At 44.7% G+C, this 202408-nt stretch overlaps 5 protein-coding genes across 8 annotated transcripts; 3 read left to right on the top strand and 2 right to left on the bottom strand.

Annotated features, from left to right (window-relative positions):
* Positions 1–35582: 35582 nt before the first annotated feature.
* On the top strand, positions 35583–83591 carry LOC108029439 (glucose transporter type 1). The gene is given in 19 exon segments (XM_050886532.1): positions 35583–35865; positions 48809–49099; positions 55802–55960; positions 57274–57393; positions 57710–57872; positions 68408–68573; positions 69237–69404; positions 70157–70413; positions 70691–70815; positions 70872–71150; positions 71212–71489; positions 71625–71747; positions 73291–73494; positions 73735–73874; positions 75513–75616; positions 76786–77044; positions 77319–77369; positions 77371–77396; positions 78246–83591. Coding segments are annotated over 18 exon segments (5136 nt in total). The 5' UTR covers positions 35583–35865; positions 48809–49089; the 3' UTR covers positions 80750–83591.
* Positions 83592–83866: 275 nt separating this feature from the next.
* LOC108028288 (divergent protein kinase domain 1C) lies at positions 83867–85567 on the top strand. Its single transcript, XM_017100002.3, has 5 exons — positions 83867–84098; positions 84152–84304; positions 84372–84509; positions 84579–84787; positions 84853–85567. Exons 1-5 carry the CDS (start codon positions 83949–83951, stop codon positions 85424–85426), a joined length of 1224 nt encoding a protein of 407 aa, XP_016955491.1. The 5' UTR covers positions 83867–83948; the 3' UTR covers positions 85427–85567.
* A 374-nt stretch (positions 85568–85941) lies between these two features.
* LOC108029027 (kalirin) lies at positions 85942–126661 on the bottom strand. Of its 4 annotated transcripts, XM_017101078.3 has the most exons (16): positions 125574–126661; positions 119764–120307; positions 116948–119050; positions 114995–116887; positions 114731–114934; positions 99547–99841; positions 99424–99481; positions 93959–94052; positions 93633–93887; positions 89430–89495; positions 89269–89364; positions 89097–89212; positions 88921–89037; positions 88665–88854; positions 88181–88561; positions 85942–88116 (listed from the first exon to the last, which is right to left on the bottom strand). In XM_017101078.3, exons 1-16 carry the CDS (start codon positions 125750–125752, stop codon positions 87916–87918), a joined length of 6792 nt encoding a protein of 2263 aa, XP_016956567.1. In that variant the 5' UTR covers positions 125753–126661; the 3' UTR covers positions 85942–87915. The 4 variants fall into 4 exon arrangements, with proteins under 4 accessions (XP_016956567.1, XP_016956576.1, XP_016956584.1 ...); XM_017101087.3 differs by lacking the exons at positions 114731–114934; positions 114995–116887; positions 116948–119050; positions 119764–120307; positions 125574–126661 and adding an exon at positions 108715–110339; XM_017101095.3 differs by lacking the exons at positions 99424–99481; positions 99547–99841; positions 114731–114934; ... (2 more) ...; positions 119764–120307; positions 125574–126661 and adding an exon at positions 97374–97887.
* Positions 126662–126842: 181 nt separating this feature from the next.
* On the top strand, positions 126843–128025 carry LOC108030759 (oxysterol-binding protein-related protein 11). The gene is made up of 3 exons (XM_017103815.3): positions 126843–127221; positions 127319–127715; positions 127773–128025. Exons 1-3 carry the CDS (start codon positions 127134–127136, stop codon positions 127960–127962), a joined length of 675 nt encoding a protein of 224 aa, XP_016959304.1. The 5' UTR covers positions 126843–127133; the 3' UTR covers positions 127963–128025.
* Positions 128026–128133: 108 nt separating this feature from the next.
* LOC108030770 (protein bric-a-brac 1) lies at positions 128134–197601 on the bottom strand. Its single transcript, XM_017103840.3, is given in 5 exon segments — positions 128134–130895; positions 132258–132685; positions 132766–132823; positions 195316–196023; positions 196025–197601. Coding segments are annotated over 5 exon segments (3003 nt in total). The 5' UTR covers positions 196880–197601; the 3' UTR covers positions 128134–129941.
* Positions 197602–202408: the final 4807 nt, after the last annotated feature.

The following is a 202408-nucleotide window of genomic DNA, read 5'->3' as shown; positions in this document are numbered from 1 at the left end:
TTTTCCTCCCCAGAAAGCTGGCGAGATTTGCTTTTGCCATAAACAAGCCCTCTTTAGTGAGTCCCAGCGACCCGGCGCTTAATAAATATATCTCAATCGCTTAAACGCGGCAAATGGCGCCTGTCCCGCCCCCACCGCCAACCTGCCACGCCCCCGCCCTTTTCCTTTTATATAGACACGTATATATGTACATAAATCTATGCATGGCATGCCTGCTCATTGCTGGCAAGCGATCCGATGCCCTGAATGTTTACATAACGCCGTGGCACAAAAGCTGTAAGCCAAAACCAAAAGTCGAATGCCTGAATGGTCGCCATCTGTCTGGGTGTGTGTCTGTATCTGTGTGTCTGACTGTCGGTGTGAGCCTGCGAGTGTGTCTGTGCGCGGCATATTTAGTTACCTATGTGCGAGCATGATTTGATATCGCATGAGTTTTCTATAAAAATAAATATAAACATAAATCGCAATTGGCCTGCACACAGGAGTCGAGCGACTGGCGGGCTCAGCAATTCCTTGGACCCTTTCCCACTGTTATACCCGGTAATTTGGAAGAAACAGGAGGTTCTATATTCTAGGCTCTCTATAAAGCTTGGATCAAGAGCCTCTCCTGACTATTTCATACCCCAGGAAGAGGGAAACAAATTAATAGTACACAAATTGTAGTACTTACTACTAACTAAAATTTTGGAGTAAGAAAGTACTGGGTATGCAGTAGTTGGGTCGTCGCTCTCCCCTACTTCCCCCATATTTGCCTGGAATTTATAAATAACATTTATTTGGCTCATTTGGCTGTTTATGGGCAAAAACATCTCGAAGCTCCTGGCCGGGTCGCTTATCGTAATTACAATCTCATGTAAGCGAATCGCGCGATGCTGTTGCACAACGCTGAGGCCATAAAGTCGGGCTACTTTTTGGCCAGATATAGATATGGTTATGCCCCGAACTACACTATATGGTGGTTCAGTATATGGTATTGGTGGGGGGAGGACCGCACAATGCAGCAGGCAACTAAATTAGACGGCATTTGAATGCGGCCCGTCCCCTACTTGGCCCGAAAGCTCCTTCTGTATTCTTTTTTTGTTCGGGGTTAGTGGTTGGTCAAACGCTTGGGGAATAATAAATAAGTGTGTCTATGGGTGTGCGGCTGTGTGCCAGAAAATAGAAAAAACGGACGCAAAATATGCATGTTGTCCCGGCGTTTTCATAGCTCATTTGGGCAGCCTCCTTTCGCAGGGGTCAGTCAAGCGTGTTGCTGGGTTGCAGATTGTGTCTCGGGGCCGGGTCCTTAGTCCTCGGTCCTTAGTTGTCGATGAAGTGTGACGTTTATTAAACTCAATTTAAAAGAATGGCGGCTCATTTATTTTATTACTGCTCCTGTCAAGTGCGGCCAAGGGCTAAAGTTACCAGCAAGTGCGAGTCCTCGCAAAGGCAAATGCCCCTTGATAGTGGCCCGTTTTCCGGATCCGAAATTAGTAAGTGTGTCGGCTTCTCCCCATATCCCATATCCATATCCCTACCATGCCCATACCCGTCTCCGTGTGTGTTTGTTCGAGGCAGAACAGCCATTTGTTATTGATATTGACAGCTGCAAATAAATGAGCAATTTACCGGGGGCCATTTTCTCTGCCTGCCTGTGCTAAATTTGGCATTCTTCAAGCCGAGTTTTTATGCCCACTGCAGGGGAGTCGGGGTATTTCATGTTTGTAGAGAACTTACCCATAGTCAGTAAATATTTTTGCATCAAAATTGATAGCCATTGATTTATACTATAAACATCAACAAATTGAATGAATATCATGTATGTCTCTTGCAGGCCGAATGAAAATTAGTTCAGTGCTAATTGTCAATCATATAAGGCAAAGAAATTAGGGTAAAATAACCAAATTTAACGAAATATTGAGCTGACAGATAATTTGCCTACAAATATGAAATGTTTAGAAACACCCCAGACTGTTATAAATTTAAATTACTCGTCCGAAGTGCAGATAAATCATGTTCCTCTGCCGTCGTAAACTTATAAGGCAATGCAATTATGGCACTGACCCCGGGCTGTTTGTGAGCATAAAGTACTGAATAATGGCCATTTGATGGCCTTAAAGTAATTAAGCCGAGTTGACCCCGTTCGACGTGTCCTAACTGCTGTCCGAGTCCTGCTGGTCTTGTTATCCCTGCGAATTACCAATTCCTCAGTGGGCAGTCAACACTTTTTTGCGGTCGCCGCCGATGTTTTTGTCTGCCATCATCTCGAATTGTCAAAGGTTTCTATGTAGCAGTATCCACAGTTCTCCCCTTTTTTCGGGTTTGGGTTTTTCAGGCTCAAGCTCGTTGCGCTGCAAAGCATGCAACACTTTTTGCACTTCGCAGTCGCGCATTTTGATAGATGAGTCCTGGCGGCCATTATGCAACACACTCACCCCAGCACACACACACACCTACACATGCTGCCTCGTTTATCTGAGTGTCCGCGTGTTGGTGCGGTTCTCTTGGCATAACTCACATTGCTCACTGCTTACTTATTTGGCCAAAAATGTAAAAAATTCTAGTAAAAAACGGAGCAATAACAACAGGCGGGCAGCCAGCAAAACAAGCAACAATCCCGAGTCCTGAGTCCTGGCAGCAACAGCAACAGCAACAACAAGGATCGTGTCACCGACAGCAAGCAGCGTGTGTAACAATTTCTCAAACAGAGCCACACATAAGTCTGTCTACCAGCTGCTATAATGTGTTTCCTGTTTGTGCTCGGCGCTCACACACCACCGGATATGAGGCGTCCATCGGAAATGTGTTTCAATGGGTGTTTTCTGGCCCCGAGGACTCGCCCCCGCTCCTTCTGCGCGCAGTTTTTTCCATATTTCGTCCTTTTTTTCGGCAAGGTTGCACTCGCCGGCCACGGAGGAGCACTTGACTTCCAGGGCGTACCCTTATCTTTGCGGCGACCAAGAAATATATGACCAGGCACCTCGGCGGCCATTAGAAAAAACGGGTGCACAGGGAGAAAATAGCTCCTCGTCGGCTTTGCTCTAATATCTTAGAAACTTATATTTCTTTACTCTCAAACTACTAAAAGTGAATGACAAACAGGTAATGCATAATGTCATAGAACTGTTCCCTGTTGTTCTTCTTTTTATAAAATTCCCAGGATTGAGAATCGAAGTGGGGACGATTTTTCTCCGTGTACGGCTGAGAAATGTGGGTGTGCAAGGAAGGTGGAGGTGCCACAGAAAGCGGCGTCAACTACCCAGTGCTTATGCTGCCTTGCTTTTTGTCCCCTTTTAATTTTTGCAGCTAGCATATTGCCGGCATCCTGCTTCCTCGCAGCACCCCTGCATCCTTGCGTCCTGCATCCTGCATCCCTGCATCCTGCCGTTGTCATTGGCAGACCCCCTATGGCTGCACCCCCCGTCCCCACTCATGGCTCCAGTTCGCTGCAAAATTGAAAAATACGCGCGATAAAATGCTTGACATGCCACGTAATGCGTTGCAAATATATTGCCAAAGTTTTTTGCCATTCGCCGCTGTTGTTTGTTGTTGTGACAGCACAGCGGGCAACTGGAAACTGAAAGCTGAAAACTGAATCGAGGGGCAGAAGTTTTTAACTCGGCCCCGTTATTATTCATTATTGAACTGCCAGTTTGGCCTGACACACGCCAAACGCCATGAGAAGGCGACCAAGAGGGCAAAGTGGGCTAAATGGCGAAATGGCCAACTGGCGGAGCCCAAACCAAGTGAACTGAGAAATGCGATTGCCACTGTCCTCCGCCGCATTGATTTTTTAGCTGGTTTAATTTTGAGAGCGCAAGGCTAAAACTAATTTCGAATTATTTGGCATTGAGCGCTGACCGGTCATCGACGGGGACTGGGATCTGCGGGGGCGCCGCCCATTAAGTGGTCGCAAAACTTTGCCCGCTGACATCCCATTTTTGGCCTTAATGGCAGCCAACTAACAAAGCGGTTAATAATGCAGTGGACGGGAAGTGAAACGGCACAGATGTGGTTCCCTAAGTGGGCTCCGCCCAGCGGGGCTCGGGTCAGAGGGTTTCCGCCATCGAATAATGAAGTGCAACTATTTATTCGTGGCATCGTACATATAAAGTAATCTTTAAAATAAATATGTGCCGACCCTACCTTCCATCATGGATTTTAAATTTCAGATAACTCAGCGGTTCCTCCAGGGTTAATGCCCCCTTTCCGGGCAAGTGTTCTCGGTTGATTTAGAGATCATATCGAACCGCTTGCTGTGCCCCATATGCTGCGTCTCCGGCTGCAGTCCCGGGAAAGAAAGAGGCCATAAATATGCGGCTGGCGGCGGAGAAAGCATCGCCTTTCTCCCTCCCATTCCTCCCGTTCGAAGGCTTGGGCTTGGGCTTTCGCCTTTCGCATTTCACATTTCGCATTTCGCCCGCCTTTATCGCCTTTTGGCGCTGTGCTGCCTTTGACGTCACCTTAATTAATGGGTTAATGCGACGTCGACAGCGCCGGCGTTTGGTAATTAAGCGACTTTCTGTGCCAAATGAATTATGTGTCCCTGCTCTTGGTCCCGATCCCGGTTCCCGGTTCCCAGTTCCCAGTTCGCTGCTCCCTGCTCCAGTTGCCCCAGCCAGAGCCCTGCGAAACTAAACAGTAAAACAGTAATTTGGCATTGATTTAATATTTTATTTTAATTAAAATTTCGCACACTGCCAGCGAGACAGAACGTGACTCCGGCGGCATTATCATGCTACGGTGTCATAAATTAATTGTACTGTGCACTGCAATTTGCCACGCTATTCGTGGCCCTCCTTTGCCGGCCATAAGTTTGGCATGGCCAGCGCTGCGTATACGTAATATTCTAACGCCTCGATGACATGCCGCGATAGAAAGCGGACAATGGGGAGGAGCCTTCGCGGAACAGGACAATACGGCTGCGTTTCGCCTCTTCATTTACGTAATGCAAGCAATTTGCGGAAATTGCTGGCAATTTCGCAGATTAAACTGGACCCAAAGTGCAATTGGGCGCAAATTTGCAACCTCTGTTTGGGCTGGGCAAACTTTTGTGGCTCCTCGAAAAAGGAGTAGATTAAGATAATGAAGCTGCAGCTCAGGGGGCAGCAGGATGGGGCTGGGGAGGGTGCCGAGGATGGGTTCAAGAGGCCGGATGAGTTGGCTGCAGTGGCAGCCACTCCATCACTTGCAAATTAAAATTAAGACGAAGATGAGTTATGGGCCCGCTCCCAAGGCGGCGATGGGAAACTCGAGCTTAATGCCGGCTCCATAAATCAGTATCCGTCGCCTCGGCTCCGATGATCAATGACTGGCGATTGGGCGAGATTGAAGGCACGTATCGAGGGTGAAATCGGTAGGGTGCACCCTTCCTCTCCAGAGGAGGGGCAACAAAGGGTCGGGCCAACAGCTTCATCACGGAGTGTGTGTCTTCCGGTGGAAAAGTGGGGAAGCGGGGCCAAGGTGTCTGGCATTTATGGCATGGCAAATATGGCAAACATTCTGCAGAGTGATGAAACAAAAGTCGACTCCGAGACTTATGAATTACTTGCGCTGGGATCTCTAACACGGATTTAGATTTCAGCAGGTAAAATGGATTCTTTGCTTTTACCGATCAATATTATACTTTAAATATCTTTAAGATACGTATCATAGGTCATGCTAAATCAGATCATGCCTCATAGATTATATTGTATCCTATCAATCACATGATTTTACAACATGGAAGTACCAACTTATAATAATTGTTAAGGTATTGCCCAAACTGAGTTATTAATAAAATGGCTTGCACAACTTTAAAGTGCGTTTAATCTGGTAAACCACTTAGTAGCGTGCTCCATGAATCAGCTTCACTCTTCCCCAGCAGATCCATTTTATTTTAAAAGTCCCCGGAAGGGATAACTGGGGATCCGACGTGAAGGCTTTAAGTGCGAACATTGATTGGTAAGACACTAATCCGTTTTTGGCAAGTGCCCGCGTCCCCAAGTTGGCAAGGTCCGCTGGCAAAAAGCGCAATAAAAGCGGGCAGGCTTTGCCATACTTAAATGGGGCCGCCCATTTGAGCCAGCATTGCACACTATTAGTTGCAGCTGCCAGAAGTGATGAATGTGTGAAATGTAAACTTTGTTACCGAGGAATAACAGCTCTCAGTTCTGCTGGGTGGGTGTAGAAGCCAAAAAAAGATGTGGGGTGGGGGCGAAATGCGAATCGAAACCAAAGCGACAGACGCCTGTCGAAAATTGCAATTCTCCTTTCGCCAGTTTTTCCTTCCTTTTCCTTTTTTGGTTTTCCAGCCATTTCTTCTTTTTGTTCTGCGGCCGCAGCAACGAAAATCCAATTAAAGCCCCTGTCGCTGGGTGGGCGGGGCAGGGGCGTAGGGATATGGGAAACTGGGATCAGGACTCACCCTGATTGAATGTCAGTCGCCCCCTGCGATGTGTGTGTGTAATAAAGCGGAGATTGTTTAGCTTAGCCGAGCGGAAAGATGGAAAAGTCTTCGACTGAAATATTCTTTGTCAGAATTTCATATTCCATATCCCTTTCACTCGCGGCCCTCGCAGGGAAATAAAAGGTATTCGGTAGTGCATTTTGCGAAGGTAATTGGGTGTACTTCGAGATCGACCAGGGAAAATGTCCTAGGTCATTGTTTCATGTCCATACAACACAAGTAAAGGGCTGAGTTTTTCCCAGTTAATGGTTTTCCACATAAATAAAATAATCAAAATATTAGAAAAAGTAACCGAATAATTTAAAACCGACTACTATGGGATCTGAATATCTTTATAATAAGATTTTTTGCTTAAAAAAGGTCGGGGATGGCAATAAATAAATATTTACCATCTAAGGATTACAAAATATCCCCAAAAACTCGCCAAGTTGGTTTATTTAGCCGAGTTGAGCCCTGCGCAGGTTGAGTTAGTTGCTTTAATATGTTCGCGGCTCATTAACTTTTTCATTAAAAATTAATTAAAGTCGCCAGTTAATTAGGTCTAAGCGTATTTATCATTTCCCGCTCGAGTTCCACATTCCGCGGCCTGACAGCCGGGCTCCGAAAGCGAACCGAAAACTTTTGCCTTGCCAATTTGCCGCCCCCTTTGGCCAACTTAGCACCCCCTGTCAGCCACCCCTGTTGGCCACCCCTTTCGGCCCCCTTTTAGCCCGTTTGTAAAGTGTCATTAGTCTGGCATAAATTAGTTTCGCAAAGCAAGCGGAGGCGCCGGGGTGGGCGCCGCATTTTTGTGGCCTCACTTTGAGCCCCGGGCATGTGATTATTGATGAACGATCCATATCCGGATCCGGATCTGGAGGAGATGGATCCGAGGGGCCCTAGACGGCACAAAGAGCGCCTTTGAAGTCCGGGCAAACAATGGTGGCCCCGTCAAGTTGCCAAGACGCTTATGCGGCCACAAAAGCTGGGCTAATATTGTAATAACAAACAATGGGACAAGTGCCTTAATCGCAGCAGCTGATTATGTTGCCAGGGTAAGTGGTGGTCGGGGGCTGAGACCCCTACCAGCTTATTAGCCGGACTGCATTGTTGGCCAGGTGAGCTAACTTGGCCATTGTCAGGAGTCCAGGACCCAGGCTTCTGCCTCCCAAATCCGGAATCCCTACTCCTGCGTCATGGTGACACGATTTTCCCTCATGGCCAGAAGTTTTGCAGCGCTTAATGGGGCGCTGAAGCCGAAGCTTAAACGCTCATTAGACGGCCCGGCATTAAATTAATTGGAAGCTGAAGCCGAAGCTGCAAAACTATGCACAAAATAGCAGCCCAGCTGAAAAGCTGAAAAAGGGGAGCCGAGCCGGGCCGCCTGAAAGCTGAAAGGCGAAAACTTTACAAAAGGCCAAAAGTTTGATGGCAACTTTTGTAGAGCCAAAGCACTCGACTCGCATTCATTGCTAATTTGGCTTTAATTGCATAAATGTTGCGCTTTTTGTACTGGCTTCACGAAAAAGGCCGTAAAGAGCGCCAGTGAGTGGGCCATAAATTCGGTTTGCATGAAATAAGTGAAAAACATAGGAAAATAGAAAGTAAGCACACAGAGAATAATTAGGAGTATGTGTGACGATGTGGGGGTAGGTATATATCTCGTAGCTCGGTGCATTGATGGTAATTGGTTTATAATCATTATAAAATCGAGATACATAGGAAATAATAAAACAGTAAATAAAATAAAATGTGGTTAGTTTAAATCCGCATTAATGTTCCGTATTAGAAATGCTTAATAGTTTGCCTAATTGCTGGCCAGCATAGAAGTATGCAACAATTCATGTCGCATGGAAAAGTCTGATGAAATGCAGTGTTCCCTTGATCACTGCATACTTCTAGGCGCCTTCATAGGTGATTTCAATCCACAAGTAATTTCTATTTCCAGACAGCACACCAAACTCATGTCAATCAATCACTCAACTTGATAGCGATCGCCTTTTCTCCATGTGTATGCCGAGCATTTCAAGCCATTTTTTGCGTATCTCTGGCAGGCAGAGAAATTTTTGTGAAATTGTTTGGTGAGTGCTCTTGAAATTGAAATTGTTGTAGAGTGGGCAGCAAAGGGAGGCGGTGGTCAGCAAGATAGCTGCCAACTAACAAGTTCGTTTTCGGCCCCATCGAAGGGCCCGCCAAGCACCTGAATGGCCGAATGAGTGACGGGCAAACTGACAAACTGGCAAACTGTCCGATTGACGGACTGGGCTGAAGCGTTGCACAAATATTTGAAAAAGCACAAAAATTTGCTACTTAAATACGAGGCAAGTGCAAAAAGTTTCGGGGCTCCCGGAGATCTGAAAACTAAATTTAATGAATGCCGGGCGCATACAAACGGAATTTCCCCGCCTCTGCTCCGCATGTTTTATGAATTGCAAACTTCACAAAGCCAAAAGCCCTTTCAGACAAATATTATATTCATATGTGCAAGACTTTTTCATTATTTTTCGCTCTGTCTGATGCTTTTTTTGGTAAAACAATAAAAACTTTTGCTGCATTAGGCTGCATTTTAAGTGAGCTCCGCTGCGAGTGTGTGTGGCTGAAGGGGATACAGGGATACGGGGATGCTGGGACGCAGGACCTGGCTGAAAACTTATTGACAAAACTGTCATTAGCCTGTCCAACTGGCAAACTTTCAACGAAAGGGATTTAAAGTTAAGCGACCAAACGCAAAAGTGTATTCAAATATGCAGGGGAAACAACAATAAAAAGGACTCGAAACAGGTGTACATGAAACGACATCATTGTCTCCGTCCCGCCCTCTTGCGACCCCTCCCCCATTTTTGGTAACTGCGTTTTTGGCTCACGAAAAATGTTTTCCCTGGCAAAAGGGGGCGAGCGTGGGGCTGGAAAATTTATAATGCGATAAAACTTTAATAAAGGCAGCCAGCTCAGCCCAGCATCCCCTCCCTCCTCACCCTATCTGCTTCTTCTTCTCACGGGGTGTGTACGAGTGTGTGTGGGGGCGGGGGCGTGGCATAAAGTAGTTATGAATACAACAACAGTTAGACAGCTGGCAAAGGAGCCAGGCACGAACGCACTCAAAATTGTATGTAATTGTGCAGAGTGTAGTTTGTTGGGGCGGAGGGGGTGGGGGAAGGAAGGGGGAGGGGAGTGGCAAGGGAGTGCAAGATATGCACAGGAAAAAGTGTTATAAATAATATATTTAATTCCATTTTTAGGGTTTCAAATTTCAATGGTTTCATAACAGCGTATATAATATTTTACACGTTTATAAGAAGACTTTTAAATCCTTGAAACCCACTTAAATTACATCGATTATATATTTATCTTTTTTTTGTTTCCTAAATAACTCTTTAATATTGGGTCCATCTTCGTTTATTTCAATATATTTCACATGTCCACATTCAAACTTCTTGGGAATCGTGAGCGTAAAAATATTAAGTTGCATACTTTTAGACACCTCTCTAAATGATTTATTTTATATTTCGGTTTTAATACTCATAATGATTTTCTTGCGGTGCCAGCAGCATTTGCGTATGTATCTGAGAGTGTGTGGGGAGAAGACGCGGTTAACTAGAAGTAGCAAAAGTAGTTATAGAAATGACAGACAGCTGCAGACTGATGGGGATCGGGGATACAGCAGGGGGTGGTTCTGGGCGGTGGGCGGTGGGAGTTTTCCAGATTCCTTGCGGTGGCCCAGGCCCATGAGGTGTGTGCTAACGAGCAGACGACGACGATGCCACTTGACTGACAACCTGGGAGCAACTCTGACAGCGCTCGGGGAAAAGGCGGGGAGAGACGGAGAAATGGGGAATCGGAGAAAGGGCCAGATACATCTCAATGCGGACGGGGAGAAAGCGGAGGGAACGGGGGCAGCGCCACGCACGAGAATTGTTTTGAAATGCAAGGTGAGGATTAGAGAAATGTCGCACAGAAAATTGCATAGAAACGAAAGTTTTGCAACTAATGTCTCACCGAGATATGAGTACGGCAAAAAGTCCGAGGGCTGCAATTTATGGAGATGCATCTGCTAAGTGAGTGAGGCAAAGTCTTCGTTCCCTGTTGTTTAGTTTTCAATTCCAGAGCAGGAGAGCAGGACATGTATTCATATAAATTCGAGACGACTAGAAGTCCTTGTCTTGCCAGGGAATTTTGTAAGAGGAACCTTAAGTGACCTAACTAAGTTACATATATATTTCTGCCCTAGCCCCTCGCTACTAAATTTAATAAAGGCAATATCGTCTAACATAAAAATTGGGAACTTAATCGAATAACCTTTTAACTCTGAGTAACGTAATATAACTTATATAAAAGGCTTGGTTATTTTCCAGTTTTCAGTTACATACCTATGACTTGCTGCAGTCTTAATAAGTATTAAACAAATAAATATTTTAAGTGCTGCCCTCTCTCTTTAATAGGACAATTTCCATCTGATTCTATCGTGAGCGTACCATAACTACGTCAACTGCATCCGAGGCCTTTTATCCTTTATCCCGGTGGCCGGGTGACACTTCCAATTTAAATGGCCATTTAAGTGTTAAATAAAACGCCAGCGCCGCCGCTTTTAATTTCGTGTTAAATTGTATAGGCAATTACCCAATGCAAATGCAATAAACACGGCAAATTTATTTTCATTTTCATTTTTATCCCGAGGCCCGAAGGCGCCGCGATTATCTCGCAGGTCCTGCCAAAGCTTTTTGCGAAATGAAAGTGGCAAGGAGCAGAAAGGACCAAAAGGACCAAGGGTGGCTGACTGGCTGGCTGACTGGGTGCGGAGTGCGGAGTGCATTCCGCAGGACAGCTCTCCCCAAGTGTTTGCCATCAAATTAATTGGCACTGAAATTAGCACGAGGCATCCGCATCCGCATCCGGTCGCAGTTGATTTAGCTGCGTGTCCTTCTGGCTTCAGCACTGAGTGCCCCGGTGTCCTGGCGTCCTGCCCCGCGGCCCTACTCTATTTTGCCATTCGCACTAAGTACACGGATTTTGCATTAATGCAGCACTCACATGAATCATTCATTGATTTAATTACAATGATTGCAACAGGACTGCAGGTGCCGGGATCCGGGATCCGGAATCCAGGTCCTGGTGCTGTTGGCTGTTAGCTGGTTCCAATTGCCAGGTGAAAGGTGCCAGGTGCCAGGTGCCAGGTGCCAAGTGCTCGGCGGTACTTTCAAGTGGCGCCCGAGGAGGGAGAGCTTAATTAAAAGTGCTAATGCAAAATAAATAAGCGCAGCTGCCGACAGGAGAAATCAATTTGTGCTAATAAGCAAAGCATCGATGGCTGGCGAAAGGTGAATGGAGTTGGAAATTCGAGGGAAATGCCGAGGAGGTGGGGAGGCCCGGAAAACTTCAGCAGGATAGGCAAATTACTGCTGGCAAAATCGAGCTAAGCTCTCCCTTTATCACAACTGGAACTTCTGTCTTTGACAGCTCGTACTCGGTCGCCTCAAAGGACATTAGGCAAACATCTTCCTAAGCTCACTCAGAACTTTTCCTGTATGAATTAAATGTTTGGAACTGATTCTAGTGATTTACAGGTCTCATCCTCAGAAACTAATTTTTGAAAAATTAGAAAGTTCGATTATACAAAAAGAGTAGTATATTTATAACATTTAATAATGGTAATAAAATATATGTTAAAATACATATATTGTATCAGAATCCCATTGCAATGCAAGATACCTGATTTGGAAGACAGCGTTTTTCTGAGTGCACATTTTCTAGCTGCCCAGTGGAATTTTTCCCACTGTCCCTTGGCACCTTTGATGGTCAAATCCGAATCCTTTACCGTTCCACACACAATAATATTTTTTTGCAATTTGGTCCTTTGTGTCGCCTGCGTCGCCTCCTCTGCCCAACTCGCCCTTTGCTAATGCCATTAGCCGCATGTTGCAAAGGGGTTAAGCTATCGTTTTCATGTCCCTGCCCCTTGGAGCCCCCTGGAACCCTTCCGTCGCCGCCCCTGGCCGTCGTTTCAGTGCGCTTTCATGCCACTTTGATTTCGCTTTGTGCTCTTGCCACGGACGTTTAATGGTTGAAAGGTAAATTGCACAGTATTTTCCTGCCCGGCTTTCCTTCTGCAGTTCTGTGAAATCGGGGAAAACAGGAAAACACTTCCGGTGCCGTGTCTTGGCCTCGTTTCAGCTGCCTTCTGCCGCTTTTTGCTGCTCCCGTTGTCGGCCAGCACGGAAATCGTTTGATTTTGCCCCGTTTCGTGTCGGCTAAGGCGATCAAAGTATTTTGCACGGCCTGCGAGCCAAATTGGATGAGGAGTTGACCCGATCTTTTATACTTTCTAAGTGAAAGAGGGCCATTTTCCAACCATATGTTCGCCCATAATGCGCTTAACGCTGGCCTGCTACTGTGCCACCACGGATCCGATCCGTATATATGGCATATAAATTGCATTGACAGTTGCCGTTCGAACTGGCAGCGGGGAAATTATGGACGTATAATTCAAATTAATAGCAGCTTATGGCACTCGAGCGGTTTTAACGGCCAAAAAGTCAGTCGAGCAGCAAAAGCGAGTGCTGCCAAGTGCCAATTGCATGGCCACGGCCACGCCCACTGCCCCTCTCGTCGCTTCATGCCACGCCCCTTTGGACCCAGTCGAAGACCGCACGCTGAGCAAACACAGGGAAAATCGCTGAAAAAATGCAGAAAAGCCATTCGAATCCCTATTCATGAAATGTTTGATTTAAAAGCTGCACTTTCGCTTAAATCTGTTTGGGCTCAATTGATTGATTTAAGTCTTAAACAACAGGCATTGAAACATTATGTTTAAATAATCGAGAGGCCTTTATTTGCCACAAATATAAATGGAAAATAAACAGGGCTCTCGTGCGTTTTTTACCTGCTGCATTTTTAATGCAACGTTAGAGATTTTATGCGTTGTTTTGCTTTCTTTTATGGTATAAATAAATGTGAAGCCAATTTTTTATGATAAGCCTGCAAAAAGTCAACGTTTGTTAGCTTAATGACATTTTAATATTTTAAAGTAGAGTACATGCATTGATTTCGTTGACTAGAGTAAAGCTGATTGTTTGTAACAAAAAAGGTCATTTAAGACATTAATAATTTAATATGCAAAAATTATATTATTAATATCCCTTGTGATGTAAATATTTATTAACTAACTATTGAAATGGTCGGTGTTCGCTCCACTATCCCTGACTCAAAAAGATAATTGTTTTAAAAGTTCCCTTTTTTCGAGCGTTATTTTCTGTATGCCTTATAAGGTCATAATGATATCTAAGCCAGCTTTCTATTGTTATTTAATATCTCTAAACGATTCGAACTCGCACGCTCTAGTGGGTGGATTTTCCTGGTCGGCATACGTGGCGTATGCGTAATCCGCGCTTAGCCCGTCAGGCGGCGTGGAAAAGTCAGTCGTAAAACGGCCATCGGCTTAAACTGTTGCGGCCATAAAGGTTAACGGGCAAACCGAGCTGAAAAAAGGCTGGCAAAGCTGAAAAAGCCTGCGAATGAACTGCTTAAAATTTAACGAAACAATGAGCTAAACTGTCGGGCAGAGCGAGAAGGAAGCCAGATGAATGCATTCCAATGCCGCACGCAAGTGACGGCCATGAAAGCGTAAAAATGTAAAATTAACACGCAGCTTCTGGTTTTAGTTTTGTGGCAACAACAGGGGGGTGGCGCAGGGGGCGGCCGTGTGGGAGAGGGGAGTGGCAGCTGTGGCAGCTGGACAACCGCAGCCATAAAAACCACACAAAAGCAAGAATGAAGTTGTTGCCGCTGCTGCTGGCCACAAAAAGCGCTTGAAAAATATGTTAACCACAGTTAAAACAGCGCCAGGTCAACCGTGCTCACACACACAGAGGCGCACACCCGGACACTCGCACACACAGCCGAACAAAGGAGGGTGTTAGGGGGGCAAGCTCGAGTGAGGCACGCTTGGCATGTTGACAAATGTTGCAGAGACTGCTGCAGCTTCGCCACAAATGAGCATCAACCTGGAGCTGACCTCCTTGCCAGGCCCGCCCCACGCCGTCCCTGTCCTTTTTCGCACACAGGCGGCCCCCTTCGCCACCCCTGGCAGACAGTTTTAGTTGCGCTTAAAAGCGCGCTACACTTTCTAATGCTCGAAGCGTGATAAGCTGGCCCCAGCTGACGTTCGTTTTAATGCGAGCGTCATCCGCTGGCAACCTTCGGGGTTTTCCTCCCCCTTTTCCCCTTTTCCGCTTTTCCACTTCTCCACCCCCCTCCGGATAGTGGTGAAAACTTTTGCAACAATGACATTATCAGAGCCAGAAACAATGGAGACGCGAAGGAAGCAGCAGCAAGAAAGTTGAAGCATGAAAATTTCAGCAGAAGCTTATGGTCAACTGATTGATATCTACAGTGCAGCGAAACAAGTCAAATGGAGGTCAATTATGCGGCCCTTTATTTCACTTATTTCGAGGTTGTCTGCTTGAGGAATAAGCTGAGTCCCTAAGATGGATTGGATAAGGGGCCTAAAAGTATGCCGTCATTCGTGAAGTGATTTGAAAACTCGAAAGATGTTGTTCTTTATGGTAGCTTTAGAATTCCCCAAGCCCCCATTATGACGCCAATAAAACTTTTGTACAACAGGCTCCAATTTCTTCTGACAGCCAAACGATATTTGGTAGTTTTTCCTTTTGCCAGTTTATTCAAGCGCTGGCTCACCGCACGTAGTTTTTCACACATGTGCCAGGGAGGAGAAAACTCTTGGCTCGCCCCCGAAATCGCATCGCATTTCATTAGTTGCACTCATTTGGCATTCAACGAGCGCCCGCATTCAGCTGCAATTTCGCATTCGCAGGCGATTTTTATTGACGTTTTTAATCAGCAGATGCAGTTGCTCCCGGTCTTAAATCACTCTGGGTGCAGGGGAATCCGAATCCGAATGCGAATCCCTGTTCTTTCGTGTTCTCGCCGCGTTTCCGCAGCTCTGACATCAGCGTTCAAGTTCACTTAACTTTTATTGCACTGCCATCTCACACCTATTTCATTAACAAAGTTTCACACTGATGATGCATGCACCCACTGCACGGCACTCCTCGGCGATGCCTTTGATGTCCTGGCCAGGATCTGCTGGGGTATGTCTCTGCCGGCTGCTCGGCTCTGCGTGAATTCAATTTGATTGACGTTACGAGCTCCTGCTACTGATTCCAATTGCAATCAATTTACTTTTGTGCGCCCGCTCCGCATCCGAGTTGCAAACTTCATTAGAAATTTTCCTTTTTGCAGCTGCAGCTGTAGCATTTTTATCCCCGCTTTTCCGAGCTCACAGCCCAGAAGTATCTTCGCTCTGGCATTTTCCCGGCTTCTCCTCGCTGCAGTTAAGTAGCCCCAAGAAAGTGCTGGGAAGTGGGGAAGGCGGGTGGGTGGCTAAGTGGCGGCAGAGAAAACTTGTCGTCATATGTGAAAAGTTTGTCTGCGGCCTGGGTTTATTTTGATATGGCCAATGAATTGGGGAAAAAGTTGGAACCCGTCCTGGCTGAGGTCCCTGAGTTATGGTAAGCCCCGAAAAAGAGAAAAATTAGCTGGCCGTAATGCGATTTCGATTGCAGCAAGGTTAACCCAAAGCTGCAAGTTCGCAGCACTTAATGGAGCGGCAGATGACGAAGACGGATTGCCTTTTTTGCGCTGAACCCGTCTGAAGAAATTCCAAATAATTGGTAGGAATTAGTAGAAATATTTCTGCGCATAAGTAACTATGCTGACAAACCCCTTTTATAATAACGTTTTATATCGTGCAGTATGAATATTCAGTAAGGAGAAGAAAATGTAGATTAAATGCAAAGAATCCGAATTACAGACCCATAAACTGGTGCATTAAATCTTGTATTTAACTGGCGTATTTACTTTTAATTCTTCGCGCACTTTCATTAACGAGTGCGACCTGTTTATTATTCATCTCGGGGATAACTTTCGTAATTTGCAAAACTTTTAATTGAACTGTTGCCACCCACGCCCGCTTTTTATTTTCCTTTCTGGCTTTTTTATTTTTTGCAGCTGTTTTTCCATACTTGCCGCACATACAAAATGTGTTGCAATCTGCTGGCGCACGATTTTTCACGCTCGTTAGTCCAAAAGTATTGTGTTGCAAGTGTCCTGCAGCTCCCAGGACCTTGTTGTGACCGTGTGCGATATGCATAAATATACACTCGCGCCAGCATAAATATGTACACACGCCGGGCATATTCTTTTTAATTAAACAACATGTGTTGGGTTTTAATTTGTAAGGCAAATAAAAAGTGGACACGGTGTAAAACATTTGCCGGTTGAACGGCGGCGCTCTTTTGTTGTTCGCTGCTTCGGCCAGGTGTCGCATCAAATTGAGCAAGGCTCGCAACATGCAGCAATAAACGCGCGGCTTTTCCAGCTTTTCAGCCCCTTTTTTCCTGTCCCCTTTTTCCCGGCTCCACCCCGCTGAAAAGTGGCTCTAATCTGTTTAAACTGCAGCGGCAGTCGAGGGCCGACGATTGACATGCCCCTGAACCATCAATCACTTCGGGAGTCGCCTTCCCTGCCCCATTTCGGGTGTCCTTGCCGCGGACTCTCTCGCCCGCTCTACAAAATCACTGAGAGAAGAAGGTAGTTTTAAACAAAATCTATAAACATTTTAGTTTGAAAAATGTCAAAGGAAATCCCTCTGTTTTGAGAACAATTATAAACGAGCCTAAAAGTATGCAATTAAAAGTAGGAACCAAGATACTTCTGAACTGTAAAAATGAAGTTGCATACTTTTCGACATCTTTGTAAAAGATTTCCAAATTCATTTGAATGGTATGGTATTTTAATAATTATTAGAATCGTGTGTTATTTGCATTAAGAGTTATAAGAATTGTGATTACGATTCCTGGAATTTCTCGACGTGCTTAGCTCTCTGAAGTCCTTGGATCCGTCCCCCATAGCCGAGTGATGAACGAGCAGAAAGCTCTGACAATAAACATAAGCTGTCTCGAGTTCCCTTTTACCTTTGGCCCTGCTCAGGCGCGAAATGAAAGACCCACTCTCGGGAGCCTTCGAGAGTATTTCAAAAGGGTATTCAGTATTTGGACAGGGCCAGAAGTCTCTTATCGAAATGGTTTCTGGACCACCGCAAACAATGCAAATTATGAAAGCAAAACGAACGTTTATTCCGACCTTCCCTCGCTTTTGGTTCGTGTGTTTCAAGTGTTGACAGGCCAGACCTTTTGCTTTTTTGTTTTGCTTTATTTTCGGGCAGGCCAACAGCAATCAGGCCATTCTGCTGTCAATAAAATTGTGGCCGCAACGGAGACGGGAAGACTGTCAACATTTTGCAGTTATTTTATCTTTAGCCACCCACAAACAACGGCCCCTCAGGTGACAGGAAGCGAGGGAGAAGGCGAGGAGACGACAAACATTTGGGGCTGCCCTTTTATTTCGGCTGGCCATTTGACTTTTTGCAACATTGCGCATACGCACTGTTGCATTTTAATTAAGGCCCAAATAGATTTCAGCGCCCAAACGAATCGCAAAGCGTACAAGCATTTGCACACGGACGAAAACCAATTAAACCAAAGCAGCGACTATGGCCAAATAAAATGCAATTACTGACCGGCCAACTGGGCCACTAAATTAATAGCCCTGCCACGACTAACGCGGCGTATGCGTAATGCGAGATGCGAACTGCTCGCTGTGGTCTGTCCTATTGCATGGCGAAACAGATGAGGAAAACTGTGTCAGATTCGACTGGTGTCACCGCAGGTGCACAGCCGAAAAATCACGTTACTTGCAGATTAAAAAAGGAGATTTGACTTTAGAAGAGTCCATTTCGTCACCTATCTTCAGTCAAAGATGTTTTCGAACTGGGCGAATCTGAAACTTTTGACATCTATTTAATAGAAACTTTTTAAACCATTTAATATTTCATGAAAGAAGGAAAGACAGACCTGGGATTTTTGTCAGTGTGCTGTTGTTGCTGCCGCTGTGCTAACCGCAACAAAGGACACACAATTTGCAGCGTTAATGTCCTGGCCTGGTTCTTTGGGGCGAATGAATGCGGGGACTAAATGTGCCCGCTCCGAGAGCTGGGGAGTGAGGACTGAGGACCGAGAACGGAGGACCTTGCAAGTAATTGCAATTGACGACGCCACCGCTGACGGGGAGTTCATGGCATCAACCAGCAGCCAACAACCAGCAGCAACGTGCAACCTGCAGCCTGCCAGGAGCAACCTGCAACCCGCTGCTGCTGCCTGCTGCCTGCTGCCTGCTAGCCATTCATAAATGCATTTAACGTGTCGTGGCTCAGGTTGAGGCTGAATCGCCGGGCTCAGGATCTGGGCTCAGGTGGCAACTAACAAGGAAACAATTACGCGCTGAAAAGGGATGGAAAATGGCATTAGGGGGCGCACAGTCCCCTTACCCTACCCCTTCCAAGCCCATTCCAGATCGGGGCCTTTCCATCTCCCTGTGCCCGCAAACACGCACTGCCATCTGCCTAATGAGCAAATGAAGTCGATTAAAGGTGTGTCGCCTGCAAAATGGAAATGCTCCCGACTCCATTCGCTCTCCTCGCCGCTGATTATCACGCATTGCGGGGCTCAAATGGAAATGGAAATGGGATGTCCTGAAAGAGTTGGAGCTGGGGCTGGGCTATACTTCCCTAACTTAAGTTGGTTCCTCCCTTGGGATAGTAAGTCCCTATAAACAGATACGGTAGACTACAGTTTTTGTAATTATATTTCACTGCATACTTTTTGACACCTTCCTTTTAAATGCTTACTTTTAGACGCAGTCTTAAAAGATCTATACCATCCTTTAAATGGGCAAATTAATTTTAATAAAATTTAAAAGGTTCGTAACTTTCCTAAACACCGTACCAATCATGTTAAATTCGGAAGCGAGTCCTGCGAATCCTTAAGTTCCCAAGGTAAACCTCCACTACTGCAAAGCAATAATAAATATTAAAGCAGGGGGCTCGCCGTCCAGGGTATTCGCAAGTTTACTGCATTTCCATGCGGAGCAGCCGCAAAAGAGAACACATATGCGTGATGGAGGACGGAGAGTGTGTCCTTGGCCAGGACGCATAGCAACTGCATGGCGAGCGAAAGTATCTATTGTGTTTTCCCCAGCCGCAGACACGAGGATGCATAATGAGCAATAACTGGGCTGCCGCTCCGATGTCCTCGGATCACGTCGGTCCTCCAGGACTCTGGTTTGTTTTCCTGCGGAGCGATTTATGATTAACTCGGGGACCGGCCTCCGCCATTCTGCCCCTAATCGCATCGAACTTGGCCAGCAAACTTGCCCCATAATTATGCAAAAGTTTAGTTTTTAATTGGCTTTCCCTGTTTCTGCCGTAATCCTCATTTGTCGGCCATTAAAGTTAAAGCCTCAAGTTCCGGGCTCAAGCTGATAAAGGCCGCAACTCATTTAACTGTCATGCACTAAATAACGCCGCACGAAATCAGAATGCCACACATACCACCTATGTATAGTGTGTATATACGGCCTGAGGCCTTACATTATGTACAGGCCCCGGGCACACACGGCACACAAACATCTCAAGCGATGGAATTTGGAGTTTTGGGGCAGCCATAATGAGATGACATGACATATAATGAGGTGTACTGGCAGCGGCGACTAATTGCACAGATGCCGGCGATTCGAATTCAATTATTCAGGGAATTCCATTAATTCCAAATTAGTTGAACGTGATACCGCCCTGAAAAGTGGGCCATAAACACCCGAAAACCCACACACATGCTGGCCAAAACACCCAGAGAGCCACATCCACAGCCGCAGCGCACAATGAGCAACAAAAATCCCCTCAGGACAACGTTTAAAGTTTGCTTTATGAAAGTTTTTATTGTTTAATAGCTCGATGGACGGCCAGGGGAGTCAGATGGGGCGATGTAATGCTCAAATCGAAGATGTCCTGCCAGGTGGATGACAAGGCGGCTTACCGCCGAACGACCGCAGCAGGCTCGGGAAAGCAGGGGGCGGTCTGGGGATCCTGGGCATCCTGGTGTCCTCGTATCCTGGCCCGCCTTCCAGATTGCAAATTGCAATGTGTGCAATGTGTGCAGGTTCACACAGAAAGCTTTTGTGTGTGCAGCCCCCGATTTTCCTCCTCTCCTCCGAATTTCCCACCCGATATAAAGTCAGGGCGCACGACAGCGGCCATGTTGGTCGTATTTAAGGTCCGACCATGTGCTGCGAGTGCACACAATTTGGGTTAAAATAATAGCTAAGGATTTTATTTATTCGAGTGCTTCTCAGAGGGGGTAGCAGCATTTAAAAGCTTTCACAGCGCCTTTAATTTTGCAGTCCTTTGAATAAAATTCTACATAAGCGACTTTGTCGGGTTTTAAAACGTGTGGCATCTTAAAAATAAACTTTATTATAACACATAAATAAATTAATATACATACATTTTTTTTTAATATAATTTAGTTTTAATATTATTTAGTTTTAACTATAATTTAATTTTGAATGTAAAAATAGGTATCTTCTGTTTCAGATATAATTTTTTTAAGTAATCCCCCTTATGGCTAGTAATTTAAGTTCTGCCCTTTTTAGTGCTGCCGCTGTGACCGCAGGTGTAGGTGAGAATGGGGGTGGCCTTTGGGAGGCTTGGGGGTGTTGAGTGGCTGGTCAATTCCTGAAACTGGACGGTGGAGTGGGAGGCAGGGGCGGGCCGACACTCCCCTCGGGCCGGGGGCGTGTGCATTTTTTATGCACCCACATATCCACAGCTGTTGGGCAGGCTCGGTTGTTTTTTATGCTTTTTTCGTTGCAACAACACCGCACCTCAACCGTCGGCCATCAGGTGTCGGAGCATGCAGAATTCTGTGGCTTTTGATTGGCTTTTTCGGGCGTTGGGAAAAGTTATAAATGGAGTTTAGAGCGAGCAGTTGTCTGCGGCGGTCAGCTCATAAATACGTCAAGTGCGGTTGCTCCCTGCATTATGGATCAAATCCTCGAAGTAATTTTAGCATGCGAGGCGGGAAAAAACCGGGCAAGGTGGAGTCCCTGCACTATTTGCTCACGAACTGCGGCAGTGCAATGGAAAAACACACGGCAAATGTAAATAAAATCGCTGGGAATACAATGTGGGAATGTGTGCCAAGCCGCAGATAGCATGGGAAAATGGGGAAAAAGGGAGTTCCCGAGAACCAAGGGGTTTCCCCACTTTCCCACAGCAGTAAAAAGCAGCTCCGCCAACGGCAAATAAAAGCGTGCAAATAAAACTAAAGCAAGCACAGGCAACTCGCGTTATTTACTAAATTTTGCATATAAAACAAAGCGAAACCGAAATGGGAGCGAGAAGACGGTGGCGAAACCATAAACAAAATCAAGTACAAATTGTTAAAGTTTGGCTCTTGGACTAGCAGATGCCTTGTACGGAAGTGAGGCTACTGCTTACTTACTTGTTTTATAAAAATTATTTAAGGTAGCATGGAAAAATCTTAATTTTTAAAGCTTTTTTAGAGCTAAAATAATTCGAATTTTTAGGATGAATTCTTTGTTAAAAATACGTTTTTGATAGGCGTTTCCTTAACTTAACTTTTTTTGAAAATTACCCTAGAACTATATGACTGTCTTTTTTATATAGCTGTAAACTTAAGCTAACGATCCACATCTCTTTCTGGCTAATGATAAAAAATACTTATTTTAGTCAATTTTTAATAAGGGATCACATCTCGGTTTTTTACAAAAAGTGGTCAAAAATTAGGGTTTCCAGGTTTGAATGCCAATCGATGGGGAATTTTATTACGAAATCAACGAGCTATTGCACTCCGTATTCAGACAATATTTAGAATTTTCTCAGACAAATTACCAACATTTTTTGGCTGAAAAACACTATTCCGCATTTTTTCCAAAAACCCACGTAATTAGGGCCGATCTTTCGTTGTAACTTGGCTAAAAATAGTGCCACAGTCAAAAGAAAACCTGTTTTGATCATCTAACAAGCTAGGCTAACAAACCCCGTCATTTTTGGTTAGAGTTAAAAAAATTAGTTTGCAGTCAAATTTTTGCATTTTTTGCAAGGGGTAGTATCGTTTATTTTGAAAAAAAATTTCAAAATTTTTATTTTTTTAGCTTAAATGTCAAACGAAAGGGAATTTAATTACGAACTCAACGAGGTATAACATTCCACATTTGGACGATTTGTTGCAATGTTATGGAGAAAATTCTTAATTTTCATTATCAAAAATGGTTCCACTTATCAAAGCTTCCAGTTTAAATGCGAGGTGCGATATTTTTTTAAATTTATCCGAGCCCCATTAATCTTAAATAAAATGCTATACAATTCTTTAAATCTAGAGTTATAACTGTGAGGAAATCGGAAGACCGACTGATTTGAAGAGGAGAGGAACAAGGACTTCAGAGCCTCCTTAGCTGCATTTTGTAGCATACTTTGTGGCTGATACCCGGGCAAGATCTCTTGTTACCAAACAGCCAAAAAAGGCACAGTGCTCGGCAAATAAAATAGTATCTGGTGGAAAAACAAGGGGAACAATAAAAATTTACAACCAGCCAAAACAGGCAAAATAAGCAGTTACCAACCAACGAAAGGGGAGGAATGCCCCGAAAGACAAAGGAAAACACAAGGGGAACTCAATAAATTGTCATGCAGTAAAATGTAGTCATGGGCGGAGGAAAGCGGAAAGGCGGAAGGAAGGGAACCACGCGCGACTTTGTTTCAGGCGATGAGAAATGGCCAGGGGATTCTCCCTGTAAACCCTATAAATTGGGAAGGGTTCAGCGGCGGAGCACGTAAAATGCCAAGAAAGTAGCAGAGTGCAAGTGGCATGCAGATACATGCTTATATATCCTGCACATCCTGACTCCCCGCCTCCCCTGCCTCCGCTGCCTCAACTTGCAACTTGTCTGACCGAAAATCACATGTTCTGCTGTAGCGGGAAGGATGTGATTTAAGTTGCAGTGCGGCGGCGAACAAGTACGAGTACAAAAGCAACAACTGGGGCGGTCCTGCCTAAAGAGCCATATACCTTATAGCATGTGACATTTCGGCATTTGCCGTGGCGGCCCGCTGAATTTTTCATGTCCTTCGCGCGGCATAAACTCACCTCAACCACGCTTTCTGCCTTGTGGGACTGTAAATTAAGGGGACGTTCTCTTTATTGGCTCTTGCTTTGGGTATTCCCTAGCTGGGAGTGGTATGGGATTAAAGTAAAATGATTCTTTAGCTATGAGTCAAGGAAATAAGTGAACAGAAATCCTTAAGCGATTCAAACTCCTCTAAGTTTCAAGGATAAGCTCACAAGTTAGGTGTAAAACCCACGAGCTCTTTGAAATCACTTTAGAAGCTGCCTTAAAGTATGCAGCATCTTTTGTAACAAAGTCCAGAAAATATGAATAAATAATAATTGTATTATTAATTTTATTAATTTTAAACATAACCAAGGTTTATCCACAATATAACCCTTAGCTATTGAAAGTATTTTAAGTTTTAAATTAATTTTACAAATTTATTTCCAAAGTGATCTAAGAGGTACCTATAGGGCATCCAAAAGTCCCCAAACATGGCTCTAATTTGTGTGGCAATCGTCGTTGTTATTGCGGCTTCATTTGGCTTTCAGGTAAATGGTCTCTTAGCATGGCTCTGTGCCCTGCGAGTGCATTAATCCTTTTTTATAGGCGGCGGGCAGGAAATTGGCGCAAATTAAGTATACGTGGTGCGGGCCCGGTCAGAGAGGCCATTTCTTGGCGCGGCGTTTACTTTGGCCAAATTGCATTAAAGTTGCATAAGTGCACACGCTTTTAATATTTAATTTGGCAAAAAGCTTTCCCAACACATTCGCAGGATCTGTCGCAGGATCTGGCTCCTTTCCGACCTTCTGTCCGCCTGTCCGCCTGGGTTTTTTGTCCTCCTATTTGGTGTCCTGTACTTAGAGCTGCCTGGCGATAACGCCGCTGACATCCACGCTTAATAATATCCCTTCTCGCGCTGGAAAAACAAAAGCTCAGCCTCGTCTCTGTGATTTTTCCTCGCTGTGATGGCTGCGGGGGGAAAGCGGAAAAAAGAAAAGCGCAGCTACCAAATGGAGATAAAAATTTGCGATGGCAAAGCCAAAGGAAGCGACAAAAAATAGAAAGCTAGGAAAAACAACAGCAGCGCAGGCGGCAAAGTGCAGCAAAAGTATTTACAAAGCGTTATCACGCTGCGACCCTCTGTCACCTCCCCCGCTCGCCACCCACGCCCCTTTGAACTTTGAACCCGCCCCCATTTCGCCGCCCACTCAACACGTTCGCTTGTTTATTTTCGCCGCTGGCGTTCGCTTCTCTAATTTCTGATGCGCTGCAGTTTTATATAGTTAAATAAAAGGCGCTTAAGCAGGCGATAGAGTGTAATCATGGCCCGAGAATGGATTTCAGATGTGGCCGGCGGGGAAATCGAGCAAAAGATATAGTGGAATTCGAGCTGCGAGGGAAAGGCCAATTTAAATGCGCATTCATCTCGCTCAGGAACGGTGCTAGGTCGAGGGTTCTCTTGAAAAGCGGAGAGTTCACTGACTACTAGTGGTATATTATGTTAAAACTGAATGTTTACAACTAGGTAAGAATACTTTTATATCAAATGGTATTTTGCGTAATATTGTATCCACAGATGCTAAATAACTTGAAGCCTTCTGCTATAAGAGGCCATAAAATATTACTTATCTATTATTTAGGACGATTTCCCCCGTGCAGCAATTCAATCGCCTGTCCTGTCCATCAGTTTCGGAGAATCAAGTGGATCCCCGGGAATCCTTCGCTGCGGGAACGTTCCCGCTTTATCGCCCCACTTTGTGCTCCTCTAAATTCAGCAGCTCATCTGCTATTCCATTTGGCCGGGCTTTACGAGCTGCTGCTCAAATTTAAAGCTCATCAAGGGAGACGGATGCGAGGCGGGATGGCTGTCTTGTCGAAATAGTTCCGCATTTTATAACTCACTTAAAGGCGCCGCCAGGCAGCAGGCCAATTAAAATGGGCAGCGGCAGCTGATTAACCTTGGCAGCTGCCACGCCCACTGGCCTGCCACTGCCACGCCCCCGCGCTCGCCCACTCCCGTTGCCACCCCCTCCCACACATACATAAGCCATATTTAAAGTGATGCCCAAGTGACCGTCACCAGGTCACGTCGTCGTCGTCGTTGCTGTTGTTGCAATGGTAATTGTGCGAGTGCAGCAATGACGTCAGCGCACATACACTCGGAGAAAAAAGGGGGTGTGTTGGCGGGCGGCCACGCCCCTCTGCCCACTGGTGGGCGGGCCAACTGAGTTGCCACGGTAATTGTGTGCGCTGCTCCACGCTTCGGTTGGCAATATTGTTATGACCAAAAAACCAGGTCACAAAGGATCCCGTCCCCCTCCCGATTCCCCACCGACGCCACTGTCTTGGCCTCAGCTTTCAGCGTGAACGCGCGCATATTTTATTTGATTTATTTATAAAAAAGAGGGGAAACGAATAGTAAAATGTAGAAAGAGACGTCATAATTTAGTAAAATGCTTAGCAAAGTAGGACCAAAATTCTGGAGGCGAAAATCCCTGCTGGCAGTTGGGTATTTCTCAGCTTCAACTCTTGTGCTATTTTGCATTTAATATTTATGCCACTTTTGCCTCCCTTTTTGCAGGCATGCATCGGGCCCGCCAGTGCAGCTGCTCAACTTGTCGACTTTCGGCCCAAACCGCTGACCAGGCCAGGACCTCCCAGGATCCCCGGATCCAGGACGAAGCAGAACAGAACGGGACACGGCCAGTCCTCAGCCATGGCTGCTGAATAATTAATGCAGTTTCGGTAAGTGTATTTGAGAAATACGCTCCCTTTTTGCAGTTTTCAGTTTGCCTTAGCTCGGTCAAGTCAAAATGCAGGGCGTCCCATTTAATGCGCACTGAGCACTTCGGGCCATCAGAAATGCCTACAAGATGAGCTACGATTAAGATAGGAACGATGTATAATCCAAGAAGATGAAGATGGTATACTTCGCGATCAAGATTTAGCTTCATTGTGAAAGTGTCTAAAAGTATGCAGCCCTAGTGTGAAGTTTTCAGTTTTCGCTGCATAATTGTAGGCGCTTTTTAAATGTTTTACCCCAGATAGTTATATCTGTTATAGTAATCCGAAGTGTAGGAAATTTTTGGCAGTGCAGACAAGGAAATTCCTCTTCTGCCAAACTAAGCTTGACAAACGAAGTGTTCACTGCCCACGGCCTTCGAGGGGGCGTGGCCCATTGTCGCTCAGGACCAGGCTCATGCATAAACCAATATGCGACATAGCTTCGCTTCCTCACTTCACTGCTGCTCAGTTCAGTTCAGTTCAGTTCGCTTTTTCTTTGGCTGCGTTCACGCGCCGGAAACGGAAATTGTCCGCCGACAATGGCAACAAAATGGCAGCGGCCAAAAAGAATGGCCCCCGCCAGCCAACGGCATGTGAATGGGCTAAGGGACGGAGGAAAGATAGTGGGCAGTAGGTCGGGAAAAGTGTCCACTATTTTCACACATTTGTAGAGCTCATGGGGCGGGGAAGTAAATGAGGGTGTCTTTTTTTTTGGGTCACTCTCGAACCTCACTCAGTGTTTTTTAGAGGTCGGTAATGACTGTGAAGTGGTTTAGGGGAGTCTCTTTCGGTCTACCTTGAATGGAAATATCGAAAGGACGGAAAAGTTTTTGGCAGGTTTTAAAGGCTTTACAATTTTTCGGTTTCTTTTAATTCATTCAAAGTATAAGTTAATAATATTAATAAATATTCATTTATGGCTACACCTTTGTGACTTACCTCGACATAGCTTACTTTTAAAAACTGACAATGAGGTTTCCTTTGCCAAAGTACAAACTTAATTTATGTTGGCTTTCTCCTCTGATGAAAATCATTTCCCCCTTATGAAGCTCGCCTAGATTATCTCGTGTTATCCTCTCCTTTGAGGAATACCTTAGCAATTTGGCGTGTTGCAGTCCTTCCGTTCCTCCGCCAAGGATCCCAGAGTACTGCAGAGCTCGTCATCCACAGCTTTTCCCGCCCAGATCTGCGTTATTTATGCCCTGATGCTGTTGCTGGGTTTATCTTAATGCTGTCCTGATACAACATTTTCATCGCTGTCGTCGCCCATCGCAGTTGTTGTTGTATTTGCACGCTTATTGCCACTGCTGCCACTGTGAGCGAGTGCACTGGGAGAAATAGTTGCTACAAAATTATAAATGTTCTAGAGATACTTAAAATCACTTTCAAATACTTTTAGGACCAGGATAAGTGGGGGCAACTATCTTTTTAAATATTTTTATTTAGAACGTAAAACTACTAGTGTGATCCTGATGTACTGCGTTTTTCTCTCCGTGCTTGTGCAATGCTTATCCTTATCCACAGCATCGCCTTGTCCTTTTCGTCCTGCTTCGCCTTCGCCTTTGCCTCGCTGTCCGTCGTTTGTTTTGTCATTCAATTCAATGAGGCTAATGTCCGCTAAGGCCCCTGCCCCTGCCCCTGCCCCTACCCCTGCCTTGCCCCGCCCCACAGGAGCCCCCTCTACGCCCCTGCTCTCGGTTTGGTGGCTCTTCTGCGTCCATTGCTTCATGCTGTTGTTGAAGTGCCATTAAGTTTAGTTGTCACTTAGCCTCTTTGCTTTTATATGCCGCCCCTCGTCCTTTATCCTCTGCGTCTCCGCCTCTGTTCCTTTCTCCTTCTGCGTGTCCTTTCTCCTGTCCCTGTCTCCTGTCCGTTTGTCGCTTGCCGTCTGCCGACCGTTGTTGTTATCCTTTTGGCTTGAACGTCTTAAGCGCCTAATGCCAGGGCCATAAAAAGTCCAACTAATGCTTTAAAGTGTGCCACACACACAGAGATAGGAAGGAAGTGCTGGGGACATAGAGGTAACTGCACAGAGAGAAATTCATTTGAAAAGTGGTCTTCGATTTTCTATCTTCTTCGATATTATTATCAAACCGTAACTATTTCTGTGAACCATCCACTATTTGATCTATTTTTTATATTGCTGTGGTTATTTGTATAGCTTGATTTATTTTTTCGGTGCAGAAGCTCTGGGACAGCCGAAAATGGCAACTCTTGCTTCGGCCCGCCTTGGTTTGGTTCGGTTCGCAGGACCTCTCTTATCTGGCGGCTTTATCGATCGTTTTGCGTGTTGTCTTTTGGTTGTTTGATTTTCGGCTTTAAGCGACGAGTCCATCCGTCCGTTGGCCACTTGTGTCTTTATTTTATTTGTATTTTTATTTTGATTTTTATTCGCTTCGTTTTCGGTTGTCGGCCTGGAAATTGCGTGTTAATTTTCACACAAACAGAGAGGCAGCCGCGTTTTCCACGTATTCTGTTTGTGCTTTGCGGTTTTTCACTCGAAACGTTTGTGTTCGCACGGCTTTCGGTTAAATATTTGCATTTTTATTGTCCCTTTGCTTCATTAGCCGATTGTCTCGGCTGTCTCACATTTTGTATCCCTTGGATCGCATCCGTGGCGCATTGTGGCCAAAAGTTCATCTAAATTAAGTGCAAGCCATTTTCAATTAACTTTCGACGAATTCAACTTGCGAAAACTTGCAGCCAAAAATGCAAAAACTTTTGCAGCAACTTTTCCGGCACTTTTCGTTTTTGTTGCCCCGTTGCCGATGAATTTTCATTACGCTGCATATTTGTTCTGCTTGCCAGTTTTTCTCCCTTTTTTTTGCTGTTTCTGTTTCTTTTTTTGGCTTGCATGTAAACAAGCCGCGCCAATTTGTTGCCCTCTAACAAAAGCAGGGAGAAAAATTCTCGACTTCAAAACTTGTCAAATTCTGCAGAACCGAAACAACAAAACCGATTCTGAGTGGCAGGACATGGGGGGCGGAATAATTTGGGAACTCGAGTTCGAGGGCAAGTGGCATACATTCTGCCCTTTAACGGTAGGAAGAAGTGCATTAAAAATGCAGATACAATGGCCCGAAAAATGCCTGACGGGCCAAACAAGGGGGCAGTGGGAAAATCGGGCGAGGAAATGGCTTTGAGGGCGGTTCTCTGTGTGCTTGTGCAAATTTCAAGTTGTCAATTTATGATTATGGCACCTCATGAAGCGGGGCAAAATGTAAATTGTACGCCGGCGTGGCAGCGAAATGAAAACTCAAGCGAGTAACCAGCCAAATCGCATGTGGAAGAGCTGGAAAACCCACGGCACAAAAGTGTTGGCAGTCGCTGGCCCTTTTAAAGCTGGCTTGTTACATTTAACGCTTTTTAACGACGAATTGACTGCACTCACTCAATACACTCGCTGCGGAGTCGTTGTTATGTAAATGAGAATCGCGATTTTCCGCCTGCCACCCCCTTTCCACCTGCCCATTTCACTCTATCGACAGGCAGCGCAGGTGCAATCAAATATTACGTATACGCCGCGTTGTGCACAATAGTTAGCAATAAAGTTGGCTGGGCAGGGGAGCGGCGGTGGAGAGGCACTGACTTGGCTAGCAAACTGTCAATTTGGTCGTTGCCTTTATTGCTCCTTACCTTATAACAACGTTAGGGGGGCGAGAATATTGAATTACTCGAAATGTGTGGAAAATGAGCGGAAAGAAATGGCATCGCAAGGGTCAGCGGGACTTCAATGAATGTGGCGGAAAGTTGAGCTTTAAAATGCCATCCTAGTGTTGTATCTCATAAGGATAATCGCCCGTGAGTAAGGAAAAATGTGCCAATCAAGGAGGTCCTTAAGCTCAGCTGCTTTTTGATCTATTACATTTTAAATTGTATAATTTTATTTTTGTTACAATGATCTAAGCTGTTATATATGGCGCTACAGAATTCTATTTTGCTTTAGAAACACTTATTAGGTAGCCTAAAATTATGCAGTGAAAAATGAGCGCAGCCTGGTTGATCGAATATATCTTTGCATACTTTTAAACACCTTTTGAAGTAGTTTAAACATTTTTATTTCAAGTCCTGCTTTCTGTAAATAGTGGTTGTGTTTTGGCAGCGCAGGACGAGCTGTACAGTGAGCACTCGCTGGCGTGGAAAGCTCTCTCCATCTGCCGAGCAGTGCTCATGTGGGGGGCATAAAATTTGATTGTGATTGAAAGGTGTAGCCTACTTTTGGGCGCATATAAAATGCATGTAATCAGGCGAAATGGCATGGGGCCAAATGAGATCGTCAGCAGGGGCGGGAAAATGGAAAAAGGGGGCACATTTGCATTTGCAAACAACGCCCCTTGGACAATAATTGAAATTTGATTTGATTAGTTTCGATACTGCGATTGTTGTCGTTGCTCCGGCCGCCGTGTCCGCCGTGTCCGCCGTTTCGTTAAATGGAAACGACAAATTAATTTAATTGTATTTTTGCTGCCGCGCTCAACTTCGACGCCTTTGCAAATCCCTTTATAATTAAGTCGAAAAAGCGGCGGCGGCCGAGAGAAAGTCATTTAACAATATGAAAAGCTGCTTCGCTCCCACCATAATTGAACTATTTGGTTTTCATAATTGAAATTCTCCCCAGACAATTCAATAATAATTATACAGAGAGGCTCTGTCTGTCTCCTGCGGCACGTGAAAAATTTAATTAAGTAACTTATTGCTATTATTTGCATTCCTTTCTGCGGCAAAGATAATTCGCAGCATTTTTTCCTTTGCGAAACTCGTTCCTTTGTCCTCGCCGTAATAATTAAATACATATTAAATATTTGGCCAGCGAAAGCGGCAAAAACTATAATTTAATATATTCCCTTTGCGTTTTCCTCAGCCAAAGTTGTTCGATATTATTGCCGAGATATTTGCGCATATTTGAGCGCTTTAATGGGGCCATGCCGATAAGGAGGGGAAAACCGGGGACAGCTCGAATGGTAAATGATGAAAAATGCTCTGCATTTTCCGCACCTTTTTGTGTGGCCAGGCGGAATAAAAAGGAGCAAAGGAAAGATCCAAGAAGTAAAGAAGCCAACGCACAAATATTGGCTCGCTATTTTTTTGAATGAATTATGACTGCGCCGAGGGTCGTTGAGTGGGTGGAAAAGGGGTCCGAGGGCAGCTCAGTGGCGCAGAGTGCCCGCAAAAAGAAATTTTCCAGAGGGTCGATGATTGGACGAGTGGCCAACCGAAAGGTGTTCCAAGGTAGTTGAGCAAATAGTTTTATTGAAACCGATATTAGCATATGCCGGGAGTCGGGAAGAACAAACAGGGGGAATCGAGGGAGTGTTGAGGGAAAAGCTGGCAGATTGTGGACGAGCTAATCAGGGGGGACGTTCTTCGATTGCGAAGTATTACTTTAGTGCGGGGTTCTAGAGATTTAATTTACGACGTGGCAAGAGAGTTTGGCAACTTACATTAGGCTTATATAAAAGAGCAGAGACTTGAAATGCCGTAAAGCAGTGTCTAGAAGTATGCAATAGTTTATAACGAATTTGAAGGTCTGAAAGATTTAGGCATACTTTTAGACAACTTTAAGTTATAATTTTAAGTTATTTTAGATTTATTCGACAATTGAAGAGAAACCAAAAAAAAAAAAAAAAAAAAAAAAAAAGTTATTTTAAAATAAAATATGTTTAAAAATCAACACAATTTATTGATCCGTTTCCATAAGTGATGCTTAAATTTTTCCCACATGTTACTATGGTATCTTTGAGAACCTTTGGAGCTCAGATATTTTTCCCGTCAAAGGATGTCCTGGAACTTCCCTCGCTGATCCTCCGCCTCTGATTCCTTTGCTCTGCTCTTATTTTAGCACGCTTTTTGTTATTTTTCTTTTGGCACGCGTTGGCCTCTTTGTTGTTTGTTCGCCTTTCTCCTCCGCTCTCGCCGCTCTTCCGCTTTCCCCGCTTTCTTCAGCGGCTCCTGCTCCTTATGGCCAACCATTGTTGTTGCTTTCTTTACTGACAACATAATAATAAGTTTTCTCGCTCTCCCCCTATATGGTTTATGTTGTTTTTCCCCCGTTGTTGTATTGCGGGCCACACTTTCAAAGGCCAACCTGCAGCTGCTGCTCCTTTCTCTCCTTTCTCCTTTCTCCAGATGTTGTTGTATTCGCTGTAGTTGTTATTGCTCTTGTGGTATTGAGCGCAAAAGTATACGGAAAGCAGGGGGCGGGCGCGAAGGGGCCACAAAAATATAATGCACGCACATACAGGACACAAAAAAGTGGGTAGGAAATAATTTAGGGAGTCTTATTATCGAAATAAAGAACAGCGACTTGTTAGGACTATGCAAACGTGCAGCTTAAATTAACATTTTAAAGTACTTAGTACCGCAATAAAATGCAAAAAATGTACCGCAATATATTAGTCAGATCACTTAAAAATTTAAAAAAAAATAAGAAAAGTTTTATAAAAGTAAGTAAGCAATTATTTTTAGTTCTAACTAATTTATTAATTTGTAATCTTCATTTGTTGTAGGTTATATTGAAAGTCAAAGAGGTTCAATTTTACGTACTTTAGTTATAATATAATAATTCTAGGAATATTTTGTGATGATCGTATGTGACATAGTTTCCAAGTTCTGCTTTCATAATAAAATTAGATTACACCCCCTTTTTTCTCGCTGTGTAAGCAGGGCAACTGGCCATAACTGCATGCTTTCGACTGTGTTTGTGTGCGTGTGCGAATGTCCTTTACACCGACGTGTGTGTGTGTGTGCACCGCCACCATTCCGCCGACTTGGATTTTCCTTCGTTCAGCGCTTTATGGCGATGGCCGCCCAGTGTTTTTCGCAGCCGTGTCCTTTACACACACTTTAAATTATTTATTTTTACACTCTGGCTGTTACACATTTTCCGCTGTCCGTGTGTGCGTGTGCGAGTCCGGGTTGTTGTTGCAGCCTACGAAAGTTGCTTGCTGAGTTTGTATTTGTATTTGCCTGCGCACATGGCTATCCTCTATCCCCGCCCCCCTTCGCGCCCACCCCCTCCTACCCCCTCTCGACTGCAGAAACTTGTAAATTATTTGCCTTTTGCCTTTATTCCTTACACATACGCGCACAAATTGTCTTGAGTTTATGTGTTAAACTTTACATCCCATCCTTGGCGGAAAGGGGGTGGGAAAATGGGCGGGCAGTGCGAGGGCGGGAGGTGGGTGGTGCGTCATTGTGGAGCTCCGTGCTTCCGTCGGTTACACTTGAAAACTTGGCATTAATCTCTGATTTCTGTTTCAAATGTTTAACAGATAAAATGTTAGAAATGTTACCATCATGTAATCTCATTTTGATACCATCCTGAATGAAGTATTTTAAACATATTTTTCAATAGGCTCCCACTTCAACCCCCTACAAAGCAGTCTTATCTGAAATATTTGTAATACTTTTTATGTTGGAAGTCGGGAACCCAACTCCGATTGCTTGCAGTGCAGCTGGCTTGGCATGTAAATGATGTGTTCCCTTCGGCCACGTCCAAGCTCGCAAGACGGCGGCGCAGAAGACGACGACATGGTCGCCTTTTATTGCTCCTACGCCTCCGCCGCCCTCTGTTCTGTTCAGCTGTCGTGGCCGTTGAACAAATGAACAACATAAATAATTGCGAGGCTCACACACACACACCCGATCTGGGAAAACTCGCACGCACACCGACGAAGAGCGGGAAATTCGCAAGATTCCCCAGAAGCGCTTGCAGCCTTCGAATTGAGATTAATGAGCAGCAAAAGTGATTCAAAGTCAGCATCCTCGCCAGCAACAATTTGTGCCCAGAACGTTAAACTATGGCGCTTTATCTCAACACATTAAGCGGATTTATTGGGGATATAACTGAGAACTAGTTCGGAGAGATAGTGGCTACTATGTGCTTGTGGCCTTGTGGAGTGTTGCCCAGAAATAAACAGCCATCTATTAAGCTTTAAAAATGTTTCTCCGACTTCAAAAACAACATATTGTTATAAAGCTACTGTAAAAACTATTTAGCTAACCAAAATGACTATGGTATTAATGATATTTTTAGGATGCGCGATTGTCACCAATAATAACGCAACAATAAATTATAAAGTAAATGGAAATCGGAATAGGCGGTGTATAAATTACCCTGATGGGGTTATTGGTTGTGGGTTCTGGCTGGCATTATCGGATCACCGGCTTGAGTGCAATATCCACATAATTGCAAGTGCTCCAGAGGCACGCGCAACTCCCAGCCCCTCCCCTTTTCGAATTAACCGGCACTCGAGAGGTGGCACCCCGCACACTAATTGCCGCAACACCCTCGTCGGGCATTAAGGCCTTACCTGATAACAGACCGCAATCGAAACCGAAATCGAATGGGAATCGGAATCCGAATCGGAATCGGAATACGAACCCTGTCAGAATCAAAAGCCCGAGCGGCGTGTAATTGCAGATACAAATGCGATTACACTAAGTAGCTTGTCTCGATAATAAATGTGGCAGCCGAGGGGGGTGGGTAGGGGATGGTGGGTGGTGCGATGCGCTACCTTGGCTATGTGGAAATCGAATCGGAACCGGGCGTGAGCCTTGCTTTCACTTTCCGCTCGCCTTGCCGCGAAATCCAAGTTCGCCTGTTCTCGCGTCGTATACGTAATTAACAACTCGAATGCTAAGAAAATTTGCTTATGGAAAACTCGTTCCTGTCCGCTGCTTTCATCTATTTTTACGTGCCTCTGACAATCACCACATGATAATGAAATGCTGTTTTAAAAATGGATTGCCCCATAACAACAGCAGTAATGGTTTATGAGCTAGCCAACTGACATAAACTTTACTGGCGGGATACACTTTAAAAGGGTGATGCAATTTTATAATTGTCAGTAGATTGTTATTCCATCAGTATCTGATGAAGTTAAAATATTGTACTGCAAATAGTTTAGTAGTATAGTATGGTAGGTAGATCATCTTTATTTCCTAGAACGGGCTCTTCCACGGATTCTATTTAAGTGTTTTCCAGTGCTCGCCTCGATCTAAAATGTAATAGGCACTGTTTTATTAAGTTTTGATTAAGTATCTAAGGTAAAGGTTCATGGAATGGTGGATAGATCATCTTTATTTCCCAGAGCGGGCTCTTCCAATCTATGAAAGCGTATTCCAGTGCTCGCCTGGAACTCTAGCTGTCCATTTCCCGTACCCCTCGCATGGTTCCTACCTCCCGCTCGTCCAGGGCCTATCACTAACAACTCTGGTCTGGCAGGTTTTACGGTTTACTAGCTCTCTGGCTCACGCTCTTCCAATCTCCCAGTCTCGCAATCTTGCACTCTTCTCGCCAGCTCTCTTCCACTTCCACTCCCACTCTCTGCGCTTTCGGTTCTCCACTTTTCTTCGGCTCGGCGCTCAGTTCAGCCTGGAACCTTGCCGCCGTCAGTCACTTCCACTTTCCAGGCGCGCTGTTTCGGTTTCTAGCCTTCCAACAGGTGTAAACATTTTTAATTAGTGCTGTTCGTTCCAATCCCCGTTATCAGTCGCGTAGTGCCAATCGTCCATGTGTATCTCAAGTACTCGGGGTCGATTCGCTTTCGGCTAATCACCTGCATCAATAAAAATTGGGGGTTATTGCTCCGAAGACATAAATTCCTTCCAGACGGCAGTGAAACAAATGCGAGGTGAGCTGGAAACTCAAGAAGAATGCGTCTTTAATCTTAACGCAGCCGTCCCACTCCCACGCTCAGCACGAGTCTCTGTCACTCCGACAAGTGGCAATAACACGACGCCGAGAAAGTGCGAGTGGGGGGGGGCGAGAGAAAGGCGGCGGAGTTGAAAGAACCCGACAAGATAAAGCAATAAACGAAAATTGCAACAAGTTTGCGCGCTTAAAACAATTGCATTTCCATTTAATTTTAAAACGAAAATCACGCTGCTGCAGCCCCAGCAGCAGCAACAACGCAACTCAATTAAAAACCCTCGGCAGTCGGCAAAAAAGATGAATTGAATTGTGCAAACACAGGGACAGCAGAGACAACGAGCATAAACTTCACCGCCCTACTCGTTTTTCCCACCGCTCTTCTGCCTGTTTATTTATCGGGTGTGATTACAGTGAATACCGGGTAACACACACCATCGATTAAGGAAAAACGAGCTGTTACAGTCCCTGAAAATCTGCATCAAAGCTACCTTTTTCGAAAAGATGAAAGTAGATAAATGAAATAAAAGGTCTACGATAATGCATTTATAGTTGTGAGAGTTGATTCTTCTTACAACCATGCATCCAGAATCTCACTTAAGATTCTTTTCACGTACCTAAAAAAGTTAATCTCTCAGTACGGCCACTTCAATCCAACTGATAGCTTTAATTTACAATTGCCCAGTTACAAGCATACATTTTATGAATGACAAAGTTTGCGTAGTGCTTGCCAAAGGCAAATACAATTACTGATGGCCGTTGATTGTGGGTTTTTCTCTAAGGTGTTATCACATCATACTTCAACAAAGTGCTCTTAAGTCATTATATTGGTTCACTCCCACAATATGGCCTCTTAAGATTCAAATCAAATAAGCTTTTATCATGTTTTCGGTTCCTTAAAGTATTCATATTCCTAATTACTTCTAACCCAATTGCAGTGTGAGCAGTGCTGAAAATAGAGTAATCATGATAGTAGAGCCCGGAGATAGAGAGTTCTTTCTTGCTGGATCAACGCCTAGAAAGTAAAGCACCTACCAGTAAAATCTCGATTGCTATTTATAAACAGGGAGCATATGATTAAATCTTTCAGATAATAAACTGTAGAATGATGTGACGAAAACGCATCGCAGCTCAGTAATCAGTAAAACCCACGTACTTTCCTGGTTTGTTAGGGTTTATCTTACCCAATGGCGATAGTATTTCGCAGTTTCGTTTTTTCCTCGCCTTACTTGCTGCTTTCGCGCTGTTTATGAGTTTTATGGCCCTTCCACGCGACTGAACAAATGCCAGCCAATTTATGAGCGAATCTATCAAAAACAATTCGCCGCACATTTCTCACTCACCTCTATTATGCGATATTTTCGTGGGTTTTATGGGATCTCGAAAAAGTGCACTACTGCTTTTTCGCCTCAATTTTAATGTGTAACCAATCGAAACTCGATGACGCCCGACTACGGGGTGTCTGCAAATTAATAAACAGAAATGCGATGCGAATCTGTCACAGAGTTTCGAGTGGGCAGTTAGAATTTCATGACCTGCAACCAATTCCCATTTAATGTGCGGATTGATTGGCTCTGGGAACTCAGGGAGTTTGACAGTGTTTTTAATTTAGGAAACCCCATTCTGATATTCTGAGTGCCTCGATACGCACCTAATAGGAGGGGAGCCATACCATACACAGGGAAAAAAATGAAGTAATATTGATCTTAATTTAAGTTTCACGAATAGCTCGCAAATACACATTATGAATATGATGTGATAAGATTTAAGTACTTGCAAATACATGGAACTTTTCCCTACTTTAGTTATCATTTTCTCCCTGTTTAGAGCGCTTTCCCCGCTTTTGGCACACCTGCCAAGGTGAAGAGGAGCGAAGCTGCAGCAGTTTCCCCAAAACATCGAATCATCAAAATTGCATTGAAACTATTTCAACTTTGCCGGGCACAGCGGAGGCGGGTGGGTCAGGAAAAGGACGGGGCCTTGGTGTTAGTTGCTGTTTTCTGGCAACTGCAGAGATGCCGCTTAAAAATTCATGAGTGCGAAAAGCCACAGCAGGAAAAGTCGCATACAGAAGCAGTTGAGAGGGCGAGCAAAGTTTGACAGGCAAACAAAAATCATAACGGAACCAAGGAGGATTGTGTCGGCGGATTCCCAGGACCTTTTCCGCCCCCTTTCCCGCCTCGACCATAGGAATGAATGTTTATTGAAAGACAATGTCACTACAGAGGCGAAAAGAAAAGCCGGAAAACGGGGAGCGGCCTGAGACGAAGGCCAGGACAGCGGAGCTCGCGACCAGAAAACCTCAAAAAGGCATGAAATGTCAGAGATTTGCGCTCGGGGCGGTTCGGGTAGTTGGGTCATCGGGCCCCTCCAGGAATTGCAGGCTGCTCATATGCAAAGTCGACTACAGTGGGGATTTTCAGGGAAAAATTGGGTCTAGATATATATCATAAAATTTGTTTGAAAAACAAGCGCCTCAAAGTATGTATTTTGAATGTAGAATACAGTTTCTGTTGCATACTTCTACACAGCTTTGAAAGATAATGCAAAACATATGGGATTTTAACTTGTTTTAATTAGTTTGATTTTGATTTACGCAATGATTTTGGTAGATATTTATTTGTAACTTCTTGTTTCTTGAGAAGTTTTGGCTTCAACCTGCAGGTTTCACTGTCGCAAATGCGAGAAATGGGACTGAGGGCTTCAGGCTGCTGTCATTGTCGTTGGGCAACAAAACAAACTGCAGCAGCGCAAGAAACACCGCAGAATACGAATACGGAAACGGGGAAATGGGAGTGGAAAATGGAAAACTGGGCTGGGGCAGACTTTTGCTTTTCATTCATACGAAATTACCTGCGGCCAAGAGCTTAATGCCAGTTGGACTGCAAAATCCACTTAGGAAGTTGATACAATCAGTTCCTCTCCGGCCAGAGATGCAACCGCTTCGAGTCGAGCCGGCCTCCACCTCCCCACATCCTGCTTCGCTGCTCCCCTGCTCCTCCATTTCCCAGTGCATCCTGTGGCCTGCATGAAGGACGAGGATCTGTCTGTGGATGTGGATGTAGATGGATTCATTAAAACGAATTGCTGCGAGTTTTAAGGCCTGCCTTGCAGCGAATGGCAGCCGACGATGCACGCAAAAAAATTACATATCTTCTTTTTTTTAATTACCTAAATTTATTCTCTTTTTTTTGTATTTCAAGAACCAGTTATTGAATCAAATACACGAGGTCAAGATAATATAGATAATAAGAAAATTACAGAACCAAGCAAAAGAAGCATTATCATGTTAGGATGTTGAAGGGTTCTAAAATAAATATATAAAATATAGGCCCTTTATTGCTGTCTGCACTTAGCCTGAAATTATTTCTCGCCGTGCTCATTTTCATCCCAGTCTGAGTGTGTGGCAGCCGTCTGTGAGAGTTGTTTTTGGGGTTTTGTTTCGGGACTCATTGACGTGCAACATATATGGTGAGGGGGCGTGGCCGGTCTGCGGCTACTGGGATTGGTTTTGTTTGCGCCGCAAAGTATGCAACGGCTGCTGGTTGCAAATGCCCCTGGGAGGGCGTCGAGCCGGGGCTTAGAAGGGGGTTTTCGGGGGCTAGAAGGCACCGCGGGTTGGGGAATGAATTTTGGCTTGGCTGCCTTATTTCGGTTAAAAGTTAGCCCCATCCACAACTGGCCACAAGTGGAAAACGCATTAAAACTGCAAATTAACTGGAGAATAGGGCTGATGATGATCTAGAAACCCTGACGCCTAATTAGGGAAAGAGGTTCCGCCCTTCGAGCTGCATTCGCAGAGCCCAGCTCCGAGGTCTGTTAATTATTTATGCTTTACATTTAAATGCAGTAGGCCATCAACTCTTTGACAAGTTGTGTCGTGGGAAAAAAAAAAAAAAAACAAAACAAAGTGCGTGCTTACGCGTTATTATTTTGTTATCTATTCTTCGTGTGCTAATAATAGCACAGATCATAAAAATTCGGACGCTGTCTAGCGCAGTGTCGGCAGTGGGACAACAACAACAACATAAGTGTAGTGCGACAAGACTGCATTTGTGCCCGCTAGGGCATCGCTGTTCCCCTCACACTGCGCGCAGCCGTACAAGAGGGGCAATAAAAGCAGTGATTGACTTACATTCGACTTTGCATAAAATCGAGAGAAATGGCAAATACCAGAGAAACAATGCTTCTGGGCGAAGCTCTGAGAAAAGCCGTCATGGACGAGGTGATTCCAGGAGAGTTAACCCTGGCAAAAAATCTGGCCACTAGCGGCAAGCTTAACTCATATGGTATAGCAGTATCAAGCAGTAATGCAGCCTGTATCACCAGTACTCTGACAACAACTCACAGTCCAATATATACCTACACTACATCATCACCCAGCATATGCAGTGGCATGCGCTCAACGCCTATGCCTCCTAAAGCATTAAGCACTTCTATAGACTTCCCCCCTCTACCGGACCTCAATGAATCTGATTCACCCAGATGGCAAAAAATCCAGAGCCAGAAGAGGAAGGGGTCATCGAACTCACCAATAAGTCAACGAAAACGTGCCGATATTAGAAATTTAGAACCCAGTGACCCTGTGTCAGCAAACAGGTTCGAAACACTATCAGTTGATGACGATGAGATGGACTGCAATAGTGTGGACGAACCATCGACTAGCGCTGCAGCAGCGGCTTACCGTTCTCACACCGCTTCTAAGGCTAAAGACAGCAATGCACATAACAAGAACGCAAACGTACAAAGTAAAACTGATTCATCTACGGTAAAATCTGCTTCTACTGGTAGTCCAAAACCACCACCAATCGTTCTTATGGACGTGACAAACGTGAACGAACTTCTTATCGCTATCGAGGAAGTTACAAATCTTGAAAATGTTGAAATCAAATCCTCTGTGGGCTCCACTCACAGAATCTACACCAAAGACGCAAACACCTACAGGGCTGTAGTACGACAACTAAATTCCCTGAAAATTGAATTCCATTGCTATCAATTGAAAGACGAGAAACCATTCAGAGTTGTTGTGCGAGGATTACACCATTCACAGCTCCATCATAAAATCAAAGAGGAATTACTCAGACAGGGGCATAAAGTTCTATCAATATATAACCCAAAAAGCAACAAGAGCGGTGAACAGATGAACCTCTTCTTCATTAATGTAGAAAAGAATCTAAATAACAAAGATATACTCCAACTACGATCTCTATGTCGCCAACGCGTCCGTTTTGAAGTAGCCAGAAAAGCACAAGACATAGTGCAATGTAGGAGATGCCAATCGTTTGGTCATACTGCAAGATATTGCTACAGACCTTTTATCTGTGTCTCTTGCGGTGACTACCATAAATCATCAGATTGTCCCAGAAGCAAAGAAGCACCAGCAACTTGCACTCACTGTGGTGAAAATCACCCAGCTAACTTCCGTGGCTGCAAATCCTATCAAAAATTGCTCAAAATGAACGAAAATGTACAGAAAACCCCAAAAGTGAGCATAAACAATAACTCTACACCCAAACATTATGAAAATGGAGTTTCTTATGCTCAAATAGCCAGAAATGCAAATCCAATCACGGAAAAACAAAACAAACGACCAGGAAACCTAACAAATAGGCTACAGGACGCCATTCAACAGCAACATCACTACGGTGCAAAAAATCATGCGCACTTTTTCCCAGATGTGTCACAACAGCAAAATGCACAAGAATCTAAACTAGAAATGGCAGTTGCATCGCTCTCAAAAGCTATCGAGGGTCTATACGCCATGCAAGCCCAGATGCTGAAGATGCTGGTTGCAATTAACGCGCAACTTACACAATGTCCCAAATAAAAATTCTCACCTGGAACACGCGAGGTGCTGCCGGCAAAATGACGGAAATCGGCCACCTTGCGGAGAGAGAGAATATTGACATTCTCCTTCTCACTGAAACGAAGACATCCAACCTTCAACTATTTGGATATGAAGTCTACACTTCAAATCTACCTGACGGCAGCCACAGGGGTGGAGCTGCAATCCTGGTTAACAAAAAGATCAATCACTTTCCCATCGAGCCAATCGTCCATGCTAAAGTCCAAATCGTGGGTGCCAGAATCCAAACATGTATAGGACAAATATTCATCGGATCAATCTATTGCCCTCCGAACTTCAGCTGGACTCAATCAGAATTTGATGACATATTCGCTAACTTCAACTTCCCAAGATCATTTATCAGCGGAGACTGGAACGCCAAACATCCATGGTGGGGTTCTGCGATCACCTGTCACCGAGGTAACTTACTTGCCGCAAGCGCCATCTCAATTAACGCCAACATCCTGGCGACTGGAGCACCAACATACTATCCAAGCGCAGTAAATCGAAGACCATCCTGTTTAGACTTTGCAATTTATCGCAACATTCCACACGACAAGCTAAGCATCAGAGACAGCTGGGACCTTGAATCGGACCACCTATCTCTCATCACTACATTAAAAACAGAAGCCATACAATGCACTCAACGTAGACAACTTCTTAGCAAACACACAAATGTAGCTGTTTTCAAGGAAGAACTATGTAGATCGATACGCCTTAACATTGAGCTCAACTCTGCTGCTGAGATTGACGACGCTGTAGACCTCTTCACTACCAACGTGACAAATGCGGCGAGGAGTGCAAACGTGTACACTGCAAACAATCATGGCAGAGCCCTCATACGCCACTCGAATAGAATTGACCCAAACATTGCAGAGATTCTAGTCCGTAAGAGAGCACTGAGAAGACGTTATATTCGAACGCACAGTCCTGAGGATAAAGCTCAATGGCATAGATGCGCCAGAGAGCTTCACGTTGCCATGGCTGAATTGAAAAATGCGCAATTCGAACATATGCTGACCAATATGGACTATTCTAATGATTCCATTTTTAATATGTGGTCCTTTACCAAAAAAGTAAAAAGAATGCCACAGAAAGTTACGCCTCTGAAGAACAGCAATGGTAACTGGTGTCGCTCCTTAGAAGAGCAAGTACAAACATTTGCGGAACACCTTGGCGACAGATTCACTGCGTTTAATTTCGCATCCGAGGAGGATATCAACAGAATAAACGAAATACTACAGCGCCCTTTCCAGATGTCACCTCCAATAAGACATATCCGTCTGGAAGAAGTCTCAAACATGATACGTACCCTCAAAAGTCGAAAGGCGCCAGGTCATGACCTAGTAAGCAACGCAGTACTTAAAATCCTTCCCAAGAGAGCACTATTATTTATCACATTGATATTCAATGCGATACTTAGAGTGCAATACTTTCCCAAAAAATGGAAGAGTGCTAGAATCAGTATGATTCTAAAGCCAGGGAAACCGGAACAGGATCCATGCTCCTACCGGCCTATCAGCCTCCTGCCCTCTTTATCGAAGGTAATGGAAAGGCTGATAGCTTCCCGACTTATAATACACCTAGAAGACAATGATACTATCCCAATGCACCAATTCGGATTCAGAGCCGGCCACAGTACGATTGAGCAATTGCACCGTGTAGTCAATCACATCCTGAAGGCCTACGACAATAAAGAATACTGCAACGGCATCTTTCTTGACATACAACAGGCATTTGATAGAGTTTGGATCCCGGGACTACTAGCCAAAGTCAAAACAGCGCTGCCAGCCAACCTGTTTAAGCTCATCAGATCGTTTCTCACAAACAGAGATTTTTGCGTCCAGTCCAGAGACGCAATCTCTGCAAATGTTGCCATTACAGCTGGCGTTCCCCAAGGAAGCGTCTTAGGACCGCTACTGTACTCCATCTTTACAGCAGACATCCCCAAGCCAAGCTATGAAGAAATGACCTACGACAACAGCAAAATGCTGCTGGCCAGCTTCGCTGACGACGTCTGCTTTCTCAGCTCCTCGAACAGTGAGACCGAGTCTTCACAAACGCTGCAAACCTACCTCAACGAATTCGAGAAATGGGCCACGGCGAACAATATCAAAATCAACGAAAGCAAATGCGTAAACGTTTGCTTTACGTTACGCCGAAAAACAACTCCGGTGGTCCACATTAATAATGTGGACATAGAGCAAGCGACTAAGGCGAAATACCTAGGCCTCACACTGGACAAACGCCTAACCTTCCGAGAACATATTGCCAGAGTCGTCAAAATGTGCAACCTAAAGCGGAACCAATTATTCTGGATGCTAAACAAGAAAAGCAAACTATCTCTAAGATGCAAGCGGCACATTTATCAACAAATCATCGCACCAACTTGGAGATATGGAATCCAAATTTGGGGAGTGGCGGCTGCGTCCCACCGAAAACGTTTCCAAACCGTCCAGAACAAAACATTAAGACAAATCACTGGCTGTGAGTGGTTCGTTAGCGGCCAAACGCTTCACAATGACCTAAACCTGAGTCTTGTTGAAGACCAAATATCGTTCTTCTCAAGCAGGTACAACGACCGTCTAACTGCCCACCGTAATCGTCTAGCCCGGAGATTACAGGGGGCTATCCCAATTCGCAGGCTCAAAAGAAGACATTTTGGGCTGCTCCTAAGAGACTAATATGAATATATTATTTACTTGAAACTAGTCGTAATTTGATCTACTCCTATATACCAAGTTGAAAACTAATTATAATTTATAATTAAGAGATTATTTACTTAAGAAAACATTTAGGTTAAAGGCTTTAATTAGATCTGTTCCTGGATTATATTAAATAAAGATGTTAATTAAAAAAAAAAAAAAAAAAAAAAAAAAACATTTAAATGCACAGCTTAGACTAAAACACACACACTCGAGAGCTGGGCGTGTTTCCACGGCCTTTGAGCCGCTCCGTTTTCAAGTGGAAAGTGGAGGAGAAAGCAGGCAGCTGCTGGGGCAACACTTCCGCATCGGGAAAATGCGAAAAAGAAAGCACAAAGCATACAGACGACTCCTCCACACACTCGCACCCCGAGAAAGCCAGATAGGCTGGCATATTGTGCCTACGCATACATTTGCTCAGACAAACACAGACCCAAAGAGCATCCTACATCCTGCGTCCTTACATCCCACGTCCTTACATCCTGCATCCTAGGCTCAAAGTGGAGCGGAGTCGAGTCCCCAGACCGACTGAACTCCATGTAACATGTTAATGAACTGCGCCAACTGTGTTTGCACAGAACTTAGTGTAATGTAATCCAGGCTGGGCACAGAACCAAGCTGGGAGCCCTGGCGTGCACTGCGGGAAAAGGGGGGCAGTGTCAACGAAATAAATCCGGTGGGTTTGAGGATCATCTCTTTACTCTATATTATAGGACCATCAGATCACATGAATCTCTTATTAAGTTTTTTTACGCTAGAAGTATGCTATGTTTTATTTTGGATTCCAAAGGATCTATGTCTTACTTCGCTGCATACTTTTAAACACCTTTCAGGTATTTTCAACTCTCTTGAGATTTCTGTTTTATTGCAAATCGGTAAAATCTAAGAATATGCTTCTAAATTATACAAATTTAAATTCAAGCGAGGCCTAGCTTATAAGACTTAGTCCCAGAAACGTCAGGCCCAGCTCTCCAGCTTCCCTGTTTTTGACCTCAGTGTAGGCCTGAGTGTACCCACGCACACCCACACACACTGGGACCCACTCACACCTCAACGCCCGATGTGTCGAATGTTACGCTAAGGAGTAACTTTGACATTTACCATTCAAGGCTTATGAGTGCCACCGCAGTGGAGGGGACTCGGGATCCCAAAGAGGGGGCAGCATATCATGTAACCCGCCCGGGCAATTGCCTTATGGTTATTTTCATAGCCCTGGCCTGGCCACAAAACTGCGAGCCAAGTGTGACACCGACATGGACAGGGAAATGGGAAAGTGGGAAAGGGGAGGCGGGCAAAGGACCAGGGAACTTGTATGGAGGCTGGGGTGGCCCGAGAGGGTGGCAAAAGGACGACTATGAAGGACGCAGGCTGTGTGAAGAAAAAATGCGAGCGTGCAACGGCGACAATCCAGCTGGGATTTTCTCATTTTCTTCTTCTTGGCGTAGAGGTTTTCCTGTTGGTACTTTTGTTGTGATAGGAAAGGACACGTAAGTGCAAAGGCCCCACATAGAGGACATCATCAGGTGGAAAATTAAATTGCATTTAAGGCAATTGACAGAGGAAGACGACAGTTGGGCCACATGTGCTGATGAATACTTCTAGAAGGGAGTGGAAAGTGCCTTGGTAAATTATTGGACGCAAATTCAGCCAAATGATGCGCTCGCTTTGCAGTTTTGAATGGATTCTATTGATTGAGGAATCGGTCTGAAGATGAGGGAGATCGCACTGTAATGAAATGTAAGCATCATGTATTAGAACCAAGGCGAAAATAGAATTCATTTTTCATTCATATTATTTTAAGGACAAATAAAAATGTATAGCTTATACCAATTTGTTTCAAGGGTGGCTAGGATTTGTTATTATTATTATTTTTATGTTCTTTTACTAACTGAATGTATGATGTTAAAATATTCCTTTTCTTTTCCCAACATTATAGTATATTACTTTATACTTGAAATGAGATAAGACTTGATTATAAATGCTCAATCTGAAAACCCTGATTCTTCGATTACACACTTTTTCGTTATAAAGTGGACCTAGGCAGCTGTCAACTCTACTTTCCTTTCCTTTCGCCATGTGCAAATCAGGTGCAGTACTTGACGTCCTAATTATTCATATTGTTGACCGAAAGTCAGATAGCAGTGGGCGGCAGGGGGGCAGGTCCTGCCCACTTGCACTTGCTGCAGTGTCATATTAATTTAGTCAAGTGGCCACTTAAATTTTGCCACGACTACACCTACAAAAGAGCGAGACGGGTAGGGTGAGGGAGAGAGAGATGGCTACAGAGCGGGCGAAAGAGAGGGGGCGTGGACGGTAAATGTGCAAATGGCAATTCCAGGCTGTCCTGTCCTCTTTCTTCTTCCTTTCTCCATCGCCCCTCCCTTTCGTCCCTGCTCCTGCCCTCCCTTTCTCTTTCTGAGGTTGGAGTGTCTGTGTGAGATTTGCATAAGTGCATGGGTATTAGCCTGGGTAGAATGTCACTGACTTTTGTCAGCCGCCTGTCAAATGGGCGCCCAAAAGTGTACAAAGCGAAAGCGGTGAAAGTAGTAGTAGTATACAGAATATAGAGGGTGGTGAGAAAGGGGGAGAGGAAGGAGGGGAAGGAGACAGCCGCAGCGAGAATGCCTAATGATTACAAATTGCCAGTGGCAATTTTAATAACCGCCACGACCGCAGAGCAATAAATAAAACTCACAGTAAACACACTGCAACAAAGGAAATCTAGAAGCCGAAAGCGGCCTTAATGCATAGCTGCGATTAATATTAATTTCATGCGGTGCAGCGCTCCGTCGGAGGCCATCTATCCCAACAGCCATCCATCTGGCGGAGTCAAGCCAAGGCGGCTTAAAATGTGACATCCAGGCGGGGGAAATGCAGTCCTGCAGATGAAGATGCAGATGCTGATGAAGTGAAGTTGGTGGGCCCGAGGCGGGGCAGGGAACGGGGGGACGAAGACGAGGACAATGCCGCCACATCATGCGCATCATTAGCCGAGATGCGGAGCCAACTTGGAATAAAACCATTCACACGCAGAGAAAAGCAATATTCTGCTTAATATTCTATTGAAAATAAAAATAACCATAATTCGCAGATATCCATTCGCAAAAGAAATGGGGGATCAAAACCTTGACATTTAATAGCCATAGAAGCATAAAAACTTCTTTTAAGATTTTTAAGGGTGTCTAAAAGTAGGCTACACTAAGTAAAATTTGAAATTTTGTGAAATTCAGGACTCACAATATATTGTAGCATGTTTTCTAGGTGATTTAACATTTTTTTGCTTTAAGTATTTAATAACATTTCCTTCTAGGCAGAGAGAGAGTGTTTTGTATTCATTTTTAAGGAAAAACAACTTTCCCCAGTGCATTCGCATTCACTGCAGGCTGTTTCGCCATACCCCTCGCATTTTCCAGCTCATTTCGGCTGCCAGAGACTTTCCTTGTTCAGTAAGTGCTTCGACAGCGAATTCAGCCCCGTATCACTGCTCCGCTCGATGCCAGATAACCAGATTCTAATTGGTATCCATAACTGTGGGGCGCAACCCCCAGAATTTGATATACTCAAGAGCTCTCGAGTTGCTCGCTGCCACAGAACAGCACTCACCAAAACACACTCGGTTCGCACTCGGTTTTCCCCCATTTGCATATTCATTTTCCACATAATCATCATCAGCCTCGGCAGGCTGTGTGTGATCCGCACTGATGGAAAACTATCAAATTCATGGAGTAATTAACAAAGCTGCGCGGGGGGAAATGGAAAATGGAAAATGAGGAGGGTTCGCCAGCATCTAGGCGCCTAAAAATAGAATTTAATTTGACTTTTGCCAGTTGGCAGCCGTACACCTGTGGGAAAAGGTTGGGGGTTGGCGGCAAGTTCCCCGCCGATGTGCTGACAGCATTAATTTCAATGCGGTTGTGTGATTTTGCCGCTTGGCATGCCAGCCAGTTGCTTAAAGCCGGTAATAAACATTGCAAATTAATTCGGTAAAAGCCCAAAACCTGAGTGTGAATCTCCCCCAGCCAAAGTGCAGTGGTGGGTCATTAGGCTGGATACTATTTGGAATTAATACGTATCTTGTTTCTGCCAAAAAAAAACACAGAAGGTCAGTTTTCTCCCAGCTTAAATTAAGCAACTATTTTTCCCCAACTCAAAACCCTCTGCAGCTCACTTCACTCTTTTCATGGCTTTTAAACTTAATAAGTTTTGTTTATTATAAAGAACAACACTCTGGCTAAAAGCATTAGTACTAAGAACAGTCTCCCCTTTGAAAGTATGCTCCACGTTAAAAAACCTGCAGTGTGCAGTAGTCTGCAGCTCTAAGCCGACTCCATTCCCGCACTTCTGACCCATTGCTCTCGTTTTTTCTGTTTTTGCAGCTCTCCGGTGCTCGGCAAACGACAAAACTAAAAACATTAAAAATGCATATTTTCTAGCAGTGCGTCGCCAGCTTTTATCATTGGCCAGAAAGGCAAAAGGCGCAGTCCACCAGCAGCTGTGCCAGGAAAATACGGCGGGAAGCTAAGAGACACGTCGGTGGCGAATTGGATTTGACTGCGGAGGATTTCGAGTCCGAGTCGGAAACTTCTTTAGTCAGCAGCCGAGGGAACGCAGGATAATTCACATTTTTTCACGGGACTGGCACCGAAATGGCTTTCCTATGTGCACCGGTAAGTTTCGCTTTATTTGGCTCTCGCTTTTCCCCGACCTTTTTTATCCCAAGTCCCCCATACATCATGTCTCGATGCTGCAGTAAAAATTATAAGGAAATGGTTTGCACTTATGGCGAACATCATTCTTAACGCGCCACACGCTGCGTATGCGTGATATTTTATCCATTAAACTTTTCCGCGCCCTCGTCACTCTTCGTTCGCAAGTGATTTTAATAATGTGAAAAATGTCAGATCGTTATGCTTAAACTGCCGCTTGAAGCGTGATACGGTCCCAAACTCTTGCATTGATGGATTGCAGGCGGTGAAATTAATCATACGCAGTGTGTGCTGCAACAGTTATGCCTCTTTAAGTGCGCCACAATGTGATATGCTGAGGGCGGCTGGGCTACGGGGATGTTGACAAATAAACACACGCCATAATACGTACAAACTCTGGTCGAGAATAACGAAAACAACAGCTTCGAACGGATAGATAGAAGCCGAAAATGGAGAGTTTGCCTTGTATTAACAGCTGCCCGCACAGTCAATACTCCTCGTAGACTTGCAGGGTCCCAGGGAAGCGGCAGGCGGCGAATTTGCGAGAGCAACAAGCAGTGACAATGGCGGTCTCGGCCTGTGTATCCGCATCCGCATCCCAAAAGCCAACAGCCAAGACAAGCTGGAGGCGGAGGCCCATCTGGCGAGCTCTGGGACAGTGGAAACGGCAGGCGATTGGGAAAAAGAAAAATTAAAATATTTAATTAAATTTTTCTTAGCCTCTTGATTAAAGATCCCTAGATGTATATGTGCATGCCTAAAGTAGGTAATGTTTTTGAAGAACTTCCGGTTTACTTATATTGAAGTGCCTAAAATTAGGCAATGTTTTTGAATCATTTCCGGTGTGCTTTTATTTGCTAGCCTAAAAATGGGCAAAGTTTTCTGACAAATCCCCAGTTAAATTGCACTAGATTCTTAGGCAGAAATGAAGTCTCATATTAATTCCGGATAATTACAATCCATAATTTTTATTACAAAAATAAGAAAAGGTGTTGATGCATGCAAAAGAAGGTGTACCAAAATATCAAAGAACCTTAACTAAAGCATTTCGAAAAGTTACAATCTGTGGGATTCCCATGCGCTCCACTGTTCTCAGCCGAATCCTTCCCCTTTCTATCCCTTATTGCCACTGCCGTCGACAGCCGCCTGTTGTGAGTGCTGATTGTCAAGTGCTCGACCCAGACACGTGCTTACACAGCCATCCACAGCCATCCTGCAGCTGCCACGCCCCTCCAACCCATCCGCCGCCCATCTCAATATTTGTTGAATTTCGAGTTAAGCAAACGTGCAAGTGTATTTAATTTGTGATATCATCGAGGGGCAGGCTGCTGGCGGATTGGAAGGTGGGCAGTGGGCAGTGGGCAGTGAGGTCACTCGGCTTACCCGACCCTTGGGCAAGGGTTTTGGTTTTCCTGCATGTGTGTGGCCATTAATGCAGCATTTAAGGATTTTGCGGTCTGCGCTGCATGCACTTCAATCGGAGGAGAGGCGAAACAATGCCACATTCAAGTGCATTTGAGCAGCAATAATTTTTGCGGTGAGCAAAGACAAAAGCCTATTAATGAACACACACAACGTCTCGCATATCCTGCATTCTATCTGTGGTGGCAGGTGTGCGTGTGCGTTCTTGTGTTTGTGCTGGTGAGGGCTTTTATTTCATTTAATCAATCATGCATTTAGTGGACAAATCGTTTAAGACAAAAGCCCCCAAGAAGCCGAGTTAAAAGGCTTTTCATCATTCAATTCGCACACGATTATGTCTCTGAATAGAAGCAATATTCCTGCATATATATCAGGGGAAGTATGTATGGGTGGGCGAAGCCCTTTTCAGTTTGTGCGTCTAGTTAATTGAATTTTAAATCACTCCCCTCTTGAAAAATGATTAGCGGCCCCTCATGCATAAGTAAGTTTTCAATTCGGATCGCTAATTTGATTTGCCGTCGAGAGCTGACAAAGGGTATCAATTATCGTGGTCAGCCTAGAATTATGTGCCGTAAGGATGGCATAATGCCCGATTACTCCCAGGGGACGGGGCAGGAGCCGAATGCCCAGTTGGCGGCCACTTGTCAAAGCTGCCAGAACAGGCCAGTCCATGGACTTGGGCTGCAGGCGACTTTTTGTCAATGGCCGGGCCTCAAAGTTGGTGCACAATGAGAAAAGTAGGGGAATGCGTGCTATGTTCGGTGTCAGATGAGCATGTTGAATATTGAATCTCAAGGATCAGTTAATTGGGTCTGGCATGTAAAAATATTAAACTTAAAAACCTACTTTTACAAATTTTAAAATACATGTTCGATGTCATTGTGTGCTGCCTACTTCTAAACACCAATATAAATGGTTTGATTTGTTTTTGTGTCTTTTTATATTTTTTAAATATCAATGAAATCAAAGGACCATAACATTGATACTCTAACACACATTGAACAACCAGTACAAACCCCAATCTTAAGCTCCTCTGTGGGATCCTGGCTAATAACTTTTGCCTTTTTGACTTTATCAGCTTCCATCTTGATTGGCAATAAAGTTTGGACTCCAGCAGGTTATGTGGCCTGCGAAAATTGTGATATTTTTCTGTGTGTGCAGAGGGAGCCTTGCACTCACATGAATAACTGCTCAATGCCCGAGCACACACACTCGCCTGGCTGACTGCTTGCGTCATCAGCATCGTCAGTGGAGTATCAGCCTTGGCATGCAGTCAAAACGCAGCTTCTGCCCCTGACTCGCCTCGACTGCCCCGACTCCCCTCCATATTGCTCTGGGCCTTTCTCCGCAACTATTTTTCTATGTCGGGGGACAGAGGAAGGCCCAGGACGCAGGACGTGGATGCAACTGCCCCAGACTGCGACGGAGGCCATTGGATGTCATCAACTTTGCTTTGGCTCTGCCGAGAGCCTTCGCACAGGCAGGGCAAACAAAAAGCTTAACCTCAGCACAAATTTAAGCAAATATTTGCCAGGCCTCACCCTTTCCCCCTGAAGGCGTCTCTTCCTCTCTCCCTCCATTTCCATTGATGCAATTGAAGCCGGAAGCAGTTTATTTTTATTTTGCCTCATTTTGCGGTGTCAGCAAAGAGTTTAACATTAAGCAGGTGCAAGGGGCCCACAGAGAAAGAAATCAAGGATAGATTGACTATTGCTGTAGGGACTGCTTACAACTATGCCATGAAATATTTTGATAATGTGGAAAGCACTTCAAAGTCACCTTTGGAGGTGTCAAAATGAATGAATAATGAAATTCGTTTTAATTGCCTAATTTTAGGCGCCCTCAAAATAAATTTTAAAACCGTAGCTATTTCTTTACTAGGAGGAATTTATATCCTATAACAAGGTAAGGCACGTTAGTACTCAAAATGTTGAAATACAATTTTCGTTGTTATGCGTTGGCCATATTTTTTCACCGTGCTCGAGGGACTCGCTTGATGCACGCACGATTTTAATCGGTTAAATGCCAGGGGAAATGGGGAAATGGGGAAATGCAGGCCATATCTTCCCAGCAGTGCCAACTAATGATGCGCAAAATGTTTACAAATCATTTTGTCAATAACGAGGCAGGGCTGAAAGGGCGGCGGATCCAGCAGCCGGGATCCTTCACCCGTCTCCTCCGAATCCCGAATCGGGCCCATAATTTGCCCACATTTCTTGCATTCATCCGTTGGATGGAGCGGCCATGAAAAGGTCATTAGTGTGTGCGTGTGTACGCAAGTGTGTCTGTGTGTGTGTGACACAAATGGCCATTCAATATGCCAAGAAAGGGAGGGGGAGGGGGTAAAAGGGTACGGGGGTCGGGGGGAAGGACATGAGCTAAAGCCAAAGCCATAACAGCCACATGCTTTTTTCCACAACATTAACGCAAATTGCAAATAATAAAAATTCAAAATACCGAACCGTAGAAAAAGCAGCACGTGTTGCTGTTGTTGTTGTGTGCCAGTAACTATAATGTGTGTGTGTGTGTGTGTGTATGGAAGGAGGGGGTTCAAGTGGGTGGTCCTGCGGAAAAACCACAACAACGAGGAGCCATGGGCACATTTATCGCAGCCAACGAGGCATTTTTTAAGTCCTGCAAAGGTTTACATATGGCCAATGCGAAAAAAATAGATGGCATAGAGGGGAAAAAATGCAAGCACCAGGGAAAACGGAAAATTGTGTTAGGTTTCCCAGGGTGAATTTGCCGTCATTGAGCCTTAATTGATCCTTTGCGGGAAGTCTTGCAAGAACGGCAGGTTGAACTGTGCACTTGTCTGTAAAGACAGCATAATGGAATAATTAGTTTGGAAAATTTGGTGAATAAATTATTAGACTACAATCACAACGTTCTAAAAAAAATGTAGTAGGTGCTTAACTAAATTGAAAAAATATAATACTATGTTTTAGAAACGACGGACTTAGTATGTTGTTTGATGTAATGCTGTTTCATGAATCAATAATAAAACAATAAATCTGACTTATGCTTTAAAAAAGATGTGTAATTTTTCTGAAAATATTGGCCACAGTATTCACTAAAAAACAAGCACCTTTTAGGAAAAAGGAACCACCGGATATATCTTTGCACATCGCAAGATTCAGTAGATTTTTCCCTTGCCAGCGAATCAGAATGGAAATCTATTTTATGCAGTGGCACGCAGGCCGACCAAATCCTGCGGATCGCCCGCCCACACACGGGCGGTGTGGGCGTGGCTTTTGGGAGCTCTGCCCCAGCAGCTTCCCCAATTCTCCGCTTCTTTTCTCAGGTCCTTGACTGTCGAGGCGTTGGCGTAAATGCTTTGCGTATGCATCCATGCATGCGACGCCATCTCGTGCAGCCTCGTCCTTAGCCCTGCGTCCTTCATCCTTGGTCCTCTTAACCGGACCCGGGCATCCGGAGCTGCTGGCATACAATTTATGTGCGAAATATGGCGCCGCACACCTTTTACTTTGCGCTACCTGGCTTTTCTCTGCCGCTTCCTTTGCCTTCAGCTTTTACTTGCCCTTTTCCAAGCCCTTTCCCCCTCCCGCTGATTGTGGCCAACCTGCCACGTGCGGGACAAAATTAAAAGCCTTTGCATGCTCCACTTCCAATCCCAACGAGTCCTGCGGAACTCTTATTGAATGCAGCCAAGGCGGCTGCACTGGCGAAAACTTGGGGCTCCTCTATTATGCAGAGGCTTTAAAAGCGGAATTATTGACGTAAGTTTGAGAACTCTTAATTATACAAACCTGTTGGGAGAATTCAAAATGTTTTGTGTATAAGCTTTCTTTCCAATGGCCTTCTACAATCAAATTATTTCTCTACAAGAGTTCGATTTTTATGTGTTTCCCATGGCTTCCAGAATGGGACCCCAAAATTGCACTTCCAGATTCCATAACTCGAGTAATTTGATTCCGATATTAAAGTGGTATGCCTCTATAAGTTGGTATTCCAATTCTCTAACATTCTACATTCGAATTATTCCTTTACAAGAGGGTCGAAATTTTAGCCCATTTTCAAGTACGATTTTTATGTATTTCCCATGGTTTCCAGAATGGGACCCCAAAATTGCACTTCCTGATTCCATAACTCGAGTAATTAGATTCCGATATTAAAGTGGGATCCCTCTATAAGTTGGTATTCGAATTCCCTAACATTCTACATTCGAATTATCCCTTTACAAGAGGGTCGAAATTTTAGCCCGTTTTCATGTTCGATTTTTATGTATTTCCCATGGCTTTCAGAATGGGACCCCAAAATTGCACTTCCAGATTCCATAACTCGAGTAATTGGATTCCGATTTTAAAGTGGGATACCTCTGTAAATTGGTATTCGAATTCTCTAACATTCTACATTCGAATTATTCCCTAACAAGAGGGTCGAAATTTTAGCCCATTTTCATGTTCGATTTTTATGTGTTTCCGATGGCTTCCAGAATGGGACCCCAAACCTGCACTTCCAGATTCCATAACTTGAGTAATTGGATTCCGATTTTAAAGTGGGATACCTCTGTAAATTGGTATTCGAATTCTCTAACATTCTACATTCGAATTATTCCCTAACAAGAGGGTCGAAATTTTAGTCCATTTTCATGTTCGATTTTTATGTGTTTCCGATGGCTTCCAGAATGGGACCCCAAACCTGCACTTCCAGATTCCATAACTTGAGTAATTGGATTCCGATTTTAAAGTGGGATACCTCTATGAGTTTGTGTTTGAATTCTCTAACATTCTACATTCGAATTATTCCTTTACAAGAGGGTCGAAATTTTAGCCCATTTTCATGTTCGATTTTTATGTATTTCCCATGGCTTCCAGACTGGGACCCGAAAATTGCACTTCCAGATTCCATAACTTGAATAATTCGATTCCGATTTTAAAGTGGGATACCTCTGTAAGTTGGTATTCGAATTCTCTAACATCCTACAGTCAAATTATTCCTTTCCAAAGGGGTCGAAATTTTAGCCCATTTTCATGTTCGATTTTTATGTGTTTCCCATGGCTTCCAGAATGGGACCCCAACATTGCACTTTCAGATTCCATAACTTGGATTCCGGGATACCTGAAATTCTCTAATATTCTAAAGTAAAATGTATTTAAAGGAGTTCAATTTCTTCTATCCAAATGATGTAATATTCTGGGAGAAAACAGAAATTAATACTAAGCCATTTCCATTGTATCGTTGACATAATCACATGCCGTTTAATCTCTTTCCATATAGCTGGCCAGAGTAATGACATGGCGACCATTGGTGACCTATCGATGATCTCACCGCCCACGTCTTCCATCTCGAACGACCAAGATCCGTTTGGACAGCTGCCCCCGCTACCGCCGCCACTGCGTTCCACCCAAGTGCTCCAGCCGCTGAGCGTGTTTCCAGGTGCCCCTTACCGCCAGTTATTTCGGCACCTTTTGCCAATTTTTTGAATTACTTTCCGCATATACATGTGCGCCAATTTGTGTTTGTTCTTCTCGTTGTTTGCCTGCAGTTCTTGCCTTTTGTTTGGCATTATTTGTTTGCTCCCCTTTTTTATTTTTTTGCATTGAGTTTGCCAGAGTTTTTGTGTAGCTTTTTCCGCCCATTATAAAAGTTACTGTTGCACCTTTTGTATAAAAATCCTTATTTGGTTTTCCTTTCTTCTGTTGTGCCATTTCCAATCGATTGCAACTTTAATTGGTGTGTAGATTGGGTTCTTTGATTGGTCGGTTTGTTGATTTATTTTCCTTTCATACACATACACTCGCCTGCCTCACGAATCATAGTCCACCCGTACAGGTGTAACCCTGTACGAACACCACCAGCCACCTAGCTACACTCGAACATTGCCACAGAGAACCGCATTTTGAACCCGACTTTTGTTTAGCATTTTCAGCAGCATACAGTCAATCAATCAATCAGTCAAATCTCAAAAACCAATCAGTCAAACAGTCGTCCATTACTATGTATCGAACTGACTCTCTCTCTTTCCCACACACACTCCCCTTCTCTGTCTATTTGTCTAGTTCCACATATTTGCTTGCCGTTTGTATTGCCACTTTTTGACTATACCAAGTAAGAGTTTTTGTTTGTGTTGCCGCAAAAACCCAAATCATTTCAAAGTTTCGAATTTTTCAAGTAGTTCTCAACGCTGCTGTGTGTGTTTTTTTTTAACCAAATTGTTTATTAGAGCGAAACCAACAAAGAAAAAACAGAAAAAAAGAACAGGCTGTGACAGCCGCTTTGTAACCATTTTTTGAACGCAAAAATTACTGTGTGTCCACCTTAGCTGCCTTTTTGTGTGTGCTGTCCAGAGTGAAAATCGAAATCCAGCTAACAAACTGCCACATTTTGTGCTCTCTATTCTTCCATAAAAACCAACTACAACAACAACTACAACTACGAACTACCAACAACAACAACAACAAAATGAAAATGACAAAATCTCGACAATTTAAATATTTGCCTTGGTTCCCATGTTTATTTTAATGTTTGTCTTATTTTAAACAATATTTGTGTATCATATGTATAATGTGTAGAGTGAGTATACGAGATAATGAAAAAGAAAACAAACAGCTTGTGATATTATTTTTGAGTTTTTGGTTTAATTTCGGTTGAGTTCGTGCCGCTCCATGTGTTTTTGGTTTCTTTTGCTCTAAAAGAGCACGAGTCACTTTCGAAATGTAATTCTAAAACGATTTCCCCATGCCTGGCAGTGTCCAATTTGAGCGAAGATTCCTACGATTATGTTTTTGGTGGTCGACGTAAGACTCCGCCCACAACAACGTCAACACAACTCAAGCTGACCTCACCGCCCGTGCGCTTGCGACCCGAAGGTGGGTAGTCCTTCTCAGGAGGGTCCTGCATAGGAACTGCGTTAGACTGAAATCAGGTGCAGAGGTGCCTTAAAGTATGCTGTAATATATTTTGCTTCTAACGATTTGTTCTAAAAGAGAATGGTACTGCATACTTTTCAACACCTTTCTAAGTAAAACTTGGCTTTTCCAGTTATGTTATTATTCTTATAATAAAAAAGTAACAAAAAACGCCATATCTAAGCAGTAAGCCCTATGCAGGACTCTCAACCAAACCTTAACATCACATATATAACCGAATCTCCTCGTTTTCCAACACCACCTTATAAACACACAGACGCCTATCGCGGAGCTAACATAAACAACGGAAGGTTCTATCGTCACTCCTTCAGCTACGCCCCCAAGAGGCAGCGCCACTCGAGTCGGGATGATCGAGACCGCGAGTCTAGGTTGAGATGTCATGGCGAGGACGAGGCCACACTGCGCCAATTGCTGCTCGAGTACGTAGGATCCCGTGTCCTCCCGGTTCCCAAGCGGTCGTACAACCCTTAGAGCCCCGATCCGCTGCCAAGTGAAAAAGAGTGACCTCGTAGTGGACTCGGTGGCTCCTCGGGGCCAGGAGCTCATTACGGGCCATTAATTTGCAGGCGCGACCGGGCATTGGAGGGCCGGCCATAAATATCCGCTTTCAGTTAGACAAATAAACAGCAATTATTTGTGTGCGCCATGTTTATTTAATTTATTAAACGAATTACAAACGACGTATATTTTTAGTTTGGGCGTAAATAAATTTTAATTTCCATTTTAATTTGTGTGTTTTTCGGTGTGCAAGCCCCGCCACTCTCCACCCTCAACCCATTTTTCGGTTTCGTTTCTGTGGCTTGTGATATATTAACGAGCAAATATGCAATGTATATGTTTAATGTTCTCCTCCCACACAGATTTGCGCAAGTTATGTTCAGTTAAGTGTCCTGCGTGTGTCCTTAGACTGTCAATTATTCATTGAGGGCCTTTGTGTTGTGTTGTTTTTGTTGCGCAACAGCCTCCCCGACAAAAGAAATCACATAGAAAACCCCAAATAACTCAGCCGCGGCCACATACGACATTCACCAAACCCCGAAAAGAATGAAAAGCGAGGTAGCAGGGAGCAGAGACTGCACGAGCAAAGCGACCATATACCGCAGTACCGTACTGTACTAAAGATATAACAATAAAGCAAAAGAGACTCTATAACCAAATCAATTTACCGACGGAGTCCAAAGAAAAGCCAACAAAATGATGGGCACTATGCCACCCAGGTACATAACCATAGAGTTAATCTAAAAATTAATTAACTTTAACATTACCAGTAACATTAACGATAACAATAGCGACCAGATCGCAATGCGATTGAAAACAATTCGAACATCACTCATCCGCCACGTATGCCGATCACACGTTTCGTTTTTATTCTTTCGACTCATTAACCATTCATAACTATTCATTCGAGCTGATTGTGTGTGCCACATTAATAATTGTGTACGTGTAAATTTAAATGGCTTCTCATCGTTAATTAAAAAATGTTAATTAGCAGCGTTTGTTTGGCGTTTGCTGCCCTTTTGCTTTCACAAAACCGCCTTTGTTGCCATGTCACGTGCTGTACAAAATTGCAACTCAATCGAAACGTATTTACTTTGCTTAAATGTCACCGAGTGATTGAGCACATGTGTCTGTAATTTCATTTCCACACTACCTGTCAATCACTCGAGTATGTACTGGGGATGAAAAACTAGCGAGGAGTCGAATAAGATAAATTGACATTAAGGTTGCGTTCTATATTGTGTTGTAAAAATGGAAAAAACTTCGCTTATTGCTAAGACTGCCAATACAATCAAAATAGCTAAAATATTAATGTTTAAACTAAAAGCAGAGTGTAAAGTATACATTTTAATAAGGCAAGCAATTGCCAAACTTATCAAAAATAATATTAACTCAACATAGATTTCGTTTTCAATGCTTTAAATACAGTAATACGCTCTATTTCTGAAGTGTCGACATCTTTACCATCCCTAGTATATACCGTATATGTATTTTCTCTATCTGTGTATATGTCTGCAATCGCCGGAAATGCATTTCGTCAAGTGCAAACGAGGCAGAATCGGAGGAGAGTCCGGTAATCTGACGAAATGCACTTCTGGCCTGCCCCCACAAAACCCCCTGCCTCACATCTTGTACAATGTCTATACGTGTTCTTTATCATCCAATTCCGATTCCGAAATGCCCCTTGAACCACTAAAACTGCCACAATAACTCCATGAACTCCATGAACAACTACTACAACTCAACCACCGAAAAACAACAAAAGCCACACGCAAAGTGGCCTGGTATTCACGCCACTCAATGAGTATGCAATTACAACCAACTAACTTCAATTACGAAATCTAAATATTTTTACTCTACCCCTCGTCATATTGTAATGCAATGATAATCCAATGATTTGCCCCTCTCTCTGCCTCTTGCACTACTCTCCATTCTGGCACTCGTAGCCCGTCAAATTGATTTGTTAATTATTAGAATATTTGCCCGAAATCCAGTCACTTTGCTCCCCCTTCTGCATGGAACGCAATTAGAATTCAATTATGTTCAAATAAATTAATTTAGTTTCCAAAACGTGCTCATCATCTGGATGGGAAAAATAGAGAGAGAGAGAGAGCTTGGGAAGCGTGGGTGTTGGTGTGAATCCCCCACTTTGGCCCTACTGTGAAAAGCCCCGGGAGCAGTCACAAGAATCTGACGCTTCTGCCTGCACAGAGACACAAAATCAGAACGATTTGCTGGATTACTTGATTACGCGGATTAGCTGAAGGCTAATAAAAGAGCAATTTTAGATATAATTATTTTCGGAGTCTCAAAAAATAGTAGAGAATCGGAATTTAGTTTAAAAAGCCGCTTAGAAGTATGCTACAAAATATTTTCGGATGTAAAGTTTTTTATTTAATTAACATCTTTATTTAATATAATCCAGGAACAGATCTAATTAAAGCCTTTAACCTAAATGTTTTCTTAAGTAAATAATCTCTTAATTATAAATTATAATTAGTTTTCAACTTGGTATATAGGAGTAGCTCAAATTACGACTAGTTTCAAGTAAATAATATATTCATATTAGTCTCTTAGGAGCAGCCCAAAATGTCTTCTTTTGAGCCTGCGAATTGGGATAGCCCCCTGTAATCTCCGGGCTAGACGATTACGGTGGGCAGTTAGACGGTCGTTGTACCTGCTTGAGAAGAACGATATTTGGTCTTCAACAAGACTCAGGTTTAGGTCATTGTGAAGCGTTTGGCCGCTAACGAACCACTCACAGCCAGTGATTTGTCTTAATGTTTTGTTCTGGACGGTTTGGAAACGTTTTCGGTGGGACGCAGCCGCCACTCCCCAAATTTGGATTCCATATCTCCAAGTTGGTGCGATGATTTGTTGATAAATGTGCCGCTTGCATCTTAGAGATAATTTGCTTTTCTTGTTTAGCATCCAGAATAATTGGTTCCGCTTTAGGTTGCACATTTTGACGACTCTGGCAATATGTTCTCGGAAGGTTAGGCGTTTGTCCAGTGTGAGGCCTAGGTATTTCGCCTTAGTCGCTTGCTCTATGTCCACATTATTAATGTGGACCACCGGAGTTGTTTTTCGGCGTAACGTAAAGCAAACGTTTACGCATTTGCTTTCGTTGATTTTGATATTGTTCGCCGTGGCCCATTTCTCGAATTCGTTGAGGTAGGTTTGCAGCGTTTGTGAAGACTCGGTCTCACTGTTCGAGGAGCTGAGAAAGCAGACGTCGTCAGCGAAGCTGGCCAGCAGCATTTTGCTGTTGTCGTAGGTCATTTCTTCATAGCTTGGCTTGGGGATGTCTGCTGTAAAGATGGAGTACAGTAGCGGTCCTAAGACGCTTCCTTGGGGAACGCCAGCTGTAATGGCAACATTTGCAGAGATTGCGTCTCTGGACTGGACGCAAAAATCTCTGTTTGTGAGAAACGATCTGATGAGCTCAAACAGGTTGGCTGGCAGCGCTGTTTTGACTTTGGCTAGTAGTCCCGGGATCCAAACTCTATCAAATGCCTGTTGTATGTCAAGAAAGATGCCGTTGCAGTATTCTTTATTGTCGTAGGCCTTCAGGATGTGATTGACTACACGGTGCAATTGCTCAATCGTACTGTGGCCGGCTCTGAATCCGAATTGGTGCATTGGGATAGTATCATTGTCTTCTAGGTGTATTATAAGTCGGGAAGCTATCAGCCTTTCCATTACCTTCGATAAAGAGGGCAGGAGGCTGATAGGCCGGTAGGAGCATGGATCCTGTTCCGGTTTCCCTGGCTTTAGAATCATACTGATTCTAGCACTCTTCCATTTTTTGGGAAAGTATTGCACTCTAAGTATCGCATTGAATATCAATGTGATAAGTAATAGTGCTCTCTTGGGAAGGATTTTAAGTACTGCGTTGCTTATTAGGTCATGACCTGGCGCCTTTCGACTTTTGAGGGTACGTATCATGTTTGAGACTTCTTCCAGACGGATATGTCTTATTGGAGGTGACATCTGGAAAGGGCGCTGTAGTATTTCGTTTATTCTGTTGATATCCTCCTCGGATGCGAAATTAAACGCAGTGAATCTGTCGCCAAGGTGTTCCGCAAATGTTTGTACTTGCTCTTCTAAGGAGCGACACCAGTTACCATTGCTGTTCTTCAGAGGCGTAACTTTCTGTGGCATTCTTTTTACTTTTTTGGTAAAGGACCACATATTAAAAATGGAATCATTAGAATAGTCCATATTGGTCAGCATATGTTCGAATTGCGCATTTTTCAATTCAGCCATGGCAACGTGAAGCTCTCTGGCGCATCTATGCCATTGAGCTTTATCCTCAGGACTGTGCGTTCGAATATAACGTCTTCTCAGTGCTCTCTTACGGACTAGAATCTCTGCAATGTTTGGGTCAATTCTATTCGAGTGGCGTATGAGGGCTCTGCCATGATTGTTTGCAGTGTACACGTTTGCACTCCTCGCCGCATTTGTCACGTTGGTAGTGAAGAGGTCTACAGCGTCGTCAATCTCAGCAGCAGAGTTGAGCTCAATGTTAAGGCGTATCGATCTACATAGTTCTTCCTTGAAAACAGCTACATTTGTGTGTTTGCTAAGAAGTTGTCTACGTTGAGTGCATTGTATGGCTTCTGTTTTTAATGTAGTGATGAGAGATAGGTGGTCCGATTCAAGGTCCCAGCTGTCTCTGATGCTTAGCTTGTCGTGTGGAATGTTGCGATAAATTGCAAAGTCTAAACAGGATGGTCTTCGATTTACTGCGCTTGGATAGTATGTTGGTGCTCCAGTCGCCAGGATGTTGGCGTTAATTGAGATGGCGCTTGCGGCAAGTAAGTTACCTCGGTGACAGGTGATCGCAGAACCCCACCATGGATGTTTGGCGTTCCAGTCTCCGCTGATAAATGATCTTGGGAAGTTGAAGTTAGCGAATATGTCATCAAATTCTGATTGAGTCCAGCTGAAGTTCGGAGGGCAATAGATTGATCCGATGAATATTTGTCCTATACATGTTTGGATTCTGGCACCCACGATTTGGACTTTAGCATGGACGATTGGCTCGATGGGAAAGTGATTGATCTTTTTGTTAACCAGGATTGCAGCTCCACCCCTGTGGCTGCCGTCAGGTAGATTTGAAGTGTAGACTTCATATCCAAATAGTTGAAGGTTGGATGTCTTCGTTTCAGTGAGAAGGAGAATGTCAATATTCTCTCTCTCCGCAAGGTGGCCGATTTCCGTCATTTTGCCGGCAGCACCTCGCGTGTTCCAGGTGAGAATTTTTATTTGGGACATTGTGTAAGTTGCGCGTTAATTGCAACCAGCATCTTCAGCATCTGGGCTTGCATGGCGTATAGACCCTCGATAGCTTTTGAGAGCGATGCAACTGCCATTTCTAGTTTAGATTCTTGTGCATTTTGCTGTTGTGACACATCTGGGAAAAAGTGCGCATGATTTTTTGCACCGTAGTGATGTTGCTGTTGAATGGCGTCCTGTAGCCTATTTGTTAGGTTTCCTGGTCGTTTGTTTTGTTTTTCCGTGATTGGATTTGCATTTCTGGCTATTTGAGCATAAGAAACTCCATTTTCATAATGTTTGGGTGTAGAGTTATTGTTTATGCTCACTTTTGGGGTTTTCTGTACATTTTCGTTCATTTTGAGCAATTTTTGATAGGATTTGCAGCCACGGAAGTTAGCTGGGTGATTTTCACCACAGTGAGTGCAAGTTGCTGGTGCTTCTTTGCTTCTGGGACAATCTGATGATTTATGGTAGTCACCGCAAGAGACACAGATAAAAGGTCTGTAGCAATATCTTGCAGTATGACCAAACGATTGGCATCTCCGACATTGCACTATGTCTTGTGCTTTTCTGGCTACTTCAAAACGGACGCGTTGGCGACATAGAGATCGTAGTTGGAGTATATCTTTGTTATTTAGATTCTTTTCTACATTAATGAAGAAGAGGTTCATCTGTTCACCGCTCTTGTTGCTTTTTGGGTTATATATTGATAGAACTTTATGCCCCTGTCTGAGTAATTCCTCTTTGATTTTATGATGGAGCTGTGAATGGTGTAATCCTCGCACAACAACTCTGAATGGTTTCTCGTCTTTCAATTGATAGCAATGGAATTCAATTTTCAGGGAACTTAGTTGTCGTACTACAGCCCTGTAGGTGTTTGCGTCTTTGGTGTAGATTCTGTGAGTGGAGCCCACAGAGGATTTGATTTCAACATTTTCAAGATTTGTAACTTCCTCGATAGCGATAAGAAGTTCGTTCACGTTTGTCACGTCCATAAGAACGATTGGTGGTGGTTTTGGACTACCAGTAGAAGCAGATTTTACCGTAGATGAATCAGTTTTACTTTGTACGTTTGCGTTCTTGTTATGTGCATTGCTGTCTTTAGCCTTAGAAGCGGTGTGAGAACGGTAAGCCGCTGCTGCAGCGCTAGTCGATGGTTCGTCCACACTATTGCAGTCCATCTCATCGTCATCAACTGATAGTGTTTCGAACCTGTTTGCTGACACAGGGTCACTGGGTTCTAAATTTCTAATATCGGCACGTTTTCGTTGACTTATTGGTGAGTTCGATGACCCCTTCCTCTTCTGGCTCTGGATTTTTTGCCATCTGGGTGAATCCGGTAGAGGGGGGAAGTCTATAGAAGTGCTTAATGCTTTAGGAGGCATAGGCGTTGAGCACATGCCACTGCATATGCTGGGTGATGATGTAGTGTTGGTATATATTGGACTGTGAGTTGTTGTCAGAGTACTGGTGATACAGGCTGCATTACTGCTTGATACTGCTATACCATATGAGTTAAGCTTGCCGCTAGTGGCCAGATTTTTTGCCAGGGTTAACTCTCCTGGAATCACCTCGTCCATGACGGCTTTTCTCAGAGCTTCGCCCAGAAGCATTGTTTCTCTGGTATTTGCCATTTCTCTCGATTTTATGCAAAGTCGAATGTAAGTCAATCACTGCTTTTATTGCCCCTCTTGTACGGCTGCGCGCAGTGTGAGGGGAACAGCGGTGCCCTAGCGGGCACAAATGCAGTCTTGTCGCACTACACTTATGTTGTTGTTGTTGTCCCACTGCCGACACTGCGCTAGACAGCGTCCGAATTTTTATGATCTGTGCTATTATTAGCACACGAAGAATAGATAACAAAATAATAACGCGTAAGCACGCACTTTGTTTTTTTTTTTTTTTTTTTTTTTTTTTTTTTTTTCCCCACGACACAACTTGTCAAAGAGTTGATGGCCTACTTTGTAATGCCGCCTCGAGATACGAAAAAAACGGATGTAAAGTACTGTTGAAAAGTGGATAGTGTTTTTCAAAGCATTCTTTTTGGAGCCGTAAAATATTTGGTTCATTTTTAGCCTATACAGACAGTACTCCATGTTTCCTCAAATTAAGCAAGGAAAATTGAAAACCATTTACCTCAGTCCCCCGAACCAAACCGATATTAAGCCCGGGACAGACGAAGTGATTTATTTTTCTCTGTGCGGTTGCCGGGATGTTGTGTTTTTTATGACATGCCGAAAAGTGTTTGAGGGCCATTAAGTCGCTGTTCGCACCACACACACACAGCCGCACACCCACTCACCCACACTCGTGCACAGCCATGTAAAGCCATTGACAAACATCCTTTGGCCAGGCAGTCAATCAGCCTGCGGTTGGCCACTTCAGCAGCGCTCTCTCTCTACTTTCACCACCCCTGACCCCGCCCTGCATGTCATCAAGTTCATAATTAGCTTAACCCCTTAACCCGAAAACCCCTCGTGCGAAATCCCCGCCCCATGCATCACTCAGTCAGTCAGCCAGTCACACAATATTTTCAGGACTTTTCAACTCGTTAATGTCCCTCCCCCATTTGTGTTGTTTGTGTTGCCATTTCGGTTCCATTTTTTCCCTTGCTGCAATGAGTTACTGAACACTTTTATGGTTTAATGCTCGATGTTTAAAAGTTTGCATACAAACAGAACCCCGACTAATTGGCGTAACGGTCCCTTCACCAAAATTATCAAAAACCAAAACCAAAAAGACTGAGGGAAACCTGTAACAAGCAGAAACTACTACCAACATTTGTTTTCCGTTCATCCGTTCATTTTGGCTTTGCATTGTGTATGTATCTCTGTTCTCGACAGCGAAATCAAACAATTCCATAATCCAAACAAAATGTTAATCATGCCAATCATAAAATACGGCCTGCAAACCGAAATCATCGAGACCACAAATAAATTTAAATTGATTTACAAATGCCAACGCATCGCGGGCTGTGCAGCAAGTTTATGAGAGTCAACATGCGAAAACAGGCGGAAAAACAAGAATTTGCAACGTTTGGTGAATGTCCTATATGCCAATTGGTTGAACACCCCGACCTTCCGACCTTCCCGACTCCCCGATTCCCGATTCCCGATTCGATCTGATTGATGTACTCTATATATACAGCCATGCCAGATGTATGAAACAATCGATTTTGATTTTAATTTATTCGCTGAATTTATTGTGTGCACTGAGACCTGAGCTGAACATTATCTGTGAGCGAGTCTGGATATTTGACGGATGCGGACTCTTCGGAGGGTTAATGTGATTGGAATCCTGCCAAAGGACCATCCGCTTTTGTCTTCTCGAGAGGACAAAAATGTGATGTTCCTAAAACTGCTGTGCGCAGCTTTTTGACGAAATGAACAGTCCTGCTGGAGTCCTTTTGGAGGGCGGAGCGGAATACGTACTGCAGCCTCCAGTGGATGCACAAGCCGGGGAGAAATTGGCAGAAAATTTATTAAATGCTCACGTATACAAATGCCTTACACAAAACCGAAAATTCCTGCATCTGACAAGCACACACACATAGTGAGCAATTGTTTTCGCAGAGAACAATAACTTTTGCAGGATGCGCTCGAATCTCGAATCTGGAATCTCTCGTCCTGGTTTGGTCTGGCTTTGCTCTCGATTCTGTTTCGGATTCGGTTGCCCCATCCACTGATGTATGCATAAAATAATCCCTTTATGCTCGGCACAACAATGTCCGTGAAATGCAAAACAATAACAGCACTAACGATAGCAACCCTTCCCCTCCTCTGGCGCTGCATTAACATAATGCGCAGGCAACTCAAGCACGGCCCACGTGTCGTATGCGCAATGCGAGCTGCTGGGGGCCGCCATTCATATATTTCACTATATATATATGGTTACATCGGCACATCGCCATCCGCTGGCAACTGTCGCCCACCACTTTTGTTGCCATTTGATTTAGGTGCCTCCCCAAACAAACAAAGCCCAAAGTGCACCTTCCGATCCGAACCAGATACTCGATATTTAGATACACAGTAGAGCGCATCCGTGTCGTACTTCTTTGGATCTTAGAGCATTAGGTGGTTCAAAAAAATATTTAATACATTATGGTCGTCTACCTTATAAGAAAGATTCCATATATCAACAGAAAAAGGGTATTTTTATAATTCGTTTTTTTACATTTAGTTTGATTACTAGAACTTAAAGCCATAATACCTGAAATACCTACCAACAGTCATTGGATCACCAGACCCTTTGTAGTCAAAGTTTTAAACTAAAAAATCCCTAAAACAACAGCCGTATTATAAGCTTTGTTTTCGTTTGCGGAACTTTGACTGTAGTGCAAAAAGCGGAGCCGATTTGCTTTCACAGGCTTTTGCTTTGCTTTGCGGCTGATGAAAATGTAAATTTGATGCATTCGAAGGCCGAGCTAGATATAAACAGGATTATTACTACAACTTTGGCAGGACTATCCATCCATCCAGCTCTCCGAAAGAGTTGCCGGCAGAAGAGCCAAATAAATGGGGCCAGAGTTCAGCTGGCTTAACTATATACACGAGCAGTGCGGACTGTACATATATAAATCTATATACACAATGCCGTCAAGTCTTCATCCTCGTGCATTGTACATTACTCCTGCCTTAACCTTAACGAAATATGCCAACAATTTACTTTAAGTTACTTTTTATGTACTTAGTGGCCTGGCTCGGCTATTATTGTTGTTCTCGGTCCGCCCAACACAGAAATCCTTTCTTGGACCTCTGCCCAAGGAGGCGAGTGCCTTTGGTCCTTATAAGGAACTCGTTTTGCAACTGGCGTGCGTTTCTGTTTCAGTTTTTGTTTCAGTTTTTGTTTCAGTTTCGAGCTGTGGCCCGTAAAATTTATGTTGCTTCATTCCTCAATAATTGCATAGCTCAGTAAATTTTAATGCAAGCGGTCATAAATAATTTCGTTTTGTTTGTGTGTTTCGTTGCGTTTTGCGTTTCCTTTGGGCCAGAGCGAAATAAATTACGTATACGCTAAATAACTCTGTCTCGGTCTCGTAGTGGAATAAGTACTTTAAGGAATGAACTCGAAGGCATTCCCCGGCTGGCGCACGACTAAAACGCATTTTTGCTTGATATATTCTCTTTGACCTCTGACCGCGAACCCCCGAAATGCGACCCCTGACCACTGACAGTTTGCAAAAGCAAGTTAGCGTGATGAGCATGAATCTGTCAGCGAAACTCGATGAGCTGCAGCGGGGAGATCGACACCTGGAGACGACGGTCGCCCTGTGCGAGATCCGCACCCAGCTCCAGGAGCTGACCAAGTCCGTGGAGAGCTGCCAGAGCGAAGTGTCCGAGGTGAGTGGGTAGTTTGGGGATGCAGAAGATATATGATTGGGTACGACTATTCTAAGCAATGCGCTACGCTTAGAAACCAAATATACTTAATACCTATAAGATAACTGCCTGAATGTAGACTACAGTTTACAGTGATCTCAAAAGCTATAACTTAAATGCCTAGGAAGACATTTTAAAGCCTACTTTTGAACACACTTTTAAGAGATTTTAAGCTTCTAGTGGTTTTGTGCCCACTAGGTAATTTTTAATGAAAAGTTTAACTTGTCTTCAAAGTTCTTTGCACAATTACTAATTTATAATAAAGAATTCAGTTATTTTTAACACACATACAACATTTTTGCGTAGCAAACCCAATTATCTCCAAATAACACACAAAGCTTCTATAAATTTTAAATTATTTGATAACGGAGAGCGTTAATAAGTTTGCATAAAAATGTTCTAAATAAGCTTGGTCAAAGGAAAATAATAGAAGTTTAATTTGCATATTAAGCCTATGAAGTATTAATTGTGCTACGCTCTGCGTTAATATGTTTATCTTGCTATTTATTATTAAAAACACAATTAAATTTCTGATAAATAGTGCTGAGAATGGTCAATAGTATTCATTTCTTATCTAAAGAGTATAATGTCAAGAGTGAAATAAAAATATGTTATTAAAATCAGGTGAAGCGCGATATGGTGGCCATAAAGCACGAACTGGACACCGTGCAGCAGGTGAAGGAGGAGATCGAGGAGCTGCGCGAATACGTCGACCGACTGGAGGAGCACACGCACAGACGGAAGCTAAGACTTTTAGAACAAGTTTGTAGCTTAAATTATTTGCCATGTTGTGTAATTAAATACTTGAATTTCATTTCTCTATTCATGTACAAACCGAAACACCAAGAACCAACTACCAACAACCCAGAGCCAGACAACCACACGACCAAAAACCACCCAAACCACCCGAACATCCATCCACCCAGCCACACTCAACCACTGACGGCAAAAACTGCCACCATGATGGACGGATGCAAATGCTCCTCGAATTGGTTTCAGTTTTTGCCCACACTCGAACAAATTCTTGATGGAGACAATAGTTAACATTTGTTAAATGTATCTGCCAATTGGAGAAGTCAAGAGTTTAAAGTCGAATTTGCAAATACTCTTGCAGCTCCAAAATGAAACAAGGATTTGTTTGAGTGTACTGCACACGTACAGACGGCTTCTTCATCAACGTATTTTAAACAACCTTGCGATGGTTTACTTTTTAAGTTCTGTAGCAAAAATTAATTAAATATATGCGAAAAGCATTAACGAAAAACTCGTGTTATTTTGTTTGGTTTCCTTGATTTTAGTATGGTTTTCAACATCCAAACACTCTCATCCATCTGACTTTATCTTATGGTTTCCTTATCCCTGAGTTTCGATTAGAAAATTGGGCTTATCCGAAGAGAAAGCTTTGGTTCCTTGCCGCACACTCGTTTGCAAAGCGTTTGATGGACCCGCCCGCACAGCCCCCACCGAATCCCACCGTCCCGGCCCCTCCCCCATCCCCCTCTGGAGTGTGCCCCACTAATGGTATCTCCCATCGAACCTTCCAGGGTCTCACCTTCTTCCTCACCTACTCGATCTTCTCGGCGGTGCTGGGCATGCTGCAGTTCGGCTACAACACCGGCGTCATCAACGCGCCCGAGAAGAACATCGAGAACTTCATGAAGGACGTCTACAAGGACCGCTACGGCGAGGACATCAGCGAGGAGTTCATCCAGCAGCTCTACTCGGTGGCGGTCTCCATTTTCGCCATCGGCGGCATGCTGGGCGGTTTCAGCGGCGGCTGGATGGCCAACCGCTTTGGCAGGTTGGTGAAAAATCTCTCAAATTGTTGGGAGCAGTATTAGTACCACATATGCTCATGGAAACAAGAAAATAAAGTAGCAAAGTTCACGAAGATATAACAAATGCAAGGTGCCCGGTAATTCCTGGAGATATATAATGTATGTAAAGAGCCTAGGGTAGGGTAGTAGGGTATTTTTGTTTCTTTTTTGCTTTCTGTTGAATTTATTCTAGATAAAATTCAGTAAGTTCTTGTTGATTTGTGAACTTAAAAAGGAAAATATTCTTCTTTCGAATTGCAGAAAAGGCGGCCTACTGTTAAACAATGTGCTCGGAATCGCCGGCGCCTGTTTGATGGGATTTACCAAAGTTAGTCATTCCTATGAAATGTTATTCCTTGGCCGATTTATAATTGGTGTTAATTGCGGTGAGTAATCTGTGGCACTAGCCTGTGTTCCCCATCACTGGATCCACACTTCGCAGGCCTCAACACGTCGCTGGTGCCCATGTACATCTCGGAGATAGCGCCACTGAACCTGCGCGGTGGCTTAGGTACTGTTAATCAATTGGCTGTGACTGTAGGTTTACTATTATCCCAAGTGCTGGGCATCGAGCAGATCCTGGGCACCAACGAGGGGTGGCCCATCCTGCTGGGCCTGGCCATCTGCCCGGCGATCCTGCAACTCATCCTGCTGCCCGTCTGCCCGGAGTCGCCCAGATACCTGCTCATCACCAAGCAGTGGGAGGAGGAGGCGCGCAAAGGTGGGATGCGTTTCCCTTGATATATTATACGACAGTTACTCACGAAGAACGCATTTTCCAGCCCTGCGCCGACTGCGAGCCTCCGGTTCCGTGGAGGAGGACATCGAGGAGATGCGGGCCGAGGAGCGGGCCCAGCAGTCCGAGAGCCACATATCGACCATGGAGCTGATCTGCTCGCCCACCCTGCGCCCTCCCCTGATCATCGGCATCGTGATGCAGCTGAGCCAGCAGTTCAGCGGCATCAACGCCGTCTTCTACTACTCCACGTCGCTCTTCATGAGCTCGGGATTGACTGAGGAGAGCGCCAAGTTCGCCACGATAGGCATCGGCGCCATAATGGTGGGTGCTTTTAAAGGCCTGGTAGTTTCTGCTGCACTCAAAAATGTTAAAAAGTTTCAATAACTATTTCTGATTTCTGAGCTCTCCTACGATATGCTTCCCCAATCAGAACATTAATACGTGATTTTCCCACAGGTTGTTATGACCCTCGTCTCCATTCCGCTGATGGATCGCACGGGTCGCCGGACCCTGCACCTCTACGGCCTGGGCGGGATGTTCATATTCTCCATCTTCATCACCATCTCGTTCCTGATCAAGGCAAGTATAGGGGTCTCCAGGACACTCGAGTCCTGCTCCTGCTCCCGTAAAGTAGCCATGCCTGCGAATGCGAATGCGAATGCGAATGCTAAAGTGCCTGCCAGTTTGGGTTTGCATTTGCTGATACCCCGTCCACTTAGTGATTTGCATATGGCTCTGGGCTTCTAGAGCAGCCAGAACTTATCCCATACATCCCATTTGCTCCCAAACGAGTGCGTGTGCTTATAAATATTTGAATATTGATATAAATTTTTTATGCATGAAGTTGTGTTTAACCCTGTCGAGCCCTCAAAACAAGAAAAAACCAAACAACACAAAACACTCAACAAAACACACGGACACAGAGCATGACAGTTGTCCCGCGCGTATTTCTATAAATTATTGATGTGAGATATATTTGAATTTATAACAAGTTGGATTTATGACTCCCCTCAGCCATTAAATGTAGCTTTTTTTGAGTTTTTCCCCCGTTTGCGTTGATGTATTGCATTTAAGTCATAGCCGTATGTGTGTTTAATTTATAGGCCAACACTTGGTCGCTTTAGTTATTAATTATGTCCTCTATCTGCGATTTGCGCAGATTGCGCCTCATGCATGATTAGCTCTGGAATGCTTTGGTATTAGTTGAGTTTTTGTACTATATATTTTATATGTACACACTTTTTACACACTTTTTGCACGTGGCTTGCCCTTAGATATGTTTCATTTTCATTTGCCTAGGCTAAGTTGTTGCACCTGAGAGCTGCTCTTTCATGTTGTTAGATCAGGAACTTGTCTTTAATCATGTCTGACATTGAAAGGCAAGTTGCTGCCCCAGAATTTCCAGGCCAGCTCCCATGTGCAACCGTCCCGCCCCTCAACTTAGAGCTATTCTCGACTTGGCAGGCTTTCGCCCCACAAACACTCACTCGAAATCGGTTGACGAATTCCTTCCGTTTATGATTTATACGCTTTGTTTTCGCTAGAAGCAATCCACACAGTTTCAAAGGCAAGCAAAAGTTTCGAAAAACCAAAAACCAACACACACTCTGCAAAACTCAAAGTTTTCCGGGCACCAGTTCCACCAGCTCCCCAAAAGTGGAGGAAACATAGAGCAGAGCACCGCGCTGATCTCGCTTTTGGAGGTGTCGCCACCTCTCACACACGAAGCCCCACACAGAAACCAACACTCAATGTGACCTCAAGCCTTGATTTATTTTTATTTGGTAATTGTGTAAGATATAGCTAACTTTACGTACAACTAAGCATTCCTAAGCATTCTCAGACCCCGAAAAAGACTCGAGCAGCAGTTCAGAGGTCAACTCTTTGAGAACCAAGAAACGAGAGGCCAGCCAACTCCAGTTCTAATTTACCACTTTCCATACTCAATAACCAACTCATGCATAAAAGAGACCAGGTTTATCAGGGGAGGGGGTGTTTCCACATATATTTACCCGTATTATTTCGGAGACAGTTCGTTAAACGCGAGTAGAGGATGAGAAAAGCCTACATCGAGAATGCGAGTACTATGCATTTTGTATAGGAGTTCTTTGGTTACGTGCAGGAAATGATCGACTGGATGTCCTACCTCTCGGTGGTGGCCACCCTCGGCTTCGTGGTCTTCTTCGCGGTGGGACCTGGATCGATTCCCTGGATGATCACCGCGGAGCTCTTCTCCCAGGGACCCCGGCCCAGTGCCATGGCCATCGCGGTGCTGGTCAACTGGATGGCCAACTTCGTGGTCGGCATTGGTTTCCCCAGCATGAAGGTGAGAGAAAGCAGATACTTTTTTGTTTAAAATAATCATAAACCAAAAGAACGCAGAAATGCCTTTTAAGTGTCTGAAAGTATGCAAAGTTTTGTCGTTCCCTGCATACTTTTAGGTACGATTTAAATGTCTTTTCTAGCTCCGTTAAATTTGCTTTAATAAAATGGTGTTTTGCATTGTAATATTAAATCGAAAATGAGAATTATCCTAACCTTTACCTTCTTGAACTCTTCTGCCCAGACTGCCCTGGAGAACTACACGTTCTTGCCCTTCAGCGTGTTCCTGGCCATCTTCTGGATATTCACCTATAAGAAGGTGCCCGAGACGAAGAACAAGACCTTCGAGGAGATCCTGGCCCTCTTCCGGCACAACAACGGCAGGTATGTGTCCCCGCATCGCCCATTCCCCAGCTCAAATTCTGCACACAAATCATGGCAATATGTCGAATAGTTCTTCAGCCCATAACTAAAACTCGAGTTCCGCAACCAAACACAAGAAACGTGAACCACAAGCTAGAAAAACAAATACCGAGTCCTTGTACCCTCGATTACCTTCTTGGAAGTTTATTATGCGGTTAGCATAGCCACACTGATCCAGTGAACCGAGCTCCGCGGTTCGGTTCAGGGTTCAGACGTTTTCATTTGTTTCCTTTTGAAATTTGGTTTCTCTTCTGTTCTGTAACGCACCATAAGTTCGAAATTAACCCTCTGACTTGAACTACGTTCCATGTATGCCCCAAGGACCTTTCGAGATAGTAGACTGTACGGGTAAGTTGCATGCAGCCGCCGAATGGATCGATCTCGACTCCTGAACTCCGTATCTAAATGTCCCACAATCGAAAACCAAGAAGCAAATATGTACAATCCGATCCGATGCGTTTCGCGCTTCCAACTCCCACCTTTAAAACGTAGCTCGTATTGCTGTACTTTATTTAGCCACTTTATGTACCATTTTTAACCGAAACCCAAAATCAAAACGAAAGTTAACCGAATCGGGAACTGAAATTGTGAATTCCTGCGCTAAGAGTTTCTATGAATTTTTCGGCATGTTTGCTTAACTTTGCCTGTACCTTGTTACAACTCGTTACTTTGTTACTACAACTACAATCTATAAACAGCTGGCTGCCGCAAGGCGAACTAAATAAGACCCATGCTAGCCAACCATATAAATACCCAATATTTAATATCGATTTTAATACTCTACTCTCCAACTCTCTCTATGCATAGCTAACCGTTACTATACTTACTACTATGATTAAGAGTCGCATCTCATCTGATTTCTGCCCCTCTATCACGTCACCCGATGTATCAGACTCGCTGTCATTGCGCCCGATCCCCTCATCGATCATTACGCAGTAAATTGGTTGGTTTACAGTGGTCCACCCCTCATGAAACCCCGTATAAGCCCCCTCACACAGCCACACACACACGCACACACTGATTCTGTGACCGATCTTCCGACCATATAGCGAGGAGAGTGCCAACGAACACAGTGCCAACACCGCGGACTTTGAGTTGTCGCAGGGCGAGGTCGAGGGCAAGGGCCCCGCAGCCGCGCACCCCAAGGCACAGTGAGGCCCCGCTAAGGCAGCTCCGCCGCCCCAGCCCGTGTGACCAATGTGTAATCTATACTATCAAGAACCACCTCCACTCATAGCAATTCCTGGAAGATCCGACGTGGGCGCCATATTCCAGTGTAGAACTAGTGCTAGTTTAGATTTATTTTCACGTTACATGTTTGTTTACGAATAAATGTTACTTTATTGCCTTTTCAGTTGCCTTTGTTCTTACGATTATGATTTTAAGCCGCGCCTAATAACTTCCAAGCAGCCTCTGTACAGTACACAAGCTACAGAACCTCCAGCGAGATGCTCCTTCGGTGTATCTCGTAACTCCAAACCAAACAGCCAGAACCCCGACAACCAAAACTCTCGAAATTGCTCTCATTAGTTGCAAAAAAATTAAATTTACCAAATACGTTTACACTTAAAACATAATCGTAGAGTGTGCGAATTTCAGGAGTATGCTAAACTGCACAAATAGCTTGGAGCCACAAAGTATGAATTCTGGCATCGAGCATGCCGCCTTGATGGTATCTGAGGAGAAGACCCAACATGACTCACGTAAGAATCCAAAACACGCCAAAGTGCCGCCTAGAACACCCGACTCCCACTCCCACTCCGACTCCGATACCGATTCCGAGCTCTGATCCCTCATCCCCCATCCCTCACCTCCTGCCCATCCCGAAGTCCTCGGAAACCACACCTTGATTGCGTTTCAGTTTCACTTCCAGTTCCGTTTGAGTTTTTAATTTCCACGTTATTTGTTGTGCAAATTGCTCGAACCACTCGCCCAATATTTGCATATCCATATACACAGGTGGCGAGAAAAACACACACAAGTTGGCCAATGTCCTTTAGGTAAACACGGAAGAACCCTAATTTTGAATATACTTGTTGACTGTTCAAACTCCGCAGAGCCACATAATCAAACAAAATGTATCTATGCAAATTGCCTTCCAAACTACACTTGTTCAGCCATCGACGCGTTGCATAATTAATTTTTTGTTCGACACAACCGCTGGGATGCAGGGTTTTGAAACACTTTTTTGGGGAACAAACTATCACTATTTGAGTCAACTAAAAACCTCCCACAGAACGTGTTTGCCCTTTAAAATTGTAAAGCATACTTTTAGACGCCTCACCCCTACGAGCAATTAGTCACAATTTTATTTTCATTACCAGAGGAAAAACGCATTTTCCCGATCCATGGAAAGTCCCCCAACAACCTCCATCATCTCCACTCATTAATATAAATGTGCGTGTATCTATAAATTTCCACTGTTATCGTTTGCCTAGTGTTTCTGAAGTTTGATTTGGAATGACTCTTGTCCTGATTACCTAGCTGCTTGTTGTTGTAGAAATTCGATCTGTACTGCTCTCTTCTAATCTGTAACCAAAGCCGAGGCGACGCTCGCGTCCGTCGGAATAAATTAACTATCTTGCATTGTTTATTTCCATTCGGATTATGAATTGTGTTTTTTTGGATCAAACAATTTTAAACATTGGAAACCTATCAATCAATCGATCAAAACCAACCATCAACTGGACCTCCATACACAACCGACACCCAACTATTGTATGTAACCAACGCGACAACAACAATCGACCCACATTGGCGACTATCTGATCTTGCATGAATGTTGAAAATCGAAATCGAAAACCGAAAACCGAAAACCGAAAATCAAAAATCAATCGAGAAACCCCCTTTGCCGAACCCTGTAATAATCCAGTGTTTGGTACGACCTCGTTTTCCCTGACGGTTGAAGGCATGGGTCCCTATCCGCTGAGCGACAGCACCAACCTCCTGGGCCCCGGGTCGAGCGCCTACGGCCCGGGCGGAGTGCTCGGTTCCGGCCCGGGATCCGCAGCGGGTGGTCAGTGCTACACGAACTACGGCACCAACCTGCAAACGCCGCAGGCGGCGAGAAAGTGCCACTACGACGAGGTCGACGACTACAGCTTCCGCCGGCACTCGGCGCACGGAAGGATGTCATGTAGGTTGACCCAGCAGCACCGCTAGCCATAAGCCACCACCAGCTAGTCAGCTAGCCACTGAGCCACCCAGCAGCCCACTGAACCACTCTGCCCATCACGAAAGCATTTACATGAAAATGCCCGAAAACCAAGTGCACCGTCTCCAAAAAACATGCATCCACATACTATATACACCCAGGCTTGGCTCAAGCTGGCGCTGAAACGAACCACCGACTGTTCGGCTCTGATCAACCGTAGCTTATGTTGTTTTCCTTTCGTTCCTTTATAGTACGCAAGTGAAGGGGAGACCACTGATCTTGGGACCAACTGTCAAAAAGAACCCAAAAGAAGCGAACCGATTGGCTAAGTAAAGAAAAGTCGCACACTCCCTGAGTACCCACCCCAGACACCCCGACACCCAAACTCACCCAAATCACCCACTCGCTCAAAGATCAGAAGAAGTGCCAATAATGCGACCTAGAATGAAACAGAGGAGAAACACGTGAAACACGAATCGAACTCAAATCCTTCATTATAAATCACTTGTATTATTTAAAAGCCAGCCAATTAAACCACAATCATTCATTTTCATGCTTTCTAATTTTAAACTAGCCTAAAAAGCTAATTGGTCGTAATGCAATGGGAGACAGCTGCGGTAAAGGTTTAGGTTTAATTGCAGGACCGATCGAAAAATTCCAGTTCCATGCTTTGAAAAAATGGAGAAATGCTTTTTAGTTTTCACCAGCTAAAATAATGGGCTGTAATTTAATAAAACAGCTGCGGTGACTCAAAAGCCATTACTACCGCAGCTGTCAGGCCAAAAAAGCGGCTTAATGAAAATCATTTGAGTAAATTAATCAATCAATCAATCAGCCCATCAATCGAGCAGCCCTCCCGACTCCATCAACGCCCCGTGAAAGTGATGTTTTGTTGGTTTTATAGACTGTGCATGATGTGCTTGCGAGCGATTGCAAGCGTTTTTATCGCCTTCCCCAATTGCATGCGTATTATTGGCATGGACTTTTTGCATGCACTGTTTTTAATTAGCAGCAGTAGCGAACAAATAGCAGCTAAAAGCGCCCGAAAACAGAAAAACGCCCGACAATAAATTGAATACGATGATGCGGACGAGAAGCCCACCATTTGGCACGCCATATTAATTGCTTTTTTCGTACTCCCGACCCCGACCCTGGCTCCATTCGCTTCCCCTGGGCAGCTGCATCCGAGCGATTTTTAGAAGGCGGCCGAAGTACACACCAGGGCCGGAGCGCTGCCTCTGCGCCCCATCACCCTCGTCAGCCTCCACCTGTCTGCCCGAGCAGCGGGCCTTGACTGAGGAGCGCCTCGCCTCCTGACTCTGCCAGTGTTCGGTCCACGAGTCGCGCTGAGGAGGTGCCCCCCCAGCAGCAGCAGCAGCAGCAGCAGGCGCTCCAGGCGCACCACCAGCAGCCGCCGCAGTCCCGCTATGCCACCCACGAATACGTACACTGTAGCTATGAGAAGGAAGTCGTGTGTGACCAGGCCAACCCCTCGCAGCAGCAGGTAGCCCCACCTGCAGCACATCCACCGCCACCGCCATTGCACCACTGCCAGCAGCAACAGCAACAGCCTCAGCAGCAACATCAGCAACATCAGCAACGCAAGCACAGCCACAGCCCGCACCACAGTCGCCACACCTCGCCGCACTCGCACCACCACCACTCGCACCACTCGAGCCGCCACAGCCGCCGGAGTCGCCGCCAGGGCAGCGGCAGTCTGCCGGGAGCCCACCAGGCCGGGTCCGCCGGCCACGCCAGCTCGGCGGTGCGTCCCTCGATCTGCACCAGTCGTCGCCACCGCTCCGTCACCGACATACCCACGTCGAACCTGTGCCACGACCCGGCCTGCTCGGACCGGGAGGTGCAGGAGATCCTCGTGAGACGCGCCTGCTGCAACACCACTACCAACACCAACAGCTCCTCGCGCACCGAACTGGCCCAGTGCTTCGCCGAGGAGCTCTACGGCTCGTCCAGGAGACCCAGTAGCTGCTGCACCAGCTCCGACTACTGCTACCAGACGGACTCCACCAGTCTGTACGGCTCGCGGTCCTCGCTGAGCAGGAACAACTCGATCAAGTCCGCCTCGGTCCTGGTGCGCAAGCACCACAGGAGCCAGCGGAGTCTCTTGCCGGAGCATCGCCACCCCAGCTACACCTCCATATCCCTGCGGGGCCTGAACGCCAGTCGGCCCAACAGTCAGCTGGGCTCCCTAACCTCCATTTTCGACCGGGCCAAGAACATGGCGCCCGAGCAGGGATCCACCCTGGAGCGCCAGAGCTCAAAGGGCGCCCTGGGCAGCGCCGAGCTGCCGGAGTACGCCTGCTCGCCGTCGCCCATCCGCTGGAGCTTCCTGGCCGATGGCAGATCCCCCTCGGAGATGGAGGGGGCTGTGGGCGGAGTGGCGGCTGCCGAGCGGGACAGCGAGGAGGATAAGCTGGATGCCTGGCAGGTTCCCGAGCCGGAGCCGGAGAAGAAGCCCTGCAGGAAGATCACGAGCACCTCTGTGTACGACGAGGGGCCCAGCACCTCGGCGGCGGCGGCCCGCAGGCGGCGGGGCAGCAAGGGAAGTCGCGGGAGCAAGGGCAGCGCCGGCAGCTACCACTGCGAGTTCGAGGAGGAGGCCACCACCACGGTGATGTTCCACCAGGACGCCGGCGAGGCGTACAACAACTGCTGCAGCAACAACTACAACTACATACAGTGCAACAGCTACCTGGACCAGGACCTGCAGATCACCAGCGAGGACATCCACCAGTACCTCTCCAAGGGCGACGCCGCGGCCAGCGACATCCTGAACAACTCGAAGAACTACCCCTTCCAGCCGTCGAACGCCCTGGAGTTCCAGTACAAGAACAACTTCCAGCAGGGGCAGAGTGCGAATCCGAACAACAACAACACCAACACCACGAACACAGCCTCCAGCGATGCGGCCGAGTGCTTCCAGAGCTACAACAGGGCCAGCTCGAAGGAGACCAATCTGAACCAGAGCTCCGCCGAGCAGCTCTCGCCCACGAACATCAACCTGTCGACGAGCTCGAACAACATCAACATCGTGTTCAGCAGCAGTCTGGAGCGGAACGCCAACGAGGTGAAGTTCATCAACAACAGGAGTGGTGGTGCCGGTGGCTCGGAGGTGCAGGGGTGCGAGGTGGGTCACCACGCCGGCTACCTGCCCTACACCTATCCCAGCTACGACTACACGAACATGTCGGGGAACTCGCACTTCGAGAAGCCCATCGGGATAGACGAGTTGCCCAAGGAGTTCGGCGGCCTGGAGGGAGCGCCCTCCACCACCAGCGAGCACTCCTCGTCGCTGCCGTCGCCGCAGCCTCTGACGCACCACCAGCAGCTGCACCACTTCGAGTCCTTCGACGCCGCCTCCGAGCACAACCTGCTGGCTGCCCAGCCCCTTTCCCCGGGCTCTCCGGGCGGCTCGGTGAACCCCGCCGGGGACGACTTTGTCCAGATGCATCACTACCACCACGCCACCTCACCGCACTCACAACCGCACCACAGCCACAGCCACGCCCACACCCACGCCCACCACGCGCACCACCACCTGCTCAACCACCACCCCGCCACCGCTTACGACCTGGGCGACGAGCAGTTCCGCCTGGGATCGGCGCTGAAGCGAGTGCGCAAGCGAGCACGCAAGTACACCGACTTCCTGCGCAAGAAGTGAGTGCCACGGACTCACTGCATCCTCCCGTAGATTCACCCTACTTTGGCCGCAAGTATCTGGTGGTCTCGAAGCGACGCTCGCAGAGCCTGGACGAAGACTAATCGCGTTCGTGTGGCGACTGGACGAGCGATTACTGAAGCATTCGCGGTGCTGGACAGCCGATCGAGAGCCATACCTACATTTAACTACAATTTTTACACTGCCAAAAATTAAGAGAATTAAAATTAATTTCGTGCTAAGCCAAAACTCTGTTTAAAGCGAGGATCAGAAGATGGTACACCCTTGCACTGCGGGAAGGTGGACTGTGAGGGTTTGAAAAATGAGATCCGAGGAAACTCCGCAAAAGGTTCTTTGAAAATGATATGTTCTGAGGAACTGTCTTGAGGAGTTTCTTGAGGCACCATTTAGCAACCCCCAGAAGAACACCCTCCCTGCGGCACAAGCCACACACACGAATCACATCGGCTGCAAACACAAGAGAAGGACGAACAACGACTATTTTAAAGAAGAGAAAGTAATTACTTAAGCAACAGTGCGTATACATAATAAATAGAAGCGACAGGCGGGCGGAGAGCATTTGTATATTCAACTTAAACATTAAGCGAAGGTTTTGAATTTGCATATTAAAAGGACTAAACACTAGACCCAGATACATAGTTAAGAGCCAAGGCAAATGGAAATAATAATGCACACACCTACTCAAGCCTAGAGGATAGACAACCAATCTAACATACCAGTTAAAGTAGCTATAAGATGCTAAGGGATCGAGGGGATCGCAGGGATCGCACGTATCCGGTCGGAGCAGCGCCACAAGATTTAGAGTTTCAGCAACCGCAACTGCAAACGCAACTGCAACTAAATAATAATATTAACCATTAATTAACGAACAAACAGCAAAACGACGGAGACGAGGACAGCAACTGTAGTTTGGCGCACTAAGGGCAACAAGTTTAATGTTTAAATATTAGAGGAGAAGAAAGTGTTAGGATTACACGGAGAAGTGAGAGTTTTGTTAGCATTTATTTGATATGCGCATTTTTTCAGGGACTGCTTGCGATTTTTGTAACAAAGCAATAAGCCGTTTTGCTCAAGGATTGAACACGTTTCCGTTTTTATCCAAAGAAACCCCACATCCATTCGATTAGCCGCGATTTTGTTTCAAGTGTATTAGCCCCAACAACTGTCTTCCAACTATACTTTCTAGTACCTCTCAGTAGCCTCAGTTGCTTTCGAAAACCCAAACAACTAAGCGTAAACTAAGCACTCCAACCTAATTTAATGGCCGTTGAATCAGACGTACCTTGCGTGAGAACAAACCGAAAAATTGTAAATATCTGCTGTTGATTATTTAATAACCTAATTTACGAGCAACTAACTAAACGAACTTTATTTGTAGACGTTAGCCGAGGCGAATCATTATGTACTAGTGAACCGAAAATAATAAATATAAATGCACTGCCAAAAACCAAGGTTTTAAATAAATGAACAACAAGAACGAGATCCAATTGGAGACTCGAAAAGTATGTAGAAAACACAAGAGGATCAAGTTCGCAAAACCAAATCGAAAATGAAAACTGCTGTAAATATAAGAATGAATACATATAGAGAAATCATAGACATTTTTTAAAGGCACATTAATTACGAGGAGCATGCAATTTGCAGATTTTTTACATTATTTTAATGAACTAAGCAAACAATAATGAGTTAAACGGAATTACAAAACAAAATAAAAGAAAACAATTAAAAGCCGCGCGGCCGAGCGATTTTGTAACAAAATCAAAAGACAGAATGTTAACATTGCGTAAAGTTAAATCGAGTATAAACATAACAACGGGCACCACAAAAGGCGGGAAAAGTAAAATAACACGGACTGGTCATGAGTTGTGTGCACTATTCGAACTGTAAATAACAGATCAGAAGTCGTAACACTTAGCCGTAAAATCTTCCCAAAACGCGAGCCCCGTTAATCACTGGGGTTTCGAAAACACTTATTTGGATGCCTATAAGTATGCAACAAAAAATCGAAGGGTTTGCTTGTTGAACATATTTCACTGCATATTTTCAGGCACCTTTATGAACGGTTTCAGAACTCTTGCGATTTCCGAGGCACCCCCATTATCCAGTAATAGAAAAACGACTACGAAAAAAACTTAAGCCAAGGCAAATCCTTTTAAAGTTCTCGTAGACTCAAACTTTCCAGTTGAAACCAAAGACCCCAAATCGATGAGATTTCTCGGGCCACGATAATCACAAGCCACAAAAACCAAAGCCAGCTGCAAGAATTAGTGGATGCCGTTTGAAATATATAGCTGAATTAACACAATTAACCATGGCATTATACCCTAGCGATTTTTTTACCTGTTTGTACTTCAGTTTGTGGTTCGTTCTAGCATTTGTCATAGCCACATATAGTTGTGTACATACCTAGTTAAAATTGTGCATACAAAACGGTTATCTTAAGTATATAAATACACGCAGAGGTGAATACTAGACAGACCCCGAATAATCACACTCAAACAAAACACTGGTACAGACTTGACAGACGAATCCGTACTCTGACACACTGAGAGTAATCGGAGGAGGGAATAACGCGGAATAATAATTACATTATTAATACACAACAATAAACTTGAACCTAGGTATATGATTCTGAATTTAAATAATTTTTAGTAAAGCAGAACAAAGAAACAAAAGCAAAAACGGAACTCTAAACACTTGAATGAAATTAAAAGACAACTTATTAAAAATACAAATAAAAATTGATGAATTAAGTAAAGTAAATTGCTCAATTTAGCAGAGAGTATAAATAAAGAATTATACGTTAAGTAATAATTTCAAAATACGCACTTCACTTATTTTTGGGAGTGGTAAAGGGGAACATTTTTACAAGGTGTTTAAAAGCATGCAGCATAATTTTTGAGTGGAAGTGCGTTGAGCTTAAATCGACGTTCTTCTGCGGCATCTGCAATTATAAATTTGATCATGGGATGAAAAATCTCATTCCATTTAAATATTTTTAAAGGGCCTACAGAAAAAGCATAGCTTGGCAGCACTGGTTGCGATACTCATCGATAGGCAGGATTGTTGTGCGCATGCCAAGGATGTGTCAACTTGAAGTGGCAGTCAAGTGTATATACCCGTACCTTCGATGGGGTGTGTAAACGAATTGGCCAAAAAATGGGTTTGTTAGGAGTTTAAAATGCTGACCGCCCTGCGTCGGAAAATTCGGTTCGGAATGCAGCGCACGGTTCTAATTGCGGTCCTGCTGGCGGTGGGCATTTTCAGCTACGCCTTCCTCAATCTCAAGTTCTGCTTCAAGCTGATGTCCCATCGCAGCCTCAACTTGATGGTAAAGTGAAAGCAACTGATTTCTCATCCCAAAACTAATTCCCATCTCAATAGTGCCAGAAGTTTGAAAAGCATGAGTACAGCGGCTCCCTGTGTGAAGAGCTTTGTGGTTCCCAATCTTCCTTCGACAACTTCCAGTGTCCCCTAAATGATATGAAAACTATTCTCTTCACGGCCGAGAAGAACGGTGACACGTACGCCGTGAAGGTAGGTCGGGTTTACGGGTTTCCCGGCTTTGGTTGTCAAGACTACGGGTTTCTCTTGCCTTTTCTAGCTGGCCCGGCACAATGATGACGAACTGAGCTGGACGAACAACAAGGGGGAGTCCATATACCCCAAGCTCGAGGAATTCCACGAGATCGTGAAGCTGCACATCATTCTTGCCTATAATGTGACGCTGGATGATAATATGGTGCGTATATAGCATACTTGAGGGCACCTTTTGGAAGGAAATTCCATGTGCTCTACATCTCACCCTTAGATCCGGGCTCTGGTCAACCAGGAAATAGCCGACGACAACTCGCAGCAGATGGTCAGTTTTTGGCGGCTGTTCAAGGACAACAACTACATGATGGGCAAGCTCTTCGACGAGGAGTCCATTTTCCCGGCTGTGCTGGGCTCCTGTGGACCTTACTATGCCACAGAGGGATTGCAGATCGTGCAGTCCAACCCCAGCATAATGCAGTATCTGTGGGTGACGCGCCTTCCTTAAACCAAACCTTTTACTTACAAACCCACTCGCAAACCCCTTTCAGCGCCTCGAATCGCGTGCAGCGCCTGAAGCACGCCCTCAACATTATGGAGTACATTTTCCGGCTAGATGAAATGAAGCCGGAGCCCCTGAAAATGTGCAAGATGCAGGTGAACCGCTTCGGCACCGCCTCCGAAAGAAGGCTGAAGTACCAGAGCGCGGAGCACGTCTACGTGGAGAGCCAGCTGGACAAGCGGTTGTCCAGGGGCGTCAAGTGCCACACGCACCAGGACTGCCACTTCCACTCCTGCCGGGGACTGTGCGACGAGGAGAAGCAGGCCTGCACGCACATCCAGCAGAACAACAACTTCCAGATCTTCTGCGAGCACATCCTCCTGGGCGGCGGGACCTTCCAGCCCGGCCTGCTCAGCGGAGTGCGCCTCTCGAAGGCGCTCCAAAAGCTGGTCAGGATGTGCGTGCAGCCGCCCAAGGAGCATCAAGTGCTCGGACGCCAATGGGCGCCCAACATGCAGCTCGCCCTGCGGCTCTACAACGAGCTCAAGCAACTGCACCAGGCTGCAGCTGCGTCCGCAGGATCCCAGACTCCCGACGAGGGGCAGTCTCGTCGCGGGGTCTGAAAGTCCGGGAATTCTAAGGGTCCGGACACCGGCAGAAGGTAGATCAATTGGCGCACAGCTTGCTCAACACTGATGGCATTTTTATAACTAGTCTTAATTTATTAAACCCAAATAAATCGGAAAATGCTTTTATTGACTAAAAACTGAAGAAATTTGACTAACAGTTGGGTGGTTTCTTTAAATAATTATTACAATGTGATAGAAAAATACGCCAGCTTCAGCATTTTAATAATGCGATCTCAAAAGTACCTTTTGGATGATGATCAGCCTGTTTTAGAATAATATAAAATCATTAAATTAACAAAAAATAATGAAATATGTAGGCACGTTCCTGGACTTGGGAGGAGCATCAGCGATCGATGCAAAAAGAAAACTGGAGACGGACTGGGAGGTGGAGCTGGTTCGTATCGGGCGCCAAATTCAATTCTCAAGATTTCATAATAAACAGGCCCCAAAAATAAATATACGAGTATCAATACCATATAGCCGAGAGATGTAAAAACCAATCTGTTGAATATGGTAAGTTTATTCAGCTACTTTGCTTTATTATTATTCACTTTGAAAATTTAAATTCAGATTACATGCTTTGTTGGTTACATACAATTTGCATATTGGTTTCTGGATATATTTATGTTATATTTGCAGCCTACGCCCGGCCAACAGTTGATCTCGACTGGGCTTTGCGGGCGTTTTCCGAGGGAAAAGCTGGTGCTTACTTGGCTAAAACACAGATTAACACGATTACTTAATGCTGTTCGCATTGCACTGGCGCACTTGATGTCGCATTTGCATGCAGTATATTTGTAGTTAGTCAGAGTAATTGCAAAACTAAACACACACTTTGATTACCACAATTATCTAGAATTTCGACTTGGGGGCTTAAGTACAACAATTAGTTAATCAGTAGGTGCTGTTAATATGATCGAAAAGAATTCGGTATGTTACATGTTGCGATCGATCGGTTGTGAGTTGAGTAGAGCTCTACGAGAAAAGTGCAAAAATGTAGAAAATGTGGCCATTGAGATCCCCTCACTGTGCGCTTGCTTGTCCCATCGATCCCCAGATCCAATCGGATCTGACTTCTGACTTTAACATTTAAATACGAATTATGCCGGAGGTTCGTTTCACAATTTTTGTAAAAAAATACATTTCATGTTCGCTTCCTACATTTAGCTATGCTAAATCATTATTGTTACTCTTCGCATTGATATATTCAAACTGCAATCGTATTCATTTCCAGACTGTTTCGGGGCTATCCGAGTGTGTGTGGGTGCTTCCAGAGGCGAAATCGATTCGAAAGTATCGTGTGAACAACCGCTTAGTAACTTCGTCTCGTGTCCTGTACACCTAATCGCCTAATCAAATCCTGGTCCTTTTCGAGTACTGTGATTGCAGCGCCACATGTATCCATATCTGTATCTGAGTGCCTCTCCTCATATGCTACACTGTACATTATCCCTAGCGCCTCCTGCTTACCAACTAACATAAACGCACAGACACCAAACAGAGAAATATGCTTCGAGAATTGGCCTGGGTGTACATCTTGGTTGCGCTTATGTGGTATCTTATAGTTACGAGCCCACTTTGATGACTACTTCGTCTACAACTGCTCTGCCTTTGTTTTGGTGAAAGGAATAACTGAAAAAGTGGGATAAGGATGCGAGAAAACAAAAATAATTACATCTGAGCGGGCATTTGTTTTATTGGGGCATAAAATATAATTAGAATAATTAGAACTTATTGTTTCTGGTTTTGATTACGTTTAAAGCTTACATATTTTATTTGTAAAACATAAGGTGCAAATACGCTTTGCATTGCATTCACAAACTAAATTAAGCTTAAATTATTTCACGATGCTGCTTCAGTTGTCCAAAGCAAATCAAGTTCCTTCAGGATTAAACTATGATTAACATTTAGCAGGTAAACTAAAACTATGTACCGAACTAAGGCTAGAATAGTTATACCCTTACTGCGTTCAATGCGAATAAAAACGCGAAACGAAAATATAATTGCTTTTGATTCTGAGTAGTTTTGACTGCCGATCGTTGAGAAGTCAGATGTGGAGAGTAAAACTAACAGCGCAGGAGACTAATTAAGTTAAAAATGCACACAATGTCAAAGGTAATCTTGAGCATAATACTTTGCGTTTCATACACACAAATCCGGAAACGGAAGCGAAAACAGAAAAGTACAAAAGGGAAACGGGACTCGAACTAGAAACTAAAGGGCAGACTGAACGGAAACGCAGGCGATGACGAATAAATAAATTACAATTACAAGTTACATACAAATTAGGATTGAGTGTTGCGAGTGTATCTGGGTGTGAGCAAAACGATCCGCCAAACAGACTCACAGACGGAAAAGGTCTGTGCCCAAAACACATTACAATATCATTTTCTCATACTTTCGTGTGCTGTTCTGGCTTGCTAGCTTGCTGTCAAGCTTTCAAGCATTCCTGCTTTGCCATGTGGAATTCTTCCTCGGGGGTCCTACTTGTTTTTGGTTGACAGGGGGTTGGAGAGCATGAAGATGAGGTCGTTCTGCTGCTGCAGGATCTTGTTCAGCATGTCGACCCACGCCGCGTAGTTCGACCCCGCCTCGCAGATGATCGTCATCTCGGGGATCTTGGGGTCGGTCGACCGGATTTGAAAACGGCAGTCGCCCAGTTCCTTCATTTGCATGTGATTGAGCTGGCGGGGGGAAAATCACACATAATTAAGTACTCAAAGGCAGGAGTGGATATTTTCATCTCACCTGTATGTGCGATCGGTACTTGAATATGGGACTGGCGTACTGGTTCCTGGCCTTCTCGATATCGGCGAAGATGATGATCTGCTGGAAGAGGAACACCTGCAGCTCGCGCTGCCTCTGTGCCGCATCCACCAGGCAGTTCATGGGTCCCTGCATCAGCAGGCTGCCCTGGGCGGTGATCTCCCCGTCGAAGTCCTGCAGGCTGCGCAGCACCACCATCATGTCGTTGACCGTCTTGACCACCACCTTCATCTGCTGGTAGGCCTCCTGCAGCAAGGGCACCTCCTTGTGCAGCCCGGCTGCCTCTGTGGCCTTGATGATCTCCTTGATCAGCAGCTCGTACTTGGTGATTCGCTGCACCGGCTTGATTATCAGGTTGCTCAGCTGGGGATTCGAGGGAGAAGCACATGTTAGCAAAAGATAACACACATAAGAAGTCCATTAGGCACATCCAATTAGCCAAGCTCATTGGGCCATGTCGACTTACATCCAGGCGATGCCTCAGCTTCTTGCGTATGCAATCGAAATACTGATAGTGGGCGCTGACTATGTACTCGGACAGCGGCTTGTTACTGCAATAGGTGTAGTACAGCGCGAACTTGGTGGCCGACCGCTTGATGAGCGGACCCAGGTCTGCGGGAGAGTTTTGACAGTTGCGCAGGGCCCTCAAAAAGTAGCTGGAAACAGTTCACAAGTTGTTTAATAGGTTCTTTGCTGGATAGCCTGGGGCTCTCTGTACTCACTCCTTGTGCCACTCGTAGATGTCCTTGATGTTGTTGAAGACCAACTTCATCTTGCCGCCCTTCAAGTCCTCGGGCATGGGAATATCACTGTTAGCGTTGTTAATCTCTGTCATGTAGCTGGAAAGGGGTTGTGAAAGGGGAACTGGGGGCTTTCAAATAAATAGTGAACCACTTACCCATTGACGACGTCACTGAGGTCCTGCACATAGGTCTCCTCCGTGGACATGAGCTCCGCGAAGACGCATTGCCGCTTCTTCAGGGCAGCAGCCTTGTCCGAGAGAGCTGTGTGGCCCTGTAAGATCATGTATTCGATGTATCATTGTTATGTATATACCATCATCCACTCACCTCCTCATTGTTGTCGTGGGATCGTCCATGGCCATTGGTGCTGGCGTTCTCCGCTCCTCCGCCGCCGTCCACGCGGCTGTTGGACTCGTGCTGCTCCTGCAGGTGGGAAAATGGATTCGGGTTAGGCGCTGCTGCACAGCAACCTTGGACTGAGCACTTACCGTTGTCGTCTTGACAATTTCTTCTATTTCCGATAGTGGATTGTCATCCATTTTGCCGGTGCTGGCCTGCAAAGTGGCGAAAAAGGAGGGAAACACTCAGTGATGGGCGGGCAAAATGCATAATGGAAAAGTTTGAGCAGCGATTATTGCATTATCCCCTTGTGCAGCAGGCGGCTAATTGAAAAAGTTCCCTTCCCCACCCACCGGGCGGCCCTCAATTCAGTAACTTTTTAAGGCCGACACAATCTCTATTGAAACTGAACCAACTTTGGATAAACTATGTGTATTGCGCATACGCCGCGTGGCCGGTTGAGGAAAAACCTCCATCATTTTGTGGCAATTTTCAAAATAAACACATTCTAGACGATTGCATGTTCTGCTCGAATTGAATCACTCGCTTATTTTTGTTTTCCCACTCGCGCACAGAGGGCCCCCGAATTAATTTCACTTGCATAAATAACAAACTTGAGCACACGCCACCCCAAATGTACAACCAAATTTGCCTTGGCCGGAATATGGTGTTTTCACCAGTGTTTTGCCCAGTCAGCGGAGATAACATTGTATAACTAGTGTTTTTCTTGTACTTGTTTTCGCGCGATAAGATTAAGGAGGGTCAGCTGTTTGCAATTTGTCATCGAAAGCGAATTACAACAGCGAATGCGGCTTACAAACAAGCGGAAGAAACAGCTCATGGCACGTGTTGCTTAAAATTCCCAGCGCACAGTGTTGACTCTTTATTAATTTTTGCTTCTCGACTACCGTCTATGGAGAACTGTCTTTCGAAATGGGGGCCTTTATAAGGACTTTGCGACGGCGACGCATTTTGGCAGTGCGAAGACCGAGCGAGAATCTCGAGAGGCGACTGAACGCCGAGCGATGAACTGAGCGACTGGCGGACTGGCTGGCTGGCCTAATAGTTTCGCCTGTTGCCCAGCATGTTCTACATATGTAGGCACAGCGCCGCACCACCCGCCCACCACCCACTCACGCACACACCCAGTGCTCCCCCTGCGACATCAAAAGAAACTCTCAATCAACGCTCCGCCAAGAAATTCGTCGCACTCACTTGAGGAAAAGCGCTGAAATACTTGTGTGGCACACAGTATATCGAGTGAGCGAAAGCTAAACAGTGAGATATAGATAGACAGGTAGGTGGGTTGGTGGGCTGGTGGGCAGGTGGTTCGGTCTTCGGGGGGAACTCTCTTTGTGTTCCCCGTGAGTGTGTGTAGATTGCCTCGCACTGTTGTTGCTATGAGTTCTTAAATACATAAATTAATTCGCATTTCGCGGCGAAATGTTCTAGAGGGTGCGACTGATCGCCGAGGAAATACCCCCGGCTATTGGAAAGATTCTAATCGTAAATTGCCGATTTTACGAAAATGATATTAAAAGTTTCTCATTCATTAAAATAATAATAAAGCTAAAGAAGTAAATAGTTAATCTAAATTTAAATTCGCAGAATTTATTTATCTCGCTACTGGTTAAATCTACCCAAGTGCAAGTTGATTTTAGGGGATTCCCAAGCCTCCCACTTTAGCGAAGAAACTCTGATATCAGCGGACTTTAGGCTCTTCGTTAGAATTTCATCAGCAGTAAGAGCAACAACTGGAGGGAAATAAAAGCCAAACCAAAGGAACATTGCCCACGCAATGACGTACCCACATTTAAGTGGTGTGACATTTAATTAGCCTGTTTGAAAAGGGGCAGGAAGTCGGCCTGCAGCGGCTGATGTCACATACATATATCCACAGCCATATAACGTATATAGCCACACAAACACGTTAACAGCACTGGCAAAGGGCGCGAAATTCGACAAGGAGAACTATTAAACATTAATGACAATGCAAATAGGCGAACTAACAAAGGTGGCACAGGGATAAGGCCAAGACCCGAATGCCAAGTAGGCCGAAAAGTTAGCACGGGCGATATGGGAAACCTAACTGGGTTAAGAAGTTCGCCCTCGGGCGATACAAAGAATAAAGAATTTGTAAACAGGAAAGAATACAATTAAATGTTGACGCATCAAGGCGAACAATTTGTTCGGGACAGCCCAAATTTACATGACTGCACGGAAAAAAATCAGCTACTCAATTTTAATACTGCGAAAGTTGCCAGACTAATAATGGTAATAATAACAAGTTTACTATTATATTCTTCTTGAAAAATATAGTTACTTAATCTAGGACCGAGTAAGAAGTCACCATATTGATCATCATATCACTGGAAATATATTTCTGTGTAGCGCATTTGGCTAATAAGCCATCATCATCAGAGAAATAGAAAACTCGGGGCAGAACAGAGCGGACGAGACCAGACGACATTCAATTTATTGACGGACAAAGTGGCTATAGAGAAGGCGACGTTCTGGCGACGGACACATCGGGATGGCAAAGCTCGAAATGGATGCGGGCCATCCGGATTGGGGAGGTCTCCGAACGGAACGGCGAGGAACAATCATTAATCAAATTGAAGGAGAGTCAAAAGCAAACTTTAAAATCCCCGAAGTGCATGGTGTCATAAACATCCGACACTAAAAATATGCAGCACTTGGGGGATTACGAAAGTGTCAATAGGTGTGAGGGAGACTTTGTTTTCCGAATTTTTTAAATGATAAATGTCTGACAGTCGCATATTTTTTGAGATTTTCCGTATTAATCATTTTCTAAAAATGTAAGGTTTCAAAAGGTTTGACATAAAAATGATAGCTTAGATTAGTGTTGCGAAATAAAATAAAGGTAAGGTAATTAATTAAATTAATTAAATTGCAACCGATGGCCAGGAGTCCATAAAAAATATGAATAGAACTTTGATGGCAGCAATTGCGTCCGCATTTTTAGCAACAGGAAGAGGTAAAAGGAGAACTCAAATGAAAATGGCTGCTGACATATACCCTCAACCCCGTTCTTAATTAAAATGCGAGTAAAGGAAAAAGGAGAAAGCTTAAAATCAGTTGGATTGTAATTAGCCAGTGGGAAGTAAAACCTTATAACCAGAGGATTGTCTTCGGTTAAAGAGAAATCTATTAACTGAATTACACTAAAGTGCCAACTATCCCCCTTGTGCTTGACTAACTCTAGCACATCCTTCTTCATTTGCTGTGGTGCCACAAAGGCAGGGACACTGCATCGAACTCTGCATAATTTAAGGCCACACTCGCAGCCATGAACCAGCCAGCCAGACTCATTGACTGTATCCTTTCCCTGTAATTTGCTCACAAAAGTGCCAGCCAAGTGGAAGTCCCGCCCCCACGCACGACTCGCATCCAACCGACAAAGTCTGTGGGCTAATTTGACTGTCGGAATTTATGCGTCGTATCTGCGAGTTCGAGTATCTTTGCGCTTCGCCTCTGTATCCGTATCTGTGTCTGTGGTGCGGTGGTCTATTCACTCTCCTGCTCCGAGTGTAAACAAAATAAAGTGGCGCATTTATGGCAAAGGTGGCTGCCCCGGAGAACCGAAATGAAAATCCGGCGCGGCGCACGGAGGAGGATGCCCAGTCCCCCAGAGAGTCCGGAGAGTGTGTGTGCCCCCCATTCGCTCTAATTGAGCAAAGACCGTGCTCGGATTGCCGATGACGTCGGCGGCGGAGAAGCGGACGGGCCAAAGTCACAATAAACCGCTTTGATTTGTGTGGGAAACACATATTAGAGGAGCTGCGTGCTAAGCAAACAAACTTCGAGCCCGAATGGGCGGCTGATTGGACGGGAGGCGCTGGGAATATCACTCACGTTAGGGTGGGTCACTGTTCCGGATAGAATGGAGTGCGATTTTACCAGCTCGATACGACATTTACATTGGCAAATTTTGAAACTACTAACATACTAACCATACTAACGTTAGGGTGCCTCACTGTTTTACTTAAGTTAAAAATTTAATAATCTTATTGGAGCTCAGAGTTTTTTAATATTTTGATTTTTCTATTACCTTTCTACCATCTTGAAAAGTCGTTGTAATAAATAGTTAAAAAATTAAAGAAAAATAGAATTTAGTTCAGAAGGTAAGGATAATGAATTATTTTTTGAACATTTTTCGGTGTCACGATGATTGCCAACCAAATCCTTGTGATAAATCGATTAACGATGGTGAATCGCCTGGGCCTTATGCAAGGTGCAGCAACAGATTGCTCAGCCACTCCAGCTGCTAGTTCCCCCCTGCAGCTCCTGTGGGAAATCTGGAGAAATCCGTGCCGTAGCTGGGTACTCACCATGTTGCCGGAGTTCTCCTTGGCGTCCTTGGCGAAGGCGGGCGGCCCGTTGGCAATCAGGTGCGGCTCCTGGATGGGCTTCATGGGCGGCGGCAGCTCGAGGCCGGCCTCCTCGTCCGGCTCGTAGTCCCCGCCCGCAGCCGGATGCTGGGCGCTGGAGCTGGGGAACTGCGGGGATGGCACCACGGTGGCGGGACTGCCACCTGGCTGCTGGCTCTGCTGCTCGGTCAGCTCCTCGGCGTGCTTCTGCGGGGTCTAGATATACGTGGAAGCATGGAAAAACGTCAAGAGATATAAATAAACGCTCGTTAAATGGAGGCACTCACTCTCAGGTTTTTCTCCGAGGGCTTCTTCACCAGCGGTTTGCTATTGGGCGGCTTGTCCGCTCCCTTGCGGTTTATCAGCGGCAGCCAGTTGCGCCTGCAAGACACGGAACACAAAACAATTCGACAGTTAGAAGACAGTTGTACAGCTTGGCAGAAGTGTGGTCCGACGAGGGCCTACAGGAACTTGCGAATCGACGTTGTGGTCTGCACGAGCTCGTCCATCGCTCATGGCGTGCCCAATAAAATGTGTGGAATAAATAAAACAAAGAGATGCTTGATGGCTGTCCAGCTGCGTGGCTAACATCAGACTGTCGCCAGGCATCGGCTGCCAACTTGGCCAAAAGCCGCCTGCTGTTCGCTTGTCGCCGCCCGCACAGTGGGCGCGATTCGTTTTCCCCCACCATGCGCCTCTCCGAGGGCCGCCCCGCGCAATTGGTTTTATGGTTCCACAATTTAAAGGCCAAATTTGCGTTTTTACACCCCTCACTTTTTACGCTTCAAGTTTTTACCGCACTGACCGTAAAAGAATATATTTCTTCAACGCTCCTTTGATTAATTCGCAGGGGCAAAGTTTATGGGTCAAGTTTCGACTTTACAGTGAGCCGAGTCATTAATCAGCCACAGCGAAGACTGTCAGTGGGGGACTTGGGTTTCAACAGCTCATTTGGGCGGGCCAAGCTGGGCTGGGAACATCCTGTGGTCAGCGGAAATGCAGCAGGAAACCGCAAGGCCGCAGGCTAAGCTCTGTTTAAATACGATATTTATAAAATATTAATTAAGCTTAATTAACGGGCAGGGCGACTAGCCTTAGGCGCCTCCCAAATCGATATCAGTCGGAGAAAACACAAAGGGGAGGTGGGCTCCTCAGGAACCCATTGGCATGTAACATAATTCGGAGTAAAAATAAACATTGACACAGACAAGGGGGACGAGAGGGACGAGAGGGACGCGGCTTTCGACTGGCCAAATTGAACGAGATGCCAGTTGGCTTCCAGGAATCGTATTCAATTTACTCTGCGCCCGTGTGGTCCGCACTCGAAACTCGCTCGGCTGATGTAATGTTTTAGGCAAATAGCCAGAGTGTCTCCTGCCATCAGCAAGGCACTCGGTGTTTGCCTGGGTGTGTATTAATGGGGTCGCCGCAAAGTATGCAACACGGCCAGCCGGCGAACGTGCAGTTTCCGTCTCCTGCTGCTCGAGAGCAAATTGTGCACGGCAAAAACACGACTGAATGTGGCTGGGAAGTGGTGGAAAAGGGACTATGGGACAGCAGGACAACGGCCAGTTTGGGTAAAGGCTTCCCAGAGCCGCTTAAAGGGCCTGAAAGCTGGGTTTGCTTCCCTAAAACGTTCCACAAAGCCTATACCTACAGTACAAAAATATTGATTGGCAACAGTAATGCCCAAAGAATTTAAAAACAAAAACCCTTGAGTATAAATTAGGAGATGTTTACTAAGTTTTTTCCGTTTTCTGAATAATATGTGAGTAATATAAGTGAATAATATTTGGATAAGAGAAAAAAAATGAACAAAATGTATAATTTTACTAAAATAAATGATGTGGATTTGTATAAATTCTTGGAGTATATACCACCAGGGATTATCTCTGTGTTATTCGTGCATTTCCCTAAACTAAACGCTGACTGGTGGAATACTTTGCAGTGCCTTGAGTGTGGGCGAACACAAATACCACTTAGTTCATTGGACTTGGCAGCACGCGCTGCTGAGCAGGTTCCTGCCCTGGCCCCCGACGGATCCCCGATCCCCTGCACATATCCTGGACAAACACACGCGCATGTTGACACAGTGCTTGAGACAAAGAGTCCTGGGCAAGTGACAGCCGGAAAGTCCGAGGGCATGTGGTGTGGTGGGTGACTCGGACAATAATCTATATTCATGTTCGGCGGAGTGCGGTCAGGAGGAGCCGAGCCACCATCACTTAATGCTCACTCGGGTGAGCCAGCAGCAAACAAAGTGCCCAATTAGAGGGCAAATATTGAAAGCGTTGTTGTGCAATTTTCACAGAGAAACAAAAATGAAAGGAAGTAGTTCCCAGGAGAACCCGGCCACAGCCGTTGGTATCCCCCTCGATAAGACTGCTCATAATCGAAGAGAGCTATTTAAAGTGAATTTTCGTACGAAAGCGCAATTTTGAGATTCCGCCGGCGAGTAATGCCGCAGAGCGGCTACGAGATATCAAAACAAATCAAAAACCAATCGCCCCTCCTCCCCCTCGCTGCCTTTGCCGCGGGTCCCACGAGGCGTATGATTAACACGCACGGTCGCTTATCGTTCGGAACTTCTGCCCCAGACACTTATCTCTGGCGTATTCACGGCTCATGACGAAGTCCATGCTGACTCAGAAAGGACAAAGACTGCGGTATCGCGTTGTGAGGGCTCCCATTTCAACAGCACCCTCTTCTCCAGCCAGATAGAATTCAACTTCAATCGGTTGCATGTGCACAACAGGTTTCGATCGCAGTTGTATGGGATAATTGTGCACTTGTGGGAAAAACGAAACCGGTTGCCAGGCCTTATAGCACTCGTGGGCATTCCCTATTTGTTTCGGCGATTAACATGTTGGACTGCCCGAGAACAGAGCAATCTGCTGTTCCCAAAGAGGCAAGCCAACTAGCTGGATAAATAGTCAAAAAGCGTTTTGAGCTGCTCATTTATCTCGCCAGAAAAGCAAATGGAGCCCAAATGCTGCTGGACAAACAGCAATCAACGTGTCTATCTTACGGCTGGCGAACGTGCCGGACTTGTGGCTGCAGCTGCATAATGAGCAATGGACTCCATTACACGTTGGTGCCGATAAATCAAGCCAACTTCTGTCTCCCAGCCATGACAGAGCAAACAAAACCCGAGGAAAGGAAGGCCAAATTGGGGAAAGCAGCTTCGTAAACCTCCTAATACCCTAAACTACACTGATCTGTATTTAAATAAACCAACAACTGTTATGGGCAATAACTGTCGGAAATAATTTTAACACCCTGTTAACCTCCAAGGGAAAAATAATTATTTGCCTAAACGATTCGAAAGCCACTTTACACTCATAAACACGGCGTTAATTTGGCCATTTGCCATTAGTTTTGTGCTTTTGCAGTGAGCGAATTGAACGCAAAGCAGCCTGAATCGATATACCCTCCACTGAGGGTATGCAGCAGAAACAAAGCGGAATTAAGGCTGATTTAAGTTGGGCAATTGAGAAGCTGGTGAGCCGCACGAACACGAGCCACATGATACCCAAGGAGCTTGTTATTGCAATTGAGACGAGGGCGACTAATTGGGCGCGGGGCTAGACTTCTTTGTTTTTTGAGGATTTCGGTTCGCGGGTCTTGGGTTTCCCTTTGACCTGCGTCTATTCCACCTTCAAAGTGGTATATCTACTCTGGGTTCTGCGACAATCACGTTACCGGTTTCGGATTTCCTTGAGGAAGGAGTAGCGCCGCTCGGAGGCCTTCTGCTTTGCCTGGGCACTGTGATCGCAGCAGACACAGGTGAAGCCGCCCAGGGACTGCTGGTGGTGCAGGGCCGGTGGGGAGGAGTCGCCTCCGCCGTCGGTGACCCTCAGCGAAATGGACTTCAGCAGCTTGCGCATGGACTTGGGTCGGGAGTGGGTGGGCGCGGAACTGCGCTTCACTTCCATCGCATTGTACTTGGGCTGCGGGCTAGGACTCGCGGTCACATTGTTGTTATCGCAACAGCCGGCGGCGGCTGTTCCTGGCTCGGCGGCGGCACTCTCGTAGTGGAAGGCGCTTTCGGCCATCTTATCTAGCTGCCTCCAGTGGCCGTAGTCACTGCTGTTGTTGTTGCACATGCCAAGATAAGCGGTCCGCGGAGGTGAGCACTTCAAGCACTGTGGCGTTAATTGTTCAACCCGCTGCAAACCGGCACCGCGAATCGGGGGACCTCTCCGTAGTGCGTCTAATCGTAAACTGAGCCGACAGTTCCTATGCGAGCGACCAAGAAGAGGTTCCCCCAGGGGCTCTCGATTTCTGGAGAAAACGGCAGCGCCACTCGCACACCCACGAAAACAAACTCAAGCTCGGAGGGGGAACCGAATGGTGAGCAGTAATGCGAGAACACACTTGGAAAAGGGCCCAGGAAGTCAACTTCTGTTTAAGAACCAGATATTCTCAATATTACTATTTTATATCATATTTTTGGAAATGCTATGATGTCATATTAAAATGTTAAAATATCCAAATGAAATTGATATAGATACACTGTCTTTGCTCTGACGGGATTTCCACCTTTTATTGTTATTTATTCCTTATTATTTTTATATGTCATAATCTTTAACTTTCTTTTTTCAAAGTGTACTTAGCTCGCCTTCAAAGAGCGAGAAACAAAAGTCAAAACAATAACAGCGAGCAACAACTGGGAGCAGCTGAGCGTTTTCTTTGGATTTTTGCTTTTATCGAGCTCTTTTCGCTCCCAGCCGAACTCTCGTATGGTTCGTACTGTTCAGTGTAAATGGGTTTATATCTTTATGACTTGCGCCTGCCCACGACACGCGATTAATAACCCAGCGGAAAAAAGTTGGTACACCTTTTACATGGCCCATTATGGCATGTGGCTTACGCCAAGTATGCCTAACTCCTCACTTAAAAAATGTATAATATATGTCATATTTATTATTTATTTTAAAGCAACAAGAGCTTCTTCACATTGGTACTCATCGACGTATTCCAGATAATATGGGAAATCCCTCGTACGTAAATGCGACCATTATCTGCATCCTCTTGCGCATTCTGGTGTCACGGACTGACATGAGCAAATGGACCAGGAAAATGTATCCCACAGAACGAGTGTTTTTGGAAGTTTAAGACATGTTTTAAGGAAACTTTCAAATAAATTTGTTCTCTTTCTGCGACACTTTCACGAAACCTAATGGCCTTGGCGCAAGTGAAATGGATAAACTCATTGCGAATGAAAATTCTGCATAATTCCCAAAGATACAGGCTGCCACTTATCGGGTTGTCCAAATGACGAATAGCCACTGCGCTTGATTAATACTATAAAAACGATTTATGAATTTGTTTTTGGCTCCTAACCAATTGGTCGGACAATAAAGATAACGCGCAGTGCGCTGTGTTTGAGTTAGTCAGGTGACTAGATTGGTTTTCTGGAGATAGAACTGTTTTAAAACATACTTTAATTGTAATCTAAGACTGAGCTAAAAATGGCATGAGGTTTTGAAGTTATTCCTTAATATAATTTTAAATTAAAAATACACAAATTCTTATCTTTGAGCCACTTTGTTTTTCACAAACAAAGATTTTATTAATCTTAAGGGAACCACGCAGCATACTGCTTTCAAGATAAAACCGAACCTACGTCAAACGCCCAATTACTGCAATAATTTTAAAAATAATGAGTTTCTAGGGGTTTCAATTAGTTCAGTTCTAATAGTGACTAAACTATTTACAGCATTTTCAAACAAGGCGCTCGATTACTCACCCGCCAAAACCGCGGCGCTTGGTGGACGATGAGAGGGCATCCGCCTTGCTGCGATTGCCTGTAAGAACGCAGTACAAATCATTTGAGGGAGAATAAGAATACATATTCAATCGAGTGACTTACCCTGGTCCTGCATATCGGATTTCTGGGAACCCGCTGCTCCGGCTGCATTCGCTCCGGACCCGGAACCGTGTTTGTGCGAGCCCGGCGGCGGTTTGAGCACTGAGACAGGCACGAGTCCTTCCTGCACGGCGGCATCCTCGTGCTGGGGGTTCAGGCGCACCAGGCAGAAGTCCGGCTCGCCGGCGGTGGGCGGCTCGACGATCTCCACCTGCTGTCCCTTGCTGACGCTCAGCTCGTTGGTGCCCGCGCTGGCGATGTAGTCCGCCACCACCCAGGTGGCCTCCTGGTTGCCCAGCTGGAAGGATGAGAGGGAGGACGGCGGATGAGTGTCGGGTGACGCTTTTAGTTCTCGGCTGTTAACCCTTTCGGGTCAATTCAAAGGGCTCATTATGGACTTTTAACAAACCAACACGATGATGGAACACATTATATAAAGTAACTATATATATATAGTTTTTTCTTATAAATTAATGTCGATCATAAAATGTATTTTAAAGTTTTCATAGCTCTATTTTTTTAATTCCTAAAATATTTTATTTAATAAATCATATATTATATTTAACATATGTAAATGTTTGTATAATGTGCTTTTATATTTTGAAAGTCACAGAATAAGTTAGGATAAGGTTCAGCTGGCAGTACACAAAACAAACAATGACCTTCATAATGCTAATGAGTAAACGAGATTTTATGAGGCATAATAGAAGAAGCCCGTTGTGTCAGAGGCGCCTTCAGCGGGTTAACAGGCTCGGGTCGAGGTCGAGCTGGAGGATGAGCCGTCAGAACCTTATTGATTGACCGCCAGAACAAAGGCCGAGGCCTCTGAGGGCTTCAAGGATCATCGGCAAAGCGAACGAACTAATTAGAAAGCCATTCGAGCCTGGCTCACGTCCATTGTGGCCCGGAAAGCACAAGGAGCAAGGAACCGGAAGGAGGAGCACTTCCGTCAGTTTTGATTGGCGGCAGGCCACCAGCACCACCCCCTAATCAGCCCTGGGCCAGAGTCCCCATCCTTAACCCTTCCGCCCGACAGCCCGTGTGGCTGGCTGCATTAATAATTCACAAGTTTATTAATTTGCATGCGGTCTTGCCAAGGGTGTCGATGTGTGGGCGTCCACGGGGTCTTTAAGTCCCACGACAACGAGGAGGATGGCCCCATGGGAAAATTGTGGTTAATCGCCAATCGATGGTATTGGATTCCGCACAGGATTGGCAAGTGCAGAGAGCGAAATAACACATTTAGTTGGTAAGATTTAGCAAAACGCAGAAAGCCCGAGCACATTTGTGTGCTTTTAATATCATAATTATCTAATAATAAAATAAAGTAACCAAGACCTTTATTATTTTTTTTAATAATAAAGGCATAAGCTCAAAAACTAGTTTCCATTTTTAATTAATTCTTAGCCAGCGACAATCAAAAGGCTGGAAGTGCTGTGCACGCGAGCCTGTATATGAGCTGTATATGAAATTCCCCCAGCGCAGGGATCATATTTATTCCACATACAATATTTATGTGGGAGGCGCCATCACCTGGCCCAGGCAGCGGGCTGCGGGCTGCGGGGAAACACCTGCCAGGTGGGCCTCGAGCAAGGGGCAAGGGCCAAATGGCGAAATGATGTCGCCAAGGCAGGCGGTGGGCGTGGGAAATGGGAAATTGCAAACAGGGGGAGGGGCCGGCGCTCATAAGCGCAATTAAATCAACTTCATCAGCGGCAGGAGCAGGAGCAGCGGCGGAGAGCTTAGTTTATTATGCTCGCCTCGCTGCCTTTGGCCTCCTGTTCATTTCATACACTGCGACAAGTGCTGCACGTATCATCATTAGCCGAAAAGATAAAAATGAACCTAGTAAGGGACTACAATTTCATTTTACTTTCCTCGTTTTGGTCTGAGCTGCTCAAAATAAAGCCGCTTTGCTGCACGAAAAGTGGCAGAGCTTTTCTCCCAGTGTACTGGCACACACACACAGGGACGCGCTTCCTTTCAGGATCCCAGCCTGGGCGCTGTGTTAATTAAGCAGCACTGACACGGAAACGTGCCGCGCTTCTGCGTGGGTGTGCGGGGGCATGCAGACTTCCGCTTGTAATGCAATTAGTTGAAAAGTTTTCGAGGCAAAGTTTGAAAACTTTTCGACAACAGTCTCGCAAGACAGGAGGCGCAGCTCCTCAGTGGCCCCCTGATAATGTTTTTTCCGAGGCTCTCAAATTGCCACTCAGCCTCAATGAAAATTGATTGGCGGCCGAAGATAAAGGAACACAAATAAAATCCGGGTAAATGTTTCCAGGCTGACTTTCAGTGTGTCGTGTGCTTTTTATGCTGCAGTCAAAAGTCGAGCTGCAAGCGGTGGCGTATACGTAATGCGAGGCTGCTCACTACTGCCCTCATCACCCTCATCATCATCAACATGGTGGGCTGCAAATTGCAGCAGTCACGCACAGCCACCCACACCCACAGGCCCACAGGCTGCCATCAGGCAGGATTTTCCCCAGGCCTGGGGCAGCTGCCAGGAATCAGGAAGACCCAACTGAAATAGAGAAGCTCTTTAATGCCACCGCTTAAAACCGACTGAGCGCAGCCCCATTCCCCATCAGCTTTCACCGAAAATGAGCTCGGCTTTCGCCTGCCGAGCTGCCCATTTTATTGTAGCTACAAATTAAGTTCATGTTCTGCCCGCTTTTGTTTCGCCTTTGACCGAGTCTTTCATTAAAATAATGAAGGGACGCTTCCAGCAGGCGGGAGGCAAGGAAAATCGAGCAAACGGAGAGGAAAATCGCACGAGTTTTTCCAGCTGCAAAATGCAATCAGCTCTGGCTTGTTGGGTCCCGTCTTTGCCGCCGCCTACGTTTTGCATAAAAATAATTAACAAGGCTTACAGTTTCCCTGCGCATTTGCATACTTAATAGCGGATAGCAAGGCCACCGACTAAATTTAGAATTCCTTCTGCCACAGGAAAATAAAGAACTTGAGAGCTCCAATTTTAAAGCAATCGAGGGCCATAAATTGGCAGTCGCAGACCCCATCTATTTTCCATGCGCAACGGAGGACTTTCAGGGCGGATTTGCATAGCTGAAAAGGGGATAGGCAAACAAAATGGGAAAACCAAGCCTCGAATGCAGCCGAAATCGAGGGAAACTTTGCAGATTCACGTCCTGGGAGAAGGTCCAAGGACGAATTTCGCTGACAGCCAGGACATTTCGCAGTCGACACTCGCACTTCGAGGGCAAACTTTTGCCAGGGAATTTTCCTGCTCTCGCTGCTGATTACACGCTGATAACAATAATAGCTCAGAGTCGGAAAACAGGCTCGCACAAACGGAAGGCTCAGCCGGAAAATGTGCGCCTTTCGGCTCCTTTCTTCCCTCTGTTGGGCAAATTGTAAAGCGATTTGCCAAAATGCTGCGTTTTTATTGATGGCTTCCCCGCCCGCTTTGGCCCGGATTAAAGGGCGTTGGGGTAGGTTCTCCGACATGTCGGCCACGTAAGCTCGTGTCTTCCCCGCCCTGCGCGGGGCATCGTAAAAACGCAATTGCTGCGACGACGACCCAAAAAGCCATCAATTGTTAAGTCATTAAAAAATATGTTTAGGTAACGGGGGGCGGCCCGAAGGAAGGGCTCGTAAAAGCAAACGTCAGGGTTGTCAAGTGAAATTACAAACATCATTTAACTGATTGGAATAATGGGCCAGCAAGCTGTGCCCTGCACTGGGAAAATTCTTCCCCAAGCCGATTGGGTTATCAAATTTGGGTTCTTTTACTTTACAATTCCACAACGCGAGCTAAGTTATATTTATGGGATCTCACAAAAATGTCAAAATCATAATATAATGGACCCAAAATAAAAGGCAAGCGATAAGAACCAATGAAAGAACCCAACATTGAAAGATTGTATAAATACCCTTCGTTCCCAAGTCAATCCAATCTACAGATTCAGTTATTCAGAAACTCCCATCTACGTTTATCACTATTATATTCTATCTATTTCGTTTTTCTGACCAAGGGATCCCCTCAACTGGACAGGATTGAAAAAGAATCTACCTACCGTCGGTACTTATAATCGAACTATGAATTTCCCAACATCCTTTTTCCAGTGGAATCAATTTTAAGGCATTTATCAAACAAAGCCTTAAACTGAAAAAATCATCTAGACTTGCAGCGGGCAGCGCAAGAGGAGAACTTCCCCTTCGATCCATTCGATTTGAAGTGAGATATTGAGTGGAAGAACGAAATTTTAGACAGATTTTGTATGCCAGTTGTTGCTTTGCTGGAATTTGTTCTCCTAAATGCCCTCATGGGCGCCATAAATCACACAGATATGCCAGCGCACATACAAAATATGGAAAGGGAGGCACCCTCGAATATACATATATCCATATATATACTACACACATTTGTGTGAAAATAAATGTGTGTACTTATAGATAGCCGCAAACTGGCTGTGTTCTGGGGTACATAAAACATAAACGTCTATTATTCAATTAACTCGCACAGTGGGTTCGCCAGCAGGTGCAGCAGGGGTCAGAGGTCGTTCCCGGGTCCCGACATCAATTACGTTGTGGCAAACACCCAGTCGACAAGATGGCAAACAAAGCAGGAGCAGGGCAACGGAGGTGGCTCCTACTAAGCAGGATGAGGAGCAGTGTACAGAAACAAAAAGGACTCTTTGTTTGGGCTCCTCAAAAGGAGGAGGGTTTGAAATCACTTATAAAAGTGCCTCAAAGTATGCCACAAAAATATGCAATCAAAATTTCAAATAGATTAATCAACTCCCTCTTAAGAACCTTTTGATAAGTAAAGTTAAAAGCATATTCGTTTCAACAAACTTACTTATTTTAACGAACTGCTATCATGATCTTTTCATTAATTATCACATCACACAGGAATTTTCTCTCTCTGTAGCTATCGCACTGCGGTCTAGTAATTGTAGGACAACATGTTAACACCAAAAGCAACCACATTTCTCTCCGATCCACAGCCACATCCACCCATCGATAGGCCCATTGTCTGGCCCGCCTGCTAATGTGCCTCCTGGGTTTTGGGTGGAGATGGCCGTGGAGGAGTGGCCTCCAAGCGAGTTTAAGTGCTGAATGAAAGTCATTTACAGCGCAAATCGAATAATATTCTAACTCAATTACGTGCAACTACGACATGATCGATAAGGGAAGCTATCGCGGGCACAAGTTAAACACTCCTTACATGGAATGCGCAGAAACTTAGTTGAAAGCTGCCTAGATTTTAATTGATTTACAAAGTTTCAGGGCAAACACCTAAATCGCTCGTTGTGAGGCGTGTTTTGCACCTATTTAATTATCTGTTGATGGCCATTATTTTGATAAATGGGAACGTAATTGGCAATCAGTGAAATATTAGTTTGATAATGAGCATTAAAATTATCGTTATGCACATTATTTAAAGACAACGGATATTAAATGTGACTTGTGCTTTATTGATTTTTTTCCAACATATTGAGGTGATTTTAAAAAGATTCTTAGTGTATTTCTGTCTGCATGAATAAAACCAAAAAGTCAAAGGACGCCTAATGACTGATGGACGCAGGCATTAATGGACTCTGGCAGTCTCCTTCTGGACAAATCAGCCCGGAGTTCTGCCACCCCACGCCACAAGGACCAGAAATTTGGTGCGAACAGCAGCAAAACAAAACCAAAACCCAACAACCGACGCCGGAAGCCTCGGACTTCGAGGCCTTCAGCCTTGACCAGCCCAAATGCTGTTTGGGATTTTAAAAGAGTTGGCCCCATGTCAAGAGCCCCCAACGGATCCCCTCCCCACGGCCCCGAGAGCAATCAGTCGGGGGAACGGGGCACAAACTTTTCGAGGGGCAAGGAGAGCCAGGACATCGGCAATTTGTGGCCGGCCGAGACTCGCTCATGTCCATTGGATGGGATTGCCAGCGGGAACTGCAGATGACAGATGGGGCACGGACATGGACAAACTCCCCCGACTTTTCCCTTTTTCCCGCCTCCATGGGGAGCAAATGTGCGAGAGGCGGCTTTTGGCTTAAAAAAAAAAACGATGTCTATCGGTGGGCGTGTCACAGCATTTCCCATTGATTTTATGGCCGAAAATGCGAGGCGTTGTACTGAAAGAAAAGTGGGGAAAACCAGCCTTAGGCATCGGATTCTGATGGCCATTCGAGTGGCATGTGCAGTAAGCACTGTTGGGATTACGACCTACCACATCGGGACCTCAAATAAAACGGACACCATCAAAATCGATTAAATCTTTAGTTTTCTCCCTACAATAGGCTGACTCAAGAATTGATTGGATTTCATTCCATTACTCTTCATGCAAAATCATTTTTACGGGCTCAAGTCAATAAAGAATTTCCCTTTAAAATTCATTTTTGATTGAGCTTGTTAAATGTTTGTATTTAATATTCAAAGTGTTCAATCTGGGATACGAATTTTGTTTTAATTTATGCACATTCGCGCACAAAATGGACACATTTGCCTTTTCAGTTCTCTGAATTGGGAGTTTTGTTTGTTATTTTACTTCCGAATCCGAATTGCGAGGATTTATGCATATTTTTGGGAACATTGATTTATTGATACTTTGAATTCCCGGACTATGGGAAAGATTTAATTTTTATTTAAGCCGTTTTCATGCTATTGGTTTACCAGCTGGATTTTCTATGTTCAGGCGGGTCAAATCTTCACCTAAATGGTACGAAAAACGGTCCTCTTTAAACGCTTTCCTGGTTTATTTGCTCTGTGCCTAAGTAAGTATCTTGTGGTGCTGCAGCCAACATCTCGAGTTCTGCTGTCATAGCACCCTTCGGATGACAATTTAGTAACAAATTTGTTTGGCCTTCTGCCTTCGAGCAGCTTCCCGATGCTTTGTCTGCTATTTTTCTCTACCATTTCTACCTTTTTTAGCTGGATTTCCATCGCAATTTGCATATCAGTGTGCTGTCATTGAGGAAAAACGACAAGGGCCCACAGAACAGGGCTTCCTGGCTTTGTCTGTTTGCCATGTTCTTGAGGAGCGAAAGTAGTTGCTGTCTGCAGGTAACTTTGTCCTCGAGTTTGCAGGATGATGAGATTTATTAAAATTGTTCTGCATTTTCTGCACTTTGTTTGCCCGCATGTTTTGTACATACCCTCAACTGCAAGACTTTTCAACGGTTTTGGTCTGCTCAACGTTTTCTCATCCGACTACAAAGTGTACGTTCCCATTGTTAGAGAGCCAGCATTTCTCGCAGCTCTTGGAAATAGGGAAATACTAGGAAAATAAAAGAAACCCAGCTGAAGGAGTGCTCGACGACGTAAGCCAACTGCAGCTGACAGCAGTGGCAGAATCACGAGACACATTTTCGTGTAGCAGCAAATTTCCTTTTCAACGCGCCAACAGGGAAAATTGGGGGAAACTGGAAAACTGCTTCCTCACTTCGCTGCCTGAGATTTATTTTGCGTGTGCGCTCGAAAGTATGTCATAACAAAATGCATAAAGCATGCGCCCCGTGGAATGCGCCTCGTAACTGGGCAACTTTCAATGGCTGCTCGCAAGGAGATGGCTACGCCCCGCACAAATTTGCTGGGAAATATTCAACGAGCGCATAAATATTTTCGCGACACAAAATTAAAATCTTGCAGCTTACTGCATGTGCACTTCATGAAAAATTTGACTTCCTCACTAGAAAAGTAAAATAATCATTTTTGTAGGAAGCAAACTTATAACTAAATTTGGCTTGTATTTACTGTGTAAGGTCACACTGAGCGTCGTTAAGGTCACACTTTAAAAAACTCCTAAATATAACTGATACCTTATTAACAAATACAAATAAAATGTTTTTACGTGTAAAATATATTCCGCACCGCTCGTAAATGAACCCTCACGACGACAGGAAAACTTAAATGAAGCAGAAATTTATGAAAGGCCGACAGCATCAGCATCAGTGTCGAGTAAATTGAGTAGAAAGGGCAATGCGATTATGAGGAGACCAGGAAGCTGCCTGCTTCTCGGAGACATCACTCAAACCCCGAAACTGACAAAAGAAGTCAGGGGAGCAAAGAAATTGGGGGCAGGGGCAAGGTCAGCACACGACACAATGCAGCTCAGGAAGCTTATGGGGAAGCTGGGAATAAAACAGGGGACCCAACGATGGTGATAGGGCTTACGTGGCCTGATGAAGTGATAAATACATTATGTGATGGGCCAAAGGAAAGAACTAGTTGGGAAATGGCCGAGGGAGCGGGGACGGTAATTGAAGCAGTGACAATGGTGAGTAGCGAGCAAATAAATTAGCGCGCCACACTGCGTATGATTAATGGGCTTATTAAACGGCGTCGCTGCTGTCTGCTTGGGTCAACAACCAGTTTACAGGCAACGCTGGCTCTTGCACAACTAATCAAAATAAATAGCACAGCACACACAAAGCCAAGGACCCCGAGCCAAAGACAGAAACTCTAGATAGAATGAGAGAGTGGTTTTCCAAAAGATGATCCAGGGTTATTGCTTTTATTAGCATAACTACCCTAGAGCTTTAATACATTATCACCGAATTATTTTTAGTATTATTCAATCGTATTAATTTTAATCAATAACTCATCTCTACTTCAAGCAAACTATTTTCCTGATAGATTTTATTTGCAGATAGAAAAACTTGGAGCAACATTACTCGCAGGGCAAGTCACGGCGCACTTATCGGACCGCATTCACTGGGTAAACTGTAGCATGATTTGTGGGGGACGTTGGGGCCGTTAAGCCAAGGATATCTCGACCGCAAGGAAATCCATGCCGCAAGCTGGTGACCTTTGCACTTTGGTTCGCGACGGAGGCGGGGTGGTAAACTTTTGCCACAGCTAAATAAAAGATAAGCTGGGCAAGTAAGTTTCCGATAAGGTCAAGGCAATCGCTGCCATGTTAAGCATTAATATTTGATGACCCGTCAATCCGAGCGTGGCATCAGGCGACCCCTTATCAGAGGGAGGAAGGTCTAAGCTTTGAGGAAAATTTCTATTCTTAATATCGCAAAGAGAAATGTCTTAATGGAGCCAAATCTTAAATCTTCGAGAGAGGAAACCCCTATTTTGCCCTACTTATCAATTCTAAGGTCACACTTGACTTGGAATTGTAAGTGCCCTTTGTCCTGCAGTTCGTAAGGCCACACTAGAAAGGTTTAAACCTGTTCACTTTTATATTTTCATTTGATATACCTTGAGTCCACTGCTGCTGGGCTGTCGAAAGAATCGGAAGGAGCTGGGCGTGTCGATGGTGTGTTGTCGGGCCAGGACGCCGTGGCCCGTGACACTGGACTGCCGGAACCAGGGCAGCGAGATCTTGCGGCGACTTTTGCGCTGAGCAGGAGCTGGATTGGGGGCGGGATCGCTGGAGGACGTGGTGGCCACGGCGGGAAAGGTGAACGGCGACTGCTCCGGCTGAGTGTGGCCGTTCTTTCCGGCTCCCGCCGGCGGTGGGGAAGTAGAGTCGTCCTCCTGCAGCGTGCAGAGTGGAGTGTTTTGGGCGGAGTCCGCTATGGACGGCGACGGCGACGGATCGCCCATGGCGATGGGGGCGCTCATGGGCAGCGGAGTGTTGGGCAGGGAGACGTAGCCCTTGGTCGGAGTGTCCTTATCCTCGCCGCACTTGAGCCGCTCCAGCGAGCTCTTCTTCCCGCCCCCGCCAACGCCATCGGCGGAGTCCACACTGTTCATCCGCTCATTGAGAAACTTCTTAACACTCTTCATGATTCCTTGGCTTCTGTGCAGTCTCCTCCTTCCTCTTTTTCCGCGCGTTTTCTATCCAATCACTCTCATTTTTCGGCTAAATCACAGTCCAAAGAAAAAGCGGGGCGGTGGGCTCTTTATTTTTAAAACAAATTCGGGGCTTTGTTGGCAGGCAGCCGCAAATCGATAAAGTTCTCCGACTCCTAGACGAAATGTTTTATTTTTATTTTCCAGCGAAGGGACGAGTGTGTGTGTGCGGGGCTGCCTGATTGGATTTTACATCCTGCAGGGTGTTCGCACACACACAGGAACTGTGTATCTATACGGATTCCACTCGTGGCGGTGACAGTTTGGCTGTGGTCTCGGCTTTCGCTGTCTTTGACTTTCAATTAGTGCAACACGGCGTATGATCAATTTTAAGCTCCCAGCCTGCACTTTGCATTTTAATTAATGGCCATGTTTGCGCAGGCAGTGCTGCATTTAATTATGACTTTCATTTGGTTGAGTGTTTTGACATACACAGATTAAACAGTTCCTAGCTAGCCAGCAAAAACACAATTGATATTTATTATTTAATTGAATTATTTGTTGATTTGATAACATTATTTCAGAGCTGCACTTGCTTGTTTTCCGGATGGTTTTTCTTTGATTTATACATTTGTTTTTGGAAGTTGGGGGCCATGGCTTGCTAATTTTATTGGTTTGATTGTTGTTTTTAGTCCAACCGAATTGAGTAAATTAAAGACATCGCCCTTGCCTTGTCATCGAGCATCGTTCCACCGCCACTTTTAACAATTTGTACCACTTTCCGCGCTTCTGTTTTGATTTCGCTGTTTAGTTATGCCCGCAGATATATTTCATTTATTTTATTTGCACAGATAAAAAGCTGCCCACCGCCAAAACGACGAGAAATTTATCTTGAATTTTCTTAGCGCACGTTTGTTTACCCCGAACTATATGTCCGTGCCTACATCCCAGCCTATATCTGTGCACATGGGTTTGTTATTTTTACACATTTCTGTTTGTTGCTCGTCGGACGTTGCCAGGCGTTTAGCGCGTGTTTCCGAAAGCCGAAACAGAATTCCCCAGATTCGGAAGATGTGGCAGGTGCGCCATAGCGACTGCCACTCCACCCGGTCCGCCGATCTCGGAATCGCGGCCGAGCAATTATGACTGCGATTTCCCCGATTCTGTTGGCCTTTCTCGCCGGTTTGCCACCGCAGTCCTTACCTCTGCAATAGTTCGTGGAAAACAATTTGCAGAGAAGGGGTCGGTGAATCGGAAAGACCCTCTCTGATTGGAAACCAGGGTATTTTCACAGCCTAAAAAAATGCTGGATACAATAGAAAAAATAACAACTAGCTTCTTGATTTCTAATCCATAGACTCCACACCATATATCTCTGTTTCAAGCTTAAAACAACGTTTTTGGCACCCACATCCTATAAATATAAAGCTTTCCAGTTGAGTCCCCAAAACGAATTCCTCTCTCTGCCCAATAACAAAATACTTTGATTTGCTTAACTTATTCAGATATTTTTATTGGCTTTGGCACGGAACATTTAGCCGCAGAGGTAAGGGCATTTGCGAGTGTTCGGCATGAGCTGCCCGTGAAAATTTGCATACGTTCGAGGAAATTCGAGGGTCTTTTTCACAAACAGCTGCTGGCTAAGTGGCAGTCCCATCACTTTGGCCAGATGCCGCTGGTTCGGCTGTGCTCTTTAAAAACATTAAAGTTTTCTTTGGCGCGGGAGGGTGTGTGTACTCACACCCACCGTAAGGACTCGTTGACATTTTGTGGCGCGGACAAAGTGCCAGAAATATTTTCCACTTTTTTCCACGCCCCATTCGGGCCAATACTTTCATTTCATTCACTCAAAAGCCAACCTAATTCAATTTTTGCAAATGAGTGCGCACAGGGGGAAAATGGGGAAGAGTGAGTTAGTGTCCAAGCAACACCCGGAGTTCAAACTGAATTAATTTAATCCGCCTAAAACCACCTTTCCACACATCTTTAACATCCTCCTATTTAAAATGATAAGATAGTTCCATTCCATCTCTAGCATTATAAATTACATTATTCCGGTAAGGAACTTTTCCTCTCACCCGAAGACTTAAAAACAGAAATCAGATTTAGTCCCGACTGTTATACCAACAGAAAAGCTTTGAAACATTGTTCGCCATGGCTAAATGAAAGTGGGGAAACTCTAAATGGAAAAGCATCCAACTGCATTGGAAATGTTTTCCTTTGTTTGGTTTTGTTAGCCAACTAAGCGGTTTGGATCGACCACAGTTGCTAATGCCTGTGCTGTTCGTATGCTGGTTTAATTGCTTTCGGCTGCAAATTGGATTAGATTAGGCCAAACTCTGGCAGAGGGATGGGCTGCGCTGGGTTTACTGTGGAAGTGGTCAAGTGGTTGGAGGGGCGACAGACTAGGAAAACAAGGAGCTCCACCGCTGACAACTGATGGACACACATGGGGAAGGGCACAGGGTTGGACATTGCACTCGGCGCCGCTGCTTGCAGTCCGCCCAACTGGCACTCAAATTAAATTGCAATGCATCGACTCGATAATTATAACGACCAAAACATGTCGTGTCTACATCAGTCGCCAGTGAAAAAGCACAAAATACAAAGTAAAACCCACAGAACACACGGGGCGAAACCGCATTAGCCAAACAGCAGTACCGCAACCCTATCGCGTTGAAATGAGTATTAAAATGCAATAGATAAGCGTGAAATTAATGGCCCCCGCTGGGGTGAGTCCAGCGATCCAGGAACAAAGCCCGGGCGGCCCCCACCGTCAGATACCCTGTAAAAACAATGGGCTAGAAAAGCTATCTAGATTAAATCTCTTAAAATGAATAAAGGGTGACAAAGAAAATCCAACTTTTAATATATTTTTTGACTATTATAAGCTATAACACAGTGAAAAATGTCTATGAAGGTCAACAACCCTACTGAGATTTTAGGTAAGCTTTCGGCTAAGCAGACTGTCAAGAAAATAGCGCAAATGTGAGCCTTGTTAAGACCTAACATAATGTTACAAAACAGTTTGGGAATGATATTTTATACAAGGAAATACATGATTTAATACACAACCTAAAGTTGATTCCTTAAAAGCCATATGTAATATTGCTTTAAAGGTTTCCAGCTCCTAACTATTTTCCCCAATGCTCCACCGATTCCCAAACACTTCAAGACATTCTGCCCACGATACGGAGCGATCGCCTTGCAGTTGACAGCAGAACTCGAGGGGCTTTTTCGGGGCAACGAAACGTCTAAAAGGGGGGAACGAAACTGCTACTCAAGTGGCTAAAGGCGTGAGAAAGGTCAAAGGCAGCGGCGGCGGAAGTGGGCTGGGGTGGTGGGTCTTTCGCCTGCGGCTGCTGCAGACATTTTCATCCTCAGCTCATTCTTTGCGTTTGCCCTCGCAAAAATGCTAAAAAGGGTTCCACCCCGCGCTCGTGTAGTTTTCGGCAGCAGAAACAGCTTTTTATCATATTTATTTGCATTACTCGGATTGTTGTTTCACTTTTTTCTTCTAGTTATTTATATAAGCCAGGTCTTTGTTTACAGCGTTTTTTGGGGACAGTTTAAGGCCCGCACAAGGGGCTGTCATTTATGTAATCTTCCTTTTTAAGCATTGTTTAATTTTTGGGGCATTTGCGGCTACTATGGTTTGCTTTTGCGCGGGCAGCTGACTTTCTTTTTTTCGAAGGGGAGCTTGTGGTCGGGAATCTTTATCTTTACGGTGCGGTGCTATCACGGTTGTTCTTATCACTGTGATTATTGGCGATTTAGAATCACTTGACGCGGAAAGGTGGCTTTCTTCGTACAAATTATGGATGTTGCGCTGAGGCTCCTCTGAAGTCGCTTCACCCGAAGAAAAGGAGAATTTAAGTGCAGTTTCAGAGTTTCAGAGAAGAGGAGATGGCTGCTGATGCTGCTGCTGCTTTTGGCCGGGCGGCGCGCATCTGCAGGCAGCAGGCGATGGAAAATCCGAGAGGAAACTGAGGAAAACGCGAGCGACCCGGCGGTGAGCGAACGAACCTCTTGGCTGAAACTCTGCGGAGCAACTGGAGCAGCTGCCCCACACGAATCCACGAGTCCACGAACTCACGCAGCTACGAACGCACCGAAAGCATTCGCAATGCCAATTGCCTTAACCCACTACCCTCGAGGGGGTTCAGACTGGCGAAAAGAAAACCGAAAAGCTTTCAACGGAAACTCAGAGAGCGCCGCTGCCCAGAGCTTTCACTCTCGCAGTTTGTTATTGTTGGGGCCTCGGCGTTTTCAAATGGGCGGGAATTTCGTTTTCCCTGTAATCTTGATTTCTCTGTTTTAAAAAGGTTGAAGAAAACCTTAAAAACATGAAATATTACTTTCAAAAATGATTTCGTCAAAACAAATGTTAGGAAAATATTGGGAATGGGACCTAAACAACATTTCGCAACATAGAACATCCTTTATAACCCCCTTGAACAGACCCTCCTTTTTACTCAGTCTGAGAAAAGCATTTTACTATAAAAGGTATAATAAGGGGGAGTTCAGAAAATACTATAAATTTACCAAGTAATATTCAATGAAACTACGGTGTGCCCTTTTCAGCTTTTGTTATTTTAACCATCTCCAGAGCAGAACCATCATCTGGAGACCATAAAATACAATTAAGGAGAAATAAACAAAATAGTTGTTGGCTGCTGGAAGATCCTGCAGGCATACATGAAACTAGCACAAAGTGAAGCCCTTAACCTCGTCAACCTCCTGCACATAGGACGAACGGTAATGTCGGTCGTAAAACCGCTCGAAATCCGCGCTCCTTAGCTTTAGTGGCGAAATCTGGTCGGGATTGCCGAAAGTGCGCCCGTTGACAGTTGGAAGACGCTGCCAGGCGACAGACCTAACTATAAAGAAGTGTCACATAAAATTTACATTAAGCAAATGTAACGAAACAGCGCTAAAAGCAGTCATATATAATCCGGCACACACTCGACCTACAAGATACAGACTGCCGCTGGGAACTGGTAGCTTGGAACCCGAAGAGTTCCACGCACCAGCGAGAAAAATCTCATTAGGCCCTGCTATGAATTTTAAACATGTTGCAGGACTGCGAACCGAACGGATCCGAGTCCTGGCGAGTGGGAAAACTAGTTCAGCTGGCCAATGGTAGCAGAATCACCATTTCTGGGGAGGGGTGGGTACGTTGGATGGGGAGGATGGGGTGCACGCCGCTTCCCCGTGAGGTAGGACCGAAGGGAAAGCTGTGTTGGGAGCTTTAAGTTACCTGGAAAATAGGGGGAAATTTGTAACTAACACTTCACTAATATAGTATTCTTTTAAAAGTGAATATAAAATTATATTATTATTATTTTAGTATTGCAACACACAATATTTATTCCCAGTTTATATATCCAATATTGCATATAATTGCCAATAAGTTTCGTTAACACCGTAAAATATTCTTTATAAAAGAAGTCAATAAGATATATTATAAAAAACTTACCTTATTATCACTGTCTGTGGTATTTCCCGATCCGAAACTGGCCAGAGAGCAGCGATCATGATCGTTCTCCGTGAGCTGTTCATCCAAGTCCCGAGAGGATCTTTGCGAGGAGCCCGAGTGTTTGGCTGGCGACTTGGGCAGGGTCAATGAGGTGCCCGAGAAGCAGGTCTCTTGCATAACTTCACGCAGTTTCTTCACCCAAATCTATAAGATCAATTCATTAAAATCATCAGAAGTCTCATATGTATTTAATGAGAGACTAACCTGCTTGGTTTCCAAGCTCGTTGCCTTCAAAACGATCCTGCAATCCGAGAGCATGGGCGAACGACCCGTCCACACGGCGAACTTGGTCTCATCGCCTTCGATGTGCTCCGTGATGCCCATGTCGGTGGTCATGAGCTTGCTCTTGAACTGATACTTGACTACGCTGGACTCCTTGACCTCCTTGGCAAAGAGGAGATACAATTCGAACAAGAACACGCGTCGCTCCCTGCCCTTTCGGATGATTTGCTTGGTGTCCCAGGCTTGGAAGGCGTCCTGCAGCACAACTTCACCCAGTTTGTCTACGGACACATCACAGTTTTCCAGCAGCGAAAGATGCATGGCATCGTTGGCTTTCTTGGGCACATTGAGCATCACCTCGAGACCCTCTTTGATTTCGCCGTGGCTCTCCTCGCAGCAGGACAGGAGATCCTTAAGTAGCAGCTGGTATTTGGTGATCCGCTGCACGGGCTTGATGAGATAGGCGGGCAGCGGATGGTCCACCTCCAGGCGCCGCTGCAGCTCCTCAAAGAAGCTGCCGCCGTGCTGGACTAGCAGGTTATTCGATGTGGGCTTGTTCTTGCAGTAGTGCACGTACATGTCGAACTTGGAGGCCCAGGTCACGAAGCAATGACCCACATCCTCCGGCATGGTTTCGTATTTCTCCAGCTCCCGCAGGAAAATCTTCTGATGGAAGTGGTGTATTTCCCTGATATTGCCGAATATCACATCTTCTTGTCCAATGAGTGCAGGGGGTACATTTCTCCCTGCCCTGAATTCCTCCAGGAAACACTTAATGCAGGTGGCCAGATCGTTGACGTAGGCCCTCTCTGTTTGCATCAGTTCCGCCATGATGAACTCTTTCCTCCTCGCCGACTTGCGCTTCTCCTCGTTAATCTCCTTGTTCTCCTTATTGCTGCTGTTTAGCTTGGCCTCCAGCGTGGGATCCGAATGACGATCCCCGCTGCTCACCCCGGAGGAGGAACTTATCGAGCTGTTCCCATCGGATCCCAAAAGTAACTGCTGCTGGGACATGCCCAGAGATTTCTCCAACTGCTCGCAGTAGCTGTCCATGCGGTTGCTGAAATCCTTGTACCGCTGATCCACCGACGCCACCCACTGCTTGATATCGCTGGCATGGGCATGACCCTTTTCCACCAAACTGTCAGCTAGTTGGATCAGAAGCTTAACCCTTTCACGCGTCTCCTTCGCCGTGCTCCGGAATTCATTGTGCTCTTTGAGCAATCCCTCCGTTTCCTCCTTGCTAATACCCACCAAGTTGGATCTCGAGGAGAGGTATGCTTCTCCCGTGTTATGAATCCATTCGATCGCCTGTTTGGCACTCCTCTCGAACAGAACAAACTGCTGGCACTGATCCAGGGATTTCTTGCGCAGCGTCCAGTAGTCTAGAACTTGATTTTCCTGAGTCAACAGCTTGTCCAGCTTGCTCTTCACATGGGCCTCACAGTTTCCCTTGTACTGATAGCACTGCTGCGATCGGTTGGCATACTTCAGGAAAGTCTCGGCCGTGCGTCGCGCCAAAGTACAGGCCTTCAGGAAAGCCTCTTTCTGCTCCTGATGCTTCGAGATTAGCTGGACAATGGTTTGGGCTTTGTCGCTGCCTCCGCCACCGCCACACCAGTCGTCCTCCCGCTTGTACTCCCGCTCCAAGCTGTCCAAAACCGAGCACACCTGCTCGGCTGTTTTGTAGAAGTTTATCGAGGCGGTCACCAGCTTGTGACGCTCCTCCGCATAGGTCACCAACTGCTGCCACTTCTTCGTCACGTCGTCGCTGATCTCCCTGATGGACTGCGGGTCGTAGTGGTTGGCGTTGATCAGGGCGTCTGCTCGGTACTTCACCTGCACCGCCGAAGTGTGCGTCTTTTCGATGGCAATCTGCGGGAACGAAAAGTATTAATAATTGCGAAGCAAGAGCCTGTAAGCATTTATTCTAACCTGGAACTGCTCATGACCCTTGCGCAGCTGCTCGGCCTCCTGCAAACTATTGGGCGTGACGAAGCTGGCCACCAGCATGGCTTCTCCATTGCGGATCCACGAGATCACCTGGTTGGCATCGTTCTGGAATTGACATAGCTGCACGGCTTGCTCGAGCTTAGCCCTTTTGGCCTCGGACATTTCCTCCAGATCAATCTCGCGTTCCCGCAAGAAGTCAAGCAGATATTCAATCCTAGCCTGAGCCGTGTGCGTGGCATCCGCCATGGAGATGAAGCCAGCGTTCTCGAAGAGCTGCAGCAGGTCCTGACCCTGCTGCAGGACCTCGTAGGTGGCGTTCTGAATGTCCGTCACCGATTCGTTGTGCATGCGAATGAGCTGCTCGGCCTTCTGGTAGTCCCTCGAGAGGTCAGCGTGCTGGAGCTCCTCGGACCAGATCTCCAGCTGCGAGGACAGCTCCATGGCATCCCGCTCAAAGTAGCGCAAACGCAGGATGAGATCGGCGCGGAACTTGCGGGCGGACCAGAGCTCCTCCAGCTCCAGCTTCTGTTTGCTCAACTTCTCGAGAGTGGCCTCCAGAGCGGCAATGGAACCCGTATTGTCGGCATACTCCAGGGATCGCATCTCCTGCAGCAGAGCTTCGCCCTGGGCGATGGTTGTAAGGCAAACATTCACGGAGCTCTCCTGCTGATCCCTCTGATATTGCTGCAATATGCGTTCGATGCCCTCGAGGTTCTCCTGCGAGAGACGCGTTTCATCCGTGCTCACATCCGTTCGAAGCTTATCTATCCAAGCGGTCACGTCCTTTTCGTGGGTGTAGAAAATTACAGCCATCTCCAGGCGGCGTCTCCTCTGCTCCACTCTCTCCGCAAAGCTGCCCACCTGGAGTTCCAACTCCCTCGCCACAGAGTATATCTCATTGGGATCGGCCTCGCCGCTTCTGGCCAATTCGTCCGCGGCTGCCAGAAGCTTTTGGGCGTTACTATACGTGTTCTGGGCCACGTTCTCAAAGTTATCGTGCGAGGTCTGATAAACCCTGGCCTTGTGGAAGTTCCTGCCTATACCCGTATTTTTCCTGAGGAAAACTTCGCCATGATTTTTCAGCCAATCCAGGACCTGCTTTACGTCTTCTTGGAAGAGTCTTAGAGCTAGGGTCTGATGCAATCGTAGCCTTTCCTGGTGCCACTTGGCCTCCAGAGTGCGATGGTGACCCAGGATCTGGTGGATCACAGCCAGCACATGACTGGCGCCTTCACTGTAATCCGCTGCTGGATTCTGTCTCTCGTACTTGTTAAAGCTGCCACCGTTGCTGTTCTTGCGATGATCCGGGACACCAGGCGGCGGCGGCTGATTGCAGACCTGCACCAAGTGGTCCAACTGGTACAGCAGCTTCTTGCTGGTGGAGTGAACCTCTGTGTAGGCCTGGCACATGGCTTCGTACAGCGATTGGTGTGTCCGGATGGCCGTCTCCAAGCTCTGGATATCCGAGGGAAGGGGCTGGGAGGCCTGACAAGCGGCTGCCCAGCTGGCCACGCTGTTGCAATACTGCTCCGCCTTGTGATGGAACAGGACACTCAGCTGCAGGACAGCAGTTCGCTCGTCCAAGCCCGCGGCAAAGTCCTTCCAGGTTCGGTCCAAGCGCTGGGCCAGCGTTTTGATGTGCTGAGCCGCATAGTGCTGGCTCTCAATCAGGCGAGCTGCCACGGCCAGAATCCTGTCGATGTTCACCGACACATTCATGGAGGCCACGGCGAACTTCTGGTGCTCATCCTGCAGAGACTTGGCCACCGAGTAGTTGTGCCCGATCTCCACGTAGCTCATCTGAAACACATCGCGGTTGTGCAGGATCCAGTCGAACATCTTCTCGCAGTCCTGCTCGAACAGGCGCCACTGGAAGCACTGGTCTAGTTTCACCTTCTTGTGCTGCCACAGCATCAGCAGCTTCTCCTGGCCGGTGTGGATGAGGTCGATCTGCCGCAGGGCCTTGTTCACGGCGGCCGACATGTCCGGATTGCCGCCCGCCGAGCGAGACTGCTGCGAGGGCTGAGATTGCTGGCCGCCGGAGGAGGTGCCCGAGTCCATATCCGAGCCTCCGGAGCTCGAGGCCTGTAAAATAAGTGTCGATTAGAAATGTGATTTAGCAGTGAACAAAATTATAATTTAAGGAAGCGCAGTTTTAGGTTGGTGAAGTCAGGACAGGAGAGTTTGATTGCAGGTAGCCTTTCATATAAAACCTATTATATAAAAAGGTTTCATTGGGTTTGTATTTTTTAGTGTTTGCCTTTAAATAGAGCAACATTTTTTGCAATACTGGAAAAAACCACCTTTTAAATATTTATTATCATTGTGAATGGAAAATAGATCACATTTGGTATTGTTACGAAATTAATGTCTAAATAATTCAGAGGGATTGCATTTTTACGATTCAAAAAAAGTAACCTTTGTACATAAAACAAAAGCAAACGCATTAAATGTAAATGTTTTCTAACCTGCTGCCACACAAAGCAACCCATTTCCATATCATAACCCGAAACTTTTGGGGCGGAGACATTTTTGGCATGAAATTCGGTGAAGTGAATGCTAGTCTGAGGCTATTGACTCTTTCTGTTACGTTTAAAAAGTTTATTGTGGTCACATATAGGAAGAAATCTCGTAGACTTGCCTATTTGTTTATAAATTATATTTACGGAAGAAGTGCTAGTCCAGAAAAGAAGTTCTTTGTTAATATTTTGTAGGTATACTTCGCTCTGCGTTTGTGATCTTTCTGAGACCAAAATAATCTGCGATTGCTTGAAAAGAACCCTTAACCTACTGCTCACCTGACCACCCGGCGGGGCCATCGCGTTGATCTTGGCCAGCAGCTTCTTGCCCTGCATGTCGAGGTCCTCGATGGGCAGCTTGGTGATCTTCTTGCGCATCTCGTTGTGGTGGTCGATGGCGTGCCTGGCCAGCGGCACGTCCTCGGCGAAGTCGTTGCGGTTGAGGTCCTCCTGCAGGTCGTCGATCCGGTCGGCCATGTCCCCGGCCTGCCAGAAGAAGTCCTCGATGGCCAGCCGGGCGTCCGTCCACTGCTGGTGGTCGTACAGCTGCTGGCCCTCGAAGTCCCCGGTCAGCTGGTGGCTCTCCGCGATCTTGTTGAGCGACTCTATCGACACCGTCGTCGTCTCGAACTTGTACTTGTGCGAGGAGATCGAGGCTCGCTGCTTCTGCCAGAAGTTGTCCGGCTTGATGATCACCACGTTGTGGATGTTCGCGCTGAAGTGCTCCTGCAGCACCTTCAGTATCGTCTTCACGTTGGTCGAGCAGTTGCCATTGCCGCGCATATCGATGATGACTGTGAAGCCGAGGTTCTTGGCGGCGTCGCTGCAAAACAAGCCAGGTGAAAGGTGTGTTCGGTTAGAGAGAGCGATCGGAAGAGAACTCTGAGGTGGGGAGCCTACACTGGGGGAAATGAGTGCTAGCTAGAGTGCCTAAATAAATCCAAAAGAGCTTAGACTAGTAGAGGTACTTGAGGTGCACTTATGCTAGGAAAAGCTGTGCTAGATGTCATGATGAGTTTCACCAGTACCCATCAAAAGACCCCTCCGAGACCCTTCTTTTCTGCCAGTGTGCCATACTCTTCCACCGCAGCGTCTTCCCTGCAGTACGTGAGTGAGAGTGCCGTGGATCGCCCATGGTTCGTCGCTCTGTTTACGTCGCCTGCATAAATTATGGCGGCACGGCTTCTTCTGGTCGCATATGGTCTGAGGTCGGTTTCTATTGCTCTGACACCAATTTCAGCTAATAATTTCCTGCACACCTCGGCCCGACAGCCCGACCGCCCAACGATCTGATTTGCATTCCTCTTGAATTTTAATCGCTCCATTAACTATAAATATTTCTTTCATTGATGTGCGCGCTGCTCCGCCTCCTTCGATTCCGCCTGTTATTCGTATTATTCCCCGGCTTTGCCGCTACTTCTTGGCCCGATTGCGGCCGGTTCTGGCTTCTCGGTTCCTGGTTTCAACCACGTTATCTTCTCGTGTTTGTACACATGTCGTGCGGTTGCCGCTGATGGGCATTTCTAGGGGTTTCGCCACGGAGAACAATGCGAAAGTGAAGAGGCGTCGCTTCGAATGCATTTCAAATTCAAGTAGGTCTCCCTCCGACACGAAAGTCTTTGGGAACCCAGAACATCGGTGCTTCCAAGGCCCGAACTCCCCCGTAAAAGTTCTCAGGCCCTTCCGCAACTCCTTATCGAGCGACAATCTGGAAATTTGGTGTGTTTGTGCGTCTGGAGGGGCACGGGCAACTTTTTGATGACTAATAAAACCCTCGAAACGGGCTATTAAAATCGAAATTTAAGCCGCGACGTGGAGGCAGGAGGGTGTAAAGTGTCGCCGGCATTTCAAACCCGACCGAAAAAGAAAACCAAACACAAGGTCCAATCAAAAAGCGTTTATTTAACCCATAAATCCGGGGTTTCTCGGGGAGCGGGTGCCGAAGTACCCCCGAAGGAAGCTCGGGGAGGAACGTGTCTAAAATGCTGAGAACTCCCTCGCCTCAGTCGATTCACGGAATTTGCATTGACGACAGCAGTCAGAAGACGCCTTGACTCCGGTTGCCAATTTGGTCGAGTCTCGGGGACCCAGAGACAAAGGAACGAGCAGGCCAGAAATAAACAAAAAGTGTTCCACGCCAAGGCAAATAAACAAAACAAGAGGGAAGCATAAACGCAGGCAGGGCAAAACAAAAGCGAAATTGTGCTGGGGAAAACGAAGTTTCTAATACCCTGCCAACCCTGGAAAGCCATCGTACTGTACCATATTGAGAACTATAAACTCTTAATTTCGGGAGCTTACAAGTTGTACAAATAAACAGCTCAATATGACAGTGATCTCTGATTAGTAACATTATCAAGAGGGAATTGCGAATGGTTATTGTTTGACCCTGACAACCCTGGAAAGCCATCGTACTGTACCATATTGAGAACAACAAACTCTTAATTAGGGAGCTTACAAGTTGTACAAATAAACAGCTTCATAAGACAGTGAGCTCTGATTAGTAACATTATCAAGAGGGAATTGCGAATGATTATTGTAGTTCTCCAAACTGCCGGAGCTCTGCCGACGAATACCCTGACAACCCTGGAAAGCCATCGTACTGTACCATATTGAGAACTATAAACTCTTAACTTGGGAGCTTACAAGCTGTACAAATAAACAGCTCAATATGACAGTGATCTCTGATTAGTAACATTATCAAGAGGGAATTGCGAATGGTTATTGTTGGACCCTGACAACCCTGGAAAGCCATCGTACTGTACCATATTCAGAACTATAAACTCTTAATTTAGACAGCTTACAAGTTGTAGCTTACAGCTCAATAAGACAGTGATCTCTGATTAGTAACATTATGAAGAGGGAACTGCGAATGATTATTGTAGTTCTCCAAACTGCCGGAGCTCTGCCGACGAATACCCTGACAACCCTGGAAAGCCATCGTACTGTACCATATTGAGAACTATAAACTCTTAACTTGGGAGCTTACAAGCTGTACAAATAAACAGCTCAATAAGACAGTGATCTCTGACTAGTAACATTATCAAGAGGGAATGGCGACTGATTTTTCTAGTTATCAAATCTGCCGGAGCTCTGCCGACACACGCACGACACTCTGGTTAAAACCTATTGTATTAGGCCTTTCCAGCTAAGTGCTGGCCTTAATACAGAAACCCTGTGATAGCGTATAAAAATCAAAGACAAGTCAGCGAGCAGCGAAGAGCCCGGAGGAAGGAACCCCAGCAGACGGAGCGCACAGTGGGCAGGCTGCCAGAACGGACCCCCAGTTCCGCGGACGGCGGCGATGAGATAAGGGAGCCCCAGTTTCACTCTGTGTATTGGAACATGGACTGCGACGTCGATTTGCTTATCGGCCAAACCTGAAGTGTCTGCCCTGGCTCCATCGTTTGTGTTGTTCCCGCTTCTGGGCGGGGAATCCGCCGAAATGTGGGACACTGATAGTACAATGCTTCGCTTGTTAGCCGATAGCCTGAATGGGATGATACGGCGTGGGAACCCGCCTCCCAGTGATTCACGGCTGGCGAAAACCTGCGAGCTCTTCAGCTCGCCCGAGACAACCCAATGTCTTCCTATGATTGCGCCAATGAGCATGACTAAGTAGCGGGGAACGTGTGCTTCTCCCTGCTGCTCGATGATTGGGAACGTCGGCTGTCGCCGCTCTCCAGCTCCTCCACTTCTGCGGCAGATACTATTTCCATCAGATACTCTGTCGTGTGTCGCAATCTCGGGTCGCCATCGCCATCAACTCGAGGGTCTGATTATCATTCCGAGTTTGTTGCCGTCGGCGGCCAGCTTGATGGTTTGGGCTTTGGGGACTCGCTAGTCTGGGCCAGAGGTCCATTAACTGGCCGGTTCTATTTATATTTATGGTTTCTTATAATGTAACCTGAAAATATTCAAGCTACCTAAGTCTCTGACCCAGCATCAAAGTCGTATAACTATTCGGTTATGATATGATATCCCATAAAGAAATCGATCTTTTTCAATAGATCATTTTATAGGATTATAATCTTGAACTTCTGTAAATTAGTTTTTATATTAATAAAGTACAAATTTCTAAGATTGAATCTATCTTATCTTGTTTTTCCAATAATATTTGAAAAATTCCACAGTCTAATTAGAAAATCATCATCATTTTTCATTTTAATGAACCAAATAACGACTTTTGGCTCTAGCTTTTATCGCACAAAAGCCACATCCCCCAGGTTCATTGTTATCGAGGCCCCACTGTCCGTCCAAATTACCCTTTCTTTTCTTTCTCCCTTGTTTTATGGCTCTTTTTGGTTTCTGTTGTGGCTTTTTGTAGTGTTCGGGGCAGCAGCAGAAATATTCGCATTCTTCGAGCTCGGATCTTAAGGTCTCGGAAGCCGGTCCCCGGTTTTTGCCCATTCCTATATGTATCTGCGTTTCTTCTTGGTTCTTGGCGCTTTCTTTATCGCGCGGATTTATGCAACTTTTGTGCTGCTGGTTTTTATTTAAAAGTGTTTGCTTTTATGACTTTTTTGGCCCGGCCTGCCCTCCTAGGCCCGCCCCTTGCGATTCAATGTCAACAGCAGCAGCAGCAGCAGCAGGGGGAGCGAAAGAGAGGGCGAGGCAAGACAATGTGCGTGCTGTTCTTGCAGTCGTCTGACGATGATGATTCATAAAGTGCGGCTGCAGGCGGACGACTGTAACAGGAAAATCAAGTGGAATGTGGCACTGCAGCTGCAGCAGCTGCTCCCCCCTGCCCGCGTCCTCCCCTACTCGGAGTACACACACGCGGTGTGTAGGTGCGGGTGGGGCGACGCCGTCGCGACTCTACCGAAATTGCAAACGAAGCGCAGCCAGCGATGTCGCGGCGTCAGCTGACACAATGGCCTGCCTTTGTGCTGGTACAGTGGGCCCCGGCTAGGGGGACTGGCCAACACTTGGCTGGGTCTTGGCTCTTGCTGCTATACAATAATATACTGCAAATATCCCTCTAGAAAACATCGAAATTATAGTGCTGAATAAATGATACATTAACATTAGTATAAAGCATGCCATGCTTATATCGAGGGACCCCTGTGCAATACATACAAAATGAGGAGGCTGGAGAAAATGTCAACTGGTGCCGCCAAAGGCGACATTGCAATATAAATATCTAGGAACTTGACGTTTTCAATTCGTGTAGATTGAAGCCAAAGCCTGCCATCATGCAACACGGTTTGAGCACAAACTTTAATTGCTCTCAACCAAGCTGGACGTTTTCAAAAAAAGCGTGATCTAATAAAAACATAATATTCCAGGGAAGAACTTCAGACTTTAATGAAGGCAAAGCCTCTTTGGGATCTTTTAAATGGCAACATGCAGGCTTAGAATGGGTATTGTCAACTTTTTGCCGAGAATTAGCCACTTTGATCTCTTTAAATCAAGTATCAAGTGAGTAATGCACGCTCATTGGGTGCCAGAAGCTTTGGGTGAATCATTATGCATTCCAAGAATTTTATGGGTTCTATTTAGAGGTCATAAATCCCCATCGTGACGAAAAACGTCTATAAAAACTAAAAGCATTTGCTACAGATAATGTTGAGTCCACATAGAAAAGAACATAAACTAACATATTATATTTTCGAAATAGTTTAAATACCTTTTCAATAGGTAACACCCACTCTTCTTACTATCCAATAAATATGACAGTGCATTCTAATCTAAGTAACTAGATTAGAGCCTTCAATTATTACACCGATATCATGACTAAAGATTTTAATCAATAATTATTCAACTTCATTATTAGTTATTATTTTTAACTTCTTGCGAAAAAAGATAAAATATATCTAAACTCCATTCGGTCTAATCAATAATAATATATCATATCAGAGTTTAGTGATATCACTATTAGGGTCTTGTTTTCGAAGGATCCTTTCGTTATCATTCATTCAAATACAGTAAACAAAGGATCTAAGCTGATCCTAACCAAGAGATCTATACACCCTACAATCTAGACACGGATCCCAACCTAGGGATCCAATGACTCCCATAATCTGGTCACCCGTCCCATAAGAAACCAGTGGCACTGGGCCCAACCGGGACCCCGGATCCCCGCTCACCTGGGAATGCTGATCAGGTAGCTGAGGAGGCGCCGCAGGTCCTCCGGCTTGAGGCGGTCCCTGCGGGGCGTGGCCGGGAAGCAGAGCAGCGGTCCGCCGCGCCGATCCCGTCCGCCGGTGAGGAAGACGACGCGCTCCTGCAGGAGGGTGAGGAGGTCCCTGGCCCGCTGGCCGTCCATCGCTGCGAGGGGGTGGCACCCAGGGGTTAAGCACTACGGGGGGTTGAACACCGGACCTCCGCCCGACTCGTTTCTAGTCCAGCGCTGCGATGCACTGCAGCATAACGGGCCCGGCCTCGGATTTCACTTGGTTTGGCTCTGTTATTAGTGCTATTATGAGCCGCTGCCTCTGTTACTCATTGATTTTCGCCAATTTCTCGCTGGCATTTTCATGGTCACTCCACCGAGTTGTTGTGTTTGCTGCGTTGCGGTTTTCGAGTGTTTGTTTGTTTGTGTGGGTGGGGGGTGTTGTAGAGTGGGAGCAGAGGGTATTTCCCTTGATTTTCCACAATTTGCATACAACTCGAGGGCTCTTCCCTATTTTTGGACGCAAGCGGAGTTTTCCTCAGTCACCCTGGCGACTTTGCGTGGGTGGGAGCGAGAGGGAGACACAAACAGACAAGCACACACACAGGCGCACGGGGGTGCACATAGGGTGTACACACACACGCACTCCCGTCAGCGCCGTAAGTCACACGCCACATGAAACACCAAGCAAACTGGCCCAGCACACACACTCGAGCTGGTCAAAAGCCACCGCACGCTTTAATTGCCCCGATCCGCGCACAAACTCCAGATGTATATATAGAACGCGCACATATGTACATCTGCATCATCACATCATCCGCAAGCAGTGCCCTGCGTCTTGGCTCTTCCTCTTGCCACTGCTTGTGCCACAAATTGATTTTTTTCACTCGCGCTGCCTGGCCCCCAGTTTTGCACTCGCCCGGGGCGCTGGCACAACCGCTGGACTACCGTTGCACGCTGTTCGCGAATCGGCGCGCGCTAGTGGGCGCTTTTCATTTTTCAGGAAACCGCGATTTTCCGACGCTGTTTGTTTAAACAAATTGGATTAGTATGACCGCGGCGCGGGTGGAGGAACATACTCGACGCGATTGGCGCACGGTCACTCTGAAAGCGATGCCAACATGATATCGATACTCCAGTATATCGATATTCTGCCTGTTATCGAGGGTTTGCCACCACTAGCAGCTTGGCGCACCTGGTTCGAGTCCCCGCTAACAATCGATAGACTGTTCTGGTATCGGCTATCGATACCAATGAGTAATCGCCAGTCTCCCATCACTTATCCATTTCTCGTTGTTTTGCTTTTTTATCAACTCAAATAAATTGAATATTCGCAAACATTTTACGCAAAATCAGGAACTCGCTCCGCCAGCGCAAGAAGAAGAACCGACCGCGGCAGGCCACGCCCCCACTGCCAGCCGCCCCCCCAGCCGGAAGCTCGGCCTGCTGCTCCGCGAACCTTGTCCCGCGGAGCACCCACTTTCCGCGGGCGGAGCACCCCGAGTGCAGGAGCGCCAAGGACCACGCCGCCAGGATGGAGAGCAACCTGAACAGGATCATCCGCGAGTCGGCCAAGCTGAAGCTCAGCGGACAGCTCAGCAAGTACACGAATGTTATGAAGGGTACATATCTTATCACCTCCTGTAGATATTACTCACCCTTGAAGATAAAAGTGCACCATTTTACTCCCTTTAACCGAATCCCATCTCCTCCGCCCAGGCTGGCAGTACCGCTGGTTCACCGTGGACGCCAAGACGGGATCGCTGAGCTACTACCTGTGCGACTCCTCGACGGTCGGCGACGACATCGCGCCCTCGCCCCACGTCCTCGCCAGCGCGCCCCGCGGCCAGGTCCAGTTGGCCGGCGCCGTGGTCTACCCGAGCGACGAGGACTCCAGGACCTTCGCCATCGCCTGCGCCTCCGGCGACACGGTGAAGCTGAGGGCCAACGACGCCAGGGCCCGGCAGGAGTGGGTGGATGGTCTGCGGGCGGTGGTCGAGAGCCACATGAAGGCCATGGACATCAGCAACTCGTCGCCACTTCCTCCGCGGGAGCTGCTCGCCGCCTCCGATGCCATGGTCTCAGCCCGCCAGGCCCTGTTTCTCACGGAACAATGGTATGCCGTAGATGTAGAGTGCTTCGTAGGGACCTTTTATTGTGAAATACCTTCCAGCAACGCTTCTCTGGCCAGGGCCATCGAGAGCATCGACTGCGCTTCCTTCTCGCCCACGGATCCCGACCTCCTCCTGCTCAAGGCCATCTCGACGGCCAGCACCCAGTGCCTGCATCAGTGCCTGGGCCTGCTGCAACGCCACCAGGAGATCAACCAGCCCCCGGCGGACGCCGTTCCCCTCGTGCTCTGAGCTCCAAAGATAGTTTCCAGTATCCACTATGATATGCCCCAATAAACACTAAGATTAACCGCATTCCAAGGTGCGATTCAGGAATGGGCTTGGGATTGCTACGGGGAAGATCCAAAAGTTCCTGTGCCCCCCACGTCAGCCCAAAGCAAAGACAAGACTTTCCGGCCTGGGTTACTTTTCAATGTTTTTATAAAATACTTTTGTTCGTTTCGGTTTCGGTTTCATTTTCGCTTTTGTTTTCTCGGATTAATTAGAACATTCATTTCGACATTTAAAGTTAATTTGAACATAAAGTTTGCACTAAAGTTTATAGAAAATGTTGAGTTTGGACTCGGACTGGGACGCACTGGTCCAGATCGTACAAAGATACACAATATCCAGGAGATTCTAACCGCTAACTCTGCCATTGATATATTACATCCTATTCCGAAGGATTCGTTAAGTTTCGATACGTGTGGAACATCAAAGTCTATGGGGACTGGGACCGGGGTTACATAGATGCTTATATATCGTGTTACGTACGGGCTATGGCTATGGTAGGTGTTCTTGCGTATGCAAAAATAGTGTGTGTGTTTATCCATTATCGTAATTAACTCTGTCCGACTAATCAATTGTGTGCTTGCCAAACGAAACGCTGCCGAAAGTCGCCTAAAGGGTTCAACCAAGGGGTGTATAGTGGTGCTCCTCCCGACATTCCATCCCGTCGTAATGTCGCCAGACTTGTCAAATAAACCCGCGAGTCCTGCTGCGGGTCCCTGGCCTCGCCCTCGCCGGGACAGAAGAGGAGCAGAGTCCAAATTAAGGCTAGAAAAGGCACTTTAGAAGGGGATCTAGAGGGGCTTGGGGGTGATTCGCGGGTAGTGTCGGGTATCCAATAGTCTCAAATCAGGGGCTCGGGCTCGGCCGGGTCGCAGCAGCAGGCGCTATAAAAAATTTGGAGTCTAAATTTTGTCTAAAAATTTCGCTTGTATAAATACGTTTAAAAAAGTTCACTTGTTTTGTTACTTGTTTCGTTCTTTTTACAAATTTTGTGTGCGGTGTGTTCATCGCTGAATTTAATTCCGAAAGGCATTTTTTGTGAATTTCTTTTTCGTTAAGCCTAAACATTAAATTTAGTTGATTCCACTTGCGTTCGAAGCCAAGTGCTTCGGTTTCCCTTCCTCTTGGTAATTTTGTACATTTTCCGTTCTCGCTTCTTGCAAATTATAGACTAAACCAAGGTCGGGCACACAATTGCCAAGTTAGGTCCGCTTAAACTCTTTTGATTTGTGTTACACGTAATAATATTATGCTGCTGGGGCTGGCTTCCATTCTATTTCGGTTTCAATTCGAGTTTCGTCCTCTGGTTCGGTTGGATTGTGGAATGTTCCGGGCTTCTCCGTCCACCTCAGCTGTCGCTTACAACTAAAGAGATCGATCGCTATTTATTTAGTTAGACTGATGGACTATAACATAATAATACTTTCAATTTTGATTCAATAAGTACGCTAGGAATAGAAACTAGGTGGCGAAGATCGCGTGGAGGAAACTAGAGTGAGTGGCCTAGGAACACCTATGCCTCGGTTAACCGCGGAGATAATGTACATCTTTGATTTTGGGGAAAATAACTATTAAGGCTTGCGTTTAAATTCGTTTGAATATCATTTTTAGTATTTTTGGAAAGTAAAAAAACCAGCGATCTACGAGAAACCTTTAAAACGTGTATATATGTGGTTTAATTTAGTGTATTTACATTTCTTCGCATTAAGTTGCTCCCAATGGAACAAAATCAACTTTTGTACAATATAGGGAAGTTAAGCATAATAGGATTATCTGATAGACAGCAAACTAAGAAGGTGACCTCTCCCCTTCCTAAAACAATAGTTAGTCGATTAACCAAGGTGTAGGTGCACTCAGGCCAAGTAAAGCTTCAGGAGCTTCTGATCTAAGTTAAGCCGTCATCGCTTCATACTTTCTCCCGTAACTCTCGTTTTTTCCCTTTACTCGCTGGTGGTGGTGATGGGCTCCACTTTGATGCCTCCACTGCTCGAGGAAGTGGCCGCATCAGTTGCCGCGGCGGCCGAAGATCCTCCGGCCGATCGCTCCGCGGGCGCTGCGCCCGCTGCCGCTGAGGAGGAGGACGAGGAGACACTGGCGCCCACCAGCTCGGCCAGGTCCTCGGCGAAGAGTCGGGTGGGCGAGAACTCCCGCTTGTAGCCGGCCATGTCCAGGCCCAGATCGCCGAGCGGGGAGTGGAGCCGCGGAGTCTCGCTGCGCAGGGGACTGCCCTTGGCCTTGGGATTGGGATGCAGCTGGCCCAGCGAGGAGGAGGAGGCCGAGGAACTGGAGCTGGCACCGAAACCGGACTTGTGGGCCGCCTGGTGGCCGCCCTGATGGTGCTGCTGCTGCTGGTGGTGGTGCAAGTGGGCCTGTTGCTGCTGCAGGTGGAGCTGCTGCAGGTGGTGGTGCGCCGCCTGCTGCTGTTGCTGGTGGTGCGCGGCCTGCTGCTGCTGCTGGTGGTGCAGGGCAACGGCCATGCTGGGCGGCAGATTCGGCAGGAGGCCAGCGGGACCGCAGGGCGAAGGCGCATGCCTGGGCCCTGAGCCGCTGCTCAAGGCCGGCGATATGCTGGCCCTGCCTCCGCCCGCTCCTGGCACCCCCACCCCGCCCACGCCGCCACCCACTCCGGGGTGGGGCGGCAGGTTGAACAAACCGGGCGGAACGGGCGGTGGTCCCGCCTCCCCGTGCTGATGCTGCACGGCCGCTGCCATTTGCATCTGCTGTCGGATGTTGTGGGCCACTGCGGCCACCGCAGCGGCAGTTTCCTGCGACATGTGCTGCTCACCAGCCACTCCGCCCACGCCGGCCTGCGGACCGCTTCCATTTGGACAGGCCAGGGAGCTGGGTGCTCCTGCCAGGGCGCCACTTGCGCCGGGGTAGCTCAGGGGAAGGTCCTGCAAGGGAAACGCGGGCTAACCCGAGAGCAGTTAGTTCGGTTCAAGGGGCAGCTCCTGGGAGGCAGTATAAATCGCTGAACTGCATTGCCTACTCATTTAAGCAAGATAAAAAGTTAAGTCTATTTAGGATACCATTTCTAACAGATAGTTAACCAACCTTAGTTATTTCTCAATGGATTCAATGAAATCAAGTAGCAGGAAATTATATATTAGGGTAAAAAAATAACAGAGAAATTTCCTACGGTCCTATTGGTAACTTTAATAAATGTTCTAACTTCAATTCGATATTATTCGTTGACCTTTTTATAATAGCTTTGTAAAAAATGGTCCAAAAGATAAAAAGCTAGACAAATGATTGGAGTAATTTTTTGGCTGATTCTGAAAACTATAAAATTTTGTTTTACAAGAGGTAGGTAGCACGTCAATTTTTTCGAAAATGGGTCAAAAAATACATTTTTTAGGTGTGAATGCCAGTTGATTGTAAATTTTATTACGAGTTCAACGAGGTATGACAATCCATTTTTGGACCAGTACTTTTAATGTTTCGTCCAAAATACTGATTATTTTGCGTGGAAGAGAAAGTTTTTATTTTTTGGCGAAAAACCGAATTTTTCTTGACTATTTCTGATGTAACTTGGTCAAAAGTGGTCGGAAACCTTAAAGGCGCTCTGTTTTGGACAGCTGACAAGCTGGACAATTCATCGCTACCACTTTCTGCCTGATTTAAAAAACTAAAAATTTTACCAAATTTTCAATTTTTTTACAAGGGGTAGCATCGTCAATTTTTTCGAAAATTGGTCAAAAATTAAATTTTTTAGGTGTGAGTGCCATCTGATTGGAAATTTTATTACGAGTTCAACAAGGTATGATATTCCATTTTTGGACCATTAATTTTCTTGTTTCACCCAAAATACTGACATTTTTGGGTGGAAAATGAGTACCTTAATTTTTTGGCAAAAAAAGATCATTTCCTTCGACATTTTCCTTTGTAACTTGGTCAAATATGGTCCCAAGCCTAAAAACTGCACTGTTTTAGACAGCTAACAAGCTAGATAACTGATTGAGATTGAGATTGAGATAAATACTAAAAAAATTCGCAAATTTTCGATTTTTGACAATGTTGCATTAACATTTTTCCGAAAATTGGTCCAAAAAAATATTTTTTAGGTGTGAATGCCAATTTATTACAAATTTTCTTACGAGTTCAGCAAGGTATGACAATCCAATTTTGGACCATTACCTTTATTGTTTTGTCCAAAATAGTGATTTTAAATTAACTAATATATTTACTTATTCCCAGGCAACTTCTCAGGAAAACGACGAGCCACCTCAGCGAATTATACCGCAGTAATTACCTACCGAATGACGTCCGTAGGGCGGCATGTGGGCCGCCAGGCTGTCGTCCTTGATGTCCTTGGTGTCGCGGAAAACCACCGTCTTGATGACGCCCTTGATGTGCTCGTCGGGCCAGATGCCCAGGAGGATCCTTTGCGGTCTGCCGCGCCCCTTGGGCCGCAGGTCCGGCCCGCCGTCGATGGAGGGTCCCAGCATGTTGTGCACCCGGTTGGCATAGAGCACGAACGTGGGGTACGGGATGTCGTACTTGCGGGCGGCCTGCGACAGCGAGAGTCCCTCCTTCAGGACGCTGAAGATGGCCTCGGCCATGGTCTCGGGTCGCCAGGACTTCAGCGGACCCCGCTCGCGGAAGCGCATGTGGTGCATCAGGTTCTGGTTGGTGTTCCAGCACTTCTGCCACATCGACTGCAGCTGGTACTGGTAGCTGTCTGCTGAAAGATCAGGAAGAGATCAGGTGGAAAAGCCCACGATCAGATGGTTTCCACCCTATCGACTGGGCTCCTCTACAAACCTGCCAGCGTGGATCCGGTGGCCCCCATCCAGGCGTGCGAGTTCTCCATCATTTTGGCCTGCAAGTACAGAGATTCAGGTATGAGCAAAGTGGGGAAAAGGGAAGAAGCAGCTTAGCCTGGTCGAGAGGTGCTTCAATTAATTGTGAGACTCGCTTTGGTTAGCGCTCGATGCGCCATCCCCTCTTGTCTTGTCTTGGCTCGAGTCCCCGCCCACCTTTTGCCCTTTGATTGACATGCAAAATCGACCTATTTTCGTTTAATTTCATTTTTTGTACTTTGATATCCATGAGTAATGCGGGTTTATTGTTTCTGTGAGTGTGTTTGCAATCGCAGTTGGGTATTATGAATATTTATATATACTATGTTTTAAAATCATAAATCCTTTGCAAAGGATACAAAGAGAATTTTGATCAACTGATATACCTCTTTTTAGTTTGAGTTATCAATTAAAAAAAAGAGTAAATAGTGCCTAAAAGTATGCCATTGGAAGTGTTACATAATTTATGCGTAGTGCTGCCACACTTCATATTTAATGCAGCCTTATTTTAGGCACACATAGAAAATTTTGTTTAATATCAACTAAATCGTCTCTCAAATTTGACAAACATTTAAGTTGTCATATTAACTATTCTTTGATTAATTATTCCACATAATTCGTGTAATTATCTAAAGTAAATTTTATTATTATTCAATTTTTAAATGTACCTCTTCGATGAATACCCTTTAAAATTATAAATCGTAATTTGCATTATTAGAACGTCGCAAAACGGTATCTTATTAGCGGAGGGGATACTTTCTGCTCGAACCACAGTGACTTTTATGGATCGGTGTTCTAATTCGAATTGCAACGTCAACGATACATTTAACTGGCTGACTGAACCTTCGAGTGGCGACTTGGCTGTCGTTGCTGCGGCTGTCTGTTTGCCGACCGTCGAGTGGCTTGCATCGAATTCACTAATTGCATAACAAAGTAACATTTGCATATTGTTCTACATATGTTAGTGGCTGGCTTTGGATTCGGATTCGGATCCACCTTGTCGATAACTTCATTACAAAAATTTCCATGCACGTGGAGTGTGGAAAAAACACAACAGACTGTAGTGGTACTGGCTCAGGTGGGCACTTGTGCCCATTTAGCGTTAAGTATTACTTGTAACTTTTTGCCATGTGACTGACTGAGAGTGCTCCTATCCACTTCGTCCGTTTTCCGCTTTCCCGATTTCCCCTGCACTTTGCCACAGGCCAGACAATGTGGCGATGTTCTCAGAAATCGTTGCCTAGTTTTATGGGCCCAGAACATGCAATGGATGGATTTACTTTTCGGCTCATTACGCCGCAAATTATATATTATTCACAAGTTTTTCTTTTTCGTCGGCTAAAATTGCTTTATTTGGGGAGGGTGACTAATCCAGTAGACCCAACGTGACTATTAGCTCTAAAACAGCATATATCCGATTTTCGTCATGCATTTGTATGATGCTGAAGGTATTATAATGTTATTAAAAACTTCTTATAAACATCCTAAATTCTAAGAGGCTTAGCTTTGATTTAAAAAAGATGTCTAAAAGTATGCTTTAATTTAATTTACTAGCTAGGAACAATGTTTCCTATTTTATAGCTCACTTTTAGGCATATTTGAAAGAGGTTTCGAATCTCTCATTTTACATAAAATGTAGTTTTTGATTATGGGAAAATTACGTTTTAATTGGCCAAGTTGAAGTTAGTTTTGCGACTCTGTGGCTGCTAAATACTAGCGACTATTGAGACTAATCACGCTAATGCCCAAATCTGTCTCAAAACGCGGACGACATATGGCGCTGCTGTGCGTCCGTGTGAGCCCGAGTGCAGTGTGTGCGTGTGGTTATCCAGCTGCAGTTGCCTTCAATAATACGCCACGCCAAATGCCAAATAATTTATTTATTATATGTGCAGCTGACCAAAGCCGACTGGACCCCGCACCAACACACTCGCAAACATATGGTCGGAGGTATATATATCCAGAGTCCTGAGTGAGATTTCATTACAACTCATTTGACAGTCTTGGTGCACTCGACGCTGCCAAAATGTCATAGCTGAGTGGCATGCATCGAAAGGGGGCAGCGGGGTGCCGGCACAGGGGTCACCCACCGCCCTCCCCAAATCCTCCGATTTCCCCGATCCACCCGATCCCATATCCAGCGGATTAGCGGACACGCATCGCGCACTGCGCCTACACCACCTTCTCCCTGTACAGTGGCGACTCTGTTTGCTGAACTTCCATAACTCTTATTTATTGTACTCCAAACAAATTATATTAGAAACATAATCAAAATTTTAAAATCTCTACGTTTGAGAAATCGCTTTTAGAGCTGTCTAAAAGTATGCAGTAAAATAGCTAAGCTACATGATGCACACTTTTTGGCAGCTTTTAAGTTTTTCGGCAATTATGTGTTTAGTAATAACACCATTTTAATTTTAAGTATACTAAATTAATATTCAATTTTTTAGATAAAGCTACAATTTTATTTAATATATAAAATTCGTACAACAGGACTTTTACCACTTACAGAGCTTCCACTGTACCTAATTTGTGAGCCTCAACACGAAATTAAGCGAAACGAAGTTGACCACGCTTCGATTTTGGCATCAAAGCGCACCGTTCTCGCTTGCTGCTTGGCCCCACCGCCCTGCCACGCCTTCCTGGCCGCCCCCAGCCCCTGCCACGCCCCCGCCTTTGCCGGCGCACTTGCTGCATGCATTGTTAATACAATTCGAGTCCAACGTCAATAACCAAGTGCCACGAATGGACCATTAGTTGAGTTGCGTGGAGCTGAGTTGCGCCGCTCTGCGTTTCGCCTGATGCGGGCCCAGTCTGTATGTCTATGCGTCTATATGGAATATCTGAAACACTACAAAGAGGCGCGCCCCACCCACATGTGGGCATCTGCATTTATGTATTCTATATATAATTATGCGGCTTAGCGATTGCTTTGCCTTGGCGGATTCCTCGAATCGAGCCCAAAATCCACGGCACTCAACTGCATTTGATGGCCCGGACAGGCAGCGAATTTAATCAATACTAAAACTAGTTTCTTAAAGCGAGGATTAATTTTCTCTTCGGCAGAATGTACACCTTCACAAGCTTGGAATTGCTAAATTAACGTTGATCTGGGTATTTCTGAAAGATTATTTGGGAAAAGCCCAAGTCCAAGTTTAAACTTGAATCAATTTCGATTGAAGATGCATAAACTTTTGTGGTGATTGCATTGATATTATTTTAAGTATCTAAGCCTCCCACAAACTGTTATTAAATCACATTTGGTCGTGTCTTAATATGGTGGCAGCATTTTAGTTATACTTAAATAAATTGGGCAGCTGTCTAACTCATTGTATGATTTTATTTTCGTATAGTTCCTTAATTAGGCTTTGCTAATTTAGGTCGTTTTTTAAAAGTTAGAAACAGGTATATCTTGAAAAATTCATAAGGAAATGGAACCAAAGTTCATAGTTCTCTACAAATTCCTTAAGATATTGCGATACAAGCTAGGGTTGGTTTAAATTGAAAACCGTCCAAGGCTTTGGCATCGATCCCCCTTTTTGGGGCTGCCTTTCCCGGAGGTCCCAAATTGGATTATCTAAAAACGTTGGGGCGTTCGCATCTTCCGCCATTTTCTGTCTGGAAACGCCCCATGTCACAGAGTCGGGAAGAAGGCGTTCCGAGCGAAACCGAAACCTCTCTTTTTTCAAGTCAACCTCAGCCCCTTTGAGGCAGGTTTCGAGCTAAGCCCCCTGCCACATTTCTGGCCTCTAGTCAGGCGTTAAGATCGCATCAATTGGGCGTGAAGGAGAAGCAACTCCCTGCCATGACCCCGGAAAATAGTCCGGTTCGAGCGGCACTTGTGCGGCTCTTCTGAGGTTTTCGGCTGCGGGGTGGCTGCCACAATTTCTGATTCGCCCAAGCACGAGCCTCAGACGCAGTTGTCGTGGCAATGCAATTTAGCCAAATTCACAGCAGGAAACGCCAGCGGAAAGGCAAGGGCAACCAATTCTCTAATGTCTAATGCGAGGAGAGGGCCAGAAAAAATAAATAAAGGTCTTGGTAGTGAGGGTATCGAGGATAAGCATACCCTTTACTGTCAGGGGTGTTTTTGTTTCTTTCACGGTTTTAGACACTCGTTTAAATTCCAGAAAATATCGTAAATGTAAATATTACTATTTAAATCAAATAAAATATTATCTTAAATCCAATACAAATTTTGAAAACACATATTGTATTGCTTATTTCGTGACTTAAAGCTTGAGCTTACACCATCATATATTATGTAGATTTATTTTTCATGCATACTTGTAGGCGTCTTTAGAAATGATTGCGTAACTCTGAGAACACCTTATGTTTTTTAGGTATTTTAAATATCATTTAATTTTTTATTTCAATATTTAATAACCAATAAATTCTATAATGCTTTTCTATAAATTGTGTTACATTTTCCCGCTTCAATGGTATACCCTTGTGTTAGCTGAGTACCCCTTGGAAAAAGACTCGGGCTTGCTGGGGAGGAATCGACTGCCGCATCCCCTAGCCCGGACAGATTTGCCGTGAAACACCCTCTGCTATTTTTTCCAGAATTTCCCAATCTTTTGACGCTCAGGAAATTGTCGAGTGCCGGTCCAAAGAGTGTGTGGCTGCGATTGTGCGGGGTGTGATTGGGTTCGTGTTTGTGCAAAACCGAAAATTAATTAGCGTGAAAAGCATTATTGAAAGCCAAGTCAAATAGGCCAAAAACAAGCGGAGGGCCGGGAGAGGGCCAGAAACTTGCATTAGTTTTTCGGTCTAAGCCGGAGTCGGGCTCATTTCCTAGGCTTTTCCTCAAAAGCAGGAAGGAGCACATGTGGTTTAATTTGATTTAGTCGCAAAACTTGCAGCCAATACTCGACTTCATTAAAATTCTGCAGCAACTGAATCAAAATCAACTTGGGCCTCGTAGTTTTTGGCGCGCACTTCGCTACTTGAAACATCAATTACATCGCGGGGGCGGCGGTGGGGTGTTCCCATTTATAGGAATATATTTCCTATATCCTCTTGGCGACCCCCTCCTCCCCCAGCCGTCCTGGCGATATCCTGCAATGCTCAGCCCTTAGGCGCAGCCAACGAGTCGTTGTGAAGTGTGCTAGGATTTCACTTGAAAACTGCAATCAAGTGAATTTTGATATATATACACACACGGAGAGAAATCGAGAAAAATCTGTAGTGCTCTTTTGTGTGCTTATAACCTATTTATTAGGATAAGCACATATTAATTTTTTTTATAATTTATAGATAAATAATATCATTTTCACCATTTGTTCATTTTTCCTGATTAATCTAAATGTGTTTCCCTAACACAGACCTGTTGCTATTTTCACAGTGCATCTGCATGTGGAAAAACTTCATGGATTTAATAATCAAACCATTCGATGGTTAAAATGTTCCTCGAGCCGCTCTCCAGTTCCCTCATCGAGCTTTCTCCGTCCTCGACTTGTTCGTCATTTCCTGTACAATTTTATTATATTTCATACATAACTGTTACCCCGTTCCGCCCACTTTCTCCCCTTTCTCCCGCCCCTTTTCCCGATTCAAATATATATATATCGGCGGATATAACCGGCGATAACAACAACACGAACAGCGAACAGCGAACGTTGCCTGTAAAATTTATACAAAATACAAATCGTTCGCTACATTATGAGGAATACAGCTCATTGGGAACGGGCTACGGGATGTGGAATAGGATGGTCTGGTGTGGCATGGCAGGGGTTATTCCGAAGGGACAGGACCGGGGCTAGGATAGTATTTGCTCATATGTTTGTTGCATTTAGCGTTTCGCTCGGGACGAGTGGAAATAAAGGAAAAATCAACGAATGCCGAGCAGGGAAGTGTTCAATAAATTTTTACCGCTGAGTTAAGCTTGAATGGAAAGCAGGGGCGTGGAATCCGTGGAAAGGGGTCAGCAGGCACGAAGGGGGTGGGGGTTTTAAATTGGCATTTGCTTAGTGGGAAATACTTGTAGGTCGTAAACTATGCAGAGCAGAATGGCTGCTTGTAGCCAGAAAGTAATAAAAAGGAAAGATATATAAAATAAATAAATTGGGCTTGGTTTCGCCCTAAAAAATGATCAAACACCCAAATACTAGAGGTATTTTTAGAATCTAATTAGGCACTTAGCTTGATATTCCCTACAATTAAAGTGGTGGCTCAGACCTTTCATTGTTGTACTTTCCAGACTAATTGCCGCAATCATGCTTAGCCAATCTTTACTGCCCCCGACTACTCCATAAACTTTAATTTAGCTGTGCGCACAATTTTTTATCATTGTTTTGTTAAAAAACTGCAGTAATTTATACATCGGGCATAGAAAAAGAGAGAAAAAGTTTCGCAAACGCAGGCAAAAATGGAGTGCAATTGGTTTCGCAATGGCAGTGGCAGCCGGCGATCAATCGGCAAAATAATGCGTTAACTTTTACGTAAAACAAACAACAGGGCCAACAAACACACGCAACTTTCCAGCAGACCAGAAAAACAAAAAGGAAACAACTTTCTGCAGCTCAAAGCAGGCGGAAAAAGCGATTAGAAAAAATTATTGCATACTCGCAGGCCTCGATAGCTGGCGCTACAAAAAGCAGCAACGAACAAAAGTTTAAAATATCGACGAAAGTTTGGTACACGCAGATATATAGTACGCATTTTATAGTTGGCTGCGAGTTCAACTCTGGCCACAAATTCGCTTTATTAGGAGTTATATGTTAAATGGCTTAAATTGGTCGCCTTGTGATGAAAAAGGGATGTGTCTAAAAGTGTGGAACAGTGTACCTCTAAATGCATGTTTTATCATTGCATACTTTTCTACACCTTAAGAGGATTGGTACTCTTCGTACATTTATATTTAAAACTATTTGCCTCCGATTTATAAAACAAAATCGCCGAAAGCCCCAATCGACTTTCAAATCAAGTGCTGCCAACAGCGACTAAACGCCAATTAATACGAATATCCATAAAGAACAATATATATTCAATTATGGGCAAATTAAAATGTAAACAAAACGCAGCCAGTTCTGGCTATCGGTTTCCGATTCGTTTCGGCCGTCATAAATTGTGGCACCTAATAAATTGACACTCTGTCATTGTGCGGCATTTACAGTTTATAGTATGTGTTCGCACCCCCTGGCGACCCCACCCGCCCTGGTGACCCATCCGCCTGCTTTTTTTTGGCAGGCTCGCTGTGTGTGGCATGCAACAATTGTGTGTGCAGCCGAACATGAAAAAAAGACCAGAGCAACGACCAAAATGCAAAATCCACCCCAAACTCCGACTCCCACTGCCCCTTATTTTTGTTGCTGTTGTGTGGTGGCTGCTGTGGTCGAGTTGCGGTGCACCGCAGCGTTTAAAATGGTTTGCCAGTTTGCCAGTCATTTTTTCACATCATTGATTGCTTATTAGATTATAAACCGCGCCACTGACTCGCTCCCTTTTTTATTTTATTTTATTCCGCTCGCGGCACGTGCTTCGCTACTTCGATGCCTCCTGGTCGTAAAGTCCTGCCAACAACACAGCATCAACATCAGCAGCAGCGGCAAGAGTGCAAAACATACAGACACGCGGATCCACGCCATCCTGCATCTGTTGCAATTTGTGCGCCCGAAAATAGGCAGCTCCCTTTTATATTGGCCAAATATTTTCGCAGGGCTCTGGCATATTTTTTATGGCCAGCGACCATTAAAGATGCGTGATTTATAACTTCGAACGGGATCTGCGTCCCTTCGCGGCCTCCGTGTGCACTTTAGTTGGGTGGATGAATAAAAAGGAGTGGAATTCCGCAAAGTAATTGAGTAAGTGCAAGGTGAAGTCCATGAAGCTCAGGATATTTATATTTCTAACAGGGTATTTTTCTTCTAAAAAATAAAAAGCACTTAAAAAATACAGGGGAGCCACGGAAAACACTAAAATTTGCAAGTTGGGCTGTCTAAAAGTATGCAACAATATTTACATTCATTCATTCCCTTATTCACTGCATACTTTTAGATCTTTGAAAAATCACAGATGGAAGATTTTTTTTTTTTTTTTTTTAATTAACATCTTTATTTAATATAATCCAGGAACAGATCTAATTAAAGCCTTTAACCTAAATGTTTTCTTAAGTAAATAATCTCTTAATTATAAATTATAATTAGTTTTCAACTTGGTATATAGGAGTAGATCAAATTACGACTAGTTTCAAGTAAATAATATATTCATATTAGGAGCAGCCCAAAATGTCTTCTTTTGAGCCTGCGTAGATGGAAGATGTTTTCAAAATTCCAGCAATGTTGGTGTGTTAATACTTTTATTAAGACTTATAAATCTTTTAATTTTAAAGTACTCAAAATATTTTTTATACTTTTATTAAGAAGTTCATAAAAAAAAAAAAAAACATTCAAAATTAATTATGAAAAGAAACCCCCTCGGAGTTCATAAGCCTCTTGGCATTTATATTTTTATCTTGAGCTCCGTCTTTAGCCAACTTTATTTATATAAATAAATTAAAATATGCAAATGCACATAAATCTGAGGAGCTGGGCAAAAGGGGAAGCCCTAATTCGGGGCTGCTTTCCCGCTAGTCCTCTGATTAAGGACCTCTCCCGAACTTCCCCTGGCCTTATCTCACCTCGAGTTTATGTCTGAGAAATGGCGAATCGTCTGCGGGAAAATGTCTACCCTGCGCTGCCTTCCTCTGGAGCATGGCTAAATTTAATTTTATATTTTATGTGCGCACATCAAAAAATCCTTGGCGGGGTGCCCCCGCCTGCAAGAGAAAGTTGTGTGGCCCTAAAATATGAAAAACAATTAAGCCGCCGTCTGGCTCTAAATTCGGGTGGGTTAAAGTGGGTGGCTAAGGAAAATGGCTGAAATGGCTGACTGGCTGAGTGGCTCGGGGCTGGTTCATTTTCGTTCCCAGTGCAACATTCAAATGCTGCAACAAAATGAGTATTATGTATTTCAATTCATGATGAATTATTCAACATTCGGTTTGCAGTTTTTATAAGACAGCGCGGCAGAAACTTCACCTGGAAGTGGGCAGGAGCCGGGGAAGACGGCAAAGAGGCAGGGACAAGACACTTGCAATTTAGCCATAAAACGAAACGAACAAAGACAACCAAACAACAAGCGAGACAACAACGAAGGGCGGGCAGAACTGACACTGGCAGTCTCAATTTCTCCGCCCACTCCAGCTGCAGTTCTCAGTTCCAGTCTCAGTCTCACTCTCGTTCTACCTGTCGTTCGGCAATAAAATTTAATAAATTATTTACGCTGGCAAAATGCATATTTGTTGCATCATCAGAGGGGAAAAAGCCGGCGGAACGGGCCGAGATTTTCTTAAAGTTTCGCGCAGCTCAATAGGTTTTCGGCTCCATGAAGTGAGCCCTGTACTGCACTAAGAGAAATTCTATCTTAAGTTGATATTATGTTATTGAATACACATCTTTATACATTTTTATTAGATGGTAAGGTGGGGAAATTAGCAATAATTATTGCGTCCAAAAATATTTGTACGTTAGCATATACTCCACGGTTTCTCCCCGTGCTGATATAGTTCTGCAGTAACCCACTCTGGGCCCGATTTTCCGGCGCGGCATTCACAAAAACTTCGGTTCGTTAATCTATGCAGGCGGCGAGGAAAGCATTTTGCATACAGCAGGGGAAAGGTGGCTCGTTGTTGATGGTCTCTGGCCGTCCGTCAGTCGGTTTGTTAGTTGGTTGGCCGCTTTCGGAGCCACTTTTCAGGTCATAAGACGGTGCGCCGCCCCGTCCCACGGCGGGCAGGTCCCAACATTTCGTTCTATTTTAAAGACATTTCATGTTGTTGTCAGCCCCCGAGATTGGCACTTGATTGGCGTATATTTCCTGCTGCATATTTAAGTTTCAGCTTACTGCCGATGAAGTTTTCCAAGTGCACTTCTATTTGCACAGCCAAGCCAGGGTTACTCCCCTCTCCTCTGGCACTTGGGGCCCGACTTTAAGGGCGCTGCATTTTCGGGGCTTTGCTGAGCCCGTTTAATTAAATAAATGCAATCAGTAGGAGGCCCGTGCATTGACATTTCATCTGTCGCGTAATTTATAATTTCTGCTGCCATTATGGTCGCGACTCCTTCCCACGACTGCCCCTTACATTGTTGTCGACTGCGCTGCGAATATTTCGCATTAATATGGCGGAAAATCCATAATCGAATTATAGCTCTGCGGCTCTTTTGTTTACCATCTCGCTGTATCTGCATTTCCCTGCTCGTGCGCCTGTGTGCGTCCGTGTTTGGCTTTTGTTTGCGTGTGTTTGTATCGCTTTAATTGAATCCTTAACACTTTTGAGCTACTTACGTCCAACACGCTGCGTATGCGTAACTTGTTATTATTGCCGGCTGAATTGTTGGTGCCATTGATCTAGGGCTGGCGAGCACTCGGAGTCGACTTAAAATTAAATAAATTGTGGGTCAAAGGGGTTCTTTAAAATGTGTTTATGCCGATTGCGTTCCCTTTTTTTTAGTTCTGTGTTTAATTATCCGTTTGTCAGCCCAAAAGAAATTATTGTTGACTTCATAAGATATTACGGTTAGGGTTTTTATTTATTAAAAGAAATTATCCTCTTATATATGATGAGTTAATGGATGAATATTGCATTTAAGGTTTATTTAAACCAATTTTAAATACCTAAAGAAATCTTTATAGTTCAACGAGAGCATACTCCTATAGAAATATTTTGAATATTTTAATAGACTAACAACTATGACCCTTCAAGTATTTGACTTCTTCTTCCTTTTGCAACCATTATGTTCCGATTTGGTTCTCACATTCGCCGACCTCTGCATCCCTGAACCGCTGACTCTTTTCCGATTGATTTCTCTGCTTTCAATAAACCGAAACAAACAATCACTTTCCCCCTTCAACCCTTTATTCCCCTGCACTTTTTTGCAGCTCAGGTTGGTCGGCCACCTCCTCCTGCGCGGCATTCGATTATTTTTATATATATTGCCACACGCAGCTTATTGGCATATTGACAATTACACGGGCGATACATATAAATTAAGCAAACGGCAGATCGGTTGAAAGGGGGAAGTGGTGGCTCTTCGGGGTCGGAGGTCGGAGGCTGGGTGGACGAGAGGCCGGGATTCTCAGCTGACGGCGGCTGCTTGATGTGGCTGACCAAATTTAATTGACAACTTACTGTTGCATTGACCAGCGGGGAGTGGTCGGAAATCGGGGGCGTGGGGCTCTGAAGACCCGGCCTGGCAATCTGTCACAGCTCAAAGATACGGCCTGACCTGCGCCAGGCTTACAAATTAAAATTCAATATTAACGACTCACACCAGCAATAAAAACAACACAAAAAGAGGAAATATAAAATAAAATGAAAATAATTCAACAGCTGCATCGGACAGGGCCGTGGATGATGGACTGAATGACGGTGAATTTCCATAATCGCAGTGACTTCATAAAAATTAAGCCGCGATTTAAATATAATTGGGGCCAGGGGATACAAATTGTGGAATAATGAACCCGAATTTCGGGGAAGTCAATTCATTTAAGGCGTAACTGGTTTAATAATGTTTGGGAAATAAGATTATTTAAATCACCTATTAAGGCATCTAAAAGTATGCTACAAAATGTATGCAATCCAAATTATTTTACATTGCCTACTTTTAGGTATCTTTACTAAATTTCAGTAATTTCTATTATACCCCCAATTATATATTCATCGAGAAAACCATGAGCCAGAGTAATAAAACACTCGAACACCTTGAAAGTCATTTCACTTCGTCTCCCCTTTTTCCAGATGTGTGTGTTTGCGGGTAAATATTTTTAATACGCGTCGCAGCCAGCCGCAATACAAGGCAATTAAATATTTCGAAGCGGAGACAGAGAAGGTCCTTTCTCCCTCCGTTTTCCCTTTTCCGGTCCTCAAAGCGAGGCAGCAAAATGCCTGGCGGCGTGAAAAACGCGAGCAGCAAACAGTTTACCATGACCGGCTGCCAGTGCTCGAATTCTGTTTCTGTTTCAGTTTCAGTTTCAGGTCTGTTCTACTCCATCCGACATCTGCATCTGCATCTGATGGTCGCTATCTTTTTGTTTTCCCTGCTGTTGCAAGAGGTATGCGAAAAGGTCGAAGGTATATTGAATATCGCAAAAAAAAAACAGGCTTCAAGATAAAAAAGAAAAACTGACTGATGAACAGTATTGTAAAAACCGAACACAGGCCATGAAGCCCAAAAGTATGCTCTCTATAACTAAATTAAATTTATAACTAATTTCAACTTTCCGAAATATTTTTTTTATTATTATTTTTTTGAAATCAGATAAGCGGTATTTCTCATTCGTTGAAGCCAAGAAGAATCAGCTTCTCCTCAATTTCTACCCTTTTGTTTTTCCTGCAAGCGAGTTGAACTCGCATCCGCAGTCGCTTTCGCATTGGCGTTGTCTTTTGTTTTAATTGGCGGCCATAATAATCAAATAATTTGTTTATTGAAAACATTTTTTACAATTATGTAAACAACAAATTGATATCCGAAATGAAAAATGGTTTCACTTGGCGAAGGCAATACTCTTGTTTAATCGTCTGCGGATTGTCAGTGAAAACTGGCTTTCCTCGGTGGGGAATGCAATTATTATAATAATGCCATCTCTCTGCCTCTTCCGTTTGGGCCGCCCCGGTTTCACCGCCCACAGTTTCCCTCTCCAGCGCTTTCCTGCAGTTTGTCTGGCGTCAAATGTCGCACTTTCGGCTGGCGTGGAAAATTCGTCGCGTGTCGGATGCCTCAAGTGTCAAAGTATGCGGCGGATGATTAAAAAATTCCTGTCCTGCGGCGTGTCCGGGGACAGGAGGTTAATTAAATATTTATCGGCGAATTATCAATGCAGCGGATGCAATTGATTTGTGTTATTACTTAATGAAAACATACTGCCCTTACAACGGCTTGGTTATCTGGGAAGGATAGCCTATTTTCGTGCTGCTGGGATATTAAACATTTCATCAGGAAACTAAAAGAATAGCATATATGTTTAAAATTTCTAGGAGTCTTAATTACGAAGCTATTATATCCATTACGAATTTTTCTCAGAAACTAATAGGTTTATTAAATTTATCCCTAAGGTGTCTAAAAGTATGCAACATTTCATGCTTTATGTGAAAATTCGCACATTTTACTGCCTTAAAGTCCAGCGAATTGTTTGGTTTATCATTTGCGAATAACAACTGTCATTTTCCTCTCTCAGCACTATTTAAAAATTTACCTAAGCCCGCAGTAAAATCGGAAAAGCCTCAATTTCGAGTGGTTTTCCATTGTCCGGAAAAGAAAGCCGCAATATACCGCGGCAGGGTAATTGCGAGCGCGTCTAAGTTTCGCCGCTTGACCCTTGGAAAGCGATTTTAATATCAAATTACAGGCAAAAGTATTCATCATGCATACGGCCGACAATTATCCAACGCAGATTCGGAATAGTTTTAGTTTTGGCTTTTGCACTTGATCGAATTTCCCGCCCCTTCGGCCAGGATTTCCCACCGTGCGTTGGGGTCGCCCCCCAGCTGACAGTTTGTTGCCCTGCCATGTGCCAAACAATTTGCTAGCTAATTTGTGCTGTGCGTCCGAAAGGGGGGCCGGGAATTTTGGAGGGGTGGGTATGCATTTGATAAACTGTCAGGGAATGGCAACTTCACTTTGGGCATATTTAATGAAAATGTTGCCAAATGGGTTCCACGAACTGTGTGTTGTGTGTGTGCCCCGGAAGGGGGCGAGGTGGTCTGATTTTGACGTAACACTTTGGATGCGATTTGACATGACAAATATGTGCGTTTGGGCGATGGCAAACAGTTGGGGGCTCAAAACACTCCCCCCCGCCACGGAACAGAATCATAATCATCCTCGTCGTCATTATCTTTCGGTGATTATCGTCATTATCCAGGGCCCGAGCGATGATTATGGTGCTTTTGACTAACGGGCAACGCTGGATCCCCATCCCGAGACCTCGTCCTGCATCCTACGGCCCGCATCCCACGTCCCGAATCCAGCTGCAATGGTTCGCATTTGCGCATTGCATGATTCAATAATGATTGAATTAATTGCGTTAATAACTGACACTAGCTCGGTCGGCAGGAGGATCCTCCAGGACCCCCTCGAACATCCTGTCCCGCTCAAAGGCGCTTTGTGGGACTGCACCACCTCCTCCTCCTCCTGACTTGAACCCATCTTAAGTGTGCGCGTGGCAAGCCGTAGACAGAATCCGGGTTCGCAAATCGAATTTGTTGCTAAGTAGCCGCAGCCTTAAAGGGGCATCTCTTCGACTGGGGCAGGGGTTCCACAGGGGCCTTCACAGGGGGGGCAATTGGAGGTCTCGAATTTCTGATTTTGATTTGCGCATTACGCATACGCCGTGTGTGTGGCATGTGGTCTCTGTTCGGTGCGCCCCGCCTGCCCCTTCTGTGTTTGTACGGGTCAGACTACATAATTGTGCCATTGCGGGGAGCTAAACAATGGTGGGTTCCGGTTTTAAAGTTGGGGTTCTTAGTGAAATTAAATAAATTAAAAGTATAAAAAACGGTACCTTTTTTGGAAAGGATCATGTCTGAAAAAAAAAAATAAAAATAAAAAGCCTAAAAGAAGGCAGCATTTTTTAAGTCTATAGATTCGCTTAGAAAGATAAGATCATTTTTCAATGCATACTTTCGGACATCTTTTGGGGGGATTTTAGAGCTCCAGTCATTTCTGGCAGCTTTTTTGGCAGATAATATTCTTTATCGGGGCTTTAATAAGCAAAACAATTTAAAACAATTTAAAATCACTTGAAATACATGGAAAATGTTTATCCTATAACTAATAACTCTTCCAAATGCTATCCCTCCCAGGCAGACTTCACTGCACCTGCCTTTGGCTGGGTTTGTGCTCAGTTTCGGGTTTTGTCTCTGGACACTTTGTGGGAGTGACAGTGGCAGTTGGTAGTTGCTGTTTGATTGATAACATGCGATTAATAAAATATTGAACGGCGAGCAACACCCGCACACCTCCGGCACACCGAAATTTGCATGCGACATTGCAGCAAAAATGCATAAATCACTAACTGATGGGAATTCTCTCGCCCTCCCCAGCCCGCAGCACATTTATAATAAATTGATGAGTCCTGGCCAGTTTTTGTGTGCGGTTATTATTAGATGACTAATATAATTTGTTTATTTTCCGTGCTCTCCCACATTGATGGATCTGTTCCGGCTGCTGGTCTCGAACGCGGGCTCGATGGGAAGTGGCGGCCGGGAGTGCATCTTGTCCTTTGTTGCATTTTAATCAGGCAAATGTATATGTTGTATATTAACATATGCGCCGTGAAAACACCTGCACGCCGACGCATCGAAGTATTTTCCACGCTTTTGTATCAATGATAATTATTTTTCTGCCTCGTCGCCGTTGGCTGCACACACAAAAGGAATCAAACAAAACTTTGTCCTTTGTCTAAAACATTGATGAGGGGAGGAGCAGTGGGAAAAGTGGGGAAATGGAAAAGGGAAAAGGGAACGGCGTGCCAAATTAAAAGTGAGAAACAAATGCGAGCACACAAAGGTGCCAAAGGTTTTCCCGCCCCAGCCCGCTCACCTGTCTCAGTTTTTAATATTTTTCTGCAGCTCGCGAGTGAGCGGGTTCAGCTTTTCTTTTCGGAAAAACTTATATGCATATGCGCGACAAAAGCAAATAATAATCATATAGGACAATGGCAGCAGACAAGCTGAGTTGAGAAAACGCTGCACTGGGAGGAAATCTTGTTATCTTTCCCAGGGCATCTTTATATTTATCTTTTTATTTACTTTTGTTCAATATCTAATTTATAAAAAAGTGTTGTTAAAATAAACACAGTTTATTATGTAGAATCAGCTTTTTCTAAAGATGTGCATTTTCCGTGACAAAAACTGAGTTTGGCCCTCCAAAAATTTCCATGTTATGTTGGTTTAAATTCAGTTATGGTAAAGGATAAAGAAATACTTTGAATACTTGTTTCTACTTTCCTTCTTGGTGCACTCAAGGCTGAAACTTTCCCAAGAAGCGTTCTCCTCTGTCCAGTTTTCATTTTTCCTGGCCGCCCAGTCGAGAGTGCAGCAAATGTGCAGCCCCCGTTTTCCCCTATTTTTCTCCAGCCCCCTCCTCGATTTCCCGCCCACTTTTCCAGCCCCCGGAGAGTGTGCAATGGCTTCCCCGAGTCAGGGATTTCCCAAGACTTGTGCGGTTCTGCAGAGGAATGCAGCTGCTCCAGCAGCCACTTACTTATTTCAGCTTCCCCATTTCGGCCTGCCACTTTTGCACTCGACTTGACTTTAAAGCCCCGCTAAAAGTAAGCTCAACAAGTGTTTTTCCGAGGGTTTTCCTGCGGCTTGCGGGGTGAAGAAAAGAACACAGCACGGGCAAAACAGAAATGCGAAAAAAGAACACAAACAATGAAAGCGTGAAAATATCATGTCGACTGTGGAAAGTCGACCTTTTTGAAAGGACGAGGCGAAGTTGGGTGGCTGAAAGTAGGGTGGCAACCACATTAGGAGCCCCCAGTCACGCCCCCTTTTCCGCCGAAAAACCCTGGGTGGGCAAGAGGGGGCGGTGGGAAAATGTCTGCGATGTCTTTTCGTGTCCTGCGTTTGTCTGCTCTGCTGGCTTTTTATTTTCCCTCCTCCTTTCCATTTTTCGGGGTGGCTTGGCTGCTTGGCTTGTACTTGACCTTGAGGCACACTCACACAGGGGCAACATCCGAGTGTGTCTGTGTGTAGCACACTTTTCGGGGCTTCCCCTTTTTTGGGGGTGGAGGAAATTTCGAGTTACTTGGACTTTTCGCAGCATCCTTGCTGGGGAATCCTGCTGCCTTGGTGGAAACTGTTTGCGTTGATTTCGGCATATTTTTGCTGTGTGCGTGCGCGTCCTGCTTTTTAGGCCTATGTGGAAATTACGCAGTGGAACAATTGTCCTTTTAAAGTATCCCTCGCCACCTCCCCCCCTGTGTGTGTGTTTGTGTCAAAATATTTGTGGTTTCCGGGTTTTTGTGGCTTTTCTGCCAGCGGCTACAGCAGATTGAATCCGGCAACATGTTGCCGTAACTTGTTGCTTTTTCAGCAGAGTGCAGAAATTTTAATTTGTTGATTTACTGATGATATTAAGAGTGCGCAAAAAAACACGGCCATAGTTCGTTATTTATGTTATGCATATTTAATGGGCTCTTTTTTCCGCGGCCTCTGCCATTTGTCAATGTTAAATAATTTGCCAGCATTTAGTTTTTGCCCTGTATTCATTCAGCCCGTGCGTGGGCCGAGTTTATTAATTTTGTAATCCGATTTTTTCCCCTCTAATTGCCGGCAATTGCATTTGGCCTAATGCGACATTTGACTTTTGTTTTCGGGGGCTGTGATTTGGCATTTATGGTTTTTGCTATTTACGCCAATTTGTCACACAAAGACTAATGCGATTTGTTGATCAGGTTCTAGTGTAATTAATAGAAACTGATAGCCGATTATTCATTCGCCACCTTCGAGTTGGGTGCTTAAAAAAAGGGGCCATATATAAATTTTATTAACTGTGTTTGTACAAATTATTGGATTCATATTTCTGGCGACTTTGTGTTTCAGTTAGATAAGATTATAGCAATAGAACATACAATGCAAATAAACCTTAAGTCATGGATATTTATTTAAATGATTTAATAAATTATGTAGAATTATAATTCCGTTCGTCCAGCTTTTATATCCGTTTACATGTCAAAATTTAACCCAATTAAGATCCAATATACCTTCATCCAAGATAACACTTCTCCACATAGGCGGGAGCAACTCTTTCGCCCACCGGATTGCACAGCTCAAAAAGTAAGGCACTTCCTGCAAAACGTTTGAATAATTCATTCCCCAACTCCCCAACTATCAATTGCAACATGCTGATGAAAAAAGCGCTTACAAAACACTGCAAAAATAATGGGCAGCAAACGGCTGGCGGCAGCAAGTAAAAAGTGTTTCTGCTTCTCTCTGTATTATAATAATAAAGTGGCAAAGTAGCAAGTGGCATAAATTGCAACCTCATTCAAGCGATTCGAGGCCGAGGCGGAAGTTGTCGTCAGTCGTGGGCCAAACTCAAACTGAATTGCGTAGACCCAGTACCCGGTATTCAGTACCCAGTACCCGCCACACTGGGATATATGTATTTATAATAATTGTTTTTCTTACAGCCCGTTGTTTCTGCAGTCGCCTTCTGCTAAAAACCCAACGTCAGAGCCTCTGATATTTATCTTTTCCATGCGAGTGTAAGTAAGTAAGACGAGTTCCTCCGCCGTCCGTTTGTCCGCTGTCCGTATGTCCGTTTGTCCGTATGTAGATTTGCAATCAACAGCAAAAAGTGAGGAAAGCAACATGGAACACTCGCACACACAAAACGCTCATATGAACAGCATAAAAAACTAAAAACTAAAACAAGAAGGTACAACAACAAAATGTTTAGCCCCGGAAAACGAAGATTTTCATACACTTGCCAGGTTTATTTATACTTTTATGGGTTAACTTACATAAGCATTTCTTGGCTGGTTTAATGTTGGAGTTTAAGCTAAAAAGCAACATTTTGGAATAGAAAAAAGAGTAACAAATATTTGTTTTAATGAGGTGTCAAATTTCTTTAGAAAATAAAGAGACCCCCTTTAAGAGTATTGCAAAAACTGGCAACAAAAACAAGTGTAATGTGCTCTGTTGCGGCAATAATCACCGCCTGATGTTGTTGTTGCCCCCTTGGTGTTGCTTTTTATGTTATTGTTTTTATTTTTGTTGTTGCTCTGTGCCACATATGAATGAATGCCCCTACATTGTTGTTGCTACACGCCACTAGATGTCGGCATTTAACTTCTCAACTTTTTTGCATTTTGACCGCGTGTGGGCGGATGGAGGGGGCGGGGATGTGGGTGGCTGGCAGGTGGGTGGTTGCACAGAGGCCGTAGTGGAAGAGAAGCGCCGAGAAGAAGAAGCGGCAAGTGCAGGAAACTACTTTGCATTTAATTGTCTGTAATGACGTGCAATATAAAATGTTAAAAATCTGCACTAAAATCCAAACACTCAAGTGTGCGGGGAGAGGAAGAAAATCCGAGAGCTAGAAGAGCTTTCCTTTCACAACTGCTAATTGAGTGCGAGAAAGGGGGAAAGCATAAAGAATATAGCCCCCTTGGTTTTAGAAAAAGGAAGGGAACCATATATGTTTTTATTTGTTCTAGAAAAGAACTTAACAACATTAAATATTTTGAAATACATACTCTTTTAACAATCTAATAAGTGTCCGAAAGTATGCAGTGAGTTCTTATGCACCCTCGATAAGGTTTTATTTGAACTGCTGTTGAAAATGTTATATTTTTCCTAATTGCCTGCGACAAAATTCAGGCGGTAACCTTGGTTTTTTCTGCACAGTTGCCATTGTAAATTCCGGCCAAGTGTTTGGGCTCGAAGTGCGAGCTCCATAAATAATGCAGGGCCAACCCTTTGCCGATCTCAGTTTGCCAGTCTCAACCCCCTGAAATCTATACGTGCGCAATTGTGCGCTAAAACCAAACATGAATATCTTCACTTATTATTTTCATGCATATAAAAAATATGGGGTGTGGTGCAGGGAAATCGACGCACTCCGGCTCTATTGAGCCGTGAATATGTTGGAATATATAATCAAGTGCCGCCGGGGGTTGTGCCGACTCGTAAGTCATAGGTCCCCGAAACGGGGGAACGAGACATGCGACACCCCTTACACTCGGTCCCTCGGAGCACTTGCTCCGTTTGGCGCACAAGTGTATCATAATAATATTAAATTCCATTTCCAGGCTCAGGACTGCGGTAGGCGAATATACGAATATGGGAACTTCACTTCGCTTCGACGTCGTCGCACACAAATTGCGCTGATTGCGCAAAAGTATCGATGACTTCTTGACAAGGCGTCTCGCGTCGAGTAGATAGGGACATGAGGAGCGGCAGCCAGGAAATGGCGGGCTCTGATTAATCAAATTTGCGCAAAACAGTGGAGAAATCAACTCCTCCTTGCCGCACTCACTCCCATACAAGTAATGCAATTTTCCGAGCAGCAGCCACCAACATTGTAGTTAAAACACAGCAAGGACTTTTATTATTGGGCCAGGCCAAGGAATAACATAAATAAATGGCAAGAGCGTAGGGGTTCCTTCCGCCGCCTGCATTTTTATGGTTAGCATGCATTTTATATAAAAGCCGGCTTCGCTTTTACGGCTGCACTGGCAGCCAGGTGGAAGACGGTGCACTGAGAGAACTAGGAATGACATGTCAGGAAATATTGAAAATAGGTGCCATAAACAAAAAGCATCATGATATTTTATAATATAATTATGAAAAAATACCCCATAAAGTAATATATTTTAAATGTTCCCTTAAAATGTTTCATGATTTCTAAAACTAATTCTTATAAATGTCCGAAAGTATGCAACAATATATTTTAAACAATTTCAAAAGGCGACTAACTGTTTTAATAGATTTTTTTTGACACTTTTACTGCCAGTAGGCCATCAACTCTTTGACAAGTTGTGTCGTGGGAAAAAAAAAAAAAAAAAACAAAACAAAGTGCGTGCTTACGCGTTATTATTTTGTTATCTATTCTTCGTGTGCTAATAATAGCACAGATCATAAAAATTCGGACGCTGTCTAGCGCAGTGTCGGCAGTGGGACAACAACAACAACATAAGTGTAGTGCGACAAGACTGCATTTGTGCCCGCTAGGGCATCGCTGTTCCCCTCACACTGCGCGCAGCCGTACAAGAGGGGCAATAAAAGCAGTGATTGACTTACATTCGACTTTGCATAAAATCGAGAGAAATGGCAAATACCAGAGAAACAATGCTTCTGGGCGAAGCTCTGAGAAAAGCCGTCATGGACGAGGTGATTCCAGGAGAGTTAACCCTGGCAAAAAATCTGGCCACTAGCGGCAAGCTTAACTCATATGGTATAGCAGTATCAAGCAGTAATGCAGCCTGTATCACCAGTACTCTGACAACAACTCACAGTCCAATATATACCTACACTACATCATCACCCAGCATATGCAGTGGCATGCGCTCAACGCCTATGCCTCCTAAAGCATTAAGCACTTCTATAGACTTCCCCCCTCTATCGGACCTCAATGAATCTGATTCACCCAGATGGCAAAAAATCCAGAGCCAGAAGAGGAAGGGGTCATCGAACTCACCAATAAGTCAACGAAAACGTGCCGATATTAGAAATTTAGAACCCAGTGACCCTGTGTCAGCAAACAGGTTCGAAACACTATCAGTTGATGACGATGAGATGGACTGCAATAGTGTGGACGAACCATCGACTAGCGCTGCAGCAGCGGCTTACCGTTCTCACACCGCTTCTAAGGCTAAAGACAGCAATGCACATAACAAGAACGCAAACGTACAAAGTAAAACTGATTCATCTACGGTAAAATCTGCTTCTACTGGTAGTCCAAAACCACCACCAATCGTTCTTATGGACGTGACAAACGTGAACGAACTTCTTATCGCTATCGAGGAAGTTACAAATCTTGAAAATGTTGAAATCAAATCCTCTGTGGGCTCCACTCACAGAATCTACACCAAAGACGCAAACACCTACAGGGCTGTAGTACGACAACTAAATTCCCTGAAAATTGAATTCCATTGCTATCAATTGAAAGACGAGAAACCATTCAGAGTTGTTGTGCGAGGATTACACCATTCACAGCTCCATCATAAAATCAAAGAGGAATTACTCAGACAGGGGCATAAAGTTCTATCAATATATAACCCAAAAAGCAACAAGAGCGGTGAACAGATGAACCTCTTCTTCATTAATGTAGAAAAGAATCTAAATAACAAAGATATACTCCAACTACGATCTCTATGTCGCCAACGCGTCCGTTTTGAAGTAGCCAGAAAAGCACAAGACATAGTGCAATGTAGGAGATGCCAATCGTTTGGTCATACTGCAAGATATTGCTACAGACCTTTTATCTGTGTCTCTTGCGGTGACTACCATAAATCATCAGATTGTCCCAGAAGCAAAGAAGCACCAGCAACTTGCACTCACTGTGGTGAAAATCACCCAGCTAACTTCCGTGGCTGCAAATCCTATCAAAAATTGCTCAAAATGAACGAAAATGTACAGAAAACCCCAAAAGTGAGCATAAACAATAACTCTACACCCAAACATTATGAAAATGGAGTTTCTTATGCTCAAATAGCCAGAAATGCAAATCCAATCACGGAAAAACAAAACAAACGACCAGGAAACCTAACAAATAGGCTACAGGACGCCATTCAACAGCAACATCACTACGGTGCAAAAAATCATGCGCACTTTTTCCCAGATGTGTCACAACAGCAAAATGCACAAGAATCTAAACTAGAAATGGCAGTTGCATCGCTCTCAAAAGCTATCGAGGGTCTATACGCCATGCAAGCCCAGATGCTGAAGATGCTGGTTGCAATTAACGCGCAACTTACACAATGTCCCAAATAAAAATTCTCACCTGGAACACGCGAGGTGCTGCCGGCAAAATGACGGAAATCGGCCACCTTGCGGAGAGAGAGAATATTGACATTCTCCTTCTCACTGAAACGAAGACATCCAACCTTCAACTATTTGGATATGAAGTCTACACTTCAAATCTACCTGACGGCAGCCACAGGGGTGGAGCTGCAATCCTGGTTAACAAAAAGATCAATCACTTTCCCATCGAGCCAATCGTCCATGCTAAAGTCCAAATCGTGGGTGCCAGAATCCAAACATGTATAGGACAAATATTCATCGGATCAATCTATTGCCCTCCGAACTTCAGCTGGACTCAATCAGAATTTGATGACATATTCGCTAACTTCAACTTCCCAAGATCATTTATCAGCGGAGACTGGAACGCCAAACATCCATGGTGGGGTTCTGCGATCACCTGTCACCGAGGTAACTTACTTGCCGCAAGCGCCATCTCAATTAACGCCAACATCCTGGCGACTGGAGCACCAACATACTATCCAAGCGCAGTAAATCGAAGACCATCCTGTTTAGACTTTGCAATTTATCGCAACATTCCACACGACAAGCTAAGCATCAGAGACAGCTGGGACCTTGAATCGGACCACCTATCTCTCATCACTACATTAAAAACAGAAGCCATACAATGCACTCAACGTAGACAACTTCTTAGCAAACACACAAATGTAGCTGTTTTCAAGGAAGAACTATGTAGATCGATACGCCTTAACATTGAGCTCAACTCTGCTGCTGAGATTGACGACGCTGTAGACCTCTTCACTACCAACGTGACAAATGCGGCGAGGAGTGCAAACGTGTACACTGCAAACAATCATGGCAGAGCCCTCATACGCCACTCGAATAGAATTGACCCAAACATTGCAGAGATTCTAGTCCGTAAGAGAGCACTGAGAAGACGTTATATTCGAACGCACAGTCCTGAGGATAAAGCTCAATGGCATAGATGCGCCAGAGAGCTTCACGTTGCCATGGCTGAATTGAAAAATGCGCAATTCGAACATATGCTGACCAATATGGACTATTCTAATGATTCCATTTTTAATATGTGGTCCTTTACCAAAAAAGTAAAAAGAATGCCACAGAAAGTTACGCCTCTGAAGAACAGCAATGGTAACTGGTGTCGCTCCTTAGAAGAGCAAGTACAAACATTTGCGGAACACCTTGGCGACAGATTCACTGCGTTTAATTTCGCATCCGAGGAGGATATCAACAGAATAAACGAAATACTACAGCGCCCTTTCCAGATGTCACCTCCAATAAGACATATCCGTCTGGAAGAAGTCTCAAACATGATACGTACCCTCAAAAGTCGAAAGGCGCCAGGTCATGACCTAGTAAGCAACGCAGTACTTAAAATCCTTCCCAAGAGAGCACTATTATTTATCACATTGATATTCAATGCGATACTTAGAGTGCAATACTTTCCCAAAAAATGGAAGAGTGCTAGAATCAGTATGATTCTAAAGCCAGGGAAACCGGAACAGGATCCATGCTCCTACCGGCCTATCAGCCTCCTGCCCTCTTTATCGAAGGTAATGGAAAGGCTGATAGCTTCCCGACTTATAATACACCTAGAAGACAATGATACTATCCCAATGCACCAATTCGGATTCAGAGCCGGCCACAGTACGATTGAGCAATTGCACCGTGTAGTCAATCACATCCTGAAGGCCTACGACAATAAAGAATACTGCAACGGCATCTTTCTTGACATACAACAGGCATTTGATAGAGTTTGGATCCCGGGACTACTAGCCAAAGTCAAAACAGCGCTGCCAGCCAACCTGTTTAAGCTCATCAGATCGTTTCTCACAAACAGAGATTTTTGCGTCCAGTCCAGAGACGCAATCTCTGCAAATGTTGCCATTACAGCTGGCGTTCCCCAAGGAAGCGTCTTAGGACCGCTACTGTACTCCATCTTTACAGCAGACATCCCCAAGCCAAGCTATGAAGAAATGACCTACGACAACAGCAAAATGCTGCTGGCCAGCTTCGCTGACGACGTCTGCTTTCTCAGCTCCTCGAACAGTGAGACCGAGTCTTCACAAACGCTGCAAACCTACCTCAACGAATTCGAGAAATGGGCCACGGCGAACAATATCAAAATCAACGAAAGCAAATGCGTAAACGTTTGCTTTACGTTACGCCGAAAAACAACTCCGGTGGTCCACATTAATAATGTGGACATAGAGCAAGCGACTAAGGCGAAATACCTAGGCCTCACACTGGACAAACGCCTAACCTTCCGAGAACATATTGCCAGAGTCGTCAAAATGTGCAACCTAAAGCGGAACCAATTATTCTGGATGCTAAACAAGAAAAGCAAACTATCTCTAAGATGCAAGCGGCACATTTATCAACAAATCATCGCACCAACTTGGAGATATGGAATCCAAATTTGGGGAGTGGCGGCTGCGTCCCACCGAAAACGTTTCCAAACCGTCCAGAACAAAACATTAAGACAAATCACTGGCTGTGAGTGGTTCGTTAGCGGCCAAACGCTTCACAATGACCTAAACCTGAGTCTTGTTGAAGACCAAATATCGTTCTTCTCAAGCAGGTACAACGACCGTCTAACTGCCCACCGTAATCGTCTAGCCCGGAGATTACAGGGGGCTATCCCAATTCGCAGGCTCAAAAGAAGACATTTTGGGCTGCTCCTAAGAGACTAATATGAATATATTATTTACTTGAAACTAGTCGTAATTTGATCTACTCCTATATACCAAGTTGAAAACTAATTATAATTTATAATTAAGAGATTATTTACTTAAGAAAACATTTAGGTTAAAGGCTTTAATTAGATCTGTTCCTGGATTATATTAAATAAAGATGTTAATTAAAAAAAAAAAAAAAAAAAAAAAAAAAAAAAAACACTTTTACTGTCCCATTCCTTAACCTAAAAAATTGTTTTTTTGTTTTTAGATGGTTTGATGAAATAGTTAGAATTCAACCTTTGCCTAGGTTTTGCTTGCCAATTTAAGACACTAAATGTGTAATTGCCAAAAAAAATATGTTTTTCGAGAATGCTGTTACTGTTTTGTAGGTAACATTTTCCTCTAGTGTAGTTGCAGTAAATTTGATTGTAAATGAAGGCAAGTAAGTTCCTGCTGGCCCACAACAAAGTTGCCCGAATGATTGCCTCTGAATCCGGACGGATCCGATTTTGGGCGATTCCCCGGAAAGCGCCGACAAAATTTTAAGGGTTTTCCGTGTTTATCGCAAAACTTTCCCACGCAACACATTCTCGGAATTATTCGAGAAATTTACTGCCTCGTCACTTTGACCAGCGTCATCTGCTTAGTACTTTCTGCATACTTAATTATCTCCCCCAAGTCCGCTTGCGATTGTCGCTTGCAGCTGCATTGGGACATTTTATTATTTAGCGGATGTTTTAATTGTATCTATTTAATTTTCGCCTCGCATGCCATTGCAGCTGTACGCCTGGCGTATGATTTTAATTTTCCGTGGCCATATTCCCATTCCCATTTCCATTTGCAATCGCAATTGCAATTGTCATGTTTTTGCTTTATTATTTCTTGCCGCAGAAGCAGACCCCAGCAATCGGGCTACCGGAGAATAACAATTAAACTAAATTTAAATTATATGTGTGTGTAATGCTTGCAGTTGGCTGGCCCATTTTTTCAGCCATAATTATACTAAAAATACAGCCGAGCGGCACAGCAACATTCGTCAATGTGGAGAGTTAAAGTCGAAAGGCACTGCGAGAAATCGGAGTGAGCTCAGATTGTATGGGATATATAAGAATGTTAGGTAAACTAATATTTATTTTATATTTTTGTGCACATAAAATTGAGACTTCTTCAGTGTTTTTATATACAGGGGTGCGACAGAAATGTCTAGGAATTTAGGTATAGGTGTCTAAAAGTAGGCAACATTATATTTTAGGCTCGCAAGTACAATTTATTCGTGCATACTTTTAGGCAACTAACTACTAAATTGACGTTTCAAAGTGACTTACAAGCCATAGCGATTTCTTCGTAACCATTATAATTCATGTGTTCAATTATATGATAAATTTCAATTACTTTCTTGAGAGTTCGTCTCCACTTTCTATCAATACAAACGGGTTTGCTGAGTGATATAATTTAAAGTCAAGCGCGACCATAAAAGAGGGCCATAAATGTTTTCCGTGCAGGCCCAACTTGTGTCTTTGTTATTGTTTTGCCGAGATCGGGTGAGTGAGTCAGAGCTGCGGCTGCCGCACTCGATCGAGTGTCCGTGATGAAGGGTATTCCACTCTTCGATCTCTTGATGCATCCGCAGTATCTTGTTTATTGTTATTTGTTACTTTGTGGGCTGTGCGTGGCTTTGCCGGCTGTTCGTTCGGTTGGCCTTTTGCAGTTCGCCAGCGCCGTTTTTATTGCATTATAATTTCTACTTAGCCGACGAGGATGTGACGCAACAATCTGTGCCCCTCTGCTGCTTTGATTTCATTAAAAAACGCTGCGGTTATTTCCCAAATAAATCGCACACATTTTGTATGCAATTATTTGTTTGTTTCTCGTTTCTCCGTTTTTTATTTCTTATTTCGTATTTCGCTGACAATGCGAAGAAAAGTTGCCTCGGCTGCTGAGATTTTCGCTGTAAAAAGTCATTTGCATAATGCAGCGCCGGAAATTGTTATTAGTAGGTTCGCTGTTTGTGCTTTTTGTGTTTTTTATTATTGCTCTGCCGTGAATTGCACTTTAAATGCTGCCTTTGACTCGGCGTTTTCGGAGTTTTTGTTTATTATTGTATTGTACACGAAATTTATTTATATGCAAATCGAAAATGCAAATGGGCTGAAAGGCAAACAATAAGTGTCTCACCGTTTTTCACATGTGATAGCGATCGCACAAAAGCCAAGCCGACTGTATTTAATATTATTTAAACTCACTTATTTTTACCTTAATGACACTTAATTGGCCGCTTCCTGTTGGCCTACCTCAATACCTGGTCTTATCTCGCTCTGTTAAGGCCACTTTGTCACATGACACGGCCCAGTGGGCGGGCATAAAGTAATATCCATGGTTAAACAAAGAAGAGAACTGCTTATATATATGCAGGGCAGAAAAAACCGGGAAAGTGACGGCAGTTGGCGCCATCAGCGGGCTAAGAAGTCCACAAGTCCTGGCAAAAAGTCAGACTCTAGTCCTCCGAACAAACTGTGAACAAAGCTTTAACTTTACAGCTTTCAGCTAAATTAATTTACGTTTATGGCCACAATACTGGCCAGCTAACAGGGCGTATGAGCGATGGAAAATACTCTGCATTGCTAGTTGACCTCCAAAGGGCAGAAATAGTTATTTAAGGAATCCCAGTACGTTGGAATTTTCTTAAAATGTTTTCAAAAATTATTAGTGTTTCATAACTGTCGATTTCATTTAGATTTTTTGATTGACCATTGATGAATATTAAATTGAAGGTTTAATGGAATCCAATTTCTGTTGCTATACATTTTTTTATGGCTTTTGGTTCAAAGTGTAAATATATTTTTAAAGACATCTTTGAAAGTAAATATTTTTAAGCAAATAAAACAGAGATTTGTTCGCGTTCCGTGAGTAATTTTCTTATCCCTTAAGCAGAGCATCTGGGCCCCTGCTCCCCAATCGATTTCTTGCTTTGCCTTTTCCATTACACAAATTGTTATTAATGAAATACAATTAAATACCGCATAGCCGGGCAGGTCAAATGCAGATTACGTATACGCCGCGGTGCGCTGAGCCTGGCTGGCAATCAGGACTCCTGCTTGGCTGCTCCTCCGCCGTCCTGGTCGTCCTGGTAGTCCGAGCTGGCCGCCTTGTCCTGGCCGTCCTGGGTCACAACTAATGCAGTCGGGCAATAAGTCAACGAGGAGCAAACAAAAGGCCACCGCAGTCCACAGTCCGCAGTCCGCAAGCCCACAAAGTGTCCGCAGTGACGACCGACGACCACAAAAACACCGACAACAACACTAACAATAACAACAGCACCATAAACGACAATAGGGGCGGCCAGGAGGAGGGGGCGTGGCCCTGGGACCACCGCTAAGTGCGAAGTGCAAGCTCTGACTGCCATTTTTATTATTTACTAAATTGGCGCCAAATGCAAAGCAAAAGTAAAACAAGGCAACAAGAGGCGGTCGGGTGAAGAGCCGAAACTAAGAGTTCCCTAAAATACATTTAAAGGATAATATTTTTGTTTTTGAAAAAATTGAATTGCCTTATAGAACGCTCTAAAATATTTTTTTTAAGAAGGTATTCATTTTAATTTCATTTTGCATCAACTGTTAGTCTTTTTAGAATAAATAACATTTAAAAAGCGTTTTTGAAATAGCGGAAAATGTTTTGGAAACGTCTTTTATATTTATACATATACAAAAATATGTGTTTTGAGAAGTGTTTAACTTGAAAAACCTGAAAAATAAGATTGATTTCCTAGTGTTTTTAGGGTATTTACAGAAGAAAGAAAATCTCCATTAAACTGCAGTTTTGTTGTAAGGTCCCCAGCTTAGTTGGGGTTTGCTGTGGCATTTCTTTCTTTTCCACGCCCACCCCCAAAACCCCCGCCCTTTCCACATGGCGTTCCTTCTCCTTGCTGCGGTGTGTGCCAATAAATACGGGGACAATAAAAAATGCAAAGGAAATTGCAGAGTAAAGCAAATAAAATTAATTGAATTCCAATCAACTAGAAATTGCAGCAAAAAACAGGAAAAAACGCGCAGAAACAAAGCCACAGGGAGAGGAAAATGTATAAATTCAGGCAGCGAGACAAAAAGCCAAAGGAAATGCAATTTAATTGAGGGGGACTTTTGGGGTGCGACCAACTGACGCCAGCATAATAAGTATTTTTTATTATAATGTAATTTTATGATTTCGCCGCCATTTTCTTGTTAAATTAAAGCATAAATAGAAATAGAACAAAAAGAAAAATATATACAACGGAGGGCCGAGAGGGGCAGCGCAGTCAATTTGCATAAAACCGATCGATATTTTTGATTACATTTACAATACGACGGAGAGACGGAGAAAGCGCGGAGAAAGCCCAGAGACAGTCGGGGTGAAAACCGGGGCTTCGCCAATCTAGAAGAAGGTTGCCGGGGCACTAAATATATAATTTTGTCATTTAAATTGCCCAGTACCCTCGGTCCCTACCCCCACCCCGCATTTCCTACTTACTTGAGACTTAAAATGCGCTTAAATGTAAAATAAATACAATTATATCCAAAGAAAGGCCCGGGAAAAGTGCAAAATTAGAGGGAGGGCGGCGGAGTGACGGCATATTAATTATTACACAAGGCATAATTTATGTGGGCGTGGCCGGCAGGCTGTAAAATTATATAAAAAGAAAGAATAAAAAAAGGCGGCTCCGGATGTTGCTGCCCGCCGCCTCGTCTTCTTATTATTACTACAAAAAAGGGAAAATAATAAATTATAATTGAGCTCGGTGCGCAGGGCAGCGCAGTGGGGAAAAAAGCGAAAGGTCAATGGAAGGCGCCAAAGGACTAAAGTCAACCCAGTGGGCCGGTCGGGGGTTAAGGTGGCAAAGCACCGGGAAAGACAATGGCTGGGCGAGTGGCAGAAACAGACCAGAAATTGAAGTATTTAAAAATAAAAATTGTATTTTAATAATAAAGAAGGTCGTGCGATGGCCAGGACGGGCAGGTCCTTGGGGACGGGAAATGAATCGAAGGAGAGGAGATTGCTTACAGTGAAAGCCGGTTTGGTAGGACGGTGTTAATGTAAAAAATATTATACCTGAGTTTGAGAAAGCCAAACCAAACCAAAACCAAGCAAAGAGCACTTTTAGGATCTTAAGAAATCATAAAAATGATAGGTTAAACTATCAAAGTGTCTAAAAGTATGCAACAATATATTTTAAGAGAGAAATGCTCCTTTACAGGAACTTATTTTATAAAATGCGCTTTCTTAAAGATTTGACAATTACTTTGTTGCTCTTACATATTGAATTTTCGATACTTCGAAACCCTCACCTTTGCAGCGTTCAACTTTATCCAAGCTGTACCGTACCCAAATCGCCTGGCAATGCAATCGGGAATCAATTATTAAAATTCACTCATTGTTTAATTTATTGATTCTACTTGACCGGGGCTGCTCAAAACATTCTCGACTCTCATTCAACGCTCCTATAAGTGGTGTCTCCGTCTCCTGCATCTGGCCCTTGGCATTTCATAATGAGCTTTCCGTGTTTTCAGCTCTTGACCACCGAACATCTGAATACCGAATTCCGAATGTAGATTGTAGAATGTGGCGTGCCTTGTGCTATATACAATATGGGTACAATGTGTGTCTCTATAGCTATAACCGCTCACCTTTTCTCCGCCGCCGTGTGAATGTGTGCCGTCCGTAATTATATTTGTGTTTCTAATTACATTCACTTTGCCTGGATGTCCCGTGCCCACGCGTGTGTGCGGGACAACAAATTTAAAAATTCAATATAATGAAATTTACTTAATTGTATAACGCTCGTAATTAATTCACTTTGTATGCTAATTCGTGCCTAAGTGGCGTATTAAATTTTAAAATGTCTTCAATATTTATGGACCCCCGCACGTGTCGATTATGGCACGGCCAAAAACTGATGTAAATCTATGTGTGTTTAAGCCCGATTTAATGCAAATTTCGGCACACATTTCTTGGGAGATTAGGCCATTTAATGCGACTGCAGCCGGCAATAACTATTCTCGCTCTGCAATTATTTCGTGTTGAATTAAATCAATACAGCTCCTCGAAGAGGAGGCCGCACTCGAGGGCCACCTGGGATGGCCAAACAAATGAAAGCACTTGGATTAGGCTGCAATCTAATTAAATGTGGGATTCGAAGGCTCTGAAGTTCTAGAGAGGGCAAAGAGGTGACTGTTTACCCTCAGACATATATGCATGGTCATATGCCTTCGGCCGAGTGGGATTATGCACAATGCGAAAAAAGTAGATCCAATAAAATAGATGGATATATGTTCTCACATTTTAAATCTCAAGCAAACCTTCTTCTGACAGATGGTATTAAATCAAAAAATTTATAAATTATGTTAAGATGATTAAACAATCCAACAGTATATTTTGAATCTATAGGTTCAAATTTGGGGAGTGGCGGCTGCGTCCCACCGAAAACGTTTCCAAACCGTCCAGAACAAAACATTAAGACAAATCACTGGCTGTGAGTGGTTCGTTAGCGGCCAAACGCTTCACAATGACCTAAACCTGAGTCTTGTTGAAGACCAAATATCGTTCTTCTCAAGCAGGTACAACGACCGTCTAACTGCCCACCGTAATCGTCTAGCCCGGAGATTACAGGGGGCTATCCCAATTCGCAGGCTCAAAAGAAGACATTTTGGGCTGCTCCTAAGAGACTAATATGTATATATTATTTACTTGAAACTAGTCGTAATTTGATCTACTCCTATATACCAAGTTGAAAACTAATTATAATTTATAATTAAGAGATTATTTACTTAAGAAAACATTTAGGTTAAAGGCTTTAATTAGATCTGTTCCTGGATTATATTAAATAAAGATGTTAATTAAAAAAAAAAAAAAATAGGTTCAATAGATTTCTTTAGAAGGAACAATTTTACTGCATACTTTTAGACATATTTAAAATTGATTTCAAAACTAGATACTTGAGGCTTTCCCCTGTTTTAATTCCATAGAGGGATAGATAAATATAGAATATTTGAACTAGCTAAAGCAACCTTTGATATTTTTCGAGTTTACGCAATTTATTTCCAGTTTTTCGCAGTGCAGCGGTGAGCACAACTCGGGCACCGTAAAACTGCAGAATTTACAACGCAACTACTCAGGTCTGAAGCGTAATAAAATATTTGCGTTTTTGCCGAGTGCCCACGTACAAGTGGCGGAGTCTTCCCGCCGTGCTGGCTCTTACTTCCGAGGAGTCGATCCTTCCTGGACAAGCCCATGTGGCCGGGCATGACTCAGGCCTGGTCCTCCTCGAACCCAAAGCCCCCCAAAAAACCACCTCCCCCCTGTTGGCCTGTCAGCCAGTTTACAATGTAAATGCGAAAATGCGACAGCAGTGCATAAAAATCCTTGGCCCTGGGCGATGGCGATTTTTATGCGTTTAAACATTTTCATTACAAAAATTGCATTGCGAGGGGGGTGCTTGTTTTGCTGTTGTTGCGGGCAAGTTTTTCGTTGTCATTAAATCTGCTGCGATAAAATCAATTTATGTCAATTTTCACTTCCGGCTACAGCTACAACTACGAGTACAGCAACGGCAAACAAAGACAGCGCCATTGCTTTTTAATTAAAAGCGAAAAGCTTGAGTGACCAAACAAAACATGGTCCGAAGAACCAAAGGCCGGCAGACAACGAGGCAAAGGCGCCTGCCACTGCCACCCTCGTGTTTCATCAATTTATGCAATTTATAAAATAAATATAAAAATACAACAATAAGTAAACGAAACGAAACGGGGACGCAGCCAACGAAAAATTATGGCCAAATGCACGGGCAAGGAATTTATTAATAATGCAAATACATAAAAACAGAAATCAACCCCTGATTATACAGATACTTACTACCGCGCCACCGTTCGCCCGAATATACGAGGACCTACCCACCACCCCGTCGACAGTCGAAAGTCTCCTGCCCCGGCTTAATCTATTATTTAAATATGAAAAAAATGAAAATAAAAATGGGAATAAAATGGGATCGAGCGAGGACAAAGAACTCGACATACCCTTATAAAACCTTCTATATATGGGCGTGAAAAGAAAATCCGATCGAGGAAAATCCCTGTTAAACAGTCACTTACGAGAATTAACAAATTTGTTGAGACGCATTAATAAATAAATGTGTTCACATTTCATTAGAGGTGTGAGCCACAAAGGAAGGTGATGAAAGTATGTCAACATAACCCTAAATACAAAAAATCCTATTTAGGGGAAGACCTATCTATAAGGAAATCTGTGTATGCGCGTTATATCCATAACGCCAAAGTCCTGATACCCGGTTAAAAAACGAGATAGTCCTGGCTGACTGGGGCGCGGTGAAAAATTGCCGACATTGCCATCATCTAATATTTATATACGTAATATAAAATATAATGATTCCCGGGCTAGACGCCCAGAGCCCAGAACTCCGGGCCAAGGGCCCTGCGATTGCGACTTGCCAAAATGCGACGCGGAAAATATTCAATAATTTATAATTTAAATAATACCCACTACAAAAGTGGGCTGGGTGTACTCGTGTAAGGGACTAGACAGGAAGGTGAACTATGCTGGCTTCAATTTGAATTTTCCCGACCGCGGCTGCGACGCCTTTTATAATTTTTCATTAAACTTGGCAATAAAAGTTTTCGCCTTTTCCCCATGCGAGCGCAGGGAAATGCAGAACGACGAGCGAGAGAGCGCGACAAAAAAAATAAAATGAAAACGTATATAATAAATGACATTATGGCATATTTATGACTGCTAATAATTTATATGCAGCACCCTCCTTTCTTTTTCGCCCAGTCTGTCTCAGTTTTTGCCCGACCTCGGGAGAAAGTTGCTTTCCTTTTATACACACTCATGTACATGTTCTCAGACGAGCTGAGGAAATTTAATTTTGGCACACATTTTGCGGTGAGTGGAGGTCCTCTTAAAGATTTCCATTGAGATAAAAAATAATTTACCTATTTATTATATTTCAATGCTCTGGCCTGGCTGCATTTGCGGACCTTTTGATTCACTCGCCCGCCTTCAATATGTGTATTTAAATGCAAACATAAAATTTATGTCAAATGTCTGCTTGACACGAGATATTTAAGCCAAATGAGCCGCGCGGCTACCGAGAGCCCAGACAGGGTAAATACTATGTTAAAACTGACTTGATAAAAACAGCCCAGAAACACAATGAAATGTGCCAAAAACAAATAAAAAAGGAAGGCCAGCAGTCGTAATAAAATGTAGGGGTGGACTATTGGCGCGTTTAAGGATCTTACTTTGGGCAAGGTATACAAGCTAAAAAAAATATAAAAGTGTCTTCCATAACCGTTTTATAAATTTGTTTTGTCAAAAGATTGGCGACTATTGATTTCATAACTTAAAAGTATCTGCTGTGTACGTGATTCCATCAATATATTATATTAATAATAGAGTTTTTTATGCGTTTATTTGTGAAATACTATTTAGTAATTTAATAGGTAAAGTGGCCTCAGCTGGGTGATATCATATTTTGTATAGGTGCAGATGGACTTCCATTTATATTTAAATAAAATATGAAGAAATATTCGTGACACGTTACTTCCCGTTCCCATCCCGAACATCAAATGTAAATAACAACAATCATGTGACCGTGTGGCATGTTAAATAATTTATTGTAATTTGGGGCAGGCGAGTGTGGCCCTCTTTTTTCACTATCTACTAGCAGAACTAGGTAGAAATCGCCTGTAAATTAAGTTTCCCCGCTTTCCTATTTGCTCGTCTTGGTTGATTTTTCCTCGCCGTTTGCTGATTGTCATTTGCCCGTTTCCAGCTTTTGTTGTTCTTGCAATATAATTAACTCAAATATGTGTATAATGTTTATAGTAAATGAGTCTCAATTTGTGGCTGTGTGCATTGTCCCCGTATTTAAACTAAATGCCGGCATTTCGGTTGATTTTCCTATGTTTTTTTCTGTCATTTCCGTGGGTTATTGTTATTATTGCCCCGCCATGCAGCTTGTCTGTTCGCTTTTCAGGGGGTTGGCTCTTTTCTTCCAATTTCCCCGTGTGTTTCACTTTTTCCCCGGCCAGCCGGTGTAATTGTTTGTTGTAATTAGGGCTGAGCAAATAAAGTGCTTCCGTTGATTTGTTTCAAAGGCAAATAGTTAATTGCCAGCCATAGGCAAAGTCATTCTGCCTACGCAGCGCATTGATTCGGCTGGATCCGCCCCCCGACATTTCCACCTTGTTTTCCTCCCAAATTGTTGCACTTGCTCTGGGTTTTCTTGGTGGTGAAAGTGGGAAAGTGCAGGGGCTGCTAGCCGGATAGCTAATAAAATTAAAAGGTATTTAGAGGAAGCAGACGCGAGTAGAAGACGATTCATTAAGAGGACACTCAAGTTCTTTTAAGATGTTCTAGGAACACTTAGTGCAAAAAAGAACACGTTTCTCTTTATTTTATAAGACAACTGATCTGGATCAGTGGCATAGATTTACTATATATTCTTATTCCTTTAAAGTGAGCTTAAAAATCCTTTTAGTTAAGTTAAACACCCACTAAAACCATAAATTTAACTTCACAGCACCCATTTCTTGCCGTGTGCCATTCCGTTCTCGTTCAGCTTTGTTTTCGCAATTTAATGCGACTGCAGCGGCGACAAATAAAAACCAAAAGACCAAATAAATGCAAACTTAAACTATAAAATAAACATTAAACAAGCTAGAAATGCTTTTATGGCCGCCAAGACGCCAAATGAAAATGACGATGTGGCTGTGTCTTTTGTATGTTTTCCGAGTTTTCCTCTCGACCGGGGGGCCAGTTGCTCGGGTTTACAGCGCTGGGTGGGTATTTTGTTGCAAATGCAATATGTGTAGCACTTCGCATCACAAACACACACGCAGTGTTTTTATACTTTAATGAAGTCGGCGTGCAGTAAAAATTGATTAAATATAATTCAGCAACAAAGTATGTTTTATAGTTGCAACATTAGAAGTGGAAAGAAGGCCATAAGCTGCCTCTGCACTGCATTGTAAAAGTTTAATTGTCTTGGGGCCGGTCGCTTTGGTCGAGATGGTTGTGGATGTGGGGCAGGTGCAGCTGCCACAAAGTTACAGCCAACTATGTGCCCCAGCCCTTTCCACTCCCAGTCCCCTGCCGCCTCCTCCGATGGGCAAAAGCACTTAAACGTCTTCGATATACTTGCAGCACTTCCACATTTCATTGGGATTTATTGCGCCTAATGTCAATGTCTGATACTGGTCTCTGTACTTGGAATGCAGCGAACTTAGATACTTTGACACGCGTGGCAGGTCCAGTTAAATAAAAACATAAAAAGTAGACTTTTTAGTTTTCTTGACAAAAATGTTATAGTTCACATCACTGCTAAGTAGATCTTTGTTATTTTACAAGAGTTTGTAAAGTTTCTCATGGAGGTGTTTAAAAGTAGGCAACGAAATATTTTCATTAAGAAAAGAGATCTTAAAGTCATAAACTCTATTGATATTATGTTTGTTTGGGCTACGGAAACTCCCCTTAATATACTCGCAGTTCGATTTATTTATTTTGGACCGGAGATATACACATTCAGTCGCACACACTGCCCTTAATTGCATGCAGAGTGGGTGGCCCCGGGTAGGGGCTTGCCTTGAACGTAAATGTATTTTAATATTGGTGCGCAATTTATTTTAATTGGAATAATTTTATTTGTCTTTATGTTTATTCATTATGCAGACTAATGAATTTTCCTCCCAACGCCCCGACTACTGGCTATCTGTATATCTATTCGATATTGGGTGGAACAAAGGACGCGGGCGCTATAAAGGGGCTTCTATACCGTACACCATTAGTGGGTCTGTTGTGGGTGCTTGGCTTTTGAATAATTAACGAGGGTGCCACTCTCAGCCATTACACATGCACATATATTGGGCCCGGCGCCGGGCGGGCGAGGGTGTACGCACGTTATGGCACATAATAATATTATATGTTATTTACCAAGAAAATGCTTAGTCAGCCTTATACAAATGTCTATGAATGTTCAAAATATAATTATAATAATAATTGAATTAGATTTATTGATTATTTGTATAGGACAGCAGCACACGAACACGACATGCAATAATGGCCACGGACAAATGGGGGCTGTAATTTGAGCAGGGGGCGGGCGGACGATTTCCCTTCGGTGGCACTTTTAAGTTTGTAGATTAAATTGCTTTCTCGGTTAACTTCGTGATGTAATAGGGCAGGTTACGTTCCTTTAAAAATTGATGGCTTCGATTTTTCGGGAAGGTTAATTGAATCATAAGTCGGTGGCACTTAATAAGTACAAAGAATCAAATGGGGGTTTTTCTTTTACTAGGATACCTTAACATTCAGATACAAGCAATGATATAAACTTTATTCTGATTGTTTTAAAATATTATTCTGTATCTTCTTCTTGACTATGTGACATAATTATAATTTAAACATTTTATTTAAGGTAATTCCCCCCAGCAAGTTCTAAGAAAGTGAAGACAAACCTCTGAGGTTCCGAGCAAGTTCTCGCCTTCCCCCAGTTCTTTGTGCGTTGCAAGTGCGTCAGAGACCCCTAACCTGCCCCACCTCCGCGGTTCTGAAACGCATTCAGTCAGAAAACTTGCCCCAAACTTGGGGCACGCTCACACAGATACTCACACCCACAAACACAAGCTCGCAGAGGCGACGCGAATTTTGCGCGCGCTTTCCCCGTCTTTTTGGCGCACATCTTCGGGCTCTGCGACTTCGACTTCGACTTGTACTTGCTATCGTACTTGTACTGCGAGCTGGGGATGGGAACTTGGGACCCACGAAACGGGAAGTCGGAACCTGAAGATGCAGTGCCAGTGCAGCAAGAGCCGCTGTTCTCGGTCTGCGATTTCTGGGCGCCTGTTCGCTGCGCAGTCTGTGCATTCGACTGCATTTTTGCGAATGCAGTCGCCCGGCGGGGGAGAAAAAATCGCACATCAGAGGGGTTGGCGTAAAAATGCATCGCCCACAAGGAGTTGGGCAGGGGCACAGGGACACCGAGTGTAGGGATGCAGTGCCAGAAGGTGCTGCGTCCTTTTTCGGCAGCTCCTGCGTAAGTATCGATTTTATCCGCTCTTCGACTTGCAAGGGCCGCCCTTCCCCATTTATTTTCTTAGTTTCCTCCCGAAATTGCTTCTGCGTGAGTTGTTGAAATCCTTTGTATTTATGAGTGCGCGTTTCCAAATTTATGCGTTTTTTTCGGCGGGAGAAGCGGAAGACGGTGGTCCAAGGGGCAATGTGTGAGAAAGTTTTGCGAAAAGTTGCATTTTAGATGCTGAGCAAATTATTTTCGCTACCCTTTGTTTACTTCTCAGACAATTTCTTTATGTTCCTAATACCCTATCCGAGTTAAGGGTGTATACATTGCTTATCTCATTTAATATATTAAGTAATGTATTTTATAATATTTAAATGCAAATTTTACCTTATTTAAGGACTTTTCTTTCTCATACATTGTAAAGTGTATTTCAAAGTTCGTATCTTAAACCTATCATACTTCTTTGTTATTTTTCTAGTTGAATTATTATATTTGCAAAAGTTTTGCTTATGAATTATTGTCTCGGAGGGTGGCAGATGGTTAGAAGAAAATAATATATTGAAGGCAATGCACTTTATGAGCTCATGGGTTCAGAGAGGGTCAACGAGGGATATTTTACGAGCTGGCGGACGAAAATGTAGCTAGAAAGTTGTAAACTTCTCCCTCTGCCTCATATTAAGACTTTAAGGTATCCAGCCAAATGCAATTAAATAAAAATAACAAAACTGGACACATGTGGCAGAAATACGCGCCCAACTGGCTGGAAATCCAGACCACACCAAAAGTGGAGGATCGGGTTGCTTTTGATGATTGTAAATGCAAAATACATTTAAATATTGCCTACACATAATAAATTCACAAGTGCAACCACCGCCCGAGCTCGTTTATATCGTAGCCACCATCTCTCAGCCATCTGTGAGGAGTCACCGGCATTTGTTTTGCAGGCGATTACTATATTGAAATATTTTATTCTTTTCGTACACTGTAAAGAAAGCCCAATTTATTAATTTAAAAAAAAAAAAAAGTTGTTATAATAACTTAAGTTTTGTTAGTTTTTGGAAAACATTTTTTGACCTTTTTTTGGGAATTAAACTTGTAATTTCTTTAAAAATATAACGAACTTTATACAAACAAATTTAGAATAATTTTCGGTGTTGACACGAGTGTGGATGTTCCATATAGAGTATTCTTAATACCAAAGCTCAAAGACCATGCCCCGAGGGCTTTTGATCCCCGTTGCGCGGCGGTTTTCAGGGGTTGTCCAGCCCCCACCCTGCCTTAAAGAACCGCGAGTATCTCTGTCAACTCTGCGCTGGCTTATTTGCGATTTCTACCTCGCATATTTTACATATTTCACACCCCTAACCGATGGCCCAAAAACCCCCGTCCACCTAATTACACGTGGTTATTTCTTTCACTGCGACTGCGGAATGAGGAGCAGAAAAATAACGCAAATTACACATAGATTTCTTAGAGTTTTGGTGCATAATCATGCACCGGATATGAATTAATTTTTTTCGCCCCTTCCACAGCTCAGTATTTCTACTTTGAGCTGCCCTATGGGAGAGGGTATAATTATTTTCCTGTTTGCAGTCGATCAAATGCAGGAGGAGCGCAGAAAGTGGACAGTCATTGGGCTTGGCTTCGCAGGGCTTATAATTGCTAGGGTATTGGAAAATCGTTATTGTTCAGGGATTTATTTTAAATTACAAGACCGTCATTTAGCTCGGATAATATAAAAAAAATATAGATGAAATAATCTATATATCATAATATTAGTATTTTGGTAGCTATATCCTTATCAACTATCACAGAAGGAGGTGGAAAACTAGAATAAAATCATGCTCTGTTACTGAAGTAATGTCTAGAAAGAATTATATCTTATAAGGGCATTGCAATCTTCGCTAGGGAAAACTAGTCCCATTTTCTTAATTCCAGTTGGCCTTTCCGCTGTGCCGCTTGTTGTAATTTGTTATTAGTTTTCTGCAGTTGTAGATGTAGTTATAGTTTGCGGACAAAGCGCAGTGTTGACTGTGTTGGGCTTCCATTGAAATCATTTACATATCGCATATAGAACGGGCAGTTAGGATCGTTGGACGGGGGAGAGGAGCTAGGGGTCGAGGGCTCTGTGCAGTTTGTTGCATTTACCATCGACCTCAGCCGGTGATTTGTTATTATTATTCTTGTTTCTTGCTTCTTGGCGCCGCTGTTCATTAATTTGCACTTTACATAGCATTTAATTGGTGCCCCTTTCGGGATTTTCCTCCTTTTTCAGGAGCCCCCATATTTAACCTAACCAATTTGCACGTCAAAAATGTACCTCTGAGGTGTGCAGACTTGTCGTCAATTAGAGTTTATTAATACAAATGCTCGGTACTTACGTAAGCCGAGGTGAAATCCCCTCTGAAACTTACCTGTAACGATAGAGAGAAACGAAAAGAAGGATTTTAATAATGGGAAAATATTGCTGCCTATTTCTGGGCGCGAATTTCGGGTGTGTGCCTGTGTGTGTGAGTGCTTGTGTGAGGCTGCTGTGTGCGTGCGTTTTATGTTGCGTATACGCAATGCGAACAAAATGCCGTGTGCTGCAATCGCTACTGTACTATATACTCCAGACTGGAGTCTACGGGCAACTGCGGCTTGAGCTCCAGCCCCTAAGCCCCCCTGCCCCGTAAAATTTCCCCGATTTTGCCCTCGCCGGGGGGAAAATCCCCGGAATTTTTCGTTGCGCGCCTGCCAAAAACGAGACAGAAGCAACTCCCACCCTCAGCTGAAGTTGCAAATTCGTGCCCAGGCAATAGGCCGAGATAAATGCATTTTCCTAACGTGTACGCTATCAAATATATGTACAGTGGTAACTTCCTAGGGCTTGACGAACTGTAAGATTAGGATTGCGTAAGGGAATTGAGGGGAGAGGACATCAAAATTATTAATTTTCCTGAGTTTTTTATATTAGATATTTAATTAATTTACTGCAATAAACAGGTTTTCACAATTTGTTTTGAATTTAATGTTTCTAGTTTCTACCAAGAAAAATGAGTTTTTTGGTATCGTTTTATTAAAGGTGTTCATAAGTATGCAGTAAAAAAATAACGACGACTGTTCAAATGCGTTTTGAAAAACAAGGGTAATTGCGTTGGTAACTTTTTTTTTAGTAAATATAAGCCTTAGTAAGAGTTAGTTTAATTTTTTTTATCTTGTTTTTTAGATCTGCCAAAATTCAAGGTTCTGTTAAGACGGGTGTTGACTGTATATAGAAAACGCAGCGCCGACAACGCGTTGCTGACGGCGACCGCAGCAGACACACGGCTCGATTCGGTTAGGCGACGGCTCCTAAACCGCCCACACCCTTTGAGCCACCGCCCCTGCACCCCCTTCAGCACCCCCTTTCGCGTGTGCGTGTGTGTATTTGCATTAGGTGCATGTGCAACTCGAGGCTTTTGGCAGAAGGCGCAGGAGAAGAGAAGCCGTGGAGAATCCAGGACCTGGCGATGCCTGTTGGCCATGTTCAAATAGCCCTGTGTGTGGGTGGCCAACACACACACCGCCGTGAAACGCATACACTTTTACAGATACAGAAGTTGCCAATAACAGGCGCAACGTTTTGTTCGTTCAGCTTTTTTCCTTTGACCAGGCTAGAGGAGTTGCCCCCTCATCGGCCATTTCCCCACCGGGTTTTTCCAACTTCTCGCACTAGCCAGACGCATTCATTTGTAAAGCTAAATCACATGGCCTGCGGGATGAGTTTGGGTGGGGAGGCTAAAAGTGGGCGAACGGGGCCAAATGGGTTAAGGGAGGTGCCTGGCGGAGGCTTTTACTACGCACCTTTTGCCAACGTGTTAATGAAACGCATTCGAGAGCCGTTTAACATGCAGCACTCTCCGCCGGTTGCCCCTGCAACTTTCCCCCTTTCGGAGCTGACTTAAAGGTGCAGGGAAAGAAGGTCCGTTAACAATAGCATCAAATCACACTGGGACAAAATACAAAATTATTCCTCTTATAAAACAACTAAAAATAGTAAATATAATAATAAGTAATTATGTTACCATTTTTACTCAAATAATTTATCTAATGAAATTAAAGCTATCGTTTCTAATTTTAAAAACACAAGCATTACTGGATTTATAATGCTTGAAGACTAACCAATTATTTATTTTTAATTTGAAACTATTTACCATTATGTACCACTCATAATATGTTTTAAATAGTTAATTGTAAGACAAATCGATCGGAAGTAGTCCAGACTCAGGCCAAGATCATCTCCACTTTTTCCAAAACAAACGTCTGAAAGACGGCGAGAATTTTAATTTCCCCGTTTGGAAAATTCTATTATTGGCCTGCACTCTTTGTCCTGCGTCCCGGCCAGGATATATGCCATCCGCCGGCATATAATTTCATTAGTATTTTTCTAAATCCGCCCAACCGAGAGCGGCTCTTTTTTCGAGCCGTTCTTGACCGAGCTGAATCCATATTTTTTCTTGGCCTACACAGAGTGGCAGTTATTGCCTCTCTATCCATCAATGTGTGGGTGGGTGTATCTCTGTGTGTGCCTGGCCAGAGTGTTGAACATTCCAGCAAGTTGGAAAAGCGAACGACTACGAGGCAATGGCAAAAACGCGGCATAGAAATCGAATTAGATTTTTCCGATTGAATTTTCTACATTTTTAATTGCTTTCGACATTTCAACTTGTCGACGAGCCGGCAGAGGAACCCCCTAAAAACCCCTCGAAACCCCCACATCTGCGAATTTCCAGGCGATTCTGTGACGTGGCCTGACATTTATGGGCTTTTAAGGCTTCGGCATTTGGGGCCGGCGCATGTGAAATGCAAGTAACTAAATCAAATATGTGCGCTGCGCCTAATTTGCTTTAGTTTAGTTGCATTTTTGCCAGCTGCATATTTGATGGCAAATGTGTTTGGGAAGAGGAAAGGGGAAAAGAGTTCCGAAATGTTTAATAAAAAATATATACGTAGATTAAAAATTTCCATACCGAAGAAAAATAGTTTGTAGACAGACAGTTTTGTACTGCACGTGGATTAATAAAAAAAAGTTAAAATTCCACTATTAAGTTAATTAAAATAAAGTATTTAAAAATGTATCTAGTTTTAATAAAAATTAAATATAATTTTTATATACATGCCATGACTTCTGGCTTAAAGTCCGACCTTTCAATAAAATAAATTCAGATTTCGATTAGACCGCATGCTTGTCCCACTCGCCACTGGCTGATGGATCTGCGGGCGAATTATCCGCATTATTTCCCCGTCTTTGCACCTTCTAGGAGCTGCACTCTTAATTTCCCATCAGCATCGCGATGCCAACTTCAAACGCTGCCACAGCTCGTGGCACATCTAATTGATGATGAGGTGCAGCCTCCTATCCGCTGCAACTCACCCCTCTAGCATCTAAATCGCTATGTACACAAACATTCCCGCATCCAGATATCTGACGGGAATAAATCGAGTGCCAGATGAGTTGCGCGTATGCCAAAAAGGGTTTTCCGCGCATTAAAAATGTATTAAAAGTAAAGTAAATAAATAATTGAATGGCGGCCGAAAGGAGGAAGTGCAGCTGGCGAAATCGAAAGATATTTATCTAAAAATAATAAAGATGTGGTGTCTGGTCTGCCTGCCCTAGGCCCTATCCCCTGCCACTAGCCACTCCCTAAGCCAGCTGCCTTAATTTGTAAATCATTTCCCCGGCGAATGGATGTGGCAGAGAGATATTTTTTAATATCAAAATCAACTTATAAATACTTTCGGCTTTCCGCTGCGGCGGGGCACTGCATCTTCCGCATTTGTTGGTAATTTACTTTTATGCTTTACTTAATTGCATCTAGATGCATTTTATAAATTACAACACATGGTCTGCGCTCCGCAATCCACAATCCACGATCCCATGGCCTCGAGAGTTGAACATCAAATTGACGCCGCCGCCGCCGAGCACTTATGATTTTTATTAAATTTTATGTTTTCTAATGACTCACTGGGAAGAGAAACAGAAATGCAGAAGGGGCAGCAAATGAAGCGGATAAAGCTGACTTGGAAAAATTCAATTAAATATTACAACAATTTCTCTTGATGCCGCTGCCCCCATATAATAACCCCGCCTCCATTTCGATGTAGTTTTTATGGCCCGGCTCGTCTGCATTTCCCGACATTAATTACGCCAAATGTATCTCCGGCTGTGTATCTGTGTGTCTTCGTATCTTTGCATCGCGCAACATGCTGCATAATATTAATTTTCGTTGTACATTATTTCTAAGAAAGCAGCGGCAACGGCAACATCATATAATAATAACCATAATGAATCCAGATACAGATACAGAAACAGAAATGAAGCAAATAAATGAGCACAGAACAGGCTTTCCTTTTCCGTCTATTTCTTCTTTTTTTTGTATCTTGAGTACGAGTTTGTTTGTCTTTCTCCGCGCTTTTGTGGGGGTCTTTTGTTATTTTCGTATCTTGCAGATACTTGTGCCGCAGCTCCTACAACAAAAACAATTAGCCTACTTTAGTTTGTTGTCTTACAAGTGGAAATAAAATTAAATACGAAGTGCAGCACTTAGTTAAATGCAATGTATCTCCATCTGTATTTGCGTGAGGGAGCCAGCTGTTTTGGCGTCTAGCGATGAGATCGTGAGGGAATTTTTATTAGCCCTGAGAATTTATTTACTCTAGTGAATTACTCACGGTTCTTGCCGCATGAAGGCTGAACAGTCGATCATAATTTTTCATGTTTCCATGAATAAACTGTGCTAAAAAAATCACTCTTAAAATTACATTATCATCATAAATTAATACGTTTTATAAAAAAAATTAAAATAGTTATAAGTCAATTGCAACCAATCGCGCGTTCATCTCTATGATGTATTTATTAGATGTACCCACGGTATAAGGAATATGCAACACAACCACAACCACAGTTAGAGACACACGAATTTAATTACAGCGTTTTTAGTTTTTTGTTCTGTGCTCTGGTTTTGTTACGTTTCTTGCGCCGCCTGTCATCGCGTATCTTTGTATCTGATGGGTGCGCATTCGCCGCTCGTCTCGAGTCGTTTTTAGTTATTATTGTTATTATTTCTCCATTTCTACGTACGTGTACCGCTCAGATATTGAAATTTATCGCCGCTATTTTGTTTGAAATAATTGTCTAGCGACTTGCTGACTTGCACAGTTCGATAAATGTACTTCCACGAATACGTATCTGTATCTTAGCTGTATATGCTGAGCTGGCACAGCCAGAGCGACATGTTCAGATACAGAAACAGGGCCACATTCACGTATCTCATTCGCATGTATTATTTTCTATATCTTTGGCCAGGCATCTTATTATAATTTTAATTACAAGCTGTTATGGGGCCACGTTAATTGCTTCCGTTTACGAAATTGTATCTCGGTTCGGCTCGAACAGCTACACATTGCGAATATGCCTGGTGATTAGAGGGGATCGGGGAATAGGTGACGTGGAGTGGGGGACGGGAATCACCTGCTCTAGTGCCTGTCCACCTGCAATTAGCCAAAAAGCTAAGCTCCCCGGCAATCTTGTGGGCCAGCTGATGAGATGCGCTGTGCTTTCTCGGCCATTTGCTGCAACTCACATAAAAATCAGCAACAAACTTGCCCTGGCCCCATAAAAAATGGCAAACAAAAAGAGAACAACAGAATGGCATGGAATAAAATTTATATGAATAACAAAAAGCAGCTAAAAGAAGCATCAGCAGCAGCAACAACAACGGTTTACTGTCCTGGCTTAGCTGTGCACTGGGGGAAATTACTACACGGTTTCAATACATTTTCATACAATATTTAGATATACATTTTTTGCATTACCAACTGGTATGCATATTTTTTTATTTAATAATTACTTGGATTAGTTATTGTTGTCTGTTTGGACTCTGGCCCAATTTAATGTCATTTTTCTCAGTGCACGGTAAGTGCCCGAGAATGCGAATGCATCTCGGGTTCACCGGCGGGTCGAGTTTGTTGCAACACCCGAAGAAAAGAAGACGAACTTGCAGCGTGCGTCCGGCATTAAAATTGTGTTTATGCGTGTTTGGTAATTTTATAAAAGTTAAATTAGTTTTAAGACCATAAATTCAGCCCCCGCTCTCTCGCACTCTCTGCCATTTTAACTTTTATTACTTTTAATATAAGAAAGCTGGCTAGAAGAGCGGGCCAGCTGTAAAAATGCACGCGGTCATAAAAAATTGCAGGAGGCATGTTGCCGGTTGCCAAGTTGCCGACTTCCCGAGTTGCCCCTGCAACATCCACAGCCACATCCACAGAAACACAGCAGCAACATCGTAAAATAATTTCTTGCTCTGCGGTCTCCGCTGGGCCGCAACAATGTTGCTGCATTTATTCGTATTATTATTACATTTTAATGATTAATTCTAATTATATGCGACTTGAATAAGGCCGCTGACTGAGCGCAGAGGCCAATAAAAAGAGTGCCGAGGCAAAGTGGAGTGGCTGCCATGTGATGTGATGTGGGTTTTGGCCGTGTGGCGCCCCTTGTGGTGGCACATAAAAATTGGCGCAAGTTAATTGTGGTAGTTATTTGCTGTTTTTGCCATTTGGTCATTTTACAATTTTACCATTTTACCATTTGAGCCACAACTTTTCGCATTGCTCCGCTTGCCTGGCGCAACAATGTTGCATTTGCTGCATTCTCGCACTTTTACGAGGCGTTTTTTATATCACTTACTTAGTTGATTAAGGGCGTGGCCGATGGGCCAGATATGTTTAGATTTGCTCTTTGTATCCGGCCATTCTACCGGGTTCCAGGCTTCAGGTTTCAGGAGTGGGCTGCTTTTTACGACCCTCGAAAGGCGATCAAAACGGAAACGGGGAAAATATGAAATGGGTAATCCGCTTATGGGTACAACAAGCCTTCAGACACTTCGATCGGGCTTAAATTACGATCTAATTTGGTTTTTAAATGGTTCCGATTGATTGCCTTCTTCATACAGATTATTATTGTCAGTTTATCAATGGTCGAATTTTTTAAAGCTTTTTTCTTACATTACTGTTTAATTTTTTAAAGGAGAAATTAAAAATCAAATTTAATCCGGATTCCGAGGTGTGATACACACAAATCAGTTCTTAAGTTCATAACTTTGGTAATTGGCTGCCGATTTAGACGTAAGATACCTCAATAATTTTGTATACAAATCCTTTATAAATCTTCATTTAAATGAATCTGTTTAAGACGGTCGAATTTTCAACCCATTTTCATGTTCCATTTTTTCGTAATTCCAATGGCTCCCTAATGGGAACCCAAAATTCGACTTCTAACTTTCATAACTTTTGAAATTTTACTCTGATTTAGACGTGGGATACCTCTATGAATTTGTATAAAAATTCTCTATAAATCTACATTTAAATTTATCTGTTCAACGACGGTCGAATTTTTAACCTATTTTCATGTTCGACTTTTCCGTAATTCCAATGGCTCCGTAATGGGAACCCAAAATTTCACTTCTAACTCTCATAACTTTGGTAATTTTACCCCGATTTAGACGTGGGATACCTCTATGAATTTGTATAAAAATTCTCTATAAATCTACATTTAAATTTATCTGTTCAACGACGGTCGAATTTTCAACCCATTTTCATGTTCCATTTTTTCGTAATTCCAATGGCTCCCTAATGGGAACCCAAAATTCGACTTCTAACTTTCATAACTTTTGAAATTTTACTCTGATTTAGACGTGGGATACCTCTATGAATTTGTAGTCGAAAACTCTATAAATCTACATTTAAATTTATATGTTCAACGACGGTCGAATTTTTAACCTATTTTCATGTTCGATTTTTCCGTAATTCCAATGGCTCCCTAATGGGAACCCAAATTTCCACTTCTAACTTTCATAACTTGGGTATTTGGACCCCGATTTAGACGTGGGATACCTCTATGAATTTGTATATAAATTCTTTATTAATCTTCATTTAAATTTATATGTTCAACGACGGTCGAATTTTTAACCCATTTTCATGTTAGATTTTTCAGTAATTTCAATGGCCCTCTGAATGGGAACCCATAATATCACTTCTAAATTCCATTAGTTGAGTTTGTTCAACCCGATTTAGACGTGGGTTTCCTCTATGAGTTTTTTGTTGAATTTTCAAATAAATGAACGTGGGTCGATTTTTTAGCCTCTGGTCATGGTTATTATGTATAAGAAATTCATAAGTATTTGACTTTTTTTTACAAAAATATATTTAATAAAACACTTTTATTTGCCCAAATAAATCAGAAATTAAATTAATCTTTGTAATGATATAGTTTTCAAAATATAAGCTTTAGCCCTCAAAAAAATTAAGTTCATCACTTTATTGGCCGTGAACTAAAATAAATATATCTCTCCATCGATTTTCCAGAGCCCCGTTTTGCAACTCGTTCCCTTGAGCCCCTAACCTCGTGTTTGTTCTTTTATAACGTCAACGCGTCGCTAACCGAGAAGGCCTCATAAAGTGTTCGTAATAAAATATATTGTGCAATATTTTGCTATAGTTATACAGCCACTCATATACATTATGTATATGTGCGCAACTATATAGACGCGTATATATGCATATATTGCCATCCCATTGCTTATCGCCTTATAGGTAGAATGTAATTTCGTTTTATGCGCAGTTTTGTCAACGGCTTTGTCCCCTTGGCTTTTTGGGCCGCAGGAAGGGGGTTTTTGTGGGGAGGAAGAAGCCATAAAACTTTATGCATTTTGTTGGAATATAAATAATAATTATCTTCCAAGTTGTATTGGACTTCCAACCCCCAGACACAAATAGAAATTCAAATACCCAGACTCGAGCTCCGTTTTCAACTGTCGCAAGCAGTAGTAATAACGTTATTAATGTTATTGTTATAATAATAATTCGAAATCCGTAACTTTTGCCATTTTATTAATGGGTCGAACGTGTACGAGAGGTTGTTTTTTCAGTTTCTTCATGTTTTTTGTCATTTCGTTGTTGTTGTGTACCATGCCATTTGGTATCATTACATTAACCGAATGTAGGCCTGTGGGCTGTCGTAATAGGAAAACACACAGAGATACACACACGCAGGCAGTGCGGTGATATTTACCCGCGTTTCTATTTAGACAATAATTTTAAGTTTTAAAACGCTAGAGGGGCAAATATTTGATCAACCCGATGGCAAACTAGAGACATAGACACAGGGCAAATAGCTGGCGGAGATGGAGATACGGATTCGGAGACCGGGGACCAGAGACCAGAGACCGGAGATCGGAGATCGAGGGAGGTCGTCGTCTCTGTGCCATTTACAATATTTACCCGAGTGTTTTAAGTTATTATTTATTTGCATCTCATATTTATTTTAACGCTTTCAATTGCGCCCCGCTTTGAGTGTTGTTATTTAGTTAAGTCGCTTTGTCTTGGGGCCAATGGAAATTTTTTAATTCAGTCGCAAGTTGGAGTAAACTATGGTGACGTGAGTTGTATATCTTTTGATTTACGCATAAACTATGCATCATTTAAGAACCTACCTGTAATTCCTACTGTAAAAAGTTCTTCCCTGGCCAATATCAAAGTTATTTTGAGAAAAGCATCCCCATGAAGATTGGTTTGTTATTCGTCCATCGAATAGCCAATAAATCGAGCTCATAATTTTTCATTGCCATGGCTCCCCACCACCTCCACCAATCGAATGGGCAAAACATAATAAATTAAATATAAGTAGTGCCCCAAGTACAACTAAGTCGTTAAGAAATTGCGAATAAAATTTAATGCACCCGAAAATGATGCGAAAACTATTTGAGGAATTCGCTACGAGCGGTGTGTGCCCCAGCGTATGCGTAATTTATTTCATAAGCGCATAAATATAAATTCAACGCGAAAAACTAAATGCAATAAAAATGCGAAACGGCCAAAATACATATTTAAAATAACAAACCAATTGCGCACAAGTAATAATTTATCAAATATATGTATCTCGATAGAAATCGAAAATGGGGAAGCAGACCCGAAATTTATTGGACCACGTATGTATTCTGCCTGTACTTTGGCCAAAAGGTAACGAAGCTGGTCTAGAAAAGTTTTGCGGACCCGGAACACCGCTGCAGATACAGCTGCACAGATAAAAATCAGTTCAATGTTTACTGGAATAGTGAATATTTACAAACATATCAAAATGTCTAAGGGTATGCAATAAGAATGGTAATTGGTGATTAAAATTGAAAATATAATTGATACTGTAGTGATTTGTAAATTGAGTTTGGATACTAAAGGTATATTTAAGGTGTATCTCTATTACACCTTTTTTATACACCTAGCACTGTTTTTTTCCGTGTAAGATACGACTGCAGCCGCAGATACAGATACATTTGAAAACTTTTATCCACAAAACAAATCGCACAAAATCGAAACGTGCGACCAACCTCGTCGTTGTCTCCGCTCCATCTTAGCCCCTCTAAGCCCCCTTTTTGGACCCCTGTCCCCCCTTTCCACAGCCATGTCCTGCGTTTCTTGGCTGCCAACTGCGGATGGCGTATGGATAATAATTTCTGAATTCCTGCTCATTTTGATTGCCCCTAATAACTGAGTAGAGTTGCCGCCTCTGCTCTCCATTCCGCCGACTTTTCTTCTCGGGGTCCCGGGTCCCGGCCAATTTGTTGTGAGTGTGCGTGTCTCTGTCTCTAAGATACCCGACTCTAAGATCCCGACCCGTTCTGGCTCTGCGTTATTATTGTTACAAATATTTTATTCCAATGCCATATATTTTATTCCTCCCCTCGCTCCGCGCGCTCTCGCATCGGTTCTTTTATTTTATTGCATTGTTTATGCAGCCCAAAGTAAATTATGTTTTCTGTTTTTGCAGTCGCCCAGGCCTCGGAGTTGAAGTCGAAGTTGGCAGTGCCACTGAAGAAAGACGAGGCACTTGGCTTCGGAAGGGGTTTCTGCACTGGGGAAAACACAGCCAAACATGCCAGGTGAGGAAGGGTTACAATGGATCACATCCTTTGAAAACAATTTATTTTTATTTGAAATATAAAATTGATCTGCTAGTTACAAGGGGTTTTATATATTTATACTTATGTCCCGTTTATATTTTAAGATTTATATTCTTGGGATAAAATAGACCACCTTAATGAAGTATTTTGATTATATTATAAATTAGGGATTTTCCACTGCCGCAGCTTCAATATTTTAATTTATTTCCCAGTGGAGTAAGCCGTTTTCGCTCAGTGCCCCACTGCAGGGTATTTGGACTTCGTCCTTGGCCAGCTGCTCGCTCCTCCTGGCTCCTCAATATTTTTTGTTTGTTCGCTGTCATTTCAAAAGTTATTATGCCAGTTGCTGCGGCTGTTTTCTGTTTTCTGTGTTCAGTTTTCAGTTTTCTGTTGATTGTGGCCACCGGTACAGTTGGCCGAGTTATTGTTGCACCCCCTGGCCGCCGGCCCTGGCTCTTAATGTGTGTGTGCCACATTTTGAACAATTGCTTTGCATATTTTATTGCTAAATAATAAATGCCTATTAAGTTAATTGGCAAATTAGGCAACAACACAGCGCAGAGGCGACTGCAACTGCAGCCCAGTGCGGCGGGCTCTACATTTTAATTGAGTGAGCCCTGAGCAGGAGAAAACAGTCAGTCAGCGAAATGCCACTGGAAAAAGGAGAAAAACGAGCGAGGACGGGGGGCAGGAGCTGAAAAAATGATTGTCCATTTGTTGCAAGCCTTAAACTTTAATGAGGCGCCCATTACGCGCCATTTGCATATGGGCAACTGCGAAAAGTTTAGGAACGAATCGATCGCATTGCACCCACTCGCGAAGCGGGGAAATGGGCTTCCCCAAACCATATTTCGATATTTCAGTACTTCAATGCCTCTCGCCTTGCGGCCCATTCTTTTGGGAATGACGAGGCGGAAAGCGAGTGTCTGCCGGTGCCAAACAAGCAAACACAATTAAATGTTATGCAGATGCAATCTAAAATGTCATTATATCAAATTCATTAATCCCACCCCCACCCCCGCTCTTCCTCGCCTTCTGCTTCGCTGCCAACAACAAATGCCCCACAGCACACGACTCACAGATGCAGATGCATAGATATATGTGCTCGCAGATACAGATACTTAGGCCGGGCCCAAAGGCAGCGCCCCAGCAACGCTGCAACTGCAACTGCAACTCCGTCATCTGTCCCTGCACTCGATTTTTTTTATCTTACACTGGGCGAATATCTGCTTTCCTGCTGTGGCAATCTTTTAGTCATTAAAAAAGTCCCTTTAATAACGAACTTCTTTTTCAACTACTTTTTAGTGTATTTTGCTCTTTTCAACCATCAGTAGAACTCCGCAAATTGTATAAATAAAATTTCCCTGTTAACCAATGAGGGCCACATTATTTTCTGCGTGCACTTCTTCCCCAGCCCAGCTCCGCACACAGCGGGCCCGTGCTCATATGGTTTTTTAATAATTATTATTTTTTGCATAGAGAACTGAAGAGTGGCGAAGGAATGGGGCGAGCTGGCGATTAAAATCGCTGCATGCACCGCTCGTGAATATTTTAACGTCAGTCAATCAAATGGCTTAAAAATGCTTTGTCATAGCCCCAAACCCCTTGGATACTTCAGTGCGGAGCCAAGGGGGCAGAGATTCAGATACAGATACGGATGGTTGTATATATGAGCGCAGGGATAGGGATGGGCTGTGTGTGGCACCGAGCACACACACTCCACATTCGCGTGTGCATGTAAATCGTCTTTGATTCGATTTCGTTTGATTTGATTAATCGTGCGACGTCACTGCCGTCTGATAATAATGAGATAGCAGCGGCGACTTGCACGCAATTAAGCCAAATTGCAGTCAGTCGCTGGATACGAAGAAATACTATATATATTTAAAAGGCAGCCACCGCTGCTAACTCGCCGGCCAGGGTTCAATGCCCAACTTAAGTTAACAGCGCTCAAAATTATTGTTTATATTATTATAAATGGTTGTGGCAAGCTCACACTCACACGGGCAGACGATGTGTGTGGGGAGCAGATACAAGAATAATAATAAAAAAATCATTCCATTCATCGTCATAAACTTCAATTTTCGAAAATCATTTCCTTAGCAGCTGCGCATTAAAAAAATACAGAGAGCAGAAAAGTAAGGAACGGCAACAATAAAAATGAATAAAATGAATTAAGACTCCACACAGTGGGCATGATTTGCAATACCTTCGCCACAAACCGAGATATTGTAAATCAGATAGCCGCGGCTCTGTGTGTAGCCCCTTCGACTTGCCAAAGTCATTTGTCAGTTGGACAATCGCAGGCTGCTGATTGATGTCCGACGTCCGAGCAAAGCACAAGTTGGGCAAATATGTCGGGAATGGGGGCGAGTAAATGTTGTCACCATGCGACACTCGCTGGGAAATAGGAGAGCCAGGTGTGGGGCACTTGGGGGAAGACATCATCGGCTTTCCCCAACTTTCCAGCAGTGAGAAAGGAATAATTTTGCCAAAAGATACTTTGCAAGGTAAAACATCTTACAGACTATCTCAGACATACTACTGCCACAAGATACTTTTGAAAATTAAACTATCTTACCCCAGAATTTACTTATAGATTTTCTTCCACTTTCCCCCGCTTAACCCCACTGTGCCGGCCGCTCAGTTTTTGCCCTTTGCACATCGTTAAGGAATATTATAAATTACTACAGCAACAGCAGCAACAAGAGCAGCCGCAACGTCGGCAGCAACAATGCGGGGCACAAGAACAACAGCCACCGAGTCGAGTTTCTTGAAATATTTATTTTATATTACGCTCTTCGTTTTATTTTATTTCCCCTTTTCTCCCAGTCACTCCGCCGCCCTGAAAGGAGGGGCGCGGTCTAAATTAAAGAATATTTCTTCGGCAGCGTCTTTCCATTTTTGTATTTTATTCACATCTCTTTTTGTTGTTATTTCTTATTTTATTTATTATATGTATTTGCCGGGTTGCTGCAGCCCGTCTTCATTTAAAGTGCGGTTTCTTGTCTCTCTCCATATATATTCATTATTATGGCCGCGACGGCGACGCTGCTACACATAACTTCAACTTTGTATCCGTATCTGGGTATCGCTCTGTATCTTTGTATCTCCGCGGCGGCGAGTGTGTGTGCGCCCGTGTATTTAAGGAAAAAGAATGATGCAAAGACGATAAAATATAATTTCGGCTTTATATTTTATTTTAATGATGAAAAATGTTGAAACTTTATTACGAACTCGTAAAAAATTTAAACGTAGGTACACACGCACACACAGAGGCACACATAAAAGGGGGAAACGCGAGGGGGGCCATAACTTCTTCTCGGTTTCTTCGGCTCCGCTGCCCTCATAAATAACAAACCCAAATGCGCTGCGAACAATGTTAAATGTTATAAAAATCCGAAACGTATTTACTTTTATTGCACAATGCAGCCGTGGAGTTTGGGATTTTGTGGCGGGGGCATAAAGTATCTCCGAGGTACGGCAATAATTAAGGAAAGCGCACAAGGTGTGAAAATACATGTCATAAGATACAAATGTATCTAATTGAATGAAAGCGACGTGGCGAGCGATTTGCTCCAAACACGCAGCCGCGGCTTACTACCCTTAACCCCCTGTTGCCGATTACACCCCCCACGCCCCACCCCTGCTGTTAGTAGAGCGTGCGAATGAGTGTGAATCGCATTGTGCGAGTTTGAGTGTGGATGTGAATGTGGATGTGAACGAAGCGTGCGGCCAACGCATCAAAGTCAAAGTCGACGGCGCTGCAAATTTTGATTTCCTCGTTTTCGGTGGGTTTCCATTGCAAACGGGGGTCCATCAGCTGCCTTACGATATTTTTCAAATTTTATTTTTGCAAAATAAAAAATAACTGGCTTGAAATGTTTAACTGTTGCTTCAAGCTTATTTCTTAATTATAAACCATTCATTTATCTGTGACGTTGAACCTTACTGACTTAGACTTATCAACCATAAATTTGGAAAAATAATTTCAATAATTTTTATTACCTCTTTATTTAACAATACCTCGAATTGCTTATCAGCTTTAGCAATAAACCGTAATTTATTACTTCTTGTTGGATTAAAACATTTAGCCTAGATTAATTGATTTTCTCTTAGTCATTTTTTGAGTATCACCATAGCTTATCAGGGAATACGTTTTTAAGAATATTTTCAAAACGTTTTATTACCCTGTTTAGTATTACTTCTGCCATAAGTGCTATCAACAAACCATACTTTATGGCCGTTGGTCAATTTTAACATTTACCACTGATTAATTGATATTTCCTCAAGTCACTTTGATAAAAGCACCTTATCAATTTTATGACACTAGAGGCATTTGTTTTTATGATGAAATACTTTTATATTATTCAGCCCACACTGCTTATAAGTTAAAGGTCTTTTTTTAATGGAAAATATATATGAAGGGAGGTGCTATAGGAGCTTTAGGGATTGTTATCAGGTGTATAAAAGCAAGCAATAAAAGAGTATCTTTGTGTTTTGGCATAATTCAATGGAACTTCCGCATCCAAAAATATCTTTGCCTATTATCTCTATGACCCAAGTAAAAAAGGATATTTTAAGGGAGTGTATTGTGGAATCGGTTCCCTGCTTTTGGCCTTTCTCAGCCGTCCCGCTGCTGTGTGTGAGCTTTCGAGTTGCGGCAGGTTATGGCCCGCCACAAGCACACTTTGGCACACACAACGTCACTCATTCAGCCGCAGATACAAAACAGCAGACACAATGGCCAAAAGCGAGGTGCGACGCGTCGTCAACAGCTGTTTGAGTTTGGTGATGACGGCGATGAGGATGACGACGACGATGACGAGGGCGACCGCAAGTATCGGAGAGGTTGAGTACCTCGGTATCTCGGCATCCGAGTATCTTTCACTCGCCTTAAGTGGGCTAATCGCCAAAGCCAACACCTGAACACCTTCCCCGCCTTCCCGTTCCACCGTCCCTAATCATTCAGCCCGTGCACTTCAACCAACTTCTTGGGTTACCCAATCCCTAGCTAACACTATCTTATCGATGCACTGCCGGAATGACGGGCCAAAATTTGAAATTCAATCGATTTCTGATGACAATCACGTGCGTGCTCCATAAATAAGTAAAAATAAAAAGAAAAAGCCAGCCAGCCGTGCAATTATTGTAAATAAATAAATGCAATTATAAAAATTGCCGCTGCAGCCGTTGACTCGGTCGTCTTTTAATAAATTACAAAACAAAAGCAGGCAGCACAAAAAAAAAAGTAAAAAAATATGTATCTGCCTCTGTCCGCTCGACTGCATTTTTAATTAATTTATTTTCGTTCGATATAAATTGCGAGGGGGCAGAGGGGCCGGCGAGGCGGGCTTGCACAAAGACAAAAGCCAAGACAAACTTGTATCTCTCAGATACACATGATATTTCGCCTCCTTCAACGGCAACTGCTGATGGAGCCGATCTTTGTTGTCGGCCCGGCAGACTGCCATTTATTTATTTATTTAATACTTTTTTGCGCTGCCTGGCTGTGCGTTTGATTAATCGGCCGCTCATTGTAAATATTTGTCTTTAGTTTGTGGCCAGGGACCCGGAGCTTATCCTCCTTCTACCCAGACGACTCGTTCCTTTTGAAACTCCTCTCGAGGCTTGCCCTCTTCGTTTGCCAAAGGAGTTGGGTGCGGCCCGCTTCTTTCCGCACATACTCTACATATTTAAAATGCAAAAAGGAAAAATGGCAGCGGGATTAAGACTTTCACACCCGGGCGGGATCTAATCCGGGCTCATCAATAATTGATTGAGAGCCTGCATTTCCATTATGGCTTATAGGAAGTGGAGAGCGAGGTGCCCGGTGCCCCACATCAATTAGAGACGATCTCCAGCCCTCGCTAATTCGCCGGTCTGCTCCATCATTCATGCACTTACAACTCCCTAACTCAACGCTGATTTCCCTCCTTCGCATACAAGTCCTTCCCGATGATTCACAGTGTTGGCACACGGGAAAAAATATTACTTTTATATATCATGTGGGAAATATGGATCAAATAAATTAAAAATAATAAAATGATAATTTTCTATGCCTATTAGAGCAGTTTATCTGATATATAAAATGGATTCGATGGAATCTTTGAACCAAATATTACGCCTCTTTACCCTAGGATAATACTTATTAAGTTGCTGTACTATTGCATTTGAAACACAGCATTTTTAAGGGAAAACTTTTGTAGTAAGGGTTTTTATTAAAATATCTGCCATATGTCGTGTGTACTTCACTGCACACAGTTCTGCCCGTGTAACAGCTTCATTCCTCTCGCTAATCCTGACCGCACCTTCTTCCCGCCCCACTCCGCCTCCCTCGCGGATGTATCTCAGAGGCGGCAGAGGAGCCGCTCCCTCGCAGCAACTTTGTTATATTTTATACGGTAATTTATAATAAGTTTTTTCACGCACCTTCCCGGCCCAGTCCCCTCCCCAGACCCACGCACTTCAAAGACCGAGAAAGGCCAGGAACACGAGGAGCCGGGGGAGACACTCAGCAGGCCACAACTGCTGCTTCACCCCAGATGTATTTGGGTTTCGGAGCAGCCTGGGTCTGACTTACAACTAATGCAATATAATAAATTTATACAGGGTTACAAATAAATGTGGGCAGACCTCTGCGAGGCCCAGAGTGGCAGTGAGTGTGTGTGCGAGTGGAAAAATAAATAAATAAATATTTTTAGAAGGATACACGAGATTGAAAAGGCGGCCGCTCCGCTCCGCTCCGCTCCTATTTCTCGTTTCCTGCTGTCGGTGTGTCTTGTTTTGCTTTATGATGATGCCTCAGAGGGGGGCACTGGGGGTTATTTATCAGCATAAATTATTTATGCCGCATTACGGGCATAAAATAAATAAAATAAATGAAGCCGGCCAACTAAATCCGATTAGAAAATGCCTGCCACAAGGAGGCCCTGCTGCAAGATACTCAGCCGCACAGCGCACAGTCCATAGATACAAATGTATTTTTATAGATTAATCAACGAATTACTTGTGCAGCTGTTGCCGCAATCCCATTTCCCATTTTCATTTCCACATCGTATACGATTTATTTGGCTTAGCCATAAAAATGAGAATTTTCCGCCAAGTATTTGAAAATATAAACACTAAAATCGCCCGGTTATGGCCGCTTTCGGATTTAATTAAATGTTTATGCCGAGCATTTAAACTAAATCGACCAGGGCCGCATTCAAATTCGAATTCAAATTCCCATCCAAACCTTGCAGCTTTACGAACACGAGATATAAGAGCCGTAAAAACTACTTGGGGAGTACTTGAATGGCCCGCTTTTGTGTTGCACGAGTGTTCTGAATTCTCCATGTGGGGATCGCCTTGGTTTGGGGATCGGTTCGGTTCGGATCGGTGCGCACATATAAAATATGACTGAATAATATAAAACAGAAGGCGATACATCAAAGCGGATTATACAATTTATTTTTGCCTTTATTCCTCGGCTGGGGTTCGTTCTCTTTTGTGTTCTTTGGCTCTCGGGCTGTTTGGCCGCGCTGAACTCGTATATATTTCTTCATTTTTATTTTATTTATTTACTTTCCACGAAGATGTTGTATACAGGAGAAAATACAAAACGCCCGGCCATAGATGCAACAGATGCAGCTGGCGGCACGGGCAGAACACGCTGGGCCACGTAATAAATTGTATTATTTATATTATTTTATATAATGCAACCCCCGATGTTAGCCGCGGGAGCGGCGGAGAAGTATCTTCGAGATACTGCCCTGCACAGCGGAAGCTGTGGGTCGCCCTCTCCATCTTCGTCTGCCGCGTCCGAAAGAGTGACGAGTGTAATGACTTTTGTCGATTGGGTTAAGTGGCTCGTTGGCTTCCCCCACTCCGAGATGCGAGATTCCTTCTCGAGCCGTGTGCATCTTCTTCGATTTTTATGCACGCCACTCGCTCCCTTTTCCCGATTCCTCACCTTTTTGCCCGGGTTCTGTTCAAGTAGTTTGAATGTGGCACGTTTAGCCTTCCCCCCCCTGCGGTAATTTGTCTGCCTCGTTTTTTGCCCGGCGTTCGGCTGCAGTTTTTGCCGGCTGGAAAAAGGTAAGCGACACACGCTAATCACGAGTGTGAGATTCTCGCAGATTCTCTCCCTTTCTCTCCCTTTCTCTGCCTCTTTCTCCGGACTCTCTCCGGCCCTCATCTGCGGACTAATTGAGTGGGAAAGTGGCTAGGAAATCGAAAGGGAAGCGTCTGCGGGACGCGGCATTGATTTCAATCAGTAGCCGCATGTATCTCAATTGTTCTCCGGGCTTGGGAATTTATATCTATATTTTTTTATCATACTTTTTGTCAAGAATAAATCTTTAGGAAATATAAAGTGTTTCCTATGCTAGGATAATTTTTGTTAATTCATTTTAAAAAATATTTTCTATTATAATGATATATCATCTGAATAGTGAAAAGTATCCTATGAATCCGCAGTCGAAATGGTACTTCCCCCCGGCAGAGTTTCAATCTTCTTATTGCGCCTAATAAAAACTTCCTCTGCGCCCACGCTCCGCAAAAAGTTCAGTGAACTGATCGAGCGGCCGGGGAGGAAACCAATAATAATATACAACCTCTAATGATGCACACTCGCACACACAATCTAAATGCGCTGGCAATAAAATATGAAAGCTAAAGAACAAAAATGCGTAAGGGAGAAAAAATGATTTTTAACAAAGGCGAAGGCAGACAAATAAAAGTGCAATTAATCACCAGAAACCGAGGCCGGACGGCCAGAACCGAGAACCTGCAACTCAGATCCGAGACCCTGCACCACGGCGACTGACACTTATCGGCTTTATCTGCTTATGTGGGGGAGGGGGAGAAAGGGCGGAATAAATCGGAGATGCATTCACACAAACATATAAATACAAATGGAAAGGAATTATAAATATTGAAGAAGCTGGCGAGGATGCCGCCTGTCAATATTCGATTTTACACGGGAAAGAAAAGATGAAGAAAAGTGTGTGCAACCTTAGTAACTCTTTGATTTGAGGAAGTTGTAAAAATAATAGAACATTAAGGGTTGTTTACAATCAAAAATAATGTTTTATGTTTTATCCTTGAACATTGTATCAATATCTACAAAGTAAAAACTGTTTTTTTCCGTGCACCTGTATGGCAGTACCTTGACGCGATCGCCGCGAAGCAACGAAAAATGCATCAATTTTTAATAATAAATGAAATGTGTGAATAAACGTTGGGAAATACATGACGGGCGATGGGCGATGGCAGTGGAGCGGAGAACAATCGGAAAGGCAAACAGCAGGAAAGCATAAACACGGCCGGCAACACTAATACCCAGGCAAACAAACAAAGACGCAGATACAGGGGCCGCAGCGGATTCAGATGCAGATGCAGATGCAGATGCAGATGCAGATGCAGATGCATTTCCAAAGAATTTCTAAGCACATAAAAAGCAAAGCAAACGGTCAGCGGGGAAATATTTAAAAAAGCATAAAACAAAATATTTATTGAAAAGAGACGCTAACGAGCCAGCGCCGCGGCGATCGGCTGGGGCAAACAAACGGCTTCAAAGTCGAACACACGAGCAGGCTAATGCACACGGAGCCGGCTGTTTGATTAATGCACTCGAAAGCGACAATAAACACGGAACACGGATCAGGGACCTGGCCGAGGACCGGGAACGGGAACGGGAACGGGCAGGGCAAGGAGTTCCTTTCGCGGTTCTCCCCGGACAAGCAAACACCGCATTCCGATTGATCTCCGCCTGGCCCGGACTCGGACTCCGAGTGGAGCTCGACCTCGCCGCCAGAGATCTGGGTTCTTGAGTGAGCGGCGTCGACGGCTATTGGATAAATAAATACAAATCTTTATTAAAGTGCGAATTCTGCGGTGAGCTCAGTGCTAATGCAGTCGAACTCGAACCGGTCGCCGAGCTGGCCCCCGAAAGGAGCTAAGCTGGCAAGAATATTGTATCTCTATATTGCACTTCAAGTTATTAGCGTAGCAGATATATTACACAGAGTAGCTGTCCTTTTAGAACTCTTTTCCAAATGTTTTTAAAAAAGCTTCGTGAGATATATTGGAAGCCGAGAATTCAGAATGCATAATATTAGAATTACCAATAATTGTATCTTATATATTAATTAATGATTTGAGGTGGTATACAACTTAGATAGAGTATCTTGAAATGAACGAGCAACGGTTCATTGTATCTTAACCGTTCCGATTTGTAGTTGATCCGCGGGGGCACCCTCGAACACTACCACCTGACCCCCATATTTTCCCTGAGCAGACCTCTTTCGCCGCCCTAATTGAAGCGCACTTAGGGAACCACAACAAGTCGCAAAGTGCTCGCAGATCGAAATCAACCGCAGGCCACAGGAATTTCAATCACCTCCTGGTCACCCAGGCGTTCCAGTGACTGCCCCGCGGGCCGAGGAACCGAAGAATCGGGGGATCTGTCCTACGAAAGGGGAGCACAATGTGGAGCAAATCTCCGCGGGGGAAAGATCGGCAAAGAGAGAGCCAACAATGGGCGACGTGGAGCACGTGAATGCTGTCAATCATTCCACGGAGTGGACCCGCGGAGAGGTGGGGGGAGGCTCAGAAGCGGTGGGACTGGAGCTCCGCATTCCGCGCTGTGACGTCACGACACGAGGCGAAGAGCCGCCGGCAGAATTCTTCGCAGCCGAAGACTGAAGATCGCGAATCGTGAATCAAAACAAACCGAGGGAAAAGGCCGGAGAGTGGAAGAGATAAGTGGTCTGTGCGCAGGAGAGGGAGCAGCGCTGCAGCGGCGCTGCTGCAGCGCGGTAGCAGCAGAAGAGAGTCTTCCGCTCTCTTCGCAGATTTGTGTTTGAAGAATTGAAGAGAAGAGACTTGTGGAAGACTTAAGTCTCTTTACAGACCGAAGTCTACAGATTGTTTATAAGATTTTGAAGAAACCTCATTTAATAAATCGAAACTACTAATCTTAGGTTTATAGGAATTACTATCTTGAGTGATATGCCAGTGTCTTTTTAATCCTAAGTCCCAAAACGCAATATATTTGTGTATTGAGTATTTGACAGTATCACTTGCTCATCACGAGAATGGTTAGTTTGAAAAATACCATTTTTTGGTGATTCCATCTATGGCATTAATTTTTTTTAAGATTTTTTATCAGTCTTATATGAGTGACATAGCGGATATAGCGAAACGAGTATACCTAATGTGCTTAATCTGGAATTTCTAATATATTATATCGAAAAGTGTAAGGTATCCATATCTACACCCCCTAGTTATATGTTCAATATTAGGATCCACTCACCCTTTCTTCCTCTCGGATCATTTCGGCGATGCCCGGCTTGATCTCCATGTCATCGGCCAGCGACGATCCACCGCCCGAGCCCGCCCCACCTGACCCGCCGCCCACCCCGGCGCCGTGGTGGTGCGGCGGTGGGGGCGGCAGGCGTGGCTCGGCGGACGGACCAGGTCCCAGGCCACTCAGTTCCATGGCGGCGGCCATGGCAGCGGCCGGGCCCAGGGGGAAGCGGGAGTCTCCAGCGGGCGACGGCGGATGGTGGCCAGATCCCGAGCTCTGGGCGGGATGTGGGGCAGGTGGTGCGTGGTGGTGCGGATGCAGGGGCAGCGGGAGGGGGAGCTGGCCCTGCTGCTGCTGCTGCTGCTGCTGCTGGGGACTCTGCGAGTGGGGGCGCGAGGATCGGGAGAGAGGTCCCGGCGTGGCGGCCGGCGAGGGCATGTCCAGGGCGTGGATGGCGGTCTCCAGGCGTCTCGAGGAGCCCCCCACCCCCGAGCCAGTGCTCGGCGGCGGCTTGGGCGGGGGCGTCATCAGCGAGCAGTCCCTCTGCCGCTCCCTCTCCTTCTGCTCCAGCTCCAGGCGCTCGGCGGCTATGAGGCTGCTCAGCGGGCTGGGTAGTGCGGGTGGATTGAAGATCGTGTCCGCCGAGGGCCACCGCCGCTTCCGCACGTTCCTGCCCTGCTGGCGCTCGAGCGGCGAGAGTCTCAGCTCGGCGGGGGTCCCAGTCCGTGCGCAGCTTCTTCTCCGGCTGCATGAAGGCCAGGAGCTCCTCCGCCTCCCGTTCGCGCTCGTTGTCAGTCCTCGAAGTGGAAGGGCCGCCCTCCTTGGGGGAGGAGGAGGGCATCCGCTCGGAGGAGGCCGCCGCCGCCGCTGCCGTGGCCGCCTCCATGTGGGTCACATCCGCCAGGCCGCGTACCTTCAGCATCTCGGCTATCCTGAGCAGCGGCCCAATCTGGTCCTGGCTCACATTGATCTCGCCGCGGTACATGAACTCCACGATGGCCTTCAGGTCCGACCAGTTGACGTCCCGCATGATCACAATGGGGTGCTGGCAGGGTGTCTCGGCCAGCAGGGTCTGGAAGTAGGGCGAGCAGGCTGAGAGGACCATCTTGTGGGCCTTCATGGAGCGGCCGTCGCAGGCCAGGGTCACGTCCACGAAGCACTCGTTCTGGAGCAGCTGATCGAAGATGGTGGTGAGATTCGTCTGGTAGTTGTTCCATCGCAGGCAGAACTGCTGCGACGTGGAGCTGGGCGAGGCCGCCAACGAGCTGCGTCCCTGGGGCGAGCTCACCGGCGAGGAGCCCCCTCCCCCGCCCCCGGCCGCGTGGCCTTGGCCCTCCTTGTCCTCCTTGTCCTCCTCCCTGGCCCCGCCGCCCGCGGGCGAGGTGCGATCCTCGCTCTTCGGGCGCTGCTTCTCCTCCTGCTGCTGGCCGGGCGAGCTGCGGCTGCTCCTCGGCGAGCCAGCCCCCGATCCCGAGCCCTTGCGCTGCCGCTGGCTTCCGCTTCCGCTTCCGCTTCCGGCGCCCTGCTCGGCCGCCATGCCAGCCTTCGTTTCCGCCTGCGCCGACGCCATGTTGATTCGCTGATCGCTGATGGCCGACCGCTGACCGCTGACCGCTGACCGCTGATCGCTGACCGCTGATCACCGCTCCCCGTTACGATCGCTCGTTGAACGCTGCGTCCGTTGCGTCGCGCGACCGCGCCTCACATAGCGCTGCGAGGGAGTTGAGTGGGAGCCGCGACAACTACGAGGCTTGGCCGGGAGTGGGCATGTACATGTGAGTGTCTGTGTGAGCTGTCCCTGGGCGGGCGGGTGTGCGGGTGTGCGTTGCGCTGCGTTCCGTCGCGTTACTACGCGCACTGCGTGGCCATGTGGCAACTAGCCGCCTCGGTCCTGCAGTGCAGTTCGTCTCGGTGCTCGTCGTCGTGCTCGGTGCGCCTTCAGCTGCGTTGCAGGGGCCGGCAAACAGGGCCAAAGTCTTCTCAGCACGAGCGTCTGAATTAGACTGAAATCGTTTTGCACATTTCGATGCGGAAAAACTCAAAACAAACTTGGCACACGACGACGACGAGGGCCCACGACGACGTGGCTGTGGCTCTGGAAAACTGAGGCCGCCGAGGGGCCGCGCCGTGTTGCAGCAGCAACTGCCACTGCCACTGCTGCCACTGCCACCGCTTTGTAGTTGTTGCTCTCAGGCGGCGACGGAGTCCGCGACGAAGTTGCGAATAGTTCGCGAGCTGCTCTGCCGGCGCTTCGCTGCGTTCCGGTTGCGAAAGGAAAGTGCGATGCGGCCGAGCAGCGAGGACGGAGCGCTGGCACTGCCGCTGCCACTGAGCAGAGACGGAGACGGAGGCCTCGGCCGAGGCAGCGGCGAGCGGCGAGCGGCAGGAAAATGGCTGAAAACGGCGAGCTGTAGGCGCCAAAAAACGCCGGCTGACGGCCCGCATTCCTTTGCTCCTGCGCTGCGTTCTGGCCCGCTCTCCTCGAGCTCAGAGCCGACGTCGGCTTTCGCCTCGTCCTCGTCCTCGTCCTTCGCCTCGCGCCTCGTGCCTCGTATCTCGCAGCTCGCAGCTCGACTCGTCCTCGTTCTCGGCCTCTCGCCGTTGCAACCCCAAATTTTGGCGCTTTGGCGCTGCTGCACCACTGCCGCTGCCTGCGAAGGATGCGTCGCAAGTGTGCGTGCGTGAGGAAACGGAAGTGCCCCGAAAATGCAGCGAAGAGCGACGGCGACGGCGACGGCGACGGCGATGCCACTGCGAGTGCGAAAGCGAGCTTAGGCCTAATATTTTCCAGAGGCGCTGGGCAGGGGAGGGTGGAGCCAGGCCCGCCGACCAGTACCCCGGCCGAAGGTTCGGGGTCTTCACAAGTGGGCAAGGTGGCTGATAGCGGCTGGAGCTGCAGCTGGGCTATCGAAAGGATTAACTATAGTTGATATACTGAGTATCTTATCATCATTGCCTAAGATATTTCTTATTTTTTTAAGAATTTAAAAAGTTAAAAAAGAGGAAAAACCTTTTTTTGATAGTTCTTAGAATTAGTGATCTCTCCTGCTGATGACAGCACCTCTCTTTCTGCTCTTCCAGACACCCCCTCCCGAGGTACAAGCTCGGCTGAAAGATGCTTCATTAATTAGTTCCGTTCGAGGGGTGCCCACCCACCCCCCTCCCACTAAGCACCTCTTCGGCATCGCCCCCTGCAAACTCTCTTCGCTGCCGACGCCGCTGCCGCCGCCGCCGTCGCTGCCGCTCGTGCTTTGTAAACAAATGCTTAGGCGAAAACAAGATGCGGCGAATTGGAGAGGCGAGTCGTGCCCTCTCTTTCGCGAGAGAGACGGCACTTAAGAGACGTTTCTCTTTCTTTCGGCCTCTGGCTGCACCTGCAGTTTTCCACTATTTTCCCCCGCTCTCCGCGGGGGTGGCGGCGCTTTGGCTGGCAGGGGGCCGACGGGGCGGTCGGCGGAGGGCGGGGCACTGGCGCTGGAGACTGGTCAGCCTCGCTTTTCCGCCCGTGTTTATGACTACTCGTGTTTTTATATTGCCTTGCGCATTTATAATATGCAAAAACATAAAATAAAGAAATGCGAATCCAGCGAAAATGAGTAGTTTCGCACCAGTGCGAGCGGGACGAAGCTACAGCAGCAGTCGAGGCGAGCGAGCGAGAGGGGCGCGCGGGGGGCCCCACAGCCAGTCATAAATTATGCATATTTTTCGTGACTGGCAAATGGCGGCTGCCTTTCAGTTCGGCTACATTATAATAACCATCGGCCATGAGTCGAGCCGCGGAGGGGGGAACGCGCGATCGCCAGGTATTCGCCAGCGATCGGCTGGCTCAGCACTCAGTATTCACCTGGCCACTCTGAATGGGACTCAGTGCCTCGCTCACTCACTTCCGGCGCCTTAATGACGCTAAGTGATACGCTTGCTTATTAATGGCCAGCCCTCAAAATTGATTCGCGGAATTCTGGATTTATACTGTAGGATCGCTTTTATTTCAACGGGGCATTCACTAGTTTATTATTCATGTGGGTAGAAATAAATAAAATAAATAAAAGTAACTTTACAAAATTAGTTAATAATAAGTTATTTTATTAACAGGTACAAAACAGCTATACATACCTTTCAGATATTAATGATTTTTCTCTGACGTATCTAACAGATACTTTCTTATATAAGTGGATCCAAATGGCACTTCAGTCAGATTTTTGTGTTTGTAAATAAAGAAAGTATAAATAAACATAACATAAACATAATTGTCAGATTTTACTAATTTTTCTCTGACGTATCTAACAGATACTTTCAGATACATATGGATCTAAATGGTACTTTAGTCAGTTTCTTTTGTTTTTAAATATATTAAGTATAAATAAAAGTTACTTTACAAAGTTTGTCAATAAAAAGTTATTTTAATAACAGGTACAACACACATACAAATTGTCAAATTTTGATGTTTTTTCTCTCACGTATCTGATAGATACATTCAGATAGAGATAGAGATCTATTTTAGTCAGATTTTTGTGTTCGTTGAGATACAATATGGACTAACATTATTCAACCATCAATAATATGTATTGCTTACCCTTATTATTGTACCACCTTATCTTTTATCATATTATTAAATATGCATTGTACGTGATCCTCCTCTTGATACCCTTGATACTTATCGTTAATATTCCGATCCGGCCACCCCAATTAGACCCCACTGTATTTGGCTTATAGCAGCAAATGAATTGCAGCAAACAACATTTGGATCAAACGCAGGAACGCGAAAATGCATCTCGCATTCTCTAAGTTGTTTGTTGCTGCTCGCCACCTAGTGAAAGGGGGGAAAGGCGGGGGCAGCGGGCCCTGGGAAATGGAAAATGGGAAATGGCTGCTAGGCTCGCGACTGCAGAACGCGTTTATACGAAAATTTATGTATTTAACTGGTGACGACGACGCTGACGAGCAAAACGATGACGCGGACGTGGAAGGACACCGGGCAGAGGAGAAGTGGAGCTGTGGAGCTGTGGATATGAGGACGCGGGCTCGGAGGACGGGATAGAATCCACTGGCTGCGGATGTCCAAAAAAGCGACGAAAGCCTCTGCGAAAGGCCGAGAGTGGGTGGGCGGGGTGTTGTTGGCGGCTTAAAGGGGGTGCAGGGCGTGGTGTGTGTGTGCGGGGAAAGATGACAACATTTGAGCCAAACAGACAAAGTTGGGGAAGGGGAGGGGCGGAGGTCGCCGTCTGACCCACACACATGAGTGAACGAACAAGCAAACAAACAAATAAAACGGTTGCCATGAGTGTGAATGCACCGGGCGAAAATGAGTGTTAGCGGTCGTGTTAGAAATCTTATCGGAGCAATATATTAAATTATTTACGAGGATTAACGATTTTTAATAAATGTTCCATCTTAATATATCTTATCTTTCCCACAATATCAATGTAACCAGGTGGAGAAATCATTAATTATTATATTATTTTTATCAGAATTACATTACTCTTGTCACAAGTCAATCTTCTTTATATTCTAAAGTCCTATAAGGGCTCAATAAAGAAGAGGTATTGTTTATGATCACCAAATAATTTTTAAAAATATAATACTTTCCACATAGCTTATTAAATTTTTCTAATTAAACACAGAAGTATCTCGCAGATAAAGCCTTTATTCCTAGTTCTCAGTGCTCGATGCCGTGACCATTGAGGTGACCAAACGTACACACGAGGGTAAAAGGGGCGCTGGGGATGGGGCATGGCCGGCGGGGAGATCAGCGGGAAAAAATGTTGCATATTAAAACGGCAAATAGAAGAGTGCAACAGCGACGGCGGCGACGTTGCAGCTTAGAGAATGCAGAAAGTGGGTGGCACAAAAGGGCTAGCCCTTTGCGAGTCTTCGTCCTCAGCTGCTGCTGCTGCCCCTGCTGCTCCTGCTGTTGTTTTACCTTCGACCATGTCTAAAAGTTGGCTTACACACAAAAGCGATGAGCGATGATGCCTCAAATATGCAAAAATGCCTAGCGCAATAAAACCCCCTCGAGGGCGTATGGGCAATGAAAAAGGACTTAAAAGGGGCGTCGTGCAGGGGGTTCAGGAGTTCGCAGTCGGTGGCTTGGTGGCTTGGTGGCCTGGTGGCCCGGTGGCAGGGGTGGACGTGGAAGTCCGAGCTGCTGACCATCGGGGTTGCAACGAGACTTGGAGCTTGCGAATGCAGGCGAACTCCGGGAGTCGCGTTTCGTTGCGTTGCGTTGCTAACGATGCCGCTGGCTGTCTGATTGGGAAGCGAATCGGGATGTGGGGCTGGTGGCGGGTGCTGGGGATTGGGCACTGGGCTCCGCACCCCAGGATGGGGCCTCCGTCCAGGGCATCCTGGGGCTAACGGGTGGGGCTGCGGGCCAGGATTGAGCAGTCGGGGATCAGGTAGAGGGGTGCATGCCACAGACACAAACAGATAGACAGCGGGCCGAGAACGAGAATGAGAACGAGAACGCGACGCAGGACGAGCACCAGGACGTGGAAAAGGCCGAGGACCAGTACGATGATGAGGACGAGGAGGAGACCTACGCCTGAGTTAGAAACAGATGCACCAGGAAAAATGTTATCTTTATAGGATGGACCCGAATGTTGGGACGCTTTTCCTTAAAATCTAAATAATTTGGAAAAGGAGGTTAGAGATATTTAAAATTATCATGCATAATGATCAAAACATGATAGGTAGAACAACCCTTTCTTACATCTTCTTATTGTACTTTTTGATTAAGAAGATACTTTAATTATATCAAAAACCAGATTTACTATAACATGATATAATATAACAGTTTTTTATAAGATATGTTAAGTATTTTTATAAGGATCCGTGTTATAAACATACTGCATAAAACGAATAATAGGAAGCAATCTTAAAATCCTTGAAAAGTATTTGGGGTGCTTTTAGGTCCAAAGTGATCCCCCTTCTTGCCATTTCGCGCAGTGCACTCCCCCATTGGGCCCGCATTGATGGACAGTTAACGCGGCAAAACGAACGCGAAAACATGGCCAGAAGGGGGTGGTGGGAGCTGAGGCCAGAGAGGCCGGCGGGGGGAGTCCCCCCTCGGCGGATGCTGCTCCTGCTGAAGCCAGCAGGC

The sequence above is a fragment of the Drosophila biarmipes genome, chromosome 3L, assembly GCF_025231255.1.
Source record: "Drosophila biarmipes strain raj3 chromosome 3L, RU_DBia_V1.1, whole genome shotgun sequence".
Lineage (NCBI taxonomy): Eukaryota > Metazoa > Arthropoda > Insecta > Diptera > Drosophilidae > Drosophila > Drosophila biarmipes.
Note: the sequence above shows the minus strand (reverse complement) of the source record. Positions and strands in the feature narration are given on the sequence as shown.

What these genes read in the sequence shown, in the direction of transcription:
- LOC108029027 (XM_017101078.3), bottom strand. Translation starts at nt 125,752, where the DNA reads ATGGACGGCCAGCGGGCCAGGGACCTCCTCACCCTCCTGCAGGAGCGC. An exon ending in ATCCGATATGCAGGACCAGG is followed by an intron (nt 99,482 to 99,546) that starts GTAAGTCACTCG and finishes GCGTTCTTACAG; the next exon opens with GCAATCGCAGCAAGGCGGAT. An exon ending in CTCAGTGACGTCGTCAATGG is followed by an intron (nt 89,038 to 89,096) that starts GTAAGTGGTTCA and finishes ACCCCTTTCCAG; the next exon opens with CTACATGACAGAGATTAACA.
- LOC108030759 (XM_017103815.3), top strand. Translation starts at nt 127,134, where the DNA reads ATGGAGAGCAACCTGAACAGGATCATCCGCGAGTCGGCCAAGCTGAAG. An exon ending in GTACACGAATGTTATGAAGG is followed by an intron (nt 127,222 to 127,318) that starts GTACATATCTTA and finishes TCCTCCGCCCAG; the next exon opens with GCTGGCAGTACCGCTGGTTC. An exon ending in CTGTTTCTCACGGAACAATG is followed by an intron (nt 127,716 to 127,772) that starts GTATGCCGTAGA and finishes AATACCTTCCAG; the next exon opens with CAACGCTTCTCTGGCCAGGG.
- LOC108028288 (XM_017100002.3), top strand. Translation starts at nt 83,949, where the DNA reads ATGCTGACCGCCCTGCGTCGGAAAATTCGGTTCGGAATGCAGCGCACG. An exon ending in ATCGCAGCCTCAACTTGATG is followed by an intron (nt 84,099 to 84,151) that starts GTAAAGTGAAAG and finishes CCATCTCAATAG; the next exon opens with TGCCAGAAGTTTGAAAAGCA. An exon ending in GTGACACGTACGCCGTGAAG is followed by an intron (nt 84,305 to 84,371) that starts GTAGGTCGGGTT and finishes TGCCTTTTCTAG; the next exon opens with CTGGCCCGGCACAATGATGA.